Source organism: Lynx canadensis, chromosome C2 (genome assembly GCF_007474595.2).
Source record: "Lynx canadensis isolate LIC74 chromosome C2, mLynCan4.pri.v2, whole genome shotgun sequence".
Classification (NCBI taxonomy): domain Eukaryota; kingdom Metazoa; phylum Chordata; class Mammalia; order Carnivora; family Felidae; genus Lynx; species Lynx canadensis.
The window spans coordinates 157,300,718-157,581,949 of NC_044311.2; the positions used below are offsets into that span (position 1 = coordinate 157,300,718).

The 281,232-nt window shown below is 56.5% G+C and overlaps 2 protein-coding genes across 8 annotated transcripts; one reads left to right on the forward strand and one right to left on the reverse strand.

Moving 5' to 3' along the window:
• Window positions 1–108,882: 108,882 nt before the first annotated feature.
• Window positions 108,883–196,650, forward strand: ADARB1 (adenosine deaminase RNA specific B1). 7 transcript variants are annotated; one of them, XM_030329496.1, is made up of 10 exons: window positions 108,883–108,966; window positions 145,945–146,019; window positions 149,492–150,426; window positions 153,925–154,039; window positions 156,072–156,240; window positions 156,874–157,022; window positions 158,291–158,522; window positions 171,647–171,828; window positions 190,571–190,749; window positions 191,660–196,650. In XM_030329496.1, the coding sequence occupies exons 2-10, from the start codon at window positions 145,992–145,994 to the stop codon at window positions 191,837–191,839; spliced, it is 2,169 nt and encodes a 722-aa protein (XP_030185356.1). In that variant the 5' UTR covers window positions 108,883–108,966; window positions 145,945–145,991; the 3' UTR covers window positions 191,840–196,650. The 7 variants fall into 7 exon arrangements, with proteins under 7 accessions (XP_030185356.1, XP_030185359.1, XP_032450685.1 ...); XM_030329499.1 differs by having other exon boundaries at window positions 158,354–158,522; XM_032594794.1 differs by having other exon boundaries at window positions 156,877–157,022.
• Window positions 196,651–218,230: 21,580 nt separating this feature from the next.
• Window positions 218,231–228,754, reverse strand: POFUT2 (protein O-fucosyltransferase 2). The gene is made up of 9 exons (XM_030328417.2): window positions 228,608–228,754; window positions 226,992–227,242; window positions 224,699–224,843; window positions 224,006–224,116; window positions 222,030–222,096; window positions 221,238–221,363; window positions 220,383–220,563; window positions 220,048–220,171; window positions 218,231–219,336 (listed from the first exon to the last, which is right to left on the reverse strand). Exons 1-9 carry the CDS (start codon window positions 228,739–228,741, stop codon window positions 219,183–219,185), a joined length of 1,293 nt encoding a protein of 430 aa, XP_030184277.1. The 5' UTR covers window positions 228,742–228,754; the 3' UTR covers window positions 218,231–219,182.
• Window positions 228,755–281,232: the final 52,478 nt, after the last annotated feature.

Consider the following 281,232-nt stretch of genomic DNA (forward strand, 5'->3'; position numbering starts at 1 on the left):
TCCACGTGGCCTCACCCTCTGGGCGGGCTAGCCCCAGCTCCTGTCCCCCAGGTGCTAACCTCGGCCGGCCGGCGCAGGGTGCCTTTTTCCTCTTGGTCCCACAAAGTCCCAGGGAAGGTGCTCATTGGTGGGGACTGAGTCACATGCTCATCCTGAGCCAATCACGGCGGTGGGGCTGGAGTCGAGGTGCCCGGATTGGCCAGGCTGGGTCCCTTTGAGGGGGGAGGCGGGTCCGCCTAAAGGAATACACAGGTAAGAGTGGGGAGGGGCCCAGTGGGCACCGGGTGTTGGGACTTAGGAGAGGGGCTTGCATGTCCCACCCTGGGGAAGGGCCTGCTGCGTGCTGGCCCCGAGCAGGCCCAGCCTGTGAGGAGGGCCCTCCATGGATGGACAGGTGACCGCCAGCAGGTGCAGAGCTGAGCCCTGGCCAGGTGCTGGACCCTGGGCCCAGGTCACATGTGGTCTGGCCTCTGCCTGCCCCCCGCCCCCCACCCAACCCAGGAGCCTCAGGTCAAAGGCAGGGAGAGGGAGGCTCTGGGCAGTGGGGTGCAGGAACCCCCCCAGCCAAGGTCAGGCTTGGAAAGGGGGAGGACCCCGTGCCCGGGTCCCGGGGGTCTAGCTGATGCCCAGGAACAGCGAGGTTGAGCTGTGACAGGGCCAGGAGGCACTTCCCACCAACACAGCAAGGGAGCCAGAGTCCATGCTGAGGGGACATTGGGAGGCCAGTGTCGGGGGGAGCCACGAATCTCCGTCCCCCGCACCCCTTCCCTAGGCCTGCCGGCCCTGGGATCACCTGGGCCCCCTGAGCCCAGCCACACACGGCCGGGGGCGGCAGAAAGAGGCCCGAAAATGGCCAAACCACAGCCCTCAGCCTGCGCCAGCCTAGACGTGGTGGCCCTGGACTCACAGGACGCTGGGGACAAGGGCGGGAAGGACGAGTGGCCAGCCGGACTAGCGGGGGCCGGTGCGCGGGAGCCTCCGGGCCCAGCCTGGCCGCGTGTCCTCCCGGGGCTTGAGCAGAAGCCAGAGGAGAGAGTGCCCTCCGCCCTCTGCCCTCGGCTGGGGTTGCCCGCCTGGGCGTGTGGCCCTGGGGCCACGCGGGCCTGCAGAGCGGACAGGGTGGCATCCTCCTCAGGGAACAGAGGGAGGGACGAAGGCCGTAAGCGCTCTTTGAGGTGCCGGTCAACAGGAAGCCCCGAGAGAGTCCTGCTGCGACGATCACCTGGCCGCCCCTTGCCTGTGACAGCACCTGCAGATTTCTCAGGCCGTGAGGCCCTGCCCGCGACACTAGCCCGCCGAGCGGTGGGGAGAGGGCGTGACGCAAGAGCCCTGCTCTGCTCACCCGGTCACCTCTCAGCAAACAGCTGGTCCTTTGGTCTCCTTGTCTCTGCCCATGACACCAGGTTACTCCTGACTCGCTGGGCCTCTCGGGAACAGAATGGCCGAGGGGGGCCCCTGTCCCCACCAAGTGGGACTCAGGGCCACGCCTCCAAACGCTGGGAGGTGGGGGCGGGGACGAGAACACCCCACAGCAGACCTGAAGAGACATTTTGTGGAGCCAAGCTGGCCTTCCGGGATGCGCACGCCTCTTGTTCTCACGCGGCTCCCGGGAGCATCGCTGATTCCACCGGCCCCACCCTGGGCGTCGTGCAGAGGTCATCTGCCCGCCGCCGGAGGCGCCGCCCGCCGTCCCTCACCCCGCCCCAGGTCCGGGCAGGGGAGCCCCCTTGCGCGCACGGAGGACTTCTACTGGCAGCCGGGGACTTGGCTCCCCGCCCGTCCCTCCCACGCAGCAGGAACGCTCCAGAAAACATGCACAGTGTTTCCACAGACGCTGTGGCCGCCTGGCGGGTGAGAAATGAGCCCTCGGAGGCCGAGCCCACGGTGTGTGCAGGTGCCTGGTGGGCTGAGGTGGGACGAGGGTGTGTGCCGGGTGGAGGACTTGAACCTGAGCCGGGCCGGGCCGGCGCCCCACGTGGAGGAGGAGGAAGCCCCGGGGGCGGAGGGGGGGGCCCCCGGGGAGGAGCAGCCCAGTGAGGGGCCCTGCCCAGCAGGGGCCCGCACTCTCTGCGGAAGGATGAGCCGCCACAGCGCCCCGCGTCCCGCCACCCCGGCCGGTCTCTAACGTGGGCCCGGCCGGAGGAGGACGCCTCTCCCTTGAGATCTGTGAGCGCCAGCTGACCTTCCAGGCCCTCACCCCACAGTCACGGTCCCTGCGGGGGCCAGAGCCGAGAATTTTGACTGGAGTGGTTTTGGGCAGACAGTGGCGGTGGGAAAACCCAAGCTCCGGCTGACTTCCAGGGCCCCGCACGCACACACGGTCTAAGACACACGAGCCCATGGCAGATGATCACAAGCCACAGGGGCAACAAGGCACCACGTGAGAGCCAGAGAAACCACGGGGAGCACAGCCCGACTCGCACATCCTCCCGTGATGGGACTTTCAGAGCAGACTATCCGATAAGTTAGGTGACCTAAGTAAGTTAGAGGGGAGGCCACCTTGGAAATAAGGAGCCTGTGACTGTAAAAGCGTGATCGAGCCAAACTAAAAGCAACCAAATAGAATTTCTAAAAATGAAAAATAAAACAAATGGAAATATAGCTTTTAAAATATAGGTTCGGTAATCAACGGATTGATTCAGCGATAGGTATCGCTGAAGAGGGGACCAGTGAGGACAGGCCTGAAGAAATGATCTCTTAATTCAGCAGAAACAAAAGCATGGAAAACATGAAGGGTCCAGGGTTACGAGCAGAGAAAGTGGCCAATGTGTATAGTTGGACCCCAAAGAAGTAGACTGTCTAAGGCATCACACGTGTCAGCCAGGATCCACCTGGAACAGGACACACGGGGGCACCCGGGGGGCTGAGTCCTGCTCCGACCTTGGTAAGCCAAGTGGGCAGGTTCCGAGACCCGAGGTTCAGGCGTGAGGGGACGTTGTCGGGGGCGGGGTGGCAGAGGACAGAACCATGTGATGTTTGGAGACAGCGAGAAGGGGGCGGAAAGGAACCAGGGAAAGGGAGACACGTAAGAAGCGTAAAGCAAACGCGCAGTGGGGATCGGCGACGCCCTGAGTGGACCGTGAGGGTGACGGGCAGAAGGGACAAGGCTCTGTCACCCTGACCAGGACCGGAGGGCCGGGGGGAGCCCAGGAGGCAGGATGGCAGAGGTCCAGGGGCTACGGTGGGGAGGCTGTCACGAGGCTGTCAAATGCTCGTGTATTTGAAAACTTGGGTGAACTGGACACGACTGTGGAAAAATAACATGTAACAAAGCAGATCAAGAAGAAATAACCCGAGAAATCCTATACACGTAAGTTAAATTGAATCAGGAGATAAAACCATTCAAAGCTTTTCCCCGGCATTTAAGAAAGTATTAAGAAATAATTCTAATCTAGAAGAGATTATTTCAGAGTACACGGGAAGATTTTTTTAAAAGCCTGTGTCGTCTATCAGACCTTTTGTTGAGCCGAAGGGTAGAGGACACACAGTGTCACGTTGGCTTCAGGTGTAGGCAGCGACTTGGCGAGTCTGTCCCTTTTGCGAAGTCCCCCAGCGTGTCTTAATGGTGGCCTCTGGCAAGCGCTCCTTTGAACAGCCGTCGCCACTGTTCTTAGCAACGTTGTGCCGTCCAGGAAAGGTGCATAGGAAAGGCTGGAAAAGAAATGAGTGGCTTAAAGGTAGAGTTTTCATCTTCTCACCGAAAAGCCAGCGTGCCAGGGCTGGGACTGGGACGCCATCTTGCAGAAGACCATCGTCAAGACTTGGTTGCTAACTCGGTCTAAGAGGGCTGCCTGAGCGCCAGCCACCACATCTGTATTCCAGCCGATGGGAGAAAGGTGCCTGCCGTCTGGACATTACTTGAGAGGCACATCGGCCACTTCCACGTGCACCCCTCTGGCCAGAGCGTGTCGTCACCGTGATTCCGGTTGGCCATGAGTCCGGAACAAATAGAGAATGGGTCCAGGGACCGGAGACGAGCACTCAGGACTGAGGGGAGAGCCCAGGCGGGGGGGGCACACCGGTGGCCCAGGCCACTAGAGGTTGTCCGCCCTGCCGGGAGCCGTGCCCCACTGTCCGCAGCCTGCCCGGGCGCCAGCCCCCGGGGGAGACCAGGAAAGGAGGCCAGGGCGGCCGTGGCGGGGACAGAGCTGGTGGGGGAGGACTGCGGCCCGGGACGCGAGCCGCCCGTGACCTTGCCCGGGTCAGCGTTACCCGCAGAGAAAGCGCTCGGAGCGGCTGTTCGACTGCGGATCCGTGGGCCGGCGGGAGGGCATGCAGCGCAGGCTGTCTGCTCTGTTAGGATCTCAGCGAGCGTATTTTTAGCTCGAGGTCTCGGGAGCCGACTGTGCGGCCTCCGAGCCTGACAGGTGCTGTCAGAGCCCAGGCGCCGGCTGCCGGCCCCACAGGGAGGCCGAAACCCAAGGTCTGTCGGGTCTCCCGGGCCGGGAGCGTCGTAGCCACGGCACGGCCGTCCCGGTGGAGGCTGGCATCGCCCGGAGGCGGGGGGCGCCTGGTGTGTGTGCTGCGGCAGAGCGGAGGGGCACGGAGATGCCACGCGGGGACACGGCTGGGGGTGGGGAGGGCTGGGCTGGGAGTGTGGCCCGACACCCTGGCGGCAAGCAGCTTCCCAGGCCCTGTTTGAGGCGTACGGCCGGGGGCGGGGGCAGCACGGGCCCTGAACCCTTGCCAGGCGGCCCCGCGGCCCTGGTGTCCCGCCGGGGCCTGGCTCCGAGGTGGTGGCCGGGGCGAGGTCTGGGAGGGGCGCTGGGCTTCCCCAGCTAGGGTTCCCTAGAACCCACTTACTGCAGGAAGGCCCCAGCCTTGCAGATCCCTCACCGAGGTCATCTCGGAGACTAGAGCGGCCGGGAGGGGCGTGTGCCCTCGGCCGGGGGATGGGACCGTCCTCAGCGCCACTGCACGCACGGGCTTCGAGGGGCCTCTGCAGGCTGGGCCAGCGAGGGGTGCGAGCGTCCGGCTCAGGGGACCTGTGACCGGGAACGCACTGCCCCGCGGGCCCCCTCCGAGCAGGGCTGGCCCCTCCTGGGTCTTCTGGAAGGGGTCACGGGCACCACCAGCCCCACAAGTAAGCGGGATACGGGACCGAGGGCCCAAAGCCCAGAATGTTACAAGACCAGATGTGCAGACGGTCGGGTCACGCGGGGCACGTGCGCGTCTGCCGGACAGGAGGGCTGGGCGAGCCCGCCAGTGCCGGACCCCCGCCCCCGCCCCCGCCGCCTCCCCCTGTGGCCAGGATGCCAGCCTCCCGGGGGGCTCGGGGTAGCCCCTTCCTTGCACGCGTGGGTGCAGGAGACCGGGACCCACAGCAGGCCGCCCAGGGCCCGGGACTGTGGGTCCCCCAGGCGTGTGTTCCAGAATCCCCCGGCGCCCTTTCAGCGTCAGGGTGTCCTGCCCCCCGAGGGCCTATTAGTCTAGGGGGTGGGGCCTGGACAGGGCCTTTGTTGAAGACCCCGGGGTTGAGCCTTTCCCACGTGGGTAAGACCCGCTCAGCTGTGACTTTCCTGGAGTCCTTGCCCATAAGGGCAGGTCAGCACCTCATGTCTTCCTGGGGAAGGGAGCCCCCTGCCTATCCTGCCCGGATAGCAGCGATGCCCGGGTGGGAGGGGGTGCTGCGTGTGTGGGGGGGTGCTCCCCTCCCGAGGTCTAGGCGGGGCCTCCTCCCAGACCTGCACTCAGCTCTGGGGCCTGACCCTGGCCGCCCCGGGCCCCCAGCTCCATCCTGTCTGTGGACTGTGTCCCCTCCCGCGCCAGCGGGGGCCCTGGTGGCCTCCAGCCCCCCTGAGCTGGGGTGCGCCGTGTGCATGCTGAGTCTGGGCCGACCTTCTCTGGGGCTGCCGCAGCAGAAACCCGGGACTCGCCTCCGGAGGCGGGACGTCCCGTGTCCGCGCACCGTGGGCCACGGTCCCTCTGGCGGCTCTGGGCGGGGACTCTTCCCGCCCCCTGCAAGGCCGGGTGGCCCCTGCCTGCTGGCCTCGTGTCTGCCAGCTTCGCGTCCCCCTCCGTGTGGCCCCTCCCTCACGTCGTCCTCTCTTACGGGGACGCCCCTCCGTGGACTCAGGGCCCCAAGATGACCCGAGATGACTGTCTCAGGACTGTCAATTCAGTCACATCCGCAGAGACCCTGTTTCCACACGCGCAGGCTCCGGGCTGTAGGACATGGGCACGTCTTTCGGGGGCCACCGTTCAACCCGCTCCGGGGGGGTGTTGAGCTGGCGCCTCTGTAGGGTGGGGGACCGGGGGCGGCCACCGGCGGGTGCATCTGGGCGCCCCTGCCCCACTCGGAACGTGACGGTCGATGAGCCCGGAGCCCCTGGGGCACTGCCCCCTCAGGGAGCCGCTGTGGCCTCCTCGCCGCCCCTCCCACCTTCCATCAGAGCCCAGCACAGCTGGGACCTCGTCCCTGACCCTCCGCCTCAGAGGGTTCCGTCCCCTGGCCGAGGACAGGGTGGGAGGGAAGAGGCCTTCACCCTCACCGAGCAGCGGCGTGGGACCCCCACACGAGGGGCCCCGACCTCCAGACAGGCTGTACGTAGGGCGTGCACTGACGTCCCGGCGTTGGGACTCCCGTTGAAAGCAGGGTCCACGACTGACCGCCATGTCCAGGCCCCCCAGCCTGTCACCCGCCCCCGTTGGGGCTGAGCTGGGCGTGGTCCCCGTGGCAGGACGCCAAGAGTGACCCGGGCCCCTCCCTCCCCCAGGAGGGGAGTCTGCCCCCGTCTCCCCATCCCCTCCGTCCCTACGAGTGTCATGAGGCCTCGGACGGGCAGGAAGCCCTGGCGTGACCTCTCAGAACCTGGAACTAATGGACGGGCTGCAGGAGGGCAGCGTGCAGAGTGTCCCGGCAAAGGCTGGCAGATGGCGGGCTCGTGCGGGTCTGGGAGCCTCTGCCCCATTTGAAACAGTTAAGTGAGTGCAGAGCAAAGTCAAAGGGAAAAGTTCAGCATACAAATAAACACACTTTCCGGCTCAGTACGCAAAGCGTAGTATCTTACGAGGACGCCAGAGCACGAGGGGTACTCGCCAAGCGACTTTGGAAGCACAGTGTCCCCAAAAGTGCCGTGCGCGTCTCCGCCTCTCCCCAGGCGTGCATCTCCAGCTGCCGAGGACAGTTAAAAACTGTTTCGAGTTTCGGTATCTGAATCGCCGAAGCTTCTCATGCTCTGGGGAGCGTCGTGTCCCCGGGAGCCTGTTGACTGCAGGTTCTGAGCGTGGTCTGGGGCGGGCAGGTCTGAGCAGCTCCGGGTGCCGGTGCCGCCCCCCCTCCCGCCACCCACCCCCCCCCCGCCAGCAACAGGGTCCGTGTCCCGGTCCCCTTCCTGCTCGGCAGGCGTGGGGAGGTCGTGCGGAGACTACAGGGAGAGATCGGGGTGTGGGTGGGAGAAGCCTCCGGTGGCGTGGAGGGCAAGCAGGGGTGAGGTCGACGCTGGGAGTGCTGGGGCTCAGGCAGCAAATCCGGGGAAGTCCAGGAAGACGCAGCAAATCACACACCCTGTCACCAGGTTCGTTTTCTCTCTGGCCCCTTGCCTTCCCGGTCGTGAGCCCGCGACGTGCGCATCGCACGTTCCCGGTTTCGTTGAGTTTCTGTCTCCGAGCCGGCTCCCGCCTCGGCGGGGGCACCTGCAGGGCTGGAGCTGAGCGTCCCCCGGGATCGGTGGCCCCGGGAGAGGAGGGGACAGGACAAGAGCTGTTTCTCTGAACCCCTAAGGCAGCTGACGAGCGGGGCTCCCTGAGTGTCCCCCGAACTCTGGAAGAAGCTCACGGGAGCACCGGACGCGGGAACCCGCGGCCTGGCTCCATCAGCCACCTCGGAGCTCGGGGGTCAGACGTTGGAGGTCAGGGCTGGACCGAGTCCTTATTGCTGGACATCGGGGGCTCCGTTGTGCCGCTGGGTTGGGGGAGCGGATGGGAAGCAAAGGCCACAGCGGGGCAGGAGGGGCGGCCCCCCCCCCCCCCCCGTCTGGGGTCTTGGCCCCAGGCCGGCCCTGGCCCCGGCTGGGCTCCTGGCAGGCGAGCGAGACGCGTCAGGACTCACTTGGCTCTTGCTGGAAGAACTTGCTGTCTGCAGGGAGGAGGGAAGGAAGGGGCAGAAGCAGGAGGCCGACACCTGGGCCCTCCTCGGGGGGCCCCCTCTGGGAGACAGCCCGGCCGGCCGGGCCCCGGTCCTCAGCTCCTGCCGGCGGGGGCTCCCCAGTCCCTCCTGGGGCCCCCCGCCCCCAGCCCACAGGGCACACGGTCACCCCAGCCCCCAGCCGGGCGGGAGCCAGAGCAAGGAAGCAGAGATCCTTCCTTTGTTAATCATTTTCCGACGAAACCTCTCTTCGGCCTGGAAAGTAGGCCGAGGCCCGGCGAGCGTGGGGGGTGCCTGGACCCTCACACAGGCTGCGCGGGGCCGCCACCGGGAGAGGCGGGCTGCCCGGCTGGCAGTGTTCTCTCTTCTGACTCACACAGATATTTATAGCGGAAGCGAGGCGCGCCAAGGCCCGGCTCCGATGAGAGTCGGGAGTGCGCACGTCTGGGGGCCTCGGCCCATCTGTCCCCTTTGCCTGCTCGGGGTCTTGGCGGTCACCGAGCGCAGGACAGTGCTGCGCCTTCCCGCTGCCCATCCCACACGGCGCACTCGGCCGCCGCTGTCCCGAGAGTCCGCCGGCCTGGGGGAGGCGGGTCGGGGTCAGGTGCCCGTGCTGCCCGCCCAGGACGAGGGCGTGGGGCGCGTCGCGTCTGCACCAGGGTCATGGGTGAATCGTCCTCACTCCCCCTTCCGGGCACATGGGGCAGGGGCTGTCGCCCCTCCACGCACGGTCACTGGGTGTCCCCTGGGCCCGGAGGGAGGAGTCTGTCCGGGGGAGAGAGGGCCTGGGCACCCCTGGCAGGGGCCCTGGTGTGGTGGGGACGAAAGGAAGTGGGCTGCTCTTGGGACAGCCGCCCCTTCGTGAGGCTGCCCCCTTCCCCCCCAACCCCCAAGACCACCCTGCACCCTTGTCCCTTCCGTTCCAAATGACATCCGGCATATGGCCTCTCTTGGGAGGGGGTGGCAGTGACAGATGATGCCCGAGACCCCCCCTCCCCCAGTGAAATGCCTCTCACGTCCCCAAGTCCCGAAGGGGAAATTCAAGACCCACAAGTAAAGGGCAAAGAGAGGACTAAAACGCCCGGTTCTTGGGGACATTGGAGTCTGCGCCGGGAGAGGGGGCCCGGCCTTGCCGCAGCTCAGCAGGTCAGTGGCCGGCAGCCAAGAGAGGACCCCAGACTCCTGTGCCAGCGCCGGGGTCTGTCCCCACGGGCCCTTCCGGTCTGAAGACTGAGGACGCGAGCCTGCTCTAACTTGGGGAGGGGCCCTGCTCCCGACTTTGCTCTCCCGTGTGCCAGCCACCTACTACATCCCAGGGCGCGGCCCCTCTGACCACAGGCACCTCCTGACATCTGTGTTTCAGTCCTGGGGGGATTTCTGAGCTCCCCAGATTCCTGGTTCGTTTTTCTGGGGTGGCCAGGCCGCCCTTTGCTGTTTTCGCTGTTTCAGAGCTGACGACCCTATTTCTCTCCAAGACCCTGTCCCACCCAGGGCGACTTCTGCCCCCGCCACGGGCACTCGCTTTATAGACCCAAGGTCCCCTCCGGTGACCTCTCTCCAGCACCTGCTGGGCTGGGGGAGGGGCTGTGGGTGGGACCCCTCCCGCCTCCTGGCCCCCTGCCTTACCAGAGTTTGACACCCGGGGCCTCTACCAAACTCCTCTGCACCCGGAGTGGGAGGAATTATGGGGTGGTCAAGCCCCCTCTGGGCTGTGCGTGTATTCTAGAAACTCCGAGCAATTTCTCCCGTGGGCCACGCGCCTCCTGCTCCCACGTGACTGTTCCTTGTGATTTTAGCAAGACCTGGGATGGGGGAAGGGTGGCAGTGGGAGACTGCCCTTGCCCGCGGTGAGCCCGAGCGCCCACCTCCACACGCCCACCGTGGCGCCCTCGGCACCTTCACCACGCGCGCAGGAGCGTCTGAGTTCTGGGGCTTGCGGTGACTGCCGAGGCCCCTGGGCCGGGAGTCGGGTCAAGGCCTGGCCTGCCTGACGCCCGAGCCGAGAGGGCCCCCTTTGCTGACGTGCTGTGGCCTGCCTCTGAGGACCTGGTGCGGAAACGCGTGTGACAGGAGAGGCCGGGTTTAGCAGGGGTCACGGCCGCGCGGGGCCAGCCCCGCACGTCTGTTTGGGAGCACAGTGATTTATTTTCCTGTCTGAACCTTGCTTTGCAGTGGAATCCGCAGCCACGAAAGTTCTTGGCCAGGACATCCGTGTCTTAGGAAATGTTGGGTTGCACTTTTATTTTTAGCTTTAGGAATGCGATGCTTGATATTATTTGGGTTTTTTAAGATGGGCCAACTTTAAGATGAGAACTATGTCCCTTCACCCCATGCCAATCCCAGAACACTCCTGTCGAAGTGCCACATGGAAAACACAAGCCGTCCTGTGCTCTGTCCCTACAGGGAGATTTCTACTGAAGGTCCCTGTTGTGCCTGGGGCCCCATGTCACTGGCCCAGGCCCACAGGCTCCAGAAAACAAACAACTCTCCAGTCTGGGGCAGGACCCGGGTTCTCGGGCTGGAGGACAGGGGCCTCTCTGTGAGTGGCGACCAGCTCCCACCCCAGGCGACAGGCTGCAGGGAAGCCGCCCCGCGCGAGCCGTCGGCTGAGCACACAGCAGGCAGGCTGCTTTTGGCCCCTGAGTTTCCCTGGGGTTTTCAGTGTGCATGTCAGGGGGCACTTCTCTCCGTGGCACAGTTACAGCCCAGGAGAAGGCTGGTGTTACAGCCTTGGCCTCAAGTGGAGCCTTCCAGACCTGTCACAGGGGTCCCTGTTGCGATAATGGCTGCAGAGCTGGGACCGGGTGCCGTGATTTCACACCCAGACCCTGCGTTCAGCTGCCCTCACTTCCTCCGTCTGAGAGGCCCAGCCCGCCCCCATTCACGCCAGCTCATGTTTCAGTGTTCGTCATTTCTAAGCACAGCATGTGGCAGGGCGTGGCCTCCGACAGGGAGACCTGGGTCCGAATCTTGGTTGTTCACAATGACCGTCCTGGACGAGTCACATGCACGCCCCAGGCTCAACTCCTGCTGGGAGAGGAGAAACCTGGATGACGTGTCAGGAAACACGGCGGACGTCCAACCAGGCCCCTCTCTCCTGCCTGGACAGCAGGGTACGACCGAGTCTGCACGGAAATGCTCGTGTCTCCCAGGCCAGGTGTTTGGAAACAGAAGGTGCCTCCCTTGACTCGCAGCCTGTTTCGGGGCCCCGCCCCATCTGGCTTGTGCACCCTCGGGCCCCCGGCCTGGGCACCGGCTCTCGTCCCTGTTGCCGTGTCTCCCTCCTGCCATTGCCCGGGTGCTGCAAGGGCACGAAACACTCCCAGGAAAATCCAATCCCGATGGCCGGGATGTGCGGGGTCTCTCTGAATTGCACGTCCTGGGGTCCTGAAGTTAGGGACTGAAAGGACAGCAGGCACCGAGAGACGCGCCTGCGATGGGGCAGAGGGTCTGCGGCAGGGCCCAGGCCAGTCCTGGCACCGATCGGGGTGTGGCGGTCGGCCCCGTGGTCCCAGGCAGAGGGATCCTCAAGTTGGGGGGCACCACGTCCGGGGGGTAAGCGCTCTCGGCGGAGTTGGTGCCAGCGTATCTCTTCTAGGTTCTGAATCGAGGCCCGGAGCTATAACAGCTTCACTGCCCCCATTGCACAGGGATTGTTTTTAATGGGAAGCTCAAAGGCTTCTCCAACATTAAGGGGAGTATGCCAGTCACATCGGGCTCACAGAGGCCAGCCGACCCTTGGTGACGCCCCAGGAGAGCAACATGGCCACGGCTGCCGGTCGCCGGGGACAGGAGACCCGGTGGGCTGGACAGGGAGGGGCTTCCCAGGCCCCGGCCCCCGCCCTGCAGAAACCATGGCCTCTCCAAGACCCAGTGTGCCTGTCCATTGTCCCTGTCGGGATGCCACATTTTTCTCTGAGCCCCCAAGCACAGCACACAGGAAGGCTCCTAAAATGTTGGTTCAGTTGAGTATGTGATAGGCTTAGCGAGGGTGCAGGTGAACCTTTGTCGCCCTGAAGTGGCCCACAGGGTGCGGAATGTGACTCCACTGAGAGGGTCCCCCCGCTGCTGCTTGGGGAGGTAGGAGAACAGCAGGCTTGCTGCCCCGGGCACAGGGTGGTTTGCAAGGTGCCAGACATGCTTGTCTCCATTTGCAACAAGCTGTCCAGCCATGAGCATCCTGGGGAGCTGGCGGGGCCCCTCTCGGTCTCACGGGTGCTTTGAAAGTCAGCTGGTCCATTGGGGGGTGGGATTCGCTCTGGGGTTTTCTCTCTTCTTCCTATTTCTCTGGGGTTTCCACGGTTTCTACATCATTTTTATAATTTAGAAAACTAATTTTGAAACGTCTGAAGTAATTTTGAAAACTAGGCATCTGTGTTGCCAGCCTTGCTCCGGAAGGCTCTATGGCGCTCTGGTGACACATCCCCTCCTCCGGGGTCCTGCTGGGGGGTGCTGGGTCTGAACTGCAACCTGTCCCCACCGTGGGTCATATGTCATGCCACGGCCATGTGCTCCCCTCCAAGTCTGCCTGGGGCCCCCCCTTGCTCTGGCGAGACTCATCTTGGGGATTTCCTGTCCCAAACCTGGAACAGCCATTTCTCCAGGAAGTCCTGGTTTCTTGGAGTGAGAAATGGTCTTTAGAGACCACAACTTGGGAGGCGCTAAACTAGTTTGCTGTTGTTTCTAAGCTTTGTCGGCGGACAGATTTAGGAAATATGCATAGTTTAGAAAATATGTATTTATTTATTCTGGGAGAAGAGGGGGGGAAGGGGCAGAAAGAGAGAGAGAGAGAGAGACAGAATCCCAAGCAGGCTCTGCACTGTTAGTGCAAAGCCTGATTCGGGGCTCGAACTCACAAACTGTGAGATCATGACCTGAGTTGAAATACAGAGTTGGGTGCTTAACCGACTGAGCCACCCGGGCGTCCTGCAAATATGCATATTTTTAAGAGGAAAAAAGCATGAGTATTTGCTGCTAGTTATTCAGGTTTTTATTAAGGAGTTTTGACTTCTCTTTATTGACTTTGTATGGGCTTCTTTGGGGCCAACACTGACCCAGAAGGGACCAGGGCAGAGTACCCGGAGAGGCCACCTCACGCCAGAGCCTGCGTGGGCCCCGTGACCCGGCACTGGGGGCGGGGGCGACCCTGGAGGCTGGCTCTTCTCCATTTGTGGAGGCTGCTTGGTGCATCCACAACAGGTGACTCAGGAGATTTCCAATAGCCTGTGACTTGCTCCCTGGGGCAAAGAGCATCCCGCATCTCTTGTCCACTCACTCATCCCTTGTATCTATTCCTTCCTCCCCCGTGGCCTTCCCTGCCCCCTCCCCCCCCCCCACTGTGTTTCTCAGCTGCCTCTCTTAGCCCTGCAGACGCTGGGTCTCAGGTCACAGCCTTTGCTCACTTGGGCTGTTCGATGTCTATCTGTAGAGCTCCTGCTGGACAGGTCAGCCACCTAGGTGTCCCTAGGGATATGGCAGTGAGGTCAGGGCCTCTGTGGCTTACAGTCTGAGGGACAAGCACAGCAAACCATACCTCAAATCAGCTGGCTGGTGGCAGGTGGCAGGTTCTGCTGGGCCAGTGCGGGAGGTGGGGGCCACTGGCTGGGCCGAGGGGACACTGGGCACTGCAGAGGGTGGACCTTGCTAGTATCTGGGAACCATCCTTCTGCTGAGAGGAGCATGGCCCTGGGGAGAGGCGCGGGGTAGGGGGACATCCAGGGGTCCAGGTGGATGACAGCTTCCAGGGGAGCCACGGAGCAGGTGCAGGGGAGGTTGTGGGTCCGGGGCACTCTACAGGTGGAGGGAAAGAGCAGCCGAGGTTACGTGCAGTGTGAGAGAGAAGTCCAGGGCTCCAAGGGTGTGTGGCCCTGAGCTGACAGGGACACAGGGCAGAAAGTTTCTGGGAGGAAGAGGCAGAGTGATCAGGGATGAGCTCAGACCCCCAACACACCTTTCCCACAGCCTCCCCTGCCCAGCCCCCCCCCCCACAGCCCTCCCAACACAGCCCCCACACAGCTTCCCAATATGCCCCCAACAGCCCCTGATGGTCCCCACACAGCCTCAGGCGCCATAGTTAGAAATGGGGTTCAGGTCCTCATACTTGGTGTGTCAGAGCTGGAAGATTCCGGAAGCCGCAGTTACTGGAAGAGGCCCCTGGAGATACCACACCCATAGCAGCAACAGAACTCTGGAAACAAGGAGGAACTGGAGAACATCAGAGTCCTTGAAATTTGGAATGCAATTTTCAGAATCAAAACTCAGTGGAAAGGCCAGAAGAGAAAGAAGAAGAAGTTTCTAAAATGCAGAGAAAATAGACAAAGACGTGGTTTTATGAGGGAAACATTAAGAAGTCTGGAGGCTTAATCCGGGTACTCCAAAACCCACCTGATGGAAGTTCCAGGATGAGAAACCTAAAATTCAGGGAAGGAAATACTAACAACGTTAGTATAAAGAAGTTTCCCGGGGCTGAATAAAGACAGATGGAAAGGCCGAGTGTCCTGCACAGGGTGAAGGACAAGGCACCCACACTGGATACACCTGCTTAAGTTTTCAAGTATTAAGCATGTAGAGAAGATTCTGGAAGTTTGGCAGGGGGGAAAGAAGAAGCTGTCTACAAAAGAACAGAATCACATTGGCATCAGTGCTGCTCGTGTTAGGTTTCTGTGGAAGGGGCTTCAGGCTTCTGATAATAGTGATTCAGAACCTAGAATTCTATACCCAGCCAAACAGTCCAGCATGGCTGACAGCGAAGAGAGCTGCGTTCGGACCCGCAAGAGCTCAGAACACGCACTTCCCGTCTGAAACGACATTTGAAAGAGAGAGGAAGACCTGGGGTCTGGAAGAAAGTGGCCGCACACCAAGAGCGCAGACAGTGAGTGGGGTTGACGGACGTGGCCCCGGTCCACACGGCTACCTTCCGGGGGAGGCAGGAGTCACAGGTCCCTGTGAGGACAGGTGGTGCCCTTTCAACAACAGAGTAATTCAGGAGCGGGATGGGCTGGGGTGAAGACACGTATTTCTGTCATCAGGAGGAAAGAAATGCAGTTAGAAATTCCAAGAAAAACACAACGTGTCCCAGTGAGTCGGCGTCCAAGGATGAAGCAAGCCGGCTGTGGCAAGAGGGCAGTTGAGGAAGTGAGAGAAGACAGGACCGGTGTGCCCTCCCTCAGTGCCTGGCGTCTGGCACACGCTGAGTCCCAGGGGCCGTGTGCCCCCCAGGGTCACGGTCCGGTGGAAGGAAGCTGGCCCTGGCTGTGGCCGGGGGAGGCTGGGCACCGGGAGCGTGGGCCTCACCTTGGGCAGCTCTAGGACGAAACGACAGCGGACTTGGGTTTCTTCTTCCCTGGCTTGTGGATCCCTCTCCTGTGTTCATCACGGAGGCCGAGGCACCTAACACTTTTGGCCCGGGGAGCAGAGAGAGGCTCAGAGGTGGCGGGCTGGGGAGATCTGGACACGTCTAAATAAATGTGGCGCGAGCTCTGCTCTCCATCAGGAGCTCGGCCGCGGGCTTCCCCCTGCCCCGCGATCCCGGGGCAGGGGTCCTCAGCCTTCAGAATCCCGTCAGGTGCCGCGCACGGCGCCTGCGCGCCCTCCCTCAAGGCCAGATCCCCCACTTGCTCTAAAGACACCGCTGGCTGCGGGCGAGGGCCAGACCCCGGAGCCGGCCTGGACCCGACACATGACAGAGGACAGACGCGCTGACCGCCCCCGCCCCGGACGCAAAGCAGAGCTCTCCGCTCTCGCCATAGAAGGGAACGTGAGGGGTGTCACCCAGGGAATGTGCACGCAGCGCCGCTCGGCCCACGGGCCGGGGGCGGGGGCGCAGGTGCGCTGAGGCGCTCACGGACCAGCTCCGCCACCATAAAGCCCTCGCCCCCCCACAATCGTCCGGACGCCACGAGGAGGGGGGACAGTCGTGCAAAGCATTTCCCGGAGGCTGAGGAAGGGGAATGGCTGCGAGCAAGGGTGACGTGCGGGAGAGACACGCGGCCGAGGCGAGTCCCACGGCGCTCCTGGGCGGCGGCCGAGGAGGATCCGCAGCGGGCTGGACGGGCGGCTGAGCTCACCCGCGGGAGGCAGTCTCTTAGCGAGGCTGTCGGGAAAAGCAAGGGCGCAGGAGAAGCGGGGCCGGTCTGGGGACAGAAGAGTGCTTAGCACGTGTCATGAAGCCGGGCGCTCAGGGCAGGTGTGGAGGGGCAGAAGGGCCCCGGCAGACCCCAGCGCGGAGGGGTGGGCGCCCGGCACCTGGCGGGCGGGTGGGCGGAGGGGTGGGCGCCCGCTAGCCATCTGGAAAGAACGGTCAGGGTCGTGCGCCACACCATTCGGCAGGGTCCGACGGCTTTAAAAATCGGAGATTTCTTTAGAACGTTGAAGCTGAAAAGGGGTTTTTATTTATGTATTTATCTTTCTTCTTATTTATTTGTTATGTATCTAATTTACCATCAAGGTAGCTAACCCACGGTGTGTACAGCGTGCTCTTGGTCTTGGGGGTGGATTCGCATGATTCATCGCTTCCATACAACACCCGGTGCTCATCGCAGCAAGAAAGGGCATCTTAAACGGTGACACAAAACCCAGGAGCTATGAAAGGCTGATATATTTGGCTCCGTAGAAGTTATGCTATTTCTGCACAGCAAGGCCATTGTAACCAAAGGTACAGGACAAAGGGGGCTGTACGCGCCATGGACAAAGCACGCACGCACACACACACACGCACATGCACGCACACACATGCACATGCGCACACACACACGCACACACACATGCACATGCACACACGCACGGCACACACACGCACATGCACACACACGCACACACACATGCACACGCGCACACGCACACACGCACATGCACACACACATGCACACACACGCAAGTGCACACACACGCACATGCACACACGCACGGCACACACGCACATGCACACACACATGCACACACACATGCACACACGCACACGTACACACCACACACATACCACGTACCTGCACACACACACTCATTAAACACACATACACATGCACACAACACACATAGCACACTCACGCACACACCACACACACACCCAACACCCCACGCACAGTAAAATGCACCCGTTCTAAAATGTGAGCCCAGTGCCCCAAGAGAGAAATGCCCATCAGCCCTGCCCGATGCCCCGTCCGACTGGGGACGGCCGGGGGTCCCCCCGTGCAGTGGGCTGTGAGCGGGGCTGTCACAGGGAGGTGGTGCTACATGAACAGACCCCTGGACCTCAGGTGGCCACTCGTAGGACTTTCTCCCGGAGGTCCGCCAGCACCAGCGTGCGAGGCTTCCATCTGTCGGACCCTGAGACGGGAAACCGACAGCCGCCCCCCGAGGTGAGCCCGGCCGAGGCCCGCCCCGGCCTGCTCCCCGCAGGACGGAGCAGGGGACGCTCTTTCTGAGCAGCGAGGGAGGGCCGGTCCTCAGTACAGACACAGCAAGGGCAGGAGGGAAGAGATGCCCTCCTGCGATATCCCCAGAGACACCACAGAACCCTGACACGGTGGTCGTCGGCAGGATGCCCAGGGCAGGGGCGCGGGGGAGAGGAGCCACCTGTGCTCCCTGACTTCGAGCCCCTGACAGGTGTTATCTGTCCTCAAACGGAAGCGTTGGCATTTTCAAAGAAACCGAGGCATACGGCTCCCGTTTCATGTCTGGGCACTACCAGGGGCATGAGGTGGCACAGGGCATCCCCCCTGGGCAGTGGGGCAGGGAGTTCCTGGGGGTGTTCCTGGGGGGTTGCTCCTGGGCGGGTGCTCCTGGGGGAATGTTCCTGGATGTTCCTGGGGGAATATTCCTGGGGGAGGGGACACTCCTGGGGGGGACACTCCTGGGGAGGGTGCTCCTGGGGAGTGCTCCTGGGGGGGTGCTCCTAGGGGGTAACTCTTGGGAAGATACTGGGAAGGGGTGTTCCCTGGGGGGTGGTGCTCCTGCAAATGTGCCTGGAGCGATTGGGGGGGCACTCCCAGGGTGGTCCTTCATGCCTCCCAGGCCAGATGACAGACTGGGAGGAGCCCTCAGGGCAAAGGTGTGAGGGGGGACAGGAGCAGACAGCCTGCTGGGCTGTCCTTGAGACCCAAGGTCTGGTGGAAGCCATCACACATGCCACCGTGAGACCCAGGGGGTCGGCGGTAGGGAAGACGGTGCCCCCGTTTCCTGTACGAGAAGTGAACCTCTTGCGTTCCACCTGGTCTAGCTCCCTGCTCCGGCCACCCTGGTGCCAGCTGCTCTGTGAACCCTGGGCCCGCCTGGAGGGACCCCAGGCTGTCACCAGCACCCCCTTCTCCGTGAAGCGCCTACCCCCCAGTCTAGACTCCACGCTGCAGCTCCAGAGGCGACATCCCCGTCCCCCCCCACCCCCGCTCCCTGTGTCTGTGTCCCTCAGGGAGGGGTCTCGGTCCTGCTGACGGCCGCCTGGACTCCAGAGGGGACAGGCGATGCCGCGGCCCCTCAGGGGGTGGGGAGGCCGGCTGGGGCAGCTCCCCCTGACCTGACGTATACGACGGGGTCAGATTTTATCTGCGAAGAAAGAGTTCCTGCCGCTGATCATAAAAAGGGTAGAAAGCCGCTGTGCACCCAGCCCGCCCAGTGGGTGCTCAGCTCTCCGAGTCGACTTGGCTCTGGAGACTCCCTTGATTTTTGTTTTTTTTGGTCAAAGCCACAGAGAATGTGAGTTTGTGGCTTCGAGCTGTATGCCCGGCACAGAGGTCTCTCTATTTCTGGATGTGAACGTGGTAATTAAGGGGGGAAGCCACCCTCACTGTAGTTACTGGTATTTTAAGGCTCCGCAAATGTTTATTTTCAGCCCGAAGCTCTCTGTCTAAATTCACATTTTACAGTCTAATTGAATCACTTTCGTTCATTTTTAAAATCTGCGTAAGGTGAGGAAGTTCTTGCCTCTTTAGAAGTGTCCTGAGGGGTTTTGTTAGTTTTGCCCACAGATAAATAAAAATGTCTGGACTTGAAAGTTGACATTTTCCGTTTGTCTGGTCTTCTCTGAAAGTCTGTGTGCCCTCTCCCCCCAGCCAGGTGATTCTGGGGAGAAAAAGAGAAAAAACAAAAGTCTAAGGAATCAGAAAATCACTAGGCCACGATGAGTCGGGAATCTCCCCAGTGTTCAAAGCCATCTATGCCAGAGGAGGTCTGCGGCGGCCCCGTGGTCTCCTGGCGGGTCACATGGCCAACGGGGCGGTCTCCCAGGTGGGGGAGGAGAATGACACGGCAGCCCCCCCCCCCCCCCCCATGCCGGCTGTTCCCGGTTCCCAAAAGTCCACTTTAGGGCAGAGACGCGAGGAGAAACACGCCAGGCCTGGGGGCCCTGCCAAGATGCTGGGCTGGCCAGGGCTGCTGGCCCCTGTCCCGACCAGCCCCGAGGGGCCGCTGCGGGAACATCCTGTCACCTAGAGATGAGCGGTGGAGGCCCGGACAGCTGGGTAGGCTGCGGCGCCTGAGGCAGGACCCGGGCTTCGGGACGGGGGTGCGTATCCGGACAGGGGTGCGTAGTGCCTCTCCTGCGTCCACCATGTTGATATTCTGCTCATCGTGAGTTCTTTCCATCCAATTCCACTTGTAAAATATTGCATTAAAATATTATGTACACTGATTCTTAAATTGTTTGGTGCCCTCTAAAAAAAAGGTCTCTGTGTGTGTGTGTGCGTGTGTGTGTGTGTAGGGAGAGAGAGCAAATATAAAAATGTCTAACATGGGTGCGTGTAGGAGCAGAGAACACAGCTGTTCGTTGCACTATCATTTCAACTTTTCTGCGAGGTTGAAATTTTTCAAAGTAAAACAATTTAGTAAGAAAAAATATTCAACTAAACCGAACCAATATTCAACTTATGTGATTGTAATGTCCCCTAATTGCATTCCTGACTTAGGCATGTCCTTGACCCACAAGCTTCTTCGGCCACAGCTCCGGTGAACGGCCGTCAGTGGGAAGTCCTCTCCTCCCCGGTTCGGTCAGAGCCGCCTCCGAGCTCCGGGCTCAGGCCACCGTGTGTTGTGACCAGAGCCTTTGAGCTCCCTGGATCTTCCAGGGGAAAAGCTGAGACCTCTGGGGCCTGGAAAAGCCCTTCTCCTCCTTGGACACTCACTTTCTCCTCTGGTTTTGAAAAACAGGGACGTTATCGCTGACTTTCCCTCTGTCACAGGTATTTTGTAAAACCGCCAAAATTGCGTGATATATGTAATGTTTTCATGGACAGTGATAAGCAAATGTACAGTCAAATCTTTCCATGATTTTTCCATAGCTACCCATATATTTATCATTGCGCAGTGTCGATGACAAAAAGAAAATAAGTTGTTTTTAGAAGAAGAGATTGAGGGGCACCTGGCTGGTTCCATTGGTGGAGGTTATGGCTCTTGATCTCGGGTTGTGGGTTCAAACCCCACGTTGGGGGCAGAGATTACTTACAGGCAAAATCTTAAAAAAATAGAAAGGAAAAGAAAAGAAGAGTTAGGGCCAATAACGAACAACGATATGATATACGGTGGTGTCCTGGGTGAGGTCCTGGCACAGAAAAAGGTTAAGAGAAAACTAATGAAATCTAAGAAATGCATGAACTTACGTTAATAATAATGCAATAGTACTGGTTTGTTATTTGTGACAGAGATACCACGGCGATCCCTTAGCGAAGGGGCAACTGGGCACAGGCACGTGGACTCTCTGTGCCATCCGTGCAACTTCTCTGTACACCTAGAAGTCGTCCAAAATTTAAAATGTATTTAAAAAAACGGAGACCCAGGAAGCCGTTTGAAGGGGTTCTTCCTTACAAGGACAACCCAAGTGTCCATCATGATCATGGCAATGGCCGCAGACCCATGGGAGGTGTGTAGCTCCATGACTCCGTCGTGATGTTAAATAAAAGAATTGCTCATCTTCAGAGGACGGGGAGTCAATTCATTATCCTGAAAACTGTAAGTGAAGGGAAAGTCAAGCATCTGTCCTGCCCTCCTTGTGCAAACTGTCACCCTGGGTACCCAGGTAACAGAAGAGGCCAGTGTCTCTTTGTGACAGTGCTATAACTAATACATGGATGATATAGATAGTGAAATGACACCGTCACCACGTTGTAGACCCAGTGAATTCAGAGGTACATGTATTAAGAGGCGGCGGCTGCTGACGTCCCAAAGAAAGACCACCTGCCATGTTTCCCGGGTCCTGGCGGAGGGACAGAATCTCAGTCTGCCCCTGTCCCTGATCCACCCGCCACCCCTCGGGAGACGGAGGACAGAGGAACATGCTGCACCGCACCACGAGGGTGCACTCGGCCGCTCTGGAAGCCTCTGGCCAGTTGGCCCAGGAAGAAGGACAAGACAAGGCTGGAGGGAGACCCTATAGATTCGGAGACCCAGATGGCACACCGGATTTCCAGGAGCCTGGGCAAGACTCAACCAGCGTGTCGAGGTGCACATCGGGTGATAAAACCGCACAGATGGATGCACGTGACTCCTATGAAAGTCAAGGTCGCAGAGGCTGGAGAGGAGGGAAGGGGGGAGCTCTTGCAGCACGTGGCAGGGCTCCTGGGCGTCGGCAACATTCTTCTCCTTCGTGGACGATCGCTTCACAGCTCGTTCAGCTGTGCTGCTTTTGTGCGATCTTCCCGATTTATGTTTTATGTTACAATAAAACGTTTTTTTAATGCTCATTTTTGAGAGAGAGCACGAGCAGGGGTGGGGCAGAGCGAGAGAGAAAGAGAGGGAGGGGGAGAGAGGATCAGAAGCAGGCTCCACACCGTCAGCGCAGAGCCCGACTCAGGGCTCGAACCCACGAACCGTGAGATCCTGACCCGAGCCGAAATTAAGAGTCGGATGCTTAACCGACTGAGCCACCCGGGCGCCCCTACGATAAAAAGTTTTAAAAATTAGAAACTAAAAAAAGCAAAAGTGTGCAAACACCTCTCCAAATGAATCCCTCTAACCGGAATACTTCACGTAAGCAGAAGCCCCGTGTGAGCAGTTTAATAGGTGGCCACTGGAAGGCAGGGGAGGGCGCAGGTCTCGGTGAGGCTGACCCAAGGCCGCGTTATCGCCCGGACACGCCTATGTGCTCCAAGGGTCCATTCTGGCCTTAAGAGGAAAGCGTGAGCTGGCTCGTGGCCTTTTCGCGTTTCATCACTTTACAAGTCTCTGGGAGGCATTTTGTTGGTGCGCCTGCATCGCTGTGTGATGTGTGAAGCTCGCTTAGCTGTTAATGTAAACTTACCTGTTAGGCGCTTCTCCCTCAGCCTGGCTTAGATTCGGGGCTGCACCGCCAGGAGCACAGCACGCAGCCCGTGGGACGCCGACGGAGGGGCCTTGGCGGACCGCTCCCTCCCCGAGGCTCCCAGTTCCCCCAAAGCCAGCTCCAGAACCCCTCCTCACAGCCCGAGCACAACAGCAACGCTGGGACTCTCTCGAGTCGACGTCATCTCTTTGGCTGAGACAGTCACTGAGACCGGGGCCCGGACGGTGGGGGGGGTGACACACGCTCTGCCCGCGATGGCGGGTCCCTACAGCCGCCGACGGTGGGGCTGGGAGAAGCAGGCTCTGGGGTGAGCGCAGTGATGCTGAAGGTGGACATGTGCAACCTGGGGTCTTGTTACTGTGTTTGTTTCTTATGTTTTTAAGTGAATTTAACACCCAACCCAAGGAAAGTGGAAAATAACATGACAGATTCCATCTATCCCACGGGGCACAGGAGGCCACAAAGCCGGCTGATTACCAAATGCCCATTCCGTTCCCAGCTGTGGCCTCCCTGGGAATGTGAGCCCTGAGTGGATGTGGCAGAGCCCGAGGGAACCTACCCACGCCCGACGCTGGAGCGGCAGAAAGGTCTTTACTGTTGTTTGCACACAGATGACTTGGTTGTCAGTCTGAATGTAAACCAGTAAACTATTTTCAACGTTAGAAATAAAATGTGTGGTGCTTATTTGCATCTGAAGAAATTTTAGTGTGAAGTTATGAAGATCTGATGAGGAAACGTAGCTCTTCTCTGAGAGATTTCAGGCTATGGCTGATGTCTCCTCTGCTAGTGTCACCTTAATGTTTGAGGATATTGGTCTTGTGATCTTCTTGTGACCAAAAGTCTCGAATACAGCGGCTTCTGCTTCTGTTCACGGCCAGGTGGCTCCTGATCAGACCATCCCTTTCACAGATGACAACCAGAAACTCACCACGGTAGACGACAGCACTGCCATGAGGACTCTGGGTAGTGACCCAAAGCAGGAGGATTTGGAGAGGACGGGGGTGGGGACACAGGATGCATTTCCTATATTTCATAATCCTCGGCCCCAGAGCGGGCTCTAGCTCACTTTTAAATAGACAGATAACGTTATCGATCACTTTTTAATGTGCTCCTGCAATCGGAAGGACAGAGAGGAAAAAAAAGACTCAGAAAATGAAACGACTCTCAGGAGCCCATAGGTAATATTAAGAAGTTGAGTATACATTTAATTATATGTACAGTCCAAGGAAGAGAGGAGAGAAATCACAGCTGAACGTTTTCCAATTCTGTTGGAAAAGATAAATCGATAGATTTAAGAAGAAGCTCAGCAAACCCCGGGCAGAATAAATACCCAGAAAACCACGCTTATGTACATCACAGTCAAAGCACTGAAAACCAAAGATCAATAGACAATCGTGACCGCGGTCATAGGAACACCATACAGCAGTAACAGCGATCAAATAATTGAATACGAATGTGGCGTCGGGGCTGAAAATCAGTAAGGACATAGCTGAACTCAACATCACCATCAATCAACTGGGTGCAGTGGACATCCGCGGACCACTTCGATAGCAGCAGGATACCCATTCGTCTAAGCTCACTTGGAACTTTCATGAAGGCAGACCGCATTCTGGGCCGTAAACACACCTCAACAAATTTAAAAGAATAGAAACCGTACAATGTGTGCTCTCAGACCACAATGGAATTGAACGAGAAATCAATAATAGAAAGATAACTGAAAAATCCCCAAATACACAGAGATAAAAAAAAAAAAAAACCACACTTCTAAAGAACACATGGATCAAAGAAGGAATCTCAAGAGAAATCTAAAAATATTTTGAGATAAATGAAAAACTATTAGAATTTGTGTGATGCAGTGAAAGCAGTGTTTGGCGGGGGAATTTATAGCATTAAATGCCTATATTAGAAAAGAAGAAAGATTTGAGATCGATCATCTAAGCTTCTATCTTGGGAGACTCGAAAAAGAAGAGCAAATTAAATCTAAAGTAGGCAGATGAAAAAAAATAATAATAAAAATCAGGACAGAACTCAATGAAAATAAAAAGAGGGAATTAATAGATAAAGTCAACAAAGCCAAAGGATGGTTCTTTGAAAAGATCGATAAAATCAATAAGCCTCTAAGAAAAAGGAGTGCACAAATTACTAGTATCAGAAATGAGAGAGAGGACATCACGAAGGGTTCCCAGGACGTCAAAATGACGAGTATGGTGAATAATTCTGTGCTCACAAAGGTGATAGCCCAGGTGGAAAAGATCAATTCCTTGAAAGACACAATCTGCCAAAACCCACACAAGAAGAAACAGACAATCTGAAGACGCCTATATCTATTAAAGGTATTGAATCAAGACTTAATGACCTTTCGAAACAGAAAGCACCAGGCCCACATGGGTTTAGTGGTGAATTCTACCAAACACTCAAGGAAGAAATTCTACCATTTATTTACAATTTCTTGCAGAAGACAGAAGCAGAGGGAATACTTCTTAATTCATTTGATGTGACCAGCGTTACCTTAATACAAAAACCAGACAAAGACATTGCAAGAAAAGAAAACTATACATCAATATCTCCCAGGAGCATAGACGCAAAAATCCTCAACAAATTATTAGCAAATCGAATCCAACAAAGTATAAAAATAACTATACATCACAAGCAAGTGAGATTTGTCTTAGGTAAGCAAGACTGAGTCAACGCTCAGAAATCAGTTAATCCATTGTATGAGCATGCTAAAGAAGAAAAATCACATATCATATCAATAGATGCAATAAAGACATTTGGCAAAATCCAACATCTATTCATGGTAAGCACTCTTGGTAAACAGAAATAGAAGAGAACCTCCTCAACTTGGCAAAGAAGATCTACAGAAAACCTACAGCTGGCGTCATACTTAATGGTGAGAAACTTGAAGCTTTCCCACTAAAATCAGGTATAAGTCAAGGATGTTCCCCTCTCACTGACTTTTAATATCATACAGAAGTCTCACCTAAGCAATAAAAAAAGGGGGGAAAGGGCACAGAGATTGAGAAAGAAGAAATGAAACTATGTTGCAGATGACACGAGTGTCTATGTAGAAAATCCAAAAAGACCGATGAAAAACCTCAATTCCTGGAACAAATAGGTGGTTACAGGAAGGTTACAGGATTGCAAGAATAATATACAAATGTCAATTGTTTTCCCATTTGCCAGCAATAAACAAATGGAACTTGAAATTAAGAACACAATACCATTTACATTAGCACTCTCCCGAAATGGAATATTTAGATTTGAATCTAACAAAATATGTACAAGATTTGCGTGAGGAAAAGTACAAATCTCTGATGAAAGAAGTCAAAGAGCTAAATATATGCAGAGATGGTCCATGTTCATGGATAGAAAGACTCAGCATTGTCAAGATGTGAGCTCTTCCCAATTTGATCTACAGGTTCAACACAATCCCAATAAAAATCCCATGAAGTTATTTTGTGGATATTGACAAACTGATTCTAAAGTTTATATGGGGAGGGGTGCCTGGGTGGCTCAATCAGTTAAACGTCCGAGTCTTGATTTCGGCTCAGGTCATGATCCCATGGTTCCTGGGATCAAGCTCCACATCGGGCTCTGGGCTGACAGCACGGAGCCTGCTTGGGATTCTCTCTCTCTGCCCCTCCCTTTGCTCACATGCATGCACATGTCCCCTCTCTCAAAAATAAACAAACAGTAAAAAAAAAATAATTTTTAATTTTTTTATGTTTATTTATTTTTGAAGGAGAGAGAGAGAGAGAGAGAGAGAGAGAGAGTGGGGAAGGGGCAGAGAGAGAGGGAGACACAGAATCTGAAGCAGGCTCCGGGCTCTGAGCTGTCAGCACGGAGCCTGACGTGGGGCTCGAACTCATGAACTGTGAGTTCGTGACCTGAGCCGAAACTGGATGCTTAACTGACTGAGCCACCCAGGCCCCCCTGCCCCTGGCCAAAATAAAATTTATATGGAGAGGCGAAATACTGAGAAGAGTCAGTTCAGTATTAGAGGAGAACAAAGTTGGAGGACTCACCCTACCTGACTTCAAGACATACTCTCAAGCTACAATAATCAAGGCAGTGTGGTGTTGGCGAAAGAATAGAGAATTAGGCCAATGGCACAGAACAGACGGCCCAGAAATAGACCACATAAATATACTTAACTGATCTTCAGTAAAGGAGCGAAGGCAAGACAGTGGAGCCAAGGTAGTTTTTTCAACAAAAGGAGCTAGAACAATGGGACATCCGCACGGAAAAGAAATTAATCTAGACACAGACCTTACACCCTTCACAAAAATTAACTCACCATGGGTCATAGATGTACACATAAAACGCAAAACTATAAACCCCCTAGAAGATAATATAGGAGAAAACCTAGATAACCACGGGTTTGGCGATAACTTTTGAGATACAACACCAAAGGCACACTGCATGAAGGACAGAACTGGTAAGCTGGATTTCATCAAAATTAAAATTTTTCCTCTGTAATAGACACTGTCGGGAACAAAAGGACAAGCCACAGATCAGCAGAAAATATTTGCAAAACATATATCTGATAAAGAGCTGTTATCCACACTATACAAAGAACTCTTAAAATTCAACAATAGGAAAATAAAACTAAAAAATTTAGGCCAAAGATGGCCACAGATCCCTCACGAAAGAAAATGTACGGATGGCAACTACTAAGCATATGAGAAGAGGCTTCGCACCATATGCCATCAGGGAAATCCAAGTTAAAACAAGGAGATACCACTGCACGTTTACTAGCGTGGCCGAAATCGGGAACCCTGGTGACACCAAATCCGGGGGAGGGTGTGGAGCAACGGGGGTCTCACTGCTGGTGGGGACACACGATGGTGCAGCCACTTTTGAAGACAATTGGCAGCGTGTTACAAAGCTAAACACGCTCTTAGCATGCACCCCAGCCGTTGTGCTCCTTGATATCTACCCAAAGGAGCTGAAAACAGGTGCCCACACAAACCCCTGCTCGTGAATGTTTCCGGCTGCCTTTATTCATAACTGCCAAACCTTGGAAGCAACCAAGGTGCCCTTCGGGAGGTGATGGGCAAACACACGGCTGCGTCCAGACAATGGGATGGTATTTGGCGCTAAGAAGAAATGGGCCGTCACGCCACGAAAAGACACGGAAGGTCCCCAGGGCGCCTGGGTGGCTCAGTTAAGCGTCCGACTTCGGCTCAGGTCACGATCTCACGCTCGTGGGCTCAAGCCCGGCGTCGGGCTCTGTGTGGACCGCTTGGAGCCTGGAGCCTGCTTCGGATTCTGTGTCTCCCCCTCTCTCTGCCCCTTCTCTGCTCGAGCTCTGTCTCTCTCTCTCTCTCTCAAAATAAATAAACATAACAAAAAAATTTGTTAAAAAGACACGGAGGGTCCTTAAGTGCATCTCACCAAGTGACAAAAGACAGTCCGAAGAGGCTGCATCCTGTATGATTCCAACTACCTGGAATTCTGGAAAAGGCAGGACCATGGAGAGAGTCAAAGGATCAGTGGTTGCCAGGGGGCGGGAAGGAGGCAGGGGTGGTTACGTGAGCACAGAGGACTTTTAGGAAGTGAGACTATTCTAGATGAAACTATAATGGTGACTACCTGTCACTACACATTTTTCCATACCCACACACTGTACAGCACCCAGTGTGGACCCTGATGTGAAGTGTGGACTCTGGGTGCTGATGACGTCACGAGAATGGAAGAACGTGGACAGGTATTGAGGGGGTGGGTACATCCAAGTGCATGACACGATTCTGTGTACGTGTATGTGCTGGAAATCTCCCACAACATGATGTTTTCTTAAAAAAGCAATTGAAAGCAAAATGGAAAATAGTCAAAAGAGATTCACCCTGGGCACAATTGGAGCCCCTGAGGAAGAAAATTACACTAAGGGACAGAACATGTAATTTAAGAATATAATTTAAGCATCCTCTTTATAATAAAGGGAAACACACTTTAGGTCAAAAATGTCACACTGGATTTCAAGAAAAATTATCACCCTATTGTCGACAGTAAGACACCCTGGAAATTTACTAAGCTTCCATTAATTGAAATAAAAATATTTTCTTAGCAGCCTAGCAAGAACATAAGGTTAGTTATAAAAGGAAACATCAGTCAGGCCTGAGACGCCTCTGCAGCCGTAACTGATGCTAGAAGGTAGCAGGACGGCACCCGGGAGAGTCTCAGGGGCAGACGACAGGAGCCCAATTTCGTATCCAGCTGAGGTGTCATAAGTGAAAGGCGATCGGCCAACACCTTTCCACACGCAAAGCTCAGGGGATGTTATTCCTGTGAGCTGGAGGGCAAACCTCAGCCAACTGAGAAATGAGTTAGAAAACATCAAAATAACCCGCAGTGAGACTTGTGTCTATTTAACTATAGGACTAAGGCTAGAACAAATTTGCAAGAATGTTCAGTAATAGATTTCTGACTATAGAGAAGTCATAGCCCTCACAGCGGTTTAGAAGAAGCAAGTCTGGCTGACCCGTGGGCCCGTGGACAAGTGGATTTTTCTAGACAAATACAGTACAGTAAATGTATTTTCTCTTCCTTGTTGTTTTCTTCCTTTTTTTAATGTCTTATTTATTTTCGAGACAGCGTGAGCAGGAGAAGGACAGAAAGAGAGAGGAGGACAGAGGGTCCGAGGCAGGATCTGCACTGAGCGCAGTGAGCCCGACGTGAGGCTCGAAACTCATGAACCATGAGATCATGACCTGAGCCAAAGTGGGACGCTCCACCGAGTGGGCCACCGGGGCACCTCTCTTCCTTATGATTTGCTTAATTACATTTTCTTGTCTCTACATTACTTTACTGTAAGAACGCAGCATATAAGACCTACAACACGCAAAATATGTGTTAATTGACTGTGTATGTTATCACTGAGGCTTCTTGGCGGATTAAGTCTGGAGGGGTCAAAAGTGACACGTGGATTTTAGACTCTGCGGGGGGGCAGGGGGTTGTGCCTCTCACACCTGCGTTGTTCAGGGTCAACTGTCTTTGGGAACCAGGACAAGTGTGCTGATTTCTTCATCTTTATGGCCAGGGGCTAAAAGATCGATAAAATCGATGAAGCAAGTGTAGACGTGCAAGGATATCGGACGGCGAGAAGCCCTGGAAGGTGCTGGGGACGGGGGAGGGGCGAGACTCCCGTCCACGGGGGCGCCCGGCGCCTACTGCCTCCAGGTAGGAGAATAGACGATTACAAAACACAAAAATTAATTGCTTAAAACTTAAAAATAAAAGCAATAAACTCCAAGTCGTTTTAAAACATTAGGCATTTATTTTACACAAACGTGATGAGGGAGAGGCATCGCCAATACGGACATCACCCCTTTTATGCTGCTCTTTTAAATTGCGTATCCAAAAGCTGTGCTGGTCGAGGCCGGGTAACCAGGTGCTGTGGCGAAAAAGCCACTTCCGTTTTGTGATTGTACAAGTCTATTCTCGGAGGGGCTCAATGAGACAGAATTTTAGAGCTGTTTTTATCTCTTCTCTGAAGATTACGTTTCGTAAGCCAACAAACGGTTGGATGGTTAACTTTTAAGATTTTCCTGCAGAATACGTTCAGTCCTTTTGAAAATCCTAAGAATTGGCTGAGCGCTACACGGAGACCGAGGCCGTGGCCCGGCTTTCGCGATCTGGCCGTGGGCCCTGGGCCTCCCACTGCGGAAAGCAAGCGAGCCCTGAACTAGATTCCCGGCGCTAGACGATTTAGTCCTTTGGTAAGAAGTAATCCTCAAGGAAATTTCCATATTCAACGGCTCCAGCTTTAAATATTGTTTTGGGTTCTGCTCATTAAAAATACGTTGGGTGGAGATTGTTATTAATGAATAAGGTCATTTCTAGGCTCACAACTAAATTTATCGCCTTCCGGTTGGATTTCCAATGTGACGTCCTTCCATCTGAAGGCGATTTAGAGACGAGGGGTGGTTTCTTCTCCTTCCTTGGCAATTCTCTTCATTTCTGGACCCTGGCAGCAGCGATGAGGCAGGCTGTCCACCTATCTTCCTCCGCCCAGCCCATTTTCAGGAAATCGGACCATCTGGGCAGGACGCAGACGCCTTCTGCACAGACTGCCAGACGCAGCCCATCTGGTGAACATTAGTCTGGGGACTTCTTGGTCGAGGTAACTTTCACATAGTTTTGGTACAAACTGAAAATACAGTATTCGATTACAAAAGAATTTAGAAAAATAAGTGTGGTCAGAGCAAAGTCGTACGGAGATCAAAAAAAAAAAAAAAACAGAATGCAGGAAAATTTGTTTAAAAATATTAAAGGCCATTCAAAGATATGCAATGTTTGCCACAAAAGTTCTTCTTAGGAACGAAATCTTCAATTCAACATTTTTATGGTATTTGCTTTAATTTTGCTTGAAAAGAACCACGTAGATGAATACTTGCAGTGACTTGTGAGTCTAAAACCAGTACGTTTCTCTGTCTGCTCATAACTCTGCCCGCTATAGTTGCTCATTTAAAGGGAAAGAATAGTCCATAACCGGTGGATTTGTGGGTCTTGGAATTCCCTGTTTCCTGCTCTCAGTGGCAGACTTAGAGCCGCCCTCTGTGTCTCTGCGAGAGGGCCTCTTGTGACTACGCCACGGCCACATTCAAACTTCTCTTTCTTGTTTTTAAGTCTATTAATTTTTTTGAGAGAGAGAAAGAGCGTGCATGCGTGTGAGCTGGGGAGGGGCAGAGAGAGAGGGAGAGAGAATCCCAAGCAGGCCCCAAGCTGTCAGCTGTCACAGACCCGTCTCATGCTGTCCCTGCCCCGCGGTCTGACCTCATCTCCCAATGTCCTGTGGCCGCTGGGTTCCAGCCAACAGCCCCTGGGTGGGAGCGACACGCCCCTCCCAGAAGGGCCTCTCGCCCTCCTGAGCCGGCTGGCAGTGACCCGGCCGTCACTGGCGGGGGTGTTGCCTCCTCCCTGATGGCCGAGCAGAGGAGGGACCTTCTTTCCTGCTTGGACCCCCAACGCCCCCCACCCTGCCCGCCCCGCCGGCTAGAGCCTCTTTCGACCCTTTGCAGGAGCAGTAAACTCAGTCCCCCGAGTTTGAGCCACTGCACACGTTCTGTGTGATTGCTAACACACCCAGTAAGCTGTGAGATTTCCTTTCACCCCTTCCTCCTAAAATATTGCTAGGCGTTTCTGTGTTTTCTGCTCACCTCATGACATTAGCTTCTGTTCTGTAATTGGAACTGCGTTAGAAATGTTATTCTCAGACACTGAGCTTTTGTTCTGAACGCTGTTTCCCCAGCAGCAGTGGGCTTACGGTGCCTCGCTGAAGCTCTGCTCACTGCTCGCTGTGGTCTGTATCCACCCGGGGATTGGACGGTGGGTGTCTGTGCCAGAGCTCCCGTTCTAACCTGCTGCTGCAGTTCCAGAACATTCCATCTCCAGGGGTGTCCAAGCACACAGCAGGCACTCGGTGGGACTGGGTAACCGGCTCAGACTCCAGTCGGATGTGCTTTGAGGAGAGCCTTTAATGACCTGCAGATTCTTCCAGTGCAGGTTGCTTACAAAGCTTTTCCTTCCAGAAGGCTCTGCTCTACTCTTCAGCAGAGCTTTGAGCAGGTGATGGGTCCGGAGCAAGACTGCAGATGGCCGTTCCAGACTGCGTTTTCCAGAGGACAGACACCTCGGGAACAGAATGCAGGTTCAGCTCATACCATGGGGAAATGTTTTTATCCCTTTTACTCTATGGGGAATATACATTCCTTGCAGAAAAATATAAAATTAATAAGAAAAAGGAGAAGAAGTCACTCATGAGCCCATCACAGAGAAAAATGGCTCATATCTGTGCCTATGCGACACACAGAACAGGCACGTGGTTTATGTGAGTATGCAGTATATGACCTACTGTGTACAATTTTTATGTGATAACCACATCACTAGCAGTTAAGTCAGTAGGTGCAGACCTACTGGGTCATTTTAATAGTCGCATCTACTGACGTTACTTGAATAGATACAACTTATTGGCTAATCTTGTATTGTTGGAAGTTTATTTTTGCAAGAGAGAGAGCAGGGGAGAGGGGCAGAGGGGGAGAGAGAGAGAGAGGAGAGAGAGAGAGAGAGAGAGAGAATCTCAAGCAGGGTCCACGCTCAGCACAGAGCCTGATGTGGGGCTTGCTCCCGAGACCCTGGGATCATGACTGAGCTGAAACCAAGAGTCAGATGCTTAGGGGTGTCCGGGTGGCTCAGTCGGTTAAGCATCTGACTTCGGCTCAGGTCATGATCTTGGGGTTCGTGAGTTCGAGCCCCGCGGCGGGCTGTGTGCCGACAGCTCGGAGCCTGGAGCCCGCTTCGGATTCTGTGTCTCCCTCTCTCTCTGCCCCTCCCCACCTTGCGCTCTCTGTCTCTCTCTCAAAAAGAAGCATTAAAAAAAAAAAAAAAGAGTCGCATGCTTAACCGGCTGAGGTGCCCCTAATCTGGTGCTGTTGACCACTCAGTTTGCTCAGGTCCTAGGTGTGTAGGAAAGTTATGAAAACACCGGTGTGCATCTGGTTGGTGGCGAATATCTCACTGTATCATCTGGATGAATTCCAGCAAATCGTGCACCTTGTACAGGTTTCTGGGCGGTGTTGTTGAAGGATCCTGCAGAAACAGGTGGCAAAAACTCCAGTGTCCCCCACGTTCCCTCTGCGCGGGAGTGACAGTCCTTGTAGTACTTCCTAATCCGACAACTGGAGCGTGGCACGTTGTCACTCTGGTTCAGTTTACTGTCTTGCCGATGTGTCGATCTGGTGCCGTCCCTCCGGTTACCTGCCTACTGATCTTTCTTTGTCTCTCTCTGATGGACACGTAAACGTTCCTTAAGTAGCAGGACAGCGGCCCCTGTGCTCGTGAGTCTGTGCGTTTTCTTGCAAAGGTCGGGCGCCTCCTTCAGGGCGGGGCCTGGCGAATCCCCCATCGCAGGCACGGGCGAGCCATCCTGGGGGTCGTGGTGACGCCCCGCCCCTCGTGTCCGCGGGAGAGCGGGCGCCGTGGAGGGACCCCGGGGTGGGGGGGGGGGCGGCCTCACACCCCGGGCTGTGCCACCCCCGAAGACCCCCCTCCGGCCGCGTGGATCTTCTCACCGTGGGCGGGAACCTCGTGGGTTGTTCTGAAGGTCAAATACGCAAATACACGTCAAGCACCCATCAGCATCTGGCGAGTCGTCAGCACCGCGGAAGTGTCGCTGCTGAAAGTCTGGTCGTAACCGTACAAAGAGACACGGTGGGTTTGTTGCGCACGATCGCACTTTAGTGTCTCATAAGCTCTCCTTCAGATCTCTCCACGCCGTCAGATGCACATCTGCCGCCACAGGCACGGCGGGAACCCGAGGGCACAGCTGGAGGTCACATTTGCAGGTCACATTTGCCAGGGCGAGCCCCTGGCCCTGGGCTGGGGTGCTCTGAGCCGCAGGTGAGTGGAGCCCAGGGAAGCAGCTGCCGCCCGGCAGGAAATGAGCAGCAAAGACGCGTCCCCGGGAAGGAGAAACCTAGAAGGACAACTGGAGCCCTCCAGAGACTACCCGTTCAACAGACAAATGTCCTTCAGACGCCAGCTTGGCCCCGCAGCCTGGATGGTAACAGACGGAAGCCTTAAGCAGCTACCGTGAGCCACACCGGCCCGCGTCCAGGAACCTTAATGCAGCCGCCGCTCATCGACCGGGGAGGACGCGGCCGCTCCAGGAGTTGCTAGGCTAGAGGATTTGCTCCATTCGTCATCTTAAAATGATGAGCTCACCTCCCCTACGGGGCTGGTGGAGCTAGATTCCAAATAACGTGCCCTTGCGTTGGGCAGGCCCGCTCCCGGCGGCGCAGGCCGAGTGGCACAAGCTCCCAGGTAACACCGCCGTGCTGTTGGCAGAGCAAGGAGCCGGTTCCCAGGGCTGGGGAAAGCGTCGCCGTGTGCCCCCCACCCCCACCCCCACCCCCGGAGGCCACGCGGCTCCCTGCACGCGCTGCCCCTCGGTCTGTCCCCGACTCGTCCTTGCACACTTCCTCTTACGGCGTCCCCCCGTTCACGACGGCAAGCCGACACCCAGGTGTGCCGTCTACACCTCCCCCTCGAATTCCAGGCCAGCACACCTGCATTTCACACGGCCCTCCAGAGACTCAGAACCAACAGGTGTGAACAGAGAAAGGCTTGTTGTGAGCAATGGCTCATGGGATTACGGAAGCTGACACAGTGAGGTGAGGGTGAGTGGGGCGGCTGGAGGTGCAGGACGGCTGGTTTAGTTCCAGTCAGGAGCAGGGAGAGGCTGATACCCCAGTTCAAAGGCCATCGAGCGGGAGAATCCTTTCTAACTTGGGGTAGGTCAGTCTTCTTTCTCTCTCCAGCCCTTCGCCTGATTGGACGAGACCCACCTGCACAGAGAGGGCATCTGCTTACTTAGTCTCCTGCTTTAAACGTCAATCTTGTCCAGAAACACCCCGGCGGAGTAACGTTTGACCAAATGCCTGGGCACCCCATGGCCTCATCAAGTTGACGCATAAAATTAACCGTCACAGGCCCCAGCTGCCTGAGACACTTTCATCCAGATGGTAATAGGCACCAGAAACAAACAAGTCCAAACTGAAGTTCTGCCTTTCCTTCCCAGCCCCCCAGCGGAAGGAGCGACCCCACAGGTGCAGAGCGGGGCCACAGACACTTCAGCAGGAGAATGTGCTTCCCAGGCCCCTGCGCCCGGGTGCCCGTGGGATGTGGGCAGCCGAGGGATGCCCCCTCCAGGCCCGGCCAAGGAGCTTCCCGCCGCCATCGGCTAGTGGAGGCCGCCCCCCCGGCAGCCTGGGACCCCGAGGGGACTGGGCGCGGCCCGAGCTGCCTGAGCCGACAAGACGGGTCAGATCAAGTCGTCCTCCCTCAAACCGTCCAAGAGCTTCCCACCTCAGCTTCAGCGGCGACCCCCACCATCCTCAAGGTCCTGGGGACCAGCGGGCTCCCGTCACCTCTGACTCCCTTCCTGCCCAGGACTGCCCTCCCTCTGGGTGCCTGCAGGCTTTCAACTCAGACCCTGGAGCTCTGGCCACAGGATTCGCGTGGCCACCCTCCTCCGGCCCCGGGCCTCGCTTCCCGGTTCCCTGTCTGCACAGGCGCATCGCCGAGATTGTCTGTCTGCACACCGCCCGCGGTCCCGCTCTCCGCTGAGCCTCCTGCTGTCCTCACACCCCGCACGACCAGCGCAACAGGTAATTGTTGAATGTATTATTGGTTGAAAGAAGCAAGATGAAGGGAAAAAACTGCTACTACTTTGCAAAAGGAGGAGGAAAATACGCAGAGATGCAGTTTTATGGCCTTTAACGTCTCTGGGAGCGACTTTTCTAGCAGTGGTAACGGTGACACGTGGTGGGTGGGGGGTCCTGGGAGAGGTCGGGCAGGGGTGGAGGGACACTCGTCACTTTGCACTTTCTGAGGAGTGAACCAACTATAACCTTTTCAGAAAATTAAGTTAATATTTTTAATTAAAAATATAAGATGAGCCCACCCTCCAAATGTTTGGAGCAGGTGGTCCCTAAGAAATGCCCCCGTGTGCCCGGCTCCTGGGGACTTTCAGGGACCGGCCTGGGGGCTGAAGGGAGGTGCGGGTGGAGGGCTCAGGGGTCAGGGTGCCCTGCGTGCGCAACTCCCGGGCTGGAGGGTAACGCGCCCCCACCTTCCCCTTTAGGAGTGCAGCCCGATGGAAGCCGTTAGCAAGAAGCCGTCTAAACCAGAAGCCAGCTGCTGGCCCTTCGGAGCACGACCTCCGTCCCGGTGGCCGAAAGGCAGGGAGTGGGCAGGGGGCTGAGCCAGGGCGCCTGTCTTTAGGAGTGCCCCAGGCCACGCCCTGCTCTACATCGGAGAATGATATTCTACCAGGGTCCACCGGGACACAGGGGGGCCAAAGACAACCCATAGACTCGGCTCCGGGAAGCTTCTGGGCCAGAGGAGACGGCTCCACGGTAAAGAATGAGGAAATAGGATAATTCAGACAAGAGAACTCAGGTCTACCCTCCCGCTTGGAACAACCAAGAACCCCACGAGAGACGAGATACATCAAACACCAGAGAAGGAAGGACAGCTGTCCCCGAGAGGTGGGGGACGGAGGAGGTGGTTCTGAGATGCCCCAGCCGACTGCCGGAAGGTCCACGAGTCGCCGAGTGGGGAGGGGACCTGCGGAGACCCAAGGGCACGCTGGCCTGAGACGTGTCTGCAAACCTTTACGATGAAATGCAGGACGTCCTCAGACACGGCGCCCTCGGAGCTGTGTGACCCGTGTCTCCTCCGGAAAACACCGCTGATGCGTGCTAGCAGGGTGCGTTCTGGGCAGCGGCTTAGAATTTGGTTCCGGAGTGTTCGTGCTCAGAGGGGTCCTCGGGGAGGGTCCTGCCAAGGGCAGGGCTGGAGCCCATCTTCCTCACTCCTGCCCTGCTGCCTAGGTCCTCCCCTCCCAGGAGCAAAGACGGCCACTCGTAGGAGAGGCCGAGGGACACTGGGTGAGCAGAGCCCCCCGTCAGGACGCATGTGGGTGCATGTGAGGGCGAGGAGGGTGAGGAGGAGGGAGGCCCGTGGAAACAACGCGGGGGTGAAGCCACGCTTCTCTCTTCTCCATCCACACCCTGTCAGCCCGACTGCCCTCAGTGGGGCAGGAAAGTGCACCTGTCGGGACCGTCCCAGAGCGTCCTCCTGACCTCTGGTGTCCTGAGCCCCTGGGAGGTGCGGCGGAGGTGAGCGTGGAGGCAGGCCAGCAGGCGGCACGCTTGGCCACAGAGCTGAGACACCGCCGGAGGAGAGTCCCCGGGGCCGAGGGCGGTGCCAGGAGGCCCCGGCTTCCCGGGACGAGCTGCGAGGGCAGGAGCAGCGCTGCCACACCAGGGGCGTGCCCGGAGGCCCCCGCACCACGGCGGTTCAGAGGCCAGCCCTTTCTTAGCCCGACGCCATCGACCCCAGGGCTCTCTGTTGGTTTTCCGAACGGGAGCTGCTGTGATGGGGAGAGTATTTTTAGGCCCTCGGTGGCTTGGGCAGGATTAGCACAAGCGGGCACGGAAGCCCACACTGTGCACTGCCGCTCGTGCTGGGCTCCCACAGGCTCAGCGGTCGGTGAAAGAGAGCCCTCTCCAACCCGGACTTGAGTCATCAGCTGTTATCTGGGCTCCTTCGGCGGCCGGGATCTCAAATTAGCCACGAGAGAGACAAAACAGAAAACCATTTCTTTATTGCCCAGAGGAAGACAGGACACCAAAGCTGACACGCAGGGCAGGGCCGGCTCCGTTTGCCGACGTTTATCTCTCTTCCTGCACCTTTCCGCTTCTGTTCGTGGGAGCCCAGAGCTGCCCGCCTCAGAATGGAAGGAAACACGGGACAAATGGGCAGTCTTGGCAGAGCGGGGCCATCGGCTGCTCCAAAAATCCTGAAACAAAAATGGTTTTCCCATAAACCATTTACTTGTTGGAGATGCAAATCAGAGATATTTTTAGGACATATTAATAAGCCAAGCACTAGTTTGCACATTGCCGCTTGCTTCTTCCCTTCCCCCACACAAAGCCACCCAAGTGTCTCCTTCCTTTTAACATTCTTTTTTAGAATAATGACTCGGAGGGGCGCCTGGGTGGCTCAGTCGGTTGAGCGTCCGACTTCGGCTCAGGTCATGATCTCACGGTCTGTGAGTTCGAGCCCCGCGTCAGGCTCTGTGCTGACAGCTCGGAGCCTGGAGCCTGCTTCGGATTCTTTGTCTCCCTCTCTCCCTGCCCCTCCCCCGTTCATGCTCTGTCTCTCTCTGTCTCAAAAATAAATAAACATTAAAAAAAATTTTTTTTTAGAATAATGACTCGGAACGCATGCACGCTGTGAAGAGTCAAACAATTCCAAAAGTGACGAAAGAGAAAGCAATGACAAACCAGAAATTCCAATTATAAGGTCGACTGGCCGGTTCCAAGGCCAGAAACACCCCTCATTCACGTCGAGTGAGGCAGGCCACATGCAGACCACCAAGAGACTGACCTCTTGATTCAGTGGGTGAATAGGCAGAGGCCAGAGGAGGAAGGCTTTTCCTTAAATTTAACAGAAGAGGGCACCTGTTGGGATGAGCACTGGGTGTTGCGGGGAAACCAATTTGACAATAAATCACATATAAAAAACTTTAACAGAAGAAAAAGACATGGAGGGAAGTCGAGGACTGCTAAACTTCACGTTAATTAGTCTTGAAAATAATTTTTTTTAACATTTATTTATTATTGAGAGACAGAGAGAGAGCATGAGCAGGGGAGGGGCAGAGAGAGAGGGAGCACAGAATCCGAAGCGGGCTCCAGGCTCCGAGCTGTCAGCACCGAGCCCGACGCAGGGTTCGAACCCACGAGACGTGTGATCGTGACCTGAGCTGAAGTCAGATGCTTAATCGACTGAGCCACCTAGGCACACCGCCATCATACTCTTAAAAGAAAAAGACTCAGGGTCGGGACCAGCCCTCCTTACGGCACGGCATCCTGGTCGGCACGTGACTAGACCACCAGACCCGGGGTGGAAGAGAGGCCAGAAGCAGGGTGAAGTAATTGGGCAGGTGATAAAGGAGGCACTTCAAATTCCGGGGGCAAAACTGGACTTTTGATAAATAGAACAACCCTGAGAAGAGGGATTAAAGTAGCTCCGCCCCTCCCAGCACACTCAGGGCCGGACTCCCAGGAGAGGTGGGCCTGGTGTGAAACAGGAAGCCATTCAAGCACCGGAAGGACGAGGTGAAGGACGAGGTGAAGTCCTCAATCACCTGGACGGGGGGGAAAGCTTCCTCCTATGACACAAAGAAAAGACTGGCACATAAGAGTATAAAAAATAAAATGTTTGCACAGCAAAAAACCGCCATAAGCAAGGTCAAAGACAACTGAAGGAGAAAACATGTGCGCCCTAAAATACACATGAGGACCAATATCCCTGATACAGGAAGAACTCTTATAAATTGACAAGGGGCCAAACACCAGACGGGAAAATGGACGAAGGACGTAAAGAGCCAATTCACAAAAGAGGATGTTACGGCGAGTCTTCAAATCCACGAGTGTTCACTCACCCATGATCGGGGGACGCAAATTTCAACGGTGCTGAGATGCTGCTTCTCTTCTATCAGGCTGGCAAAGCTTACTGCTGTGAGTCTGCGAGTGTGGCCGGGCTGGCGACCGTGCAGCTTGGTGCACCTTCCAGAGGGAAACTGGCAACACCCAGCAGATGCTGTGCACACGTACATTTGCACCCAGCATCCCGCCTCTCGGAACCCGCCCCGAAGATGCCTGCGACCAAACGAAAATACCTGTGCACGAGGACGTTCCACTGCAACCCTGTGCGTAGTTGCCAAAAGACGGGGAAAGCCTGAGTGTCCCGTGGCCGCGGATCTGGAGCGATTCTGGGACACGGTGATGTGCGAACAGAGCCAAGTGAAAAGACTTTCTACAGAAGAGCATCTTCCTGTCAGAAGGCAGAAGGAGGGCACGGAGGGGCAGGATGGACACTGGGAGAGCAGCGCAGGACAGACGGGGCAGGGGGCAGCCTTTCCGTCAAGCCCGGTCGGAGAACGGGGGACTCCGCAGGCTGGCGGGTAGGAGGGACGTGAGGTTAGAGGCAGCCTCCAGAAGCCTGCAGTCTAGCCACAGCTGCCCTCCTCTGTTTCTCTGCTCAGCCCTCTTGTGCCGTTGGTGGTCCCTGCCGTATCCGCCCCTCTTGCAGGAAGCCCTTGACAACCCTTGGAGCAGAGGGCACCCCCTGGGCTCTCTGAAGGCAACCCAAGCCCTAACTCTGCTCTCCTGACCTTGGCACCACATGCACAACTTCCCTCTCACCTTTGCTTCCAAGTTCCCCAAAGAGAAGCGTGCTCTGGCCACAGTGCCTTTGCACCCGCTCCTCCCCAGGACTCCCATGGACCTGGTGAATGACTTCAGTCGTTTAAGACTCACCTCAGATGTCACCTCATTCGAGAAGTCATCTCTGACCCAATTGGGGCACCTGCATGGCTCAGTCGGTTAAACATCCGACTTCGGCTCGGGTCATGATCTAGCGGTTGGTGAGTTTGAGCCCCTCGTCGGGCTCTCTGCTGTCAGCGCAGAGCCTGCTTTGGATCCTCTGTCCCCCTCTCTCTGCTTCTCCCCTGCTCATGCGTGCTCTCTCTCTCTGTCTCTTCCTCAAACATAAAGAACATAACAAAAAGAAGTCATCCCTGACCCGATTAAGCACAAGTAGCAAAGTGATCACCTGTGTGCCCATGGCACAGACCTGCCATCCCAAGCCGGTCATTTGGGAGGGGGAGACGGGGCTGGTTCAGATTCCTATGTTCCACGGCACCACCTCCTCCCAGGTACGTGACCCGGGGCAAGTTCGCAGGCTCCCCGGGCTTCAGTTTCACCTGTAGAACACCTGGCCCGTAGCAAGTGCCCCATCAGTGTGGGAGGCTGGGTCCCAGATGGTCGGAGAGTTCTAGATCCCTGAGCACCGCGCCAGGCCACAGTGGCCTGCGTCTGGTGTGTGGGAGGTAGATGAATGGTTTCATTCATCTATGTCCCCAGTGAAGTGATTTACATGGTGTTCCTCGTATGGTCGCCCTCAATAAATACGCACCAAAGTGAATTTAATAGATTTACGTGTTTGTCGTGGAAGAGGGTAAGTGCAGTAAAAATAAGAAAAAGAACCCCGTTACGTGATACGCGGCGCCTGCCGTTAGGCGGGCGAACGGGTCTCAAGCATAAACCCTCCGGTGCAGCTTCGTGGGCATGCCAGCCTGGCAGCCGTGTGGCCCCCTGCCTGGGGGTGGGGTGGGGAGTCCATACTCAAGCGAGCCCTGCCAGGAGGACGGTGCTTGCCGTTTTAATGCTCTGTGGTTGCCGTTTTGAAATTTTAATAATTTTATTGTTAGTGACAAACAATCGGGGAAGGGGTGATGTGGGCACACGTGCTCTGAATACTGAGTGGGGGGGGTGGGGCCCCTGGCGCCGGAGGTGGGGGGGGTGGGCCCTGAACGTGTCCCCATGCCTGAGGGAGCATGCCTTTAATGGCAGGTAGAAACACCATGATCAGGAGGGAGAGGCAGACGTACAGAGAGAGGAGTTAGAGGCAGGGGAAGGGGGAGGGAGCGAAGGGGGCACAGACAGACGGGCAGACGCAGACCTCAGGGGAAAGGAAAGACCTTCTTTCCTGCCTTTTGGATGAGCTGAACCCCCCCCCCCCCCCCCAGTTTTCGTTTTCCACGAGGCCCAGCAAATTCCACAGCCAGCCCGGCCCCAAGTGTTTTACAGATAAGAGACGTCCTGCCGGGTTTGCTCTTTAGCAGCAAACCTCCCAGAGGATAATCACGTGTTGCACTTCCTCTTGTGGTGGCCTGGGGCCTCTGAACCATCGTGTGTCCCTGCTCCAAGAACTCACTCGTGTGCACACAGTGAGCGTGCTTTGCAACACGGGATCACAGGCCCTGGCCAGTGCACTCGGGCGAGAAAGAGATAGGAGCCGTGCATATTGGAGAGCGAGAGGTAAATCTCTGTCTACTCATAGGCAACTCGTAGATGTAGGCACAGAAAACCCTAAAGAACCTATGAAAGGTACTGGGATTAGTAAATGAGTACAGCAGGCAGGGGACACACTCAATTACACAAAATCGACTACATCTCTATGTGTTCGCAAGAGACAGCGGGAAAATTAGATGAAAAAACACGGTTTACAGCAGTAGCAAAAACCATAAAACACCTGGGAATGGATTTAACAAAGAGACACGCAGGACCTCTACACCGGAGACTCCAAACTGCGGTCAAGCAAAATCAAAGCGACCAAATACACGGGGATACAGGCGATGCCCGTGGGGGACAGATCAGCATGGCGAAGCCGTCCCGTGTCCCGGATGACCTACTGATCGATACTGCCCTCGTCAATATCCCAGCAGGCTTTTACCTAGAAACTGAGGAGCTTATTCCAAAAGCGTAATGGAAATAAATGCAAAGGACTCTGAGCAGCCGAGGGTTCTGACAAAGAACCCGGGGGGTTGATGGCAGCTCCGCCTGCTATAAAGGACAGGAATCAGGGCAGTCTGGCGGCAGTGAGGACAGCAAATAAATCAATGAACAGAATGGAGTCCAGAAATAGACCCACGGCAGGCCCGAAATCGCAAGACTGGTTTCCTCTCGGGTTGAGCCAAAGGGGACTCTGCGGGGCATGGCTGCTGTAGCGCGACTGGGGTCTGGTCACAGAGAGTGTAAATCTGGCACAAGCCATCCCGCTGTGCAGTATGTAGGTGGTCTGTCAAGGCAATGGGTTGATTAGCATGAGAGGCTGACGGGACGGGGGCAGGACGCCCACCAGATCTTACTGACAAACAGACCAGAGATGGAAGCCGGGCTAGAATTTTCTGGTAAACTTAGCGCAGGCTCTTTTGGGTGGTCGCAGAGTAACTGCTGTTTTAACAGATGTGTTAACAAGTTTCTTTCTTTTTTAAATATTTATTTATTTTTTGAGAAAGAGAGACAACCTGAGCAGGGGAGGGGCAGAGAGAGAAGGCGAGAGAGCATGCCTAGCGGGCTCTGTGCTGTCCATGCAGAGCCCGACGTGGGGCTTGAACTCACGAAACACGAGATCACGACCTGAGCCGAAATCAAGAGTTGGATGCTTAACTGACTGAGCCACCCAGGTGCTCCTGTTACTTTCTAGAAACGTTTTTAATCACTAAGCTCAGATCCTTCCGCCAATCAACTGGTGGTGAAGAAGGCTGGCGCGCTGGAGTGGGAGAGCCAAGCTGGCCCACACCCACCAGCATGATGGCGGCCGCGGGCTTCCCGAAATAGCGGGATTGTGCGGCGCCCACACACATCTTGAGGGCAGTGCAGCGAGAGAGGGCAGGACTGCCTCCCCGCCCCCCCCCTTCCCCCAGGTGACAGGCCTGGGGTCCCACTACAGAAGGGTGGGCATGTCTGACACCCTCACCCAAGCCCACCTATGGCCGTATGTGTTAAACGCTGAGCATGACAAACCCAAATGAGGTAAAGGTAGAGCTTGGGGAAGCCGCCTGTGGTGCACACAGCCAGCACTGCTCAGGGAACCGGGAAACGGGCTCCCCGAACACCCGTACAGACTGAGTGCACTCACTTAATGGGCAACCAAGATATTATAAGACAGTCAGGGGAAAAATGTGTTTTTCCATTTTGGGAAATAGTCAAAGCTTTTATATCTTACCAAAAATAGAAATGGAATTCTAGAAAGCAAAAATAGGTGGGCTCATACATGTATGCAATTCAAAGGAACCCGCATAGCCTACAGAAGCTGTCTCATCTTTCTGGAATGTGTGCCTGCGTTGCCATGAGACTGTGGACCGGCCAGGACAGGAGGCGGTCTGGGATCTGTTCCGGGCCTGCACTGGAGCGGCCTCCGGGCCCCCCTCCAGACCCCGTTCTTCCCCTCCTGGACCCACTCTGATGCCCCTGGAGGGGTCCACGTGGGGCTGAGGGCGTCCTGCACCACTCACGGGTGAGCACTCCTTGCGTCTGCCCTCCATGGTGACGATGACATCCGTACAGAGATCGACATCGGCTTAATTGCACCCGAGGATGACAGGACAGGTCCCCCCGGAAGAGAGGACAATAGATGTAGAAGGCGGCTGGGCAGGAGGCAGTTTGGGCCTTTAGGAGAGAGCTGGGGGCAGCTGCCCCGCCATGACGAGGGCTCTTAGGGAAGACATCGTAGGGGAAGTGCTGCAGGAAGCTGTGCCGTGTGTGGGGGTATAAATACCCTCTCCGCTCTGGCACGCTCTGATCCAAGGGCATCCTGATCCGCATGGCTTTTCAATTCTTTCCGTGAGTCAGACTGGAACTTCTTTGGAAGGCAACATCCTGCTAAGCAGCCAGCCGGCTCCCCTGCCCGTCCCTCCCTCCGCCAGCCCTCTTCAGCCCAGTGCAGGCTGGGGTGAGCAAGACCAGAGTGGACTCTTGTCTGAATAAGAAGAAATAGAAACTCGTAATAGTCCTACATCCGGTAAAAAAAACTTGAATCCACAGTTCAAAACTGTCTCACAAAGCAAACGCCAGACTTAGAAGGCTTCTGAATTCAACAGTTTTATGGAAGAGTTTCCACCAGTCCCACATTACACTCTTCCAGAGGATAGCAAGGAAGGGGAACCCTTCCCCACTCATGTGATGAAGTTCAATATGACTTGACGCTGAGACCTGAAAAGGACACTGTAAGAAAGAAACATTCTGAACACAGATACCAGAGTCCTGGCAAATACGTTAGTGAACCAAATCTAGTTCTACAGAAAAAGGGTTGACAACATGTCATGACCTAGTTGGGCTTCTTTGGGAAATGCAAGGTTGGTTTAACACCTGAACTTCAATCACCTTGTTGGAGTAGGCGGTTGGTTAGGTTCTGACGGGACACCTGGAGACCAGCCACGAGGAGTCATGACCAGCCATGAGGAAGTCAGATACCTATCGGGCAGCAGTCCTCAAGAAGCCAGATCACACCAGACAGACCCAAGATGGCAGGTGCCACTGTGACAGGAAACCCCTGACTCCCGACCATAAAGAAGAAAAGGCCCCAAAGCCTGCTACTGAGAAATCATAGCCCCAAATAATGAGCATTCCTCCCCTTAGTTAACAACTGTCCATAAAAGATAAAAACCCAACCCTCAGCTTATTTAGCTCTCTCTCTCTCTCTCTCTCTCACCTGCTCTCACATTGCAAGAGTGTACCTTCACTTTAGTAAGCTTTCCCATTTGTGCTGCTCATCTGCTGTCTTGTGTGTCTGTCCTTGAATTCTTTCTAGTGATGAGACCAAGAACCTTCAGTGACATCTTTGGGATGGGCTGGGTCAAGGCCTCGGGGCCTGGGGTCTCCCTAGTTCACCAGACAACACACTTAGTTCATCATATTAATAGAACAAAACAGAAAAATCATGCTATCATCTCAATAGGCACAGAAGGAAACACTTGATAAGACTCAACATATATTCATGAAAAGAAACTCTTAGCAAAATAGGAATGGAAAAGAACTCTCTTAATCTGATGGAGGGCATCCGATAAAAATGTCCCCATAACGAATACCACATGAAATATGGAATTCTTTCCCTCTGAGGTCAGGAACAAGATAAGGATATTCGCTATTGACCCTCCAGTCTGCGTCAGCAAGTGAAGCAAGCCAAGAGCACAGCAATAAAGGACAAAATGATTGAAAGGAATAAATTAGGGGCACCTGGGTAGCTTAGTTGGTTAAGCGTCTGGCTCCTGATTTCTGTTCCGGTCATGATCTCAAGGTTCATAAGGTCGAGCCCTGAGCTGGACCCTGCTTGGGATTCTCTCCCTCTCTCTCTGCCCCTTCATAGCTCTTCCCCGACCCCCTCAATAAATAAATAGACTTAAAGAAAAAACTAAAAAGTCAGTATTCACAGATAAAATTACTGTATATATAGAAAATCTAATAGAACCTACGGAAAAACACTAAAATTATTAAGTAAATCCGGAAAGATTCCTGGATAAAAAGTCAATATACAAAACCAACGCTATTCTAAATAAACCAGAAACCAGTGGTTATAAAATAAAAATAGAGAATATTTTAAAATATCATCCAAAACATCAAATACTTGAGAAAAAAACAAATGAAATATGTGTGAAATAGCTACACAGAATACTATAAGTTAATGAGAGCAGTTAAGAATACTTAAATAAACACAGGGGTAAATGTGAATCGGAGCACTCAGCAGTGTGAGAATATTCATTCTTACCAAATCGACCTACAGCTTTTTTTTTTTAATTTTTTTTTAAATTTATTTTTGAGACAGAGAGAGACAGAGCATGAATGGGGGAGGGGCAGAGAGAGAGGGAGACACAGAATCGGAAGCAGGCTCCAGGCTCTGAGCCATCAGCCCAGAGCCCGACGCGGGGCTCGAACTCACGGACCGTGAGATCGTGACCTGAGCCGAAGTCGGATGCTTAACTGACTGAGCCACCCAGGCGCCCCTCGACCTACAGCTTTAATGCAATTGTTTTTTTTTCTTTAATTTAAAAAAATTTTTTTCAATGCAATTTTAATAAAAATTCTAGTGGGATTTGGGGGGGAAACTGATAAGCCAATTCAAAATGTTATATGGAATTGTAAAATACCCAGTATAGCCAGCAAGTTCTGAAGAACAAAACTGGAAAATGACTCTACCAGATAACAGGACTTAGGATAAAACCTCAGTGATTGAGACAGTAAGAGAAGTTACAGCACTTCATAGTGAGTCCAGTGTGAAAACAAAAGCAGCACAGGGTCAACTGGATTCCAATACACACGATGATGACGACAAGTGAATCTGGACCCCTACCTCACACCACACAAAGAATTCAGAAACAGAACAATAAACCCTGGAGAAGGTGACAGGAGCATATCTTCATAACCATGGGCTAGTCAAGGTTTTCTAAACAGGACCCAAAAAGCACTAACCACAGGGAAATGTTGATAAATTGGATCACACTGAAATTAAGAGCTGTTTGTTAAAAGACACCGTTAGGATTATGGAAAGAGCAGCTGCTGAGCAGGAGAAGGTATCTGCACTCAACTGACTAGAAAGTTTGTGTTCACAATATACAAAGAACTTCTACAAATAAATAGGAAAAAGCCTGGGCAGCTTCTTTGTCAGAAAGGACACACAGAGGGCAATAAACATGGGTAGAGACACCAACCGCACAGTCACTGGTGAAGACCACAGGGAGCCCAAATGAAAAAGACCGCCAACGCCAAATGAGGGTAACAACGAGGAGCTCCCGGAATGCTCCCATACCGCCGCGGGACAGAAAGCGGGCCAACACTTTGGAAAATTGGCTGAAGTGGGACATACGTGTCCCCTGTGACTTGGTTTACACCCAGCAGAAATGTGTAGGTGTATATCCTGAAAGGTGTGCCAGGTGATGTTCACTGAAGCATTATTCACACGGCACAAAATAGGGAACAGCCGAAATCCCCACCAACAGTAGGATGAGCGCATATATTGTAGAATGTCAATACTCTGGACACTATACGGCAGCAAAAATACCTTAATTAGTGCTGCTTAGACACAGCACAATGGATCTCACAAACCCTCCAGGGAGCGAAAGAAGCAAGACCTGAGAATCCAGGGCCGCGCGAGCTCACGGGCCAAGTAAATATAGACAACGACTCCTCTACGGTGCTGGAGATCACCCTCCAGAGCTCGGAAGGAGCAGAGATTGGGAAGGGGACTCTGGGTGGTGGTCACGGTCTCCTTTTTGCCCCAGGTGGCGATTCCACAGGTGTGTCCACTGTGGGTTAATTCATTAGGCCACACGCTTCTGATCGGGGTACTTGTTTGTGCGCACGGTATGCCTCCGCGGGAATATTTAGCGTGTGAGGGTCCCTTTTCCGGGAACCATTCGGAGCTGCTGCATTCCCGAGTAACTCATGTGACAGTGGGCTGGAGCCTCGACAATTCTAAGTTTAAAACTGTAAATTCTAGCTGGACTGTATGGTAGCTGAAGTCCCCCGCCCCCCAGAGAAGGCTTTAAATAACCCCAGAGCCATCTAATTTGTCATTAACCAGACTTTGATTAGGTGCGTGTTCAGCCTCCAGCCCTCTCTGGAACGGTGCCTGGAAGCTGGGAGGAGGGGGCCGGGGACCTTCGGTGCTCTGCTTGGTCCTCCCTCTCTCACCCAGCTTCAGTCCCTAACTGCCTTTCCGTTTCTCCAGAAAGACTACTAACGTGATAATTGAGAGATAACTCGGCAAAGATGAAAAAATAAAAGCCCCCTATCCTGGCTCTAGTCCATTATTTTAGAGTAGGATGTTACCAGCAGCCATACTGCTTTTGAACCTGATGTATAACAAAAATTCTACCACCATTCAACAGAAGCTGGTGAAGCTGCTGGTTTAGTTTGGTTTTATATTTATTTGTACTCATCTCATCACACAAAGGATTTGAGGTGTTTGGTAATAGGAATTCCTAATAGCAACAGTCCTTTATGGCTTGCAAAGTAGTTTGCCTTATGTAATCCTCGCGATCGTGTGTTCTCACCACTGAGAACCCACTTCCCTTCCTTGCTAACTGTTCCGCACGCACTGCCCTGTGGGACCCTCACCAAACCCCACCTCTGTGGAGGACACTCAGCGTTTGCCATGATTCTGATATTGTAGACGCTGCTGGGACACGTCTCCTGGGAAACATAAGCTTCTTTAGGGCGTGTGCTCTGCAGAGGGACTGTGGATGCTGAGGGCTGTGCAACTTTTTGCGTGAAAATTCCAAATTAGTTCATCCTTCTGTCCTCTGCGCCCTCCCCCTCGCCCCCTACGGACTGCTTAGGAGTTCTTGTGCCAGGCCCACAGCTTCATCACTCTTGATTCTGGGTGAGGGATTTCTCCCTGCTTCATTCTCCTGTCTCGAGCATCCTTCTTCTTCCTTTAAAATTTGCCTTTAAAATATACTTAGTATGCTACTTGGCTCACCAAAAGGTTCTGTGTAAAATACATGTAAGTTATAAGGCATCGTACTCGCCCCTCCCACCTCACCACACACCCCAGACCGAGACCATGTCCGGTAACTGTTATCTTCACGCTCTGCCCAGAAGCGGCTCCTGTGGTCTTCCTGCTGGAGGCGGTCTCCCCCGGAAACCTGGGGCTCATCACTGGCTTGCTGGGAGATGCGTCACGTGTACATGTGTGTATATGTGTTTGTGCATACATGTGCACATAAGTTATATATGTATACACAGCACAATAGGTATGCACACAAATGCATGCGTGTGTGTGCCAAGCCGTCTCGTGCTTAGCCCCCCCTTGTTTTCACGCAGTGTAAGATAGCATGTTCTTCAGGGAGCATTTTGTCTGCAGGATTCACCCATATTGGGTGTCACTGTAGTTGAGCCATTGAGCAGCTGTGTTGTCCCCTCAGGACGTGTGCACAATGTGTGGCTTTACCCTGATGGATTTCATCTTTCCCAGGAAATGAGGAATTGGATATTGTGAGCATGGCCATCATGCACGTCCTGTGTCCTGTCTCCTAACCACGTGTGGAGGGATTTGTCCTGGGTATGTACTCAAGAGTGAGATCATTGGTTAGCGGGGCGCATGTTCACTTTGATGAAATGAGTGTTTTCCAAAGCGGTTGCCAAATATACTCCTACTGGGGATGTTTAAGAATCCTGGTGATCTGCGTCCTCCCCAATACTTGATGTTTTAGTCTGTCAAGTGGGGGCCAATATGGCGGGTGTAAAATGGTATTACTGTGACCTGAACCTGCATTTCCTCACTGGTGAAGAAGCTGAACGTCTTCTCAGGTGCTTTTTGGCCATACAGGTTTCTGCTTCTGTTCATACCTTTTGTCCATTTTATTAAGTCATTGCTGTTTTCTTATTGGATCTGTAGTTCTGTATATATGTCCTGGATGCAAATCCTCTGACAGCTCACACACACTGCGAACATCTGCCTGTGAGTTGCATCTTTAAAAAAATTTTTTTTAAACATTTATTCATTTTTTGAGAGACAGAGACAGAGCGTGAGCGGGGGAGGGGCGGAGAGAGAGGGAGACACAGAATCCGAAGCAGGCTCCGGGCTCCGAGCCGTCAGCACAGAGCCTGATGCGGGGCTCGAACTCACGGACCGCGAGATCGTGACCTGAGACGAAGTCAGACGCTTAACCGACTGAGCCACCCAGGCGCCCCGCTTTATTGCATCTTGTGATGAACATTCTTGATTTTCATAGGGTCAAATGTATCAATCCTACCTTTTATGACTAGCACTTTTTGTAAGTGCTTGAGACCTTCTTCCTTTCCTAAGGTCATAAGATATTTGCCCATGTTTTAGAAGTTTAAAAGTTTTTTTCCCTTGACTTTTCTGGAACTGAGTTTTGTGTAGGGTGTAGGTTTGTACCTAAATCCAATTTTTTCCCAAATTGATGAGCAAACGCCCCAGCATCACCTGTTGAAGTCGTTTTTTTCCCCACTGCTCTGCACTGCCTCTTCTGCCCTATATCCAAACGCGAGTGAGCCTGGTCCTGGAATCACGGTTTTGTTTCACTGGTCAGTTTGCCCATCCCTGGGCCAATAACACGTGGCTTCACTTACTGTAACTTCAGAGGAGGCCGTCATAGTTGCTGGAACAAATCCCCTCCCTTCATCTTCTTTACGAGTGTCCTGGCTACTCTACCTCCTTTGACTTCCTGTTACATATTTTAGAATCAGTCAAGTTGCATAAAAATCCCTGTTAGAATGTTTATAGAATTCCATGAGTCTGCAGGTAATGTGTGGGAGAGGTGACATCTTTATGACCCTGGGGTCTTCTCATCCATTACAATGATGTCTTGACGTTCACTAGCTCTTTTAATAACTTTTTACAAATACTTTTTCTCCCTAAAGATCACACACCTCTTCTGTGAGATTTATTTTTAACTCATACTTTTGTGTGCAATTGTAAACAGGCTCATTTTTCTAAATTACACATTGCTTGTTGCTGATGCACAGAAATTGGCGTGTGTGTGTGTGTTGGCTTTATACTCAGTAATATTGCTAGGTTTTATTAAATCTAATAATTTAGCTGCAGATTATTTTCATTTTCTGCATGTGTAATCATGTCACCTGTGATTGTTCTCTCTCTCCATTTCCAGTCTCTATACATCTTCCTGTGTTGCTTCCTCTCTTGTCTGGGCTCTCTCACAATGCTCATAGTGGAAAGTTCCTGATTTGAGGAGAATGTTTCTCACACTTCACCGTGTGTTTGATGAGTGTTTCAGGTGCTTTTAGGCACCTTTCATCAGGTTAAGGAAATTCCCTGTTACTCCTAGTTTCTGAGAGCTCGTGTTTCTAACTGTGAAAGATGCTAGGTGTTACTAAAAGCCTTCCCTGCATCTGCTGTGATGATTGTACAGGTGTTCTCTGATCTCCTGATGGGTGATTCTCATAATAGATTTTTAAAAAATATATTTTGGGGCACCTAGGTAGCTCAGTTAGATAAGTGTCCAACTTCGGCTCGGGTCATGATCTTGAGGTTCACGAGTTCATGCATCGGGCTCTGTGCTGATGGCTCGGAGCTTGAAGTCTGCTTGGGATTCTGTGTCTTCCCCTCTCTCTGTCCCTCCCCCGCTCACACACTGTCTCTTCCTCTCTCAAAAAGAAATAAAAACATAAAATGTTTATTTATTTTGTGAGCTAGAGAGCATGAGAACGTGAGCTGGGGAGGGACACAGAGAGAGAGAGAGAGAGAGAGAGAGAGGACCCCAAGTAGGATCCATGCAGGAGCCTGACACAGGGCTCGTGGGGCTCAATCCCACGACCCTGGGGTCATGACCTGAGCCGAAATCAAGAGTCCGACGCTCAACTGACAGCCACCCTGGCGCCCGTCATGTAACAGATTTTTAAGTGTTAAGTCAAAGCTGTATTCCTGGGTGAGCCCAGCTTGGTCATAGTGTCCTTGTTCTCATTTTACACATCACATGCCTGGATTCGGGCTTGCTGGGTGTTTGTTTAGGGTCTTGTGGTTATTTATTTAGTCTCCGAATGAGGTTGGTCCATCTCTTAGGTTCTGGAGTCCAGACAACGTTGGCTTCCTACAAGATGGGAAGTGCCCTCTCCTTCTAGCTGCTTCTGTCCCCAGCACCCCTCTGAACTTTTCAAAGTCACCATGACCTCTGTGGATCCCTCACTTGATTTGGACTCACCATTTTACCGACTTTCCTTTCCTTCTAAAGATGCTCCCCAGCAGGCTTCTTGCGCTCTCCTCTGCTCCCCTCCTGCCCCACTGTGCACCTGCTGTCTGTCGGGTCTGCCCAGACTCGCCTTTTCTCTGCCCCTCTCCAGGCAATCACTTCCACTCTCACGGTCTCAAACGTGTGTCCCAGCACAGATGGACCTCTCCTCTGCGTCCAGCCGCTTGGACATCTGAGAGGCCTCGCAAACTCCGCACAGAAGGCCCCGGTGGCTTCTTCCCAGCTGTCCCTCATCTCCGTACATGGCGCCTTCTCCCTCCAGTACACACTAGCCAGATCCTTCCCGCTCCACACCCTTTCACCCAATCTATCACCAAGCGTTACCCAGTCTGTTTCCAAAAACATCTGAACTCGCCACTCGCACGGCTCCCGCCTGATGGAAGCAATCGGCATTCGGCCCGGGTGAGGCCAGACAGCACTGGGAGGCTCACAAGCCACTGCACCCACACTGATGGCACCCTGGTTTTGGTTTGCATTTCTCTCCCTCCCCACGAGGACCCCACGAGGGTCCTTGCGCTTGGGACGGGCTCTAACTCCCGGTGCAGGGGTGAGGCTTGGCTTCAACCAGGAGTCTGCACACTTTTTTCGTAAATGGCCTGATGGTGAATATTTTAGGCTTCGGGGGCCACATACCTCTCTGTCTCTCTTCTCTCTTCCCCCCAATCCTTTCTACAGGTACAATTCATTCTGAGCACGCAGACTGTGCAAACACAGACCCTTGGCCTTAGTGTGCCGGCCGCTGGCCTTCACACCTCTGGTTTAGCCACGGGGCACACTCCATTCTGGTGGTGGTCCAGGGAGGAAGATCCAAGTGGCCCAGCCCCATCAGGATGACTCCCCCGATCGGCGGAGAAGCCCTGTCTTCTTTGAATTCACGTCAAAGGGACATGCCGTTCCCTCTGCCTTGGCACCCTTACCACCAGCCCACTCCCCCTTGAAGCTTGGCTCGAGGGCCACGGCTTCATGACGCTCGTTCTGGCCCTGGGGAGCCGGGCGGGATACACTCCACAACACTCCATCACGGCACCGCGCTCTCTGCCGCTGGAGCCTTTCTACACGCGGGGCGTGGGGCCGGCCTGTGAGCTGGGGGTGAGTAACACCCTCCTTTCCCGGACGAAGAACAGGCTCAGAGAGGCCAGACGAGCCGTCCGGTCGCACAGCTGACGTGTCGTGGAGCCGAGTCTGGACCCTGTTCGACCTGATGCTGTGCTCCTCACCCCGGCCTGTCTCCGGCTGTCTGCGCACCACCCTTCCCTGTGTCACCGCAACTCAGAAGCAGATTCGTCGTCTTCCTCGCCTGCGCTCACCTGCACACGTGACACACAGCACGAGGCACCGAAGAGCCGCCAGCCTGTTCTCCACCCGCCCGCTGTGTGACTCTCACCGCGGGCTCGCTCCCCTGGCCGGTGTGCACGGCAGGTGATGAGGCCATCCCAGCCACGCCGGGTTTCCACGCGGCAGGTCTAGGCACAGACTCGGGCTTGTCTGGACGCCAGCCCCAGCTTCCAAGTGAAGTCATACGGAGTCAGGACTCCACCTTGGTCCTGGAGCTGGGAAGTAGGAGGAGCGCGCCTGTTCCTCTGCACAAACAAGGTCCTGTGACCGCGGGGTCTCACGGAGGTGGGTGGGGGGGGGGAGCTGGGGGACCCAGAGAAGGAGGCACGTCACGAGCTGGGCAGGCTCCATGCAGGGCCTTCTGCTCCCACGAAGAGCTGATTGAAGGCTGAGAACCATCTGGCTCTTGTCACTCCAGTGTCACGCTTTTTATAAACATAGGACAAAAAATTTGTCTCAGATGAACATATCACAGTGTACTGGTTATCTCTTATTAGCAGTTGTATCTTCCTGACTTTTTTAGAATCCAAGAAATCAATAGGCTACTTTTAGACTACAATCTAAAAGTACCGTGGGCGTCCTCTCCCAAGCACACTGGACAGAACTAAATAAAACAAGGAAACACACATTTTGTCAGATACATTTTTGGTTGGACGCAGGGATCCCAGTGGAGCAGGCTTCAGAAGAACAAGGAAAAGGTGCCCTTGGAGTTGAATGATGGAAATCCACACCCAAGGTACGTGGGTCATCCACCTGCGTAAACCGTGACTATGACCAGGGTGTAACTCAGCAGGACATGTCGGGAATGTCATCAGCTCGGGGAGGCAGTATTGGGGTCACACGGTCACCCTGTGCGAGCAGAGGGCACGGTGGACCTGAGGCCTAGAAAGGAGGGGCAGAAAGCAGGCCGGGCCAGCCTGATGGCTCAGAGCCACAGTGCCCCTCTATGCACAGGTCATGTGGTTCAGCCCTCTGGCTAACACTCTGCTGGGGGCCTGGACAAACGAGTTGTTTCTATACCTGTAGGCCTGGAACATTTCCTTCAACCGAACGTCTTTCTGGAAGCCCAGGATGGGAATGAAGGCACAGCAGCCCCAGTGTGGTCAGGCTGGACCCCTCCCTTCTCCCCACGGTTCCTGAGTGGGCTCTCCAGGCCGCTGCCTGCGGCCCAGGTTCCACGCCATCTCCGGAGTCTGCCGGAGGCCACCGTCCCGGGCTCACAAGGCCTGTTGTTCTGTCCGATAGGTGCCTGGGGGCCCCAGAGTGATTTCTAATTCTCCTTGTTGGATCCAGCTACATGGGCACGGCAGCTAGAGGGAAAAAGGGGTCACGGTGGCTTTTTGGTGTTGTATAGACTGTTCCCACGGCAGACGACAGGTCCTCGCGCTCATATCGACGCTAACGCCCCGTCACCGGGGCAGATGGAGGAGGGAGGCTGGATTCCCGTACACAAACATTTGAGCATCAGGTTTGTTTTTCAGGACATCAAAGTGATGTTTCATTTTCACAATTTGCGTGAGTGAGGTAAACAACAGACTGTTTGGGGGGCAGGGCAGGGCCAGGCCTGCAGGCTGCCGTTCACGCTGAAGGCCCTGCCAGGTGATAGCACCGGTGCCGTAAGCTGCCAGCACCTCCGTGGAGCCCGGAGGAGCAGCCCCCGCGCCCAGGTGTCTGACACTGCCTGTAAGCCGGGGGCCGAAGGGCTTTCCCACGGAGGCTGTGGGATCCGTCATCAAGGCAGCGGACCTCACAGGTACCGAGTGGGCGTGCTGGTACTCCACGACACCAGGTCTTGGCGCCAGCGTCTGGAGATTGCTTTCCACCACGTCAGCATAAAGAGGCGCGTTCTGCGTGCCATCCCTCCACGTCAGGGACGGTGCTCCAAGCCTGGCTCTGGAGAGCACTTGTCTGAGCCGGTAGGGCAGTCAGCGATCCCGGCCTCCTCGCCAGGTCCGTGCTGGAGGTCAGCTCCTGCGGGAGGGCCGCATGCTGCCTTTCTGTGGAAGACGATACTTGGAGGAGACGGCGTGGAGGCGGCCTCCAGAGGGGGTCACACGTCTCTCCACCGTGCCCTGGGCAGCCCCCCTCGCGCCCACTCAGGGCGCGGCTCTCTCACTTACTTTGGCCAATGGGACTTTAGTAAATGTGGTGTAGAGGCTGGAAGTGCCCCGGGCGCTGAGCCCGGCCTATCCTCTTGCTGCCGACGGGAGTCACATTGCCATGAGAAGCGACCTTGGCCGCTCTGCTGGCGGCCTGGTTCCTCTCGTGGTCCCTGCTGGCGGCCCGCAAGAGTGGGTGCGGCCCCACACGCCATGAAGCAGAGATGAGCTGCGGGAGCTTCTGGCCACAGGATCGTGAGCCATTACACGACTGCTTTGGGCCACTTGGTCTTGGGGGTGGTCTGTTTCATAGCACTAGATCGCAGGTACTCATGCACATACTCGTTCATTAAGGAGGACTCCCTGAAGGGCATTCCAGGGGTCTTGATTTGTACTTGGTTGTCCAAGCGCTCCTTCGGACTCTGTACCTAGCGCGTGGCCCTCAGGCAGGGCGATGGGCTCGCCTGTCAGCTAGCTGGCCCGAAAGGTAGGCTTTTCCTTTACCGTCAGACAGCAAACTGAAGCAGATACGCGGCCTGCTGCGGCACCGTCCCCTGTGGTTAATTTATGCTCCAGGGCACTGAGCTCCTTGTGGTGTTGTGTTCTGCCATGGGACTCTGGGAATGGCAGCGTTAGCGAACACTGATGGAGTGCCTTCCACACACCAGGCTCTGGACTGGGCTCTTTACCGGCATTAGTCTTCTCTGACCTGTTTTACACTTGGGGAAACAAGCAGCTGGGCCTAAGAGATGCCAAAGTCTACCCCTGAGCCGCAGCAGCTCGACTTGCCCTTGGTGTCTAACCTCCACAGCCACGTGCTCTGCAGGGGTTAAGAGCCAGGTGAAAAGCCGCAGGCTTGCCAGACTCTGACCACTGTCTCCTAGAAAGTCACTGCCCTGGTGTCAGCACCTGCCTTCAAGAACTACAGATGTTTCCTTACTAAGCTTTAGTTTATTTTCTGTTTTGAACAGAGTGCAGCCTTGACTTGGGTCACTCTGGTCTTCGGAAACGCTGCATTTCTCCATGTGCCTATCATCACGTGTATAGTCGTAGAAAAGTCGGTCAACATAAAGAAGTAAGTTTACTCCATACGCTGTAAATAAAAAAGCTTTAAAATGCCTTTATTATCACACAAACCAACCAACCCAACCACAGCCTCCACTGCGATACGGTGGACCGGCTGCTGACTTCCCCGAGAGCTCTCCGCAGGAGGGGGAGGGAGACACCTCCGGGGCCTGGGGACGGGACCCCACCTTCTATCCCGTGCCCGGATCCTGCTCGGCACGGCCAGGACCCCGCGGGTGCACCTGGACCGGGAGCCCGGCCCGTGCGCCGCCCCCGCCGCCCCCCGCCGCCCCCCGCCGCCCCCCGCCGCCCGCCAGCTCACAGAGAGCGGGGGGCTCGGCGCGGCGTGCGGGCGCGCGCACGTCCTGCGTCGCGGCGCCCCCCTCCCCCAGCTCCAGGCGTGCGCGCGTCCGGCGGCGGGGGCGGTGGGGAGGGCGGAGCCGGCGGCGAGGGCCGAGGGCGGAGGGCGGAGGCTGAGGCGGAGGCTGAGGCGGCCGCGGCGGCGGAGGCGGCCGGGTCGAGACGCGCTCGGGGCCGCGCTCGGGGCCGCGCCAGGCCACGGCCAGCGCGCCGCAGCCCCGGCGGCCGAGCGAAGCCCGGGCGGCCTGGCGGTGCGAGCCCCGCGCGGCGTGCGGAGCGGAGCGGCCCGCGGCTGAGGTGAGGCGAGGCGAGGCGAGGCGAGGCGAGGCGAGGCCGGGGCGGGGGCTCGGACCCCGCGGCCGGGCACCGCCGCCGGGGCCGCGTTTATGTAAGCGCCGCCGGGCAGGTGGTGAGGCCGGGCCGGGCGTGCGCCTCGAGCGGGACCCCGTGAAGCCCGGCCGGGGGCCCGGGGCCCGGGCGCTGGAGGGGCTGCCCGGCGGGGGTGCGGGCCGCCCGGGGTGGGGAGGCTGCGCCCGGGACGGCCCGTGTCTCTTCCCCGGGGCGCCGCGTCTGCGCGGGATGCTCTGCGCCGCGGGTGAGGGAGGCTGCGCCCCGCGACGAAGCTGCGCCCGGTGGGGGCACTGCGCCCGGGATGAAGGGGAGGTTGTGTCCGGGGTGAAGATGCGCCCGTGGTGGTTTTTGGGGGGGGGGGGTTGCGCGCCGCGATGAAGCTGCGCCCGTGCCGGGGAGGGGGGGGGCTGCGCCCGGGATGAAGGGGAGGCTGTGTCCGGGGTGAAGATGCGCCCGTGGTGGTGGTGGTGCTGCTGCGCCCCGGGTTGAAGCTGCGTCCGTGCGGGGGTGCTGCACCCCAGGATGAAGGGGTGGCGGCGCCCCCAGAATGAAGCTGCCGCCGGTGTGTGCATGTGTGTGTGTTGGGGGGGGGGCGGCGGACTGCGTTCCTGGGAGGAGAGAGGCTGCGCCCTGGGTTGAAGGGGAGACTGCGCCCCGGGATAAGGTTGCGCCCCAGTGGAGCGGACACTGCGCCCAGATGAGGCGGCGCCCCCGGATGAAGGGGTGGCTGCGCCCCGGGATAAAGCTGCGCCCCAGTGGAGGGGACACTGCGCCCCGGATGAAGAGGCGCCCCGGGATGAAGGGGAGACTGCGTCCCTGGGAGGGGACGTTGCACCCCGGAATGGAGCTGAGCCCCTGGGGGGGAGAAACTGCGCCAGGGACAGCCCCTTCCCGTGCCCAGGAGTGCCGTGTCCGCCCCGACGCTCTTCACCCGGGGGGAGGATGGCTGCGCCCGGGACCGCCCCGCGTCCCCTTCTGGAGGGCACCGTGTCCGTGCAGAGGCTCTACGTGCGCGGAGGGCAGAGTGCGCCCTTGGGCTGAGCCTGCGCCCCCCGGGAGAGGGCTACACCCCCGATGGCCCCGCGTCCCCTCCCGAGGGCGCCGTGTCCGCGTGGGAAGCTGCGTGCCGCGGGCGGCCCGGGGCGGGGAAGTTCCCGCGGCGTGTGCCGGGCGTCTGGAGCGATCCGGAACAATCTGGGGCGACTGGGGGCCCGAGGTGAATTCTGACGTGTTCAGATCTGCAGTAGGAAAATTACCGGGCTGTGGACGGTCCGAGGGAATGTGTCACATTGGGCTGTGGACGCTGAAAGTGTTGGGGTCCCGAGAAGGGTGCTCTGGTCCCCATACGTGCCGGAGTCCCGCACTCTTGTGTTTGGTTCGCAGTTGATATTTTTAGCCAGCAGGTTTTGGTAGTTACTGCTGATAAGGACGTTTTTGTCCCCTTATTAAACAAAACGTAATGGTTAGCGTTCCGTTCTTAAGTATAAAGAGAGTGGCTGGATTATCAGACTTGCTGCTTTACTCTTAGTGCCCTAATTAAAATGATCGATCAGTAAGCTTTGGGAGTAGAAGTATTTCTGTAGTCCTTTTCCTTTTCTCTGAAATTCACCTGTGTGTTTTACTCCTTTGAAAGGTGCCACCAGAGCTGCATTTTCTAAAACAGCGGGTTGTCTCAAGAGCAGTCCCTAGGAAATGTCTTTGGTTGCCGTCTTTTCTCGGGGGCAGAGATTCCCCTCTGCCTGCCAGGGCTGCCCGGAGGGGAGGGGAGGGGAGGGGAGGGGAGGGGAGGGGAGGGGAGGGGAGGGAGAAGGCGGTGTGTGCTCCACCCTGGACCGGGAATTAGGGGCCTTTCCCTGCGTGCTTCCGCCAGTGGGCGGGTCCTCTCCGAGTGGACACCCGCCACAGGGGCTTGGGAAGTGTTCGGTGAGACGCGCCGAGCGGGGTGCGGAAGCCGATCCCGGGCACTGCTGGGGGTGGAGGCAGGGGACTCACCGGGGCTTGGGAAAGAACGCTTGTCTTGTCGGTGAGTAACGCCCTGTTAGATGTCTCAGGGTTCCTGGGACTGGATGTGTGCAGCTACCTCGTGGACAAAATTTGAAGCTCTGGTTGGAAGGGAAAAAAGGAGGCCTTTCTGCAGGGGGCAGTGGTGAAAAGAAAATTGGCCCAGCTCTGAGAAATTGATGACACATGTATCTCGAGGTGCCCTGTGCTCATAAAGTCAGTGCTGGGAGGCGAAGAGACGAGACTTCGACCAGAACATCACCGGGGAACAACTTCTTGGTTCGTAGGTTGATGCGCGCCTTGGTGAATTGACACGCCCTAAAAACATTTCAGTTGCTTTCAGATTTTTGGGATAAGAAAATTCTTTGAACTTGTATTTGTCTGGTGAATGAATAAAGCAAACTGAATTCAGTGGACAGACACTTAATCTGTGGCTTGTTGTGTGCTGGGCCCTCCCTGTTACAGGCCTGGGCAATGCAGCGCTGAACAGGACAGGCAGGGTTCAAAAAGTTCAAGCACTGGCGGTGTTAGTAACCGCTTTTATAGCACTAGATTTTTAAAAATAAAATATAAGACTTTGAAATGTATAGCATTACAATTTTTACATATGGATTTAAAAATGGAAGGTTGCACAAAGTCCATTGAGAAAGTACTGAGATTTAAACCTCATTCCATTCATTCCACCTGCTGTGGCCCATTGATTGTGTATCTCCTAGCAGCAGTCAAGATACAGACACAGTTGTATATGTGTTTTAATATAGTGTTAAATATTTGCTATAACAGTGCTGCAGTGAATATTTTTTATACATGGGTGCAAGCAAAACCTAATCATTTTTATTAGCCATCAGAATCCCTTAGGCGTACGTTTTATTTAAGGATGGAGTTTTATTCCCTGGAATGCTGTGATGAGCTATGTAAATACTTAGGATAAAGGACTCTTATTTAAATAGGAGATAGAAAGAATACTTTGAAGATTAATAGGTGAGACTGTACACTTACCAGCCTATAAAAATTTTGTTTAAGAAAAAGTGTCACTCTTGGGGCACCTGGGTGGCTCAGTCGGTTAAGCGTCCGACTTTGGCTCAGGTCGTGATCTCACGGTTCCTGGGTTTGAGCCCTGTGTTAGGCTCTCTGCTGTCAGCTCAGAGCCTGGAGCCTGCTTCGATTTCTGTGTCTCCCCCTCTCTCTGCCCTTCCCTCACTCCTCCCTCCCTCTCTCTCAAAAAGAAATAAACATTAAAAAAAAAAGTGTCAATCTTAGTGTGAAACTGAAAAACTTAGAGAGTTCCAAGTTGATTTAAAAACTTAGGGGCGCCTGGATGGCACAGTTGGTTAAACGTCTGACTCTTGATTTGGCTCAGGTCACGATCTCACCGTTTGTGAGATCAAGCTCCACGTGAGGCTCCACACTGACAGCACAGAGCCTGCTTGGGATTCTCTCTCATTCTCTCACTGTCTGCCCCTCCATGCTCACGTTTTTTCTCTTTCTCTCTCTCAAAATAAATAAATAAATAAATAAATAAATAAATAAATAAATAAATAAATAAATAAATACTTCAAAAATAAAAAAAATTATTTAAAAAAACCCTTGATTTTTTTTGTGTGTGTCTGTCAATTTTCTAAAATATGAGTTTCCAAATTTATAATTTGTGTGATGGAAATGGTGGTGTTAAATAAAAACCCTTTAAAAATACATTCGTGACGTGTGTGGTAGAAAAGTTTTATAGTGAGAATTTCATTTAAAAATTGTACGTTGGGGGGCACCTGGCTGGCTCAGTCAGTAAAGCATGCTGAGTCTTGATCTCAGGGCCATGAGTTCAAGCCCCGTCCGTGTTGGGCATAGAGCTTACTTAAAAAAATAAAGATTAAAAAACCCCAAAACCGCGTATTTAAATTTAAAATATCTTTATTCCTTGAATGAATTTTTAAGTTTTATTTGGGGTGTGGACAGGGCAGATGCAGCAGCCGAGAGAGGTCCTCACATAACCTTGCCGCGTAGCCTGATGGCTGTTGGGCGTAGACCACGAGTATCATGTTATCACGTTTAAAAACGTGATGCGATGAGTATTACTGGCTGCTGTTCTAGGAGCGCACAAAGAAGACATGACTTTGGTGTTCAGTGTAGCGTCTTTGTGATGGATTAGAATGAAGAGGGGTTAAGTGTGTGTGGAAGTGGCTTGAAGGTACCTGGTGTTTTTACTGCAGGTGCAGAGAAATTCTGCTTCCTTTAGACCAGTTTTGTTCCTCACACGTGGTCACCAACAGGTGTTCACCATGTGCTGGACTCTCTTTTGGGCACTGGAGACTTGGGTGTGAGCACAGTAAAGGGTAGCTCTTGCCTTCATGGGATTCACGTGATGGGGCGGTGCACCCCAGCTAAAGGCCTCCGTGCCAGGAAGGGCAAACAAAATGAGATCGAGGGTGGGCGGGGGCCTGAGAGGGCTCGGGGGACAGAGGGAGCTGGGCACTACCAGGCAGCGGGGAGCTCTGGAGGAACGTCCTTGTCCTGGGTTTGGGTTTGGAATCGTGGGAGGCCGGTGAGGAGGAGGGAGGCAGGAGGTCCGGAGCTGTGGCGAGGAATTTAGATTGTAATCGCCCTGTGATGCGAAGCCTTCTTCCCTCCCTCCCTTCCTTCTTTCCTTTTTGTTTCCTAGTTGACTTTAGAGAGTTTTGAAGGAGGGGATGTCATGACCTATCTTTGAAAGAATCTCTCTGGGAGCGCCCGGATGGCTCAATCGGTTAAGCAGCTAAGCATCTGACTCTTGATCTTGGCCCAGGTCGTGGTCTCACAGTTCGTGGGTTTGAGGATCCTCCCCCCCCCCCCCCCGCCCCAGCTGCTGTGCCTTGACAGCACGGAGCCTGCTTGGGATTCTCTCCCTCTCTCTCTGCCCGTTTCCTGCTCATTTCTCTCTCTGTCTCTCTCTCTCAAAATAAATAGACTTAAAAAAACAAAAGACTCACTCTGGCTCTCATGCAGCTAATGTTTATTAGGTCCTTGTGACGTGCCAGGGGATTAAAGCACCTTCTGTGTATTAGCTGGCTTTGCATTAGTCCAAGAGGTGGGCATGTTAGTCTTCTGTGTTACTTGTGGGGAAGACGGGGCCCAGCGAGGGCACACGTCAGTGGCAAAGGCAGGACTGCACTGAGCCCTGTGACTGCAGGGGCCCTTCTCGCCTCCCCTGCCACCGCCAGGGGGTGCTGGCAGGAGCGTGGGGGGACCACGATGGGCCAGGGCACAGGTGGTGAGCTCAGATCTGGCGGGCTGTATTTCAGGCTTGTACTCTTAGCGGGCAAATGTTGCCAGTTACCCTGTGACGCAGTCCTTTCGTATCGCCTGGGCCTCACTTATGCTCATCGAGAGTGCTCTTGGACTTTGAGCGAAGACTTTTAAAATCAGACTGTGGTGCTTTCATCGAAAAGGAAAATAGAAGTGAAGTAAAATAAAATGAGTAATTCTAAAATTTCTTTCCGTTTAGAATCTGATTCGTCCCGGTCATCCTTCGACCAAGCATCGATGTGATGTCATGCTGCCTTCCACGTTGTTCCCTGTGCTGGCATTCCTTAAGACCTCACCACTGCTGTCTCTGGGGTGTCTTCCTTTTTTTTTTCCTTTTTTTAAAATGTTTAGTTAAATTTAGACACACACACACACACACACACACACACAGAATGTGAGTGGGGGAGGGGCAGAGAGAGGGAGACACAGAATGTGAAGCAGGCTCCAGGCCCTGAGCTGTCAGCACAGAGCCCGACGCGGGGCTTGTACTCACGGACCGCGAGATCGTGACCTGAGCCGGAGTCGGACGCTCAACCCACTGAGCCCCCCAGGCGCCCCCCTCTGGGGTGTCTTCCAAGCGGCTGAGACCTGGTCTGTGAGTTTAGATGCTTTTTTGATCTTACTGGCAGGTAGTAAGGAGAGGTTTCTGGTCCTTAAATGGTTTGTTGACTGACCCGTCGGCGGGCTGTGTTGTCCTGTCTCCTGTCGTGCCTCCAAGGGTAACAGCTGAGTTTGAGTGTGCCCGGGCAAGAGTCACTATACTCCCCTCCTGCCCGGCTGACAGCATTGTGGGACACCTCCGATTTCACAGCTGTTCAGAGGGGGAAAGTGCACGCTTAGAGCTGATGAACCGTAGCGTGTTTTGTAGGCAGGCCCGTCAGGATTGCCAGTAGACTTGCCGTGAGATGGAACATCTGGAATGATCCCAAGGTTGTTGGCCTGAGCGGTTGGCTGGCGCTGGCCTTGGGATAGAGAAGTCTGAGGCTGACACAGGAGCTGGGGACTGGCCCCGTGAGGCCTCGGACCCTGCGGGAGACGGTTCCTCAGCAGTTACACCCGCGGACTGGGCCGTGAGCAGGTGGGATGAATCTCTGTTCCGTCACATTTCAGAAGCGTGATCTTGAGCGAGCTGTTTAATCTTTCTCTGTCTTGGTGTTCTCATCCGTGAATTAGGGAGAACAGTGGCAGCCTCGATCCTCTGGTTGTTGGGCCTACAAACTGAGCCAACGTAGAGTGCCTAAAATAGTACCTCACTTGTTTTTATAAGCAGTCATCCGAGTGGAGATGTTTGGATACTAGTGGAAATTCAAAGTTTGGCTCAAGAAGAGATTGGGGTCAAATATGTGAATTTGGGAGTCATTTGCCTGTTGCTGGTAGTTGAAACCATGGGCTTTGCAGTGGATATAGATACAGATGAGCAGAAGGGTAGGGATGAAGCCTGGGGGCTTCTGGCAAGGGGTGCACAGGAGGATGGGGAGGGGGAGGAGGTGAGGGAGATGGGGGGAGGAGGAGGGGAGAGGGGGGGGGAAGAGAAGGGGGGAGGGGGAGGAGAGGAGGAGGAGGTAGAGGAGGAGGAAGGGGCGGGGAGCGGAGGCGGGGAGGGGCGGGGAGTCGCAAGAGGAGGAGGAGATTTTTTCCTCATGCTTCTTCTTTTTGCTTTTTTCTCTTGTCCCTTTCTTCTTGGAGGAGTGGAGGAGGTGGGCGGGTCAGCAATACCGTCGTAAGGGGTCTGTTGAAGGAGGAAACCAGGAGGGTCTGCTGGCCTGGAGTCCAGGGCTTCCTGAGTGAGCCTTTGGTGGACGAGGAGACTGTGAGGGGTTTTGGCACAGGGAGTCACAGGTAGAGGGACTCTCTAGGGGAGCTTTGTTAAAAACGGGGGGAATTGTTGGCAGAAGCTGGAGGGGCCAGGGCTGAGGGAGTTCTGTAATTTGGGTTTTAATGGAAACGATTCACGGTGTGTTTATGGGCTAAGGGGCAATCCAGTAGAGAAGGACAAATTTATAATATGTTGGAAAAAGGGTAATTGCAAGAGGCAAGTCCTTGAGAAGGTGAGAGGGGTTGTCGGAGGAACAGGACCTCTGCACGTGGGAACTGACTCACTTCAAAAATATTTCTCAGAGACATGCTGCCCTTTTGAAAGGAGGGCATAAAATAAAAGATAATTTTGTGCTCAGTCCAAGAAACTGGGGAATCGTGCCCTAGGACTTAGGATCAGTTTCTTATTAGTTTACGGTGTTTAAACATGCCTTGGGGCATCCTTACAGAAAGATATATGTGGAAATGGCATTTTTCTTTATTAAAACAATTCACTTACATAAATTTTTTTAATGTTTAGTTTTTGAGAGAGAGAGAGAGAGAAAGAGAGAGCGCACAAGTGCGTGAGCCGGGGAGGGGCAGAGAGAGAGGGGGACAGAATCCCAAGCAGACTCCAGGCTCCGAGCTGTCAGCACAGAGCCCGACGTGGGGCTCGAACCCACAAACTGTGAGATCGTGACCTGAGCTGAAGTTGGACGCTTAACCGACAGAGCCACCCGAGTGCCCCTACAATTCACTTATCTCTAAAGTGTCATTAACTTAACTAGAAGTTGGCACCTTTAGTCACCAAACTTGGTACCACAGCAGAGGACCAGCAAGATTCGCCTGCTGCTTTGTGCTTCATTTGTCTTAACAGTATCTAGAAGGATGCTGGTGTTGCGTCCAGGAGAGCCCCCACCTCCTGAGGCAGACAGGTGCTGCTTGGGCCCAGTTATGCTGAAATGTCATCAGGGCGGCTGCATTCGCTGAAAGTTACCTGTTCAAGGGGCGCCTGGGGGGCTCAGTCGGTTGAGCGTCTGACTTCGACTCAGGTCAGGTCACGATCTCATGGTTCGTGGGTTCGAGCCCCACGTCGGGCTCTGTGCTGACAGCTCACAGTCTGGAGCCTGCTTTGGATTCTGTGTCTCCCTCTCTCTGCCCCTCCCCTGCTTCCCCTCTCTCTCAAAAGTAAATAAAAATGTAAAGAAAAGTTACCTGTTAAAATGGTAAAATCTCTCCTTGTGTGTTGGTTTTTGTTGTTTGTGGTTATCTGATTTTTTTTTTTTAGGTGTGGAGTTTTGAAATATCAATGTTCTCTGTAGTTCAGCCAATGGGATGAAGTGTATAGAAGCCCCCCGACTCCCTGTGTGCCCATCGTCTGTGCCGGGGAAAGGGGAAAACTGATTTCCACCGCCCTGGCACCCTTGCCCGCAGTGACAGGTTCTGTGTGAGTCATCGTGGAAGGACACACTCTGGAGGAGAAGGCCTCTGCCTCCTTGGGCCAGTGTTCCAGCTGGAGGCTAAACCGGGCACCGAGGCGTCCTCGAAGCTGCTTTGTCTGTGCGGTGACCAAAGGCACGAGGGCTGCGGCAGATGGCATCCCAGGGCTGTGCCTTCTTGAGGCGTCGCTCTGCACAGGGGCCTCTCTCGGGAGGGGTGCCGCGCTGAGGCCTGGAGGAGAGATGAGCTCTTCTTCCTGCCCAGAGAGGGGCCGAGGGCATTCCCTGCCCGAACCCTGCTTATTGGAGCAGCTGGGGGGTGGGCAAGTAGCCCCCGACCAGCCGTTGATGGGGGGGCGTGGTGGAGGCAAGGTTTGAGGCGTGCAGGGGCCCGGCTCTGCACCCTTCCGGATGGCGGGAAGGCTTTGGGGGGGGGGGGGGGGGGGGGGTGCCGGGGTGCCAGGGTGAGCGGGAGTCAGCAGGGTCTGGCGGTGGGTCGAGTCCAGGAGATGAGGAGACCGGAGGGATTAAGAAGCGCCCTTGGAACTCCCTGGCTTGCCATGATGCTCGGTGGCAGAAGGACCCGAGGTGAAGGGTCTTCACTTACGGGCGTCATTTCACAGCGGGTTCTCTTCGAATCCGCAGTTTGCTCATCCCTTGGTGTGCGACGTGCAGAATGTTAATATCCTTCCGTGTGATCGGGAGCCTGTGTACCATGTTGTTTGTAAAACACAGACAGGTGCACGTGTGGATGCTGCCGTGACACGGAACGGTCCGGAGCTGAGAGTCCCGGGTACCTAGTTACGCGTCACGAGTGTTACCTTGAGCATGGGTCACCTCTGTGTTTCTGACGGGGAACTGATGTAAGGGGCTCGGTAAGTTCTGGGAGAGCCGGGTGGTGTTGACTAACGCATATGAAGCTCTCCCGTGTGTCAGGCATATCGGAGCGAGCTTGATCCAGCCCGCTGCTCGTGATGCTCTGAGGGGGCTCCCCTTCTGTGGAACTGTCCTCACCCTCTCTCTGCTCCGCACGCTCCTGCCCCGGGCCTCCTTCCACCTGTTCCTGACCGTCAGCCAAAGCGGAGCCCTAAGTGGGGAGGATGGGACCGTCACTCTCCTGCTCGGAGCCCTGCAAGTTCCCCCATCTCAGTCCCCCCAGGGACTGTCCCCTCTGGTCACCCCTCTGGCTGTGGGGTCTGGGCTTCACCCCTCCGCACCCTCACCTCTCACCCACTGTGCCCTGCTGTCCCTCCGTATCCATTCCTCCTCCCTCCCATCAGGCTGCCCTCTGAGCAGAAGCCTCCGGAAGGCGGGGGGTCTTGCTCTGTCTCCCTCCTGAGGGCTCAGAACAGTGCATGGCAGAGAGGAGGCAGTTGTCAGTGTCTGTGGACAAATGACTAACGTGTTCTTACTTTCTGCGCAGGTAGGAAGTGGCGAGCCGATCGAAGCTATTTGCCTGCCTCCCGCACTGCCCCTCCCATGCTCCTGTTGTACTCGGTGAATCAGTCATCTATTTATGCCCCGTATGTCTGTGTTATCTCCAGATTTTTGTGCTTTTCTTCGTAGAATAGAAACATTTACAAAACATTCAAAATTATTCTAAAACCATGACGTACGGTAGAGTAATTAGTCTGTGCGAAACAGGGAGCCCTCAACCTACGAGAGCAGCTGTGTCCTGCTGCTGCCATTTGAACCCCGGAGGGCAGCCGTACAACTGAAAAGCATTCTCTTAAGTAATAACCGTCAGAGACGTAACGGATATAGCGACGTTGTGACAGAAATGAGAATATGAGTAATTCTGGGAGGTTTCAGAAAAGCAGCCAAATACGATGAAAAACACCTGACTCGGCGGTGAAGGCTTACTTAACCGGTTTAAAAACCTGGAGGAGAAGGCGGCTTGTAAGGTGCTTGGTGGAGGAGGGAAGCGAGAGTGTCCCGGAGTGTAGGAGCTGGGGATTTCGTCCCGGCTCTGCCTCTGAACTTGCTGGGCCATCTGCTTCCCACCGTGCCGCAGGCTCCTGGAGTGGAAAAACAAGGGCGGTCACGTTGGTGACTTCCAAGGTTTGTTTCCATTCTAGGAGACTCTCGTATGCAAGAGTAAAATAATAAATTCTGAGGGTTTCAGGGCCATTCAGCGAGCTGTTGAATAAATGTTTATCCTAGAACCTGTGCGCAGTCCTGTGTTGAAAGTGGGCAAGTCCCGTCCCTTCGCGGCTGCTACGGTCCGCCAGGGCTAGCGCTGGCACAGAGTATCCTGTCCCCCCGCTCTGGACCAGGCAGCGCTGCTGAAAGAGGCGAGGTGCGGGAGGAGGGGGGGTCAGGAGGCAGCATCTCGGGGGTGGAGGACTGGGTTCTGGCTCCAGGGGATAGTCCCTTGTTCCATTTTCTTAGTCTTAGGGGACTAGACTCTGTTGGTGGTCTGGAACTAAATTGAGCGAGGATTGTTTTCAGGTGTGTAAGTCTAAAGCTTATCGTACAGATCATTCCATGGGAGCAGTAGTTGAGTCGCCCTCCTGCCGTGACATCCTAGAAGTTAGGAACTGAGCTTGTTAACGTATCTGTTGGTCAGGCCGGGGGTAAGTTTGGAGCTTGCCTCGTATTCTGTGCCTTTCTGTGCAGGCCGCACACACAGACCCAACTTCTTTTTCTTGTTTCGGCTCGGCGTGCGTGAATTCTCTGGCTCTCTGGGTGTTCGCGAGCTTGGTTCTCCTGAGGAGAGGGATTTACTCGAGGACACGGGTAGCTCTCCGCCCTCTGTGTGAGGCCAAGGAGCAGGCTTCCTGCGGGGCCGCGGGCCCCCTCTGCCCACGCTCACCACCCCCCGACCTGGCACCCGGCTCTCCTCCATCTCCGTTTCTTCTCTTGTGGGGAGTTGGTTCTGCCGGGCACCTGCTTTGCCAGCTTTCTCTCTTTTGAGGCCAGCCTTTGTGTCGGTCGCTGCGACCTGCCTCTGATGTGTGCCGGGGCTGTGTGAGGGCAGGGCTTCTGCCTTAGGAAGGGGGGCTCACTCAGGGGGCGTCCCCAGGTAGAGGCGGGGAGTAGGTTCCTGTGTGAAGCGCTCACTACCCGAAGACTGATGGACAACGGTGAGACTTCACTCAGATGCTTCACGTGGTCTAGACCTGGGCTCGATCTGAAGAGGGACCTACGTGCTCAGGCCACCGTCTACAGAGCAGCGATTTGAGGGGTTACGTCTGCTGTGTCCTGGCGATGCGTGACATCAGTCGCGTGAAACTATGTTTATTAGTCTGGATTGTTTCGAATTTGATTCTTTTTCAGAATAGGAATCTACCCCAAATAATAGTCCAACAGAGTGGTCGCTCTGGAGTCCATGATCCGCGCTGGCTCTTACGGTGTGTTTCTGGCGTAGCACGGTGCTCTTGGGTGGGCCGCCTCTTTTGTGGTTGGCAATGCAGTGAAACTTTACTTTCACCGAAAAGTTATCTAAATGTTTCAAGGGCTTCATGTAGTCATTTTTTAGGTTAACAGTTTCAGGGCTGTCGCGGCACATGCAGTAAACCGCGTCAGCTGGAAGCCGCTTTGGGAGTTGGGGCTGCAGAATCTTAATCCAGGAAGATGTGCAATTCATGGGAACGAATCATAGGAATTCGGAGCAGTGATAATTTGGGGTCAGAGAGTTCAACCTAGATTTGACCATCACCGAAGACCTATGGAAAAGTCTCTCCCATCACCTTTTGGCTGGTTTCGGCAGTGGTGCGAGGGAACGCCCTCTCAGGACTGCTGGCTGCGTGTCCTGAGTACGTGGTGCAGTGTCACCCGAATGTAGCTCGCGCTCTATTCACTTCTTGTCACTCCTACTCTGGGGGTTTTCCCTCATTAACGTTTTTTGTGTCACACAGTAGAGGGCTTTCACCCACATGCACATGAACGAGTGACATCGTTGATCGTTCTACTATGAAGCTTTCTATTGTTTGATTTTCTCCCTCTGACAAAACTGCGAGCGGCCTGATATTTTCATAGAAAGAGCGGGTGTTGCACAAACCGGCAGAGTATTCTAGAGGGAGCAGAGAGTGCCGTGTGCGGTGTCCCCCAGCTCCCCTTAAACTCCCTGTGGGGGGAGGGCCGGGCAGGGAGAGGAGGGTTTGATGAACTTAGGTGTTTCTCACCGCAAGCCCTTGCTGTAGGAAAGGGAGTTTTCTTCCCTTTAGTTCCCAGACTTTTGAGCCGGGACCACCCACCCTGTGCAGGGTACGTTGGGTTCCTGGGACAGAGCCCGGCTGTGAGTGGAGGAGCCAGGATGTGGGAGAGCCGACCGGTGTTTCCCAGTCCCGCTGATCGTTGGGAGAAGCGGTGCCGTCGCATGTGCGGCCCAGCTGTCTGGGGGTGCACCTTTCTGAGTGCTCTGAGGGGACGCGCTCGGGAAATAACAGGTGGGGGAAGCTCTGTGAGGAGGGTTTGTTTTCTTTTGTGTATAAGCGGCTGTCATGAGATGTACCCTCTGTAGACAAGACAATTCAGTGACTTTCACAAATGTCTAAGTTGTGCAGCCTGTACCACAGTCCGGTTTTAATTTTTTTTCAAGTTTTCTTGGAGAGAGAGGGAGACAGAGCGTGAGTGCGCACGCACAAGTCGGGGAGAGGCAGAGACAGCGAGGGAGAGACGGAATCCCGAGCAAGCTCCGCGGTGTCAAAACAGAGCCCGATGCGGGGCTTGAACTCACAAACCTGAGCCCAGACCAAGAGTCGGACGCTTAACTGATTGTGCCACCCAGGTGTCCCACCACAGTCCAGTTTAAAAAAGTTTCCGTCACCCCAGAACGTTCCTGTGTTTGTGTTAATTCCCGTTCCAGCTGCAGGCCTTGGCAGCCACTGATCTGTCTCTACAAATCTGTCTTTTCTAGACATTTCACTTCAATGGAATCATTGCAACATGTAGTCTTTTGGGTCAGGCTTCTTTCCCTTAACAAGGCTTTTGGGGTCCGCCCATGTTGTGGAATGGATCGATACTTTGTTCCTGTTACTTGCTCGGTGGTCCTGCCTGCGTGGATCCAGCACACGTTTTCTGTCCCTTCGCCGGGGCTGGGCGTTTGGAGTGTTTGCACGTTCCGACTACTGCGAATAAAGCTGATCCGAACATTAGCAAACACGGCTTTGTGTGGATATGTGCTCGCGTGGGTGTGGGCTTCGAAATGGGGTTTAGGGTAAAAACATTTCACTGTTACGGACAATGCTGGTAAAGACCATTTGCCAGAGTTTAGCTGGCTTGCTCATTAGGTCTGTCTCCGTGCGCTGAGCTTCTTGAATCGCGTGAACCTTTTACTTCCAGGGTGAGATGTCACAGTCCTAATGCTGAGCGTCGGCTAGTAGGGCGGCGTATGCTGACAGCCCTCTGGGTCAGGCCCCGCAGATGAGCTCCTTCCCATCATTTGCCTGTTCATTTCTTCCGCCTGAGGAGATCAGTGCTGTGTGCTTGGGCACGAAAACACCCCATTCGGCCTGCGGAACCCCATGTGCCCGGTGCTTCGCCCCAGCACTTTCCCTTCTAGGAGTCTAGCTTGAGGGCGCACCTCCAACTCTATGGAAGCACATATGGAAATGACCTCCGTATCCATGCAGGTGTGTCGACCACAGCGCAAAGTGCCACCTGCAGGACGGTACGGCCTCTGGGAACTGATTCGAGGTGACTTCCGAGACCCAGGGAGCGAGCGAGGCACTCGGCCAGAGGGTGCTGTGCTCTGTCCACCAGGAAGAAGGGCCGTGGGAAGACACGGGCGCAGCTGCGCGTTCGTGCCAAAGGGAACGGGACGGACGAGCCGGAGCCAGGGGCTGGACTGGTTCCAGGGGGGTGGGTGGGAGGGGCTGGGAGGGACAGGGGAGTGGACTCGGCTGCAGGTGTGGGGGCGCGGTGCCCCTCCAAGCACACCGCTCGCCACAGCCTGACTCTGGGAGCCACCGCGCTGTTTACACACCCCCAAATGAAGCACATTAACTTCAGCCAGGAGGTGGGGGGCGCTAAAGTGGAATACACATGGAAGCAAACCTCAGTGTCCCCACCAACGACAATGGAGCCACGGGAAAAGGGACGGGAAGAAAGGTGGCAGCCTCATCTTGGAAGACGGCATTTTGGCTGCGTTCTGTGAGGCCGAGGGCTGTATAGAGCCGTGCTTGTCATGGGGGTGAGGTTCGCAGGGTGAACCTACTCTGTGTGCACCCAGGACTGAACAGGTCGTCCGTCTGGGTGGGCGACCAGAGCCGGGTCGCAGTGTAAACCCACGGTCTCTAACGTGTGCCCATCGGGATAGGTGCATACGGGGACGCGCGGAGATGGATGTGAGCACGAGGGTTACACGCACGTGCCCTGGGTCTCCGTCCCCTGACAGGCCCCAGCAGTGGCGAGCATGCCCAGATATCATCCTCCGATAGGAAGGGACAGGTGCAGCCAGGACACCTGGCCGTGCAGAAAGTAAGGAGGCGCCCAGAAAGGGTGGGGTGTGCCGAGAGGGCACGGGGGCCCACCCCAAGCGGCAAAGATGGCCAGAGTTGAGTCAGTCTGAGCGAGGAAATAAAATGATGATGGGATCGGTTTATAACCCATAGACTAGAATAAATACCCACTACTCTGTACTGATGTAAATAAATAAGCGAATAAAGAAGCAAATAAACGGGGGGAGAAGGAGCAGCTCTTCCCGACAGAAGGGTTCTAATTAGTGTAGAAAGAGTGAGGACGTAGAAAAGACAGTACAGCAACGATTAGTTTAGGTGAGACTCAGGGATGGGGGCTGAGATTAGTGGGTGAGAGTTTGAGGAGAAACAGGATATTTGCCTGGGCTCTATCTCTTCCCCAAGTTATTTACTTATTAAAAAGGGAAAAATAGTAACTTTAGAGTGGAGAAAGCCAGCAGACACCAGCTAACCCAGGTGACCCAAGTTAACGTCACCTGTGGTAAGACAGGTCGCCATCATATAGCCCAGATGACCCACGGGCACATCATGTGTCCAGTGTTCTTGCCACAGATGCGTAATCACAGCACTTTCACGAGGAGGTAGTGGACCCCAGAGGAACACCTGACCTGTGCTCTCCAAGCGTCCGGGTCCCAAAGGACAAGGAAGGCTTGAGGGGTGGTGGAGGCTCAGAGGAGTCTGGGGGGACATGACGGTGAAGCGCACCGTGGGTTGTGGATGGGCTCCTGGCACAGAGGGGTCTTCGTAGGAAAACGGGTGAAATTCAGATGCGGCTGGTGGTTGAGCTAATAGTGTTGCGCCGGGATCATCTGCTAGCTTAGTAATTTATCAGTGATGCGGTGAGACGCAAACGTTAGGAGAGGCTGAGCGAACGACAGGTGGGCACTCTCTGCTGTTTCCGGCTTTCCTGTAAGCCTGTAGTTTCAAAACAGGAAGGTGAAAAAGCACATAACAAAACATGACGAGACACCTGTGGCGCTCAGGGTGAGGATGGGGCCACCTCCTTGGTCCTCCCACCCGGTCCTCCCATCGTCTGAGCTGCCATTGGGGATTCAGAGTTGTATCCGGTGGGAAACCCTCTCCTTCCATCTTACTGGGAATTCTGGTGGCCTTGAGCCCGCGGTGCAGCATTCTGGAGCTGTGCTTTCCACTCCTGGGGAGAGGGGCAGGGGGGTTGCGTCAGGATCACCTGGCTCCAGTGGGAGGCGGCGCTGTGCCCGGGAGGCGGTCGGGGCCCTGGCTGATGGGGACACCGGAGGCCCATATCGGGGATTTCACGTGGCTACGGGTCTTTTCCTGGGTCTTTTCCTACGTCTTTTGAGTTTATTATTTTTTTCCAGAGAGCGATTTTAAATGTTTGTATGTTAAAACGTATGGGACATTTCCTTTACGACCTGGGCTTTGAGTCCCGTCTGAGCACACTTGCCCCGCCTCAGGAGCATTCCTCTTTTATTTCTTCTGGCCTCTTTTCCTCACTTAGCTCATTAACCTATGTGAAATTTGCTTTTATATGGTTGGAAGTGAGGTGTGACATTTCTCCAGCTGGCTAGCCGGTAGCCTACTGCTCCCCGAGCAGCCTGCCCTGTGCCCACGGTTACCACGTGCTGAGTGGTTTCTCCAGTTACGTTTCTAATTGCTCATTGCGGCCGTGCAGGGAGCCTCTTGGGTTTGCATGCTGGTTATGCGCACAGCTTGCGATCGTGTCTCGTGTTTTCTAGGTGGGGGATCAAGTTGTGCAGGTGATGCTGTTTCCGTCTAATCTTTGTACTTTCCCCTCGTGCACAGGCTGGGGCTCCCGGTGCCACCTCAGATGTACTGCTCGCACGGCAGTGGTGGTCAAGGCGCCCCTCTTGCGCTGGCTTCCACCCGGTGTAGACGCTCGTGTTTCATCGCCAGGTGTGGTATTTGCTGTAGCTGTTTTGTGCACACCCTTTATCTAGGTGGGCAGGTCACCTACCTCCTTGGCTGAGAGTTTTTTAAAATAAGCTTTCTCGTGAATAGCAGTAGAATTTTGTATGCTTTTTCTGCATCTGTTGAGATGGCTGTATGGTTTTTCCTGTCTAATCTGTTAATATAGTAAATTTCATTAGTAGATTTCTTGCTGTTAAACATTTCGTTCTTTACTTTCAACACATTGAAAGTTAAACTTTCTACTTATCGCAAGGCCTTTTCCTTTATCAAAAAAGTCCTTCCTCCCCTCAGCCCCCCAGCTTTTGACTTTTTTGGAGTATAGTTTACATACTGTAAGGTGTATGTAGTGCTGTGCTGGTAAATGTTGAACAGCTGGCTTTCTGGAGGGAGGGGGACGTAAAAAGCCCTGATGGATAGCATTTGCCAGTTTCTGTGGCGTAAATGTTCTCACCATTGCTTGTTTCAAGCTACCAGTGAGCTGTCAGCAGGCTCCCCAAATTCCAGAAAATGTGATAGTCCTCTCTCCTTACCTGCCAGGGGCTGGTGCCAGCTACCACTGAAACCCGGTGCAGCCTGGTGACCCTCCCGGCTGTGTGCAATCACGTGACCATCTCCGACATCCACCCTGAGGCTTCCTCACGTCCGTCCAAGTCAGCTCTCCTGCCTCCCTGGGGTAGCCGCCGGTCCGACCTTGGTCACCATCCCGTCCTTGCTCCTGGTGTGACCTTCACATCATTCTTGTTTTCTGTTCTGTGCATTTACAACTCTGTGTTTGCCTCTCGGAGCTACCTGTTTATAGGGAGTAAAACGTAGGACTCACAGTGACTTTTATCGGAAAGGTGACATCTGGCCCATGGTTGCTACTGTAGCACTAACTGTATTAGAAGGGCAATGTTGGTCCCATGATAGTAAGTGTCTTATAATCTGAGGGGTTGCTAGCATCTTATATTCACGGAGCTCCCGTCTTCCCCCGTATAAACTGAACCTGTTTTCCGTCACGTATGCAATCATTTGACTGGTAGCTTTTCAGCACCTACTGTGTGTCAGGCCCTTTGGAGGCCAAAGGTGCGGCAGCGAATGAATAACTCGGTGTCTTTCTTCACGGAGCACAGGTTCCCACGTACCTTTAAGCTGCATGTTTTTCCAGTTTGACTGGCCTTGCCGATTTTCTCCTCACTCAGACCTCCTCTTGTCTTTACCCCTGGTATTATCTTAAATAACCCTTAAATCAGTGTGATTTCTTCCACTGCTTGATTTCAAAATTCCCTGCTTCAGTGTTAGTTGGTGTTTAGCCCAACTACTTATATAATTATTTCTGCTTTTATTAAACTCTCATGATGAAAAGGCAAAGGAACTGGATTTGGTGGTGTTACATCAGGAAAGGTTAATTTTTGCAAGGGCTGCGACGGTAGAGTGCCTGCAAGGGTTCGTGAGACAACACAGGTGCGTGGACCGTCATCTGAGGAGGAGCCGTGGGTGGCTCATCACCTTCGGCTGCAGCTCTCTGGATGCCAGCGGGCTTATTCCCTCCCAGGGTGGTCTCTGTCTGGCTCCTGAAGGCCTCAGGCAGCCCGCTGGCTCTGAGGGATGGGAGTCTGGTTCCCAAGCACCACATGGCATGTTGGGCATTTGTTCCACGCTGTGTGGTCAGGTGGGAGTGGAGGAGATCAAGGATGCGAGTCCCCGTTCTCAGGGAGAGTGGCGGGTTTGCCTGGGGGAGAAACGTCTAGAGGCTCTCCCCTACCCCCACCCCCATGAATTTAGCCGTCATGGCGGGTAGGCGGGCTGGGGGCAGGCCAGGGGACCTCCGAAATCCATCCGCTCATTTTAATAAAGAAATAGTTCCGTTTTGTTATTCAGATAATTAAAAAGCCCTTAGAGATCAACTTTGCTCATTCCTTGGGGAGGATATTGGGAAACAGTGTGAAAGCACAGTGTGGGTGGGTCTTGGCTCCTGGCCCCCTAGCATTCTCTGGTGCACAGAAGAACTTTTGGCCTGCTGGGCCCGTTGGCCTAGAAGGTGTGCCTGGCCCTCAGCCGAGATCCAGAGGCAAAAAACACATTTCCTTTCCTTGCCCTGGTCTCGAATGACACCTGACTAGCCGGGTGTCTGTCGAGGATGGAGGGAGACCTCGGAGGCTCTTCCTTTTCTCCTCAGCCAACTTCGACCTCATGGAAGGGACCGGCTGAGCTGGCCCCCTACCCCCCACCCCCCTACCTCTGCCGTAGTGCATCTGGCTGCTGAAAGGGATTGGAAAGAGGGACATCAAAGATCAAAGAAAAGCATCTTCGTGGGGATAAATATTATCTTTTTCTCAGTATAGTTGCACTTTGGAATTTAATCTTTGAAAATAATAATTATGGGGACTAAGTCTTTTTTTTTCAACGTTTATTTTTTTTTGGGGGACAGAGAGACAGAGCATGAAGGGGGAGGGGCAGAGAGAGAGGGAGACACAGAATCGGAAACAGACTCCAGGCTCTGAGCCATCAGCCCAGAGCCCGACGCGGGGCTCGAACTCCCGGACCGCGAGATCGTGACCTGGCTGAAGTCGGACGCTTAACCGACTGAGCCACCCAGGCGCCCCAGGGGACTAAGTCTTAATATGAGAGTTGAACCCTTAGAGATAACCTTTAAATCTTGGAATGAGAATTCAAGAGCCATCATCTGAAGTCATTTTTCCATTGTTGGGCTTTTGTTAGATTTTAACAAATGGGTACATCTTCTTTATCTGTACTTAAATTTTTAAGCCAGAGTGATACTCTTGATGTCAATGGAAGAACAAAACATCTTTCTTTAAGTGTTAAAGTACTGACCACAGTAGGGATCGTCCTAAAACACAGGTAAGGTGGAGGGAATCAGTGAAGCTCTGAATATCTTAAGTCTAACTTTACCTGAATAATTATCTAAAAAGCCGTTTTGATAAATAAAGCCTCCCAATCCTATAAAATATGAGTAATTCATCGTCATGCATTTTTGTATTTTTTATTTCTCTTTCTTAAAGGTGGATCTCAGGTCCTGAGATGTCAAAACTACTATCATGTTTAGTTTTTTAGGGCCAAGGAAATCTTTATCTTGTTTTCTAGCACCGACAGGGTAATCTGTTACTAGGTTATTGAAATCTTTTGATGAGTCTCATATCATCCCCCAGCCCAATATTTACACAGTAAACAATGAAAACCAGGAAGCCCACGCTCTGAGATAAGCAGGGTTGCCAGAGGAAGGAAGGGGCATGGCTCCTGCCACACTGTGGGGGCCACATGCCCACCTTCACGTGGTTCAGGCCACAGAGGAGCCTGGCGTGAACCATGGCTGGGGGGCGCTGGGGTGCTGAGCGGCTGGCATGCTGTGCCGGGCTGTCCTTAGTGGTCCCCAGGTCCCAGGAGGAAAGTGTCGTCAGAGCCGGGTTTCGGCTGCAGGGACCCTCTCGCAGCACTAGGCCCGGGTGCACCAGCCGCTCTGTTCCCCATCTGCTTACGCTCCCCGTGGCGGGTCCCCAGAAGTGCCTGCTGACGTCCCTTGTGAGTGGAAGAGAGAAGTGGGCATTCTGTGTGTGCTGAGCCCTCCCAGCCACGCTGTTGCTGTTCTCTGACCTGGTAGTGTTTTCCTGCCACCTCTTGCATTTTATTCTGTGGTTCCGGAACTAGTCCTTGTCCCGTGTGGCGAGGGTCAGGGTGGTCGTGATCTGAGGCTGAAATCTGTCATTGTGTGTGCACAGCGGTGTCTGAGCGGACCTGCCTGTCTCTGGGCCTGGCCTCACCCCGCTTCGCCTTGTCTTATCCCAGGAAGAGCCCCTATACCAGGGGCCTGGAGGACGCACAGGCAGCCACATCTGGGCGGTGCGGTGGGATGGGTCTGCCGCAGCAGGAGTCTGGCAGGGTGATGAGGCCCAGAAGGTACATGCTACCGGCCGAGACCTGGATTTTTATTTTTTATTTTTATTTTTTATTTTTTTAATGTTTATTATTATTGAGAGACAGAGAGAGACAGAGCATGAGCAGGGGAGGGGCAGAGAGAGGAGGCGACACAGAATCTGAAGCAGGCTCAGGCTCTGAGCTGTCAGCACAGCGCCCGACGTGGTACTTGAACCCACGAACTGTGAGATCAGGACCTGAGCCGAAGTCAGGTGCTTAACTGACTGAGCCACCCAGGTGCCCCAAGACCTGCATTTTTTAAGTTATAGGCCAGAACTTAATTATTCTGTGTCCTCCTGGCTGTAACTCTGGGCACTTCTCTCTTCTCTGCCCTGATAAGCACCTGGGGGTTGCGCTTCCTGTCCCTGCACAGCCGTGGTATAGTAGGGGCTTAAAAAATGTTTGATAGGGGCACCTGGGTGGCTCAGCCAGTTGAGTGTCTGACTTCGGCTCAGGTCATGATCTCGCTGTCTGTGAGTTCGAGCCTTGCATCGGGCTCTGTGCTGACAGCTCAGAGCCTGGAGCCTGTTTGGATTCTGTGTCTCCCTCTCTCTTGCCCCTCCCCCACTCACACTCTGCATCCCTCTCCTCTCTCTCTCTCTCTCTCTCAAAAATAACACAAAATTTTTTTTTAAAAGTTGAGGCTCTTTTGGGGCGCCTGGGTGGCGCAGTCGGTTAAGCGTCCGACTTCAGCCAGGTCACGATCTCGCGGTCCGTGAGTTCGAGCCCCGCGTCGGGCTCTGGGCTGATGGCTCAGAGCCTGGAGCGTGTTTCCGATTCTGTGTCTCCCTCTCTCTCTGCCCCTCCCCCGTTCATGCTCTGTCTCTCTCTGTCCCAAAATAAATAAACGTTGAAAAAAAAAATTAAAAAAAAAAAAGTTGAGGCTCTTTTGAGAAATAAAATACATCAAATTATTCAAAAACATTCTTTACAACTTGACACACAGCTGGATTCGAGTGCAGTGTCCAGTGTGTATTCTGAGCCTCACTGAAGACCCACGGTCTCAGCTTCCGTCAGGCTGCCCGTCCTGACTCTTGTCCAGGGCAGGGCTTCTCAAGTGCCGAGAGCCCAGTATAGAGCCCGGGCTCATTTGTCGTCTGGAGTTACCTTTATGTTCGGAAATCTTTAAGTAAAATTTTGGAAAGCTTTCGTTAACGCCCCGGGATGGTTTTGAATTGTGGATTTGGGGGAAAGTGTGTCTCTGGTGTTTTGGCGCTGTGCTGTGTCCGGCTGTGTCTCAGCTCCACACCTGTGGATCCTCAGGACCCTGTCCTGGTGGGCGATGTTCACGCGGCTCTTCTCTCCTCCCTGCCAGTCTTTCCCGAGTGCCTCTCGCGTGGGGATGGGGGGAGAGGGTGCAAGTAAATGACTTGTGGAAGTGACTTTGTGGAAGAATCACTCCTGTGTATCTAGCAGTACATGCACAAAGGTGACCTGAGGAATCACCGAGCCAGGACCTCCACGTGGGGGACGGCAGACGGTGGTGTTCGTGCTGGGGCTTCCCAGCTCGGATGCCTGCCCCCACTGTCACCACCTACTTGATTGTTCTGGTTGCGTTTTGGCCTCCCTGTCCCTCTGAAATGACTCTTCTGAGTCACCAGTGACCTGTCTTTGTCAAGGTCAGTGGCCAGTGTCCTGTCCCTGTCTTGCTCAGGCCCTCAGCAGCATCTGACAGAACTACCTGAGCCGCCTGGCCCCCCCCCAGCCCCCACCTGCCCTTGGCCCAAGGGCCACACTCCCCACCTGCTCTGGGTGTGGATGCCTCTCCCGCCTGCTTGCCCTGCAGCCCCAGCCCCTGCCCTCCAGTCTGGAAGTGGTGCCACGTGCACCTGCTCAGAGCTGGTCCCCGGCCCATCCCTGCCTCCCACTGCCTCCCACGGGGGCCTGTGGCCATTCTCACTCCTTTCTCCCACCTTGCTCACTGCACGAGGCCTGCCAGCTCCTCCAAATCTGTTCCCGCCTTCCCCCGCTGATCCCCCTCTCTGAGCCCCAGGAGCTCTTCATTGGCTTTCCGGGGTCCAGACTTGCTCCCGTGTGGTCCACCCTCATGGGGTCACTGCAGACATCCTTCGAGGGGTGCGTCCCATCAGGTAACACCTGCTTGACCCCTTCCAGTGACTTCCTGTCATGATGGGGAAAGTAAGTTCCCTTAGGAAAAAGTGCGCAGGCCTTCTCCCTGGGTGATTTCCCTCCATTTTTCCTGTTTGCGGATCTGCACAAATGGAGCCCCCCTCCCCCCCGTTCTTCCTGTGGGGGACTGTCATCTATCTCCCAGGTGTTTGTAAGGCTGCCACCTGCCTGTCTCTGGGCCATCAGCTCAAATGTTGTCTCCTTGGCGAGACTGTGTCCCCGTGTTGTCCTTGTCCACGTCACCCCGCTCTATAAACACTCGGCGTGGCCCTGTCTGCCGGTTGGCCTACGTGTTGACTCTCCCTCTGCCCTGGAACACGAGCTTTTGGAGGCCAGAGGCAGTCATGATCGCTGCTGTGGATCTGGGTCTGTAGCAGGCCTGTTCATAGGACTTGTGCCCATGTTTCCGTGGCCTGTGTTTGGGTCAGGGTTGGTTTGGCAGCGTGTAGCAGAAAACCTGGCTGGTGTGGTTTTCCATTCCTGGGCTCCTTGTACCAAGAAGTGGACGGTCTGGGGCCGGAACAGTGGTTTCTGGACCTTTCTGTCTCCAGTCTGCTGTTTCGTTCTCATGCTTAGCTCCTCGGGTCTTGTGGTGAATTCTGACTCCAGCCTGATGTTCCTTAGAAAGGCAGGGAAGCAGGAAGGGGCGGTGTCTCCAACAGGAAGGCATTTCTGGAAACCCCCAGCGTGTGTCTCATTGGCTGGAAGAGTGCTAGAGCCGCCTTTGGCCACTAGGATCTGGGGCAGAGTTTGTGCAGCAGAGTCAGGCTCTGTGGGGGAGGGTCCTGGTACCTGACTGCTGACACTTCCCGGTTCTTATGTCTCAAGTCCACACCATAGACAGGTGCGTGGAGATAGCTGCAGGCTCTGTTTCATACAAAAATAACTGCAGAGTGGGGCTGTCTGGGGCTGGGCGAGCTCGCCAGTCTTGTACCTCAAACCAGACAGACTTAACCTACCTGGTGACACGGACGGCTGGCGGCAGGTGTGGGGTGTGCTTGGCAGGGACAAGCCCCTTCTGTGCAGTGACCTGAGGGCACGGTCGCTGTGGGTGGGCCCAGGCAGCAACCTGCGCCAGGAACCAGGCCTCCCTCTGTAGGGAGGAGGGAGCGAGCTGGGTTCTCACTGCAGGGCACCTGTGGGGGGCCCCTGCCACCCCCGAAGTGACTTTTGCCGTGTCTGTGCAAGATGCCTGGAGAAGAGCCCTCTCAGGCTGGGCGGCTTGGGAAGGCAGGCGCCGCCCGCTGTCCGCCGGGGCCCAGCCTCACACAGCTGCCCCGGGGGCCGGGAAGCGGCAGACCCTCCTCCAGAGGAGCCGCTCTTGTATTCGCCCACGTTTCGCAGCCTCTTGCGTGGTTTCTGAGGTCGCCTACACGAGAGAGAAGCCCTGCCCCGCTCGAGGGCAAACCCAGAGCGGCTGGGGAGAGCCGGGGGAGCTCGCCTGGGACTTGGGACGAACCTTCCCCACGTCTCAAACGTCCCCAGGGCGCTTCCTGTTCAAGTCCAGCTCCTTTCCCCCCGGTTTCCTGCAGGGAACCAGCTGTGAGGATGGACTTTCCCCGGCAGTGCCTGTAGGTCAGGAAGAACAGAGGGCGGGCCCGCGGTTCCTTGCGAGCCTTCTCCACCCACGCGAGGCGCTCACCAAAGGGCTCGGTGTCGCTGGAGCTGTAGGAGGCAGATGTGGCCAGAGGGGGCTGCGGGCGCCGCAGGTGGTTGAGCCTTCTTCTGAGCAAGCCGTGGTGGGGTATGGGCTATGAAATCAGAACTGCCGTTTGGAAGGTTCTCCGCGGCGCTGGCTGGAGAGCGGGTGCGGGTGTGGGCGTAGGTGTGAGTGTGGGTGCAGGTATAGGTGCGCGTGCGGGGGGGGGGTGAGTGAGTACGGGTGGTGAGAGTGTGGGTGCGGGTGCGGGTGCGGGTGGGGAGGCCGCTGTCCAGGTCGGCGGTGAAGGAACAGGGCAAGTAGACGGCAGACCCATTGCGTGGGGTTTGGCCTGCGTAGCCGCGTGGAAGGCGGAGCCTTTGGCCAGACAGAGCCTATAGGGAACAAGCTTTGGGGGTGGGGGCGTGGACGTGCCCACTTTGACAGGCGGTAGCTGGGGGGGGGGGGGGCGGGCCCATCTGCTTTTCCGTCTCCAGTTCCCCTTGGGCTCCGGGGCCCAGGCCTGCCAGGGGGCACATCGCACTCCCCCTCCAGTCTGGTGTCTCACAGGTGTTCCTGAACATCTGGAAGCAACTACTGTATTTTCCTTAATTTCCTACCCCTTCTTCTCACAGTGAATGTCACCGACCACCCCCCCCCCCCCCCCCCAGTTGCTGGAAACCTGGCAGCTTTTCCTCAGTGTCACATCTAGTTTCCCTGCACCTTTTTGTGCCTGCTGTCCCATCCATTCTCTACCCAGGATGCCTGATTCTCCGTGTCTCCCCTCGGCCCAGGGGCCCCAGGCCACCACCATCTGTCCTTTGCCCTCAACAGAAGCCTCCTGACCCTCCTGGGCCCCAAGTCTTGCCTTGTGCTCCCGGTGCCCTTCATGCAGCAGCCAGAGCCCACTCTCTTGCCCTGCACTTACAGGCCCTTAGGCCTGACCTTGGGGGCAGTAAAACTGTACTTACTCCTTACCCACAGACACCGGGCTTGACTGCCTCCCACCTGTTTACAGCCTCCTCCCTCTGACTGCTCTCCCCGCGTGCTCCAGGCCCCCGGCCTCCTCCCTCCAACCGCTCTGTCTGCTTGAGTTCAGGCCCTCGGCCTCCTCACTCTGACCGCTCTGTCTGCTTGGGTCCAGGCCCTGGCCTCCTCCCTCTGACCGCTCTGTCTGCTTGAGGTCTAGCTCCTTGCGCCTTCAGGTTCTTGTATATGCCTCGCCTGTTGCCACCTCGTGGCTTTCCCTGTGCTGCTCTTCCTCCATCAGATGGTGGCCCCCACCTCTGAGACGATCCAGACCTGCTTATCTGTAGGGGTATCCTCTTGTCTTCAGTTGAGAGGCAGCTGAAGGAAGTGGGCATCTGCCTGGACTCTGGAACCAGACTGTTGATCTGAGCCATGCCAACCCCACCTCTCACTGTGTGACCCTGACACGTTGTTTGACCTTCTGGGCCTTGGTTTCCCGATCTGTAAAATGGGGATACTAATACCTCCCTCATTACTGTGAGGACTGAATGATCACGTGAACCATGTGAGACAGTGTCTGTGATAGTAAGAGCTAGACGGGCACCTGGCAGAGCCCCTCAAGACGGGTGAGTGTCCAGGAAGTCAGGAGCTGGTCACCTTATCCCTGAGCCTTGCAGCCTTTGCCTTGGAGTTGGAGACACGGCCAGGTTACTCTTAGTGTTTTAGGCCAGACCGGGCCTCTTCCTGTAGAGCAGAAATGATTGGTCTCCAGTATAGGGACATACTTTTCCCCAAAAAACACATACCCAAGTTGTTTTACCAGTGGGCAGGGTAGAGCTGGAAATGGCTTTCTCCAAACTGTAGAGATAAATTGGATAGATGCTTGGGATTGGAATTAAACCTTGGATCATCTGATAGGAATTTCCATGGCTTCTGTTAAGGGTTGTTAATTCAACATAACTGTGAGAGAGAAGTGGTAGGGATTGGTGACCAAGAAAGTGTAATTTCCTGTGGGAGAGCAGCCTTTTCATTATTCCTTTTATGTCAAATAAGGCTATAATTGGTCATCCTTTAATGCAGAGAGTAAAACCTGTTAAATTTGGATTTTTCTTTAGATTGCCTTTAAGCCTTTAAAAAAATAATTTGCCACTTATGTTCAATGCAAGTCACTACTGTATCACTTTGTATAAATCAAAGCATAATTACTAAACACAGTGTGCATTCTAGAACATACAGTGTTTGTTCACACATGCTGTTCTTGTTTTGAAGATTGTTGAATTTGGTGTTTCTGGAATGCTAAGGCTGGCATGTCTTTGGTTATGAAGGCCCCATAGCTGAAATAATGGAGTGTCCATGTGTGACGATGGACGAGAGACTTCAGAGAGGGTGTCTGTGTGTTGATGGTTGTATTAGATTAACTTCCAGAAACTACTTTAGGCTTTGTCCCAGGTACTGCCTAAAAATATTGGTAGAGAGGTGTTCAGTTGTGGGTTTATAAGATAGAAACGTATACAAATAGCATAAAACTTGTGTGAATGTAACTCAGGCGAACTTCTAATCTTCCCTTTTCCAAACACTCATGTTCAAGATTTAACAGAGATGTTTTAAGGGGAACCTGGGTGTCTCAGTTGGTTAAGCGTCCGACTCCGGCTCAGGTCATGCTCTTGTGGTTTATGGGCTCGAGCCGCCATGGCGGGCTCTGTGCTGACAGCTCGGAGCCTGGAGCCCGCTTCGGATTCTGTGTCTCCCTCTCTCTCTGCCCTTCGCCCACTCATGCTCTGTCTCTCTCTCAAAAATAAACATTAAAAAAATTTAAAGGAGATGTTTTAAAAAAGTCACCTTTTGGGGCGCCTGGGTGGCGCAGTCGGTTAAGCGTCCGACTTCAGCTCAGGTCACTATCTCGCGGTCCGTGAGTTCGAGCCCCGCGTCGGGCTCTGGGCTGATGGCTCAGAGCCTGGAGCCTGTTTCCGATTCTGTGTCTCCCTCTCTCTGCCCCTCCCCCGTTCATGCTCTGTCTCTCTCTGTCTCAAAAATAAACGTTAAAAAAAAAAAGTCACCTTTAAATTGTAAAAATGATTTAACATGTACAAAAATAAAGCAGCATTTGATGACTATGTGAGGTTCTATACATCTGCTCTCTGGCACTGGGTTAAAAAGATACTCCAGGGTTCTTGTTGGGCTGGGATGGGAAGGGCAGCAGAGTGTGCATGCTGTGGGTTTGGGGATGCCTACTGTCATTGTGCTGGCTTGTCACCTGCTGTCCCCAAGTCAGATGCAGCCACCAGCTCCCGTGAGCACTGCCAGCTTCTCCAGAGCTGCAGTGGGCGGGAGGCCCAGCCTCTGCCTGTCACCCACCGTACAGAGAAACACTTTGCAACTACCTGATCATTTTTTGACTTTATAAATTTATGAGCCAAAATAAAGGTAAATTATGCTTACTCATTCCCAAGGTAGAGGTGTAGGTACCCAAAGTTCCTAAGTCCGTCTTGAACTCAGCAGGATGTCCGCCACTTCTTTCAGTCTGTACATGGAATTGCAGGAGGTGTGACCTTCAAACCAGTGGCGGTGGGATTCTCCCTTTTCTGGATCCATTTCTAGTTAGTGAAGTCAAGGAGCGGAGGCAGGGGAGGAGCCCCTGGCGCTCTATGTCCAGCCGGGGGGTCCGGCCGCGCTGGACGGGCGCCCTACCCGAGGACCAGCTGCAAGGGCGACGCGGGATGAGCATGGCCAGCAGGTCCAGAGGGCCAGGCGCGGGGTGCGGGTGTGCGGGCTGCGGCCTTGAGCTCAATGCCCGGCAAGGGGCCGGCTCGCCGACGAGTTGCCGTCTGGGATCGCGGTCGGGGTGGGTGCGGTGCCATCGGCTCCATGCAGGTCTGCGCGGGCAGGAGCAGGGCCACCAGCAGAAGCAGCAGCGCCGCGTGGGCCGGGTCGCCATGGCTGTGCATCGGGGCGCGTCTCCTTGCCGGTGCTGGTCGCAGTGGCCGCCGCTCGGACAAGTCTATTCTGTAGGGTCCTCTCAGGGTCCTCTTTGGTGGGGGTCCGGTCTGGCCAGCCGCACCCGGCCAACTCCCGCTGGCGGCTGTTAACCGTCGGTCCCGGGATCCCGCCCTGCCCGCGCGCACCCGCGCCCGCGCACCCTGGAGCCGGCGGAGCGCGCACGTCTGCGCTGTGCCCTACACGCCGGGCTTCCTCCCAACGCAGCCCCTGGCCGGGCCGAGGAGCTGCTAAGCTGGGACTGCCGGGGACGCGGATGCCCCTGGCGTGTTACAGCATTCTGCAAATCCCTGGGGTCAGTGCTTTCTGGGGACATCGGAAACCTTTCCTCCTGCGGTGTGCACACGGAGGTTTGTTTTAAAAACCTTGAGATTATGGTATCTTTTTCTTAAATATGCCTGTGATGTAGCTGTGACTTTTTTTGTTGTTGTTGTTGTTAATGCTTCTCCCAGGTTTTACTCATGTACGACATTTACTTCCTGGACTGCAGTTTGGAAGGAAAGCATTTCTTAGTAAACCGGGGACTCTCGCTTTTGGACGTAGGATGCACTCTAACCATCTTTGAAACTGTACATTTTTCTCCCCAAGCAGAAACTCTTATGAACATTTCCAAAAACTATGTACTTCATATACAGACATTTGAATTTTAATTTAAGTTAAATAAAATTTATTTGTTTTTCAAATACGTAAGCTCTGCACCCAAGGTTGGGCTCGAACTCATGACCTTGAGTCAGAGTCGCATCCTCCACCAGCTGAGTCAGCCAGGCAGGTGCCCCCAGACACGTGAATTTTTCGAATGTCCATTATGAACCGAAGTCTTTGCTGATCGTTAGGTGGGAAAGAGCAACCAGAAGCAGCCTAGGAGAGTCGTCCATGTGCTGGGGTCACACAAAGCTGGGGCTTTGCCAGATGGGTTTATTTATTAATTCTACGCACGCAGCATGCTTTTTGGCTTCTTCTGTTCCACATCAGAATCGTCGGTGTGTCTTCCTTACTTGGATTTGGCTCTCCTTGTAATCAAACACAAGGGTTTAAAATAGTTCTATGTGTTTTAATTGTAAAAGTATGCATATCTTTGGAAATAATTGTGCAAACAGTTGAAAATGAAAGGTTTAGGCTTCCTCCCCCATCCCAGTCACTGCAGGTAGCCCCTCCCATTACACCACCCAGTCAGTATCCAGTGGGAGAAGTCCGTTTACCTTGGAACAGCTTGGGGTGCTGGTGTCAGAAGTAGAAGTTGGATTCAACGTAGATACAACTGGCTTCTTCTGTTAAGCATATTTTTCAGATGTGTAACTGCATGTTCCATAAAAGAGCACACAGGGGCGCCTGGCTTCCTCAGTCAGTTGAGTATCTGACTTCGGCTTGGGTCACCATCTCATGGTTCGTGGGCTCGTGAGTTCGAGCCCCGCATCACGCTCTCTGCTGGCAGCGCAGAGCCTGCTTCGGATTCTCCGTCTCCCTCTCCTCTCTGCCCCTCCCTGCTCATTCTCTCCTTTTCTTTCTCTCTCTCTAAATAAAATAAACATTAAAAAAAAAAAAAAGAGCATATAAAAAATAAAGAGCAAGGCCCCTTTCTAGGGCCGGGCAGGAAATGCCCCAGGTGAGCCTGGAGCACGCGTAGACCCAGACAGGAAGGAAGTGCCCGAACAACACAACGCCACCTCGATGGGCTTGTCAGGGGGGACACAGGAGCCGCCTGAAGGGGCTCCCGGCGGCCAGAGCTGGATCGGTCCCAGCAAGAGGGAGGGCGTGTTGGATTATAGCCCACCGTGTAAAATACACATGCACGCGTCCAGACTGACATCAGCAAACGATCCAGGCACGCCCTCATACGCAGACTGAATTTCTTCTCCGAAGGAGGATCCCACATCGTCTACGCGGCTGCTCCGTCCCCGGGGGGCCGAGCCCACCTCCCCACGTCCTCCGGCGCGGGCTCTGCACGGCGGACTCCCTTCCACGGGGGGCGGTGGGGGGAGGGAAGGAGTCACGTGGATGGCGACAGCCGGCAGACACACCTCCGCCGGGTGACCACGGCCAACATCAACGGTGACAGGCCGTGCTGATGGCACCCGCCTGGGCCGGGTGGGAAGAGACGGGCGCTTCCCCCCAACAAGCCGCGACCCCAGTCCAGTCACGAGAACCCATCATGCCGCTCCCACTGGGGGACATCCCCCCAGATCCCTGACTCGTCCTCCTCGACACTGTCAGGGTCATCAGAGAAACTGTCACAGCCCAGAGGAGAAGCAGAGGGATGGGATCAAGGTCACGTGGTGTCCTGGACGGGGGGGCCCCAGGACAAAAGAAGGACATCAGGGGAAACTGAGGAAACCTGACTTTAAGGCTCATTAGCTTAGTTAACAATAAAGTGTTAATATTGGCTCATTAATTGTAACCAATGTACCGTGTTAACGTAAGAAGTTTATAAAAGGGGGAGCTGGATGTATGTCATCTCAGTTTCTCTTTAAGTCTAAGATGGTTTTAAAAAGAAAGTCTCTTTTAAAAGATAGTGTTTTTAAAGAAGATAATAATTCCTTAGAAGCTCCTTTTGTGTGCTCATCCTCTGCCCTAAGTATCGTTGACTTTTGTGTTAACTGTGCCCTTGGTTCCCCTTGTAGATTGAACACTTTTGTTGGGTATTCTAAGCAGCATATCCTTTGGTTTTGCCAGACAGACTCCACTCAGATGGAGTCAGATGCGTGAGGGCCCCTGGGCAAGGCTGGGGTCTTAGTGACCGCAAGTCCAGGGGCTTCCCTTGCAGGGCCCTCCTGGCCAGTGTCCTCACGCATCTGTTATGTCTTTTAACTTGAGTCACTAGGCCTGCTGCCACCCGTGTCCCCCCCCCCCCCCTTCTCCTCTCTCACACATGCCCTGTCCTGGGAGGCCTTGGAAGGCCTCGGGCACCATTGTGATCTGGCTGAGAGGAAGTTGTGTTGGGTTGCATTTCGTGTTGGTTTAATGGGATGCACATCTGTGGGTGTGGTTACTTCCGGGTTAGGTGCTGCCCAGGTGTTGGAAGTTTGCATCCTGTGGTTGTCCCGTGCAGCGTGGGGTGTGAAGGAGCAGGGCCAGAGGAGAGGGGCCCTTGCCCTCTGCACCTGTTTACCTTGGGACCCCAGGGAGGTAGTCAGAGTCCAGAAGAAGAGGGAGGACCAGGGCAGGGGCCAGCCTGACTGCTGCTGGGAGACGCGGTAGTGGGGTTGCACCAGGAACAGAGGTGTTTCTCAAGGAGGGGTTCTCCGAGAGCTTCGAGATGGGACTCCCGTCCAACTGGCTCGCAGTCAACTGCGGCAAAGTTGAGATGGTCTGTTCTGGCCGAGTTGGACAGACATGGCATTGCAGGGGACACCGTGAGGGGCTCAAAGCAGAGAAGTGTGGGCGGGGGTGAGCGGGGGCAGGGCTGTCCCCATGAGCGCCCCGGAACCTGCCCCGGGTCCTTGCTCAGCACGCTCGCTGCCCCATACTCGCTCCTGCGTGTCTTCTTGAGGGGACTGCTGGCTGCCGGGAGTCGTGGTTTTTATGACATTAACACAAAGTTGGCATTTTTTTCCTCGGGGGGAAATAACCCTGGATGCAAGTACACACGAGTCAGACCCCAGGGTTAGCGCGGAGACAAAGCGAGGGGACGTGGGTGTCGGGTTCATGTCCTTGGTGATTTTCTGTTATGTTTTAGGTGCATCTTTGGTCCTTTGAATTTTTGATATTTGACTGTGTCACTTGTGATGTTTTAGAGATTTGGTCTCATTTTGGCCTTTTCAGTGTGATGAAAAGAGATAGATAGCCTGGTTTCTCTATTTTCTTCAGGTGCCCCCTTACAGTGTCAGTGGTTCTCAGGTCATAAATCACTGAATATATTTTAAATGAGACCACCTGTAAGAGTTAGGCGTAAGGAAATCTCGAATCATTTGAACATTGTGCGATAAAAAAGCAGCCTAACATTGCGCTGTTCCTACCCTTGCTCCTAAACTTCCCTCGTATGAGTACACGTTTGTGGGTCGTACGTGTATTTCGAGAACTGGGCTCCTTCATGACAACGTATGGGGCTGTGGGATGGTGCAGGAAGGACCTGGTAGTGTGGCCTGCTGGTCTTCAGAAGTGCTAGAAACCCACCACGTGCAGGCCTTCTGACCTTGTGGGGTGAGTTTTCCTTCCACAGCACACCCATGTCTAGGAATTTTGGCTGAGATCGACCTCTGCTTTTTCGGTCTGGCTTGCACTGTTGTCTCTGTTCTGTGAAACGACTGTGCAGGGGGGTCAACGGTCTGGCTTGGAAACTCTTCCGTGAGAAAAAAGCCACCTTAATGTCGTTTCACGTTTTAGAATTCCTTGCTTCTTGAGTTGTTGATGAAGTTGTTCTAAGATTCTCAAGTGTTACCGGTAGGATTTCAAGCTTTCAACGCTGTTGCCTTTCGTCTTTTTCTTTTCCACTGTGCCTTTGATTCCTTTGCCTTTATTGCAATTGTATCCTGTAACAACAGGCTTACTAAATTCCTTTTTTTTTTTAAGTTCCCTTTTTTCACTTGGTCACGATGCCTGCTGATTTTAAAGCCCTTTTATGATATTTAACCAAGCTCTCTGTGTTCAGTGTGGGTTGTGGTCATGTTCATTGTTGCAGCCTAATGTATTGAGTTAAATATAGGCTGTCAATTAACTAACCATTCTGAACGCGTTCATTATCGTTTCTCTGAGGCCGTCCTAACCATGTGCACTAGAGACAGGTTTGTGGATGTGCATACCATGGTATCTGGGTTGAGCTTCCCGGCCGCACGTCTCCACGTAAAGTCGGGGAGAGCCCCGGGGAAGCCGAGGGCATTGGGTGTGTTTGCCGTCTGTCCCTCTTTTCTCTCATCCTTCTAAAAATGAGTGACTTGGGAATTAGTCAAAACAACAAATTAGCCAAAAGTGAATTTTCCCAGCAATGTAAAAGGAGTTTAGCCTGCTCTACTCTTACAAGCCCGGTTTGGTGCTGAGGTGGATTAGGGTCCTTCTGGTGGAAGGTCCTCCGAGCCAGGGGTGTGCGCGATGACAGGCCCCTTGTAACTGGGAGGCGCGTGGCTGGAGGCAGAGCGGGTGTGACACGTGACTGTTGGGATACTGAAGTAATGAAATGGGGTTCAGGCGTCCATTTTGTATTTATTCCAAATTCCAATAAAAAAGAAATGTTTCGCCATTTAAGTATCTCTTTTTCAGGACTCACAAACGTCAGTTGTTCAGTTTGTTTTAGATGGAAGTTCTGTTTTTGTCTGTGAAACAAGTCTTATCCACGGTTTCAACGTGGGCCGGAAGGGCGAAGACGTTGAGGACCTAGCCCGGCGTGGTACGTCTTGGTGCTAATTTGTCCTCCCCTCACGCTGTCCTCCCCACAGCAGGATGAGATACTGGACGCCGAGGCCCCAGGGCAGGGCAGGGCAGAATATGTGCAGTTTCATTAAAAATTGTAAATGGGACCCTAGGGGCGCCTGGGGGGCTCAGTTGGTTAAGTGTCCCAACTCTTGATTTCAGCTCAGGTCATGATCTCGAGGTTTGTGAATTCAAGCCCCATGTAGTTGGTCTTTGTGCTGACAGCTTGAAGCCTGCTTGGGACTCTCTCTCTCCCTTCCCTCTGCCCCTCCCCCGCCTCAAAAATAAATAAACTTAAAAAAAATTACAAGGGGGATCCTAATGTTCTTACCAGCCAGGTTGAGGAGAGGACATGAGGAAACAAAGGCATAAAATGTGGAATAGCCTAGGTAAAATGCTCTGTTTGCAGGATACTCAGGAAACCCTAGAGAGAGTCCTGTCCAATGGAACCTTCCGCAGCAGTGTGCTGTCCCGTACAGTGGCCACCACGTGGGACCGCACAGCCTCAGAATCAGCGGTTAAAAAAGCTCAAATAATAAAAACTAGTTAAGGCAGCAGAAATAAAAATGTAACATACAAACATCAACATAACTTTCGTACTCACAAACATAACCAGTTAGAAGGTATTTGGGGGAGGCAGCCCCATTCACAACAGCAACAAAAGAGAAGCAGTACTCACGAATGAATGTAGTCAGAGCTGTTGAAAAGTGAAGACCGTTCGGAAACTTCTTGAGAAAGACACAAAAGGAGCCCTGAGCAGAGGGAGGGCCCCATTCTTGGTTAGGTTGTTGCGGCATCATTGCAATGGCACTTCTCCACCAGCTTAATGCACATATTTAATGGGGTCCCCATAAAAATATGAATGCAACAGGAGTCATTATTTCCCTGGATCCTAGAATTGACACGGAAAAACAAGCATGCACGGATACCCAGAAACGCAGAAGAGAAAGGCTGGGGGGGGCAACATAGCCCTTCCAGACTTTAAAACACACCGTAAAGCCCCTCGACGTAAAGGAGCATGACGATGGCGCAGCCAGTGTGGTAGGCGGCTCTGGAACAAGCCCGAGTACCGGTGGGAACGTAACGTACGATTCAAGTGGTATCTCCGATTGCCGGGTCACAGGGGACTTTTTCAAAGGGACTTTGGGACAGCTGAACACCGTTTTGTGAGACACAGCGTCGGGTGTCTGCCTCGCGCCACGTGCGGGAATAAGCGCCAGGCGGGTCAGGGAGCTAACTGTGCAAGATGAAACTATTCAAGTGTTTGACAAGAACACAGCTGCATATGACCTGTGTGTTGGGCGAGGCTTTTAAAAGTATAGCTGAACATTCAGGTTCACCCAAAGAAAAGATGGTCGAAACGGACTGAAAATATACGACGACAGTGAAAAACTGCCCTACCCGCACAAACCAGCAACAGAAGAATCTACGTAAAGTCAAAAGACGAAAGAATCGGTTGTGAGAAAATTCTTGGTGCTATGCCACACATATTCAAAAATCTTGGGGGAGCAAAGACCAAAATCCTGTAGGAAAATAGGCAAAGGCACAAAGAGACGTGCACGTGTGCACTTGCGCACACTTACGCGTGCACACACGTGAAAATGGCCCTTCAGCGTCCCTGAGATACGGGTCTTCGCTCATCACATTGGCGAACAAGCCAGCTCTTGAAAGCCGTCACCAGTGCGTGTGCCTAATCGGAAATGACGTGTTAAACAAAGCAGGCGGGTGTCTTCGGCTCCTTGGAGAGTGTTGACGTTTCTGGCTGTTAATTTCTGAGCTTACTCGCATGCGGTATTCTTTAAAGTGGACTTGACGAGAAAACCACAGTTCTGCCTCTAGACACCTCAGGGTGTGGGCACTAACCGTGTGGAGGCAGTGGGTTTTGGGGAACCTGCCAGATGCCCTTTTAGCTCCCTCACTGGCCCTGTGGTTCCTCTGGGCTGTTTCTTCTCTCCTCCAAACCCCACCACGCCTCATCCCTACACTGAGGGATTGTTAACTCTGGGGATGTCTGCCCTGCTGCCTGTTTTCTCAGGGTGTCCCTGTGTGCATTTTGGATGTCCCAGCCCATTTGACGGGGAGGTGTCTGAGGGAGATGAGAGCTCGGTGAGAAGGCAGTGCTCTGTCTGCAGGCCGTGCGGTTGTGGCCCCACTGCACCATCGCAGGCTGGGTCACCCACCTTAGTGGGACCTGCACTTCGGTGGCAAGACAAAGGCTGAATTGTTTTAATTTAAAACCTAATTGTGTGGCTCCCAGTGTGGTCTAAGAGCACATGGTCCTTTCCTCTGCTCGAGTGCGGCCTGCACAGAGAAGATAGCCTCGCGGGGGCAATGACGCGGCGCGAGCGCGAGTCCTGCCTCCAGTCCTCTTGAGTCCAGTGGGGCACGAGGGGTGGGTCCCAGGCCAAGGCCCCTACAGGCTGGGAGGCGCTCACCTGCTCGCCGGCGGGTGGACGGGAGGGTCAGCGTCGGCCCCGCCAGCTGCTGGGGGCCCCCGAGGCACCGCTTCCCACTTGGGTTGGCTGAGCCACGGGACAGTGAGACACGACAGCAGCCACACTCGGCGGTCAGGGAGGGGGGACGGTGCCTGCCACACAGCGAGTCCTGATATTTTACTGGCCCCTTTTTAATTAATTAATTTTTTATTTTTTAATGTTTATTTATTTGTGAGAGAGACAGACAGAGTGTGAATGGGGGAGGGGCAGCGAGAGAGGGAGACACAGAATCGGAAGCAGGCTCCAGGCTGTCAGCACAGAGCCCGACGTGGGGCTCGAACCCATGAACCACGAGATCGTGAGCCCCCCAGGCGCCCCCACTGGCCCCTTTTTGATAGCCTGCTTGGGGTTTGCTCACTCTGACCTTTCCTGATCGGTGACCTTTGACCATCTGGAGGATGTGTTTGTGCGTTTTCTTCACGTGGTGCGTGTGAAGGACGTTAGCTGTATTAGGGGCCTACGGGGCACTGGCCGCTCTCCCCTCCACCGTGGCTCTTACTGCTGAGGCCTTGCTGCCCCAGTTCTGTACTGCTCCTGTCGCCACGGCTGCCCTGCCAGGAGCCGTGCCCTGGCTGGACAGCCTTAGCCTGGTCACCTGGGCCTGTGCGGCCGGGCTGCACGGTAAGAGGAGCCCTGTCCTTTAAAGGCTGTGCTGGCACAAGCCGGTCAGAGCCGGCAGAAGTGCGGTGCTCTCGTTGACTGGCATCTGCGTGCTCTTGGCCCGAGGACCTCAGACTTCATTTAATTTGGGGGCCGAGTGGACATCAAGGCCTCATTCTGAGTGGCCGCTGCGCAGGGGGTCCTGGGGACCCTGACTCGTGCCCTGATACCCTACCCACCTCCCTGCGCTGCTTTAACAATTAAGTTGACATTTAAGGTGGTGCCACTAGCCACACGTGGCTTTTTATATTTAAATTAAGCAGAAATGCGAGTTCTCTAGCTCAGCTGCACTGGTCAAAGCAGGGACAGCACAGGGACAGCAGGAAGCCGTGCGCCGCGGGGCTGGCGGGAGACCGAGGGCAGGTCCGGGGCAGGGTGTGGCAGCCGCCTTCTCTGCACCTTGCGCCCTTTCTGGGCGTGGCCTTGCCTCTCTGACGCCTTCTCTTATTCGAATGTACGCTTCATCACGGGACATTCAGACGCCAGAGACGAGAAAAAGAAGTGGAGGAAGTCGTCTCACCCCTCTGACACCCCGTGTCACCGTCTTGGGCAGTGCCTTCACGTGTGTACACGCGTGCACGCGGGCGTCACCGGGTGCGGATGTCACTTTATATCTGTTCGCTCATTTGTTCTCTGCAGCCTCAGGACGTGAGCACTGCTGACGTTCGGCGCTCGTGATGGATGACGAACCGAGGCGACTCGCTGAGCTGCTGCCCGACACGCACAGCCCTCGCGGCTGCGCTGGGGCCCGCTCGGCCCCTCGGGCTCTGGGGTTCGTGTGTCAGCCGCTGGTCTGGCCGCTGCCTCCGAGGGAGCGGGCGTGCGTGCACACACACGTGTGTGTGTGTACATCTGGGTGTGTGTGCATGTGCACAACCATGTGCGTGCTTGGGCCTGTGTGTGGGTGTGTGTGTGCATATATACACTGCGTGGGTGCTTGGGCCCAGATGCGTGTGTGTGTGTGTGCACGCGCGTGTGTGCCTGTGGAGGCTGCCACATCCTGACTTGGGAGCAGGTTCCCATTTTGCGAGCCGGTTGGATGGCCGTGAGCCGGTCACCCCCGCGCCCCCTCTGGCCTCGCCGCTCCGCTCGCCGACCCCGGGCGCCCTCCTGGCACTGACCGTTGGTGAAGGGTGGGTGGGTGGCTGCGGTGTCCTCAACCTAGTGGCGCACCCTTGGGGGTTTCCAGGTTTGTGGACATCATGCCTCGGGGTGCTTTGCTCCGCGCGCCACAGGAAAGCCAACTCGAGCTAGTTGTAAGTAAAAACGCCGTATTTTCCCCCGACGCCCTCCTTCGGAGCTCCAAGTAGACGTTCGCAGGAATGAGACTGTCTGTCGGTCTGTGGTTCGCGCTGGTGCCATGAGCAGTTCTCTCTCTTTATGCTCCTGTCCTTCCAGGTGTTTGGTGGAAACGGAACACAGCAGAGGAGGGTTGCCAACTGGCCCCGTTTCAGCTGGAAGTCAGATGTGAACGTGTATTTTTACCCCACAGCCCTTTCTCCAGAAAGCTCATACTTCCTTTATTTTTAACTTTAGCTTTCTGCTCTGTTGGCTAGTACAGGGAGGAGAGGAGCTCAAATTAGTTAGCTTGCTTTGTATTTATTTTTACTTGACCTTTTCGCTTCTAAATTTTGAGAAGAAAATGTGAGATTCTCTTCCCCGCATTGTTTTCTTCCCCGAGGAGAAGCCACGGTCAGTAATTGACTCTGAAGGTGGCGAAGGTTACCCCAGGACAGCATGTCTAGCGTTTTCCGTTCATGAAACAAACTTTCAAATGTTAATCTGTTTATTCTATGAAATACTTATCAATGCCTTTTCCAACTTCTTTGGCAAGTAGTACGTGTGTACCCCAAGGAACTTTTGTGTTTCCAGGCAGTCTGGCAGGTTCTCAGCACAGGGGTGGGGCGGGGGGACGTGGGGTGGGCGTGCGAGGCACGTTTTGTCAGGGAGCCAGGTGAGGCAAGAGTGGGGAGAATTTGTTCATTATTTGGTTTGTACGCTTTTCTTCGAGAACCGAACTAAGGCCTCGTCCCTGACAGGAATCTGTTTTAATTCCTGGGAGGTTAAACTGCTCACCTATGGCAGCCTGAGGAATAACCCTAATGTCTTACCCGTGTATCCGTCCTCTGGAAATTCTAAGGGTCGGGTTGGGTCGCTGCTACCACGGATTGTCCCTTTCCTGTTTCTAGTTACAGTTGCGGTCAGGATCCGTTTTATTTTGAGTACATAATTTATTTTTTGCCATTCTTTTTAAAAGGTAATACGTAAACGTATTAAATCAAATCTTCTGTAAAGTGTTATGAAAACAGACATTCCTGTCCTGCTTCATAGAAACGAGCCGTGTGTCAGCTTTTACTCTCCTGGCAGACGCCTGCAGGTGCTGCGCGGGGACCGCTGTCCTGGTCCAGCACCCGGGATGCTCGGGTGCCCGTCACCGCCTCAGGAGGCGGCACGGAGGCCTCTCCGCCTCCCACCCCTCCGCAGGGGCTTTGACCGCCGGGAGCAGTGCCACACGCGGGAAGGTACGCAGAGCCGAAGGGCCGGTGCTCCCAGAGCCAAGCTCTCGCACCCCTGCTCGGCATCGACCGTCTTCTGTTCTGGAGGGTGCACCGTGGCGTCCCGTTCTCCCATTGCCCGTGAGACCGAGCGCTTCTTCCATGTGCTGCGTGGTCACAGGGCCCAGCCGGAACTTGTGTCACCAGGGAGGAGGGCGGGTGGGGGGACGGTGCTCTCTGCCACAGCTGGCGTCACACCTACACGTTTTCTCGAAAACAAGCAAACCTGTTTCCCTCGTGAGCGAAAGGAATTGGCTCGCTTCTGTGTGGCTACAGATATAGCTAGAATCAGTGTCTGAGACCGGGCTCTGCCTCGGTGCCTTCTGGCCTTGCCTGTCCCCTTCAGGTTTCAAGGAGACATAAATACTTCGAGACCTGAGCACACGTGGGGCAACTTCCCTGGAGATCCACCTCCCTTCCCTGCGCTCTGGGACTGCTCGCACCGCTGCTCTCCTCTTCCTCCCGGGCCGCCTGGGTGGGGGCCGGGCGGTCACCGGGGAGCCCTTACCTCAGGTTCACCTCCAAGCAGAGCTGCTCCGCGAGACGCGCCTTCTGTTCTAAGTGCAGTTGAGTGGAAAGAGGCGCGAGGATCGTCCGCCTGCTGTGAGGTGGGCAGGGGGGTGGCTGGCAGTCCTCCGTAAGCCCCTCTCTCACCTCTGGCTTGGGGACACGGGCTTGTATTAAAGTGGGTGGCCGGGCAGTATACTGCTGCAATGGGGACACTTTTGAGAGTGAAAGGGCCTGCGGTTAGTAATTACCACAAGATGCGGCGGTGAACTGGACGTCCTGGGCGGACGGGCCGTGATCCCAGAGCAGCCATCCCCGAGGCCCCGAGGGTCACCAGGTGGTTGACAGATGAACTATGAGTCGTAAAGGGTCCTGTTTGTCTCCTGTGCCACAGCCCGGGGTTGGGGGGGGCGGAGCTCCTGTGCGTCCCCTGTGCCACAGCCCAGAGGGGCCTCCCATGTGTCTTCTGTGCCACAGCCCAGAGGTGCCTCCCGTGTGTCCCCTGTGCCAGCCCAGAGGCGCCTCCCATGTGTCCCCTGTGCCGCAGCCCAGAGGCGCCTCCCGTGTGTCCCCTGTGCCAGCCCAGAGGCGCCTCCCATGTGTCCCCTGTGCTGCAGCCCGGGTCGGGGGGCTACAGGGGTAACAGAAGGTCTGCAGCTGGAGGCAGAACCTCTACGTATTTCGAGCATCATCTTTGAACCGTTTAGCTTATTTGTCCATGAGAAAGGGATCTACCTGCCTTGCTTGAGTCCCTTCCCTAGGGCTAGTTGGGGGAATAAAATGTGTTAATAAAATTTAAAAATATTTTGTAAGCTGTTAATTATTCATTTTGCCCTCAATTCTTTCCTTGCCTATTTTTAAAGGGTCTTGAAAGGAGGTGCCTGTAGAACTTGGTCTCTTAAACCTGGCGCCCTCGATCCTGCCTAGGAAGGTGCCCCGGGGAGGCTGAGCCCGTCTGCCCGATGCTCCGGGATGTGGTCCTCGGCCTTGCCTACCAGGCTCCTGCCCGCCCGGCGTGTGCCTGACCCACTGAGAGGTTCGCCATCCGTCACCGCATAAACGAGCTGCCCACAGTCGGCACGGTTGCAGCCCGTTAGCTCTTCCTTGCCAAGTGCAGGGGTCAGTTTAGCTTAGCCACTTTATAAATTTTTCAGAGATTTCAAGTTGGAAGTCGCAATTGGCTTTTACTTTTCTAAGCGATCCACTGTTATGATTAGTCACGTATACATATCACAGATGAGAAGATGAATGTTTAGTTAGTTAAAAGTACTTCTAAACAGCTGCTGAAGGACTAGAATTCTTTTGTAAACCGAGAAGCATGTGATCTCACACGGTCGCGGCTTAAAGTTTCCTTTTAATGAATGTTAGGATTAGTAGACATACCCCGCGTACCAGTCACATTAGCACCTAAACAGCAGGCGCTCGCTCGCCACGGGCCTGAGGGCGGGGGGAGGCTCTCTGTTCCTCCCTTAAAAGGCCTGTAGGAAGGCAGCGGAGTTGATCAGGCGTGTCGGAAGGACGCGGGGGCATTGCCGTGCCCGTGGCAGGCGTGGGAGATCCGCTGTGATGGCCTTTTCCACGGAGCCCACTGCAACCCCAGGGCGTGTGTCAGGACGGTGCTGGGTTTGGTCCTGGAGGCGCCGGGGTGAGGCCATCTGACCGTCTGGGGGCCGGGGGCCTCCTCACTCACTGGGAGAACTTTGCCAGCGCAAGGTCTTCCCAGAGGAGGTGGGGCGTGAGCTGAACCTCGTACAGGTGTGATCACGCTGAAACAAACCTGAAGACCGTTTGTCACTTAGCTATCGATGATGACGGGGTGTCTGGGCTCCCTGGTCGGCTCCGGTCCGGTTGCCAAGTACTGGTTTAGGTGGCTGTTACTGTCCCGTTAGCAGCCAGCAATATTGAGCATTCTGTTCAGTCCTTTGAAATAACCCCGTGCGGGAGGCACTGCCGGCAGCCCCGGATCCCGGGAGGGGAAGCCCGAGGCACCGGGCGCTGGGGAGCTGGACTTTCAAGCAGACGAGCCCAGCTCCGTTGCTAACTGCGGGCGTGTGGGTCCCAGTGTCGTGTACAGAGGCCAGGGCTTGCCGGGCAGGGGGGCCCGGAGCTGTTCCTCAACAGCAGCCGCCGTAAAGCAGGGCGGCCTTTGGGAGGCACGCTTCTCCAGCTCGCGGTCCGAACCTGCTCACAAGCGAGCTTTGTGGGGGCCCAGTCAGCTGGTGATGGACGGCGTTGTGAGCTTGGTCCTGTTCCCTCCTCCCAGAAGTGCAAAAGTGCATGATTTTGGATGTCTGATCTCCTGCGGTGGTCAGGAGGAGGTGACGCACTTGAGTCCTGATGTCCGGCTGCCGGCCACAGAGTTGGGGCCGGCGGGCAGGTACGGCAGCCGTGTGGCACGCCGGTGTGCTCGCTGGGCGCTCGGGCCAGGGTGGCGGGCAGCTCCCGCGGAGGCTCTGGGTGGCCCGCGTCCCCCCTGGCAGGGCACAGCCGGAACCCGCTCAGAGGTCACACGGGGGCGGCAGATGCAACCACGCGCCGTTCACCTGAGTCGTGTAGTTAAGGTTGTGACTTCCTGTGGGCACGCGTCTTTGGCCTCAACGGGAGTCAACCCCTTTTCCCGCATCCTTGGGGTTTGAACTTTGCGTAGTCGGTACGTAAGTTTAGTTGTAGAGAGAGCTGGTTTTATTTGCAGCCGTGAAACCCCAGCGTTCCTGCACGAGTCCTGCACTCTGCGCGCAGCTGTGACGTGTGTGAGGGGTGTGCGAGGAGGGGGCGCTCGCCCTCCAGCTTCACCCGCCGCACGGCCTGCAGGGCCGTTACCTAACCCACGGTGTCGGGGCGGTGAGCCCAAGAGCCCTGGCCTTGCTCGGGGGGGGGGGGTCAGTGTCTCTCCGAAGGTCTGGGGCAAGGGTACCCGCCTAATTAAGTGTTAGGGACGAGGACTCCTCCTTCAGAGGGCTTTGTGTGATCCTTTCCTGCAGAGCCAAAAGCCGAAGAGCCCTATTTGCCACATGGCCTCTTCGTGTAAGGAGCTGGTGCTGGCTTTACCGGTGGAGACTGGGTCCTTGGCGCGAGGGTGGGTGCTGGGGGGAAGGACAAGTGCTTTCTGGGGGTGCCGGGGAAGATGGCCTGGGCTGCGGGTCCCCACGTCCTCCTGTCCTCAGGACCAGCGCCCCTGGGGCTCAGCACAGGACAGCTGCTGGTTGGAGCTGTTTTATCACAGGATCCGTCTGGAAATTGGCCTTGTCTGAGGGGGGGGGGTCCGGGCAGGCCCTGTGCCTGAGCTCGCTGGCAGCGTCTTTGAAGGACACTTCTTGTCTCTGAGTTTCTCGTAAGAGATTTTATGTTTTATTTGAAAACAAAATACGCTCACCGTACGCTGGGTGTACTTTGCGGAGATGCAAAACAGGAAGAAAGAGGCACCGTTAGTCTCATTGCCTGGTAGCAAATATTGGTGACAGTTTCTGGGGTTCCCTGGAGTCTTTTTTATACGCAGATGTATTATTCATCCCGCTGACATGGTGGATGGCCTGCTGTCACTCTGGATTTCCGCAGGCCTCCTCGGGTCACCGGAACAAGACGCGGTGCAGGTTAGCAAAGAACGGCCGGCCTGGGGGGTAGGGGTCTATGTGCTGCTTTTCCCCGGAGAGATTTCGCTGCACGTGTTTTCGGTCCACGCTGTGATGATCCCGTGTGGAGCGGCAGTGCTGTTGAATTCCTTGGCTGTTTTCCGCTCAGGACACAGGTAGTGGAGGCGCCTCTGTGGGGCGCTGCTCCTCACCCGGTTCTTCTCTGCGGGACGTTTACCCCCTGCAGAAAAGAGAGGGCATGTGCACGGGCGAGCAGGGGAGGGGCAGAGAGGGAGGGAGAGAGGATCCCAAGCAGGTCCGTGCTGTCAGCGTAGAGCCCGATGCGGGGCTCGAACCCACAAAACCATGAGATCGTGAGCTGAGCAGAGATCAAGAGTCAGACGCTTAACCCCCTGAACCCCCCAGGCGCCCCCTCTCCTTTAGTGTGGGGGGATCTCTAACACATAACCTCGTTAGTCACGGAAAACAGAGGCCCCAAGCCCCGCTCAGAAGCCCTCCACTTCCTGATGCCTGGTAAGCAAGCCCACCCGCAGAGGTGCCGAGAACCAGGGCCGGAAGCCCCCGTCTGGAGGCCGAGCCACCACACCAGCATGCTCCCCTGTAGCAGAGGCGCCTCTTCTGGCCCGTTGGCCTTTTTGGGTTGTTTTGATGTATGGGGCCAAAGGGTGGGCGGTCGTCCTGAAGGGAGCAGGTGCCCAGGCCAGGGAGGGCTCAGAGCACCTCCCACACCCTGCTTATCTGTCCTTCCCCGCCTGCCGTCCCAGTGATTCAGGCGCCCCCCCCACCGAGCCATGAACTGAGACTTTCGTCTCCTGGGCTGGGAAGATGTGGGTGCTGCCCCTGACACCAGGGCCACACGCCCTGCTGGACCCGAATGCGGGAGAGCAGGTGCAGCAGAGCAATGCTCTCGAGTGCTCGCCCCCCTCCCCGCTCTGTGTCTCTGTCTCTGTCTCCACCTCCAACCCTCCCTCCCCCAGTTGCCTTCTCTCTGGAGACACAGAGCTCATTCCTAGTGTTGGGAGCATTGGGTCCCTCTGGGAATGGTCGTACGACAGTAAAGTGTAGCTGGATGGGGAGAGCTCCCTGGCCTACTTAATGAGTTGTTTTACTGTTTGCAGTGAGGTTTAATTTCCCATAAAACGTTAGATTATTCAGCGTTTAAAAAAATAATGTTTTCCCTCAGGTCGTAAAAATGTTTTCACTAATGTTTACTAATTCACTTTACAAAATAAGATGAAGGGTTTTAAAATATAAAACAAATTATTCTTTTTAAGAAAGTGTTTATTTATTTTTGAGAGAGAGAGAGTCCTAAGCAGGCTCCACCCTATCAGCACAGAGCCCAGCATGGGGCTTGAACCCACGAACTGCGAGATCATGACCTGAGCTGAAACCAAGAGTTGGGTGCTTAACCGACTGAGCCACGAAGGCACCCCCAAAGGAGTCTTTCTTAAAGCCAGCTTTTTTGAGATATAATTGATAACAAAACACTGCACATATTTTAAAGTGTGAAATTCAGTAAGTGTTGAGACACTGGTGAGACCACTGTCACGGTGAAGATGGTGAGTGTGCCCATGGCCTCTGAAGGTCACTTGCACCCCCGGGACCCTCCCCCGCACCCCCCCCCCCCGACCTCCACTCCTTTACTTTCTGTCTGTAAAGATCCCTTTGCATTTTCTAGAGCTCCCTATCACTGGGGCCAGACAATCGGTGCTGTTTTGGTCTGGCTTCTTTCACTGCTCGTCGTTACTTAGAGATTCATCCGTGTTGTATCCGTCGTAGTTCATTCTAAAGTGGTCTTTCCTCTTACTTGCTAAGGACTTGGAATATCCTTGGAATATATTTAATTCAGTAAGTAGAGGAAATGGCAAAGTCCATTTTGGTTGGTCTCTTAAGACCAAAATGCCAGGGAACGGAAAGGAGGGCAAATGGGGCTAAGGCGGTCTGAGCGGCGGCACCGGGGTCCCGTGGGAGCAGCGCCTTGCACTTGGGTCTTCCCGGCTGAGGTGAGTCCCACGTCTGCGCCTCGGATGCTGTCCCGCTTGCTCTTGCCGGACTGGCCCCTGCTCAGGGGCAGCGAAGCAGATGTGGCTCTGCTGTGCAGACTGCTTCCTCAACTGAATTTAAATAATATAAAAAAAACTTAAATTAAACCACGACTTCTGGCGAGACCGTTATTTCCTCCTGCATTTCTTTTCCTTTACAGAAGCAGCAAGTGCAATGGAGCCTTGTGCCCTCCTCCCCAGCCTCTTTATTAAGCACTGACTTCTTGAAGGTACCTTCATGGCCAGTTCCCTGCTCTGGGGATTCACAGTCTAATATTTGAATGTTCTTGCATGTTAAGCGTTCATTATTATGTTACCACGTAAAGACTTTACCTCTCCCCCTAGTATTAAACTAGGATCGACTTTACCCTTCTGAAACCTCAGGTAGCCAGGGAAGGTCTGGTCACTGTGGAAGTTGAAACATCAATGGCTGTAGTTAATCTACTTGGAAGGTTTTTGCATCTCAGGACAATTGAAAAACACCTATCGTCTCAGATTTCCTCTTTTCTTTTGATTTTCTCATGTCATTGAAAACTCCATCCAGAGTCAGGATCCTTGGAGTCACCCACTGGTGGTGTTCTCCACGTGGTCATCCCTCTGTCCCTGGCTGTCCTCCCCGCCTCGGGTCTCAGCCCTCCAGCCATTGCCCACAGAGCCAACAGAACCGTCTTTCTGAAAACACGCCGGGTCGCTGCTTCTTCTTGAGGTGCACGTTTGGTGCCTCCTGCCGAGAGGCCTCCCAGCCTCCTCACCAGAAGCCTCGTGATGGGCCCTCCCGTGTGCTCATCTCAGCTACGGGGCGTCGCTCTGTCCTTCCGGAGCCCCCGGGCTCACGACTCAGGCCCCACTGGTGGCCCTGTGCTCGCTTCCCACCGGCTTCTGGTCCTGCTTCTGGGGGCACGGATTTTTAGGACTGGTTAAGCACTTAGAATGGAAACCATATCAGAAGTGAGGAAGAATGCTTCCTTGTCTTAGCATCCTTCCGTTGACCGCTGATCTGATCTGATTTTCTTCACTTGTCTTGAGCAAACTAAGCCTTTGTATCTTGAGATAATTGGTGTCGGCAAACATCAGAGTCTACTCAGTTGAGCGTTTCTGTTTCACCGCTTACTCTTGTGATGGTTTTGTGCATCTACAAGGTAGAAAATGGGAGTATTTAGCCCTGATTTCCAGAGTCTAATTGAATTATAATGATAAATATCACCTTAAAAGCAAATGCAATTGTTTCATTTAACCAATGCAATTCTTATTGGCACAGCAGACCCGTCAGGTGTTGAGTGACCCAACTGGTCCCACACTTGCGGTCGGTACGAGCATGCCGAATCCCGTACGACCCCTATGTTATCAGCTGTGCCGTGGCATTTGAGTTTCCTTTTGTTAGCAGGTAGTTGGGTACAAATCCTTTGCAGAGACCAGTGTGGCTAATTCGGGGTCATCCTGTTTTCAGAGGACGCTGTCCTGAGCCCAGGAGCAGTCACTGTGAGAAAGTTCCGGAAAGGCGCCGGTGCCAGCTGAGCTGGGCTGCCCTGCGGACCCCACCCCCCACTGCAGCCCCTTCGGGCTCTCGGTCACCTAATTCCCTGTCTACGTCTCGGGGACAATCCAGGCGCGCTGAGAAGGGGCTGGATTAGAACTCAGCCCCGCTTGGCCCACTCGCTTGCTCGCCTGTGAAGCACGGTCTCCCTGTGCTGCTTCCTCTGCGGTTTCTCTCGCCGCCTGGCCCGGCTCCCTGGCCTGTGGCTGTTGGCACGGGCAGCCCCTCAGCTCCCTTCCTCCTGCCGCAGGTGCTTGGTGGGCTGTGCTGTCGTCGGTGGCCTCACGTGAGCAAGGGTGGGGTGACGGCGGGGGCCCCCCGCGTCTGCGCTGCGCTGCCGTGTCGCATCCGCGCTGCCGTGTGGGGCCGGGCGCTGCTGGCCTCTGTCGGGTCCCGGTGCCTCGTCGTGTCCTAGCGCGTCTGTGTCGTGGGCTGGCTCGGTCCCACAGAAGAGTGCCTGGGTAGGAGAAGTCCGGTGTGCCCACGTGGCTGTCGCCCGGGTCGGTCCCGGACACCGTGTGGGGCGGCCCCCCTCGTGCTCCTGGACGGCGCCCGGTCCCCGCAGCCACGCCCATTCCGGGGCGCCTGGGAAGCCTCTGGACAGTAGTGTGGCGGCTGCGGCAGCCGGGTTCCGTGCGCCCACCCGTTTGCCCGTGCCCGCAGGAAATCCAGCCAGCCGGATGCCAGCTCTAGAAAGATGGTGGGGTCGAGTTTGCTGGCATTTTCTTCGGGGCGTTTTTACATCTGCATTCGTGAGACAGTTTGGCTGACACTGTACGTGATTATTTCCTGACTCTGGTCTGTCATCGAGTCAGATTTTCTCTTTCCTCCTGTCAGCTTTGATAAACTGTTTTTCTTGGAGTTTGCTCATTGTACCTAAGTTTACAAAATTTTCAAAATAAAGTTCTTAATACTCTCTTATATATGTAACGTTGCGAGAATTCGGAGTGATAATTCTGTTCTGGTATCTCTTGCTGCCTAACATCCCCCCCCCCCTCCCACCAAGACCCCAACTTCATGGCCTAGAACAGCCACCATTTGATTATGTTCATGACCCAGACAGGCCGGAAGCAGGGCAGGGGATGGTCTGTCTGTGCCCCTGGCACTGGGGCCTCGGCAGTGGTCCTTCAGATGGCTGGAGGTGGCCGTGTGTCTGCAGCGACAGTCCTAGCTGTCGGCTGGGTTTCTGAGTTCTTGTCAACATCCTGCACATCTTGTCCAAGGAGGCCTCTTGAGGACCGTGGGGAGCACCTGCCTGGGGCTCTGCATAGACCCACAGCTGTGTGCTCTCGGGGCCAAAAGCTAGGGCCCGGCAACCCCGGGACTCTCCTAGTCCATCCGCCCCATGGTCCCGGTCCCAAGGCCTGCTGAGATGCTCAGGGACGCCTTTACAGGGCCACTTCACTCTATAGTAGAGGTGTCACTTCACATCACTCGCTGTCCTTTCTTCGGTGCAGGCTGGCTAAGCCAGTGTCCTCTCTGTCTTCTCTGTGCATTCTCGTCAGCCTTGCCAACGTCGGTCTGTGTGCCTGTGCCTGCCGTTACGGGTGATTAATGAAGGTTTAATCTCTTCCTTTTCCCTCCCATTCGCTTGGGGCTTGTTTGTCCCCCTGACTTACCGAGGCGGGGTTCGTGGGCTTTTTCCCTTTTCCAGAAGCCTGAGCATCAGGCTACGTGTTTCCCTCTGGGTACTGCCTTAGCTGCACACCACGCATTTCCATGTGTGATCTTTGTTTCTCGTTCTCAATGTTTTCTGTTTTGTACTATGATCATTTCCTTTTGTCTGTGGATGATTTAGAAGAGTACCAGCCAGGGGTGCCTGGGGGCTCAGTCAGTTGAGCATCCAACTTTGGCTCAGGTCATGATCTCACGGTTCCTGAGTTTGAGCCCTGTGTTGGGCTCTGTGCTGACAGTTTGGAGCTGGAGCCTGCTTCGGATTCTGTGTCTCCCTCTCTCTCTGCCCCCCCCCCCAACTCTGTCTCTTTCTCTCTCTCAAAAATAAATAAATATTCAAAAAAATTAAAAAAAAAGAGTACCAGCTAACTTAGAAACAAATGGACACTTTCCAGATATGCCCTGGTTGTTAGACTCTGGGTGCCTCACACAGTGGGTGGGCATGAGCTCCGCCTGATGTCACTGGGACTCAGGCTGTTCTCGATGCTTCTTGGGCGCCAGAGGGGGTGGTGCAGACTCACTAGGGATGGCGTCCCATGCGGGACCACTGTGCCATCGTGGCACTGCTCTCCGCCCTCCGCCAGCTGCTGTCCTCTCCTACCTCTGTGACAAGAGCCTCCTTTGCGCACCCTCTGTCGTGCTCTTGCTGTGACTTTCGCTGTCACTGGGTCAGGTACTCTATACCTGCTGGTCTGTTCGGTCCCCGCGGTGGCTCACACGGCGCTCGTCCCCTGCGTCACTGCACTGGGACCTAGGCACTCGGCTTTGTGGCGGCAGAGTCGGGCGTCAGCCTCGGCCACTCCGGTTCCTCCTATCTCAGCTTCGCGGTTTGCAGACGTCCCCTGGCCCTGCGGGTCTGGCTCCCCGGGGAGTGGCGGTGGGCTGTCCTGGGCCCGGTCAGACTTCTGCCCAGCGGCTTCCGGCGGGACCACCAGAACCCGGTTCTGTGGGTCTCGCTCCTGTTCGTCCTGCCGTCTCCCTTCTTCTGTGCTGCCTGTGGACTCAGGTTGGTAAAATGACTTCTGACCTCTTGGTGGCTCACGTATCGTCCTTCCCTTTCCTCGGGCTGCAGGGGCCTCCTGTTCTGTGTCCTTTGCCGAGGGGCCTGCTGCATCTCCTGCACACTCTCCGGCCGGGGGAGAAGCTGCCGGCGGGGTTCTGATCGGGTGGGGGTGGCGTTGAGGAACAGGGTGCGGGGGCGAGCATGGTGGCACCCTTTCCTTTCTTCTCCTCACCTGGGTGTGGAGACGGGAGCGGCAGGGCACTAATGGGTTCGGGGATGGCATGCCCAGACCTGTGTGCCTGGCCCTGGAGGCTCTGTGCCGGCAGGGTGAGCGTGTGGCCCGTAATCCCAGGCTGATAGGCCATTGTCGTCAGTGCCCACTAGACCTGGTGGCAACATCACAGAACACGGGGGACCGTGTCTTAGACACACGTCCCAGCTGAGAGATGTGGAGGCTGGGCGGTGCTCACCCCCGAGGACCTTCAGCTGGGGCAGGTGGCCCCGGGGAGGTGTGTGCTCACCGGGCGGAGCCTGAAGAGTTAGGGCCCTTCCGGGTTCAGCGAGGCACCTGTCTACACTCACTGCATCTTGTGGACACCCACTCAGGGCCCGCACACTCTTCCCCTCAGACGCCAGCCGGTAGCTGTGCCCCGGAGAAGCCTGCTGTGGTCGTGCCCTTTACGTGGATATCGCTGTGCTTTTTTTTTTTTTAATTTTTATAAAATGTTTATTTTTGAGAGAAAGAGAGAGAGAGAGAGAGAGCGAGCATGAGCGGGGGAGGGGCAGAGAGAGAGGGAGACACAGAATCCGAAGCAGGCTCCAGGCTCCGAGCTGTCAGCAGAGAGCCCGATACAGGGCTTGAACTCACAGACCGTGAGATCATGACCTGAGCCAAAGTCGGACGCTCAACCGACTGAGCCGCCCAGGCGCCCCTCGGTTTGCTTTTCCAAAAGGAAATGTTGACGTTGGATATTTAGGTTCCGTCAGTATGTGAGCACGTTGAAGTCTTCTCTTTAATGACTTTCTAGTTGGCAGTGTTTTTAGGCTGAGAGGAGACAACACAGAGGTGTTTCACAGCCTCTGCCTCCAGATGTGTGGACGGTCGTAGCTTCTGAGCCTGGGCTGGAAGGGGCCGGGGAGGTCCCGGGATCCGTGCGTCGCTCGTGTCTGTACTTACGCATGTGCGTGTGCCCCCGTGTGCACGTGGCACTTTGTTGTGCAGAAGGTGTTAAGTACATGCCTTCGCGTGTGGGCTACTGCTGTTTGTGCTGGGGTGTGGCGAGCGGACCCTGGAGGGTGACGGGTGGGGTGAAGGGTGATCGGTTGTTGTGTCCGTGCTTTAAAAAGACCTTAACACCATCACAATAATTGAATCTTGTATTTAGGAAGAGGATTTTTTTTTTTTTTATTTTTTTATTTTTTTGTTTTTTTCCCACGTTTTTATTTATTTTTGGGACAGAGAGAGACAGAGCATGAACGGGGGAGGGGCAGAGAGAGAGGGAGACACAGAATCGGAAACAGGCTCCAGGCTCCGAGCCATCAGCCCAGAGCCTGACGCGGGGCTCGAACTCACGGACCGCGAGATCGTGACCTGGCTGAAGTCGGACGCTTAACCGACTGCGCCACCCAGGCGCCCCTGGGAAGAGGATTTTTAATTAACAGTGTTTATTATTAGAATTCGCTTCTGAAGTGGTGAAAAGGCTTTTAAATTAATTGGAAGTAATTGAGTCTTTCCGTGACACAGAGTGAAGTGTCTCAGGCTGGGCGTGGAGATCTGCGGCAGTGATTGGAGGAAACGCTGCGCGAGCCCCGGTCCGGGTCATCGTGTCCTGCCTGCACCGGAGGGAGCTTTGCCTCGGGGTCGAGCAAACGCAGAAACTAATCTACCAGTAAGGTAAAACCCTGCAGAAATCTGTTGCTATTTGACTGATTAAAAATGCCTTTTGCTTGATGTCAACTGATTAATTAAGCCTGTTTGCCTTTTCAAATGTGTTTTATTGAGTGTCTTCCAGCATAGATTATTTGTTACTGTTAATTCTTTCATCACCCCGCCTCGGCCTGCACAAACCTGCCCGCCCGGCTGTGGGTCCAGGTCGGCGCGCTACTGCCCTCCAGTGGCCGTGTGGCCAAGTGCGGCCTCCGGTCACCGCCGTGCGAGGCTGTGCCCCATGCCAGGCGCTGGACTAGACCCGCTGTAAAGCTTTTTACTGTAAACGGTTTCCGTCGATGGACTAAAAGAGGACTCACCTAGCACTTAATTCTTGGCGACTATTATATGACTCAGCCATCTGCTTTTGAGAGAAGTTGAGGCAAATATTAAAATCTGGGTAAATCCCGTAGCACGTAAGATTATTTTATGGCCTGCAGAGTGACTAACTCAAGAAAGTTGGGTTTTGCACACTCAAGGAGGTCTTGTCATGGGGAAGCAGTGTGAGGAGGGAGTCGGCAGAGGGCTGCTGGATGCTTACCTGGCACTGGCGGGCACCCGCGTCCATTCAGCCGTTCCGTAGATGCTGACAGTAGCCCGCCTGTCCTGGCCAATGAGGGAAGGAGTGGGCGCAGAGCCCACGGCGGGGAGAGGGGCACTTGCCGTCTCTGGGGGGCACAGGTGCACCCACGTCTGGCCACTGGGCTCTACGTGTGTGTCTCGTAAGGCCCACCGGTCCTTTCTGTGTCTGTAAATGTCAGGAATGTGAGGAAACTGGCTCCCAGGGAGACTGGTAAACAGGGTTTGCTTTGTCTGTAGCTGATGCCCCCCAGCCCTCCCCCGCTTTTCGGCACAAGAGTGGCGAGAGTATGGAAAGGGCAAAGTTAAGGTCATTTCCCTTTGCTGTGCCCGTGGGCGGGGCCTGTTTCAGCTGCGGCTCTTCTGGTAGCCAGGCGAGAGATGTGAAATCAGCAGGTCTGTGACTAGAGTTTATGGGCAGGAGCCGAGCAGCACGGAGCTGGCCGAGTCTGAAAGGACACCGTCCTTCAGTGCTGCTAAGTGTAGTGGAGTCTGTGACCTACACGTCATGCCAGGGCAGTCAGCTGCCCCCTCAGTTCTGCCATGTATGCCAAACGCAAGTTTTTTTATATAATGCAAGCGCGCGTTGGAGACGTGAATTATCTGTAATCCTTTGCACAAATAAATTGTCTTTAAAGGCATACAAAAAGTGATCAGGCCCACAGGAGAGCTCTAAAACATGTGCCGAGAAAGCGGAATTAAAGGCCCGGAAGTTGTAAAATACAGCAGCGTTGTGAACTATATCTCCTTCTTCGGGCTCTCAGTAGATGTTTTAGCTGCAGAGTAGGAATTTTGAATTTCTTTCACAAAATGAAAGCTAATCTTGGCAGCAGATAGTCTGATGTACTGTAACTTTCCTTTTTCAGAGTGGTTTGAAAAAGAAAAGTAAACACGAAGGGTTTTGGCTAAAACAAGTCTTTATTAGGGAGCACTCGTCACTGTTAGCCTCACTCTGCCACCACGTTTCCCAGAGTTCTTTCGGTTCCTGGCGGGAGCACCGCGAGCGCGGCTCTGTTTTTAGTTTCAGGCATGGTGGCTGCTCTTGCCCTCCGTGAAAAGATTGAAGCTGTTTCTTGTGTCGTAACGCGTGACGGTGTCTAGGCTGGGGTGGCTCGGGGTCACCCAGAGGAGGCCCTGCGGCCCCTCCCCAGCGGCGCGCCTTGGGAGAGGGGCTGGGGAAGCGTGGACTCCTGTTCGAACTTGGAAGTTCCCCTGTGTTTCTCATGGCCACACACACACCCCCAAAGGTTTTTTCCGTAACAAGTGTTCACGAACTCCTCCTTTTTATCCTCAGTGAAATTCACAGCAGGTACTGCTTTATATAATTATCACCGCATAATTTTAAAAAGCAGTAGAATGCCCAAATTTAGTAAAAGAGAAATTGAGAATGCATAATAAAGGCGTCTTGAGTCGAGACATACGCGGTACTCAGTACTCAGTTCTCAGGCATTGATGTTCTCGGCAGAACCACGCGGTGCGTGCCCGTACGAGCAGGTAGCCGCGAGGGCTGGCTTCCGTCAGTCTCGGAAGTGGTTACGGCCTGTGGGTTCTGAGAGAAGCTGGGCACGGCCTTCCCTGTCTTCACATGGTAGTTACGCTTCGGGACCGTTGGGCGTGTGTTAACACAGAGAAATGCTTCATGCTCACATATAAAACGAGGCGAGGCTCTGGGCTGATGGATCATGAGCAGCCTCCCCACTGTGTGTTTCTGGGACGGTCCTGGGTGTCCCACGCAGGCCCCCTGTGCACAGAGCTCCAGAAACACCCCGGCACCGCGATGAGCAGACGCCGCCCCCCGCGACACTCGGTGGGGACGGAGTTCTCTGGGGGCCTTGGCTGAGCAGAGCCAGTGGCGGTGGGAGGGAGCACGGCGTCCTGAGCGTGTGGCGCCGTGGCAGGGCTATCCTCCAGGTTGACACAGGCACTGCCCGGCTGTCGTGCGTGGCCTCTCCGGCTCACGGCAGAGGCAGCGGTGGGCTCCGGGACAGCGAGCGGCGTGAGAGTGATCCAGGCCTGCTCGTCATACTAACGCGGGCTGTCGGGTTCAAGTTGCAAGTTGCAACGGCACCGAGTTCTGAATCCCTGTATGTTGTGGCAAAAGCTTGACGGTTTTCCCCTTTAAAGCGGTTTAAGGGTTGAAGTAACCTGTTGAGCACAGATGACGCTTTCTCTTGTAGGCGTTCCCGAGAGATTCTGAAATAAAATTGGGCTGAGAATGAGAAGCGATTCGTGTGTTTTTTCTGGCATCGGTTATCGTCGCCGAGAAGGTGTCTGTGTGTCTGGCCAAGTCGCCGGCATCACTTTGCCAGGAGGTGTTAACGTGTCTGTGGCTCTGCTGTGAGGTCCCGGATCTAGGGCAGCACCCAAGTCCTCAAATGCGTCCCGCCCGGAGCTCCGTGGAAAGTGGGATGCCCTTCCGGCAGCCTCTGCCCTGCGGAGCCTGCAGCCGCTCCCCCCCCCCCCCAACCCCTCGGTTCAGGATCTCGGAAGCCGGGGGGTGGGGGTGAAGCCCTGTGTCCCGAGTGGAGGCCTTGTAGCCTTGATGGCTTATAAGGAAGGCCGCGTCCTGCCGGACCCGCTTCCCCGGGGACGTGGTGGTCCCACAGCCGGAGTGGACCCTCTGGCTTCCCGGAAGGTCTGTGGGGAGCGAGACGTGTTTCCCGAGGGGACCTCGCGGGTGTAGGGCACGGCCATCTTGGCCAGCTCCGCCAGGTGAGAGGGGGCCGGTTCTCACTGAGCCCGTGCGCCACGCTCACGGTCAGAGGGGCGAACGCGCCTCAGCGCTGGTGTCGGTTCCCGGGTGCGGAAGGCTCAGTGAGAGGACGTGCCGTCGAACACCCTTGCCTTCCAGCCTCGAAGGCAGAGTTGGCCAGATCACGGGCCGGGGGTGGAAGCGAAGGGGCTTCCGTGTGCGCCCCGAGGAAGCAGACAGTGAAGAGGCACCCGCGGCATCCCGAACCAACTGCAGCCGTGGGCGTCCTGGTCACCTCCCCGCCTCACCTGATGCCTGCCCGTGGGGCCGAGGGCCTTAGAGGCCGTGCACGTGTGACCCCCACGGCCCCGACTCACCTCCCAGGACGACTGGACAGTGTCTAGGGATGCCGCATATGCCCAGAGGTGTGGGCCCCGACTCTGCCTCGAAGGTCGAGAGCTGCGGCGCTAGGGATTAGCTTTCTGTCGCTGCACGAGGAATCACCCGATGGGTGTGTACCCCCAGGAGTGTGTACCCGACGGGGGCGTGTACCTGACAGGCGTGTGTACCACCAGGAGTGTGTGGCTGACAGAGATGTGTACCTGACGGGGGTGTGGGCCACCAGGAGTGTGGACCTGACAGGCAGGTACCGAGGCCTGGCTGAGTTTCCAGTCTACGATACGCGAAGATTCCCGCAAGTCAGGAAGGACGAGAGGGTGCGGTGGCATCAGGGACACGACACTTGCACGGCATTTTCACAAAAGACGGATCTAAGGAAATAGCTAACAGGCCCGTGAAAGGTGCTCACTCGCTCGCTCGGCGAACCCGCGGAGTCTACTAGGGGCTGGGATGGGCGCGTGAAGGTGAGGGGCACCTTGGCATCTTTGTTCTCGGGGCCCGCCTGGGTGAAGGTGACGTGCCAAAGAGCCGCGCCCCGACCTCCTGGGCGACAGCCGCGCACCCCTGAGGCCTGGCAGAGACCTCCCCGCGGGCGGCCAGGTGGGTCCTCCCTCCGGAGTCTGAAGCGAAGAACAGCTTTTGCATCTTCAAGGGATTTGGGGACAAGGGGGCAAAAGCAGAACGCGCAGCAGGGAGTGTGCGCGGCCGCAGGCCCCGCGGAACTCGCCGCCTGACCTTCGCAGAAGCGGTCGTGCACCTGCTGTGAGGGCCGAGGCTGCCGCGCGGGGTCCTGTCCGGGGCTCCTTGTCCGCGCTGCGCTTCTGCTGGCCCCGCGGGGCCTCAGGACGACCGTGCCGTGACGGGGTCTTCAGAGTGGAGCGTCCCGGCCCGACGGCGGGGACACGTGTCCTCGGTCCCTGCTCTGCCCACAGCTCCAGCTCACGTGGAGCCGTGCTGACGGCGCGCCCGGGTATGGGGACCTTAGCACCGTTAAGAGGCGGAGGAAGTGCAGGTGATCCGTGACAACTGTGACTTAAGGGCAGAAGGCCAACCGGGACCGACCGGGAAGCATGGCTGCCGAGGAGGCGGAGGACTGGGGGAGGCAGAAGCTCGCGACACCCGGCCCCCAGCGAAGCCGCGAGGCGGTGGTGGACACCAGAGGGCCTTTCTGGAGCTGAGGGACCCGCCGTCTACACTCATGTTTTGTTAGACTGGAGGAAAAACGGCACGCGGGGCGGGGCGCAAGCCTCTGGATCGGGTGAAGGCACAGGTGACGTGCAGGTGGCCGCGGGGGCGTGATCTGAGGGCCTCGGGTGACGTGCCCCCTGCGCTGCCTTCCCCTCACGCTCCTCGGGGGTCCTGGGTGATACGGGGTGAAGCGGAGCGCTCCCCTCCGAGGTGCTTGGGCTTCCGAGGCCGGCGGCCACGGGGGAGCTAGGTATGAGCAGGAGGGGCACGAGGGACCCGCGCCCGCACGCGGAGGGCCGCACGAGGCAGCCTCGCCACTCTTCCTCCCGTGGCTGCCCCGGGTGCAGCGGGTGCCGGGCAGGGGTGGTAAGACCGGCTCACCCGGCAGCAGGTTGGGGGAGTGGGAGGCGCACACACAGGCCTCTCCTCTCCCCTGTGGCGGCAGGGCCCCCGGACTCTCGGGAGCTCTCTGGCCTCCTGCTCTTGCTCCCGCATGCGAACAGGCCTCCCAGTCTCCTGCCGTTCTGCGTCACGGGGCGCCCCTCTCTTCCGCAGCCCGGGCGAGGTGCGGGACGGCCCGGTCAGAGCCACAGACGCAGCAGATTTGGGGACGGTGACGTCAAATGGTGCGAATAAGCAGCATCAGTGTTTGCACCAGGGAGTCACAGAGCTCCGGAGGTGGTTAGGCTGGGAATTCTAGTTTGGGGAGCCTGTGGCAACGTTACAGAGAGATCTGTGCTGCGTCCCGGCCGCACTCTTTCGTCGATCCAGCAAACATGCGCTGGCACCTGTGGGCGGGCTCTGGCCCGGGCCCTTGGGACAGACTCGATGGCACCTGGTGGGAGCAGAGAACGGCCCCTTTTCCGGGTGGGAGACAGCAGCAGAGGGAGGGGTGACGGCCTCTCCCAGGGGGTGGCATTTGAGCGAGGACCCAGGAGAGGTCACCACACTGCGGTGGAGCACGGCCCTCCCCTGGCTTCTCTTCTCCAGACCCCTTGGGGCAGCGGCAGGCCCGCGGGTGGCCGCGGGCCGGGGCAGCTCGTAGACGGCGCACAGCGGGGAGTAGTGATGTGGGCTTGCTTTCCATTCAAAACGTGGACAGATCTGAGTGCAACTTGGTTTAAACAGTGTCAAGTTTGAAAAATGTCTAAAAAGCGGTGGTATTCCCGGTTTTTCTGTGTTGTGGCTGTAAGTTTACAAAGGGACAAAAAAAAAAAATACCCAATTAACCGTAAAAGAATGACTTGAAAAGATCGTTCAAGTGCCTGTACGTTGTTGGATGGAGAATCATAGATCCCCGAAGTAGCTAGAGTTGGTTGGTAATTCTCTTGCTGTTTTGTGCCCGGGGCAGGGCCGACTGTGAAATTCTGGATCCCCACACTTACCTGTGACATGTGAAAGAAAGCAGCGAGGTTTTGCGTGTAGAGGCAGGGAAGTCTGGTGCTCTCCACTCGGTTCCTTCTGTTTTCCGTGAAGGCTTTCCCCAGGACAGGACCGCTAGGAACACCAGCACCCTGGGGGACAGCCGCCACCCCGTGCAGCGGGCAGCAGGGAGGGCGAGGAGATCCCGGCCGATGACGGGTTGCCCCCAGAGCGGCGTGTGCAGAAAGCCGGGGCGCCACGGCTGTCCTCCTGGTGCTGGGGCCCTGGGGCTGGAGCACACGCGTGGCCTCGGGGCACCCTCGCCTGGGAGGACAGAGGGCCTCTCCCCTTTGAGGCGCCTAGAGGGCGTCGGGGGTCTCGCACTCACTCCTGCCTAGCAGCTCCAGGAGGCCTGGGAGAGGGGCTGCCACTGGTGGGGCAGTGGTGTCCACTGACATTGTGACAGAAGTGGGGGCAGGAGGGAGGTGGCTTATTGTCCGGGCAGGGTGAGCTTGGAGGGGTGCGGTGGGACCGAGTCTTGAAAGATACGGTGGTGTCTTCCTGAGGAGGTGGGCACGGGGCAGGGGGGCTGCTGAGCAGGGGCGGGTGGGTGTGGGTGTGCCACGTCGGGGGGAGTGTGGAGGGGGCCGGGCAGGGGAGTGGAGGGCGGGAGTCTGCCCCAGTGTGGAGGGGAGGGGGCGGGGCCTGGGGGGGGTGGAGGGGTGGAGGGGAGGCCAGACCTGTGTTGTATTTCAGCTTCTCTGCAAGCGATGCTTTCACAGGCAGGTTACCCAACTTGGGTTTTTGATGAAAATGCGTCGCCCACAGGCTTCGCCTTTCTAACTGAGGTGGCGCTGGCCGTAGGTCTCTGGATTCCTGGGCCAGTCGGTGTTTGGACCAGGTGGCGAGACGCAGCACACGGGGCCATCGCTGTCCTGTGCGCCAAGGAGCATGCTAATGGCTCCTCCCTTAGTGCGCCGGACTCGTTGTGGAAGACCGGGCCATGGCAGTTTATTTCTAATCGGACCGTGCCTTTTCCGTGCAATTGTTCCTTTTCCCGCTCCTCGTGCTGTCTGGGCCGTGAGGAGAGCGTGAGGGGCGTGGCCGTCCTCATAGGAGCTCTGCGTCCTTGGGCACCTTCCTGGGCCTCCCTGCCCAGGCTCCTCCTCCGTGTGGAGGGGTGGCAGCGGTGGCCACGGGGACAAGTGGGCTTTGCCACGTTCCGACAAGCGTGTCCTTAGCCCGCCACCGCTGTCGTCAAGACGCAGAGCCTGCCTTCCTCCCGGGGCTTCCCTCCTGCCCGCTCGGACTCTTCATCCTTCATGGCCACAGAGTGACCGTGACAGGCCGCCAGGAGCGCTCGCTGGGCCTCTCGAGCGGGCCGTGTGGACAGTAGGTGGTGCTGTAGGGTCGTCCAAGACGGCGAGTAGCAGCTTCTAAAGGAAAACCCCCAGTGCGGTCTCTGCGTGTTTCCTCTGTGAGCCCAGATACCACCTTCCTTCAGGAAAGTTTCTGTTCACTGGCTTTCTTTTACCATCTTGAGGGACCCGTGAAGCAGTGCTGTGAAACACTTCTAAGTGATTTAGTTCAGGGACTGATACGATGTGCAAATTAAATTGTCTCAAATAATTTGTGCATTTAAATAATTGAGTCTATGGAGGGGGCTTAGCTGTGTTGTGGAACTGGAAGGTAAAATTTCATAATCTGTTCCAGTATTTAAAAAATTGTTACTTACGTAATTTACACGTAACATAATTTTGTGATTCTACTGTTTTATTAAGTGTTTTGAATAGGTAATAGTTAAGATAGGATACAAAAAAAGAAAAAGCCTGTACCATCAAGTTCGAATGTGTGGTGTTAAACAAAACCCAGCTGAGTGAATTTTGGAGGTCTGGTTGGCTTTCTCCAGGGATCCCGAACCAGGCAGCACGCGGTGCAGCAGACAGAAAGCTCCAGCTCGCTGCACGCACGACAGACCGTCCTGTGCAGAAGGGAGCAGGGCGAGGAGGCTGCCCCGGGCAAAACATCTTAGTTGGGCGAGGTCACTCTCCTCCAGGGGACCGTGGGGATCTGCCACCGATGACCTCGCTCGTGCTGACCGGGTGACTCCTCACGGACTCTGAGATCCCATTTCTGGGAGAGGTCAGAGCCGGAATCAGGTGAAGTCTCGGTTTGGTGACGTGGGGCTTAGCAGAAGTGACTCCATTTTGGAGACTGCTGTCTTGTTTTTTTTTTTTTTTTCAACGTTTTTTTTTTTTTTTTTTTTTTGGGACAGAGAGAGACAGAGCATGAACGGGGGAGGGGCAGAGAGAGAGGGAGACACAGAATCGGAAACAGGCTCCAGGCTCTGAGCCATCAGCCCAGAGCCTGACGCGGGGCTCGAACTCACGGACCGCGAGATCGTGACCTGGCTGAAGTCGGACGCTTAACCGACTGCACCACCCAGGCGCCCCTGCTGTCTTGTTTTTAATAGTGCTAACAAATTGCCAATTTTAATAAGATTAAGTTAGCCAAAGTGTGTGTGTGTGTGTGTGTGTGTGTGTGTGTGTGTGTATGTGTGTTCAATCTTTAGTGAAGAGTTGCCATCGTGAAGTGAAGGAGTAATATAAATATTTTCATTTTAAAATCTCCTGTGAACCCTTGTCTGGCTTCTGCGTGTCCTTTCCTGGCCGAATGGAGCCATACTCCCACTCTGGTGTCCTGCCCTTCTGTGGCTGCCTTCTCTTCTGTGGCTGAGCAGTGGTGGGGACAGGGTCCTGGGGGGCAGGCCTGGCTGGGTCACTGCTAATGTCTGTGGTGTAATCCAGGGGGCTAAAAGTCTTGGCTCACATTCTGTCTACGAGGCACAGAATTCTAGAATTTTAGACTGATGGGAGGCTTCAGTGCATAGAGTTGCCTCTGGGCACGGGGAGGGGGGGCAGGTGGTGCTGCCACAGAACCCCTCTGAGTGTTGGCTCAGGGTGGCACCCAGCTCTCCAGGCTCAGGGTGATGGGCCCCCTTCCTGCCCGCCGCAGGCCTCTGGCAGACGGGGGGCAGGAGTGAGTCCCCAGGTGCCTCGTGCACATGGCTTGTACAGACGGGACATGAGGCCTGTGGCTGCCTGCACCAGGACCCTGGATTTGGTGGTGGAGGTGCTGACGACACCTCCGGGCAAACTCCGGCCCCTGCCCCCCGACAGTTGAACAACAGCTTGGCCGAAACTCAGCTCGGAGGTCACACCGTCCCTTTCCGAGAATTTGCTGACACTCCATCGCTGTCCTCAGACGTGACTTTATCTCCTCGGGAATTGGATTATGTTGGTCTCGATTCCCTTAGAATTCTTTATTTGTGAATTTCAGTAATACTGATGAGAAATATGTGAGTTTTCTTTGTTTCTGTCGCCTTTTCTACGCACATGGGTGTCTGTCCGGTGGCTGATTCAGATCTTTATTTCTGGGATGTTTTCTTCCATCATGACGTGGAATATCTTCCTGGTTTATATGTTCTGGTTTTTGGATCCACACAGTGTGTGCCTTTGGCTCTCCACTCTGTGAGTCCGGGCTGTCATGTTTCTAATCCCTTTTCCACTGTTTTCTTCTCCACTTAGTCTTGTTTGAGTTTTCAATCAGATCAGAAATTTTTGTCTATATTGTACGTTCCTTGTACATACCTATGTTTATGTGGCTTCCTTCCTTTATACACATCCAGCTGGAAAAAGCCCTGAATCATTTATAAATAGATGAAGTTAGCCAGAGGTTTCTATTCTAGATTGAGCAAAATCACTTTGTCTTCTTTGAAAGACCAACCAGTTCTACTTTATATTTCAAAAGTTTTGTGTTTTATTTGGTTTTTTAATAATCAGTAATAATATGCATTGTTTTTAAAGAATGCTTCCAAACCTCATCTTTAAAGAAATCCCTGCTTAAACCACGACTGTCAAATATATACCCCAGTTTCGTTTCAAATTTATGTTCGCACTTGATCACCATATTTCTTCCAAACCTTTCTTCGGTGTGTAGCAAGAAGTTAGAGCTCTCCCCGGTAGCCCCAGGCCTACTGGCTTTGAGTTGTCCCCTATTGCCAGCACTCATTCATGGGCTCACCTGGGCCATCTGCGGGCCCTCTCGGCCATCTGCAGACGACCTGGGCCACTATCTGCGGGCCATCTGGGCCATCTACAGATCACCTGAGCCATCTCTGGGCCCCCCTTGGCCATGTGCAGATCACCTGAGCCATCTGTGGGCCACCTGGGACGTCTCCAGGGCCCCTCGGCCATCTGCAGACCACCTGGGCCACCATCCGTGGGCCACCTGAGCCATCTTTAGGCTACTATCCTTAGCTTTAGGTTCCTTTCGGCTTTTGGAGCTAATTATAGGGCCTTCAATTCAAGTGCCTTTTTTTCCTTATTATTTTTTTCCTGTCAAATCTGATACCTGCTATACTTATTTGAGAAATGTAGGTTTTGATTTTAATGTAAAATTCCTTGGTAGAGTTACCTTAAAAGAAAATGGCAAAAGCTTAATTGAATTTATGATTTTAATTGAGTGGGGGAATTTTGCAAATAGACTGAAACTATACTTATCTCTGTCTGTTTAAACCCATTGTAATTTAGGAAGTGGAGCCGTTCATTTAAAGAAATGTGTATGTATTATTTTGACCTAAAACCATAAGGAATTATAACATATAAAAAAAGAAATTTGAGCGATCTTGTTTTTGCTTTAACTGGGCAACTCTGTAAACGAGCCAAGAGCGTGGGTCCCAAGGTCGAAGTGTCCTGGATTCTGAACAACATTCTGCCGCTCACTCAGCTTGTGACCTTGGATGCGCTACTCGAGCCCCTGTAGCTGGCGGGCTCCTCTTCATAACGTGGTGACGCCCGTGATGTGACAGCGGCCAGAGCCCAGCTGGGCACCATGCCCTGCATGCACCCTGCCTTCCCTTGGCCCCCCCGGTGAGCGCGAGACTGCGCATGGGCCATCCCGCCTCCTGGGGTGTACGCGAGGAATCTGAGGAGCCACGACGGTGAGAACTTGCCCAAGGTTCTCTGGCTAGCCGGAGGTCAGGTGGGCCTTCAACCAGAGAAGGCTTGGGCTCCGTGCTGGTTACCGTGGTGCTATAATCGTGGCCACGCTGTACAGCTGTGTGGGTTGTACACTGCACAGCTCTGCTCACAAAGACTTGAGTGACATCTCTGATGGTTGTAAGACAAAGGGTGGCCGTGTCCAGCTGCCCTTGTGCAGTCATTTCAGTCTCCTTTACTGAGATTTGGTGAAGTGTGAGCACGCTGGCACACGTGTGGTGACTGTCAGCTGACATTCTCTTGGTGAACATAGTCCACACTCTGCCGTAGGGGCTGCTCCCTTGCAAGCTCCCTGCCCATCCTTCCCGTCCCATGACCTGCCAGCAGCGGTGCCCTTCCTGGCTCAGTCCCGGTCTATGCTGGGCTCTGTCCGTTCTCGTGACTTGGGGTCCCACCCCCTCGCACCTCTGTCAGCCTCGGATCCTGGGGATCTGCAGACGTCTCTGACCACAGACAGCAGACCGGACCCCTGGTTCCTGACCCCACCCACAGTCTGCCCATCTCTCCAGGCTCTCGGGCCACAAGCCATGGCCGTCCCCTCATTTCTGCTCTGCCTCTAAGCCACCGGGAGAGCCCGTCTGCCGTTCCTTAGCACGTGTCCATGTTGGTTATTTCTCCTCTCTACCGTTACGTGCTCTGAGCCATTGGGTCTGTCTGTACCAGTCTCCTGACTGGTCTCCCTGCATCAACCCTCACCCCATACCTGTTCTTCACCAGAGGCCAGAGGCCAGGACTAGGGTAATCCTGGGCAGAGGGACTGCCAGGTCCGTGCACTGGCCCAGAGGCCCCTCGAGCTGCCCTCTTGGCCTCCCGGCCTCCACCTCTGCCGGTCCGGCCTCCTGGCTGTTCCCGGGCCACACCAGGTGCTGCCGCAGAGTCTTGTCCCTCATTCTCAGAACACTCTTCCCCGGCGCCGCCTGCCCGTTCCTCGTGTTTGCTGCCCTGCAGCCTCCCTCAGGCCTGGGGAGCACGGCCGCCGCCCTCCTGCCCCTGTCCCCTTCTGGGCCGATGGCCGCCTCCTCCAACGTACAAGGCCGTTCCATTGTTTATGGTGCTCCCCGTCAGTGGTCTTCCCTGCCCTTGGCGGAACAGAGGCTCCGGGGGGCAGCTGCTGCGGTCCGTTTGTCCTCTGACCGTGTCCGGCTCCGGGCCCTTCCCCAGTAGGTGCTCACCATTAGTTCAGTGAGTGAATGCATGCGTATTTGCTGTTTTTCTTATTAACACATAGTTTTGAGGCACTGTCCTGATAAGTCGTGCTTCAGTTTCTCACGTATTGATTCTGCGTAATAACTGACTCGTTGTACAGAGTTTAGAATTCTAATGGAATAAACTCCTTTTTTCCTTCTTAAAAGAGGAAATAATTTTTAAGAGTCTTTTCATAAATTAATATTCTAAGAACATTAAGTTTTGGAGTCTTTCCTCTGAGGACGCAGATAAAAGTGAAATTAATGGGGCACCAGGAACGTCAGGTGCTAAATGGCGCACGGCTGTTTATGACACTGTCCTGGAATTCCAGTAGGCTATTAACTTGCAAAGATGTGGCAGCTGGAGTCGGAAACGGATGCACCGTCAAAGTTGGAGAAAAGGTCTTCAAAGTACTGCTTTAAAGCATAAACTATCAGTTTAATCATTACAGAAACCTTGTCTGGCGCACGAAATCGCTGCCATTCTGCTGTGAATCTCTTGAAGCTCACGAATGCAGGCATTCTCCTTTTGTGCTGCTATTAAATAATCCTAAAGGTAGAAGGAAGAATTGGGAAGAAGAAAGAAACAGATGACTTCTGCGTTAGGACCTTACTTGGGCCCCGGTAGCGTCGTGTGTGTGGCTCCGAAGCACGGACGCCCCGGGAGGGCTCGTTCTGGGTCCGCGGCACCCACCCGCCACGTCGGGGCACCGTGTGCCTTGCCACGCCCGTGGACCCTCAGCTTCTCTGACTTTGAAGGAAGCAGAAAATATGGCATTTTTTATGTTCGGAAGATCTACCGTGCACTGGGTTGTGTCCTGCGATGAGGAAAAAACGATCAGTTCGTGAGATGGTGGCAAAATATACGTGACTGCCATTTTTACCCAGCGTTTTATATGAATGCAGGGCAGATGTCAGATAGGATTGCACAATATGACGGCTTGTTTTTTGTTTCATAGACTGTTACCTGCCCTTTGGTTAAGAGGCAACACTAAGTAGATTTGGGAGACCAGTCTACCTAAGTCTACGTAACACTAAGTAGACCAGGCCGGTCTCGAGAATGGTACTGCTGTCCCACTGTCCCCCCAGGGCTCTACTTTATGACATCGCGGGGGGGCCAGTGCCACCCGAAAGAAGACTTTGTGACTTACATTTCCCTAGAGGAGGGGCCGTGCCACACAGACCACACAGTGAGCCAGGCTTGGTCCAGGGTGAGGGGAAGGACTAGGCCAGAGCCTTTCTTAGGGTTTCCACAGGAAGGGCAAGAGGGGGCAGGGGGAGCAGTTGCAGATTGGCCGTTTGAATGATCACAGCAGGCTTTGGGCTGTATTTGGTTTCTTCTAGTTGCCTGGTCCCGGGCCCTGGAATGCTTTAGAACAAAGGCAACACTAGCTTGATGTGAGAGTTACATAAAGAAGTGAGGAGGTTGTTTGCATAAGAAGGTACACTCCTGGCTGACCCCTTTGCTGTCTTTAAGAAATGGCTCACCCTGGGGACGCCTGGGGGGCTCAGTCGGTTGAGCATCTGACTTTGGCTCAGGTCATGATCCCACGGTTCGGTTCGTAAGTTTGAGCCCGCATCGGGCTCTGTGCTGAAAGCTCAGAGCCTGGAGCCTGCTTCTGATTCTGTGTCTCCCTCTGTCTCTGCCCCTCCCACGCTCATACTCTGTTTCTCTGTCTCTCAAAAATAAATAAAAACATTAAAAAAAAAAAATTGGCTAGCCCTGGGAGGGGCAGTCTCTCCCTGGGTCTATAAGGTGCTTAAATGCCAGAGCATCAGGAAAAAGAAAATAGAGTTAGTATAATTTTTCCCTGCAATAAATGTATGCCAGGTAGACAAATGCAGCATCTAAGAAAGCAGTTGGAACACTGTCTCCATTGACAATGTGGCGCGCGTAACCCAAGGCAGACACGCAGACGGCAGGATGACACCAGCGGGGGGTCTACTAACAAACTTACCGCTGTGTCTTTCACAGCATTAACTATAATTTCCGAATTAACTTTTAATGATAGCATATCTCTTGGAGTGTGGTCTTAGTGTGTTTCCACTTCAGGCAGCGTCTTGGTTGACAGATTCCCACGGAGCAGTGCGTGGAGTGGGTTTTCGTCGGCCCGTGTGTGCTCTGGTGTGGTGGGTAAGCTCTGGGAGGCACCAGCCAGGAGCCTTTGAGTCAGTCCACACAGCCTCTGCACCAGCCCTTGACTTAGCAGTTTTCTGCTTCTGGGTTTATCTGATTCGTGCCGTAAGAATTTTACGCGTAAGCGCACGTGCGAATTTTTCACTTTGCAAGTTTTTCTTTTATGAATACACTTTTTATAAATTGCGATCTGTCTTGATGTAACACGTTTTGTCTCTTTCAGGTCAGGGTTGTGACAGAGATGGAGAAATCGTAGTTTTCTCATCTCAAGGGCACAGAGAGGAAACTGGTGCCCCGGGGTCACCCAGCAGCTTGTCCTGACCTCCAGGTGGCCTTGCCTGTGCTGTGCCTGCGGGTGAGGCAGGGTGGGGCTGACGTGGCTAGCCCCCCTTTCCAAGTGGGGGATGAGCTAGAGCCTGGGGCCACCACTGAGCTCAGCTTTCTGGAGAGACCAAAACCCTAATGGAGAAAGAGAAAACATTAAAAATGTGAGTGTCTTCTCATAGCACGGGGATGTTCCTTGTTTTTACCCAACTTCTTTGACCATTATTTTCTCAGAATAGTCTCATCATAAAAAATCTGGAGCCCAGACAGCTTTTTACCATTTACCTTTAAAAAAAAAGAAAAAAAAAAAAAAAAGCTATGTTGCATTATGTCTGGATTGCTCGAGATTCTGACAGTATTAAGCTCTTTCTTCTGCATAAGAGAGTTCCAGAAGTTCTGGCTCTATTTCTCAAATCGCTGCTTCCTTGGTTCAGTCCCCATTAAGATACCCTTGGGCCCAGTCCCAATGGCTGTGTGCTCCCCTCCCGAGCCCGTGTGTCCTCGGAGGGGTTGGAGCCCGTGTTGTTCTCTGTGCTCCAGGCCCAGTGGCGGTGTGCGCCCCGCCTGGGCCCTTGTGTCCTCAGAGGGGTTGGAGGCCATGCTGTTCTCCGTGCTCTTCTCACATGAGTCCCTTGCTGTGCTCTGGGTTTTGAGCTTGTGGCTTGTCCTCAGCATCTCCAGCCTGGTTAATCAGAGTGTGTGGCCATTTTCACGGTTAGGTGCCTAACTTGTTTTGATGCGTAGCAAGGGAACAATTAACAAAAAACAAACAAACAAACACGGACGTACCCAGGCTTTAAATACAATAAGTAACTTGGTATTATAAAATAAGTCCAAAGAAATTTTCTCGTTTCTTATTTAAAGTAATTGAAGACTGCATATGTTATCCTTCATGGTTTCCTTTGTGGTTTCTTGGTTCTCATTCCTGTGGGTTCCTTTTAAATTCCTCCTTTGGGGATAGAGTGTGCTTCTGAACCTGACAGGGATTCCAAGCTCCCAAGGTCCCGAGTGGCCGCTGGCAGGAATGCCAGTGCAGGTGCGTGGTGCCGGCGACGATTTTTTCCAAGGCTGCTTGTCACGTGAAGTTGTGAAGGCGGTGATGTCTGTCTGGAGAGAGGGAGGTTGTTTGGTGTCCAAGTGCTGCTTCGACCAAACTAGGGCTCTTGGGTATGCTAGGCCAGGCCTTTGTGGGCACAGCACAGCAGCGGGGCGCCTCCAGCTTGGTGGCCACAGAGCCGTAAGAACTCCGCCTGCCTGTGCGTTGGTCCTGCGTGGTCCCCGTGGGAACCATCTGGCTATGCACGTGGACGGTGCCCAGACCCGATGTTCCCGGGCCTGCTCCCCGCCCCCGCTTTCAGGCTGGGGTCCTTCCGGTGTCTCCTGAGAGCCGGGTTCTGTGGTTCCACCTGCCGCTGCACTTTCCTCTTCCTCCCTGAGGATGGGCCGCGGGTTCTGTCCCGCCGGTGCCTGGAGGCTTCGAAGGGGTGGTCTGCAGGGCTGGCCTGGCACCGTGGGCTGTCACTGTCACAATAATTCCCCCACCCCCAGCCCCACACCCATCTCACAGGCCGAGAAGGCTGTAAGAAAGAAGGATCTCTCTGCTTCCCGAAGGAATCTGTCCCAGACCTGGGGAAGAGCCTTTGCCAGAAGCTTCTCTCTCAGTCCCATCCCCAAGGCCATGACATCCTCCATGAGTTTGTAAGCAACAGAGACATGGGACCACAAAGTCTAAAATACTTATTACCTGGTCCTTAGTCCAAACGATTAAAAATAAAATACATAATTGAGTTTAAAATAGTACAAAATTTGACTATATGCCTGTCAAAAATGTGAATTTCAGTAAACAAGCAAAATTCGGTGATTTGTTCATGTTTTCAGAAAATACTTTTTAAAAATTATCTATTAAATGTAAGTTACAAAATATAAATTACAGTTAATATCAAATGTTTAAGTCAAATTATTTAAAGACAACTGAATTAAAAAAAAAATTTCAACATTTATTTATTTTTGAGAGACAGAGAGAGAGAGAGCCCAAGCAGGGGAGGGGCAGAGAGAGAGGGAGACACAGAATCGGAAGCAGGCTCCAGGCTCCGAGCCATCAGCCCCAGAGCCCGACGCGGGGCTCGAACTCACGGACCGCGAGATCGTGACCTGAGCTGAAGTTGGACGCTTAACCGACTGAGCCACCCAGGCTCCCCAAATGTTCATTTATTTTTGAGTGCTAGACAGACAGAGCATGAGCAGGGGAGGGGCAGAGAGAGAGGGAGACACAGAATCTGAAACGGGCTCCAGGCTCCGAGCTGTCAGCACAGAGCCCGACGCGGGGCTCGAACTCACGAACGGTGAGATCATGACCTGAGCTGAAGTCGATGCTTAACCGACTGAGCCACCCAGGCGCCCCGAAAGCTGATTTTTAATTTAACACTTTGAAAATTTAGTTAGATCACATTAATAATTTTATAAAAAGTGGAACTCTCGGCGATGGTGGTGTCCCCCATCGATCTGGCTGCCAGCACAGGGCATGAGTTACCTGGAGGGTGTCTGGGCGTGCACACACACAAATGTGAGACTAATAGGAACTGCTTCGTATGGGGGCACACTCCTCAGGCACCGTGTGCAGTCGTGCGGAATCCCGTGTCAGCTTGTGTGCCTGTAGAATAGTGAGCTGGAAAATGGATGCTGGGCGTTACTGGGAAGGAACTTTGTTATACAAGATACTATTGCTCTGCATCAAGAGGAGAGTTGGGTGAGTTCATCGGTCTCCTCTTCTACCCCAGTGCTCTGCCATGGCATCCTCCCCCTCCTGACTCCTCCCAGGACACCCCGGGTCTTCAGGGCTTTTGGGTGCAGGTGCCTTTTGTTCCAAGGATGCAGAGCCGAGATCTGGGATGGTGTCTCCCTGGGGCCTGAACGGCGTTCGTCTGGACAGGAGGGTGTTGAGGGCTGCGGCTTGTCCCGCGTCAGCCCTAGATGCTGGATCCCAGAGACAGCCCCCTGGGCTTGGTGGCCGGTGAAAAGGCTCAGTGTTGGCCCCGCCCAGGGGGCCCGGCTGTACCCCCCGCAGAGGAGCCGGCAGGTCTGTGTGTGGCTCCGGAGGGGAGGGGGACAGGATCCCTGGAATGGGGCTGGGAGGGGGCAGGGAGAGGGGGTGGGAACATAGGTGGGGCGTGCCCCACATCCAGGGTCCAGGGCTGTGGTCCCCACACCGCACCGTGTGGCAGCCGCCTGCTGGGGCTCAGCGGGGTGCCCGTGCCCTGTGCTTTTCCGCAGCTTTGTTTTGTAAACCGCACTCCTGTAGCGACACTTCCACCTCCTCCTTTGAGGAGCTCTGTCCATTTTAAAGGCGACAGCAGCCTTTTCCAGGCAGGACCGTGCGGGTCCCAGTGGAGATTCCTGCTGCCCTGGAAGGGGTCCCCGCGCGCCTTTCGCTCCCGCTCGCGCTGCCGTGTCCGGGCCTGCACGGAAGGGTTAACTGTCACACGTCACTGCTGGGCGGTGTGCTTCGAAGGCGCTGTGGTGTTGGCGAAGCCCTGGTTCTGCAGTTTGAGGGATGAGCCGGGGGCAGAGGGGGGCTGCTTCCCCGAGGCGGCAGGGGGTGCCCGCTGGCGGTGGTGGTGGCCGGGGCCGGGCGGCGCTGGCCTCGCTCGTCCGCATGGCCTCGCTCCTTGCCGGCCCCGTGAGCACCGGGGCCTTCTTCGGCATCGCGGGGCGGCGATGGAAAAGGAGGCGCAGGAAACGCTCCGAGAGGAGAGGTAACCCGTTTGGCTCTGATCCTAAAACGTAAACGCTGGGCTTGCCTGTGAACCCATGCTTTCTGGGGCGGACTGCTTCGGGGTCCTGACGATGCCGGGGACCTCCCGCCTCCCCTTCCCAGGTGCCTCGTTCCTTACGTTGGCGTCGTATACAGTTTGAGAGGGGGCTTGTTTTAGAAGGTAGGTTTAAAAAGCGCATGTATAGAAGGCATTTTAGCCTCAGTGTTTAAGGTATATTTTTAGGAGGAGATTTATGAAGGCTTAGGAGTTTGTAGTGTTGGGTACTAAAAGATTTTTCCTCCTGAGACAGACGCTTCATAATGACTTCTCCTTCGCTGCCACTCTTTGTTGGTAACTTTTGTAGCCTTGAAACTCCTCTTCACGCTGTGGGAAGTAAGGCTGCGGCAGCCCTTGTGAGAATAGTTTCCTTTTAAGATCACGGAGAACAAGTTCCTTGCATTCAGCACCAGGTCATTTTAGTCTCTCGTTCAACTTGATGTTTTAGGGCATTGAAACTCTGCGTACCTTTTCCTAACACCGGGCGTAAAAGCTCTCCATGGCGGTAAAAGTCACAAACCACTGGCCGTGGGGTGAGTTGTTGCTCAAAGGGTGTTGAGGGTTCGCCGTCCTCGTACGCCGACAGTTAACTAATCGAACGTGTGTCAGGTGAAAAGATGCTTCTGGTGAGGGGACTGGCCTGCCGTCCAGTGAGCCTCCCTCGGTGGGCGTCCCCTTCTTGCCCACCAACTGGTGGGACCAGGACGCCGTTGCACTACCCCACGATGCTTGGGACGATCTGTGGCCGGAGAGTGTCACCCCTGCGGGGAATAAGGCGAGCCACCGTGTTCGGTGTGACTTCCCAGAGAAAAGAAGAAGAAAGCCACCTGAGAGGAGCAGTCGTGCTGAGTCCACAAAGATGCTTGCGCCCAACGGAGCTGTGTCTGGGAGCAGTGAGGGCGTCGTCATCTGTAGACTTCAGGGGCGGACATCATGCCAGTGCGTGCCTCCGGGACGAAAGCGCCGTGCCCAGGGGACGCGTGCCCAGGGGACCCGGGGGGGCCGGGGCCTGCAGCTGTGGCACACCCCTGCCTCAGGCTGCCGTGCTGCCCTTTGTTCCCTCAGTGAAGCATTGAAAAGAAGGGCGTCCTTAAGACAAAGGTAAAAGCAAAAACTAAGAAATGCTGATTAACACCCTGAATTTAGGATGGCCGCTATTCTTTCCCATGGCCCCTCATCACTAAGCATTTGAAGAAAATATTGAAAAGTACAAGAATAATGGTCAGGTTTTGGTTTTTTGTTTTTTTTGTTTTTTTTGGAACTTGCTGTGATTCGGATGGTTGGTGCTAGTCCCACTCGATGGGGATGAATGTCCAAATGTCCTCTTCGTGCATTCTAGAATCTTTTTCTTCTCTAGGAAAACCATTGTCAAACAGGCTGTAATTTTGGGGCAACAGCGTGAGAGACAGAGTGCTGCGAGATCGAGTGGTGTTCACTGCGCGGTCCCGTGTGTGGAAGCCCACGGTGAGGGTTCCCGAGCAGCAGAAGGTTGTGTGTTAGTTTCCCTTCGGCCTTTAAAAACGATCAGTGTTCCACTTATATCAAATGGGCAAAGTTTTACAAGATATGAAACATAGTCTCTTAGTATTATACAATCTTAAGGTGCTCCAAATCATTATACCTAAGACTGGTATAACGTGAGCTTTTCCAAACTTAATTATGCGTTAGAACAGCGTAGCAGCGGGTTATGTGTTGGCCTCAGGAGTGATACGATCTCAGGGATCTTTCATGGCTTCCGAATGACCCACAGTCACTCCCTTCTCTGGCGCGGGTCACTGGCTGTTGACCGTGTGAGGCTCACGTAGATTGGCTGAGTCATCAGAAAATTACGGTTTAAAAGGAATACTGTGCAATTTCAACATCACCCGGGACCTCCACAAAGCAGAGGCTGCTGGGACAGTCAGGCCCCGCACACCAGCCTTCCCGGGGCCCCAGCCAGTCCAGGTGGCTGCCGCTGTTGCCTTCTTTCCACTTGGGGCACAGCTGCTGAGTAAAACGTTGTGGCAGGGGGGTGACGCAGCATTCTCTTGCCGCCCCCCCCCCCACCCCTCATTGTGTGACAGAGTCTCTGTCTTCCACATTAAAGGCTTTCTTGTGGAATACTTACCTGTCTTAATTGTGATAACGCCCTTATCTGTGCCTAGCCCTCCCGCACCCCGTCTGATGACTGCTGTCACATGGGCAGCAGCTCTGAACTGTGCTGGGGTCTGAGGCTGGGATCCCCCATGTTTCCAGGATCAAAAAGAGAGCAGGATGTGGGGACCGTTTGTAGAAATGCAGACCCAGACCCATAGAGGTGTGCTTCCTCTGAGTCCTGCTGCAGAACAGGCCATCTATTCCGTGTAGAGTGAGGAGATGCAGCCGGTTGTGGGTGAAGCAGGCAGCCCCCGAGAGAGCAGGTGGCTGTCACACCAGGCTTCTCCCTGGTCTCACCTTGCTGAGAGAGTGCCTCCTCGTGAGGTGCCGAGCACTATGACAACTCGAGACACAGGGTTGGATGGACCCCCATCTACCTGTTCATTCATCCACCCATCTGTCTCTCATCCATCCATCAACCCATCTACTTTTCCACCCACCCGTCTACCCATTCCTTACTTATCTACCCATCCATCATCCATCCACCTGCCTATTTATCCATCCATCCACCCATCCTGTCCACCATCCACCCATCTACAGCTCTACCCATTCACTCATTCATGTACCCATCCGTCATCCATCTACTAATCCATCTATCCTTCCACCCATCTACCTATATACATCGTTCATCTGCCTGTCCATCATCCACCCATCTACCCATCTACCCATCCATCCACCCATCCATCCATCCATCCGTCCATCCATCCGACAGTACCCATTAGAGCCTTTGGTGTGCTGGCACCAGGGGTTTGGGCATGCACAGGACAGGCAGGTGTAGGTGATAGGGTGGCAGTGGCAGAAGGACTGCCCCAACTCTCAGGCTTGGGATTTGCTCTGGAATGAGCCACCTCAAGTACCATTCGGCGGACGAGGAGGGTGGATTTGTGTGATGCACTCGGCTCCGCTCTGTGTGTTGGGGAGGAGGGGATGGCTCTTCCCCAGTCTCTGGCAGGAATCGACGTCGCCTGTCTTCTAGGAGAAGGGCCCACGCGCAGACAGTTGCTGAGCCCTGCACCCCAACAGTGAACAACAGCAGAAGATAGAAGGCCTAGGTTTTCTAGAACCTGTTGTGACAGATGTGTGTGCATTTCATGGCTTTCATGCTGAGGGGCTTCCCGGCACAGGTGGGGACCCTGCTTGCTTGGGAGGAGCTCCTTCCGCCAGAGGGGACGCTTTAGCGAAAGTCAGAGACGCTCCAGGTCGGCAGTTGAAATCGTAAAGCAAACCTGTAGAGTAGGGTTTGTGAGGTTGTTCTGGAAATAGTATGAAAATTGGCTCAAATCTGAACACTGCCTGTTCTTAGTGTAATTATTAGTGTTCACATTGAAAATATCGTTCACATCAGCTTCTTTTCCTGATCCCAGAAAATACAGTGTGTTTTTCAGATAAGCAAGATTTTAATTAGGTTGTGTTAAGCAGAGCAAATAGAGACTGCGTTGCAAATGCATTGCTAGCGTGCATCCATTTTGAAGGACAAAGCGTGGTTATAACAACAATGCTCTGTGAAGGCTTTTCCTCCACCGTAGTCGATTCTGGGCTGGAATCAGGCTTCAACAACGCGTGTGCATTTGCTCAGGCATGCCATGCTGGGGAGCAGGGGAGGCCGCAAAGGAGAGCGAGCACGGCGGTCCGTGCACGTGCACGTGCGAGCACAGGCGGGCAGTGCGAGGGGAGAGGGCCAGAGGGCATGACCGCGTGAGGCGCAACCCCAGTGCTCTGAGACAGAGCCGGCCCCTGCTGTCCGTCACCCGTGGCTTCAGGCTTCTTTTTGTTCTTTGCCAGAAGGTTCGGGAGTCACGCAGGGGGTCGTCCCCGTGCCGGTCCAGCAGAGGAGGGTGGGCGAGAACACAGAGCGGCACACAGGCGGCTGCGTGGCCAGGCCTGGGGGCACAGCGCGCGCGACGAAGAACGCAGCGCCTCCCCAGGGAGAGAGCCCTGCGTCTTTGCCCACCACGTCATGTGGCGCATCCTGGGCGGGCGGCCTGGGAGCCTCGTGACGGATATCCCCAGCCGGAGTATGCACCCTGCCCTCGTGTGGGGCCTCTTACACCCCAAGTCTGGGGGGACTGCTGGCTCCATCCTGGGGGTTCTCGCTAGTCTCTGGAGCCCCTTCTGCGGTGGCCGTGGGACAGTGCGGGAGAGAGCTGGCGGCCATCCGAGGGGTTTGTGGGGACCTCGTAAACCACAGAATTTCATCTCAGGCAGACTCGTTTCTGTGTGTTTGCTAGGTATAAAACAGACACGTTTAGAATAGTATGTGTAATGGTGCCGATCGAGTGGAATGATGCCTCAGATTTGCAGATCGCCTCAGTGCTCAGACTCCTTTGGTCCCCTGGTACCAGCGATGCCCGTCTACGGAGGCTCCTGGCGAGTTGGGGGGGCCTGCCCCAAGGTCACCGTGTGGCCCTCCCTCACTGTGCCCCCAGGTAGCCACATCCCGCTGGCTTGTCGTCTGCCTGGCAGGTTTTAGTTCTGCGTGTGGTTCGGCCACTTGCAACGTCTCTCTGAGGTCCGACGTCGTGTGGGTCTGCAAGGCATCCTGTATTCGCCGTTACACCTGCGGGACGTGTGCAGCTCTGTCAGGGGCTGCAGCACAGGGGACTGTGGAGACCGAGCCCACCGGCTTCAGATGGGGGTCTGCGACTTCCCAGCCCGCTTTCAGAGTCTGCAAAGTAAGGCATGTGTAGGACGGTGGCTCAGAATGAAAACTCCATTTTTGTCATTATGGAAGCAATGCTTATTGTAAGAAATCGGAGATACAGGCGCGAAATTAACTTCATGAAAAAGGAAAAGTGATCATTCTTTTTTTTTAGTTTTTAAAAACGTTTTGTTTATTTTTGAGAGAGACAGAGAGCAAGCAGGGGGAGGGGCAAAGAGAGAGGGAGACACAGAATCCTGAGCAGGCTCCAGGCTCTGAGCTGTCAGCACAGAACCTGACGCGGGGCTCGAACTCACAGACCGTGAGATTGTGACTTGAGCCGAAGTCTGACGCTTAACCGACTGAGCCATCCAGGTGCCCTGCAAAGCTCATAATTCTTTTAGCTAAATCTTTGAATCTAAGCAGTCTTCATAGTTTCGTCCAGTTGTTAGAACTGGAATCAGAGTTCGAAGGTTAGTGGCAGTTCGGTCTTCGTGTTGTGTTATTATGGTGGGAGCCCAGTAGTGCTGACTCGTGCTTCGGGCCTTCCCAGCGTGCCCCTGGAAGGTGAGCACACACTCGAAGACCCCCACCGCGGTGCTAGCTGCTCAGAGCCCTCCTGCTCGGTGGGGTTTGCCTGGAGCACCTCCTACAGCCCCCTGCTCTCTCCCACCCGGTCCTGCTGAACCTTGGGATGGTTTTACCCCCTCCCAGACACCAGCATGGAGAAGGCCAGTCAGGCCAGGTGTTCCCGCAGGAGGCATGGCCTTGGCCTTCGTGGAGGCCACTCATTTCTGTTCACCGTACAGGGACCCTTCCCTGTACTCAGCCAACCTGTGACTTTAATGCTCTCTGACAGTTTGACAACTGACATCTTTCTTTGCTTACTTACAAAGAGGTACAACTAAGAAGCTTATCAAAGCCCATTTACATTTATTCTTTTATAAGTTTTGTTCCTGTTTGTGTGCCATTTTTTAAATTGGGTGTTTGTGTTTGTATTATTGACTATAAAGGCTATTGAAAGATCGCCTGAGGAGATGTGGCTCTTATGTCCAGGTGGGCTGGCACAGGGAGGTCACTGAGTCCGTCCCACCCCCTACTCCCACCTCTCCCTCCCTCAGCGTCATCTAGAAGGTGCTGCCTTCTGACAGGGGCGCTCCAGGGCCCCTGGATGTGCAGGGAGATGCACGGCCACTTATCCAGGGGACTCGGCAGAGCTGATGGAAGAAGTCAGCCTTTCCTGGAGGTGCTCTCCCTCTGGCACCTGCCATCACACCCGTGGCCCACCGGGTGTGGATCAGGGGCTGGGCGAGGCCTGGGCCTCAGGCTGTGTGAGCCCCAAAGCAAGTTGTCTTTGTGTTTTGTGTTTGTGGGCACACCAGTCGGCCCATTCTCCTGCTCCGACTTGGTGCTGCGTGTGGCCCCGTGCGGTTCTGGGCTTCATTGCTTCATGACCATGCCCATGCCCGGCTGTGCGAGGTGCTGACTGCGAGTGACTCAGTCCTGGCTGCTCTGTTCTGTGCAGCCAGCCCAGTGCTCAGCTGAGTGAGCTGGTTACGTGTAAGGGGGCGGTTCCCGGGCTCACGTGTCTAGAACACTGGTTTACTGAAAATCTTCCCGGATAGGATTTTAACTCATAACATAACTGGCTTTTATATAAGTAAGATGCACTTTTGTTGGCTGATTGTTTGCACGCGATGCCCCACCTGACTCTGGTTTCTTACCCTCTAATGTAGTCATTGTGCTGTCGAGTGCGGAGTTCACAGATCGCGCATGCAAGGGTACTGCTTAGAGGCGAACTTGAGACTTGACTTTGAAAATATATTTCTTTAACAGGGGCGCCTGGGTGGCGCAGTCGGTTGAGCGTCCGACTTCAGCCAGGTCACGATCTCGTGGTCCGGGAGTTCGAGCCCCGCGTCAGGCTCTGGGCTGATGGCTCAGAGCCTGGAGCCTGTTTCCGATTCTGTGTCTCCCTCTCTCTCTGCCCCTCCCCCGTTCATGCTCTGTCTCTCTCTGTCCGAAAAATAAATAAACGTTGAAAAAAAAAATTAAAAAAAAAAAAAAAAAAAGAATTACTTTAATGCTGGGGCTCCTGGGTGGCTCAGTCGGTTAAGCATTTGACTCTTGGTTTCAGCTCAGGTCCTGATCTCACAGTTTGTGAGTTCAAGCCCCACATTGGGCTCTGCACTGGCAGTGCAGAGCCTCTTGGGATTTTCTCTCTCCCTCTCTCTCTCTCTCTGCCTCTCCTCTGCTCATACTCTCCCCTCTCTCTCAAAATAAATATATAAACCCCCCAAAAAATTTTTTTTTGAAAATCTTAAAAAAAAGAATGACTCTAAGTCCCTGGAGAGTATGAATAAGCAGCCTTTCTACTGTGTGCTGTGGAATTTATAGTGTGGACACAGTCAATCCCCTGCACTTGTCTGCTGTTGTCTCAGTGTCTCTGCTTCAATTACTGTCTGTCTCTTGTTGTGTCAAGTGAGCCTGGAGATCTGATTTACCAAAAACAGCCTCAGGCGATGGGACGTGGGGAAGCATCTGTGCTGGCCTGCTCCGCGCAGTGGTGGTGAATGGCCGATACCCGCGGTGCTGGGACCGGGCCACATGCTGTGAGCGTTACTGACCAGAGAGACCCGGAGCCCCGAGAGCCTTGCAGGAGGCCTCCTGGCTAGAAATTGAACCGGGCTCGCTGGGACCATCACACCAGCACCCCCCTCCACCTGCTAATAGCCGTCCTGCAGGCCACACATAAGTGCGTCAGGCTTCCAGGGGAGTGTGACCTTGAACAAGGCCCTTATGACCCATGTAAGAGGAGAGTAATAATCATAGATACTGGGAAAACATTTCTTAATCATGAGTTGTACTCAGAAGATAACCTTTCACATTGGTAGGAACCAGATCACAGCCGCTTTGTTTACAACTATTTCTGATTTAAGGACTCAAGAGGAAAGTTAGTACTTAACTTTAGACACGTTTTCGAGAAAGCTGCTAATAGAGATACAAGCAGGAGTCAAGATGTGATTAGTTGGGGTCACTGCAGACAGGACGCCCCCATCTTGCACACCAGGAGGCACAGAGGATCAGCTCTGAGGCCTGCTGGGAAGGGCAGGGGGGTCCGGCCAGAGAGGAACGCTCAGGGGGATGGGCGCTGGGACTGGTTCTGGGGGAGCAGTGGGCCTTCTGGAGCAGTGGGGCAGCCGCAGCCTTGGCCCAGGGCCTTCTGGGAGCAGTGGGGCGGCCGCAGCGGTGGTCCGGGGCCTTCTGGGAGCAGTGGGAAGGCTGCAGCAATGGCCTGGGGCCTTCTGGGAGCAGTGTGGTGGCCTCAGCGGTGGCCCAGGGCCTTCTGGGCACGTAGCATCTATGGCTCCAGTGGTCACAAGCCTGGGAGCCTGCCGTGGTGGGGCTCACGTGCAAGCCTGTGCTGGGGGAGAAGTCACACGTGTTTGGGGTGCTCTGTTGGCCATGTCAGGAAAACCCTAGAGAGCAGGTTTGCATCCTCGGGTGGAAGCAAGTGACTAGAAGCATGTTGGAAATCTGGGGCTCTCGTCTTTGCCAAGGCAGTCTCCGTGCTCGCCCTCTGCTTTGGGCCCGTGTGCTTGCTGCTGGCCGGCTCCTCGGCGGGGTGCCCAGTGTGGGAACTTCTCTGGTCGCTGTCTCCCCATGCCGCCGTGCTGAATGCGGCCCAGCTCAGCGGCTGGGGGCTTTGTGTTCTCTAATAAGGTCCTGGTTGTTAACAGTAGCTCGTCTGTTTTTGGACAAGTTGACATCTAGTTGGCACGTTTTAGTAAAAGTTATAAATTAGGAAAAATTGATAAAATCCTGTGTCTTTCCTTCTGGCAAAGACCAACACATGGCCCTCATTAGAGCAGCAGACACAGAGCGGATGGAACCCGAGAGGAGCCAGCACATCATGCTCCCGTCCAGTAGGCCGCCGGCCATCTGGGGTGTTTGTGGTCTCAGAGCAAAGTGCGGCCTATTTAGGGGAAACAGCTGTAGCAGCAGGTTAAGCCCCTGGGACGGGGCAGACGCTGGAGGTGGGGACTCCTGACCAGCTGCGGGGCTCGGCTGGGTTGTCTGAGCTGCGGTGAGCCCCGTGTATCTGACACAAAGGCAGGGCTCTGGAGAAGGAGCTGGACGTGGGAGAGCTTGGGGTCGCTTGTCGGGCCCATCCCCACAGGCGGGTGCTGGGCACGTAGAGGCCAGGAGGCCGAGGTGCCTGGCCTCACAGCCTAGTGGGGGAGGCCGGCGGCAAGTGGGGAGGCAGGCTGCACATCACAGGCCTCGGTGAGTGGAGGGAGGTGAAGAGTGACACTCTGGGTTAGGACAGTGGCAGATCCTCTCCCGGGTGGCGGCCTGTGAGGAGGTGCAGCCTGCCATGATCCGGGGGAAAAGCAGGGCAGGTCTGGTGACCCGAGTGTGGAAAAGCAGCCGGCAAGGTGCTGAGGATGCCCCCAGGATGGGTGTGTTGAGGAGGGACCAGGGCATCCCCCTGTACGGGGAGAGGTGGCCCCCTGGCTCCAGCAGGCGGTGGGGGAGCCTGTGGGTGTGGGTCCAAGTGCTGCGGGACTTCCTGGTGACCTTTATGAGACACCCTGCTGCGGTGTGGGGGCGATGTCCGATTCCAGGGGCAGACAGCGGCCGCGTCACAGGGAGGATGCGCGGGACCCCGGCTTGAGATGCTCGGTGCACGGGACGGGGCAGAGGTGGGGAGGCTGGGATGTGTGGTGCTTACTTCGGGAGAAGAGCTGGCGGGGGGCGGGGGGGGAGGAGAGAGAACCCGGGTGGCTGGAGGTGCCAGGCTTGAACACCGGCTGCATGTGCGCAGGGCAGGTAAGACTGCAGAGGGGACACATTCACCCACGTTTGCATTGGTGCAATCACTACCAAGCCTGCAGCCGATCCAGAAGACGCCAGGGTCTCTTGTGCGCCGGGCCTCGCGGGGCCCTCCCGCCTCCCCCGCAGCACCGCCCCTGCACCCTCTGCCCCCAGGTGCCACCCGTGCCCTCAGCATTAACGGGACGGGGGACTTTGCCCGCAGTGACAGGGCTGCAGCTCCTGTCATTTGTCCGATGGCAAAGGGGGTCACTGTCGTGTTTGTCCTCCTGACGTGTGTGCTCTTCTGATTCGCTAGATCCCCCTTCTCTTCGGTGTTCCCCTGCTGACATGATGAGTGCTGTTATGCATCGCTGTGCCTTTTCTTAAAAAAATTAAGACTTCGCGTTTTTAGAGCAGATTTTGATTCACAGCAGAATCGAGGAGAAGCGTAGATTTACCGCCCCCTCCCCCCCCCCCCCCCCCCCGCCAAACACCACCTCCGGCATTACCAACACCCACCACCTCAACGGTGTGCCTGATCTTACTGTCTGTGGGTTTGCACGAATGTGTGATAACACGTGTCCACCATCATAGTATCACAGAGCTTGTTTTCACTGCCCTACAAATCTCCGCATTCTACCCATTTATCCACACCACCCCACCACCCCTGGCAACCCCTGACCTTGCTGTTGCCTCCATGGTCCCGCCTTTTCCGGAACGTCACCCAGATAGAATCGTACAGGGTGCAGCCTTTTCAGATTGGCTGCTGTCACTTAGTGAGATGCACCCGCGGACCCTCCGTGTCTTCGTGGCGTGACGGCCCGCTCCTTCTTAGCGCCGAATACCATCCCGTCGTCTGGACGCACCCGTGTGTTTGCCCATCACCTCCCGAAGGGCACCTTGGTGGCTTCCAAGGTCTGGCAGTTATGAATAAAGCTGCCGGAAACATCCGCCTGCGGGTTGTCGTGTGGACGTGAACGTTCACCTCCTCTGGGTAGACCTCAAGGAGCACGACCGCTGGGTCGTATGGTCAGAGCGTGTTCGGTTTTGTAAGAAACCGGCAAACCTTCCTCCGCGGCGGCTGCCCCTCTCTGCTTTCCCGCCAGCAGTGAGGGAGCGTTCCTTCCGCTCCGCGTCCCCGCCAGCGATCCGTGTTGTCAGTGTTCTGGGTTGTGGCCGTTCTCACGGGTGCACGGTGATGTCGTTGTTGTTTTCATTTTCTTTCTTTTTTTTTTTAATGTGAAATTTATTGTCAAATTGGTTTCCATACAACACCCAGTGCTCATCCCAACAGGTGCCCTCCTCATTTTCATGTCCCTGATGACATGTGACGTCTGTATGTCTTCTCTGGTGAGGTGTCTCTTTGGGTCTTTGGCCTACTTTTTAATCGGGTTGTCTGTTTTCTTATTGCTGAGTTTTAAGTGTTTGTGTATTTTGGATATATCTTCTTTTATCAGATATACGTGTTGCAAATATTTCTCACAGTCCCTGGCTTGTCTGCTCATCACTTACCAGTGTCTTTCGCAGAACAGAGATTTTACATTTTGACTCAGTCCAGCTTATCAGTTAGGTTGTACTTTTGGTGTTGTATCTAAAACGTCGTCCCCCTGTCCAAGGTCCCCGAGGATTTCTGCTGTATCCAGGCGTTCGATAGTTTTGCATTCTACGTTTGGGTCTGCGATCTGTTGTGAGTGAACTGTTGTGAACAGTGTAAGGTCTGCGTCCAGATTCCCCTTTGAGGGCCCCTCGTGGAAGAGACTCTTTGCCCCCTTGATTGCCTTTGCTCCTTTGTCAGGGATCCGTCAGCTGTGTCTGTGTGGCTCTCTTTCTGGGTTCTCCGTTCTGTCCCATGGATCGATTTGTGTGTCCTTTCTCCACCACCACACTGTCTTGATCACTGTAGCTTTACAGCGAGTCCTGAAGTCAGTAGTGTCGGTCCTCCAACTTTGTTCTTTTTCAACATTGTGTTGGCTATTCTGGGTGTTTTGTCTGTCTATAAACTTTAGAATCGGTTTGTCAATAGCCACAAAATGACTTGCTGGGGTTTTGATGGGGATCACATTCAACCTACAGACAGACCAAGTTGGGAAGAACTGACATCGTCACAGTATTGAGTCTTCCTATCCATGAACATGGAATATCTCTGCGTTAATTTAGGTCTTTGATTTTGTCAGAGCTTTATAGTTTTCCTCATATAGGTCTTGTACATATTGTTAGGTTTATACCTAAATGTTTTATTTTTTGGGGGTGCTAATGTAAACAGTATTTTATTTTTTATTTCAAATTCCATATATTTATTGGTGGTATCTGGGAAACCAATTGACTTTGGTATGTTAACCTGTTATACTGCAACCTAGCTATAATTACTTATTAGTTTGAGGAGGGTTTTTGTTGTTGTTGTTGATTGCTGTGCTTATTTTAATTATTCCAAGTTGCATTTCATTAGAAAAAACGTTTGTAGCAGTAATGCATGAACTGTATTTCCTATGCACAGCCTGCCATATCTTGTTCAATGCATGCAGAATCTCTGAAGGGTAATTGAACATCCATTACTTGGATGGTTGCCTAGAAAAAAAAAATTTTATTGTAAATGTTATAAATTGAATGTTTCAGATACTTCAGTGATAGTATTTTGTTTGTATAGTAGTGAAAGCAAAATACAAATCATGAAATTTATTCTCTAAACACACATGATTAAGTTGTTGAATTTCAGGTTACTTTCCTTCAAATGATTTAAGAATTTTATATTTCGGTTACCTTTGGTACATAATCAAATCATCACTTAATATTTTTGTTATAGTTATAAAATTAATCTAGACTTTAGCACGTTGCTTGATTTATAGTAAAAAAATCAACACCAATAACCTCCATTTTAACACTTCTCTTTTTAAAAACTTGCAGTGTATGGCTGTTAAAAATAAAACCCATAACAACCACAAGTAATATGTAAAACTTTTCTTAAAACCATTCTGTTTTGAGAATAAAAATGGATAAAATCCAGTAATAATTGCTAGTAATTTTAACCAAGTTTACTGATTGTCTTAAACATTTTTTTTAAATCTATACATTTTTAGTGAATTCCTAAAGATAGTATAGCAGTACAATAGAGAATATTCCTGTTCCGGCACATCTTTAGTATAAGTAAGTCATGTTCTTTATATTTATTCCAGAATATGTTTTTTCCCAAAGGGAGGGGAGGGCATGAAGAGGTAGGAACATGCCCAGCTTCCCTCTCCCTGGTGGAGAGATAAGGGTACTGTCAGAAGACAAGAGGAACGTTCTTTTTACACACATGTTGTGTACTTCGTGTTACAACACGTGCATCTACAAAGGTACAGTAATACAGCGGATAACGGTCCGCCACCCGCCACCTGAGAAATAAAACACAGCGGGTTGAATCGCGCCATTTGAAGTCAGTTCTTGCATGCGGTCACCCCATGTCCAGTCCCGTTTGTTAGGAAGTACTCGTTACTGACTTGGGGCACCACGTTGTCCGCGCAGCGAGTTCTGGGGTGTGCTTGTTGTGACCCTGGACTTGGCCGCCATCACACCGATGGGTCGTCTGCGAACCATGCATGCTGTTTTGGGCGTTGACACCGCACTGTGTCCGGTCTGGGAGGTCTGGCCCTGCCTCATCGCTTCTCTAGTTAGTGTTTGTGGCTGTTCGGACTTGTTCGTTTCTCCACATAAGCTTTGGAACCAGCTGGCCTAGTTCTGTTGCAGTTCTAACTGGAATGCGGTTACCCTTAAATCCAGGTCCTTTGATGGCAACTTGAGTGGTCTTTTCACACCTTGGTCCCCCCCAAGCCTTGCTTAGTTCCTACTGCTGCAGGGGCATTCCGAAAAAGGAGGGAATTATTTAAACACTGCTGCCAAGTAAAGCTTTTCTCTAATTGGCCGTTCCTGGAATTGTGTTCCGTATGGGATTTTTGTGGAGCTTTAGTTCTTAATGTGTTTGTAGTACAGGCCAGAAGAAGTGCTTTGCAGAATGAAAGAAAAATGGTTACGTGAAATGCCCTAAAGTGCTTGCATTTATTACTTTGCTTTGTTTTATAACCTTTGGTGTAAGGGTTGGCATTTGTAGAAGCTGAAAATGTTGACTTCTGCTCTGCAGGAGATTTTTGGCTGCCATTCTTAATGTGCATGTACCACACGCCCCCGGGCACAGCCTGATCATTTTCTACTGTGAGACATTTCCCATGTCCTTTTTTTAGGGTTTTAATATGTAAGAGCAGGTGAGCAAGGTGAGCTCTACAGGTCAGGTGAGCCCCGTTAGAGCCCGGCACCATTGCGCTCGGACTCACCGTGATTACTGTTGCAAGGGGGACTCTCATCGTCCCAGACCTCCAGGGGAGCCCTCCACAGACCGGGGGTTGCTTCACTGTGTAGTGTGCCTTCTGCTTACTCTTAATTTAACTTCTTATCTTGAGATCACGTAGATCCACACATAGCCGTGAGAAATGACACGAGAGAGGGCCCATATTTGCTTTACACAGTGCACCCTGCGATGAGGATGTTGACCTCCATACAGTCAAGATCCAGGACGTTCTTTTACCACACGGATCCCTCCTGTTGCCGTTTGGGGAGGCCACACCCACAGCCTCCCCAAACCTTGATGACCGCTAACCTGTTCCCCATTTGTACAGTGTTCTCATTTCAAGAATGTTACATATCAATGGAATATACATGGGTCCGTGCAGTGGCCACGAGATTGGTTTTTTCCAGTAAGCCCTATTCTCTGGCGATCCCTCCGGACTGTTGTGTATATCAATAGTTTGCTCCTTTTCATTGCCACATAGTATTCCATGGTTTGGATGGGCCACATTTTATTCAATCATTCACCTGTTGAAGGGCGTCTGGGTTGTCCCCAGTTTGGGACTGTTAGGAATCAAGTTGCTATAAACAGTCATGTTTATTACAAAAATTTTTTTTTAGTAATCTCTTCACCTGACGTGGGGCTTGAACTCGTGAGTTCAAAAGTTGCACGCTTTAACAACCAAGCCAGCCAGGTGCCCCCGGACACAGTTTGTACGTGAACCGTGTCTTCATTTCTCTGGGATAAAATGCCCATGTTCAGTTTTTAAGAAGCTGCCCAACCAACTGCTCTCCAGAGCGGCCGCCCCGTGTTCCGGTCCCACCAGCCACGTACGAGGGATCTGGTTTGTCTGCGTCCGTGCCCGCGTGTGCGGTGGTCACCGTTTTGTACGTGAGCCGCTCTCACGGGTGTGTGGGGGTGCCTCACGTGGTTGAAGCTGCATTTCCCTGGGGCTGACGGTTGCGGACCCCGTGTCGTGTGCTTACTTGCCATCTCTCTCTCCACGTATATCGTCTATGATGATACTGGCTGTTCATGTCTCCTGTCCGTTTTCTGACCGGCTTGTTTTATCGTTTAGTTTTGAGAATCTCATGTGTGTTCTATTTGGATACGTGGCTTTCAAACCTTTTCTCCCCATCTGTGGCCTGTCTTTGTGTCTCCTCAATAGGGTCTCAAGCGGGAGTGTTTCCTTTGGAGGAGCCCAGTTTGTCAGTGTTTCCTGTCACGGGTCGTGTATTGGGTGCCAGTCTGCAGGCTCTTTGCCTCATCCGAGACCCTGAGGGTTTTCTCCTGTGAATTCGTTGTTTCTCACTGAAGCCCCTGGTCCATTTTGAGTGGGTCCCATGCAGGGTGCAGACTTGGGTGCCCCAGGGCTCCGGCACCCTCTGTGGACAGCACCGTTCCTTCTCCACGGCCCCTCGCTGGCACCGTCGTCCACAGCATGACCTGTTGGTCAGGCCTCTCGCTAGGTCCCTTGTTCTGCGCATCTGTCCCTCACCGACTCCACGCCGGCCTGCTGACCGGTGCTGCTCAATCAGCCGCTAAAATCAGTTAGACTTACTCCTCGCTTCCTTCTTTTTGGTGACGGCCGCTTTAAAATCTTTTTCCAGTAATTGGAACATCTCTGGGTTGGCATTCTGTTGATTGTGTTTTTTTATTCAGTTAGAGATCTTTGTGGCTCTCCGTAGGATGAATGATTTTTGCTTTGAAACCTGGACGGATTATGTTCCAAGAGTCTTACTGGAGCTTCCTGTATCCGCTGACTTTCTCTCACGCCGCTCTCTCTGTCAGGGGAGGGGGCCCCCCCCTCATCACTGCCGTGCGGGTCCAGGTTCCCCACAGGCCACCGCTGACAGTTCCCAGGTTGCCGCTCTTCTGTGGCCTCCACTGACATTGCCAGGTGGAGGCGAGTCTTGACTCCCAGCTGGGCCTCCCCTGACACTCCCAGTGGGGATGAGATGGGCACCTTGGCAGGCTCCCCGAGTGTCAGCCCTGACTGTGTGGTGCAGGTGGGAGGGTGGGGTCCGGCCGGGGAGGGCGTTTCCTCCGTCAGTTGCCTGTCGAGCTGGCGGGTGCCTGTCTTGGACCTTTGGCCACAGTCAGTTCTTGTTTGGTTCGTGTGTGTTGTCTCTGTCTGTCTCTTGGTGTTTCCAGGTTACCAGTGTCTTCGGCTCCCGGTCTGGGATAACGATGCAAAAAGCAGGCCCGGAGGGCTCCCTGCTACACAGTTCCTTGGTCCCAGCTCGTCTGCGACCTGGTCTGTGACCTGGCCTGCCTTCTTCCCTCCCCCCAGAGCCTTTCCGATGTTCGCTTTAGACGTCATGTCCAGGAGAGTTGCTTGTACTGAGCTGGAGGAAAGGAAAGATGACCCCTGCTCCACTGGCCACTGTGCACATCCCTTCTGCTGTTTTGAAACCGGTGTTCAGCCAGTAAGAACAGAGTGCCCTGGGTGTGAGTGTGTGTCCAGAGTTAATAGTTGGGGTTCCTCTGACATGCCCTGTGACTGTGTGCTTTCCTGCAGGCCACCTGCCGGCCGTCTTCAGGGTGTGCCCCCGGCCTGCCCTCTCGCTCGGGTTAGCCGTCACACACCCGTCTTCCCACTGAGTGACCCCTCAGAGCACCTGCATTCCACCGAGGGCGAATTGTGGTTTACCCCGTGACGACCTCTTCCCTCCCACTTTGGACCTCGAGGAAGTTCCTCTTTATTAAAACTTTCTGTAAGGGAATGTTAAAGCACGTGCAAATTCAGAATTGCAAATGGAAGCCTTCGTGCCCATCAGCGGGCATCAGCACACCAGCACGACCCCTCTGTGCCACCCGGACACTGTCTGCTGTTCCCTGCACTCGCACTGTGTGCTAGTTTATAGTAATAAACCCCAGATATTACCATTTTGTTTGTAAGCACTTCAGAATATATACCTAAAATTTAAGCACCATTTCCACCCCTGAAACAATTAATAATCTCTTAATATGATCAGCTACTCGGGTGATATTTATATTTAAATTTCTCAATTGCAGAATCTACTTGATCTGTTTAGGTTTTATAGTGTCTACCCTGTGCTTTGCACCAAATACATTTTCAGCAAATACACCATGAAGTAATTAATCAATACAAAATAGCAATGCTTTTGAAACTACGCAGAACACTTTCTTGAATAAAGGACTCTAAATAGAGGGCCCCCGGCGGCTCAGTCAGGGGGACAAGCAGGTCTTCACTTTGGGGTCGCGGGTTCGAGTCCCACGTGGGGGCAGAGATTACTTAAATCGATAAAATAAATAAAGGGTTCTAAATAGAAACCCACGTAACTTTTAGCAACAAATTTGCCAGTTATATGTTGGGATTCGCCATCATTAACACGCGATTGTCATGAAAACACACATTTTAGATACCTGAGCGATATTTACGACACATGTGCCTATTTCAGCACATTTTCGTTACCATTATCCTGAAAGCACTGGATTTGCCTTTTAGTGACTTACAGTGTAAGTTTCATTTCGGTTTTATTCCATCCAAAGAGATTGTGGCCAGAACATTTGCAGTCTTTTCCTCGCTCGCCGTCTGATGGGGTCCTTTATTATGGATAATGCGTTCATACAGCCTTGCAGAGCACAGCCACAGTATTCAGGAAGACGGGGCTTTGAACTTGCTCACAGTCGGAGAATCGGAGTAATTGTTCCTTGAGGGTTCCTGTGGTTTCTCCTGCCAACAAAGGAAGTCACAGGTGGCTAAGGGGCGAGGTCCGACTTGAACAGCTGTGTGTGCCCTTTAGTGGCACCCACACGAGGTGCTGTTCAGGACGGAGAAAAGAAGTGGGGGGAAATCCTGCAGTGGCCTTGCTCCGGCCAGACCAGAGTGCTCTGGGCGGTGGTGACCGTTGGCATGGCCAATGGCCAATGGCATGGGCTGGCGTGTGTGTGGCTCTGTTGTCTTCCGTTGTGACATGGAACGTCTTCACTACGTCCCATGGGAAGGCTCTCTCCGAGCCATCCTCGTCCTCCCTGCCCTCCAGGGCCCCGTCCCCGGCACGGTCCACCCCGCTCAGACGGCGCCTCCCTTGCCGTGTCTCCTTCCACCTCCGCCGTCCCTCCTGGCAGCGTGGCCCCGGCTGGCGGTCCTTCGGTGTCCTGGACTGTGCCAGAGCGGTGGGCGCATCCCCGCGTTCGGTGCTGGACGACAGAGTAGCCCTCCTCGTGTGAAGGCTTCTCCTCTCACTTGTACTTCTGTCGCAGTGGTTCCCGCACAGCGGACTTACCCCCTGTACTCATGCGACGGGCACGCTCAAAGTCATTTTCTTGCTGTCTTTCAGACAGAAACCGTCTCCGCCAGTCAAGAGACCCTCACAAGCACTTTGCCATGGATGTAGAAGAAGAAGAAAACATGAGTAAGACCTGGGCCCATCATGTAGCGTCAAGTAGCTAATTCTCCGTTACCATCGTAGTGTTCTTGTAAATAGTTGTAATGAGACGAAATTGGGAAAAGTGATTTCCTTTCCTGCGAAATGGGCTGCTAACGGTGGCATGTTTTAACTTTCTGATGTGTTCCCTGCAGTAGGTGTTGGTACTTGTGTGGGCACTTTCCTCACAGCCGTCTGTCTGGACCTTCCACTGCCATCGTTCTGGGACCGACACGTGTGTACCAGGAGGGAGAACACGTGTCTCTAGATGCACGTGCCTCACAGCTGCACGGGTTCGTGCCATGTCACGGCGTGGGTCTCCTGCCAGTGGCTGGATTTTCACGTGTGCAAATCTAAGATACCCTTTGGGATTGATTGAAATACTTGGTCATTTGGGAGAATAGTAGCTAAATTTTCCCCTGCAAAGACAGCGAATTCTCCCTGTGCTTTGAGGGAAGGGGGCTCCCGCAAGCCTGCTGATTTTAAGTTTCCAAGACTTCGGCGAGCCTTTGGGCTGCTGTGGACCGGAGCTCCCCGTGGGGCCTGCTCTGTCTGCCACACTGTCCCGTCTGTGGAGCAGGGCGGCGAGCCTCAGGGGCACACAGCTCCCCCCACCCCCGGCCCCCCACAGTGGTGCTCTCTACCGAAAGAAGTTTGCGGAATGCACTTGTCTCTTCTGTTTTACCTTTAATCCCTGAGAGCAGTGCATTTGGATAAGGTTTAAAGGCTCCCACAGAAGTTGGGCCAATGACAGCGAGGACACCACTTTCTGATCTGCATCAGGGAGGAGCAGGCGGGCATGCACGCGGGGTGACTTCGTACTGAGACCGGTCACCGTGACCAGAACACTGCTCAGTACGTCTCCCTGTGACTTCTCCCAGGGCCGACCAGCTGAGGCCTTGGGCTTGGGCTTGCGGCCACTTAGGACCCAGAAGCGCAGCGGGCAGGGCGCTCCCGCCTCCTGGGCCGCCGAGCTCTGCAGTGCTCTGGGCCTCGGTTGCACGAACCACACGGAGAACGCGCTCTTTGGCGGTTGCGAGTGTGGGGAAGCGCGACCGTGGCGCTGCCCTCCCCCGCTGCCTGCAGGGTGCTGTCTTCCGGCTGGTGTCCCCATCAGAGCCTACTCTTAAGGCCTGTTTGGGGCGCAGCCTGTCTTTGCTCGTCAGCTCCACTCACCACGGCCACTGTTGCCCGGGCACTAGCCCCCCGTGAGGACCGTGTGAGCACGTGTCCCCCAAGCCTCCTTTTCTCGGGGCCGCGGGCTGTTGTCCGCCTGGCGTGGGTGGAGACTTCGCGGCACGCAGATCCTGTGGTAACTCACCAAGATGAAGGATCCTTCTGGGTGATTTTCCTGAAGGGTGAACGCGGGTTCCGGTCTGGAGGTCTGTGGTGAGGTCCCACATTTCCTACCGTTTGAAAAGCAGCAAAGATTTTATTGGGTGGCGTTCACGTCCGTGAATTAACGTCGCGCCCACGTCTGCTTAGGAAGAGCTGTGATAGCAGGGTCTGTCTGTCTAATTCAGTGTGTGTTTCCTTTACACAGCAGCACCTCTAATAAGACGGGATACGAGCAGTGTCTGAGTGCTTCTGAAGCAAGTAACAACTTGGAATTTACGTGAACTCTATTATAGGAAGCGTATTTTTTTTTTCTTTTACATCTCAAGATTGTTTGTCAATCCAATACTGATCATTTTTATCTCCTAAAGGACAGCCTTTGTTTCAGAGACAGTGAGTCTGTGATGGAACACACTTGCGCGTGTGTCTACACGGCCTGATTTTCCATGTCGATAATCCTGTTTGGCAACAGCGTCAGGATGTATGCAGTCGCCTGATGTGTGACGTTCTTGCCTATTCGTTCACCTAAATTCTGTCTTGCTCTGCCCTTTTTAACCTTTGTTTCCTTCGAGCACCGAAAGGAGTAACCTATCGAGCTTTTGCTGGAGGATGTTATAAATGAAAATTTAGTGTCCATTCCGTCAGCTTTGTCAACTGGGAGAAGTGGTGTGTGTGTCGGGAGTACTGGGGAGTATTTGACATCTGCAGAGAGAGGTCAGCAGCCTCCCAACCTCCGCCTCCGTGCAGAGTCCGTTTCCCAGGGTCTGGGTTTAAGCCAGGGTTATTCTTTACATCCCAGCTGAGGGCCGGCCGCCCCGGAAGTTTGAGAACTTTCACTTTGGGGATTGGTGGCCGTCAGTCGGACTTTCTGTCCCATTTATCCTCCCGTGTCCACAGTGCTGTTTGCTTAGCGTCACGAGCATCTACTTCTGGATTATGTACCGTGACCCGAGGGCCGCCTTGTCAGGGCACTTGTAAGTTGGTTACATGTGTAAAAATTATTTCGGTTGCTAGCTACATCTTTGAGCGCTAATGAAAGGTCTTCCAATGCAGTCCCACTGACAGGGCCCCGGTCGTTACTCCTACGCTTCACGCGGCAGACGGCCTATGAAGATGAGCCAGGAAAACAGGGAATTGTTTCTTTCTCTCTTTTTAAAAAAAGCTCAATAAACTTACAGAGAAGAGTAAATGCCTTTTAATTCCCCGTTTTGAAATTAAAATCATATTTATTTCGCCAAACTTAGAGAGTTTTAAAATTATCTTCATTAACTGCAAATAGAAACTATCTTTAAAAGGTGGGATAGGCAGCTTATCCTGTCAATCCGTCAAATATTTGTTTCTTAAAAAAAGACAAAATCGCTGCCTTTACTTGGAAAGTTAGGAAGTGGTAGGCTGTTCGCAGCTTCAGTTTTATGTCTTGTTATGTACTTTTTCCTATCGTGGAATATATTAAGGATTCAGATAAATCGATCCCTGTATGTCATGAAAAAATGTAAGCTAATACTAGAAGTGAGGCTGTATCCCTCAGTGATGACATGAGGAGTTTTCCCAGATTGATTCACGGACTAAATCCAACGACCGCACATAGTGATCGAATATTCTAACCCTGAAACACTAATTCCTTGTGAGTGCATCTTGTAAATCCTGGCCCTGCTCCGGGAGGTGCTGCGGTCCGGAGCCCGGTGTGGGCGCAGTCAGAGCAAGTGACATTGAAAAGGAGGAGAATGTGTGTCAATACTGACATTGGACTTACTGAGGGAAGCTTTTGCAGGATTAATTTATCACCCCACACCCCGATAAGCTTGAGTAAAGCATCTCTAGGTGCTTCAGAATATTCTTGTAGAAAACAACTGTTTTAAAAATCCACCCTTGAATGCAAAAGCAGTTGGGGACAGTAGTCGCAAATGGCGTTGGCCATGAGTTAGCGAAACGTACAGTTGCCCGTCTTGGTGCAGGTGGCAGTTCTTGGGTTGAAGGTGCAGCCCTTGCACGTACGGCCAGAGGCAGAGTGAATAAGCACACATCACTTAACCAGTTACAAAGAGAGATAAAGGAATCTATAAATTTTGCATTTACAAGATCCTGCAACGAAGGCGTTGTAAGTTACTCTTTCTGGGCACCGCAGGTTCGAGCAGCACAGATGTTAAGGAAAGCTGCGGTCTGGACAGCGCGCCCCCCACGGACGGCAGCGCCCCCGGGCCTGGCGAGGGCGCCCCGCTCTCCAACGGGGGCGGTGGCGGCACCGGCCGGAAGCGGCCCCTGGAGGAGGGCAGCAATGGCCACGCCAAGTTCCGCCTGAAGAAGAGGAGGCGGCCGCCGGGGCCCGCGCTGCCCAAGAACGCCCTGATGCAGCTGAACGAGATCAAGCCCGGCCTGCAGTACGCGCTGCTGTCGCAGACGGGGCCGGTGCACGCGCCTCTGTTCGTCATGTCCGTCGAAGTGAACGGGCAGGTGTTCGAGGGCTCCGGCCCCACCAAGAAGAAGGCCAAGCTGCACGCCGCGGAGAAGGCCCTGCGCTCTTTCGTTCAGTTCCCCAACGCCTCCGAGGCCCACCTGGCCATGGGGAGGACCCTGTCCGCCAACACGGACTTCACGTCCGACCAGGCTGACTTCCCCGACACGCTCTTCAACGGCTTCGAGACCCCGGACAGGTCGGATGCGCCCTTCTACCTGGGCTCCAACGGGGACGACTCCTTTAGTTCCAGCGGGGACCTCAGCTTGGCCGCGTCCCCGGCACCCGCCGGCCTCGCGCAGCCTCCCCTGCCCGGCCCTCCGCCGTTCCCGCCGCCGAGCGGGAAGAACCCCGTGATGATCCTGAACGAGCTGCGGCCGGGGCTCAAGTACGACTTCCTGTCGGAGAGCGGGGAGAGCCACGCCAAGAGCTTTGTCATGTCTGTGGTGGTGGACGGCCAGTTCTTCGAGGGCTCGGGCCGGAACAAAAAGCTCGCCAAGGCCCGGGCTGCGCAGTCTGCCCTGGCGACCATTTTTAATTTGCACTTGGATCAAACACCGTCTCGCCAGCCCATCCCCAGCGAGGGCCTTCAGTTGCATTTACCGCAGGTGAGGAACTGTGGTGCTGCCGGAACGGTGGCCGTGTCTTGGCAGTGCTTTCAGACAGGGCTTCGCTCCTCCTTGTCGCTGTTGGCGCCCCGTCCGCGCGTCACCGGTAAGTCTGGCTCCAGGTGTCCCTGCCCTGTCCGCACCGGTTGTGCCGGGCAGCCCGTCCAGGGCCATCACACGCGGGCGGGACCCACAAAACCCTGTCCCCCAGAGCAGTGCCGTTCGCACCCTCCAGGCTGAGCCCTGCCCCACTCCGCACGGCAGCCCGTGGCTCCCTTCCCACACGGTCCGCCTCTGTGGGGACCCGCGTCCCACAGCAGCCTGTGACCGGAGCACGGAGACTACATCCCAGCTCAGCGGTGCTCCCTGCAAAGTCTCACCGGAGAGTCCCCAGCACAGAAGTGAGGCTGCCCACGTCCGGGTCGGGGCGGGTGTCCCGCAACTCTGACGGTCCCCAAGGCCAAGGGCCAGCCAGGCAGAGGGCGCACCGTAGCAGGTCTGTGAGCCTCTCAGAAGTGGGAGAAGGAAGGGGACCCTTTGGTGGCACTCCAGGGGCCCGGGAGTCCGTACCTGGGATCCGGTGCGGGCTTCCCTCCTGCTGGGCTGGAGGTAGGTGGCCACACTTGCTTGGCCTAGGACGGCCCTCCCGCGTAAGACCAGGGTGGAGACAGGATTTCAGGGCGGGCTCCTGGCTGACTCGAAAGGGGAAGAGAGGAGGGGGAAATAGCTGTAGCTGGCATCTCTAAATCCTACGACTCTGATTACGTCTTGCTTCTCTTCTTGGAAACCCAGGTTTTTTTTTTTCTGGCCTAGTGTAAAAATTACTCTTTTAGAGAGAAAACCTGATGACTTTCTCTATTCCTTTTTGTCAAAGTATTACTGCTAAAGATAAAATCTGAACTGGTTTGATGGGAAAAAAATGAAGGGCTCCAATTGCCACATGGGACAACTTGCATCTGTCTCAGAAGAATCCAGGATGCAACAGCTTCCCAGTTGTCTTTGCACACAGTCAGGGTAACCTCCCGAAATGGCCAGTAGTGCAAGGTTTGGGGAAAAGAAACTTTATTTTGCCTAAAGCAACCAAATGCGACATCGGTATAAAGTAACCCATTCAGAATATCCTACTGGTCTTTTATGAACCAAAGAATCACTTCCCCTCTTGACCCCTTGCTGACATATTTCAGAAGATTCCACAAGCCGGCCCCCTAGAGAGGATGCATTTCGGGCTTCCGTGGCTCAGTGCGCTCCAGCTTGGGTGCAGATTAGCGTCTGAGGCCACCTGACTCCTGTGGCGCCTGCTGTCGTGTTTGAGGCGAACCCCGTGAGCCCCACATGCCTGGGTTGGCTGCAGGCGGGGGCCCTCGCTGGGGAGGGGCGTCTATGGGAATCCGTGTGAGGGGCGGGGTGGGGTGCTCTCAGCCCTGCCTGATGCCACTTGCCTGGAGTTCTTGCAGGCGCCCAGTGGTCGTCTCTGAACCTCTGGTCGGGGCCCAGGGGGCCTGCAGGCGTGGAGCTAGGTGTCCTGTCTCTGCTCACAGCGCCCCCACCGTGGTGTGTCTGGAGCCCCCTCGGGAGCTCAGGACATGCTCATGCTTTCCTGGGAGGGCCTGGGGTGGCCTTACAGCTTTATTTCTGGACTGTGTTGCCTCTGGCCTGGAGGTTTCCAGACGTACATCCTGGAATGGTGAGCATCCCCACTGCTTTCCTGAAGTAACCCTTGAGGGCGTTGGGCCGGCCCTCCCTGCTCGTAGGACTTTTCACCTTCATCGTGTTCCTGGTGGTGGCCCAGGGTTTAAACCCAGAGATGCGGCCGCAGCCCCTGCCGGTAGTGGATTTTGTTAACGCGGCACAACCAAGCGGCCAGCGCCACAGCCAGCCTTCCACCGGGGCCTCGCAGCTCCTGGGCGCTGCCTGGGGCCGTGGGGACACGGGTGTGATTCGTGTGGCGCCCGACGTGCAGAGGGAGACTCTCCTCCTTACTTGTAGGAATGAGATCACAGTCTCTTTAAGGGGAAGAAAAACTGTCCGGGTGCCCCAAGTGCCTGCCTCTCACGAGTCCGTGTCACCGTAAGGGCCCGACCTGCACATCTCTGAGCTCCGTGGTTTAGAACTTTGCCAAACCTTCCATCAGACGCTTTCCTTTTCTCTGGCTTATCCTTAGCCTCTCTAAGGATTTGTTCTTTTATATAAGTTGGAACATGTGATCCTTACTCTGATAGCCTCACCACCGTGTGGCCTGCAGCCACGTGTGTGGCGTGGACCCTCTGCGTGGGACAGGAGGCGGGGGGGGGGGAGGGGGAGGCCTGCTGCCCCGCCCTGCGTCTTGCGTCCACGCCCACGCCTCTGGCTCGAGCGCAGTCTTCCTGGGCTCCCTGGTATTTTCCGGTGCAGCAGCAGGAGAGCTTTCATGGCAACTTTTGTTCTTCAGAATAAGTCGTCATTCGGGATGCGGGACGTGTCTGTTCATCTGGGGAGTGTTTTCCTAGGGGCCAAGCCGGGACGCTGGATCCGGCCGTTTGGTTGCCGAGACAGGTGTGGGTTCGGTGGGGACACGGCTCTTCACACACGCCCCCGTCAGGCGGCATCTCCCCAAACCCTGATACCCGAGACGGGCTGTGAGCCGTGAAGGTGGGACTGTGGCCACGCTCTGCCAGGTGTGTCTGCTCCTGAGCAGCGTCCTCCGGTGCAGGCTGTGGGCATGGAAACGTGCCAGGCGCCCTCACCCCTTCCCTCGGAGAGCGCGGCCGCTGGTGCTGCCCGCGGCCGGTTGGGCCGAGTGAGAAACGCCCTGCCGGACGCTCGTGAGCGCTGGTTTCTGGGCAGGCAGGGCGGCTGGTTTGCCCGTTGGAGAAACCGAGGCACGAGGGGCTGGCTGGCTGGCTGCCCCACGGCAGGGAGGAAGACGGGGGTCCCTGTGGGCACTCGCACCCTGCTCCCCGGCCTGGCCCCAGGCGCCTTGCGGGAACTGCCGTGGGGCTCGGGCTTCCACACACCGCCCCTGTCCTTGCCCTGATGTTCCCTGGCCCCGCTGGCCCTCCAGCCGATGGCAGCCCTTCCGTGTTGAGGGAAAGAAGCACTTTCATTTCCTTCACAAGCCCTGATGCTCCCGGGAGTGTGGCCCCGGAGGCTGGGAGAGCCTGGTGCAGAGCAGAGGGCGTGCGGGGCAGGTGGCCCGGGGTGGCCTCGCTTCCCTCGTCCGAGGGGATCCCGGTGGACCAGACGGGTGGCACCGGTTCTGGACCGTCCTTGTCTGTGAGATCCGTTGAAGGAGTCCATCCAGAGCCTCGAATTCCTTGGACCTCTGTTTCCGGGGAGCGTTCTGAAGGGAAAGCACACCGACACACACACACACTCACTCACACGCGCTTGTTTGCCAGATTTCCCTGTGTGGTTTTCCAAAAGAGAAGCCATCTATGAGGCCACTCTGAAGGGACCGCTGTGTTGGTGTGCGCAGGGCGGGTGCGGGCCGCGCCCCTGACTCCCTGCTGTGGTCCTCAGGTGTTAGCGGACGCCGTGGCTCGCCTGGTGCTGGATAAGTTCGGTGACCTGACGGACAACTTCTCCTCTCCTCACGCACGTAGGAAAGTTCTTGCCGGCATCGTCATGACAACAGGTAAAACATTGGGGCGCCTTTCTTCACGCCTAAAAAAGAGGGGAAGATGGTCAGACTGTGACCATCTCTGGGACCCTAACGGGAACTATCTTCCTAATTCTTCAGAGTCCTTGTCATATGCAAACGTAGGAATTGCACCTACAAATGTTCAGTTTCTTAACCTCAGTTTTTTATTTGGAGACGGCACACTGTATTAATGTCTGGTTCCTGTAACCATAAACGAGTGGTTTTGATCTACTCTGGAAAAGGGCAGCAAAATGCACTTCTGTCATTTGAAAGTGGGACGTATCTGACTTCCCAGCTAATGGTGATGCCTCCAGATAGTTTGCGTGTGACTTCTATCGGGCAGACGAGCAGCTCTAGCAAGAGCAGAAATTGCTTGGGTAAAAAGCACTCTTTGGGATGACACATGAAACCCTATTAAATGAACCCGGAAGTCCCAGCAGGACAAGGCGCCCTCTCTGAGTTCTTTCCCTCACCCGGGGGTGAGAACGCTCAGCAGCTCCTGCTCCTGGACCACCCCAAGAGCAGGAGGCCACAGCCGTGCCCCCTGCTGGGTCCCTGCAGCTGGCCAGGCTGGGGCTGAGTCTGAGGCTCCTTGTGGGGCCCTCTACACTGAGTCGTCCACTCAGCCCCGCTGGCCGTGTGCAGACATCCGGCCCTAGGGCCAGAGAGCAAGCCCGTGGTTTACCTGTCTACACCTGCCGGCCAGGGAGAACACCTCAGTCCTCTGTGGGGTCCCTGCTCCGTCCTTTTCTCCCGATGTCGCTCTCCTCTATCTGATTGTGGACAGGATGTGATTCCATGACCTTTGGCATTGATCCAGCCCTCGATGCCCTAGGACACGTGACCGCTGCTTTAATGATGATGGCTTTTCGTGCACGATGTGTTTGCCGTGGCACAGCTGAGAATGTGTCTGCGGTAGCATGAAGGGCTCTGGACGTGACCTGGGGTCCCAGTTTAATTTGGGGTTTGAAGCCTGTGTTGTCTCCGTTTCTCCCTCTCTCTCTGCTGCTGCTCTCGACGTGCCCGAGGGGTGAATGCTTCAGCTACTGACATGCAGCGTTCCCAGGGCGAGGCTCTGGGCCTCCGCCAGCGGCAGGCGTGAGCAGCGGGCGGCCCTTCCGTGCGGCTCTCCTGGGCTCAGGGGCCGCGGACCGGCTCCCGGGGCGTTTTGCATCGTGGTGTGTGCGTCTCACTCGGGGCCTTTGCTCAGCACCACAGTTTACGCCTGCAGGCAGCACCGCACAGCCCTTGGCCCGTGGCCCTGACGTCACCTGGCCTGCTTCAGCTCGGGCTCCCCGTGGTTGAATGACCCTGGGCAGGCTCTGACCCCTCTGGGCCTCAGGGCCCTCATCTTTGAGACCGAGACAGTGGTCGCGTGCCCCTCAGAGGACCCCACGGGACTGAAGTGAAACCCTCACCTAACTACCGCTTGGGGCGCACGCCCTGCACTCAGCTGATAGCAAGTGCAGTTTACCGTCAGGCTTTCCAGGCCTTGCCCCGCGCCTGTCAGGGTGGACGCGTTTCCCGTGCCCGAAGTCCCCAGCAGGCTTCACTCCCAGTACAGTTATATGGTGACAGGCATTCCTAGGCAGGACACTGTGAGTTACTTCTCTTTTCCTCCTCATCCCTCTGTGAGCCATTCCTCGTACCCTCCTTAGTGCTTTGCTATTAATTTCAAAACTAACTGCCAGACCGGTTAGTCGACCCTTACCCGGTGCTCCCTACCTGTACCTAGCGGGGCCGCGTCCAGAGGAAATGAGTCCCTTCGGTTCAGAGTCTGTGCACTAGAGGGGCAGGGAGGTTGGCTTCCCAGAAACGTTGCACAGCGAGTCCTCAGCGGGAAGTGCTTTGCGGAGCCCGGGTCTGCCCTGGTAAGAAGTAGGGGCGGGCGTGCGCGTGCGGATGGGCTGAGTGGTCGGCTCACAGCCCGGAAGGGAAGTCGCTGAGAAGGCACGCAGACCCCGGGAGCACAGGTAGGCACGCGTGCCTGTGCCTTCGGAGGAATAATGTCTCGTTTGTTTTTCAGGCACAGATGTGAAAGATGCCAAGGTGATAAGTGTCTCTACGGGAACAAAGTGCATTAATGGCGAGTACATGAGTGATCGTGGCCTTGCGTTAAATGACTGCCACGCGGAGATAGTAGCTCGGAGGTCCCTGCTCAGATTTCTTTATACACAGCTTGAGCTTTACTTAAAGTAAGTTCACTAAGTAAATCACTAAGGGGAGCAGTTTGCAAAAAATATTCCCCTCCCATCAGAATGTACTGCAAAACCTTTCATTGTTTCTATAATCTCTGAGAAACTCTTTAATTAAAACAGTAACTTTATCGGCAGCAGTGCGGTTGGGTCCCATTTTCCCATGAGGCTCAAGGTACAGACGAGAGCTGGCCAGGTGCCACACACACGCACGTGCACTGACTGCTGACGCAGTCGTAGATCTGAAGTCTGTTCGAGACCGTGTGCTTGTGTCTTGTGCAGCATGCGTGTGAGCAGAACTAAGCCACCTGGGACCATGGCCACCCATCGTGGTCACCGTACACAAAGACAGCAGGCCAGCTGTCTAAGCTACTTTCCTTTATGCACCCGTCTCTATGTGTCGTCTGTTTTGAAGTCCTAAATGAGGAGGAGGGGAGGTCACTCGCATTCCGATAACTTGTTCATTATTGAGTGGACAGGAACTGTGTTCGTTATCATAACATGCAGATATTCTCGTTGCAGCTTATCTGTACCCTGGTGAAAACACTGGCCTCTGAAAGTCGTCGTCAACTATGGTAGACTAAACTTTGTCTACAGCTTTAAAGTTCCTTTTTGCAACTTTTTTCCTTCCAGTAGCAAAGACGATCAAAAAAGGTCCATCTTTCAGAAGTCAGAGCGCGGCGGGTTCAGGCTGAAGGAGAGCGTTCAGTTCCATCTGTATATCAGCACGTCTCCCTGTGGGGACGCCAGAATTTTCTCGCCGCACGAGCCGATTCTGGAAGGTACGAGACCCAGTGCTCAGCAAGTAGCAACGTCTCGAGGAGATTGGTGATTACGTAGTAACAGATGGAAGAATAAACTTGCGTGAATGTCCTTTTCTCTCTTTTTTTGAAGAGTTTCACCTTGAAAGTGATCTGATAGGAATATATAAAAGCAGGAGATTTTTCTCTTCCACTAGTAATTTAATTAGAAAATCTTAATGAAATATGTTGATTCTGATATACTGAGGAATTAGAGTAGAGTGAGGATATCAAACCAACATTGCTTTTAGTATTTAAATTTGGACAGTCTGTATCTGTACATCGGAGGTGCGCATCACCTGTGTTTGTGATGAACTGTGACTCGATGCGTGTGTACCTGGGGTATTTGGCTGAAATTTCAGAAGCAGCACAGACCAGTGCAAAGGGGGCCCTGTCGCATCACATTTGCCTCCACCCGTGTTTGCATATGAGGTTGGTGCTTGTATTTGATAGTAACTTGTGTCCTCATGTCTTTTCCCCAGCTTAAGCATTATTTAATGCAAAGACAACATTTGAGTGCATGATTTTCTCTGGTTGTGAAAGTAACACATTCGTGCTCTGGATGGTGGCTACATATTTTTAAAATTTAAGAAAAATGTCAATCCCCCGTATTCCTGTAACCCAGAGACAGTCACTTTAGATGTTTGTGCATGTGCTTCCCTCTGCATTATTTACGCATCCCCATAATGTATTTTTGAAAATTTAAAAATGCAGGGAAAAAACGTAACAAACACTCAAATATCCATCCGCTAGAATTAGCGAATGTCTGCATTTTGTCCTGTTTGCTTCAGCTCATTTTTAATGATAGAAAGTAAACATTTTGGTTAAGATGGAAGCGCTCTTTAGGACCTACTTCCACGACTTTGGTTTGCCTTGTGCCTTTCCTGCCCAGGGCCCCATGCGGTTGTCACTTACCGGGTAGAGAGAGCACGTGCCACACAGGCCCCAGGGCCCCGTGCGGTTGTCACTTACCGGGTAGAGAGAGCACGTGCCACACAGGCCCCAGGGCCCCGTGCGGTTGTCACTTACCGGGTAGAGAGAGCACGTGCCACACAGGCCCCAGGGCCCCGTGCGGTTGTCACTTACCGGGTAGAGAGAGCACGTGCCACACAGGCCCCAGGGCCCCGTGCGGTTGTCACTTACCGGGTAGAGAGAGCACGTGCCACACAGGCCCCAGGGCCCCGTGCGGTTGTCACTTACTGTGTAGTGAGCGCGTGCACACAGGCATAAACTCGACTTTAAATGTGTAGGGGCTGCTGCACTTGTTTGCCGTGAGGAGAGGAGAGGACTTTCACCTGGCCTTCCTCTCCTAGAACCAGCAGACAGGCATCCAAACCGCAAAGCCAGAGGACAGCTGCGGACGAAAATAGAGTCTGGCGAAGGCACGATTCCGGTGCGGTCCAACGCCAGCCTGCAGACGTGGGACGGGGTGCTGCAGGGCGAGAGGCTGCTCACCATGTCCTGCAGTGACAAGATGGCCCGGTAAGGCTTCCCGCCCGCGGGCTCCCGCAGGCGCCGTCCACCGCTCTGGGCCTGGTGTCATCTGCGTGTCCTGCCCTGTGCTCCTGCGCCCTCTGTGGGACCGGGGCCCCACCCAGGGTGTCGGGGGCCACCTTGAGAGGATCGAGCTGGGCCTCGGGCTGCCGTCCTTTGGGCTGCGTCTCTGCCTCGCCCTTGCGTTTGCGCGTGCACTTCCGGGGCATTGGGGCATCTGTGTGCTGCAGATAGTTTGCTCCCAGGGGCGCCTGGGAGGCTCAGTCAGTTCAACGTGACTCTTGATTTTGGCTCAGGTCATGATCCCAGGGTCATGGGATCGAGTCCCGCATCGGGCTCTGCACTGAGCATTGCGCCTGCTTGGGATTCTCTTTCTCTCTCCCTCTACCCCTCTCCCCTGCTCATGCTCCCTGTCCCTCCCTCCCTCCCTCTCCCTCCTTGTCTCTCTCTCTCTCTGAAAAAAAAGTTGTAAAACGGTTTGCTCCCAGAGAAAACTAAAACTAAGGGTGTTCTCATTCTTGGTAGATGCCAGCTTAGTGGTCCTGTTCCCCGCAGTTACCATTTGGGGTTTCTGTGAGTGCAGAGTGTCCCTAGCATCCGGTGTTGGGGGGGTGGCTTCCAGTGAGGTGGGGGCGGCTGAGACGCACCAGTTTGCGTTTGCTTGACAAAGGCTCTTTCAGACAAAGATGTGTCCAGGCCAGATTTTAGAAGGCCTCATTTCGTCAGACGCTGGTGTTAGTTCCAGTAGCTTGTTGTTTATTTTTTAACAAACGTTCACTTGAAAAAAAAAGGCAAGTAACGTAGGTAGGTGCGAGAAGTTGGATGGCACAAAAGCATATTAAGACAAAGATCGCCTGCTTGTTCAGAGCTCTGCTGTGCGGCTCGTCGTGATCGGGTTCTTGACTGCTCTTCCAAAACCGTCACAGTTGACGTGCATGTATGTGCACGCATGTACCTGTTCAGTTGTCTGTAAGGTCTTTGTATTGACTTTCTTGCAAGGACCTTGTCAGAGAGCCTCAGGTGCACAGAACTTGAATCAGCATACGCTGTGGTCCGTTGCCCTTAAGTACAGGTGCACACTGTGCCCACCTTGATGAATTTGCTTTTTATGTGTCCTTCCTGTCCACCATCCATTCACTTGTGTGTGTGTGTGTGTGTGTGTGTGCGTGTGTGTGCGTGTGTGTGTGTGTGTGTGGTCTTGGAAAAATACATAGTGGTGTCATTTTAGGGTATTTATGTGTATGTTGTTAATTCATAGAAACGGAATTGTGTTTTAGGTGCTATTCTGTGTCTCGTAGTTTCATTCAACCCAGTGTTTGGACACTGTCCCCGATGCGGTGACAAACAGCTGGTTTCTGCAGAGACCCTGCCATAGTCATGGCCGTGCTGTGTCCGTGCCCTCGCCATAGAGACTTGGGTCTGCTCTCTCCACCACAGCACAGCCTGGAGTTTTCGTGAGCGTGGCTCGTCATAGACCTTTGCCGTCCAGGGTCTCTGCTGCACACGTGTAGAACTTCACGGGTCTCTGCCGCGCCCAGAACGGTCACGCCTGTGTATGCTTACACCGACGGTGCGTGAGGCTGGTTTCCGCCTCATTTCAAAACTGCTCTGTGGGGTGTGGAGCGGCTGTGCATTCGTTCATCTTTCTCATTGGAGTTACCTGTTCACACCGTCTACCCACTCGTCTTCTGGGTCTCATGCTTTTTGTCATCTCGACCGGCAGAAGTTCTTGTTGTAGCTGCTATTGCAGTCTTTGATGGTCGGAGAAGGTTCCGTGTCTTCTCCAGTCCAGACCCCCCTCTTCACTTGGTCCGTGCCACGCTCTGAGGAGAAACGCTTCGTTTTGTTAGAACCTTACCCGTTAATCTTTCACCCTGTGATTTGTACTTTTAGAATCTTATTTAAGAAATTCCTCCTCAAATTAAGGGCATGAAAATATTCTCCCGTACTTTTTTCCAAAATTTTATCATTTACTCGCAAACATTTGTGTTGTAAATAATAATGTGGCTTTACTACTTAGTATGGTGAGTCAGTTTTCCTGGGACCGTCTACTAAATAATCGAGACCCTCTCCTTTGATCTGTGAAGGCGTCCCTGTAATATACTGAACTCCCTTACAAAGACGGGGCTGCTCCTAGGCTCCTAGCCTCTCGAGTCTCTATAATCCAGTGTACTTGCACACGTTCCACGGTTTTTACACTTCTGACATTTTAGTGTGTTTAAAGGTCTGGTTGGATAAGACTGTTCTTCATCCTTCTCTCATCACACTTGTAGCTTTTTACGAGCCTCTGTTCTTCTGTACATATTATAGAATCGGCTTCTCAGGTGCATACATGTCTTGCTTAGATTTTATATGGAATTGTGGAATCATGGATTGAAAGGGAAAGAATGAACATAAAGTTAAATCAGTCCCTCCATGAGTATCGTGTATTTTTCCATACATGAACTGTCATCTGGGTCAGTTATATGCCACGCAGTTTTGACGGATTAATTCCTAGAACTTCATACTTCCTATATTCATGTGAGAATTATCTTTTTTTTAAATTTTTTTTTTCAACGTTTATTTATTTTTGGGACAGAGAGAGACAGAGCATGAACGGGGAGGGGCAGAGAGAGAGGGAGACACAGAATCGGAAACAGGCTCCAGGCTCTGAGCCATCAGCCCAGAGCCCGACGCGGGGCTCGAACTCACGGACCGCGAGATCGTGACCTGGCCGAAGTCGGACGCCCAACCGACTGCGCCACCCAGGCGCCCCGAGAATTATCTTATTATCTATTGTGTATTCTGGATAATTGTGGCTGATGTACACAAACACGACTTATTTTTATTGTGGCAAAAAACACGCGATGTAAAATCTATCACATTAACCATTTCTTAAGAGTTTATATATATACTTTTTAATTTAATTTTTTAAAAATTTTTTAAAATGTTTATTTTTGAGAGAGACAGAGCATGAGCAGGGGAGGGGCAGAGAGAGGGAGACAGAATCTGAAGCAGGCTCTGCACTGTCAGCGCAGAGCTCAGTGCGGGGCCCGAACTCACAGACTGTGAGATCATGACCTGAGCTGAAGTCAGGCGCTTAACCGACTGAGCCACCCAGGCGCCCCAAGAGTTTATATCTTTAAAAAGTAGTTTTGGGGGCGCCTGGGTGGCGCAGTCGGTTAAGCGTCCGACTTTAGCCAGGTCACGATCTCGCGGTCCGTGAGTTCGAGCCCCGCGTCGGGCTCTGGGCTGATGGCTCAGAGCCTGGAGCCTGTTTCCGATTCTGTGTCTCCCTCTCTCTCTGCCCCTCCCCCGTTCATGCTCTGTCTCTCTCTGTCGCAAAAATAAATAAACGTTGAAAAAAAAATATTTTAAAAAAAAAAAAAAAAAGTAGTTTTGGGTTCACAACAAAATTAAGAAGAGTGTACAGAGATTTCCCGTATACTCTGTGTCCCCGCACATGGACACCCCCCAGAATGTGCATCTGTTCCAATGATGAACCTGCCCGGATACATCATAGTCACCCAGAGTCCGTAGTTTACATGAGGCTTTACTCTGCGTGTGGCACGTTCTGTGGGTTTGGGCAGTTACTTAATCACGTGTATTTGTCATTAGGGTGTCATAAAGAGTATTTTCACTGCCTTGAAAATCCTCTGTGCTCCACCCTGTCACCCCTTCCTCTCCCCAGCCCCTGACAACTCCTGAGCTTTCTGTTGTCTCCATGGTCCCACCTTTTTCAGAACGTCACACAGATAGAATCATACAGGATGTGGCCTTTTCAGATTGGCTGCTGTCACTTAGTGAGATGCACTTGCGGACCCTCCGTCTTCATGGTGTCTTCATGGTGTCTTCATGGCGTGACGGCCTGCTCCTTCTTAGCGCCGAATACCATCCCGTTGCCTGGACGCACCCGTGTGTTTGCCCGTCACCTCCCAAAGGACACCTTACTGGTTCCCAGCGCTGGCAGTTCTGTAAACCATCTGTGTGCAGGTTTGGTGCAGACCTACGTTTTGAGCTCCTTTGAGTAAATACCAACGAGTGTGATCGCTGGGTCACATGGTAAGAATGTGTTCAGTTTTGTAAGAAACTGTGAAAACATGTAGAGAACTACTAAAAATCGACAACAGAAAACCTGATTCAAAAATGGACGAAGGACTTGAAAAGCCATGTCTCCGGGAAGATGCACCGACGGCCAACAAGTGCAGGAAGATGTCCCCGATCGGCTGGGACACACGGACCAAAACCACAGCGAGACACCCCCTCACACCCATGAGGATGTCCCCGCCAACAAAACAGGACAAGACAGAAGATGACAAGTGTTGGCGAGGACGTGGAGAGCTTGGAACCCTGAGCGCGGCTGGTGGGAATGTAGATGGGGCAGCCGCTATGGGAACAGTGTGGCGGCTCGTCAGAGCTCTAGCTAGAACTGCCATGTGACCCAGCCATCCCACTTCTGGGCATTCACCCCAACAACTGAAAGCGGGGTCTCCAGCAGATTCTCACTCACCCGCGTTCACTGTAGCGTTCTTCACAGGAGCCCAAACGTGATGACGTGTCTGTCTGTTAAGATCTTTGGCCCATTTTAAAAACATGGTAGTTTGTTTTCTGTTGAGTTTTAAGAGTTTTTCACATGTTTTAGATAACAGTCACTTATCAGATTTTTCTCCCAGCCTGTGACTTGTCTGTTCATCCTGTGGACGTTGGTCTTACCCAAGCCGAAGTTCTAAATTTTAATGCAGTCCAACTCATCAATGTTGTCTCTCGTGGATTGCACCCTCGGTGCTGTATGTACACTCATCACCCTATCAAGGTCACCTAGGTTTTCTCCTGTGTTGTTTCTAGGGGGTTATGGTTTTGCATTCTGCATTTAGGTCTGTGATCCTTGTGAGTTAATTGTCGTGAAGGGTGTAGGGTCTGTGTCCAGATTCATTTTTTTGCACATGGGTCCTTGGTTGTTTCAGCACCACTTGTTGAAGAGACTCTCTTTGCTCCCTGTGTTGCCTTTGTTTTTTGTCTAGGATCGGTTAACTGTGTCTATGTGAGTCTGTTTCTGGGCTTTCTGTTCTGTCCCCTTGATCTCTTCGTGTCTTGTTTTGTCAGTACTACAGTGTCTTGATTGCCGTTTGGATTTGAATCCAGTTCTGTCGTACGTGTCGGGGAGGGATTGGTTTCTCGCATTCTAACGAGGACAGGAGCCGGGCGGCCTCCAGTTGGCCTGTGCTTCTAACCAACCAGCTGTAAATTGGAGGTCTCAAGGACCTCCTCCTTGGATTTGGTTAACTTGCTAGGGTGACTCACAGATCTCAGAGAAACATCTCCCCCGCTAGATCACTAGCTTGTTATAAAAGGATATAACTCAGGAACAGCCAGGTGAAGAGACGCAGAGGGCGAGGCATGGGGAGAGGAGGGTCAGGGAGCACCCACGCTGTCTCCAGCCGTGCTGCTCTCCTCACATCCACACACCCACCAACCCGGAAGCTTCAAATCCTGTCCTTTGCAGTTTTTATGGATGCTTCATTACATAGGCACATTTGATTAAATCATTGGCCATTGATTTTTTTTTTTTTTTTAAGTAATCTCTATATCCAACATGGAGTTCAAACTCATGACCCAAAGATCAAGAGTCGCACGCTCTACCAACTGAGCCAGCCAGGTGCCCCAAATCATTGGCTATTGGTGATTAACTCAACCTGTAGCCCCTCTCCCCTCCCTGGGGGTCAGGGGGATGGGACTGAAATTCCCAACCCTCTAAACCAGCCCTCCTCCTTAGGTGCTTTCTAAAAGCCACCTCATTAACATAGCAAAAGACATCTGTAAGGCTCTTCTCAACCAGGAAGTTCCTAAGGTTTTATAGGAGCCTGAGCCAGGAACCATGAACATGAACAAAGACCAAATATGTATAAGACCAAGATACATTTCTTACAAGTCACAGTATCACAGTTACTGCAGTTTTATCGTAAGTCTAAAAGCCCCCCAGTGCCAGTCCTCCGACTGTGTTCTCCTCCTGTGCTGCGTTGGTGGTGCTGGGTCTTTAGCCTCTGGTGAACTTGAGAATCATTTTGTCAACACCTGCAACATACCTTGCTGAGATCATGACTGGGACTGACCAAGCTGAGAAGAGCTGACATCTTAACAATACCCAGTGTTCCTGTCCATGAACATGGAATATCTCTGCATTTATGTAGTTCTTCTTTGATTCTTTTCTCGGAGTTTGGTAGTTTTCCTCATAGAGATCTCATACATATCCTGTTAGATTTATACCTAAATATTTAATTTTTGAAGGTATTAATGTAAATGGTATTATTTTTTTAATTTCAAGTTCCGCTTGTTCCTTGTTGGTCACACTGACCTTTGACCAAGGTGCAGTGGTGATTCATGGAGGAAAAGTCTTTTTAACAAATGATGACTGGACAAGTGGACCTCTCTATGTGAAAACAGACAAGGGAACTTCATATTTTCACCACATACAGAGATTAAAATGGGCCACAGATGGGGGCGCCTGGGTAGCTTAGTTGGTTGAGTGACTGACTCTTGATTTTGGCTTAGGTCATGATCCCAGGGTCATGGGATCGAGCCCTGCATCGGGCTCCATGATAAGTGTGGAGCCTGCTTAAGAGTCACTCTCCCTCTGTCCCTCTCCCCTGCTCGTGTGCTCTCTCTAAATTAAGATAAATTTTTTTTTAAAAGGATCATAGATAGTAATGTATAAAAGTTGTAGAAGAAAACGGGAAAATCTTGGCAGTTGTAGTAGATATTTTCTTAGATATAACACTAAAAGCACTCTCCATAAAAGGAAAAACTGATAAATTGGACTTCATCAAATTAAAATTGCTTCTCTTTAAAGACACCATTAGAGAATGAGAAGTAATCACCGACTGGGAGGAAATATTCGCAAATCGTGTATCTGATAAAGGGCCTGTATACAACATATAAATTTAGACCCTCAAAACTCAACCAGGGGGAAAAGCAGTTTTTAAAATGGGCAAAATAATCTGAATGGACACTTTACCAAAAAAGATGTCAGATCAGCACACGATAAAATGCTCAGCACCGTTCACCATCACTAGGAAATGCAGGCGAGGTGCAAAGTCCTACTGTGAGCTAAGATGAAAACAACCGGCCACGTAAAGGGTTGACAGGGATACAGGGAGACTGGTGCCCTTGTCTTCTGTGGGCGGGCGTGTTCTTTTGAAGACGGGTTGGGGATTTCTTAAAAGACTAAGGATGTGCCCGTCGCGCGCCCCAGCCATCGTGCTCGTGGGTGTGAGGTGGAAGTGGAAGTGCATGTCCGCAGAGTCACACGTGAGTGCTCAGAGCCCCTTTGTGGTAGTTGGCAAGCAGAGGCAGGCCAGCCGCCACCTGTACGGAAGTGGATAGGCACACAGTGGGTGTCCATGCGGCGGGTACTTGGGGGGGGGTGGGGATGAACAGTGCCACCCGGTGCACTGTGGGTAAACCTCAAAATAACCGTGCAGAGGAAGAGAAACCAGACAAACAGGAGTGCTTGGCGGGTGATTCCATGAATTTAAATCCTAGAGAATGCAAACTAACCTCCAGTGGCAGAAAGCAGGTCAGTGGCCGCCCAGGGAGGGGCAGCGGGGGGGACATAGGACAAGGAGGACTCCGGGGATGATGGGTCTCAAGGGCACGGGCAGAAGTCGCCTCTCACTACCGCGTGGGCCTTAATATGTGCCCTGTAGTGAGTGTCAGCTGTACCTCAGTAATACCCAGAAGAGGAAATCACAGTGGAGATTAGAAAATGATCGTCAGTCACAAAGAGTCGCACAGCTAATCAGTTACAAAGAACAAGCTGTAGGTAGTTACGTGCAGGGTTGTAGGCGACTTCAACAGAAGTAGGTGTTGACACTGAAATGAAATGAAAACAGCCTTCCAGAAAAAATGTGCATTCCTGAAACTGACTCAAGCATAGGTGGAGAGGGGAATATGTAACCATTAAAAATACACACGTCACACCCAATCCCAGGAAGGAAACAAACTGAAGAAAACCAAAGAGAGGAGGAGGGCTGTAGAGAAGGCAGACCCCGCTCGCCTGGACGGCTTTGGCGTGAACTCCCTACACTCCTGCAGAGCTGAGGATCCCTATTTTAGGTCATCTTTTCTAGAGACTAGAAGACGAGGGAAGGATCCCCAGCTCACTTTTTGGGATTATTGTCACCTCTGTTACCACGGCATTAAGGACGGTAAAGGAAAAAGTGGCAAGCCATCCTCAGTCATAAAAACCCGCCCATCCACACCAGAGCCATAGTGCATTTTCAATAGTTGGATCAACTTTTGAAGTTTCTACAACTCCAATGCAATTTTAATCAAATGCCCTAATTTTTTTTACAGCCCTTGGGAATCTAATCCCAGCACTCAAATGGAAACGCAGCAGTGTGAGACTGGTAACAACTGGTGGCAGCTTTGCCCGCATTTGAGGGGAAACGTAAACCAGATGGAAGTTTATTTCTGTCTCACAGAAAGTCAGGTCCAGAAGTAGGTGGGTCGTCCAGGTTCCATCTTCCTGCTGCATCCAGGACGCATCTTCTGTCCTCGGGGCGCCGCAGCGCCCCCTCCCCCCCCCCCCTCCTGAATCCTCCGGCGCCTGGTCCGAGCTGCCACGGTGGCAGGAAGGAGGGGCCGCCCGGGGCGGCCCGGCCGGCCGCCTGCAGGCACAGTCACGTGGCAGCTGTGTCCCATCACCTGGAACCCGGCCCAGGCGCGTGCAGGCAGCCGGGGACAGCGGGCTCGCACGTCGCCCCCCGAGCCGGGATGGCGGCTGTGCTGCTTAGAGGGGGAGGGAAGGGACTGCAGGTGCAGGGCGCTGCTGCGTGTGGGATCTGCGGTCGGCAAACAGTCCCGGAGCGTGTTTATGCTCCGAGAAAAGCAGAGGCCCCTTCACACAGCACGCAGAAGCACGTTCCAGGCAAATTACGGAGCTGAACGTGAAGAGGGGGTCCTGGCCATCCTTGTGGCTTCCACTTAAGCAGATTTCTCAATCAAGGCGCAGAAAGCCCAAGTTAGAAAGAAAACATGAATAATTTGACTAACTCGGAGATTTAAAACTTATTTACCAAAACCCCGTTAGATACAGTGAAGCCACACACTGGGGAAAGAGACTCTGACCTTTATAACCGGCAAGAGGGGAGAACCCAGCCGATAAAGCCCGGTAATTCAGAGGCGCTGCCTGAAGAAGTGTCCCTGCAGGCGAGAAGGAAACGTTCCAGGTCTTGTTGAGATGGGGTGACACTCGTGAGCGTGGCAGTCAAAGCTCACGGACGGGAACCCTCACGACCTGTGCCTGTAAACTGGTTACGCGTCATCCGTGCAAACAGCAGACAAGGCAGACACACAGGCCTGGAGGAAAGGGGGCAGGATGCTTCTAGAAGGGACAACATGGAGACAGCCACCACCCCTGCTGCCTCTCTCACCCCCACGGGTGTGGTGTGTGGGCGCCCACACGCACAGTTCTCCGGGTCCCTGAGATGCCTCCTGGAGCTCATGCAGACCCCTCAGATTAAGGGCTGGGCCTCACGGGACTGCCCCCCCTGCAGACGACAGTTACATCTGCTAGAACTGGGCCCGGGGCTCCCGCACCCTGTCCCACTCGGCTATTGGACTCAGTCCTCGGGTTGAACAATTTGCTAATATAGCTCACGGAAGTCAGAGGAAACAGTTTACTTAACACCTACCGGTTGGTTATGAAGAATACAACTCGGGAACAGCCAGGTGGAAGAGGAGAAGGTTCGGGGGCGTATGGAGCATCTGCGTCTCCGGGCATATGGCACCTCCCTTCCAGCTCCTTGCTTGTTCACCGCTCCCCGCCCCCCACTGCCGTAGCTCCCTGCGCCCTCGGGGTGGAGGGGTTCCGGCCCACTTGTCCCTATGGACCGGCCCCCACCCTCCCGGGTCACCTCATTAGCATAAGCTCCAGAGTGCTTGAAAGGGGCTTGAAAGGGGCTCGTTATTCCTCATCACACCAACACCCTGGCCAGGGGCTGGAGGGGTTAGAAAAGTCCTCGGAAATGCTCTGGTGGCCTGCAGGCTACCAGCTGGCTGCAGTCTCCACCCCAAGGGAACAAGAGCATCTCGGGAGTCCCTTCTGGAAGGCAGGGATGACCTGTGTCCCTCCCAGAGAGGCAGGGTCACTCCGTCGGAAGAGCACGGGACAGGGGCAGGGGGCAGGCTTAGGGGCGAGGCCACCGTGGGCTGGGGGCGGGGAGGGAGGCACGGCACCGACGCCAAGGGTCACCAGGTACCATGCGTCTGTCTGGTGGGCGGTTTGGCCGAGAAGGCTGTGTGGGGGCAGCCTCGCGGTGAGTCCCGTGGAGAAGCAGGTGGGGTGACCTTGGTTCTGATGACCACAGCCTCTGTGCGCCCAGCTGCGTGGAGCTGAGGGAGGAAGCCGGGGCTTCCTGTGTGGGCACACTCCGAGACAGCCCAGTGGGGAGAGCCGTGCGGTGGGGAGAAGGGCTCCCGTGGAGGCCGTGGGCGGCTGTGGAGAAGCTTCATCAGGGACCTGGCCGGGCGACAGTGCTCTGAGCCCTGGCCTCCAAGAAGTCACAGGGGGAGGAGAGCGAGAGAGGCCGGAGCGTGTGGGCACCTGCCTGGTTCTTTCTAGCATCGCCCGGCACAACACCGTGGACCCCTGCACCCTCACGCGGGGCTGAGCCCGTTTGCAGTCTTTGCAGAGGGCGGCTGGGGGGCGTTGTTTGCCTGGAGCCCGGCGGCGTCTGCTCTCCTCGCCCTCCCAGGGCTCTGTAAGGTGCATCGGCAGGAGCCCATCTGCCAAAGCGGGGGGCACGCCCCGCGTTCCCGCCAGGGCCTCCACGGGGCCGTCACGGCTCCTAGAGTCCTGCCTCGAAGCACGTGCTCAGAATCAATGACTCGTTGCCAAGTACAGGGTTCTGCAAAGTCACTGTTTTAAAGGTTGTCCTGGGAGGCCGAGTTCCCCCTAAAATGGTCTAAGCCCCTGCGCAGGCTTGAATGTACATAAGGAGGGCTGCCCTGCGATTTTTGTAAGCACTTCATGCTTTCTCTTGCAGGATAGGAAGACCTGCGTTTGACCTTCCTTTTTAGGGGGTGGGAGGCACACGCAGGGCTGGGGCTCCCCCTTCAGCGTGCGTTATTGATCTGTACGTGGCAGGTGTGTAGTTTGAGCGCCGGGAGAGCTCAGCGAGTACAGCCGAAGCCTCTCCTCCGTGGAGCTTGCACGCTGTTGGGGATGTGGGGGGAGGGGACAGCTATGACCGGTAGACCGTAGATTATGTAGGTAGCCCAGGAGGGCACACGGGAGCGCCCCCTGAGAGGAACTTGCTGCAGAGACTAACAGGCGGGGGTACCGTACCCAGGAGGCTGGAGGACCTGGGAGGAGTGGCCGGAGCCCCCTCGCCCCTGGTGGCCCGAGCATGGGAGGGGTGTGGGGGGGCAGCAAACCGGTTGCACAGACCTTTGCAACAATGGTGTTTTCTAGGGAGAAGATGGGGGCCTTGGAGGGTTTTGTGCACGGGAGTGACCAGGCCTGGCCTGTTGTCACAGGGTCACATGGCCGCTCTCCATGGATGGGCCACGGCGGGGGGGGGGGGGGGGGAGGCGACAGCGATGCAGCAGGTGGGGACCTTGACGTTGACCTGCGGGAGCAACGCAAGGAGTCGGCTCCGGGGTCTGTTCTGAAAGGAGGTCCCCAGCACTGCTGGCTGCCGGCCGGTGACAGGAGCCGGCAGGAGAGCCCGAAAACAGAGTGCGGAGCTGGGTGGGCCAGGAGTTCGGGCAGAGAACCCTGTGCCACCACTGGTTGCCAGCATTGACCCACTGGGCACTGCCCTCTGTCCCCTTCCATGAGGGCGCGGGGGGGGCCACTGGACTTCGGCCTGAAGTCCAGTGGCCGTGAGGTGAGAGCAGTGTGAGCGGGGGAGGGAGGGCTCTAGACGGAGTGGCCTGGGCCTCACTGTACGACACCCCAGCCCCGCCCCCACGTCCTGTCTAGACCCCGCAGCCCCCCAGACCCAAGCCCAGGATGTTTCTAAGAGGGGCCTCACTTCCCTGTCCCCACCCGCTTGTGACCTGCAGACAGCCTTCCCACGGCCTCTGCCTGTGGCTCCTTCCTGACACACAGAGGAACGTGGAGGTGAGTCGTCTCCTAAAAACACTTCCACTAAATTAGATGTAGTGGTGGCTCCCCACTGGCCTCAGGCTGCCCGGGTAGGTCCTGGCCCGGCCTTCCCCCGACCTTCCTCTCCTTCCTCTCGGGCAGCCACCGCACCCCCTCCCAGTCTGGCTGGGCCCCCAGGACCCAGGTTGCAACCCAAGGTTGCCCTCAGGACCTTCCCCGAAGTTTTCCTTTTCTGGGGACCTTGCCTTCCCTTGGATTGATTTCCCTCCACTTATGTTCTCGATCGTGTGGTTGCCTTGGCTCCACTCGCTCTCAGTCCAGACGGCCCCCTGGCCCCAGAACATGTGGGCCGCGCCTTCCCAGCCCCACGGACTTGGTGCCCAGCACCTGCTGCTGTCTGTAGGACGTGGGAAGGGGGCAGGGCCGTGCCGGTGCGAGGGCAGAGGCTCAAGCAGGAGCCTAGGTTGTCAGTGACGGGAACGCATCTTGACCAGCGTCAGCCGAGCACACGGTCGCCCGTCCTGCGCCGTCCTGCTCAGGTCAGTCCCCGCTGCGGGCCGGGGAGGCTGGCCGCCGCAGGGACCTCCCCCCCACCCCCGGCCGAGCCTCCCTGCTGTGTCGACCAGGCTCCGCCCGGGGTTGTCACCAAGGAGCAGGCAACCGGTTTGATGTTTTCAACGTGTCCTTTGCAGTTGTTTTTATTGGAAGTAATAACATAAAGATTTGCTTTCTCTTCTGACTTTTCTCCCAAGAAACGTGGCTCACTGAACCTTCTTTTAGAACTGAGCCTCAGAGGGTGTGTCACGGGAGGCACAAAGGCAAGAGATGTTTCCACAGCTCTGAATAATTGTTAAGTAGGATTTTCTCTACGTCAGTTAACATTTTTAGGTGCTGTCTTCTCCTGTTTGTACACATCGAGGCACGTGAGTGCGACCAGGCAGCCGTGCGTGGCGCTGGCTCGGTGCGTGTGCGACACGGACCCCCCCTCTTGCACTCAAGCGTGTGTTCCCTCTGCCCCCAGGTGGAACGTGGTGGGCGTCCAGGGCTCACTGCTCAGCATCTTCGTGGAGCCGATCTACTTCTCAAGCATCATCCTGGGCAGCCTCTACCACGGGGACCACCTCTCCAGGGCCATGTACCAGAGGATCGCAAACATAGAAGACCTGCCCCCGCTGTACGCCCTCAACAAGCCCCTGCTCAGCGGCAAGTACCTCTCCGGTGGGTCGTTTCCTTGTTCAGATAACCGCGTCTCTCCGGGCCCGCGTCTCGCCAGTGCGGAGGCCGTAGGGACGCTGCTCTGGCCGTCAGAAAGGCCGGGCCGCTCTGTGAGGGTGGAAGGCGGTGTGTCGGGGCCTCTGGGCCATCGTAAGTGGGGCCTCATACACTTCATCTTCTCGTCGGTTGGAAGCCTTGGCGTTTTGCAGAGCCCACACTTGGCGCCTGCGTGTTTTCTGTGTCGCGGGAGAGGCTCGCAGATGCCACGGAAATGACGCAGGCGTCAGCGTCCGAGACGAAGCTGGGCCGGGCCTCCCGGGATTGGTCGTCTCCGTGACGAGCCCGGCTCGCTCTCGGGAGGCTGGCGACGGAGCTGGGCGTACCCGGGACGGGTCCGGGATGTGTCAGTGATGACATGCCCGAGTGCCCTTTGTCACCGGTTTGTCTGCTGTGTCCCCTGTAGCATCTCAGTGGTGACCGATGAGGGAACAGCAGCTCTTGAATGCAAGGGTCCTAATCTCTCAGTTCAGCCCATTTAAAGGATGCAGTTAAGGTATTTTTTTCCTTTTGAAAATATCGTTCTGCTTACTTTTTTAAAGCTCTGAACTAAAACCGTAACCCCAAACTAAAACGTGTTTCTCCCGGTGTGTGCGTGTGTGCTGCCTTGTTTGTGGTGCTGGCCACTAGCTCACCTTTCCCTGGGGAAAAGCGGTGTGGCATTTCGTTTGAAGGCACGTCTCTTAGAGCGCGCGAATTATGCACAATGGAGGAAACCAGTGGTTGTGTCTGATCAAATTCTGCAGCCCCCCTGACTTTAACCCCGACCTTTAAAGACAAAATACTGACTCCACTAACGCTTGGTGGGAAATTGCAGCCGTGGCGTCCACGTGCACAGAGCGTCTGCTGGGACACAGGAGGTGAGCGTGAGTATTTCCTTGTGGGTCAGCACACAGGTTCCCGGACTCGGGAGACTGCTCTCCCCGTGTAGCCTCCGTGGTCTGTAAGTTCAGCGGTCACCTGACCTCTGGATTCACGGACACTGACCGCACTGGGAGACGCGTGGCACAGAGTTGTCGCTCAGCGGTAGTTGGGAACCTGCGCCCTGTTGACTGAAATTGAGTCACGTGTATGTGAAGTGCGCACGTACCTGTGATAAGATATGAAAATCGGGTTTGCAAGATAGAGACCCTGAGGTCGTCCTGTGTGTATTTGCGACGAAGGCGGACCTGCTCTCCTTTCTCCCCTCCCCCGCATCCCCTCCACCCCCAGACCCTGAAGCACGCAGCCGCAAGGTTGTGGCAGAGCGCCTGCGGGCACAGAGGGCCTCCCGCGGAGCCGGGCCACCTTGCTGTCGCTCTGTCACACTGGCAGCTTGCATGGCCCGGTTTCCTGGTCTTCCCTCCCCAGGACGGGGATGGGCTGGGGCCCTGCGTGATCCTTCTGGACAAGCATGTGGGAGGTCTCAGGAAGCGGAATATTTCTCCAATGCTGGGCCACTGGACAGCATCACTTTGGCATCGAAGTCCGCTTCAAAATGCAAACTATTTGATAGTTTCAAACAGAGAGGGAGGCAAACCATAAGAGACTCTTAAATGCAGAGAACAAGTTGATAGAGGGGCCGGGGGGGGGGAACGGGTGACGGGTACCGAGGCCACTTGTTGGGATGAGCACTGGGTGTCGTATGTAAGCGATGAATCATGGGAATCCACCCCCAAAACCAAGAGTACCCTGTACGCGCCGTATTTAACTAACTTGACAATAAATTATACTTTTTAAAAAATGCAAACTATTTGAGATATTTTACTTTGGATAAATGCTTTATTTTAGAAACAGCAATGTTTGGTTGGTTTTCCTTGATAGAGTTGAAGTCTGTGCAGTGAGTAGCTTTGGGGAAGATGCTTTCAGTCTGTGGCACTCCTGTGAGGTCCGCAGGGCGGAAGCCAGAGGGGCGAGCAGGGAGGAGGTGCAGACGCCACTCCCGTCAGCGGACCAGCGCACGTCGGCCTCCTGGGTGGAAATCTGAGCAGATGATATTGTCACAACGCAAGGACTCGGGCAGGGGGGTCTAGGGCAGTGAGCACTGAGGTCTGAAGTGGGGTAGGGTCTCGCTCCTTTAAAACGGGCCCCACAGCAAAGCCCTTCTAGAAAAGTCCTACATTTAACGAGTGGCCTGGACAGTGGAACAGCCAGGACACTGTGGGTTTCCTTCCGGCCCTGTCCGTACATGTGTGCGTGTGCGTGCGTGTGCGTGTATTTATTACAGTTCACGGATGTCTGTCCTGCCCTTTTCACCTCACGTTGTATCACACGTCGTCCCGTGTTGAAGGAGAATGACGGTGTAGCAGGACCTAGGCCACGGTGTCCTCGGAGAGGAACAAGGACGGCCATCGGCGCAGCGCGGGGAGCGGCCCGTTAAACGAGACTGTTGCCGGCAACCACAGCGGATCCAGGGGCTCTTCCACCGATGTGGTGGTGAGCCGATTTCCTTAATGCCACCAAGGACAGACGGGAAGAATGTCATTTCTACGTCAGCGTAGAACTTCTCGGTGGCGAGCTGTGACCGCGGGGCCGCGAGCACTCACGTGATTCCCTTCCCTGGCGTTTTGGACGCGGGCCTCTTGAACTGTCGTATCTTCTTTCCAGATCAGTTGCACATCCGGCACCTGCAAGCTTCTGATTCGCATCTGTCGGCCCCTGAGGGAGCCGCCCGGCCCGTCCGGGCTGCTGTCCAGGTGCCTGGAGAACTGGGGAAGAAAGGCCAGCGGTCTGGACGGCCCCAGGGCCCTGGGGTCACTCATGGCCGGCCGTGTCACCAGCGTTGACACAGAACATGACGACAGCCAGGGCCAGGGCAGTGCTGAGGGAGCGAGTGCATTCTTGTGGGTTCAGCCTGCGTGGGGACCTCTGGAAAGGCAGGAGGAAGGCAGGGGCTGAGCACGTGGCAGAGAGAAAGCAGGGGTGCCGTTGGCGTGCCCGATGGAAAGCCACGTACGCGCTTACCGTGGGCAGAGGGGCTCACGTCCGCGTCTTGCCCTAAGCGCAGGAGAGAGAGCAGGTGTGAGGGATAGAGGAGAAGCGAAGCTGTGTTTTCCAGGCAAGAGCCGGCACCAGGGGCTGGAAAGGTCTAGAAAAGAGTTTCCTGATGGGAGCTCCGTGCCCCTGATGTCAGGAAGCGCTCGCGTTGGAGTGCTGGCCACTGCCGGCTGTGGACACGGTGACGGTGATGGCAGGTTCTGCTGGGAGGCCCCCAGGTGACCCGAAAGCGTCCTCTAAACTCATAAGTTCCTATGGATGTGGTTTGCTTGTTTTTTAAAAATTCTCTCTGTGGGTATCTTTAACAGTAAAGCAGTTACTTATTTAATTGACATATTGGAAGATTTTTCAAAAGCAACAGTTGTTATACTTGATCTGGTGGTGTTTTCGAACCCTGTCCTGCGTGTGTCTGTACTTCCCGGTCACCCTCACAGGTGAACGGGCTGCGGTCCCTCCAGGGCTCCAGAAGATCACCGCCCTGCTCCCAGCCCACGCAGAACAGAGACACGGGGCTGCGCACCCTCCTGGGACTGCTGGCCTGGGCTTGGTCCCCACCCCACCCGGCCTCCTCCCTCCTCCATCCAACTCAGAGGCCCTTCTCCTGTCGCCCTTGGCCCGTTGGCGGGGTGGGAACGTTAGGACTCTGTGCGCTCGGCCCGTGCTGCCTCAGGAACGCGGAGTCTGGGTGAGGATCCCGCCTGCAGCCTTGCGCCCGGGTGACGGGCGCGCCTCGGGGCCAGGCCACCGCCAGCACGCACGTCCCTGTCCGGACCGGAGCACTCAGGCCCTTCCCCAGAGTCGGTGTCACGAAACCCCAAGTCCGGGTTCCAAGAAGGAAGTCTTGTTTGGCCAGAGGCCCTGGTGTGAGGCGGCCCATCAGGGATTAGTGACCAGGCCGGGAGGAGCCCGAGCCGCCCTGATGGCTTCATTCACCTCCCTTTTAGCTCAGGAGGCGTCTTCACTGAAGACCAGGACCAAAGTTGCAAGGGCGCTCTCTGTGCTCCTGGCTCCAGAGGCAAGTTGTTTCGCAGCTCTCTCGACCCCAGGGTCTGAGGACAGAGAGGCTGAGGGCCCGGGCGTCCTCACTGCGGGTGCCTACTCCTACCCAGGGGCTGCGCTGTTTGCAGAACAGAGGTCGCTTACGGTCGAGGTTGTAAACTGCGCATGTTTTCCTGGCAGGTATCGAATGGCTAACAGTTTCCATCATGTGAGCCCGTGGCGACCCTGGATACCTGTTATTAATCATTATGTACATAATTTGTTTTGGGGTACATGGTTGGCTCAGTGGGTTGAACGTCCGACTCTTGATTTCGCTCGGATCACGGTCTCACGGTCATGGGATCGAGCCCCGCGTCAGGCTCCACGATAAGCCTGGAGCCTGCTTGGGATTTTGTCTCTCTCTCCCTCTGCCCCTCCCCTGCTTAATATCTCTCTCCCTCCCTCCCCCCCTCCCCTCCCTCCCCCTCCTCCTCCCTCCCCCTCCCTCCCCTCCCTCCCCTCCCTCTCCCTCCTCCCTCCCCTCCCTCTCCCTCCCTCTCCCTCCCCCTCCTTCCCCCTCCCCCTCCCCCTCCCTCTCTCCCTCTCTCTGTCCCCCTCAAATTAAAAATAGATAAACATTTATAGTTAATTTTTGATTACCCATTAATATGTGAGAAACCACAGAAAATACTTTTAAGAAGGAAGGAAGAAAAACCACCAGCACCAGCTAAGTGTCATAAGTTTTTTGCTTGTGTCAGTTACTGGGCCAACCCAGTTTCTTTGCGTTTTTGCTCTAAAAGTTCTGATTCAGCACACTTAGTTTACGGCAGCTGAGGGACTCTCATTACCAGCCAACTGTGCCTGCTTTTACTGGTTCTCCTTCCGCGCCGCGGCCTATGACTGAGTCATTACCCTAGTTCTCACTTTGTAGCCCCAGAAAGATGAGCTCCCATTGGCGTCCATCCCCAGGGTAGTGTTGGTCCCAGGGACTCCTAGACCTACTGCTTTTGTGACCATTCGGGGGCTTTCTGCCCCCAAAGAAGCATGTGGCTAGCACCGAAACTTTAGGCTGTTTCTTTTTTACCTGATTTTTCTCCATTCTTGCTAAAGATGGCACTTATTTGGCTTAAAATACAAAAACTATTTGTACTTTAGGGTCTCATTTTCTCAGTTAACCAACCATTTCTAGTTTTCATGCAAAATGTTGTAATTGTAAGGTTTAAGTATCATTCAAAAGTAATCCTTTATTTTGACTATTGTAGGAAAGTGATGGAATTACAAAGGAAAATACAGAAGCATTAGCCATTCATTCGCGAAAGATTCAATTCCTTTATGGTCAGAGATTTCCCCACCAATTGATCCTAAACAGGTCCCCACCTCCACCACCTCCCCCCCTCCAACCTCCACAAAACCCTCCCTCACCTGTCTACTTGGAACGCCATGGCCTTGAATGAGCTTGGCGACAGGTCCATGACCTGAAGGAACCTGCATGCCAGACAGGTGGCAGAGACAGAACAGATGTGCTGGTAACACCACCAGAGACCCAAAGACCCTGATAAAAGTCCGGGCAGCAGAGAATCGGCAAGATGAGAAAATTGTGACATCAGGACTCTGTAACTCCTGATGGTACCTTGGTGTCCCATGGCCTTCGACATCTAGGGAGAGGCCAGCTGTTTCCTCTGTGGGAGTCTCCCCCGTGCGGCTACTCTATAAGTGGTCAGGGTCCTCCGGCCATTCCAACAGCCAAGCAAGGATGGGGCTGGACCTCTGGCCTCTTGGTCTAGAAGGGAATCTGGGTCCTGGCTAGATGTGGCTTTCCCTCGAGGCCCTCCCTGGAATACACAGCCCGGAAACAGAAGAAACCAGCTACCTGAATTAATCAACCAAGGTTTTTATTCACAAGTGTGAGTGAACAACCATTATCATTTGAAGAAAATAGATCAAAAGAGAATGATCTATGTGAGAAAACAGAACAACTGAGGGAAAGTAAACATAATTCAGGAAACAGAAAAAAATATAAATAACAGACCTTATTAATATATGTATTTTGTGAGTGTGGAAAGCAAACGTCAGTTTGAATGTCTAGAAAACATTCAACAAGCACCACTCAGCTGTGTATGGTAGGCGGTTCTGGACGTGGGGATGCGTGCTGGGCACAAGAAACGTCTCCCCGTAGAGCGTGATCCTTGGGAAGGGGGGCAGGGGTGTCAAAGACACGTCTGATAACTCAGAGCAGAAAAGTCTAAAATGGGAAGACCTGGGGATGTAGAAAGTTAATCCAATGCCTATCTGGCACCATTTCAGAAATAGAAAACAGAGAGGGAGAGAGAGGAAAATTTGGGGCACTGAAGAAAGCCGTGAGTATTGCAATGGAAGGAACGCACTGAGTACCGAGCAGAATTAATTTTTGAAAACCCATCCCAGCACATCCTTATGAATTTTAGAACACCAGCAGTAAAGGCAAGGTGCTAAAATCTTCTAAATTAACTACAGTAAGTATCAGACTTATGTAACACTTATCAGGAACACTGGAAGTCAGTGCTGAGGAGAAAAAAAAAATCTTAATGTCTGTTTAATTTTGAGAGACAGAGAGAGAGAGAGACAGAGTGCGAGTGGGGGAGCAGCAGAGAGAGAGGGGGGAGACAGAATCGGAAGCAGGCTCCAGGCTCCGAGCCGTCAGCCCAGAGCCCGACGCGGGGCTCGAACTCACGGACCGCGAGATCGTGACCTGGCTGAAGTCGGACGCCCAACCGACTGCGCCACCCAGGCGCCCCCTTTTTGCTGATTTTTAAAAAGGATCCATAATATTTCACAATTAGTTTTTAGATAGACGAGAGTAACTTTTTTTTTTTAATTTTTTTAAAACACTTATTCATTTTTGAGAGACAGAGAGAGGCAGAGCATGAGCAGGGGAGGGGCAGAGAGAGAGGGAGACACAAGAATCCGAAGCAGGCTCCAGGCTCCGAGCCGTCAGCCCAGAGCCCGACGCGGGGCTTGAATTCATGAACCATGAGATCATGACCTGAGCCGAAGTCAGATACTTAACCGACTGAGCTACCCCGGGTGCCCTGGGAAAATATTTTTTGTAGGATTTCTTATTTAACCAAATGTTAAGCATTAGGACAAAATGATAATTTGCAGATATTCCAGGATTCAGAGGATTTCTTTCATAATGTATTTTTTTTGAGGGAAAAAAAAAGTGAGAATATTTTAGTGAAATGAAAAAGATATCTAGGAAAGAGGAAAATATGGGATCCAAGAAAATAATACTTTGTAAATCCAAGAAGACAATGAAAAAGATAACTTATCAACGAGCCTAAAAAGTAACCATTGCAAGTTAGAACAGAGAATCCTATTAGAGAGCTCTAAAAAGAAAGTTTTTCAGAAGAAAGTGAATGTATTTTAACAATAACGTGAGAAACTGAATGGTCTTTATGATAATTGAAAGCAAATGTTTCTTTGGGAGCAATAACAAAGAAAAGAAAAGAGAAAAAAGGAAAGTCCAGGAAACCCCAGAAGTCATTTAGGAAAGGATTGGTAAACTGAGGTACTATGATGGCTGCTTTTATGTGTCAATTTGAGTGGCTAAAGGCATGAGCTTAGACCTTTCTGTCTGCGAGGCTCTTTGCAGAATGAGATTAGCGTTTGAATCAGAGAGACTCAGGAAAGCAAACTGCCCTCCCCGTGTGGATGGGCATCTTTTAAACCTACCGAGGGTCTATTTAGAACAAAAAGTGGACAAACAAGGAATTTGCCCCCTTTTCCTGCCTCACTGCCTGAGCCGGGACATCCTATCTCCACCTTCTCTCCTACTATTGGACTCAGAGTTACAACCTCTCATTCTCAGGCCTCTGGACTCAGACTGAACAGCACTGCTGGCTTTTTGGCCTAATACTGGTATGATTTTGAGGAATCAGTTTGAGACAGAGAATCCATTTGAAGTCGGTGCTCAAAATCGTCTCCCTTAAGTAGTTCGGACTTAAGGACAGTCCCCTCAGGTCCTGTCACAGTACTCAGCCCCGCAGTGTATCACAGGGTCGCTGTCGCGGGGTGATTAAATCCAGACTCCTTGAGTGTACAGGCGACTTCCTCTTACCATGGGCCCCAAACCTTAAAGTTAGCTAGAAAGAGTTAAAACCCAAAAGCCTTGGCCTCTTGAAGGTTAGACTCTACAGTGAATCTTAGATCGGCGAAGAAACCAGAACTTGAACTGGATTCTCAGAATTCACATGTCAAACATGATGAAACGGGGCCACAGTTTCACTTGACAGAATCACATTTGGCCTCAAGTGCGTGAATGGAAACCAGCGTCCTCAGCATTTGGTCCAGAATTGAGAGGGAAAGCCACAGCCGAGCTACATAAGAAGCTAAGTACAGGGGGAGGGAAGAAAATCAGAGAGAGAAAGTGAGAGGGAAGGAGGGAGCAAGGAACAAGATTATGATCCTCAGTGAAACTAAAAGGTGTTGAGGGGAGGGAGCCTGGGGGGCCCAGTCGGCTGAGCGTCCAACTTCGGCTCAGGTCACGATCCCATGGTTTGTGGTTCAAGCCCCACGTCAGGCTCTGGTGCAGACACGCTTGATGTCTGGAGCCTGCTTCCGATTCTGTGTCTTCCTCTCTCTCTCCGCCCTCCCCTGGTCGTGCTGTGTCTCCGTCTCTCTCGAAAATAAAAAAAAACATTTAAAAAAAATTTAAAAAACTAAAAGGTGTTGATTTGAAAGAACAAAAGATCCCTATGCCGTGAGTAGTATTTACTTAACAATGTAATGGCAGATAAGACAAAAATTAACAGTAGGAATTGGAGTGTATCTGCAGATATGGAGGCGGACGTCAAAATTTGAACCAACAACAATCATAACAACATAGGACAAGCAAGATGTAAATTGCCAAAATTAACCCCCAAAGAAATAGAAAAATCTGGCAAAGGAAATTTCCAGTAAAGACACTGAAATATCATCAACAAATTACCTTCCAGCAAGATTGCAGAGTTTAATCAGTCCTGTCAAATAACATACCATCCCACTTCTATATAAACCTTCCGGGTCATAGAAAAGAGCAGCTGACCTATCCTAATTCCAAAACTGGACAAAGAGGCACAAGTAAAAGAACCCACAGACAGCATCACCTACGACGAGAGATGCAAAACTTCTAACGAAGTACTAGAAAATTAAATTTAGCGCTGTAGCCAGAAATCTAAGAAGAGTTAGTTCTACAGCTATCGATGGAGCCCATCCGTGACTAGATTACGAGAGAGGATCTGTAAGCCCCAGAACCTCACAGAAGTCAGTGTGCAGAGCGTGTGTGCCTGTGTGCTCTCGGGCGTACGTGTGCATTTGCTAGAAGGATCCGGATGAAAATGGCGATTCCCGTCTGGGAAGGATGAATTCTTCGGGGAGATTTACGAATGTCTACAGTCTTCAAAAATTACTTGTGGAGGGCTTTGTTTTCACTGTTAGAGACGCCAGCCGGGGCCACCCACAGAACCCACCCCGCCAGGATCTCAGAGACAGGACACAGTGTGCTTCTTGTTTAAGCTTCACGTCTACTTCATCTGCTTAAGAACCACTAAAATCATTATAGTGGGCTGTCTCTGGCCTTGTAGCTTTTCATTTCTCTGAGGTGTGTGTCCGTAGTGTCCACAATGAGCAAGTGTTACAATTTTTTAAATTTTTTTTCGTATTTGTTTATTTTGAGAGACAGCACAAGTGGGAGAGGGGCGGGGGGAGAGACAGAGAGAGACAGAGACAGAGACAGAGAGACAGAGAATCCCAAGCAGGCTCTGCACTGCCATGAGAACCATGTGACCATGACCTGAGCCCAAATCAAGAGTCAGACGCTTAATCGACTGAGCCACACAGGTGTCCCCAGTGTCACTGTTTAATGAGAACAATATTTTAAAAGATACAATTTGAAAAGTTTTAAACTGTGTTTGCATGTGCGCAGCCCTCCCCATGGGTGACCCACCTGTCACCCTCTAAGCTTCCTGGTGCCCTCGCTAATCCCTGCCTTTCCCCCCCACCCCGTCCCACCCCAGGCAACCTTGATGTGCTTTCCTGCCAATATAGATTAGTTTGCATTTCTAGGATTAAAAAAATCATAAGGTATATACTTTTTTGTCTAGCTTATTTTACTCAGCATAATATTTCGAGATTCATCCATGTTTGTTGAGTTTATCAGTAGGTCACTCCTTTTCATCACTACGTAGTATCGGGTTGTGTGGATAAACCACAACCTTGTGTCCGTCCAGCTATTGACGGCACTTGGGTTGTTTCCAGTCTTCTTGTGCTACCGAGAAAGCTGCGAAGAACATTCGTGTACTGGCCTTTGCATGGACATTCCCTGCCATTCCTCCTGGCGTTGAAAGTCTGGGTCACGAGACAGAACACTGTCCTACTTTCCCAAAGTGGTTGTGCCCACCACTGTGAAGGAGCCTCCACACCCTTGCCAACCCCGAGTGGGGAGCCGGTCCGCCTTTCTGGCAGCTGTGAAGGGTGTCTCGCTGTGGTTTTAACTTGCGTTTCCCCAGTCTTTTCATGTGCCGTTTTGCTGTCTGTACGTCTTCTTCAATAAACCGTTCAAACCTCTTCTCCTTTCTTACTGAGTTGTTTAATTTCTTACGACCGAGTTTGAGTGTTACTTATATATTCTAAGTCCTTTATCGGATATGTGATTTGAAAATTTTTTCTCTCCAGTCTCTTAACAGTGTCTTTCAGAGACCAAATAATATTTATTTGATGAAGTCATATTTTTCAATTTTCTTTGTTGAGTCATGTCTTTGATGTTCTGTATAAGAAATGTTTGCATAAGTCAGTGCCATAAAGATTTTCCCCGATGTTGTATTCTTAGAAAATTTACACTTTCAGTGTTTACATTTAGGACTGTATTCTATTTTGAGTTCATGTTTGTATAGGACGTGAGGTGTGGATTGAAGTCCATTTTTTCTCACATAGAACGTGTCTAGTTGACCCAGCACCCTCCGTTGAAAAGTTCACCCTTTCTCCACTGAATTGCCTTTGCAGCTTTGTTACACATCAGTCCGCGTACACACGGAGGGCTGTTGGGGGGCACTAGTGTCTTGCGTTGATTCCTTTGTCACGATGCCAGTATCACACTCGTAGGATTACTAGTTTTATTGTAAGTTTGAGATCGGGGAGAACGAGTTCTCCAACGTCGTACTTCTTTCTCAAAGTTGTTTTGGCTACTTGGTCCTTTTTGTGTTTCATAGCAGTTTTATACTCAGCTTCTCAGCTTCCCCATAGACCCCGTTTGGATTTTGATTGAGGCCGCATTGAATATGTGGACCGGGTTGGGGAGAACTGACATCTGAACAGTTTTGGGTCTTCCGGTTGATGAGCGCCGATGCCTCCCCACTCCTGCAGGCCCTCGTTCTCTCAGCAGCACTTTGCACTGCCCAGCATACATATCTTTCACGTCTTTTGTCGGGTTTATCTTTGTTTTGTATTTTTGATGCTGCTTTAAATGTTATATTTCTGTCCCCGTCTCTAGGTGTTCGTTGCGAATACAGAGAGGTATTAGTTCTAGTAGCTGTTTGGGAAATTTCATTGAATTTTATTTATAGATGATCATGTTGTTCATGTTCTATTTGTTGCTGGTAGTCCAGAAACCTTGGATTTCTTCCTTCCTGATTGCACCCCGATGGGCTCTGGTATGATGTGGGGTACAAGGGGTGAGCACAGACACCCTCGTCTTGTGTGCAGTCTCAGGGGAGAGCACTCAGTCGTTCACCACCAGGTGTGGTGTTAGCCGTGGGGTTTCACGGACGCCTCTGTAAGTTCTGCTCCGAGTTTACTAAGGGACTTTTAATCAGGAGTGAATGTTGGATTTGGATTTTGTCAAGCTCTTTGTTTCTACTCTCAGTGGAGCCGCTCGTTTGTTGTTTGTTTCTGTTCGTTTAATATGGAATATGGTGACATTGATTGAGTCCTTTAAATATTAAACCACCCTTGCATTCCTGGGATAAACGTTGTATAGGCATTATGTATTATTCCTTTTAAATATTGTTGGATTTGATGTGCTAAAATTTTGTTTCCTGTTTCTGCATCCGTGGTGTACTGGCCTGCAGTGATATTGGTCTACTGTTGTCTTTGAATGTGTTTGTCAGGTTTTGACATCAGGGTGATACTTGCCTCATGAAGTGAATTGACAACCGTTTCTTCCTCTTCAGTTTTCTGGAAGAGGTTGGTTTAGACTCACTACCAGTTTTTTCTTAAACACTGGTAGAATTCACCAGTGAAGCCATCTGGGCCTCAGGTTTTCTCTGTGAGAAAGTATCTTCAAATTCATTGTCTATAACAGAATAGATGCAGGCATATTCATGTTATCTATTTTTTTTTCCTTGAGTGAACTTTGGTAATTTATGTCTCTCAGGGACATTTGTCTATTTCATTTAAGGTGTGGAATTTATTGGCCTGAAAGTGTTCACGACATTCCTGTATTATCCTCATAGCACCTGCGGGTCTCTGGTGATGCCTCTCGTTCCTAATACTGCTCATCTGTGTCTTCTCTCTCTGCATCAGTCTGCCTAGAGGTCTGTCAAGTTTATGGATTTTTCTCTAAAGAACCAACTTTTGATTTCGTGAATTTTATTTTTCTGTTTTCTGTTTTATTTCAACAATTTCTGCTCTGGTCTTTATTTATTTATTTATTTTTGTCTGCTTACTTAAGTTGCTTTTCTTTTTTCAGTTTTTGGGGTGCTGAGGCCGTTGTTTTGAGACCTTTTATTGCTTTCTCAGCATTTCATAAATTTAGATATGTTGTGTTATCACTTTCACCAATTTCAAAATACTTTGTCTCTTGGGCTATTTGGAAGCCTGCTATTTAGTTTCAAAATATTAAGGGGTTTTATAGTTTTTTCTGTTGTTGATTTCTAATTTGATTTCATTTTCTGACTTGAATCCTTTAAATTTATGTTTGTGTTACAGGCCAGAATGTGGTCTTTATGAATATTCCATGACAACTTGGAAAACATGTACATCTGCTACTTGTTGGGTAGAGTGGCCTATGAGTTGGTTGGTTGTCTAGTGCATGTCTTCTGTGTCTTTACTTATCTACTTGGTCTATCAGTTATTGAGAGGAGGGTATTAAAAACCTCTTGACTATCACTGTGCTCTTATCTGTCTTTCCTTCCAATTTTTTTCAGTTTTTACTTCATGTATTTTGTAGCTCTCTAATTAGGAGTGTGGGTTCCTCTTAGTAAATTGGCCTCCTTTATCATTATAAAATGACCTTATTTATCCCTGTTTACTATTCTTCGTTCTGAAATCTGTTTTGTCTGGCATTAATAGATTCTGACCCCTCCCCACTGCTTTCTTTCAATTAGTGCTAGCATAGTGTCTCTTTTCCCATGCTTTAATTTTAAGCTATTTTATATTATTTTACATTGAAAGTATGTTTCTTGTCATCAGCATGTTTGGATCTACTTTTTTCCCTACCCCAACTGATAATCTCTGCCTTTTCATTAGGGTGCTCAGGACATTTACGTTTATTGTGATATTGATATGGTGGGGTTTAAATCTATTGTCTTGGTGCATTTTTTTTTGTTCTATATTATCTGTGTTCCCCCTTTTCTCTTTTGCTTTTTTTTACATTACTTATGTTTTATGATTTCATTTTAACTCCTTCTTGACTTTTTAGCTATAACTTTTTGTTTTGTTAATTTAGTGACTGTTCTAGGGTTTTATAGTATACATGCTTAAATTATTATAACCTGCCCTCACATGATGTTATACCACTCATGCACAGTATAAGAATCTTCCATTTCTCCTCTCCAGGCCTTTGTGATATTGTTGTCGTACATTTAACATCTGCATATGTTAAAAATCCCATACTATATACTCTTAGTTTTGTTTCAACAGTCAATTGGCTTTTTTTAATTAAGCATTTTAATTCCAGTATCATTAACAGACACTGTTATATTAACAGCCAATTAACTTTTAAAGAGATGACAGTTGCTACTTCCAGTGTTCTTTATCCCTTGAAGTAGATCCCCCTTTACATCTGGTGTCATTTCCTTCTGCCTGGAGGGCTTCCTTTCACATTCTTTGGGGTGCAAGTCTGACGACGAATTCTTTCAGCTTTGGTATGTCTGGAAGAGTCTTTATTTTGCATTCCTTTTTAAGATATATATTTCTGGGAAAGTATATTTTTGCTGGAATGGCAGGATTTTCTTTTCTTTTCTTTTCTTTTTAGCACTTTGAAGAGTTGCTCCCATGTCGTGCTGTTTGCATTATTTCCAGTAAGAAGTCTGCTGTCTTGGGGTGCGTGGGAGGCACAGTCGGTTAAGTATCTGACTCTTGGTTCCAGCTCAGGTGACAGTTCAGGAGATTGAGCCCCGCATCAGGCTGCATGCTGGCAGCATAGAGACTGCTTGGGATTCTCGTTCTCCCTGCCCCCCTCTGCCCCTTCCCTGCTCGTGCCCGCTCTCTCTCTCTCTCTCTCTCTCTCTCAAAATGAACAAATAAACTTAAAAAAAAAAAAAGTAATCTGCTGTCTCATCTTTGTCCCTCTGTGTGTGAGGCCTTTTCCACTGGCCGTGGTGGGCATTTTCTCTTCATACTGCCATGCTTTGGTGTGGTTTTCTGCACATTTCTTGTGCTTGACCTTCATCAGGATTCTTAGATCTGTGTGTTTATAGATTTTATAAAATTTGTCACATTTTTATCCGTTTTCTGTACCACCTTCTCTCTTATCCTTCATGAACCCAGTTATATGTGTGTCGGACTGACAGATTTGTCTGACAGCTCAATGATTTGCTGGGTTTTCTTTTTTTCCAATCTCTGTGTGTGTTTCATTTTGTCTTTTTTGGGGGGTGGGGGTGGGGGGTGAGGGGCAGAAAAGGAGAGAAAGAATCCCAAGCAGGCTCCACGCTGAGTGTGGAGCCTGACACAGGGCTCTAACTCACAACCATGAGCTCATGACCTGAGCTAAAATCAAGAGTTGGACACTCAATCAACTGACTGAGCCACCTAGGCACCCCATATTCTGTGTGTTTCATTTTGCATAGTTCCTGTTATTGTGTCTTTAAGTTCACTGATCTTTCTTCTATTCTAGATCTTTCTGTTCTGAGGTTGGTACCATCCCAGTGTAGTTCATCTACCAGATGCACCCTTAGTCTCTAGAAGGGTATACCTAAACACTTCATGCCTTTGTGTGAGCATTAGGCATGTTCCCTGACCCTTCCAAGCAGTTCTCACCCAGTCTTGAGCAGTGTGTGTGCCACTGATGTTCAGGGGACCCTCTGCGTGCCATCGCACGGACCCTGGCTGCCCTGTTTCCTGTGCTCTCCGTTCAGGGAGTCTGCAGGCTCCCCCTGGGTTCCTTCTTCCCTCACCGTGGCCTGGATACCTGGGCGGACCCCGGGGGCACAGATGGGCTCACCTCATGTGTCTCCCGCCTCTCAGAGACCACTGTCCTTCCTTGCTTGATGTCCTGGCTCTTGGAGGCTGGTGTTTGATGTATTTTGTCTGGTTTATGATTTCAGGAGTGGGGGTAAGTCCAGCAGCTGTACTCCAGCCCACACAGAAGCGAAAGCCTGAATTTATTTTTAAATCACAGTAAAACAGAAAGCCCACTCTTGAACACTGGTCCCTTCTCTGTGTCACCCTCAGAGAGAGATGCTTTTGCAATCTAGACCTGATTGTGCACCTGCTCAGCCAAGCCAGCTGGGTGTTTGGGACTGGCTTGAGTTGGAAGCTCGACTGCCTTGTTCATGTTTTGGTCTGGGTTCCCCGGACAGCAGAGACCAAGGGGAGAATTTAAGGTGCGTACTTGGCAAGTGTGAACTCAGAGTAGCGGGGTAGATTGGGTGGGTGGGGGGGAGGTGAAGAGAGGAAAGGTGGCTTTAGCAGCAGGAGAAACTGTCCCAGGGGGCTGCTCCGTCCCTGAGAGCCTCTAGGTTCCCCGCCTGTGCTGTGGAGGTCGCTGTGCGCAGCTGTGTGTGGGTGGCCTGGCCGTGGCACCTGTGGGGCATGTGACACACCACAACTGTGGTGTCTCCAGGATGGCCGGCGGAGGGCTTGTGTGTGCGGACTCACAGCCATGTGACGGAGGGAGTGTGGCCCGAGCGTCTGGTCCCGGGGGGATCGGCCTGCGGACTCGTGTACCACATCCACTCAGGCTCGCTCGTCAGCCCCCCTCCAGACAGCCCTTCACACACACGTCATTGTCTCAGCAAGGTCAGCAATTAATGAAGATTTAAAGCCTTTAAAAAATATATGATGGCCCTCTCTTCCTGTCCTTTTTGTTTTGGAAAATGGAGCTATGGACAGGCGGTCACTCCTAGTGGCCCACAAGCTGCGGGTCCCCTTAACCTGGTCAGCCGTGGCGTCTCTGATGGGCTTAACTGATCTTCCTTATTGCTGTTTGCTTACTGACAGCACACAGTTTTATCACATTTTAACCAAAACTAAGTGATATCTCACCAGATGCTTTAAAATTGTGTTTAATCTCAGGCACCTGGGGGCTCCGTCGGTTGAGCGTCTGGCTTAGGCTCAGGGCGTGATCTCGCGGTCCGTGAGTTCGAACCCCGCGTTGGGCTCTGTGCTGACAGCTGAAGCCTGGAGCCTGCTTGGGATTGTGGGTCTCCCTCTCTCTCTGCCCCTCCCCTGCTCCTGCTCTGTGTCTCTCTCTCTCTCTCTCTCAAGAAAATAAAACATTTTTAAAAACTTCCCCTGACAAGTGGGAGAAGAAACACAGGCCATACGTATCAGGGGCTGTGTGACGGTCCAGTTCCCTGCGGGGCCGCTTGGTTCATGAGCACATTCCTCGCTGTGAGTTTATCGAGGTGCTAGACTCCTGCGCCAGTCCCAGCCAGTGGGACTTCTTTTTAGGAAGGCGGTTTTGTTGAATTGATTTGGAACTTCAGTTTGATTTTCCTGTGTTTCAGGTGGTTTCTTGAACTATGTGGTGAGTTTGCTCATTGGTTAATTACTCCCTGCTTATTAGCAGATGTGTACTGGTGTGTTTGTTTTGTGGTTCATTGTAACATTTACGTGTGATTGATTAACGTAGAAGAGCGTTGTAGCCAACTCGATCTGGTTTGCCTGACGTTTCCAGTGTTCTCGTGTAATACCTCATACAGTGCCCAGCCATCACGCGCCTAGTGTCCATCTGTCAGAAATATGTGCATGTTTCACCAAAGCGTGTGGTCAGAAATGTTCACGCACACACTCTTCAGAATAGCCAAGAACTAGGAAAAACAACGAAGTGAGAGTCCACGGTGATGTGTTGCCAGCAGGGTCCTGTGCGGCAGTGAGGTTGGGCGGGCCACGGCCACGTGGAAGGGGTGTGACCTCGGGTGTAAGGCACCAGGCACAGGGGAATCTGTTTGTGTAAGTGGCCCCACGAGTGTAAAGCTCGCGGCGGCCAACGCCAGTCAGCGTGCTGGGGTCAGTGCGGTGGCTGCCCGCTCGGGGGAGGGGGCGGCTGTGGAGGCGGGAGGGCTCCGGTGCCAGGACGCCGGCTGTGGGCGTGCTCGCTTTGTGAAAACTCACAAGGCTGCATCCTTGTGATTTGTCACGCCTCAGTGAAAACGTTTGCCTAAAGTAGGATTCACCGCGCACGTCTTGGAATCAAAGAGTGATCAGCAGGTTAACAGAGAAGGCGAATCCTGAATTCTTCCTCACAGTGAGGTCCCTCGCTGGGGCTCTCAGGGACCAGCAGGGTAGGGGCAGGTCGCCTGCCCCGTCCACCGGGGGCGTTGGCAGGCACTGCGTGCAGGAGGAGCTGTCGGGGAGCACGGAGAGCATGAGCCGGCGCCCGCGGCCGGCCCTGCTGGTGAGGAGCTTCGCGGACAGGGCTGGGGCTCCCCCATCCTGAGTGTGGGCACAGCAGGTGCCCAGCCTCTGGCCCCGGGTGGCCTCTGCCCTGCTCACGAGGGCATGGACTTCCCAGGAGACACCTTCCAGTCCCTTTCAGTGAATATCCCAGACCTGGGTGACACGTGTGTGTGGGTTTTCACCCCGCGTCGAGACCGGTGGCCGCTTTGCCCCATGGACTGGGGTCCCTTCCATCACGTGGCTTCAAGTCGCATCTTCCACACCCTGCGCCAGCCTGGGGCCCAGCCTGTGGCGTCGGCTGTAGCATCCACGGAGCCGGGTCGGCCACCTGGTGGGGGGCTCCCGCTGTGGGCGTGTTCTGAAGACACACCCCGAGTCAGGGTGGCCCGTGTCCCCCCGAGGAATGGAGGCTGGAGCTCAGGGCACCGATGGGGGAGGTGCGCACCAGCTCCAGCCTTCTGAGTGTCCTGTGAGAATCTCTCCGGCCCAGCAAGTGAGACTCGGTTCGTTAGGACCATTTCAGCGTGGAAAGAAAACGTACCTGCACTCATCAAGTCAGGTGCCTTGTCTCTGGGGTGTAGTGCGTGCAGGGCGGGGGAGCCTGGCCGGGCCCGGCCCCTGGTGTGCAGGGTGCGAGCGCCAGACCCGGGTGTGGTGTGCAAGGGTCCGCCCTCAGGGCACAACCTCACGTGACCTGAATTAGCCCCAGCAGTGGTTCTCACGCTCGGACATCTAGCTCTGGACCCCGAGTGAGGCCTCACGGTTTTGGGCTTCTGTGGAACTGATGCCCACCCCCCGGGCACAGCCGAGCGCGGTTCTGGGCAGCTCGAGGTGGCCCTGGACGGCGTGAGCACACCCGGGCCCGTGCACCCGTGGGCCGCGTCCTCCAGCCCCGCGTCACCTCGCCCGTGTCTCTCCGTTCCAGGCATCAGCAACGCAGAAGCACGGCAGCCAGGGAAGGCACCCAACTTCAGCGTCAACTGGACGGTGGGCGACTCGGCCATCGAGGTCATCAACGCCACGACGGGGAAGGACGAGCTGGGCCGTGCATCCCGCCTGTGTAAGCACGCCTTGTACTGTCGCTGGATGCGTGTGCACGGCAAGGTACCGGCCCCGCCTCCCCGCAGCTTGTTCCACAAAGCCCCGCGCCACCATCCCCACGGCCTTTCCCAGACCTCTTTGTTCCTTGGGACCCCTCACCTCGAAGTGTGGCCCCGGCTCCTCTCATCTAAAGCAGCCTCAGGCGGCTCTTCCCTTCCCGCTGGCTTCCTGTGGGGGGGGGGGGGGGGGCTCTCACCTGCACGTGCAGCCAGGTGGTTCCACCAGAGGAGGGAAGGCCCCCTCGCGGCCCTCAGGAGGCCTTAGGCCTGTTGCTGCAGTAGCAGCAGGGTCCCTTTCCCCAGATGAGACCTCCTCCGGTCCGTGCGCGTCTTGCTGGTTTTCCTTTATCGGTCGGGGGCGTGGCGGGTGTTTGTTAGAAGGCTGGCGCCGAACTTGGCGTGGCGGTTTGGACCGAAGCCGGCTCGCGCCCCCGTCCCTGTTCCCGCAGCAGGGGCACCTGTGCTGGAGGTCCGCACCCTGTTTATCCCCGAGACCTGCACCAGCATGAGTCAGCCAGCCACCGGGGGGGGGGGGGGGGGGGGGGCAGCGCCTCCCAGTCCTTCGGTGTGAATGAAACACACATAGCGTCAGACGGGCTGTGTGTTTCAATAGCTGAAAAGATTAAAATCGAAATTGGAATCAGGTGCCTGTGGGCTCAGAAGCCCTTCTTTAGAACCCGGGGTCTGAAACTGCCTGTCTGACGGGGCGCCGGCTCCGCAGGGGGCGGGGGGCGCGACGGTCGTGGGCCCTTGCGCCCTGTGTGACACGGCCCCTTGGAGGAAGGCACCGCTGCCTCGGGGCTGTCCCCCACGAGCCAGCGTAGGACGAAATACCAGATTTTGAATGTCTTACTGAGTTTTGTTTTCTACTGTTTCTGCTTAAATAGTCGTGCTTTTTTTTTAACTCCTTACAGGTTCCCTCCAACTTGTTACGGTCCAAGATTACCAAGCCCAACATGTACCATGAATCCAAACTGGTAGCGAAGGAGTACCAGGCCGCCAAGGCGTGTCTGTTCAAAGCGTTCATCAAGGCGGGGCTGGGCGCCTGGGTGGAGAAGCCCACAGAACAGGACCAGTTCTCTCTCACACCCTGACCTGGGGCCTGGGGCCGGGGCTGCTGCGTCCAGCGCTGTCTCCGGAACGTCCCGTCTGGACCGGGGGCAGGTGTGGGGACGCGGGGTGCTGGGCGTCCAGCGCTGTCTCCGGAAGGTCCGGTCTGGACTGGGGGCAGGTGTGGGGACGTGGGGTGTTGGGCGTCCAGCACTTTCTCCGGAACGTCCCGTCTGGACTGGGGGCAGGTGTGGGGACGCGGGGTGCTGGGCGTCCAGCGCTCTCTCCGGAAGGTCCCGTCTGGACTGGGGGCAGGTGTGGGGACGCGGGGTGCTGGGCGTCCAGCGCTCTCTCCGGAACGTCCCGTCTGGATTGGGGGCAGGTGTGGGGACGCGGGGTGCTGGGCGTCCAGCGCTCTCTCCGGAACGTCCCGTCTGGACTGGGGGCAGGTGTGGGGACGCGGGGTGCTGGGCGTCCAGCGCTTTCTCTGGAACGTCCCGTCTGGATTGGGGGCAGGTGTGGGGACGCGGGGTGCTGGGCATCCAGCGCTTTCTCTGGAACGTCCCGTCTGGATTGGGGGCAGGTGTGGGGACGCGGGGTGCTGGGCGTCCAGCACTGTCTCCCCCGGAACACGTGTCTGGACTGGGGGCGGGCGCGCACTTCGGGGAGGGTGGGGAGGGTGTTGGGGTTCAGTGTCCCCACCTGGCACCCCTGTGCAGCGGCATTACCCCTTTGAATTGTCCAGTGACTGCTTTCAATCTCCGTTTACGTTTAGAAATTGAGTTCTACTGAGTAGGGCTTCCTTAAGTTTAGGAAAATAGAAACTACTTTGTGTGAAATTTTTGAATAAATAATTTATTCAGAGTTAGGAACGTGGTTTATAAAATAAGTAATTATATCAGGTCACTCTTACGCCACATTACTTTATGTGTGGAGAAGGGGAGAGCGTAGGGAGAGGTTGGAGGCGGTAGCCTGAAGAGAGCGTCAGGGCTGTGTTACTGGTGGGTCTCCTGCCCGCCCGCCGTGACCCGGCTGCCCTCAGTGACTGTCCCAGCCTGCCCGGGAGAGGACCCTGCACGGCAGGCCCAGCCCAGCGCATACACGCGGCCCCTGGCGTGGTGTCGGCGTGCGTCCGTGAGGGTGCAGCCTGGATCCCTCTAACCTTTAGCCCCCCCGGAAGCTTCTGTGCCCCTCCTAGGGTTGCATCGTGGAAAACGTGTTGGTTCACTTCTAAGTGATCAAAGGTACAACGTGGGTGGTAATCCTGGCCATTCATTGGAGATTTTTCAGCAGTATTTAACTTTTAGGGACTAGGAGGAATCCACAGAGGCTACTGCACAATTTTATTCCTTCCTCTGAATCTAATGAGTGTGGATGACTCTCCAGACATCTTCACAGAATGGAAATAGAATTAGTTAAGTAGAGATACTCATTCTTAGAAAATGCCACTTAAGGCATATTTTTAAATTAAGCTTTATCAAAGGTGTGTTTGAAGTCAGTATTCAGGCCAGAAGCTGGTGAGGCCACAGACGCCGTCCCCACCAGGGTCTGCACATTGATTGTCACGGCAGGGAAGGGGTGCTGCTGGCGTCGGGGTGACCCGGGGACGCTGCTCCACACCCCGCAGCACCCGGGGTGGCCCCGGGCCGAGCCGGCAGATGGTCAGGAGCGCGGGCTAGGGTCCTGGGTGGCGCCTCGCCCTGAGCTCAGAGATTTGCACCAATTGCCTTGTTTCTTCCACTCAGGATCAGACAGGAGCCCGAGGAGGTGCTGGGTCAGAAGTGGGGGGGGGGGGGGGGGGGCCTGGGGGGTGCAGCAAGCAGAGATGGGAGACCCCGCCCCGCCTTCCTGGACTCAGAAGACCTAGGACAGGAGCAGAGCAGCTACTGTCCCCTCGGTCCCGACCCCACGTGCTCAGAGCAGGAGATTCGGACCAGAAGTGCAGAGCCTCCCGGCGCCTCTGTGGGTCCCCGGGTGGCCGGTCGCAGCCGTGGGCCCGGACCAGGGACTGACCAGGGGCAGAGGAGCGAGCCCCGCCCACACCAGCCCGCTCTCCTGCAGCCGGGGTACAGGGGCGCGGGGAGGCCACGGCCGGGCTGCGCCTTCCACCCGCAGCAGGAAAGCTGCCGGCCGGTGTCGCTCCCCTCCCCGAGCAGGCGCTCCCAACTCAGACGACATCTGTAGCCCCTGCGTTTTTATTCTCTCTACAAATGGTATTTTTTCTAACGGGGATCGGGAGACGGACTTAGTTTTTACAGAATACCTGGATTTTGACTAAAAGCCCAGGGGAAATATATTGCATGTACATACAAACGCTGCCCAGTATGTCTGGCTTCTTCCCTCCCGTCAGGTAAAGGCTGAGGGGAGTGTGGTCCTCTCCCCGCCCCAAGTGAAGAAGGACGGCCCTACTGTGTGCTGGTCCCAAGGACCCCAGCTCCGTGGCCACCGGGACTCTCCCCAGCACGTGTGGGCCTCGTGGGCTGTGGAGGACAGCGCCCGGGGTGGGGAGGGAGGGAGGGAGCCGTGCCCGGGACGGGACAGCAGCCGGATTAGCTCCCCCGTGAGCGGGAACCAGAGGAAGGAAACGTTAACTCCTCAGGGAGGCGGGAGGCCAGTCAGGGAACTGCACTTTAAACAGACTGCCCTATTTGAGGCTCAGCGTGCATTCTGCCCCGTGACTGTTTTCCGAGGTATTATTTTGCACACTGTGCCCTAACCCTGGATTTCAGAGACTTGGGAAGTCTGACACCACCAAGAACCTGATTGAGAAAAATCAGTTGTGAAGACGTTTTGCCCAGTGGGGGTTGGGAGGGTTCTGTTCTGTTTTGTTTGCTAAACCTAAAGTATTAACTCCAGGAAGACAGGGACCCTCATGTGGTCCCCAGGCTCGGGGACAGCTGTCCCACTAGCAGAAGGCCCTTCGCGCCTGGGGTGGGGGTGGGGGGCCAGGCACGCCACAGAGCTCCGTTCTGATCCTGAATCTTAATTGCACTTTTCATCATGTTTTTCTGTTTTGGAGAGTTTTATTGATTTATTTAATCAAAAACAGTTGCTGTATCTTAAAATGTGCAGACTGACATCTCACAAGGCATTGATTTCTCTGGAATGTATTTTCGTTCAGATGATTTCCTTGGTACCCACACTCTAGACTCACTGCTTTCTTCGTAAAGACGGCGTTCCTTGTCATCCCAAATAGGGACGCCGAGGAGGAGGGGGCGGCTCTCTGGCTCCTCAAGGCAGGCAGAGCTGAGGGGGATTAGTGATGCTGGGGGCGGGGCCACACGCCGCGTCCCCTTTTATCAAAAAACAGAAATCGGATGGCTCTTCACTTCTAAAATATTTCACACCAAAAAAATACGGTCTGCCCCGACCGCAAGTTTGATCTAGCAAGAGGAATAAAAGCAGCTGGCTTTCCCATGTGTGTGAAGTCAGAGAATCTCTCAGAAGGTTCCTTTTTGTCAACCCCAAACTACCTAAGTGGAAAGGGCAGAGTATTTGTGACCTTGTGTGTCCAGTGTTGTGTGTCCTTGTCCCCTGGAGTGTCCTGTGACCCTCTCCATCCTCCTGGCCAGTCACGTGCCTCGGGGCTGGGAGGGGAGGGTCTGACTCGGTCCCGGCATTTAGCTGACCTCTGGCACTGCTGTGTGCACCTGTTCACTGTTTGCGGCGACGAGCCCCCAGCCCCAAGAACACTTAGCTTGGCCACGCCGTGGGCTGATGGTACATCGCGAGCCGACGCCTGTCCTTCTGGACACGACCACGAATGGTTAAAGTCAGTCTGCGGAACGTTTGTGGAGTGAGCCCGGAAGCAGTTTGCTTCTCCAGATATTGGGTCATATGCTTTTATTTTACTTTATTTTATTTTGGAATTTGGACACTTTATATGAATGTAGTTCAGCCAAGAGCCCTGTCGCTAAGATCCACTCCCCAGTGTTCTCTGTATGTATATTGATGTATATACCACACGTTACAACCTGCATGAGCTTCCTTCTCGCAGCGAGACCAGCCGGAACCAAGCATGAGACGCGGTCCTACACACAAAGGATTTGACATGTTCTCAATAAAAGACAGTGTTATACCACTGCAGTGTGGCTGGGTTTTCTCTCTCGTGGTCCCCGTGGTCCTCTGGCAGGCCTGAGGGCAGCCCTAAAGAGCATAATTTGCAGGGGTGCATAAGCACCTGCTGAGGGCTGCCCGCTGACTGGTCTCGTAGCCGTGCACTGATCCAGCGCTCAGCGCATTCATACCCAGCTCGGGACCGTTCCTCCGAGCCCTTGGACCCGCGGGTCCCTCACGGTCCTCCTGAGCATGCGTCGCCCACCCCCACATGCAGGGTGTGTAGAGGACAGTCAGGCAGCTGCCCCTGCTCGTGTCCCCGCCTGTGAGAAGGGACGACAAGGTGGCCCCTGTGACCTGTCGGGCTGTGTGAGGGCGACACGGACAGGAAAACACATGGGAAGAACCTGGGCTGGCCAACAGGCCACTGGCCAGGTGGACTGGGGTCTCAGGTGCAGGGAAGCAGCGCAACTAAGAAGGCGGGACTTTGTCATCCAGGGCTGACATTTCTGAAAGACGCTCATAACAGGCCAAGTGGAAAGCCGGCTGCAGAGAGCGGTATTCGTGCATTTCGCGGTTGCGAAGAAATGCGGGTGCATTATGTACAGCACATACGGAACAGCCCGGAAGGGGCTGAGTCTGGTCTATGTGAGTGGGGATTTGGGGTGGTTTTAATTTAATTCTGCCTTTTTAAGCTTACCCATTTGTCTGATGTTTCTGCAATTACATGAAAAGTAAAGAGGAAAATGTTTTTAAAAGTCAAAATCCCCATGCAAATAAAAAGCACTGTTATGAAAAACTTGCTCTCTTTTGCATCAATTTTGAGTCTGTTCTTTTCCCACGATAAAAGCAATGTTAAGATGAAGATACGTAACACGAAAAGACGGGGGCAGCGCGCCCTTCACAGGTTCATCCCCGGAAGAGCATTTCCCCGAGGATGCCATGTTGAGGGAGCCTCAAGGCCCTCGCTGGAGGCTGGTGATGAGGCAGAGACATCACGGGGCGTCCCGAGTGTTGGGGACAGATCCCTGGGCACAGCAGAGACCGCCGCCCGCAAGGAGCTCCTCCTGGGAAAGGACTAGAAAGAAATCGCCCCGGGTTTCACCTCAAACACACACTGCAATGTGCCAGCTACCAGACTAACTAATTTTTAGCAATACATGCCTTTTTTCCCCACTAAACAGAAAGTTAGATCGTGATACTTAATAAAATGGAGGAATTTTTAAAATGATTTTCATACTTAATTCTTATTTAATCTATAGCTCCTGGGGGTAATATTCAATATACACGTGTACACAAAGATTTTATCATTCCCCTCACTTAGGAAATAACCTGAACATTTACCTACGTATTTTTCATTAAGTTTGTAAGTTTTTTGCAAATAAGAAAAACAGCATATGGAACTCATTTTCTTTTCACGGCCTATTAGTAAGTGGGCCAACCATATTAAATCTACATGTTTTAAATGTTGGCTGACTTCAGCAGTTTATCTCATAGGGTGTGTGCTGCAATTTTATTTCCCAGTGTTTTTCTTTTGGAATATCCCTGGAAAAGTATGCTAATACTTTTATTTCAATTGCAAAAGTGGGTCAAACCTTTCTTGACAGAAAACAAGTCTAATTTGGTTCAACAGTTTGACAAGAATGTGAGATTGCATGGAGGACGTTGGCCATAAATAGGATGAACTGAATCTGTAGCTCCAAGCTGTGCTGAAAATACATTTCAGATAATGGTATGATAAAAGACTTTTATTTTTAAATGTTCAGTCGGATAAAAAGCAATGAAATTAACACTTCAACGTCCCCAACCCCCGCCCCCTTAGAATATATCGGATGAAAAAAGATACCACTTAGGTGACAGAGAATCATGGATAAATGATAGTTTCTTGATACGTGTATGAAAAGCCTCCTCAGTAAATGTCCCAAACTTCGCAATGACGAGATAACAAATACAGTCACAGCCCAAGTGGTTTCAAAACAGTTCAACAAAAGCCCGAGTGAACAGTTGATAAAGCATTACAAGATTCATACGATGTTTTCTTTTTCCCAATCTTCTGATTTGGCGAATATTATGTAAGAGTGGACGGTGGAAGGTGCAAGGTCGATGGTGGGTGTAGATGATGGAGGTGTATGTGAAAAGTAGAAGGTGGACGGAAGAAGGTGAATGTGGTGGGTGGATGATATTAAAGGTGGGTCCTGGGGCGGGGCCTTCACCTTTGGGGGTCTTGTTTTTTCTGGGGTTTTCAGACAGTAAAGGCCACAGGTGAGCGGAGGACCCAGGCGGCCGATGGCCTGATGCAACCACGTGCCGAAGCAGGATTCTTGAGACTCTGCAGTTCGGGTGCAGCAAGGACGCATGGATGTAGGTAGGTGAGCGCAGGGGGTGGGTGACCTGGGTCCCTGCCTCTAGAGCCAAGGTCACTGGGTTGTAAGTGCCTACGTGTAAAGGAGGAATTGAAGGGTTTACTTTCAAACTTTAATACTTACAATTGTCCAGAAGCCACATTTTTGCAAAAACCTGTATATGATGAAAAGATTTAGCTGTAATCTGAAAGTGTTTGACGTGGTGCAGGTTTCCAGAGATTGGGAGCCAATCCAAAGCTTTGGGGATTCTCTGCCCGCCCCTCCCCAGTCCAGCTTCTGGTCTGGGCGCCCTTTGCCCAGGCTGTGTGTGCGGGGAGGTTGGTCGAGGGTCGATTCCAGGGCACCTGACACTCCTTGGGCCTCTGTCCCCAGCCATGTGCAGGCCCTGGGTGTTTTCGGCACAGGTCCCTCCCTGGGCTGCCCTGGGGCAGGGGTGGGGGCTGGGTCCGGGGTTGGGGTCAGCCGGGTGTCCTGCTGTGTGTCCCGAGCCTCATTTTGGGGAGAGAGAACCTGTTTCTTCTCAGCAAGCAAACAGCGTATGAACAGAGCAGGAAGGAGAAGGGCTTATCTGGAGCTGAAATGTTTTGAAGCAAAGTCAGAGGAGGGTGACCTTCCAAGTGGTGTTTGACTTTCTCCTTTTGCCCAGAACTAATCGGCTTAGCTCGGATGCCTGAGTGCCCGGTGACACAGGGACCCGCTGCTTTCAGGGTTTACTCTTTATGAAAGAAAAACACCATTTCTCACCAGAGCCTAAAGTTTATGGGGCCTCTCTCGTGGACCGCTCGTGCTTGGTCATTAAAGGGGCAAAGCCGACACGGTCTCTTTCCTCGAGTTTGCCAAATGGCTTTATTCGTAACGATCATCAGACGGAAACACTGACTGCAGGCTGAATGTTGTCGCCTGCCAGGCAGAGAGCCGCCCACCCATCCCTCCCCCGTTGGCCGTCTGGGGTCAGGGAGCCATCTGGGGGCTTCCTGTCGGTGGCCGGCACCTGGGCGGGGGGCGTCAGGGGACAGTCATCTCCATGGGATTACCTGTCTGCTTAAACCGGAGACATCACGCGGGCAAAGCTGACTCCTGGGGACAGAGAGGTGACCCAGCTCCCAACAACAAAAGAACGAGGCTGCCTTTCCAAATCCATTACTGTCACCCGTGTGCCGTCCCTGCCTGCACACCCCTCCCCACAATAAAACTAGGAAACATAGGTGGGGGCCTCCTGAAGACGCTGCCGGCCGGGCCAGGCTTCTCTTGGTTCAGAAAACAGAGGAATTCTTTGTATCCAGAAGATCAAAATACTCAGGGTGATTTGGTCACAGAGCAGTCACATGTCTGGAGATGGGTGATGTGTCTGTAGCCAGCAGGGGCCGCCCTGTTCTCCCTGCCTCATCACCATCCCCCACCCCACCCCTTGGAGGTCCAGGTGACCCCCTGCATCCTGTAGGGCAAGCCTCTGCCCAGACAAGCTGGGGTGGGCGTGGGTGGGGGGGAGACATCACCAGGACTCAGGCCTCTGGAGAAGTGACTCAGCCCTAGCGATGGGACAATGGGGTGGGAAGGGACCCGGCACAAGCTCTATTTCTCCAGGGGAAACAGGTGACCTGGAGGGACCTAGTGTGGAGATCAGAGGACTCAGGCTCAAACCTCTGTTCCCAGGAGCCCCTAGGTCTGCTCTTGGGCAAACAGGGGAGGGACCCGCCAGCCGGGAGGGAAGGAGCAGGGATGCAGACGTCCAGGTGGGGCTGTGGAGCACAGCAGATGGGAGCACAGGGCCCTGCGGGCACTCGCTTGGCTTAGGGTCCCCGCCCTGGATGGGAGTGCTGAGACGGGGAAGGGCCGGCTGGCGGGGAGGCCCAGGCAGAGGAGGCCAGCCAGCAGCCCGGTGCCAGCACACAGGGGCCCCTGCAGCTCTCACTGTTCTCGGGGACACCGTAAGGGGAACCGACCCCACTCAAACAGGAGTCACCCCACTCAAAAAGGAGCACCTTGCAGGAGATCCTTTCACAGATTCTGCCAAAAATAAAGCAGCACGTGGAGGAGACAGAGTTCTTTGGGTTTTGTTTTTAATGATGGGACAGAATAAGGAAAAAGTGGACAAATACCTAAACCCATGTTCAGGAACGTAAGGACTTGGAAACTTAGCCGCATAGATCTCTGGAGTTTCCAAGAGTGTCGGAGCAAGATGAATGAGCCCAGGAAGTGGGGAACATAGGGTCAGGGGACAGTGGTGGGCAAAGAAGCCAGAAAGAGCTACGGTGACGCCCAGACCACTGCCGACGACAGACGTGCTCGGCTGTCCAGAGTCACAGATCCAGGCGTGGCTGGTGGGGCGCAGGCGCGTTGGGCTGCCCTGTGGCCCGGACCCCTCCTGACACCGGGAGGGGATGGAGGCTCACTCAGTATGCGTCTCAGCAATGCCGAGTGATCATGGTGCCACAGAGGCAAGGCCAGTGACGTCCAAACCCAAGTCACATGAATACAAAACTCTACTGTTTCACTTCCAGTGACAGTGGACAAGGACAAGCTGGGGACCACCCTGCCCTGAACCCCCATATGCTGGGGAAACGCAGTGAGGTGACAACTCGTGCCCTGGGACAGAGACAGCTGGAAAGAATGTCACTGCACCCCCGAAATAATGGCCCAAACTTCCGAGTCTTCCTGGGCCCCCAGAAGGCAGTAGTCATGGGGCAACCAGCAGCCTGGGATCTAGAAGAGACAGGTGTCCCTGGGGGACGGGGCACCAGGCACGGCCCACACCATGGGGGGAGCTCGGATGGAGAGACTGTGAGCATGGGCTCAGAGCCATGGCCGGCCCAGGGCTCCCAGTTGGGGACAGGACAGCAGCCCCCGGTGGGACACACGGTGCGGCTGGCCCGTTCATCTGTGGCAAAGCCCCCGGAGCTCTGCTGAAACCACACACCTCGGGGCGGGACTAAACTTCTAAACTTTTATTTAATTCAAATGTAAAGAGCCACGTGCAACTCATGCTACAATATTGCACAATGCGGAACGTGTACTTTCACTTTTTTTTTTTTTTAATTTTTTTTTTTTTCAACGTTTATTCATTTTTGGGACAGAGAGAGACAGAGCATGAACGGGGGAGGGGCAGAGAGAGGGAGACACAGAATCGGAAACAGGCTCCAGGCTCTGAGCCATCAGCCCAGAGCCCGACGCGGGGCTCGAACTCACGGACCACGAGATCGTGACCTGGCTGAAGTCGGACGCTTAACCGACTGCGCCACCCAGGCGCCCCAGTACTTTCACTTTTAATCGCATTTCTTTTTGGTCTGAACACAATTTCCCCTCATTTTCGCAAGGTAGTTTCTAGAATCCTGGGTTGTTATTTTCTCTAGGTTCACCGAAGACATTATCGTGGCATCTTCTGGCTTCCATTCACACTGACAAGAAGTCAGCGATCCACCTGTCCTCCCTTTGTGATAATCTATGTGTTTGGGTACTTTAAAATATCTTCCCTTTTTCCCCTGGTTTCTGAGGCTTTATTATTACATATTTAGATACAAATTTGTTTTTAACTTATCCTCCTTTGGATTTATTGGGCTCACCGGGTCTTTCAGGTATCTTTAATGTATCTGTAACATTCTCAACCATTACCTCTTGAAATCGCGTCTCCTTTTTTCCATCAATTTCTTCAGAAAACCCTATTGGATGTAGGGCTGACCCTCTGTTTCCATCCTCCACAGTTTTCTGTGTCTGTTTCTCTGGATTGATGTCTGGTATAACTTCGTTGGGTCTGTTTTCCAGTTCACCGTTTCTCTCTTCAGCTGCATCTAATCTGACATTTAGACATTGAATTTTATGGTGATTTGTTTCCTTCATTCTTAGGCTTTTTGATCACCAACTTCTTGTCTGATTTGGAAGTGTATTTGGTTGAAATCCTTTGAGTGCTTGACTTAATTTTCCCCAAAAAAAGATTTATGCTTCTGTCACCTGGGAAATGCCACCAACATGGGACCATTTTTGTGAACAATCAGCTTGGAATTTGGAGCAGAGTCAGCATGAGGTTAGAGCATCAACGTCACAGAGGTCTGACTCGACTTACGATTTCTCAGGGAAGTACTTCTCCCTCCTCAGTGTCAGGGCTGAGGTGGGAGCATTTCTGGTGTGTTTCCTTCCGCGTGCGGGTTTTTATTCACCCTGTGAAGTCCTGGCTTCACAGAGGGTTCTCGTCTGCATATCCCGCCCTGGGAAGACCCTGAGCCTTTGGCCCTCGTCCCCGCCTGCCTGGTGCTCTGAGGTGCTGCAGACCTGCGGGTCACTGCAGAACCCCCAGGGGAGAGGCTGGTCTTGACCCAGCTTGCCTGCTGGGGTTCCTGATTTCCCCCCATTTGGTGTCTTGCAATTTCTTTGTTTTCTTGAAAGATGTGTGATGTGTAAGTTTTCCTTTAATTTGTCCACCTAATTATCTTCTCCAGAAGGGTTCTTAAGAGCATCAGATCTGCCACATGTGAGAAACAGAAGTCCCCACGGCTGCTCTTGGCTCCTGTGGCCCTTTGCTATGGATCTGTCTTGGCCAGTGTTTCCTGAAAAATGGGCTGAAGCAAGGATGCACTAACTGGGAAGTACGAATTCAGGGCAGTGAGAGTGAGAGTGAGGGACGGGGACGCGGGGATGGAGGGACGTGCTCCACACACAGGGAGCCTTGCCCAGCCGGCAATGACCCAGCTCGTTCCCTCAGCACGTAGGACTTCCCGGGACAGGCTTCCTGGAGATGGTGGCCCCGGGGGGGGGGCCCACAGGGGGGCTTCTGCGTCTGCACGGCCCCTCCCATGCCCCGTTTCTGGCGGCCAGGGTTGCCCGTGGAGGTCAGCCGCCTTGCACTGCACCCCAGCCTCTCGGCAGCCGCTTTGGCCACCACATCCTCTGTGCTGCAGGGCGGTGTCACGCTCGGGCCCTGCCGTGGCAGGGGTGGGGGGTGGGGGCAGGGGCTGGTCCGTCTGGCCGCTTCCAGGCGGCTGAGGCGAGGAGCGGAGCTGGACTCCCCAGGCCGGGTGTCTGGTCGAGCCACATGGCTGGAGGTGTGTGCCGACACGGACGGCGCCCTCCCGGACCACACCTGCTGGGCCGAGGGGTCGGTGCTGCTACAGGTCATAGATTTCTAGGCGACAGTAAAATCTCATGTTTTCAGGGGCAGGGTGAACGGATCGTGTTTGCAGCCCCTTGTCCCCACAGCTCTGGAATCTTCAGCCCATCACCCCAGGCCTAGCCCTGCTAACGTCCCTCGATGCTCTGGGTGCAGGTCGTGGGGGACGAAGGGTGATGGCTCTGACCCTGTGGGCGTGGGCTTGTGGGCCTCCAGCCTCCAGCCCACGATCTGGTGGGTTAGTGCAGGGGAGACCGTGGGAAGCTGGTGGCAGGTCGGCAGTGGTCCCCAGGCCGTATTATGGAGTATTATCGGTGCTCCCCTGCTTTTCAGACCCTGACACCCCGGTCCTTCCAGGGCAGAACCCCGAGCCCGCACGGAGTGCGTCCTCCAGACACCCTCCCCCACCTCCTTCCCTGCCCATGGGGAAGTCACACGAGCCCTCTGGAGTCCTGCAGACAACCTCCTGCTCGTGATGTGGTCACTAACGCTGGAAGAGTCCGTCCAGTGTTCAGTGGGAGGGAAGGATCCTGTGGCCGAATAGCCGTGGGCGCCCATACACTGTGCCCGCTGGCGGTGGCTCTGACTCATACTTGACCGTGGAACCGGCCTCCCCTGGACGTGAGCTTGGGCAGCACGGCCACACTGTGCCCCTGCCTGGCCCCAGGAGGTTCCTGTCCTGCAGGACCTTCAGGTGTGGGACAAGGGGGGGCGTGAGGGACAAATGGAGGTACAGAAACTGGGGCGAACAAGTCCTCACCCCAGTCCACTGCTGACCCCCAGGCAGGGGCACTTAGAGGGCAGCATGTTGTGGGGGCGGGGTTCCCAGTGTCCCGCCTGGCCGGCCAGTGGGGGCGGGGGTCCCGGTGTCCCGCCTGGCCGACCAGTGGGGGCGGGGGGTCCCGGTGTCCCGCCTGGCCGGCCAGTGGGGGCGGGGGGTCCCGGTGTCCCGCCTGGCCGACCAGTGGGGGCGGGGGGTCCCGGTGTCCCGCCTGGCCGGCCAGTGGGGGCGGGGGTCCCGGTGTCCCGCCTGGCCGGCCAGTGGGGGCGGGGGTCCCGGTGTCCTGCTGGCCGACAACAGAGGCTCCGCGGACGTCCGCCAGTAGAGTGGCGCGGGCACTCATGTTTGCTCTGAGCTTGAGTCTCGGCGAGTTACTGGCGGGGAATCTTCTTCCAACTTCCAACGGGACTTGTTATTTCAGGGACTGGATGGGCAGCCGCGTCCTAACGGGCACAGTGGGGCGGACAGGATGGCTTATTTTCCCCTGGCGCCGTGGTCAGCCGTGTGGCGCGGCGGGTGGCAGCGTTTCTGCCTTCTGCTTTCAGGGCCGATGTCGCGGTTTGCTGTCCTGAGTCCTTTCCCGCCGCGTGGGGAGCGGGGCCGCGGTGGCCGCCACGGCCGCCGGAGACCCCCGCGCCTGCAGGCCCTCGGTGCAGGAGCCCCGTGGGGCCCGGGGGGTCGTGGTCGTGGCCACGGGGAGTCCGTGTCCTCCCGGCTACAGGCGGCTTTTCGGTGATGCGGGACGGAATCCAACCGGGCCGCTCAGAGCCGAGGCCGGAACCCCGTGCCGCCGACCCGGTGGCCGCGCACGGCGACGGCAAGGTCACCAGAAGCGCCGCAGGCAGGCTTCCAGGTTAGCTCGTCACCAGAACCCACCCAGGCCAACGCGTTACTTGCACCTTTGCACGCGCCTCGCGTCGCTCTGACCCACGCGGACGCCGCCGGCTGCTCCGATGGCCTCCTCCGTCTGCCTCAGATCAAACGCTGCCCAAATGCCTTGTAATTAATTCTGCCGTGTTTGTCAGCCTTGCGTGTCTGTGTAGAAGCACAGTAATTTCCCAAGACGTCTCCCGTCACTGCACGCTTGGTCGAATGAGCCTTTTCTCACACAGATAATGCTGCAGCGAACATCTCAGGGCGCTTTCGTCTCAGGTGGGACGTTTTCTTTCTTTTTAAACGTTTTTGTAATGTTTATTAGTTATTTTTGAGAGACAGAGCACGAGCAGGGGAGGGGCGGAGAGAGAGGGAGACACAGAATCCGAAGCAGCTCCAGGCCCCGGGCTGTCAGCACAGAGCCCGACGCGGGGCTCGAACCCACGGACCGCGAGATCATGACCTGAGCCGAAGTTGGACGCCGAACCGACTGAGCCCCCCAGGCGCCTCTGGGGGCAACATTTGTTTAAGCTGGACCCCCACCAGCAGGATTGCTGGGTCAAACCACATGCACAGTTCCTGCTTTTGCGTGGGGGTCGTGTCCAAGCAGCTTCCAAAAGAGGAGTTTCAGGCCATCCAGAAGTTTGTAAAGTAACCCCCCCCCCCGCCCCCACCCTGCAATGCAGACAACTTACCGAGAGACCAAAGCTTTGGGTCTCTTTGGCTTTAACCTGTTGGGATTCACTGGGCCTCACGGACGCGAGGATGGCTGTCGGGAAAACCCTCGCGCGTCGGCTCTTTGGCGTCGCCTCTCCGCCTTCCGGGCTCGGGCTGTCTGGACGCCCGCCTCCCCCGTCTCCGTGCGCCTGCCCCCCACTCTCTCACACCGTCCGGCCGCCCAGTTCCCAGGGACTTCGTGCTTTGGAGCTCACTCGTCAGCGTGTCGCGGGCGGAGTTTGCTGTTGTTGCTTGTCGACAATTTCACTCCTTCCGTTTCCATTTCTAGAGGCCGTATTCCGTGTTCCAGCCCCTCCGTGCTCTCTGTTACCTCTGTGAGCCCATCACCGCGGTTCCCTCGTACTCCGTGGGCGCTCCAGGACCTGCTGTGTCTGGCGGGGTCCGTGGGCTGTTTCTCTGATGCTCGTGCGGAGTCTGCTGAGCCTGGGTCGCGAAACCGTGTCCGTGTACGTGCGGATGTTGGTGGCACTGAGGGTGCAATCCCCCGGTGGCCGCGTCTGCCTCGGGGGGGACCCCAGGAAACCGCGTGGAGCACGTGCACACGTGTGCACTTGGTGTTCTAAGTCCGCGTGAGGGTGGCCTGCGGTTAGAAATTGTTGGGGGACACTTTGCTCCCTCCAACGGTCCCGGTTTGCCTCTGGGGTCTGCAGACAGACGGCAGATGCAGCCCAGGCCCGCCCGCTCCCGGCTGGCTGGGCCCGGGCAGCCGCGCGGTGCCACGAAGCAGCGGCCTGAAGCCATGGGTGCAGCTGCGCCGTCCCGGGGGCCACGAGGCCGGCAGCAGGTGCAGCAGGGCGCCGTCCAGCTCGGGCCGCAGCACGGCTCTGGCGTCCTTGGCTGTGGCCAGGTCTCTGCCTGGTTGTGGCCCAGCGCTCCCCCGTGGCTCCCGTCCTCTCCGTCCTTTGGGACACCCGTCACTGGATGTGCCCTGCCCCTGAATCCAGGACGGTCCCACGTTGAGACCTGTAGGTTAGGCACATCTGTGAGGAAGTTTTAACACATGAAGTCACACTGTGCCCCAGGGGCACAGACATGGGTTTGGGGGAACAAACCCACCGCACCGCCCGAGAGCATGTGGACACCCTGTCTTGCTTCTGCCTTGGATGATACACGCTGTTCAATTGTACTTGAATGGAAATACTAAACTGAATTTTAACTGAATTTAACAGGAGGAAAGGAAACTGAAGAGAAAGTCACCGTACATGCAGCGTTTGTGCTCGGCTGGGCGAGGTGGGGCCAGGAGGGGCGTGGGGCGTCCTGAGCCGCAACCCCGATGGGACGGACCCTCCTGGGCCCCCAGGTGTCGGGACCACCGTCTGAGATTCGGACTTTCTATTCGAAACTTGGCTTTCGTGAGATCCGGAGGCCTTTCCCGCAAACTGGGCCCTTCGGCCTGGGTGCTCGTGGGCGGATCTGGGGCCCCTGGGGAGGTGCGGGCGGGACCCGCTTCCAGCCGGGGGGTGGGGGGTTGGGGGTGGGGGGCTGGGGGTGGGGGTGGGGGGGTTGGGGGTGGGGACTGGGAGTGGGGGGTTGGGGGTGGGGACCCCCCCCGCAGGATGCCAGCCCCGCGTGGCTCCGTGCTGCGGCTGACTCGTGCCGAAAGTGCCCCGTCGAGTCGAGGCAGCGCCCTTCGAGCCCCTGGCTGCAGTCACTGAGAAGTGCCAACTATCCAGCTTCCTTGCAGGGGCGTCTCCCTCGCCCGTTAGATTCCGCGGTCGGTGGCCTCTCAGGCTGGACCGCTGTGTCCCCTGACGGTTGTTGGTAAAATGCCCCCTGGACGCAGCCTGGTGACACTCCTGCGGCAGGTAGGACAGACCGGCCCCCCACGCCCCCCACCCCGACCCCCCGTGCTGTGGTGTCCCCTCTGCCCTGACCGTCCCCACACGGAGAGAGCACCGTCTGGGGCGGGCGGCTCCCGTGCGTCCTTGGCGCTCAGTCTTGAACTGGAGTATGTGGCAGGGTGAAAATTGCCCCCAAAATATCCGCTCCCAATCCTGGAACATGCAAATGTGACCTTATAAGGAAGTGGCTCTCTGCAGATGGAAGGTAGGGATACGGAGGTGGCTTCTCCAGTGTCCCCTGAGTGCCCCTTCGGGGCCCTTACAGGAGGGACGGGGTGGGGGACAGGCTGCCGAAGGGGCAGGCCATGTGACCACGGAGGCAGAGACTGGGGTGAGGGGTCACCACCACCAGAGCTGGAGGAGGCGGGGGGGGGGGGGTCCCTCCCTGGGCACCCGTGGTTGGAACCAGAGTGGGCGCTGGGGAGGCAGTAGAATGTGCCTGTGTCCCTCTATCAGTGTCTCTGCCGCCCTCTGGTGACCTTGGGCACACGGCTTGACCTATCTTAGGCCTAGCTTGCTTCCTGTCACTTGGCTCCCTGTGGGCGGGGCGTCCTGGCCCCAGGGCGGGGGTCACACTCAAGTGCCAAGTGAGGGCTGCAGGTGCAGGGACAGGGTCTGGAGTCTCAACACTGGGAAAGTGACCTTGGCTTGGTCCCTGGGGACACACTCGAATTTCCCTCCTCTCCGGGGAGCTGAGTCTGTAGGGGCTGTAACGTCCCTCTGGTCTGGGGGACCACCGTGGCCCCATTTCCCACCAGCATGACACATCCCGCCCAGGGGTGTTTCTAACCTCCGGATGACGGCCCCCAGGGTCCACTATGCTGGAGCCACACCCTCCCCAGGGACCCCTTGGGGCCGGGTGTTTCCCTGGCCGCTTGGATCCCTGGGGACAAGGCTATCTCGGCGCCTCGGAGCTGAGTTCACGTCTCCCCGCGGCTCCGCTGACACCCACTCTGCTTTGGGCCCTGCCTTTCGACAACCGGCACCTCACGCCGGCCACCGTCCCAGGTTTCTCCCGTCTCCTGGGCCACAGGGAGGGAGGCCGGGGGTCTGTGGGGGTTAAGTCGTGTCCAAAACGTGCAACCAGTCAGCCAGGGCTCAGGGGCCTTTCTGCACGTACACGACGTGGTTCTGCCACTAGGAGCTGGCGTGTGCACGCCGCTCCTGGGGGCCGAAGCAGGACTCGGCACAAGAACCCCGCCGTTTCCCCCGAACCGGGAGACATGTTTTGAGGTTCACCTGCCCACCGGCGTGGCGAGGGGGCTGTGGAGGCAGCGGAGTGAGGCAGGAGGGGCCTGGGCCTGGGTTTCAGTGAGGAGGCCAGCCGCGGACGGTGGCGGTTCTGGAACACTTATTCCTAGCCCCCCCCGGAGTGGGAGGAGCAGAGGGGCCGGCGCCCCTCGACGTCCCCTGTGGAGGCCCCGCGCCTGGCCACAGGCCAGTAGGGCCAGGTGAAGTTTCTGGAGAACCAGAAGCATTTCAAGGGAAGGTTCGAGTCTTGGGGATGGCCTGGGGTGTGGTGATGGTTTTGGGCCTCCAAGGGCAGGGGCAAAGGACCACCTTCTGTGACGCTTTCTTCTGACCGACCTGGGGCTGGGTTCCTCGGAGATGCTGTGGGTCAAGGCCACGTCAGATGGCGGCCACGCCCTGACGCGCACCTGCTACCGTTCCTCGAGGTGGGGGCTGCGGGCGCCCAGGGGCCTGTGTCAGAGCCGAAGCGGAGCCGGGCCGTCCCAGGGGGGGCCACACTGCGCAGGGGGGATGCTGGCTCGGTCTGCGGCAGAGGGAGGGGGCCCCACTCATCCCATGGTGTCCTGGTCCGGGGGTCTGTTGGCCCTGGACGCAGGGCCTGGGACTGCTTAGGAGAGGGGAGGAGCTGGTGGACAGAGGTGCCCACGATGGGGCCGTCAGCCCGAGGTCAGCGGTCAGGGGCTCCAGAGGCTGCCAGGTCTGAAGACAGCGGACCGCTGAGACCCGCCCACCGCCCGCGGAGGCCAGGCCTCCACACCTGTGGGCGTGTGGCCCTCAGGCCCCCCGCTCTTGCAGCGTCCACTGGGGCCGGTGTTCACCCCCAGGACACGGTGGGGAGACCGCCTCTGGGTGCCAGCACCGGGGGAGGAGGGAGCACCGCTGTCACCAGGGGGCCGGCAGATGCCAGAGGCGAGGGTTCCAGAGGGTTCCGGCCACTCCCCTCTCTGGCCGGCGTGGGAACAGTGGGGGTGGCAGCCCAGGGGGCCGGGGAAGGCCCTTGGCGCAGAGTGGGCTTTGCTCCGTGGTCTGAGAGCGTGCTCCCTGCTGCTGGAACAGGGTGCAAGTCAGACCAGTGGGCAGGACGGCCGGACGGCGGGACGGCCGGACCGGAGGGGCGAGCGTCCGCAGAGACAGAGGTCCGAGGCTGGTCCACTGTGAGCCCTGGAAGGACGGGGCTGGGGCCGGCTCGACGGCTTTCACTCCATCGTGGGCCACAGAGCTGGCTGCCGGCCATCGGGGTGTGGACAGCCACGGGGTCCCAAATAGGAGAGCGGGTCGGCCGGCCCGGCCCGAGCCGTGGCTCAGAGGACACGGCGGCTGTCCACACCCCTGGAACTCACTCAGCGAGGCCGGCAGGGCCATCACGGCAGTGTGGACGACCAAGCAGAACCCCCGACAGGTACTCAGGACGCGGCACGAACACGAGAAGGTCGAGACCAGGAGGGAGAGCCGATGCGTCTCCTGTCTCGTCGTGGGCAGGATGTGCAGCAGCTTCTGAGAACGCGGTGCGAGCAGAGGCAGCCGGCAGAGGAGGAGGGAGGCAGGCTAGAGGAAGAGAGGTGGGCTGCGGGTCTCTGCAGGGGTGCAGGGCAGGTCCCTGAGAGCAAGGGGGGCTGGGCGGCTCTGGCTGCCGGAGGCCTGAGCTGCCGGTGGGAGGGGGGTGTGCGGGAGGTCCTGGGAAGTGGAGGGGGCCCGTGGCCCCACGGGTGCCCGGGGAGGAGGTGGGGACAGGACTGGGCCCCCGATGAGCTCAGAAGCCCCCGATGGGGCCCGCAGGTTACGGAGTCCCTGGGAGGCAGGGGTGAGGTGTTGCTGCGTGGGTCCCTACCCTGGGCGGACGCCGTGGCTCAACCAGGGAGCAGAGGCAGCATTCCGGGGCTGGTCAGAGAAGGGGTGGTGACCCATGGCCAAGAGGAGGGGCCCACGGGGGCCTGGCAAAGATACATTGGCGGGGGCGGGGGCGCGGACAGCGGGATTCAGGCCACTTTCCTGGCCCGCCTCGTTCCCCACCTGCTGTCTTGGGGCTCCCGGCCGCTCGGGGCCTGCATTTCCAAGCTCACTGGGCTGTCCTGGCAGGAGCCCCGGGCGGGGTGACAAGGTGGGGCTAGAAAGGACGACACAGGGGCCGTCTCTGCAGAGCCGGGAGGAGGAAGGTGCAGGCGGGCAGGGTCTTCCAGGGTGCCCTGTGGGCTGTGGAAAGGTGGCCCCCTGCCCTCCAGTGTGCTAGGGCCTGGCTGGGGGCACCGGAGGAGGTGCTCACGCAGCAGGGCCGGTCACCGACGCGGGTGCGCAGCCCTCCCGCGACGGGCCCAGGGGCCACTTGCCGATTTAGCGGGAGGGTGGGGCAGAAGCCGGTGCCGCCCCTCCTGATCCTCCCCGGTTCTCCAAGACCTGGTTGGCGGCCGTGGCCGTCTGTCGCGGAGTCTGAAGGCCTGGTTACACCGGGGTGGCCACGGTGGCCTTGAGGGAACACTGGGCAAGTGGAGAGGCTCCTGGTGCCCGGGGCTCTGGGCAGACTCAGAGGGCGGGGACTGAACGTGGCGGCAGGGACAGCCTGGGCGCCTCCCGGCAGGGCCCTGCGCACTGCTGTCACCTGAGGGTCTGGGGGCTTCCTCCTTTGCCTCACTGGCCTGGCAGCCCCAGGCAAGGGCTCAGGTGTGCCGGGGGAGGGGGGGCTCAGGTTTGCCTCGTGGGGGGGCTCAGGTGTGCTGGGAGAGGGGGGTGCTCAGCTGTGCCTGGCGGGGGGCTCAGGTACATGGGCTCCTCTGTGCCCCTCCTGTGCTTCCTCGGAAACGGGCAGGTCAGGAAGTGCCAGGCTGTGGTCCCAACAGAGCCACCTGAAGTCACTGTCGCCAGTCAGCCTGTTGAGATGTGTCTGCATTTTCTGATTGGCTTCACACACCCTGTTCTCAGCGGGACAGCCCTCCCTGCCCCAGGGAGGGAGGGCAGAACAACTCCTCTGAGGACGTGCGGGGCAGCGGGGCATCTCACACCCAGGGCAAGACCAAGTGTGTGACGGGGACCCCTGCGGCTGGCCCTGCCCTTGGAAGCGGGAGGGTGCAGGGTGGGGGGCGGCCAACCGCAGGGGGGCCCCCCGGGAGAGACCAGCAGCCTGAGGGTTTGGGGCAGCACAGAGTCCGCTGGGCAGCGGGTCCCTCCTCCGGCGATGATCACGAGGTCGGTTGCTTCTCTGTTCTCAGGCTCGTTTGTGGGAGACACGGGTGAAGAAGGAGAATGAGAAAGAAAGCGAATTTCGGAGGAAGGAACCGGGGCGTAAGGCATGACGTCTGTCCTGAAGTTTCCCTGGCCCGTTTAGTGCCCGCATGGCAATGGGGGCATGGGGGGGCGGGGACAAGGGCTCCCCGCATTACCGGGCACGACTGGGGTACTGAGGGCCAGCGAGGCCCTCCTCGGGCAGAGGGGGCTGGCCTCCCCGCCCCACCTTCCTGCCTGGCCTGGGACAGGGCTCCACCCACACATGGGGCTGGGCCCCTGGATCCTGCTGTGCCTGAAGGCGGCCTCTCCCAGCCTGAGTGCTGGAGTCGTGCCCGTTGAGCAGCTTGGTGGGGGCTCCGTTCTCCGGACTGACCGCGGCTCTGAGGTGGGCTGCTCCCAAACTCCTCAGAGCCGGGTCGTTGAAGACGGCTGCGCACAGCCACCCGCGGCCCCCGGCTCAGCGGCCGTCCGGCCTCCCCTGGGACTCCCCTGTAGTGGAGGCCCGGTCCCCGGGGAGCAGCCCAGCCCCCCGCCCTGTCACCCAAACCAATCTGTTCCGGGAGGGCCTCTGGGTCAGACTCTTGGATGGGCGTCCCCAGCCCAGAGGAGGCGCCTCACTTTCCTGAAATCGGCCCCGAAAACATCAGCAGTGTGGACGGCAGGGGGCCGGCGGCCAGAGAGATGCGCACGAGCAATAAGGGGAGAACTTCCGAGAGTCAGTCTTGAAATCACACCCTTGAGTTTCCCATCATTTGGGGGTGCCCGGGGGGCTAAGCGGCTGACTCTTGACTTTGACTCAGGTCATGGTCTCACGGTTTGTGGGATGAGCTCCGGGCGGGGCTCTGTGCTGACGGCACCGAGCCTGCTTGGGATTCTCTCTCCCTCCCTCTGCCCCGCCCCCCGCTTGTTCTCTCTCTCTCTCATAAATAGACAAACATTAAAAACAATCTCCTATCACTTCCCTTCCCTTCAGGCTGTGAAGGACCTCAGGGTCGTCCTGGGCATTTTCAGCGCTGGTACGGTGCAGGGAGCGCTCCCTGGCTATGTCACCACCTCCTGAACAAGGACCCGACTGAATTGGAGATGTGGGCAGGCGGGGAGGTGGCGCTCGCCCAGCAGAGCAGAGGGCAGCGAGGCCAGGCCTCGCTTCTGGGGGGAGAGAGCGTGTCTCCTGTCCTGGCAGCGGAGGATATGGACCCTGGCAGGCTCCAGACTCTGCATTCAATGCCCCCTCTGGTCGCAGGATTAAACGGGAATGGTAAGAACGGACAGTTACTGTGTTCGTCAGAAGTATCCGGAGAAGTTGCTGCGGGGACAGGGGGTCTCTCCTCACGGTGGTAGTTAGCGCCTCCGAGGGCCCATAGCAGAGGGGGTGCCCCGTCCAGGCATCCCGGGTGGCCCTCCAGCTCTGATCACGTCCGCATCTTACCTACCTGGCTCGGGACCTCGCCCACCATCTGACCAGAGGCCGACAGGCATCTGGTTCCCCTGCAGCCTTTAGCGAACGGAGTTGGCTCCCCGTACTCCTGGCCCGGCCAAGTGCAGGGGCTCCGGTGGGCTCCTTCCTGCTTCCTGGCCCCTCCCCCTGCAGCTGGGAACCACATTACAGTGCTTCCTACCCCAGGCCCCTTGCTGGCCTCAGGGGCTCTGGGACCATGGGGCTCCTTCCTTCCTGCCCCACACCGTGCCGTGGCACCACCACACTGGGTGCTGGCACCTGCTTTCTGTTTCTCAAGCCAGACTTGCACTTACCTCAGGGCCTTTGCACTGCCTGCACCTTCCCTTCCAATGCTCTTCCGCCCACTCAGGCCCCTCGTCATTCGGACCTCGCGGTGCAGGTGCCTCATTCTGGCCTCCATCGCACCTCTTAGAGTTCCAACCACCGTGAGAGCCAGGGCCTCCAACTTCACTTTGCCTGCAGCCCTACAGGTAGCAGTTGGTCTGCTCGCCCGGATGGCCCTCCCTGACCGTCCATTAAGGGACAGTTCTCGCCCATCCCTTTTCCTCCCTTCAGCACAGAGGACCCCAGGCTCCCGATTCTGGTTTTAACTGCTTTCCCGTGTGTCCGCTCCAGCAGAACGTCAGCTCCTGGCCCACGTCGGGGCTCGGGACCCAGGCAGGGGGTGCAGGGCCGGGCACCCAGAGGGGAAGCTGTTGCAAGGTACGGAAGAGGGTGAGCGAGGGGTCCTCCCTGCAGCCCAGAGGGCGTCTCAGGCTCGATGCAGCGCACGGTGTCTGTGCAGAAGCCTCCACGTGAAGTGAGTAGCACGCGTACCATCCAGGGACACCAGCCCCCGTGAAGGCGGGTGAACTGGAATGTTTTGTGACGACCCTCCTAATTTAAATTGTGATGACGTCTGTGACACAGATGGGTCAAAGGTGTGCTGGGGGGGAAAGCTGATCTCCAAAGGTCACACTCTTGAGACGACAAAAAGTGCGGCTATGGGGACAGACGGTGGGCGCCAGGTGGTGGTGCGGCACAGGGGTAACGCGAGGGGGCCCATTGGAAGGCGCCGTCTCCACCGTGCAGGACACACACTTGCACGCACTTGTGGAGACACGTGTACACACGTGCACACAGGCCCACATGCACACCCACAAGCACACAGGCGCACAGGCACGATGCACACACACACACGCCAGTGCTGGTGGCACTGGTAGCAATGGAGCAGGTCCGTGGACCAGGTCAACCTGGCACTCGGGCCACGCGAGGCGTCACTGTCGCGGACATGGGCAGAAGGGAGCGCCGTCATTTCTCACGACAGCACATGAGTCTACAAGGGTCTCGAAACAAGAAAGCGAAGAACGCATCTATGGCCCTGCGGAGAAGCGGCCGGCACGACCCGACGTTGGACGTGCGCCCAGGGGACCTGAGGCGGAGTCTGCTGTGTGTGTCCCCGAGCCGCTCTCGGAGGACGCACTCTGCCCTTCGCCGGGGCCCCGGGCTGGGATGGGGCACACGGAATAGGGTATCTGAGAGGGAACAACGTCACCAGCGGGAGGAGCGGGACAGTGAGGTGGGGGGGGGGGGGCACGGCACTGGGGTGTGGTGGCACTCTCCCCGGGAGCCGGTGGCGGCCGGGGCCAAGGAGCCCCGTCTGCGGCCGGGTCACCCGTCGCCGTCCCCGCAAGTGCCCGGCTCACGCCACACAGGCCTACCGGGGCCGCGCGTCCCCCCCGCGGAGAGCCGCCCCGGAAAGCCCCGTTCACAGGGATGCCCACGCGGGGATCTTCCCAGGCGCGCCCACGAGGCCCGACCAGGGGCTCCAGCTTTGCCCACCGGGGAGCTTCTGATTTCATTGGGCCCCGCGCACTGGCGGGATTTTAGCCGGGGCAGGGGTGCGTCACGGGGGGCCGGGCTCCCGCTGCCATCCTGCAGGGGTGAGACCGTCTTCGCCCGGATGAGCAGAACGAGCGAGAGAGCCAGCCCTCCGGGTGCGTGTTGGCTGGGAGGGCAGCGGCCCGCAGACCGTTAACTCTTTGCCCGACGGAGGCAAGCCGTGCAGGAGGCTGGGCCCCGGGGCCTGGGGCCCCTTCTCCCCACGTCTGGGGGGGGCTCCTCTTCCGGGCCAGGCCCCGCTCCGGGCAGACACAGCCCCCAGCTCAGGAGCAAGGGTCTCCTCAGGTCGAGAGCCCGGGGCCCGGGGCGGAGGGGGGAGCGGGTGTGGGGCGAGGTTCCCTCGGGACAGTCGGTTGGTGGGACACATGAGACGCCCCGCTCAGGTCCTTGGTCACCCCCTCCCCTCCCCCACTGAGGCAGGACCCACACGGAGGAGAGACCGGGATCCAAATCCGGGTCAGGCTCCTGCTCGCACGGCGGCCCTGGTCGTTCACCTGGCCCCGAGCCTCAGTTTCCCCATCTGTAAATGGAAGAGGTGGTGACAGCTTGTAGACACACTCTGGCCCACACTGTTCTGGTACTTTCCACGGACAGCCTGTCCTGCTGGGGCAGCGTCGGGGGGGATGGAGGGATGAAAAAAGGGGCGCCTCTCAAGTCTGCCCGAGGGGCAGAGCATCGGAGGCCCCAGGTCCAGTGTGGCGGGTCAGCAGGCGCCCAGTCAGGAGGGCGGGAACGCGGGCTCAGGCCTGAGGCCTCCGGGAGTCAGCATCTCTAGCCCACAGCGACTACAGCTCTAGACCTGCCAGGGTGGGGGGCGGGCCCAGGGTGCCACGGGCCCCGGGCCCCTCTTCTCCCACACACACCGCCTGCCTCTTGGCCTCAGAGTGGACCCCACGTCCCCCACCCCTGCAGCATGACCACTCTGTGCTCCGTGGTGCCCGGAAGCTTCCGGTTCTCCAGGCTGGGGTTGGAGGCCACGCCGGCCCAGACCCCCAGGCCCAGCGGCAGCCTCTCCAAGTGCCCCTCCGCGTAGGAGATGCCCAGCACCCAGCATGGGGAGGGGCGGCAGGGGTGTCCCTGCTCCATCGCCCCCGGAGCCTCCGTGACCCGCAGGGCCCAGGGCCCTGCAGGGCCCAGGGACGCGCTGCTGGAAAACCGCCCGCGAGCACACGCTTCCTCCTCCCGGTCCTGGCCAAAGTGCCCGTCTTGTTTCTACCCACAAAGGTGTGTGGGAGCGGGGGCCGGTGGCGTGCCTGGGCCTCCCTTGGAGGAAAGAAGGGGACCGAGACCCACGGAGAGGGCAGCCCGCGCCCTCCCGAGCAGGTGGGGGTTCCGTCGGTCTGGAAGCAGGTCTCCATTCTGAGGCCAGAAGCCCCATCCCGCCCAGCACACCCCGAGGGCACCGTGGTCACAGCAGCTGGTGCCCGGAGCCCGGACCGCGAGGCAGAGCCCCCAGTGTTGGGGCACAGCCCGTGGGGGACGGTCGGGGGTGGCCGGGCGTCCGGGACGCGAGCGAGTGGGCACTTCCCATGCCGCGTGGCGAGTGCCGGCGGCCAGGGTCCTCCCACCTGGGAGCCCTCCCCGTGCCGGTGGCTCCTCCCCCCCCCCCCCCCCCCGCACCCCCAAGGGCTCACAAACCGCCGGGACCCAAACCACGTCCACCCGGCTCGCGGGACGCAAACGCTTGGTCCTCGTTTAACGAAAGGCCGGTTTTCCTTCACCTTCAGCCCCAAGGAGAGGTTAGCTGCCGAAGCGCGGGGCTCTGGGGGCCCATCCGGCCTTTGGGAGCAGGGAGGCTGAAGGTCTCGAGACCGCCTCTGCCCACACGCTCCTCCGCACGGGGACGGCCACAGAGGCACACTTCACAAAGTCGCGAGCGGCCGTCCTCGCCCCGGCCCCGAGCTGCCCGTTCGGGGGCACCGCCTGGACTTCCCGAAGCGCTGCGTCTCCACGCCAGCACGGCTGTCCCTCCAAGTGGCACCCAGACACGCCTGCCGCACGGCTCACCACCCAGGCGGCCACCGGGCGTGTGGCTCCGTGCTCCTCCTCCGGTCGGGCGCTCGAGCGGGGGGCAGGTGGGCTGGGCAGCTCCAGGTGTGAAGGGGGATGGCTCTGCCGATGGGCGGCTTCCGTGGGCCACGCACTGTTCCACCCACCGAGCGGAGGCCACCCGAGTGGGCCACCGAGGTTTCCTCCTCCCTCCACCCACGCTCCCCCCGGCTCCCCCACCTGGCCCCACCCCGTGGTTTGAGTCGTCTGCTCACCCCTCAAGTCGAGACTCCCGACCCCCATCCCGGAAAGTGCTCCAGGGTCCTTCCAGTGGGGGGGCGGGGGGGACGCCCTGAAGTCGAACCCTCCCTGATGGCTTCACCTGGGCCCCGGTCTCTAGCCTGTTCACCCCTTTGCTCAGACCCCCCAGGGGCTCCCGCCGCCACTCCCCCCTCCCCCACCTCTGGGCCCCCCGAGACTCCCCCCGACTCCCCACGGCTCCTCCTCCCCCGCCCTGGGCCCACCTGCCACGGCGCCTTTCCAGCACACGGGGCACAGCCTGCCTGGACCGCAGTGGCCCCTCCCTGCCGACCCTTCACCTCCCCGTGAACCTAAGTGGGGTGGCCTGGGCTGGGGCTTCCGGAGAGCACAGACCCAGGACGGCCTCCTCCGTGCCTGACGGGCAGCTCTCAGGCAGCAGCCGGTCCAGCGGACAGATAGGAGAGGACGCTCTCCCCGTCCCGGCCACGCGGTCCCCAAGTGAGACTACACGACAAAGCACTTCCCTTAAGACGGAGAAGTGGCAGTCATGGTCAGGACTGTTCTGCGTAGCTCTCAGCCGAGAAAAAATTCAGGGCTATGAACAAGGCACCGTTTACAGAATCCCACCTTTCTAGAAAACATATTTTATGAATGGCATTTGAATGTACAAATGGGAAAAGAATAAATACTTCATCGCCTGACCCCACGCCACTGTGACACCGCAGGACCCTGCCGAGCATTCAGGTGGGTTTTCGGAGCTCGGGAAGAAGCCCCAGAAGCCCCGGGGCTTTGGACCCCGGCCTGGGTGGGTCACCCGGGGCTCCCGGCCAGAGGGGATGCGGTGGTGGCCACGCTGACGGCCTAGAAAGGGTTTCTGTGCAGTGTGACCCCAAGGCCCTTCTGAGGCCACAGCGATGGTGCCCCTCGTCCCCGGGCCCACCGCGCCCACCACGAGGCTGTGCCAGGGGCGTCCGCCCTCACACGCTCACAGGCGGCCAGGGCTCCTCTCTGCGAGAACCCGACAAACCGCTGGACACTTCCAAGGAACCTTCCAGCACTCTGAGCGGGGGACAACAGGCCTCAGACCTGGTCCGCAAAGCCGCGGTTCACTTCCCGCCAACCCGTGGGTGGCTTCAGGTGGGCGAGAGGGCGGAAAAAACAGGACCAGCAGGCCGACGCCACGCCAGGTCCAAAGGCACGGCCACCCCGGCCCCCGGGACGGGAGCTGCCCGCACGCCCCATCTGTACCACTCGCTGCCGGACGTCCCTCCAGACCCAGGAAACGAGGCCCGGCACCTTCTCCCGTCACGAGGGCCTTGCTGGCAGGTGGAGACCTGGTTTCTTGCCCGACCAAAGCCCCCGGCCACGGGTGGCCGACGGCGGGAAGAAACACAGAGCACAGACACACGCCGTGGCTCACGTGGCTGCGGGCTGCATCCGTGACCCTGAAGAGGGCTTATCTGGTAGCCTGGCCGGTCGGACAGGGGCAGGAGCCACCCGAGGGAACTCGCGTGGTCAGAGAGAGCCCGAGAGTTCGCACGTAAGGAGAGTCCAGGAGGTGGGGTCCACGGGGTGCCGGCTCAGTAGGCGACCTTCCAGTGCGTGGGCTGCTCGCACGCCTCCTCCAGGTCCCCACAGAACCGGTTGTATGTCGTCCGGGGGTCGAGCCCTAGGATCTCTCTCTCCTCGTGGATCCGGAAAGAAAACGTGGAGACCGAGGTCCCGATGAAGAACCTGCGAACCAGAGATCACGAGAGCCGCATGAGCGAGCTCACCCCCCAGCCCTGCACGGCCTCGTGAGTCACCGTTGCCCAGGGGCCACAAGCCTGGCTGGGGCGGGGCTGGAGGGGGGGGTTGCTGCGGAGAGGCCCCAGGTCCTGCACGGGCGCCGACTCGAGTCCCCTGCAGGATTCTGGCTGCTTGAGGTGGGGGCTCAGAGCTGGGCTTGGACCTCTGAGGGCAGAGAGGCGTCCCCATGCCATCTGCTCAGCACGGGGGAGGCCCCGGCCCGCAGCCCGGCAGGCACAGTTGGGACCAACCGGGGCATACGCCAGGTGGCTCCGAGGGTCCTGCAGACGGAAACTAACCTCCTCTCGGTTTCCCACCCCCCGCGGAGCGTGTGCGTCCCAGCCCTGCTCTTCCCCGGGGGCAGGCCTGCCTCTTGGGACAGTGACGCAGAGCCCGCCCTCCCTTTCCGGAGGCCCTGTGTGTGCTCCTCGGTGACACGTGTGATCGAGGGGGTCACCGAGTCCAGAGGAGCAGGACCTCGAGGTGAAGGGACGCACAGGAGGGTCCAGGACAGAGCGCCGCGACGGGACCGGGGAGGAAGCCGGCGGGCGAGGACCCGACGGGGAGCACGACCCTCCACGCGGGGCCGGGGAACGGGGGGCCACCCGCCAGAGGCTGAGGGGCGCGGGGCGTGGCGGGCGCGGCCGGCAGAGGCACCTGGCGTGCGAGCAGATCCACTGGTCGATGATGGCCACGCCACCATCGCGGTACAGCTCCAGCTCCTCCCACGTGGGCTCGAACCTCACCATCTCGGGCAACAGCCGCCTCAGCTCCTCGTGTTCTGTGGAGCGAAGGAGGGCGGACGCGCTGGGGTCGCGGCTCCCGGACGCGTGTGCTGCGCCGGCTCCGCACGGGCCGGCGGAAACGGGCAGGAGGACCGGCCGCGGGAGCCGCCGCTGCCCTCCCGGCTTGGGCCGAGGCTCGCGCGCGGGCCCGGGTCTGCCGCGGCCTAACCGGGGGCAGCTGACGCGGACGGAGCCGGAGCCACGTACCCTTCCTGACGGCGTCCGTGGCCACGAACACCTTGTCCAGCTGGTGGGTCTTCATGAGGCCGCGGATCTTCTTCACGGCCCCGTCCAGACTGGGCACGTCCTCTCTGTGGCCCCAGATGAAATCTTTCCTCCTCAGGTGAACCGCGAGGTACGGACCCCCCAGCGAGGACCCCAGCTTGACCTGGCAAAGGACGGGGACCGCTGAGGGACCTGCGTGCGGCTGGCACGCGGGACACGGAGGGGACACGTTGTCCGTGTGGCAGCACCACGCTCCGCGGGCGTCGGGCCAGATGTCTCTCCAAGACGGCGAAGTGACTAATTACCACAGACCCTTTAACTGAGTGAAACAAAAAAGGTAAAGGAAACCCTGGAAAAAAGTACAAAACTAGGGAAAAGGGTCTATTCGCTATGGTGCTTTTCCAGTAAACGTCACGTAACGACCGAGGGATCGCTGCCGGAACGGTGCCGCTCCACGCGCGGCCGGCCCCGTGGACAGCGCCACTCAAACACGCTCCCGGGAAATGCTCAGCAACGACGCCCGCTTGAGACAGCCACGTGTCATTTGTTGAAAACGAGTTACATGAAAACCACACCCTCAGAAAAAGCTTTCTAAAACAAGGGAGACCCTTTTGGTGAGTCTGGTTTGGCCGCTCTCAGAAAAACCTCGCCTTTTCTTTCTCTGATGTCCTCACGTCACAAGGGAAACGCCGACCGTCCCCGTCTGTGTTCGCCGCCCGGTTTTACTCCCGGAACTCGAGGAACTCCAGCGGAAACGGAACCGGGCCCTGGGCCGGCGCTGGGACAAGGGGACCCTCCTGACGCACATCCCCGAGCGAGAAAGCGTGGGGGCGCTACCTTCATCTTGGTCCAGTCCTCCTCGAAGGGGATCCTGTCGGCTTCGTCCGTGGAGTTCAGGTACTTGCTCCTGAACTCGTCCCCCACGGCCCGCAGGTGCCTGGCGAACACCATGCTCCGCCGGGTCTGCGGGTGCAGAGAGCAGCGCCCCGCTGAGTGCCCCACCCCGTCGGCCCCCCGGCGGGCGCCCCGAGCCCCACCCGCATCCCGAGGCCGGCCCGAGAGTCCGAGGGGGGCGCCGGATGCCGGGGACGCCGAGCCGACACTCTCGGAGGTCAACTGGGGACGGGCTCCTAAGAGGGTCTGGCGGTGACGGGTCACCAACCGGCAAAAGACCGGACCGCGAGCGACCGGGACCACCACCACGGGCACAGGGTGAGATGCTCGGACAGGCGCCCTTGCCTGGGGGGCGGGGCTCGGGTCAAGAGAAAGTGGCTGGCCGGAGGGAGTCGGCAGCCTCGCAGCTAACAGGGGACCACGGTGCCGACGAGAGGCGGAGAGCCACGAGAGCGGCCGTGACGAGGCACCTCTCTGCTTTGGAGACGACCTGCTCAGGGGGCACCCGGGTCAGGGAGCGGGGGTCTCTCCGGGGTCCTCCGGACAGGCGCCTAACCTCTACCTGGCTCCCCGCGGGAGCTCTACGCCTACGTCTACACAGGGCAGACCTCCGGAGCAGGGCAGGCGTGGAACCCACTTCCTCAGGCTCCTGCCGCGTCAAGGCGACAGGGAGGCGCACGCGCCCAGCACGCACACAGGCCAGTCAACAGCACGGCAGGTGCGGGCGGCACTCACGTCCCAGTACTCCTTCCCGCCGTAGTGGTCGTGCAGAAGGTTCTCGGCTCTGTCCAGCATCACTGACCTGTTTCCAAACAAGAGAAAAAGCGTTTAATTTGAAGACAGTTCTATTCGCCTGCTCCAGGGATTGTCTGGGAAGGAAGCCGGGAGCCCACCGGGACGCGCCTGGGCCGGAGACCTCCACACACGCTCCTGCGGGAGACCGTGAGCACCGTGAGGGGTCTCTCCTGTCCCAGCCACCGCAGTGGGGGTCAGCAACCCCGCTGTCACCACTGACGAAAGAAACACCACAGACAAAGCGGGCAAGTGGGACTAGTCAGCGGTTCTGGGAAGACACAGCCCCAGAGACAGCTCACACAGGAGCACAGAAATGGCTCGACTTTGTGATTTTGGAAGATCTGCTATGTAACTGGCCACGTGTGGAAGACAAAACCGCGCGATGACAGATACCACAATCGTGTGGTCAGTCAGACCCCACTCCTGTTTAAAAAAAAAATCATTTTGGGGCGCCTGGGTGGCGCAGTCGGTTAAGCGTCCGACTTCAGCCAGGTCACGATCTCGCGGTCCGTGAGTTCGAGCCCCGCGTCGGGCTCTGGGCTGATGGCTCGGAGCCTGGAGCCTGTTTCCGATGCTGTGTCTCCCTCTCTCTCTGCCCCTCGCCCGTTCAGGCTCTGTCTCTCTCTGTCCCAAAAATAAATAAACGTTGAAAAAAAAAAAATAAATAAAAAAAAATAAAAAATAAAAAAAAAATCATTTTAACGACACAGGGCTCGGTGCCCCTCAGCACGTCGGCTTTTCAAGCCCCGACCTAGCACCTTTTTCACAGAACACTCAACTCCTTCCTTGCACAACGAGGGACAACGAGGGACAGAGCGGCCCCTTCCCGAGGCGATCAAAGAGTCCCCAGTGTCCGAGCACACAGAAAGGACACGCCACAAAGGGCCGCGTCCACTCCAGCCTGGACAACGCAGGGCACAAGTGTGGGGAAAGGCGACCAGCCTCCTCCTCTCTCCTGGTCCCCAACCGTGCGTCCTGAGTGGTACGGGGCACCGGCGAGGCCACAGCCCCTCCTCTGACCACCGTGAGGTCCGGCTCCGAGAAGGCTGCGCGGGAGACCTGACCGCAGGCGGGACCAGGCTGCGGCGGGCCATCTCAAAACCTCCCGAGCCTGCCACTCCCCTCCCGTCCCCGTTCTCGCCCCGCTTCAGCCACGCCGGGCGGTCACCGGGACCGGGACAGGTGAGGTCGGGGAACGAGTAAGGTCGGCGCTCTCTTCCAGTCGGGCCTGCAGCCCCCGGGCCGTGCCGCCCTCGCCTCGCCGATGTCTAGCTCCACCCCTGCCTCAGACAGGAGAGCCGGACCCCTCCACCGCCTGTGTCGGGACTGGAGACCCTCCCATCAGCTCCCACCGTGAAGTGGCCGAGAAGCCCGTGCGAGGCTGTACTGGCAGCACAGACCCCCAGGACACGGGTACAGCCAACCTATACCCGGGCCCTCCCCGGGGACGCGCGACCGCCTCTGCCCCAGCCCCACCTCGCTGTGGAAGGACGACCAGGTGCAGGGTGGGGACGAGCTCCACCTCTCCAGTGACCCTGCACAGGCCAGGAGGGCCTCCGATGCCAACAGGACAGTGTGTAGGCACACACATGTGCATACACGCATATGATATGTGCACGTGCAGCACACATCCACGTGCACATGCATACACACACATGCACGCACAGCGCACACGCAGCACACATCCACGTGCACATGCACAGTGCACACGCGACACGTATGCAGGCACACACACACACACAGTGCGCATACAGCACACATGTACACACGCACCCACACACATGCACGCACTGTGCACACAGCACATATGTGTGCACACTGTGCACACGCAGCACGCACAGCGCACACGCAGGCACACCCGCGCACGCGCTCACCCATTCACTGGCCGGCCACGAGCGGACCCTGCAGGCACGTACCTCGCTGACGTGTTTCTCAAAAGCACAGGCGCCATGACTGAAGCCGAGCCTTGAACGGACAAACAGGAGACGTTTAAAGCTCTTGTCTCTTCGTAACCCCAAAACCATCCTCTGGAAAACAAGATCCCCGGTGCCTCCGTTCGTTGGTTTTCACACAGGAAACCAGTAAACCCCAGATGCACGTGTGTACGGCTCAATCTAGGCAGACCCGGTGATCTCGCGGTGAAAACCTCCCGCTCGTGATCACAGGTAGTGACGTTTCGGTGAAAACTTATAAAGAACCATAAATCTCAGCGGACTTGAGCAGACCGGTGGGGCTCCATCTGGACGGCTGCCGGGGGAAGGGGGCGGTGGGGGGCAGCTTCACGGTGCCAGAGGCCCGGCGGTAACAACCCTACGACAGCCGTGCCCCTCCGAGGGGCTCCCACAGCAATGAGTTTCTAGAACCCGGGTATTCCGGTGCTTCACCCACAGGTGCTGCCGAGGAGAGAGCCCCTCCTTGGGGAAGTCTTCTGATGGCTGCTTCCGTCTGGGTGACCAGACTGCCATCTCCCCGGCCGCATTCAAATGCGCTGAACGCAGCTTAGCTGTGTCAAGGTGGCCCGGGTCCCCACCCCTGTAACCGGGGATGGGGGCCGCTGCACAGGCCAGGCGGGGAAGGGGACCCTCCCGCCGGGGGCCCAGCGGCCGCACCTGTAGTACTCGTGCTTGTCTTGTGCGTAGAGCAGCGGGTCAATGCAGGGCCGCTCGTCAATCTTCTCCTCCCAAGTCCCCTCCTTCCACCCCTCTGCGTAGCTTTGCAGGACGAACACCTGGTCAATGAAGGGCCCGCCGGACTCTGGAAGAGGCCAAGAACGGACAGTGAACAGGAACCGGAAGCACACGTGTGGGCACGTGTCGGACGGCCGCTGGTACGGACAGGGAATTACTGCTTTACTTAGTCCCACCTTCTCCCTGCAGGACTGCAGAAAGCTTACAGAAGCAGAGACAGGACACAACAAGGGACAACAGGGCACGAGGTCCCGAGAGTGGGTGAAAGGGGCTGCCTCAGGGCAGTGGAGCTCGTCCAGGCCCCGGCCGCTCCCAGGGGCCCCTCTTACAGCAGCGGGACCTGCCCTCGGCGCTCAGCCCTCCTCTGCCGCACCCCCCGACCCAGTCCTCACGACGGCCACTGGCCCCACACACTCTGTCCACCCTGCTGGCCCTCAAGCACGTCGGTGTGCCCCCTTCCCACGGCCTCTGTATGGGCTGTCCCTGCGTGGACCATCCTCGCCTGGACCGCTCCCCTTCAGGGCTCACCCTTGACCCCTGTGACACCATTCAAATCGCACCTCCCGGGGACAGCCTCCCGCCCCGCGCCCCACCCCACCCCACCCTCTTTTTGTCCGCATGACGCTTCACCGCCTTGGACACCGCGTGCTTTAATGACTTCTTCGTCTGCCTCCACGCGCCCCACAGGAGCTCCAGGAGGGGAGGAGTCTGTGTCCGGCCTCCCCACGGCCCACCGCGCCCACCCGGACCCAGGACACGCCTGCCACACCCACAGTGCTTCATCAAGACGTGCCCGGGGTGGATCGATGGAGCCCAGTCACGAGAGCCGCATCAAGAGGAATTCTGGCGTCTCTTCCACATTTCCCGCGCTCGGGGGCCGCACTGCTGGCGGGGCCTGGCCCCAGCCCTCCTGGGGCTCCTCTCGCAGTGACGGGAAGGGAGGTGGCACCGAGAGGCTAAGACGCCCGGTGCCCTGGTGCACGTCCTCAATCCCTGCCCCCCTCTGCGGTGAGAAAGGGTGGAACAGTCGAGGCCAGCCGGGCGGGGTGGAGGCCAAGCCGTCCGCCTGCTCCGCGGCACTCAGGGCTCTCCAACTTCCTGTCCCCGCTGCTTCGGCTCCAGAGCCGCAGGGTGGGCAGCAGCCCTTCCGCCCTGCACACCCCCCCCCCCCCCCCCCCGCTGAGCACGCTCTCACGCGGCTGAGGCCCGGCCCTGTCCTGGTGTCCACCCATCAAGAAACCCTCAGGCCACGGCCCTTCGTGGAGGTGAAGGGCAGTTTCTCTGGGAGGCTCCACGACCTGTGGGTCAGACGAAGGCTGACGCGGATTCCCAGACTAAGTCGGGTCAGACTAAACACCAGCTGCATCTCTCGTCTTGGCTCTGAGAGAGATGCATTCCAAGAAGACGTTTTACAAGCCTCAGTTTGCTTCTTGCCCGTGAGTGAAGATATCAGAAAACACGGCCTATGTTGTTCCATGGCCGCAGCACTCCCAGGACTGACCCCGACACGGGAACGTTCCAAAGTGACCAGGTCTGCCGCGCAGGGAGAAGTGGAAAACCGAAGACGTGCCAGCCGCAGCCGCAGGCTCCAGGGCCGACGCAGCAGGAGCTCCACAGACCATGGCACCCGCTCACGACGGCCTGCGCCTCCCTCTGCCAGACTAAGGTGGCAGCAAAAACGTGGCAGTGCCTTTTTAAGCTTAGGTCTTCTAAAGAAAGCAATGCTAAGCTGAAAATACTCTCATTCTAAGAATATTTCCAGCTTCTCTCTCTTAAAAACAATGAAACAGACCGAGCAGGACTAAGTGGAATAAGACGTTATGACGAGCGCTGCAGGGAGGCCCCAGGGTCAAGGCCTGCCTGCCTGCCTGCCGTGTGGCGTCCTGCTTCCCCATCTCGCTTCCCCTCGGGGACACAGGGCCCTCCCTGCACACGAGCACGGCCTGCTGGGGCCACGCCTGGCCTCCGGACCAGAAGCCACAGCTCTGAGCGCCCTCCGCTGGCTCGCCAGCCGCCCCAGCTTTCAGAGACAAGGGGACACACAGCTCACGGAGATCTATCTCCTGAGATAAATTAGAGGAAGACCAAGGTGACCGGGAGCGCGGAATCGGGAAACAGAAGCAGGCCCCCCGTGCAGAGCGAGTGTCACCACAACGGGCGTGCCACACACAGCGGGCTGGCTGGTGCTCCTGCACCACCACCTCGGCGGCCTCACCTGCGATGAACTGCTCGTACTCAACCACGGGGATGTTTCTGTTCAGACTCGGAAGATCAAAAAAGTCGGACCACGGAATCCGGACCTGGTGAATGTCCGGGCTCTGCCAGTGATAGAGGCGGCCCCAGGGGGGCAGCACCAGCACCCACTCCTCGGTCTTCAGCAGCGTCTTCAGCAGGGAGGCAACGCGGATGTAGACGTCCCTGCGGAGATTGAAGCCCTCTGGGGGGTTGACGTCATACAGAAGATACCTAGAAGGGAGGGGCAGGAGCCAGGTTCTTCCACGCTGAGGCTTCTGGACACAAAGCCCAGAGGCGCCCCCAGTGCCTATGGGGCAGGATCTGGGCACTCGGAGCGGCTGGTAGTTCACTGTCGCCGCCAACCCCTTTCTGTACAACCAATTACTTCTAGAGCCCGTGAGTAGGAACGGCACGCATCTTAGCAGCCTTTAATGGCCGGCAGAAATTCAGTGAGACCGGCACTCTTACCAACCAGAGCCTGAGGATCAGTCCTCCAGCGGTTCCCAGACGTTTTGGTCTACCGACCCCTTCACACCCTTCACAATTACTGAAGACCCCACGGGACTGTTGTTCATGTGGGTTACATCTACTCATCGTGCCGGTGTTAGAAGTTACGAACTTAAAACGCATGTATTATTCACTTAAAATCATGATAATAAGCTATTACGTGATGTGGTTCTTAATATTTTTAAGTGAAAAACAAGTATATTTTTCTAAACAAAGAGAATTAGTGAGAAGAATGACAATGTAATTTTTGTAACTCTTTTTGGTCTAGCGATAACTGGATTTTCATATCCGCTTCCGCATTCAACCTGTTGAGCTATCGCAGGTCAGATGGCCTCAAGAAAACCCCCACTGTAGACTCACGAGAGAACGACTTAAAAAGGTGGATAAATAACATCCTGATGTTCCTACCAAAATGGCTCTGACACCTCAGGGCTCCCTGGACACACTTCGAGAACCACCGCACTACCGAAACACCTCTCCCTTCTCGGCACTGGTTTTTCCACAACTTCCCTTACTACAGATGAAACTGTTGTACCGCCCAGCTCGAGCCTCCAGATCTCCCCAAGACCGCCCACAGAGGAGGGAACCCCTTTACCACCTCCACATCCAGCATGCAGTGCACGGTCTGTTTCGTCCAAACCCTCAGTAATTGCTGGACGGCACAGACACTTGTTTTTTTGTTTTTTTGAATCCCTGAGACTTTTATCTAGGGAACATCCACCAACTGGATGGAGCCTGGAAGATTCCGTGCAGATAAACAAGGCCGAGCTCTTACGAACATCTGACTCGGGTCTCCTCCAACCCAGGGCAAGAACCCGCATCATCTAACAGGGGCGCCCGGGCCTGCCCCTTAAGGCTCACCCACAGCCAGCCCTTCCCGGGGCTCCGGAGGCCCAGCAGCCCGGGGCAACCCTGACTCGCGCACGGAGGCTGAAAACCCGGGGAGGGTCAGAGGGTAACGGGGTGAGGGGGTGAGGGCGCTGGAGGCTCCGCCCCGCGCCCCTCCGCACCGGCCCGCTGTCCTCGGTCCCGATCCCCGCCCCCCCCCCGACCACAGGTGCCCCCGCCACGGGAGTCCCACGCTTTTACCGTCTGCGGGACGCCGCCCCCGACAGGATGTCGGCCGCCGACTGGCCGGGCCAGAACTCCTCGCCCGAGGCCGAGGCCGGCGGCCAGGACACCGCTCCCAGCAGCAGGAGTAAGACGACGCCGAGCGCCGCCATGGCCCCAACGGCCACACACTTCCGGCGGCCGCGCTCCGCCCCGGAAGCGCACGCACGCCCGTCCCACCGGAGCGCGTCTCCTGAAGCCTTGGCAACGCCACGAGCGTCTTGCGTCATCCCGCGGATGGGAGTCTCCCGGACGGAAGATGCTGGGAGGTGCGTGCGGGAGCGCTGACGTCCTCGCCTGCGGGCCGCGTGGAGTGGAGACCGGGGCGGGGGCGGGGGCGGGGCTATGGGCGGGGATCAGAGGACCTGTGGGCGGGGCCTCGCGTCCGCGAGCGCGTTGTCTTGGGCCACGAGAGGGGTGGAGGCCCGGACGGGGCCGGACTTGTGGGCGGGGCCAGAGGACCTGGGGGCCGGTCGAGTCTGTGGGCGGGGCTGCGCGGACGTCCTCGCCTGCGGCCCGGCGAGGTGGAAGCCGGGGTGGTGCCGGACCTGTGGGCGGGGCCAAAGGGCCTGTGGGCGGGGCCGCGCCGCGTGGAGCGCAGTTCCAGGCCGGGTTTGGCAGGCGGTCTCAGCCTCTGATCAGCGACCGGGGGCGGGGGGGCAGCAGCCTTCGGGCTTCGGGCGAGCAAGCCGCAGGACTGACCCGAGGGCCGCACGGCTGGCTAGGTACGACACCCGAGCCGCAGACCCGCGAGGCGCGGTGACTCGCAGAGCGGGCGATGCTCGGGCGGTTTCCGAGATGACAAGGTGTCTCTTAAAGGGAGAGGGTGGAGTGGAGGCCGTCAGGGTGGGTGTCTCACTGTGGAAAACCACAGTGCAAGGGCTGCAGAGTGTCCCCTTTGTGTTTGAAGAGCACAGCACGTTCGAGGGGATGGGGTCGAAGCTGAATATGAGGGAGCCGGGACTTGCGGTCACCAGACAAGCGGCTCCTGTGCCCTGACCCCTATTCAGCCCAGGTCTGCACCCCAGGTGCAGACTCTGCGGTGGTGGAGCGCAGGGGTCCCCTCAGGAACCTCATTCCAGGGCGAGGGGCCTTGCTTCGCCGCCCCTCACTGCAGCCCCTTCCTTCGCCAGCACCGCCACCCCTGCCCCGGGAGTAAGTGCCCAGAGCCCCTGCGCTGTGACAGGTGCTTAACTCCTGGTGGGTGGCTCCTGCGCGAGGGGGACCGGTGGGGGAACTGGAGCCTCTCTAGTTCCTGGCATGAAGTGCACCCTTCCGTGCCCAGGGGGCAGGCCAGCCTCAGCCCCTGCCAGCAGCGAAGGGACCTGGCGGGGAGGCGGGGCGGGCAGTGAGGGAGGAAGGAATGGTAGGAAGATGGGGACTGCAGCTCCTGCCGGCGCTGCCCCGTCTGCAGGCTCCTGCGTGGAGTCACTACACGTCTTTATTGTTCCGGACACTCTTAGTTGGAGGTGCCTAGCAGCAGGTGGGTCTGCCGGCTGCCCCTCCGCGTGCAGACCACACACCAGTGCACTGATTTGTGCCGCAGGAGGGGCTTAGTAAAGACATCTGAAAACATACTTTTTTTGTCTTTAAGTTTATTTATCTTGAGAGACCGCGAGCAGGGGAGGGGCAGAGAGGAGAGAGAATCCCAAGCAGGCTCTGTGCTGCCTTCTCAGCGCCGAACTCGAGGCTCCATCTCACCAACCGAACCGTAAGATCGTGACCCGAGCCGAGCCGAAATCAAGACTTGGATGCTTAACCGACTGAGCCACTCAGGTGTCCCAAAACGTTTTCTTAAAGGAGTTTTTATCATGAGTTTTCAAGCATTCACGGAAACAGGAGGACGTGAGGGCCTGCATGCCCACCTCCAGATTCAACACTTTCTCATCCCGCCACACTTCTCCAACCCTTTCTTCTTGTTTTTCCTATACTGTTTTAAAGCAAATGATTGACATCAAGTTGTTTCATTTCAAATATTTCCACATGTGTCTCTAAGAAATAGGACAGTTTTTCACACAGCCACAATATCATTATCCCACCTAAAAATTTATTGATTTTGCTGTAATATCGTGAAAAATACTGTCCGCATGCGTGGGTCCCTAGTTGTTTCAAATGCCCTTTATTACAACAGATGTGTTCCAGTTAGGATCAGGGTTGTCCAGAGACAGAAACGATAGAACATAGAGATATATCTGAGGACACTTATTACAGGAACTGGCTCCCTGGGTTATGGAGGCCCGAGGCCTCGCGTCTGCAAGCTGGAGGCCTGGGAAAGCTGGTGGTGTTGGTCAGTCCTGCCGTCCAAAGGCCTGAGAACCGGGAGCTCCACTGTGTGAGGCAGGAGAAGACGGATGTCCCAGCTCAATAGGGAAAGAGAGTCCGTGCTTCCTCCTCCTTGTGGTTCAATTCAGGCCCTTGAGGCACTGGGTGAGGCCCACCCACCTTGGGGAGCACAATTTTACTGGGTCTACCAATTCAAATGCTAATCTCTCCCGGAAACTTCCTCACAGACACACCCAGAAATGGATTTTTTACCAGCTCTGTGGGCGCCCGCCCTTAGCCCAGTCTAGCTGACACATAAAGTTAACCACCACAGGCTCCTGGTTTTAATTGGCCCCCTGGCAGCTCAGCCCCCCTTTCCCCTCCCTCCCTCCTCTCCCGTCCCCTCCCCTCCTCCCTCTCCCTCCCTCTCCCTCCCTCTCCCCCCCTCTCCCCTCCCGCCTGTGCTGATTGACCCCTGGATTCTGTTCCTTACTGGGAATGACCCTGGAGAGGTTTGTGAGTCTTTCATTAAGAGAAAAAGGAAATCTTTGTTAAAAAAAAAAAAAGTAACTGAATTCCTTCTTGCCCTGCACATCCGGAGTCATAGTTAAGGTTTCCTGCCTCAGTGTGAAGTCAGAGCGCTCACGCCATCCCCCCACAGTGCACGCTGGAGGGGACTTTGCCGCCAGAGGGCAAGAGAGCCCTTTGCCAGCGGGAAGGGAGGCGGAGGACAGCCGCCCCTGCTCCCAGGGCCTGAGGGAGGGGCTGGGAGGTGCTGTGACCGGCAGACACAAGGCCAGGCCAGGCCAGGCCAGGCCGCGTCCTGCTCCTGCCCAGGCCCCCTCCAGCTCCCCTCAAGGATGAGCCCCAGGAGCTGGCCCTGAGGGGGAGCAGAAGGAAGCCCTTGGCTGGGGTCAGCAGGTGTGGTGTGTGCGTCCTGGGGTCTCACCTGTTAAAGCCCCCGTCTCAGGTCTCGGGAGGGTCAGTGCTGGACACCCCGGGTCCCAGCTTTGAGGCGGTGGAGACACGGAGGCCAGGAGTCTCTGAGGAGGGACGTAGAGAGTCTCCTGAAAGCTGGGAGTCCAGGCAAGGCCTTGCCAGAGCCGGCAAGGAATAGGGGGAAGGGGCCGCCTGGCCCCCGCTCTGGTCGGTGGGGTGGGGTGGGGTGGAATGGGGAGCAGGGAGTGGGGCTGCCGGAGGTCACCAGTGCCCCTCTGTGGCCACAGCAAATTTGCAGTAAAGTAGCGAAAAGCTGTGAACCCCTCACGTGGAGATGTGGGAGGCAGACACGGGCTGGGGAGACAGCAGAGGGGGGTGCAGGTGTGGACTGGGGCCAAGAGCCACCCTGAGGAGTGGTTCTCCTGGGGAGCCACAGACGCCTCAGGGCACACAGCTCTCGCAAGCCCTGCTTGTCCTTGCGAGAGGTGAGTTATCAGGATCCTCGTGCTGGAAGCTTCTGAGCCAGTGCAGAACCCCACCTCCTTGCTCGGGACAATTTCCTGGCAACCAGGGATTCAGAAGCAGGGGATTTCTGGTTAGGCCATGAGCCACAGGGATTTTTTTCACAGGAGCTTCTGGGGGCCGCCCGCCAGGACTGCCCTCAAGGGACACCAAGTGACCGAGACATGAGGGCGTGCTGACTCCTGTGGTCAGCACATGGGCCCAGTTTCCCCTCGTGACCTGCCCACAGCGGGGTCCACCGCCTTAGGCGGTGGCTCACCAGGACCTGTGGAAGGGCCAGTCCAGGGGGTCCCAGGGGATGCGGGCCACCTGGCCCTGAGGCAAGGCCACAGCCTTTCCCCTGGGGGTGCACGGGGCACCTGATCTGGTCCTGCTGCCCGGGACACAGCCCAGCGGCCTCCCGTGGGGGCAGCCACCAGTCACCCTCACGACTCAGGTCACGTGGGGTGGGGAAGGCCCAGGGTGGGGGCCGCCCACGGGGGTGCTGCCTGGAGGCTTCCCCGGGGCTGGGGTCCCCCGGCTGGCCTGTGCATGGGATGTAAGGGCCTCTGCCTTCTCAGGGGAATGAGGGGAAGCTTGGCTGAGAGTAAAAGTCAGCGCCTATGCAGCCAGCAGGGTCCTGAAACCGAGGGCGCTGTGAGGAGTCCAGGCTACCGCGGGAAAACAAAACTCGGGCCTCCCCAAGGCAGGTGACCCAGAAAGTCCTTCAAACATACTCTGGGTCCCTAGTTTTTGTCTCCAAATACTTCAGCTCCTTGTCTGTGCCGTCAGGGGTGGGTTTTCTGCTGGGGGTGAACCTGGCAAACAGCCGCTGTCCTGGTGGGAGCTCTCCTCTGCGAGCTGGGGTCCCCAGAGGCAGGCCCCCCCCAGAGGCAGGGTCCCCCGGAGGCAAGGCCCCCCCAGAGGCAGAGTCCCCCGGAGGCAGGCCCCCCCCAGAGTCAGGGTCCCCCGGAGGTAGGGCCCCCCCAGAGACACGGTCCCCCGGAGGCAGGGCCCCCCCCCAGAGACAGGGTCCCCCTGAGGCAGGGCTCCCCTAGAAGCAGGGTCCCCCGGAGGCAGGGCCTCCCCAGAGACAGGGTCCTCCGGAGGCAGGGCCCCCCCCAGAGGCAGGGCGCCCCCCAGAGACAGGGTCTCCCGGAGGCAGGGCCCCCCAGAGACAGGTCCCCGGGAGGCAGGCACTGTGGGAAGGTGCGTGAGTGTGAGCAGGGGCGGCAGGGCCACGGGTTGGGGGCCAGGACTGTGGGAATTGTCCACAGCCTTTCTGGAATCAAAACACTGGCAAATGTCAAAAAGTGCGTAATTTGTTTTACTGAAACAGGCTGCTTATTTATGTTTGGAAGGCCGGCTTCAAGGACCCGTCTGGGCCCTCCTTAGATGATAATGTCAACAGAAACACAAACAGATGGGGGGTGGGGTGGTCTGGGGGCTCCTCGGAATGAAGTGCAGACAGGAATTCGTGCTGGTCGCAGGCAGAGAAACTCCACGTGACCCCTACTCTCTGGACCTGGCCACTGCGGTGAATGTTCCCAGCTGAGTTCCAGAACCTGCAGAGAGCAGATCGGATCCAGCCCAAGAGAACCGGAAGGGGGTGGGCTGTCCTTTATCCCGTGTTCCCGCAGCCTGATGGGCGGTAGCTGGGGTGCAACCCTCCACCCCCACCCCGACGCCCAGGGTGGCCGTGGATTCAGGCAAGGCCCCGCCGCTGTGGCCGCGGCTTCTCTCGCTCCCTCCCTCACCCCAGATGGTGTGGCTGATGCTGTCCCTCTGTGTCACGGTGAGTCCCCCATACCCTCCGGTGTGTCCCCTCCTGCGGGCTTCCCTTCTTAGCCAGCTGGTGTCTCCACTCCCCAGCCTCTTCTGTGCCCCTTCGGAGGGTCCAGGCTCCCCTCAAGTTTCCCGCTTCTCAGCAAAGTGGTCACAAACACACAACCCAGGTGGGAGCCGCCCTCCCATCTCTCCGGCTCCGCGGAAGGCAGAGGGCACACAGGCTGGTGGACGTGACATCTTCTTTTCAGAAGCACAGGCAGAGGCACGTGATCATTTCCTGCGAAAGGTGTCCTGTCTTTACTGACATGAAATGCTACTGTCGGCGTTTCTTCAATTCCCACAAATATATGGTTCTGTCTCTGGTCTTTGGGTCCTGACCCGCGGACCTGCCCGTGACACAGTCCACTACCTAGGATGGCTTTATCGCCAGTTCCTTTTCTGTGTCCTTTTAAACACACCTCTCAGCTAATCTTGTACATTTTCTCCGTCATGTAAAGTTTAGCGGCAGCTGCAAGAAACCAGTCCTGTCAGGAATCTTGGGACCGCACTGAGCGTGTGGGCACATTTGGGAAAATCGACACTGATGTGCCGCGGAGTCCTGCTCAGGAATGGGTCTTGTGACTTATTGGGATCTCAGTGAACTCGTCTAGTTTTCTTTTATGTCAGATTTGCTCCTTCTCGGTTTATTCCTGGGTTTTATTGCTGTCGCAAACGGCACCCTTTTCCCCATAAAATGTTATAATTATATAGTGTTGTTTTAATAAATACTATATACTGACCTTGGCCGCGTTGAATTCTAACGGCTTGCTGTTGATTCGCCAGTTTGGATTTTTCTAGTCAAACAGTCCTATAATTATGCAGATGGTTGTCGTTTTATCTCTGCCTTTCTAGTACTTGTACATCGTATATATTTTCTCGTATTATTGCGTCTATTGGGAGTCCAAAATAAAATCAGGCACCTCCGTCTTGTTTCTGACTGCACGGATGGTTCCAGCCCAGGGGTCTGCAGACGAGTGCCAGGGGGTCAGATCCAGCCCACGTTGCCTCTTTTCCTAAATGAAGTTCCACTGACACGCAGCCGCTCCTGCCCGTTTACGTCCAGGGTCACGGCTGCTTTCGTGCTTTTGTGCCACGACGGTGGCGTTGAGTGGTTGGGACGGAGGCCAGCTGGCTTGGGAGTCCTCAAAGGCTTGCTCTCTGACGGTTTGCCCGGGTCTGCTGGGCCCCCACTCTGGTATCCATGAGTGTTAGCCGGCTGTCCTACTATTATTTGCTTCCTAAAGGTCTCGTGGTTGTACAGGCTCGAAATCCAGTAATGGATACTCAGTTTCGCCACGTGCTTTTTGGGGAGCTGCCCTGTCTTTGGAGATGACCAGAGATTTGCCTCTTTTTGATCTCTTAATAAAATGCACTGTACTGTAATGTTGTACGTGTTGTCTGTACTGTTGACTCACGTCGCGTTCCTGAGATGAGCCATACTTGCTCCTGGCGTGTTGGATTCCGCTTGTCGGTGCTTTTATTTGGGGCAGTTGTGTCCTAATGGAAATAATATGTCCCTATCAGCGAGCGCGTGAGTGTGTTATCCCCACCACTGGTTTTTGGCTAACCGTGTGGAATGAATTGTGATGCTTCCGCCTCTGTGTGTTTGGGAGCAGGTATCTCTTGGTAACAATTCAAGTGGATCGAGTTCTTACTATGCAACAGTCACAGTTGTACCCGTTTCACGTGCGTTCGATCTTTATTTTGCAAACCAGCCGTCAATGAGGTACTATTTTCATGTTCGTGGACGGACGAGGAACCTGAGGCACAGTGCGCCTGAGTAGCCCGCGCGAGGTCTCACCCTGCTGGTAAGACGGGAAGGTGGGATCCGAACCCAGCAGCTGGTGTCCGGAGACCCCGATCCTAAGCGCGGGTCTCCCGCCTCTCCGCCGTGGAGATTATTCCTGAACGGTGGTGGAGACACAATGAAGCTGCCCGGGCCTGGTGCCTGTTGAAGGATAAACCTTTGGATATTTTTTGTCTGCTCCTGCCGCCCCACCCCAGCCATCGGACTAATTAGATTTCCTCTTTCTACCCGAGTCACTTTGTACTTCGAAAATGTATTTCCTGGGAAAATCATCCACGTAATCCAGCTTTTAAAACTTACCGCTAGGAACTGGAAGGTGATAGTTTTGTAATTAAAAAAAATCCCCCCATTCTCTTTTCCCCCTTTGTTGTGGGGGATAGTGTGTGCCCTAGGCGTGGCCCTCTGTCACCTCCTCCCGTGGAGGCTGGGCGGCAGGGGCGGGAGCGGGCGCTCGTCGTGAAGTGCAGGCCGCGGAGCCCCAAGCGGGGCCCGCAGAGGCATGCACCCCCCCCCCCCCCCCCGCCGCAGAACCTGGAAGGAAAATTGCTGTAATTACGGGGTTATTTGTGTTCTCCACCTTTATCCCCGTTGCCTTTATTGCAGGGATTAGCTCGTAACTTGGTTTTCGCGCATCCAGGTGACGATGTGTTCTATGACACAGAAGAAAGATCACCAGCACAAAGTCACTGAACACTTCAAAATGATGACACGAATGCATTTTCAAGAATAACCATCTCAAACTCTGTGGCGGGGCGCCTGGGGCGTTCGGTGCGTTGAGCGTCAGACTCTTGACTTCGGCTCAGGTCCCGATCTCAAGGTTGTGGGATCCAGCCCCACGTGGGGCTCTCTCTGAGGGTGCAAAGCCTGCTTGGGGTGCCCACTCCCTCCCTCTCTGCCCCTTCCCCGTTTGCTCCCGTGCACGCGCACTCGCACGCAATCCCTTTCTGTAAAATAAAAGTACAATTTAAAAAGTTGTGTGGAACGTCCCCTTCTCTGAGTTTGGTTAATTGATGGGAACGTGCTTATCGCGAGAGGCACATCATAAAGTTACACGCCCAACACCAGCTCAAACTCTGGGAACGTCTAGTTCGGGGGTGATACTAACACGCTGGGAAGCCCTGATCCGGACAAGGTCTCCCCAGAGGTGAGGCGGCCCTGGAGTGTGCGGGAGGTGGCCCTGCAGCGTGTGACCCTGGAGCGTGCGGCCCCAGAGCGTGTGCGTGCGCGTGGGGCCCCGGGCACAGTGCCGGAGGCGGTCGCGGTTTGCAGGCCTCTGTTTCCCGCAGGAGCCGCTGGGCGGTGGGCGCCACGTCCCTTCTCAGTGGGAACCTGCGACACCGCAGCCATGTCTGTGCAGGTATTTCCAAAGGGGCTTAGAGTCACAGCCCCAAACAGCACCTGGGGATGTGGGGTGCCGGGGTGATTCCACAATCAAAATGGAGCTCGTGTCAAGCGTAGAATATTGAAGCACAGCAAGTGAAGCCAACGCCTGGGGAGGCCCCCCGAGTCCCAGCTGGGCTGGTGAGCGCGCGGGGAGGCCCTCCTGAGCCTCTTCAGACCCTCGGAAGGTGGGCACGCGCCGCCACGTGTTGGGGGGCCCTTTGGCTGCAGCCACAGGACTGCTTCTGGACTTAAGAGGCAAACAGCCAGTGGGGAGGGAGCCAATGAAATCTGGGGTCGCCCGCGATGCTCCCTTAGCCTCGGTATCTCTGTCTGTCTCTCTCTCTTTCTCTCAAGTCCCGATCCCACCAGGCTGCTGAGCAAGGTGCCCATTTTCTGAATATAAGACACTTCTGGAGGTCAAGAGCTGGACCCCAGACTCCTCAGAGGTCTGGGTCCAGGCTTTACACTAACACCCGTGCTGCCCGCTGACCTTCCCGGGACCCCGCGGCCCCTCAGAATGACGACAGTCTGGATCTGGGCGAGAGTTCCCACAGCCGGCCAGTCCGAATCCCCTGGAGCCGTCTGAGAGCCCTCCCGTCAAGGCCGCGGCCATGTCCACGTCTGATGGGACGGTGCCCTGCAAACCGCAACTTCCTATCTTTGTCTCACGGAACTGGGAACGCCTGGGGCACGAGAACATCAGAAGAGCTCCTTTGAAAGCTGACAGCCACCCTCCCGCGGCGAGGGGATGGTCGGCGCCCTGGGAACCTTCTCTCTCCTGGGATCCGTCCCCAACCCCAGCGTCTAACCTGCCCCTGTTCTCCCGGGCCGGGCCCATCAGCCCCTCCCTTTCTGTCAGGCCCAGACTCCTCTCCGCCTTGCTCATCCGCCCGGGGAGCCGCTGGCCCCGAACGCCCCCCACCCCATCCTGCAGCCGATGCCCCTGGAGAGTCTGAGGACCACCAGATGGGACCCCCGCCCCACCCCGGACACCCCGGCACCCCCTCCTGGCTCCCGTTCCTTCGGCCACCAGCTCCCTCACTGCTGACCCCTCTCTGCTAGTTGACCTCCCCCCCACCAGCTCTTCTGCCTTGAGCCTGGCAAACAGAACCAGAAGGTGCTTCGCGCCTGCCCTCCACAGCCCGGCCCCGGTCCCCTGTTGCCCCCTCCGCTCTCCAGCTGTGCTCCAGCCCTACGTCACCCGCCCTGGATGGTCAGCGGCCACTGCCATGTTCTAAATCTCCTGGGAGTTCACCCACCCCACCCCCCCCCAACCACTTAGTTTCCGCCATTTTATTTGGTTTGGGAGAGGGCTTCCCCCCTCACGCGGGGCTCCCGCCCTGTGGCCACACCAGTGCTGCCCAGTGCACCGCTCCTGCCCCCTCACGGCGACCTCGTGGGGGGATGTCATGGGGACCCACACGGGGTCCCAGCCCCCTGCCTCAGCCCCGCCCATAGGCTCACCGCCCCATCTTCCCGGGACTCCCACGCCCAGCCTCCCGGACCGCAGCATCTTTGACTTCGGGGCAAACGCTGACCCAACCGCGTGGCTTTCCCCGGGTCCTGGGAGGCTCGGCTCCGACCAGGCCCGACAGCCGGGGGCAAGGTTTGGCCCTCGTCCCCACGGAGGCCCACGCTGCCTCTCACAAGTGTGCAGGCCTCAGTCTCCCCTTCTCCGGGACCCGCTGGCTCTCAGTGGCCTTCAGTGCTGTCCAGGCCCGGCACTGACGTTCTGAGTCACGGAGTCAGCCGGGCGCCCCGGGGGGCCAGGGTTCTCGCTCGGCCCGGGGGTGCCAGGCTTCTCTCAGTGGCCCCCACGGCGGCGACCCTGCGTGGCTGGGCAGCTCGGACCCGCCAAGCAAGGCACGATCCTGCCCGTACCTGTGCTGGGCGACGGGGAGGGGATCAGCGGGACTCTGGCGGGGGGAGAGGGGATTTGGGATTTCTCGCAGCCATTAAAATATTTCCTTGGGGACGCTGGGGTCCTGAAGTGCAGCCTCACAGCAGCCCTGCAAATGGCAGGACAGACTGAGGACGTGTTTCTGGGCGCTTTTATCTCCAAATATGCGGCGGAGCGGCTGTCCTCCCACTCACAGGAAGTGGCTCAGCCGTGGCCAGGAAACGGTCTCCCCAGCCGTACTTGGGGCCATGATGTGACCCTGGGGACCGTCCCCAAATGCGGGCCTCACACCCTGGAGCGTGGACAGGCCCCTCTGGCCGGTCCCGAGGGAAACAGCTATCACCCTGATCAGAGGTGGACGGGCGGAGCAGGGCCTGCCTGGCCGGGGCCTGATGTACGGTCTAGGGGCAGGTGGGGAATCCATCACCGTCTCGGAGTCTGCAGGCTGGATGGCTTTTCCTGACATTCCCGTAATCCCGTAGCAACCCCCCGAACCAGCTCACGTCCCTGGGACTGGCCAGCAGACGCGGGGGAGGCCGGCTGCCGTCCACAGAGCGCTCGGGGCAGCTCCAGGCGGGCCCAGGGGACAGGCGCGCCCAGAGCCCCACGTCCCGGGGGGCCCTGCCTCTGCCCATCCCTGTGATGTGGGGCAATGTCCCCCAACCTCTCGGGGCCCCTGAGTGGGAAGAGGTGGAGGTGGCCCCTCGAGGTGTTCTTGGGAAGCAGGCACGCAGTAACAGGTGCATCCCTGACAGAGGCTAGCATTTAGGGACACACAGAGGTCCCGCCTTGGCATCCGGCCCGCGGAGCCCGAATCACGACTGCCTCCTTCCCCACCGTTTCCGGCACCCGTGAGCTCCTGCAAAGGTCCCCCGATTGTCTGGCGCTAGGAAGGCTGGCGAGTGCCTGTCCAAAGCAACGTGTCACCCCGGAGCCACCGGACTGGCAGAGTCAGCCCCGTGCAGGGGGCAGCCCTGCCCGGCCCACGCCACGCCTGCTTATTAGGAAGGTTTAAGCAGGGCACCGTGGCCACAACTAGCCCCTTGCCGTGAGGGTGTTAGGTGCGTCCTCCTACCCCAGGCGTTCCCTCTAGAAGGTGTCATCGGCCAAGTTGTGTTCCCAAGGCCCACAGGTTGAAACCCTGGCCCGCAGCAGCTCACAATGTGGCCGTATTTGGAGGAATGGTCTTCAAAGAGGAGGTCAAGATAAAAAAGATCGCTGGCATGAGCCCTGACCCAGTCCGACGGGAGACCAGGACACAGACACGCACGGAGGGACGACTCGGGGAGGAGACAGAGGACCCCGCCAGCACCGTCATGTCAGACATCCAGCCCTCAGGGCGCAGGGAACGAATGTCGGCGTCGGGGCCACTGGGTCTGTGGTGTTTGCTACGGCCGCGCTCGCTGACTCATGCAGATGTCATACGTGTTTTGGTTCACTGTTGACCTTAACCCTCAGCCACCGCACGTTCGGCCAAAACGGGCGCGAGCTGTGCATCCGGGTCAAGGCGGCCTCTGGCGTCACAGGCCCGGCCTCCGGCAGAGGTCTCCTGGGCAGGCGTCCTGGGCTCTCACCTCGGTTTCCCCCCGAAGCAGTAAGAACTTCCTGGTCGGGGGGGTTTACACGTTTTTACCCGCTGGATCCTCTGAGCCTCACCCTGCACACTGTGGGTGGGAAACCGAGGCAGGCAGAGGTGTTCTCTCCTCCAGGTCACACGTCTGTGCGAGTGGCAAAGCCAGCCCGGTAATCTGCCCTACGTAGGGAAAGGTGCTAGGAGCGTTCGTTGAAATAAGGCCTGAACGGCGCCTGGGGGGCTCAGCCAGTTAAGCACCCGACTTCGGCTCAGGTCACGATCTCGCCGTTCGGGAGTTTGAGCCCCGTGTCGGGTTCTCTGCTGTCAGCGCGGAACCCACTTTGGATCTGCTCTCTGCCCTCTCTGCTCCTCCCCTGACTGTGCCGTCTCTCTCTCTCTCTCTCTCAAAAATACTAAAAAAAAAAAAGTCCTGAACAAATAAACTGGGCAAAATGATGACCTGTGAAATCGGTCACTGGGTGCGGCGTGAATGTCCCGGCGGCCTTTCCTGCAGGGAAGGGCTTGTGAGGCGTGGTCCCAGCTCCCCGCCCGCCAGGCCCCCCAGCAGGGCCCCCCACGCCTGCCCGGCCCGGGGCCCCATGGTCCACCCTGGGTGGCTGTGCTTCCGATGCCTGACGCCACTGTGTCCCTTTTGGTCTCAGAACCTTCCCTTCTGGCCAGAGAACCTTCGTCCGCCTCGACAAGGAGGCCGGGGACATGGCTTTCTAGCAGGAAGCTGCTGTCGAGCCCCCCAAAGATGGTGTGTCGAGAGCCTTAAGAGACCCCCAGTCCCGGGGCCACCTTTGTCCTCAGGTGCACCTGGTTCCCAGCACCCAGCCCCCGGCCGGTCCTCACGACCTCCTCCTCCAGACCCCACATGTCGGGCCTGTGAACTCTCACAGCACGGATCTGAGGACACCTGTACGGCCGGCACTTTTAAAGCCGTTAACGGGATCGGGGCGCCCCTCCTGGGCTGACGGCTGTGTGGACGCGCACCTGTTCTAGTCACTGCCGCGTCCCCTGCGGCGGCAGCAGGGGCCAACCGATGTGGGCAACGTCAGCGTGTGTCTGTGGAAGGCCGGGGGGCCCTTGCTGCAGGGCTCAGCTTGCCTGAAATGGCTTTCCTCACCCTCCCAGACACGTCGGTCCCCCAGCGTCCCCGCGCACTGCTCAAACCTGGAGCCCTTTCTGCGCGGATCTCCAGGGACTGTGCGTCCAGAACCGTGACGGGTACAGCATCGTCCCTGCCTTCAGCTAACAGCTGGCCTGCCCCGTTTTCGTGGGTGCTGGTGGAAGACACGGGATGGCTGGGTCAGAGGCCAAGAACGGTTTATTAGGCACGCCTAGGACAGCCACCAGGGAATCCTTGTGGCCGTTCCCTGAGCCCGATCCCCCAGGTGACGTGATGAAGGACAGTGACACGGGCGTGTGCAGCGGGCGGCTGTGTCACAAGAGAGAAGCCGGGATCGGGGGGCCTGACTCTTGTGGAGGGGTGCCCTGGGAAGGGCATCAGTGTCACTCACGGGTCATGCAGAGCCCGAGAGGCCCGTGGCCCCGAGCAGGCGTCTGCCACACGGTGGTGTAGACGGTGGAACGGGTTGGTGTCAGCCCAGCACAGGGTCTCACAGGGCTGTGTCGGCGGCCTCGATGAACGACGGCCTCTCCCACTCCTGGCCCGCGGTGCCTCCGACCCGGCCGTCCCCACGGGCGTGCCGCGTGGGAAATCCCTTCCCCCATCGCCCCAAGCCCGACCAGGGCAGCGGTGCCCTCTGTGCTCGGCCTCACGTGCAGAATCATCCACACTGAGCTCCAGGCCTCTCCAGCCACGCACCCTCCGTGCCTCCTGGGGTCTCGGGCTTCTGCTTTTCCACGGCGCCCCGGCCTGGCTGCCCTGTACCCCAGTGAGGACGGGGAACACGCGGCTTAGAAAACAGCATAGACGTGGTCAGATCCACGCATCCTTAAAAATTACACGTGGGAGTCCACGTGTGCGTGCCGCACACGCATTCAAGAACTTGCACTTTTCTGGGTCTTGCCCAATCAGCAGCTCACAGCAGGCTGGAGGCAGGGGGCCCCCGAGCCACGGGACAGGTGTACCATTTCGGTCACGTGTCAGGTACGTGGATGGGACTCGTGGACGTGGTGTTCCAGTCATGTGTCAGGCACACGGACACTGGGCGTAGTTAAAAACCACCTTTGTTTTTCAGTTTCACTGCTCTTTGAGCGTTGTTCCAAAGGGACCGTTTTTCTCATGCTCTAGTTTGAAAACTGGAGCCGGGATCTAGGACTTTCTCGTCATTGTTAGTCCTGCAATTAATGCAAGATGTTTATGTCATGTCATCGGTCCCCAGGGAGGGCACATCCCACGTAGGGGACAAAGCTGCACGTGCTGAGGTGTAGACAGTCTCCTTGGCTCCTGCTGTGCAAACTCCTTTGATTCCTCGGGGGAGACTCAGACCAGGTCCTCAGGTCACCGGCCGAGGGGTCACGTGTCAGACTGCACTGTCCCAATGAGAGCCTGATTCGTAGGCTCGGCTTGGGAGGTGGCTGTCCCCCAGGGCCGGGGCATGCGTCGCAGCCCCCCCCCCCCCGTCTTCTCCAAGGAGCCCGCCGACCCGGCACTCGCACCCAGCCGTGCCTTTCACTAGGGGCAGAGGCAAGGGGTGGGGGTCCAGCAGCCTGTTCTCGGCCTCTGCGGGGAGGACTCCTCTAAGGAGACCGTGCAGTTGCATCTGGGCAGCTGCTGACTGTCCTGGGGCCACGGCACAAGTGTCCAACCCAACACCCTGTTGCAATTACCGCTGTGATCTCAAAAAATTTCACAGTTCTGACTCCATGTGGAATTAATTTGATAACTGGCAGAGACAGGAGTCCTTTGTAAAATATGTTTGCGAGTGATTAGCTGGTGTCTCCAGTCTGGAGCCGTGGTTACGGGTTGGGGTCTCATCCACGAGCGAACAGCCTGGGGTCCGGGGAGAGACGCGGGGTCCCACACTGACCGCCAACCTGGGACCAGGGCAGGGCTGGGTGCGAGCTACAGTTAGGCGTCGTTCCTGCCCTCCCAGAACTGCCCGAGGGGCGGCCAGGCGGGGCCAGGCAGCGGGGCAGGACGTGTAGACTCAGGAGCAAGGCCGCTGTGGGCCGCGTGTGGCTGTGAACCCTGTGCTGGGGCTCGGCCAGTTGGACCCAGCCTCCGGGAGTTGGGTCCTAGGCGGGAGGCCCGGGGACAGCGGGACACTGACCGTCGGGCTCTGCCGGGCGTGGTGGCCGTGGTGTGGGTGGTGGGCAGGTGGACCTGGGCCCTGCCTCAGGGGACGCACAGATAAGCACGCGGGGCTCCGCCTCCCCGGTGGGAGTCCACATGGCCTCCTGCCCCCCACGCCAAAGCCGTAGGTCAGGGGTCTGGGAGGGCGGTGGGAATGTGGGTTTTTAAGAAGTCCTTGAGGAGAGTCTGACCACCAGGGAACTGAGGGCTCAGTTATCGGGCGGGTTAGGGGCTCCTCCTGGGTCTCTGAGGCTACCTCAATCCAGCCCATGAGCCTTTGGGTCCAGCAGGGGCCTAGGCGTGGTGTCCCTTCCACCGTCTGGGCCACCTTGAGTATGTCCTCTGGACAGTGACACAGGAAACCTGCTTGGCCTCTGGGGAGTGGTCCTAGGAGCCAGAACCTGGCCGTGCAGACGGGCAGGGGCGTCTCCGGCTGCAGGGCACGATGTCAGAGCCCTGGACGACCAGTGCCGGAGCCTGGGTGCTGGAGCGGGGCCCCCACGTGGGAGTTCAGGGTGGGCTTGGTCAGTGGCAGGGAGCAGGTGAGGGTCACGGTCGGGGCAGACTCCGTCGGCTCCCCGCTGGTGCAAGGGCAGCGCGGCAGGTGCTGGCTCCGAGGTCCCCAGCTCCGTGCTCCTGTGCGGGGGCAACAGCTCCTCCCTCGTCCCCATGTCTGCGGAGGCCCCGACCCGGGTCCTGGCCCCCGCCTCCCTGGGGGCCTGCGGCTCTGCTGTCTGTGAAGACGGGAGGGTGTGAGCAGGTCCAGACAGCAGCGGCTGGAGGGTGAGCACTGGAAACCAGCCACAAGAGTGGCGGCCTTTTAAAGTGATTTTCACAATTTCAAACATCGTCACAAAGTTGCAAGAAGAGGGTGAGGAATGCCCGTATATTCCGGCCTGGAGACCTCTTCCAAGTTTGCCAGTTGTCCCAAGAATGTCCTTCACAGCAAGATGGCACCGATGCCCAGTTACCACAGCTCCGTGGCCCTCGGTCTCTCCCTGACTCTGGGACCACGGCATGTTCAAGACGGACATGTCCCCAGCCCGGGCCGCCCGGTGTTTCCTTGACGACGCCCGATTGTTCCCAGGACGCTGGCTCCTCCGGGTGCGCCCTATGTCCGTTCCTGGGGGAGCTCCCTGACCGTCTGATGAGTGTGGGGTCTGCAGGGGGCTCCCCTGGAAAGCCGGCCCCTCTGTGTGATTCACAGGTTCATCCCTCTCTTACGGCCTGCTGGCCTCTTCTGATGTTCTTACTGTTTGATTAATTATTACGATCGTGGCTGTCAAATAACGACTTTCTTTTTTTTTTTTTAATTTTTTAATGTTTTTATTTATTTTCATGAGAGAGAGAGAGAGAGACTGAGCCCAAACAGAGGAGGGGCAAAGAGAGAGGGAGACACAGAGTCCCAAGGAGGCTTCAGGCTCTGAGCCTACAGCAGACAGCCCGATGCAGGGCTCGAACTCGTGAACCACGAGATCATGACCTGAGCCGAAGTCAGACGCTTCACCGACCGAGCCACCCAGGCGCCCCAAATAGTGATTTTCTAATTCCATCACTTATTGGCTGGAATTCTACTCTGAGGAATTTATTAATTATTTATTAATTAAGTTTTCTTGATGACATGCATTTATTTTTATTTATTAATTACATTTATTTATGTCAATAGAGACTCACAGCGCCCCATTTCATGCAATGGACTGTCGTCCGCTACTGTCCTCATTGACTCGACTCTGATGCTCCAATCTGCCCAGTGGGAGCCCCCTCAGGCCCGTTTCTGTGTGTTTTCCACAGGCACCTGCTGTTAAGGCACTTCCTTGCGTGCCCCCCACCCACCCCAGCCTCCCAGGCTTCTCTCCACGGCCCCCAGCACCTCACCACCCCCTGTACCTTCAGTCTCCCCACCCCATGCCCGGTTGTCCTGTCTGCCGGCCCCCTCCCCCCAGGCCGTCTTCCTGCCCCAGCTGGAGGTCCCGCCATCCACTGGACCCCTCCCTGCCCCGGGGGAAGAAGGGGGCCTGCCTCTCTCTGACAACAAGGGGAGCCTGGGGACCCGAGGGCAGAGGTCCCTCAAAGGTGGGGGCACTCACTCGACACCAAGCCCTGGGCCCTGCTGGTCCCTCGGTCAGGTCTCAGGCTGGGCGACAGGGGCGGCTGGAGGCTGGGGCTCCAGCCCGCTCTTGGGGTCCCACATAGGGGGAGGCAGGCCGAGCACCACGAGGCCATCGAGGGGCTCCCACGGATCCCAGACTGCTCTGCAGGCCCTCACGCTGCGTTTCCACCTCAGGCCCTGGGACTCGGCCCCAGCCCCGAGATTAAAATGATCCGCCTGTGACTGTCCCGGCAGCTCTGAGCAGCTACCGGAATTCACCACACGGATGAACGTCTTGGCCTGGAAATGTCCCACTAGGAGAGAGGGGCCCTTGCCACAGCCAGTGTCCCCTGCTCCCCTGCAGGTCTGGGGACACGGCTTGGGTGACCGGGGGCCCCAGATGCTGATGTGACAAGTCAGGGAACTCTCGTGGCTGGGGCCGGCCGGGCAGCCAGACAGCCGGGCCCTTTAGCTTCTCTGTGCCGCCACAGCTGCTCAAGTGCACAAAGGGGCCTTGTTCTCAGCCGTCACGTGCTCCCAGGCCCCACTCCAGACCTCCTTCGGGACATGATTAGGTGTGGGAACTATTTCCCCTGGGGCTGCATTTGACATTTGCCATTCATCCCCGAGGCGGCGTCTGGACCGCAGGGGCCCTCCCTGGCCTCCCCCAGCCCTGGCTGCCCGTAGACGGTCTAGGAGACGCCGCTGTTGACCTGAGCACAGGCCGTGGCTCGGTCCTGCCATCGTCACCCTGCGGTTCAGGTCTGTGGCAGGAGCAGACCGAGATGGAGCTGGGTGACAAGTACAACCACACGCACGCACGCACACGCGCCGAGAACAGGTGCACGCACGTGTATGTGACACCACGCGTGCGCACACACCAAGAACACATGCGTGCACGTGTACAGGACAGCACACACGTGCACGCACATGCACATGCAAACACACCAAGAGCATAGGCGTGCACACGCACAGACGCACCACGGCGCACACGTGCACAAACACAGGCACAAATATACACACAAATGGACCGTTCCGTACAGGGGGGTGAGGGGCGCACACACACATGTGCACACACGCACGCACGGCTCAATCAGCCCCAGCGAGCTGCGATCTTGGCGAAATCAGGAGGCTTGTGTCACCCTCGTCCCTTCTCGACACTGATTCCCTCTCAGCCCTGCTCTGTGCCAGGGGCTCAAGGGGCTGAGGTGGGTCCCCGCTCTCAGGAGTGGGATCCGAGATGCCGTCGGGCCGACAGGAAGGAATGTTCTGCAGCCGCTGGGGTGGGGCAGGAGAGGCGGGAGCTCCATGAGCTGCCAGCCTCCCCTCGGTGTGGACTCCGACACCGTCCCGGGTGACCACGGGGCCCGGAGCCCATTGTTGGAGCTGTCCACCAAAACCACAATTACGCAGCCAGCCGAGAGCCTGGCGCTGCGTGTTTACAGCGCTCCCGGGTAACGGAAAAAGGCTGTTGTAAACATTGCAGGAGAGTTGCAAAATTGAGCTCTTCAGCATCCAGAGTGTGGGATGGGGCATTCCATGGTGTGCGAGGGCCCCGGGGCCGGAGCCCCGGGAGGGTAGCATCGCTGCAGGGGCGTGGCCCTCAGGACCGGGGGAGTCCCTGCCGCCACCCACAGACGATACTTGCCGGCCACCGCTACGCAGCGTAGCGAGTTACGGGAGACGAGGGTGGTGGGCAGGGATGGGCCACGGATCCGGTCGTGCTTGCCCCCTGATGACCTTGAGCGATGGCCCCCCAGCAGCCCCCGCCCACTATCCGAGCCCCCTCCCCTCCCTCTGTTGGAGGCTTATCGCCCACTGGCAACAGGGCGTTCAGGGGAGAGCTTGCTTGTCCTCGGCCTGTGGGGGGCCAAGAAATTCCCCATCCATGTTCAGCCCCTAGGACCTGTCATTGAGACCTTTTAAGGGAAAAGTATCTTTGTGGATCTGAACGAGCTTGACGAGGGGATCGTCCTGGGGCCCCTGGCGCGTCCTAAGCACCATCGCGAGCGTCCTCTTAAGAGGGAAGCGTGGGGGACACACCGGGGGAGGAGGCCCCGTGGCCGCAAAGACGAGATCGGAGAGGCGCGGCCACAGGCCTGGGAATCAGGGCAGGCAGAGGCGGCCTCCCTGGAGCCTCTTGGCCTCCAGGCCCTGGGGGAGTCGCTCCCTCTGTTTAAGCCACGGTGTAGGGTCCTCTCCTGCAGCGGCCACTGGCCCCCAACAGCGTCTCACCTCAGAGCCCAAGGGACACATTTTGATCAAATTCCTCTGAAACCCAGGGTGACCAGACAAGCGGATATTCAGGCTGTGAGGGGAAAGGTCACCTGACTGTTCAGCAAGGAAATTAATCGCTGATAACCAGACCCGATTTCTGAAGTTTCCCCAAATACCTGGTTTTCCTGGACTTTTTAGTCCTCTCTGCACCGACCAGGAAATTAAAACAGAGCAACAGTTTGTGAGCAGCCTGGCAGCCGGTGTTTTCTCTGGTTAGACCAGCGCCGAGAGACCCCCGGGTCGGGGCCCCAGTCCAGGCACCGAGATTGACCCTGTGACACCCACCTGGCTTCGTGGACAGGCCTTCTGCACCTGGGGGGCCAGGCCGGGGACCCCAGCTCGTCGAAATCCACTCGGGGTGGGTATCTGAGTCCCTGCCCAGCCCAGCATCACGTCCCTCACCTGCTTGTCCTCAAACAAGGGAGAAAATGGGTCCCCAAAGGGACAGCGACCTGGCTGAGGTCCAACAGCTGCTCCAGAGAACCAGCCACCTCTCATCCGTGGGCTGCCCCGCCCTCCGAGGGCTCAGGACTCCCAGACACTTCCAGAACGGCCCAGGCCTGCAGTGACGCCAGCCTGGGGCAGGGACTGGAGGGGGCTGTCCCCGGCCGGATGTGGGGCTGTGCTCCCAAGCCAAGCGCTGTGCTGGGCAATGGAGCTGCTCCAGGGACACGCACGCACACACCTGCACAAAAACACGTGGGAACACACGCACGTACGCACGCTGACACAAAAATCACATACGCGCATAGACACGTGTGTGTGGATGCATACAGACTCCTGTGCGTACCTGTACGCGCGCCTGCAGACCAAACACACACTCGGCACGTTCACAGGGGTGGAGGTGGGTGCGAAGGATGCTCTAGGCTGAGCAAGAAGAAGACAGGTGTGCCGGGGGACGGCAGGCGGGGTGGGGGCCGGGGCAGGTTAGGTCACATCAGGAGGCCCCGTGGGCCTGCGATGGGCCAGACCCCCGACTTCCTGGGTGCCACCATCTGAAGCGAGGCTGGCTGGGCGCCCTGGAGGAGAAAGACCGGATCCCGCGTGGGGTGAGCACTCCCGAGCCCTGGAGGCCCCCCCTCGCAGCAGCCCGCTCACTCCCGATTCATGGCTGGGCACCCCTGCCTGTCCCAGGGCCGGCAGAAGGACAGAAGACTAAACAGTTTGGTCCACTTCTCATTTCCCGAAGAATCCTTTCTGCTAAAATAAATAGATGTCTATCAGCTGCTCGGTGGGCCGGAGGAGCACCGGTCTGCGGCAGAGACGGAGGTGAAGTTGCAGACCGTGGGCGGGATGGGGCGGCTCACCAGCACTGGCTCCTGCGAGCCGTGCCGTTGCCTGCGTGGCCGGAGGTGGCCTCCCTGGGGTGCGCAGGAACCCCAAGGGCCTTGGAGTCGCCAGAGAACTGGAGGGGCGGGGCTCGCACACCAACCCTCCACGGCACCGGCTCTCGCTCCCCTCTGGACGTGCTCCGCTGGGGCTTGTAGACCCTGGCCTCAGAGCCCAGACCGTCTCAGGGGCCCTGCCCCCCACTGCCCCGCACCCCAGATGGAGCACAGGAACGGAGCATGGGCCCACCATTCCTAACCAGTCTGCAACTCGGGGGAGTCCCCGGGGGACGGGGGTTCACAAACACACATGTAGAACCCAACACCAGCCAGCCCAGAACTCTAGCCGCATGATGTCCCCCGAGATGGTTCTGTGTAATCCCTCCCTGCCCTTCCTTCAACGGGGCGGGCGGGCCGGTAGCAGAGGACTTGGGCACAACCTGACCCTGACGCTCAACTCTATGCAGTCAGCTCTCCCCGTACGCACACGGATGTGACAGGCAGTCTTAACCAAATTCCCAAAGGTTTTTGATGCAACCTGATAATCAGAAATAGTAAGTAAACGGGAAGAAACAAAACAGTTCTGAAAAATCACTAAGAAAGCCAAGAGGATATTAAAGGAGAACAAAGTTGGAGGACCGACACTACTGACTTCAGGACTCGCTGTAAAGCTACAGTGATCAAGACAGTGTGGTGGTGGAGAAAGGACACACAAATCGGTCCATGGGACAGAACGGAGAACCCAGAAGGAGAGTCACACGGAGACAGCCGACGGATCCCTGACAAAGGAGCAAAGGCAATCAAGGGGGCAAAGAGTCTCTTCCACGAGGGGCCCTCGAAGGGGAATCTGGACGCAGACCTTACACTGTTCACAACAGTTCACTCACAACGGATCGCAGACCCAAACGTAGAATGCAAAACTACCGAACGCCTGGAAGATGATACAGGAGAAATCCTCGGGGACCTTGGACAGGGGGACGACGTTTTAGATACAACACCAAAGGTACAACCTAACTGATAAGCTGGACTGCGTCAAAATGTAAAATCTCTGTTCTGCGAAAGACACTGGTAAGTGATGAGCAGACAAGCCAGGGACTGGGAGAAATATTTGCAACACGTATATCTGATAAGAGAAGATATATCCAAAATACACAAACACTTAAAACTCAGCAACAAGAAAATGGACGACACAGCCTGTGTGATCGCTCAGTGTGCTCCGGTCCCCACAATGTTAAGCGTAAACCCTTCTTAGCTCCAGGGCACGAGTGGAGCTGGCCAGGGGGCCTGCGGGCGGGGCGTGCCGGCCCTGGAGCCGCCCGAGCGGCCTCTGCACCCCTGGGTGCAGCTGGAGGTGCAGCGCCTGCCCCACCCAGACAGAGCAGGAGTGGCACGGACGCGCTCTTAGAAGGCCCTCAGGGAAGGTGCTGGAGCCGTCAAGGACGGCCCTGCACCACCTGGAAACCGCCCGGATGTCCGTCCTGCGGCGCAGGAAGCCCTGGGCAAGATCCCGAGGCCACAGGTCTGCCAGCCCAGATGCTGCAGTCCCACCGGGTGCCTGGAGGGCGCTGTGGCCGGCTGGGGGGACCACCTCCTGCTCCCGTCTGGTGGCCTCCCCCCCCCCCCAGAACCTGCTTTTCCCCAGTGGTGCACCTGTGCTACAGGCAGGTGGGAACGGGATTACTTGCCACTCGGGGGGAGCACGCTGTCCTTGGACACTGAGGACCTAATTTTGAGGAGGAGGACACAGGACGCCATCCTGGAGGTGGAGAAGGACAGACCTCCCTGACGGTCACGGCCACAAAAGCTAACAGCTGCAGGTTTTGTCCTGTGGACTCACCTTGTTCCACTGGAGGGGATTTCTGTCGGTCCACGAGGACCCAGCTAAGCCTGGTTGCCACTTCTGCGCCCCAGATGGGACTCTTCTTTTCCAAGCAGGACCCGCAGAGGCTGGGCATTCCCCAGGCCAGACGACCCCCCCGCCCCGGCCCTGGCCTCTCAGGTGCCACAGCTGTAGAGGGGTCACCAGGAGAAGGAAGGGGGCCGAGGCACCAGAAGACTGTCATTTCAGGCTGGCCCAGGGAGGAGCCCACTGGAGAGGGCTGTCCCAGAAGGGGATCCCCGTGGCCTTCAGGGGGATCCCATCCCACTTGAGTGCCATCACTGGGCAGGTTTGGTAGGCTCAGTCTCGCCCCCAATCAGGCTGGGTACCGCTGGGCTCGGTAATGCCCCGTGGACGGTCCCCTGGGGACCACGGTGCCTCTTGTCCCCCTGAAAAGCTCTGAGGTCCTTGAACAGAGCTGCACACTTCTCAAGTTTGAGATGGCAGCAGCCGCTGTCCTCACCCCAGGGGACGTCCCGCACCCCCAGGCGTCTCCCCGGGGCCGGGGGGCCCACCTCGAGCTGGGGCAGCTTTCTCGTCACCCGTAGTGGCTGCTGGGCCGGGCTGGTGGTCTGTCGTGGCTGCCCAGGGCTCTCGGGGGCCCCGCTCCCGCACTCAGGCTCTCAGGACGTCGGGACCTCCCGGGCTCCCCGGCATCCGCCTTTGCTTACACGGTCTTGCCCCACGCCCAGATCCCTGCCCACGGTGCCCTCCTGGTGCTCCCCCAGCCTGGCTCTGCCTGCATCCAATGGCCCCTGGGACCCCAGTCCAGGCGACTGCCCTCCTGTCGGGGGCACGTCCCTGGGGGCCGGGGGTCAGAGCTGCACCTGGGCTGCTTGGGGTTTCGGGGAGGCGCCGTCCCGCCCACCGTGGTAGGGCCTCCCCTGCACCTCCTTCCGAAGCAGGATCCCGACCTTCCTCCCCGGCTGGCGGCCGGCCCACGCCTCCCGCAGAAGGGTGCAGGCAGGTGTGCAGGAGGACCAGGTGCGGGGCAGGTGCAGGGACGTGCAGCCCCCAGCGTCACCCACAGCTCACTGCTGGGGGCACCCGGGCTTGCTCTTGGTGGGGTGTCTAACATGGGGACCCCCTACACCACGCGCCTGCCTGGAGAGAGTGTGTGCCCTTGGGTCTCAGCCAAGCGGTGTCCACCAGTGGGAGGAGAGGGCCTGTCCTTTCACAGTGACACCCCCTCCCCCCAGCATGCCAGGAGGAAACAGGACGGGGTCTCAGGTGGGCCTGGCTGAATGGGGAGGGAGGCTCAGCGGGGCTGAGGCCTGGTCGGCCCGAGGGGTTTCAAAGGAGGGTGGTGAGGCCGGGGCTGTGAGACCGGGCATCAGGCCCCCTCCCACCCCCACCCTTGCTCCCACCTCAGGCCTCAGCCCTGTCCCCCCTCACCCATCACCCCTGCCCCCTCAGGCCTCAGCCCTGTCCCCCCTCACCCATCGCCCCTGCCTCCTCAGGCCTCACCCCTGTCCCCCCTCAGGCCTCACCCCTGTCTGCCTTCACCCATCACCCTTGCCCCCTCGGGCCTCACCCCTGCCCCCTTGGGCCTCAGCCCTGTCCCCCCTCACCCATCGCTCCTGCCCCTCGGGCCTCAGCCCTGTCTCCCCTCACCCATCACCTCTGCCTCCTCAGGCCTCACCCCTGTCCCTCGTCAGGCCTCACCCCTGTCTGCCCTCACCCATCACCCCTGCCCCCTCGGGCCTCAGCCCTGTCCCCCCTCGGGCCTCACCCCTGTCTGCCTTCACCCATCACCCATGGCCCCTCAGGCCTCACCCCTGTCCCCCCTCGGGCCTCACCCCTGTCTGCCTTCACTCATCACCCCTGCCCCCTCAGGCCTCACCCCTGACCCCTCAGGCCTTAGCCCTGTCCCCCTGCACCCATCGCTCCTGCCCCTCAGGCCTCAGTCCTGTCTCCTCTCACCCATCACCCCTGCCTCCTCAGGCCTCACCCCTGTCCCCCCTCAGGCCTCACCCCTGTCTGCCTTCACCCATCACCCCTGCCCCCTCGGGCCTCACCCCTGCCCCCTCGGGCCTCAGCCCTGTCCCCCCTCGGGCCTCACCCCTGTCTGCCTTCACCCATCACCCATGCCCCCTCAGGCCTCACCCCTGTCCCCCCTTCACCCTCTGCCCCTCCCCCTCAGGCCTCAGCCCTGTCCCCCCTCACCCATCACCCCTGCCCCCTCAGGCCTCAGCCCTGTCCCCCCTCAGGCCTCACCCCTGTCTGCCCTCATCTATCACCCCTGCCTCCTTACGCCTCACCCCTGTCCCCCCTTCACCCTCTGCCCCTCCCCCTCAGGCCTCAGCCCTGTCCCCCTGCACCCATCGCTCCTGCCCCTCAGGCCTCAGTCCTGTCTCCTCTCACCCATCACCCCTGCCCCCTTGGGCCTCACCCCTGCCCCCTTGGGCCTCAGCCCTGTCCCCCCTCAGGCCTCACCTCTGTCTGCCCTCATCCATTACCCCTGCCTCCTTACGCCTCAGCCCTGTCCTCCCTCACCCATCACCCCTGCCCCTCAGGCCTCACCCCTGTCCCTCCTCAGGCCTCACCCCTGTCTGCCCTCACCCATCACCCCTGCCCCCTCAGGCCTTAGCCGTGTCCCCCCTCAGGCCTCACCCCTGCCTCCTCAGGCCTCACCCCTGTCCCCCCTCAGCCTCCTCTCCTGTGTCTGTTTGGCACTATGCACGCTCCAGGACCCTTTCAGTGTCTGTGTGCACCCCTGACGGTTCTCCTGGGCCAGTTTTCCTGACAGTTTTCCAGGATGGCGGGTCCCTCCTGGCCTGGAGGCTCGTCGCTGCCCCCTGTCCTGCATGGCCATCTGGACGGGGGTGACCAGGCATCCCGCAGACCCTGGATGACAGGGCTCTTGATGAGTGGTGTCTGAGTCAGGCCAAGGTCGGAGGGCACCAGACGCCTGACCTTCCGAGGGCACAGGGACACCTCACAGAGGAGCACGCCGTTCGGGTCACGCGCAGAGAGATATGTTATTGCTGTGTGTCAATACCATCGTCTTATAACCCTTTGCGTTTCATTTTCCACATTTAAGACGTCATTCTGAACAAACAGGCTTTGCCAGACGGCCAGAGGCTGTGGCACCGAAAGGCCTAAGAGGCCGTGGTCTGGCCGGACGTGGGCAGTGACCCGCGGGCAGAACCAGTGCCTCCCCTCCCCCGCCCTCCCACCAGGGCCTGGTCGCCGGGAGGAAGGAAGCCGGTCTGAGTGCAGGCCTGACCAACTCCGAGCTGGGCGTTCTCCTCGGGGCCCTGGTGCCGGCCCGTCCGAAGGCCGGTCAGGCAGGCTATTCTGGGAGCTGGTGCAGAGGCCCCAGGAGCTCCTTATAAGGCTCCTTCGGCAGCGTGCTGCGGTCTGAACCCGAGGTCTGCCCCGTCACCCCGGCCTACAGCCCGACCTGAGTGCACAGAGCCCCCACTGCCTTTCCCCGACTGCTTCTTGGGGTCCAATTTCCTCCTGTCTCCAACGATGCTCTCCTGAGATTTCAATGAATCTAACCAACATCTCGGCCTTGGGGGGACTTGGGAGAGAATTGGGGAGCAGAGCTGGCTTTCCACTTCCTTATATGATGAAGTTCTTGGTCCTGGCTGAGTCACCGGCGTTTGGGGACTCGGCCATGGGAGCCAGTGATTCTGAATTATTTTTAGACACTCTTACCGGAACACCTGGGTTGGGCCCAAAAATACATGTATTTTAGTAGTTCAAAAATATAACTTTACAGCTAGTCATCCGATGGGGAGACAATGCCCAGCAAGATGTTTCCGGAGGCTGACGGGCCTGTGCTTCCTCCTCGCCCAGCCGTGCGGCCACCGGGAGGACCTGGCTCTGTCCAGCTGTGTCCCCAGGCAGACGCACACCTGCCCCGTGCCACCCTTCCTTCAAAGGGAATCGGGAGAACGACTAGGTGCTAGAAACGTGGGGCCGGGACTAGACCGCAGCCGTCTTTCCCCCCAGAAGGCCAAGGCCAGGCACCTGGCGGGCGTTCTGGTGGCACTGAGTGCCGAATGCGCACCAACGAAACGATGAAGGAATGCACCAGCGAGTGAGCAGCTGTGCCAACGGCCCGGCCCGAGTCACCGGTGCATGGAGCCAGCGGGGCCCTGCCAGGACCGGGGGGCCCGGGGCCGGGGGGCAGGCCGGCTGCGCAGGGCCTGGGACTCGGGGTGAGGACGGCAGGAGAGGGCTGGCATGCTGGCCTCACCAGGACTGCAGGAGGCAGTCATCACCGGGTCCCCGGGACACAGCAGGTGACAAGGAGCGTGGCCCTTCCCCCACCACTGTGAGGGCCTCTGCCCCCAGGCCTCGGCTGTGGTCCCTGACTCCACCGAGCTGGTTAGGACTGGTTAGGACGCAGCCCCTGCAACGTCACTTGCCCCGGCTCTCTCGGCTCTCCCAATTCCCTTTGGAATTGGATCCGGCTTCCTTCCTGTGGGCTCAACCCCTGCACATCGAGGCTGTCCCCGTCCCTCCCTCCCTGGCCTTGACCGCGAATGACGGTGGAGAGAGTCTGCTCCCCTGTGCTTTCATGGTGTCAGATCCCCTCAGCATAATCCATAATGTTCTTCTGAGATGCCCTTTTAATCACGCACATTGCCGCCGTGCTGGCTTTGTGACGTGAGCAGCCTCGGCCCCAGCCCTGCCCGGGAAGGAAAACCTTGGCCTGCAGCTCCTGGCGACAGGGTCCCCATCTGCTGTCCCGGAGCTTGGCACACAGTAGGTGCTTAGCAAGGATTTTAGTGGAGGCTAAATAGAGGCCGGCCTTGCTGAGAAGCTGGCCCTGCACGTGTCTTTCTGGGACGACCACCAAAGGGGAAACACGGCACGAGAGGCCCGGAGAATCAGGCAGGCCCTGGCCCCCAGCTGCAGGGAGGTGGTCTGGGCTAGAGGGTCCCCTCCCCAAGCCGCTGAAGGGGTCCCGCAGGCCAAGGGCTGGAGGGACGCCTCTCCCTTCTAGATCACAGACTGCCACGCTTACTCCCCAGAGACCAGTGCTGGTCGGGGCCACTGGGGTCTCCGGCACCTCCTCACCTGCTTTTGCAGGAATATTCCACACGATCTTTCCCATGGCCTGTGCCTCTCCCACCCACTCACCCAGTCAGTCTCCAGGGGGATGTGCCTCCCAGGTCTGCACCAGCCGCCCCTGGGCCGCCCCTCACCAGCTACTCAGAAACAAGCCCCATCCCACCCCCACCCCCTACAAACTGCCCTGTTGGTTTGCTCGACCACTGACCGCAGGCCATCGCTGCCCGAGAGGCCGGAGACGGCAGCGACTGGGGGGGCCCGCGGGCAGGTTCAGATGGCCGAAGGTGGTGGGGGCAGCTCGCACTCGAGGTTCAGGCAGGGAGAGGGTGCAGCCAGGGGAACAGACCCAGAGGACCGAGGGGGCACCCTCGCAGACCCTGGGCAGGAAAAGCGCAGACCCGGGGCCAGGGTTTCCGAGGGTCGGGTCTCAGGAAGTCAGGGACATCCTGGAAGCAGGACTCTGAGTGCAGGGGACCTTCTGAGTGTTTGAGCATGTGCTTACTCAGTGCGGGAAGGCGGGAGCAGGAGCTGAGGAGGAGTAGGGAGGGGCAAGGTGTGGCTCAGGAGAAAGGAACTGGGGGCACAGACCAGGGTGGTGGGGGTGGGAGGGGTGGGGCAGTCAGATTCTGGAAGGACCTGGGAGATCCGATGGCTTGATGGGGTGTGGGGAGGTGGGGGAAGGATAGGGTGTGGGTACAGTGGTCCTGACTGGCCGTGGTGCCCACAGGCTGTACGTCCTGTGGGCCTTAGTTGCCACGAACTATGGTCCCCCGTGGGCTGTGGGTCCCCTGTGGGCTGTGAGTCTCCCATGAACTGTGGTCCCCCGTGGGCTCTAGTTCCCCATGAACTGTGGTCCACCGTGGGCTGTGGGTCCCCCATGAACTATGGTACCCTGTGGGTTGTGGTCCCCTGTGGGCTGTGGTCCCCCATGAACTGTGGTTCCCGTGGCACCCCTGTACATCTCGTGGTTGGGACTGCTGTCTCCCTGTGTCCTTCAGGCCCTGAAGCCCAAGCCCATCCAGAGCAGGCCCTGCCCCGGGACACCTCGCTGAGCTGGCAACCCTCACCCTCCAGGGTCTCCAAGGAGCCCGCCCCAGGGGCCTGCTCTGGGGTTTCAAGAGGCAGAGCTAAGATTAGAGAACGCCATCCCCCAAAGATGCCCGGCAGCCTGGCCGTCCTTGTAGGCTCTTTCTGAATCACTCGCTTGCGTCAACCAGGCAGGCGTGCCCCCAGGAGCCTTAAGGCCACGTTGGCCTTGAAAGTGGGAGGAGGGGGCTGGTGTTGAAAGGGGCTCTGTCCTCCACGGGGGCCTCGGCCCCAGAACAGCACACAGGGGCTTTGTTCTCCAGTCCCCGGGAGACCCCTCCTTCAGCTGGGGATCGTGGGGCGTCTGGTGGGACGGGACGCATCTCTCCAGGCCGCGGTGCGGGCCAGCCGGGCCCCTCCCGAAGTCACCGCCCGAGAATCAGCCCGTCTGCCGGCCGCACCCCTCGCCCAGAACCCTGGCCTCGGGGCCGTGCCCGTCTGACCCCTCCCTGCCCCTGCCAGTGGCCAGGCCAGGTCGTGCAGCGCACAGAACACACGCGGGTGGCAGCGGGGAGGCTGCTGGAAGAGCCACGTCAGCCACGGCCTGGGCGGGAGGGCCAGCGCTCTGTCTTTCCCTGGGAGCTCTTTTCCTCCCCAGTTCTCAGTGTTTTCTGACGTTTCTTCAGGACACGCGCTGGGATCTGTAACAAACATCGTGTTAAGCCTTAGCAGAAGGGCCCTGCTCGTCGGGTCCCCAAAATGCTACAGCCTCTGCATCTGGACCCCAGCCCCCTACCCCTCTGCCCCACACCGGTATTATTCAGAACCCTTTCCCCCAAGAGCAGGTCACATCTTCCCTAGGGGTGCTGCCTGGGGGCAGTGCAGGGCATTGTGGGAGAGGGGTGCAGGTGAGGGTCAGCAGGGGGATGCCCAGGTGAGACCTGGGGGCAGGGGTCCAGGGGAAGAATGGGGGGGGGGAACTGTAGGTGCAAATGTCCTGAGGCAGGAAGGAGAGACTGTAGGAAGAAGGAGGTCTGTGGAAGTCTGGAGGAGAGGCCAGAGCAGACTGCCGGGCGAGGCGCCCTGGAGACCCCGGGGTGTGTCCTCAGCAGGGCAGGGAGCCACTGGAAAGACCCCAGCACTCTGATGCTGGTGGAGGCCTGTGGCAGGGGGGCAAGAGTGTATGGGTCCAGCAGGGGGGTGAGTGGGGTTGGGGCCAGGTGGAGAGCGGGGAGGCAGGGTGGAGGGGCGTCCTTGGAGGCTGAGTGCTTGGGCCGGACTACATGTGACAGAGGGAAGTGGGGGGTGTCTGCCTCGCCTGGGGGCTGGGCTCTGGGCGTGTGGAATTACAGGGCCCTGGGGGGAGGGGGTCAGGGGAGAGATGGGGCATAGGTTTTAGACACCAGTGGGGTGTCTAGGCCGAGCTGCCCTCTGAGCCGGGGGCTCTACGGTGTCCAGGTACAGGGAAAGCTTCGGCCCACAGGATGAGGGTGAGGTCGTGAGGTTCCGGGGTCCCAGTCGTGCAGGAAACCCCTGACACCAAGTCTCGGTTTCTTCATCTGTGAAACGGAGGTAACAATGCTGACTTTCTAGACCTCTAAGGAAGGTGTGATTAAATGGGGTCAAGTTTCTGACAGCCCTGGGCCGTGTGGCTCATGGCAGGGGCTTCACCCCTGTTATGCCCTCCCTGACCTCTGCCTGGCAGGTCCTCTCCCCTTCGGCGCTGAGCCCAGAGCCCCCGGGGCTGCAGCCGGCCCGAGGCACCTCTGAGACACCGGCCCCGGTGAGGCTCCCTTCCAGGTGGGCGCTCGGCCCGCAGACGGGGCGGGTGGTGCAGCCGGTCCGAGGGTGGCCGGGGTCAAGGAGGCTCGAATCTGGGGAGATGGTGCGTCTTCAAGAAACAGGAAATGAAGAAAACCACGTCTTCCCGACACACAAAGACCCCTTTGACATGAGACTCCGTGGCAACGTGTAGGACCCAGCGAGGCATTTTGCTCCTGGAAGGACATTCCTGATATTAGAGGGGAAAAAAATGCTTTGGGACCCGGGGCTTTTCAGCCGTGAAGAATAATCATCTCATTGTTACCGAGCGCCAGGGAGTGGGAAATATTTTCAGGTACGATCGGCCAAATTACGCCTTGCGGCTCTTGGAAACACGAAATCCCCGTGGACAAGCCGTAAGTCTCCTGGGCCCACAGATGAGCCACGGGTGTCACTTCAGCGTCACTGCCCTGAGTTCCACGAGAACCAGCTAACTCCCCAGGGAAAGCGGTCATTGTCCTCAGCGCGTGTTGTTGGGAAGATCCCGTGAACCTCTTTGTGCTGAAACAGTGCTAGCCTCCCAGGCGGGCGGCCAAGACGTGGGGCTCCGCGCGCCCCGCCGTGGGTCCCTCACGGGGCCCTCGCCACCAGCCCCTTGCTGTTCGCGAGCCTTCGCCAGCTCTCCCTGAGACCCTCTCCCACCCGGATCCCGCGGGGCTCCCGTCCCCCACCCCCGTCTCCTGGCGCCCCCCGTCTTTCCTCGCCTCTCTGCTCCACATGCTTGAGGAGCTGGGCAGGCCCCCGCGGGACTGGCCACCGTGCACCCCCCTGGTGTCCCTCACGGTCGGACCGGAGTCGGGGGAATCTGGCCAGCACGCTGCAGAGCGGGGCGCCCTCTCGTCACGTCCAGCGGCGGCTCACGGTGTCATTCGAGCCCAGTGCTCTGACTCTGACGGCCCCGTCAAGTCCCTGTGTCCCCCGCCCCGCTCTCTCCCTCGGAAGCCCCCGCTCCTGGCACGGAGTTGGGCCCCACCTGCGGAGGGGAGGAGCCTCGGGGAGTGTGTGGCACGTGGTAAAACCAAGGGTGACGGGTACGGGTTTGGGGAGATACTTTCAGGGTGTGCGGCCAGCTCGCTTCTCCCGCCAGCTTGGCCCCCGGCGCCCCAGAACCAGGGAGAGTTGGTTCTTCCTGCACGTCCGTCTATCCCTCGCCCCACGACCCTTCTATCCAAAGCACCGAGGACGCCCCCAGTGTGTGCGTGTCCATCCTATGAGGAGTCCGTGTTCCGTGAAAGCTGACGCACACACAGATCTGCACGACCGCCGGGGCCGCACCCCGAGGTGCGCCTCCTCTGACCCGGGACCCCCGCAGCGCGGCCCGTCTTCCCCGTTGGAACCGGTCTTCCGGAGGTGCTGGGGGCGGGGGCTGCCTCAGGGCCTGCCTCGGACTCCGGGGTCTCTGATGGGTTCGGAAAGCTGGTGTTCTACAGTTTGTCCAGCTTTGTCTTGCCGCGCGGTGGCAGCGAACTTCCTCAGCTGGGCCGGAGCTTAGCCCACGCCGCGGTCCCTGTGGGGTCACACGCTCGTCTGGCCCCAAGCACAACACGACCCGGGACCGAAAAGGCACACCGACCGTGGACCGAGCCCCCTGAGCAGGCAGATACCTTTGGACCTCTGACCTCCCCCGGCCTGGACGGGCCTCACAGGCTGCCCTGCCCTGGGGGGCTCTGAACCACGCCGGGGACGGGCTTGGCTCAGGAAGGCACGAAACCGGGCTGGTGAGGGCCGTTTGGAGCCCCCACCGCCCAGGCTCTGTGCTGCGGCCTCAGGCCGGGCGCCGCGGCTGTGATGGAGCCCTCGGTGACCCTGCACCGGCCAGAGGGGATCGAGGGGGCTTCTCCCCCGGGGACCCGGGAGCACCGAGGGTGGGGGTGGGGGAGGCCTGCGCCCAGGGAGCCGGGGCCCGTTCTGGGGGCCGCAGCCCTCGTGTTGGCTTCCATCCACAGAGGGTCACCCCATCCCGCCGGGCTCCCGCGGCCCTGCGGGGGCCCTCCCTCCTCCGGTCAGCCGAAGGCACTTGTCCCGGCGCCCACGTGCTCGGGGCTCCTTCCAGGCCCAAGCTCCGGAGGACGGGCCCACCTTCTCCCCAGCGCCACCCCGGCTCCCCAAGGGCTCTGCTGGGTCGGGTGGAACACACCTGAGCCCCTTGGCTCTCTTCGAAACGGGGGCGCTGCTGTTAACTGAAGGGGGTGCTCCCCTGAGGGGGGCGTGGGCCCAGGAGCAGGACAGAGGCCCAGACCCCCCCTCCCCCAGCCCCCGGTTGCTCTGTGTCCAGTAGGGGCAGGTGGCTCAACGGGACAATGAGGCCAGAAAGAAAGAAAAGCAGGGGCCAGGGGGTGGGGAGGGGCGGGGATCAGGAGGGGGTGGTTGTCACGGCCCGTGGCCCATGTTACTCTGGTTGACTGTGCCGGCTGAGGACGCACCTCTGACCTCGCTGTTCCCTGAGTGCCCGGCCACGACGAGGGAGAGGACAGGGCCACAGGGGCGCAGGGGAGCGGCCGCAGCAGGTAAGGTGCTGCCTCAGACTTGGAGAAAACAACTTGTCTTTTAGAGAGAAGAATGCCTGGGGCGCCTGGGGGGCTCAGTCGGTTGGGCGTCCGACTTCGGCTCGGGTCATGATCTCACGCACGGCTCGTGAGTTCGAGCCCCGCGTCGGGCTCTGTGCCGACGGCTCAGAGCCTGGAGCTGCTTCGGATTCTGTGTCTCCCTCTCTCTCTGCCCCTCCCCTGCTCATGCTCTGTCTCTGAAAAATGAATAAACCTTAAAAAAATTTGTTTTGGTCTTTTGCGTTAATTTTGATGTTTAAAATATTCTGTTAAAGTATTGCTTGTTTTGATGACTGAGATTTTTGACATCTTTCCCCTTAAAATCTGCCTCCAGGCAGGGGTGGATGTGTGTCTCTCTCTGTGCACACACGTGTATGTGTCTGTGCACATGTGTGCCTGTGTGTGTGCACATGTGTGTGCCCCTGTGCATGTCTGTGTGCACATGTGTGCGTGTGTGGGCACGCGTGTGTGTTGGTACGTGTGTCCATCTCGTGCCCTACGGGGACGTGGAGGGTGGGGACAGCCCTGAGCCCAGAGCTGGAGGCGTGGCTTCTCTCTTGTTCCTGATGAACAGTGACCGGGTGGCTGACCTGCCAAGGTGCACGAAGAAAGGTGGGCCTCATCCACATTCAGGCCCCGCTGGGACAGACAGGCAGGCTGCCCCACTGTGTGCAGGGCTGTTGGCTTTATCGTTTGCCCTCTCCCTCCCTCCCCTCCCCTCTTCCTCCCCTCTCTTCTCCCTCCCCTCCACTCCCCTCCCCTTTCTTCTCCTCCCCTCCCCTCCCTTCCCCTCCCCTCTCTCTTCCCTCCCTCCTCTTCCTCCCTTCTCTTCTCCCTCCCCTCCCCTCCCCTCTGCCTCCCCTCTCTTCTCCTCCCCTCCCCTCCCTTCCCCTCCCCTCTCTCTTCCTTCCCTCCTCTTCCTCCCTTCTCTTCTCCTCCCCTCCCCTCCCTTCCCCTCCCCTCTCTCTTCCCTCCCTCCTCTTCTTCCCTTCTCTTCTCACTCCCCTCCCCTCCCCTCCCCTCTCTCTTCCCTCCCTCCTCTTCCTCCCTTCTCTTCTCCCTCCCCTCCCCTCCCCTCTCCCTCCCCTGTCTTCTCCTCCCCTCCCCTCCCTTCCCCTCCCCTCTCTCTTCCTTCCCTCCTCTTCCTCCCTTCTCTTCTCCTCCCCTCCCCTCTCCCTCTCCTCCCCTCCCCTCCCTTCCCCTCCCCTCTCTCTTCCCTCCCTCCTCTTCTTCCCTTCTCTTCTCCCTCCCCTCCCTTCCCCTCCCCCTCTCTTCCCTCCCTCCTCTTCCTCCCTTCTCTTCTCCTCCCCTCCCCTCTCCCTCTCCTCCCCTCCCCTCCCTTCCCCTCCCCTCTCTCTTCCCTCCCTCCTCTTCCTCCCTTCTCTTCTCCCTCCCCTCCCCTCCCCTCGCCTCTCCCTCCCCTCTCTTCTCCTCCCCTCCCCTCCCTTCCCCTCCCCTCTCTCTTCCTTCCCTCCTCTTCCTCCCTTCTCTTCTCCTCCCCTCCCCTCTCCCTCTCCTCCCCTCCCCTCCCTTCCCCTCCCCTCTCTCTTCCTTCCCTCCTCTTCCTCCCTTCTCTTCTCCTCCCCTCCCCTCCCTTCTCCCTCCCCTCTCCCTCTCCTCCCTTCCCCTCCCCTCTCTCTTCCCTCCCTCCTCTTCTTCCCTTCTCTTCCCCCTCCCCTCCCCTCCCCTCCCCTCTCCCTCCCCTCCCTTCCCCTCCCCTCTCTTCTCCTCCCCTCCCCTCCCTTCCCCTCCCCTCTCTCTTCTCTCTTGTCTCGTCTCCCTCCCTCCTGGCCTCCTGTTACCTGTGGCAGTCCTCACGCCCACAGGGAGGCCCAAGGCTCTGGATGAGGAGGCCAGCGAGCAGTGGAGGCAGCCCTGGGTGCTGGCAAGTTCGAATGGTGGGGTACAGGCTCGGGGTCAAGGACTCACAGCGGGCACACAGCAGCCCCAGCCCTGAGGATGGGAGGTGACACTGCTGTCCCCTGGCACGGGGCTGCAGGCCAGGACTAGGCTCAAGCAGGGGAAGCTGCTGAGTCTGTCCCGAGTCCCGTTCTAGCCAACTTTTGCAGACTTGGGCAGGTCCCTTCGACGTGTGGCCTCCGTTTCCCAAGGACACAGCGTGGGCCGGGGTGGGGAGGGCTCCCTGCCTGGCAGGATCCTTCCTCACAGTGCAGACGTCCCCCTGCCATGGGGCCCGGCTAGGAAGGGGGCAGCTGCGGTTCCCCGGGCGACAGCAAGCGCCCAGCCCGGGCGATACAAGGGCTCCGGCACGTGGGGAAGATGCTTCTCCTTGGTCCTGGTGGGGAAGGACCCTGGGGGGGACGGAGGCTGAGCTCTGGCTGACCGGGTTCTGGGCTGAGGCCGGGCCTCCCTCCGCCAGGACGCAGCCGGTGCCTACAGCTGAGCCAGACCCTGCGCCTGGGCTGAGGCCTGAGAGCCCGACGCCGCCTCCCATGGTCCCCGCGGTCGACTCTGGTCCGGCCCCGAGTGAGGACGCAGCGTTGGGGCCCGTGCAGAGGCTGGGCCATCTGGGGCTCTGGCTTTGGGGGTTATGCCAGCGTGGAGGCAAATTTCCTGAGGCTGCAGGGGAACGCAACGTCTTTCAAAAGTGTCTAGAACTGGGCAGATGTCTCTGGGGAGTCCCTACCCACCGGGATGCAGAGAAACCTGAGCGAAATTAACAGGCACGCGAAGCTTCAGCTGTTCGGGTTTGATTTAGCAACGCTGGGGTACTGCTCGAACCTTCAGATTCCCCCGTCCCCTGTGCCCACTCGGCACAGCCGGATCTGCCGTCCTACAGCTCGGGGGTGACCCGTTTGTCTCCTCCACGGACAGCAGGTCCCCTGGAACCGAGGTGTCGGGACCTGGGGTCAAGTCTGGACCAGAGTTGTCCCGGGGTCCGGTCCCCCGGTGTCAGGAGCTGAGGTCCCTCCCGGGCATTTCTTACCCTCGAAGTCCCCACTGGCCCTGCGTTAGGGCTGTAAAGGAGGAACCCTCTGGAATCTCAGATACGTAAGAGCCTGCAAACCACCCCACGGAGACACCAGCTTCCTGCTGCCGAGCAGCCTGGAGAAGTGTCGCTGGCCGCGGTGTTTTGTGCCCAGCGTGTTTCGGGGCCATGTGACCTGCCTTCCTTCCACACGCCGGGACACTTCCTCGTAAGACTAGCTTCGAGGGTCAGAGCAAACCCCTCTTTGTGGCTGCCACGGAGCCACCCCCTGTCTGCGGGAAATCCAGTGGGGGGCTGGGTGGGGGAAGCGGACCGTGTGTTCAGGACTGAGTTCCATTTTTTCTCTGCGTCTTCCCCGTAACTCGGAGCCTGCACATCGGATAATAAGACACCGTGTCTGTGGAGGGTCCTGTTTGTTCGCACGCTCATCAGACCTGCACCGCTGACTCCCGCCCGTGAGGGCGGCACCAGGCCCGGGGCCCCTGTAGGCACGAACCCCCCCTTCCTAGCCTGGACGACCCTGCAGACCCCAGGCCGAGACGCTGGCCTCTCCTCTTGGGTCCCCCAAAGCTGGGACTCTCCCCGCTGATTGTCCCCCGGGAGCTGCCCTGCCAGGCCAGGCCACAGCCCGAGCTCATCCCCTCCCACGTGCCCCCTGTTCCTGCCCAGCACCCCAGACGTGCCTGTCCACCACTTCGCATTGGTTGCTCCCTCCCTGCAGTGCCGTTCCCCCAGCAACGCGGGCCCCTGCCTCACCTCCTCCCGTTGCCCCTGGGGCTCCTCGGGGAGGCCCCATGACGGCCCGTGTAGAATTCCGGAGTCCAGAGACCATGACGGGTGAAGGATACGACCAGCGGCTGCCGGCCTGTGGGTGTGAGGGTGGGTGTGAGGGTGCCGCCTTCCGCGTGGCCGAGGGAGGGAGGTTCGCGGGGGTGGGGCTGGGGGGGGCTGGGGGAGGCTGGGGCATCACGGAGGGAGGGTTCGCGGGGGTGGGGGCCTGGCGGTTACGTTATGATTTGAAAGCATGCCCCTTCTCCCTCAGGATGAGTGGTGGCCGATTCACCCCGCCAGGCGCTTGGCGGTGCATTCCATGGCACAGGGTCCGCTGGCTGGTCCGATTTTCATAGAATCCGCCCCAGAACCTCTGCATCTGACTCCGCTTGCAGAGAAGGGGTACAGTCATGGGTCTTTTCGGGTCATCAAAGCACCTCGATTTGTGTTTGGGAACTCGCACTTTCTGAGAGAACCGTGCGTGGACCTGGGCTGTGTGACGGCGAAGCCGTGGCTCCCACCCACCGCGCCCCTGCCCACCCTCCACCCCTGCCCCTGCCACCCCCCCGTGCCCCCACCTGCCTCCCCCATGCCCCCCCAGCCCCCCAGCACCTGTCCCCTCCCACCCGGCGCACTCACCCCCCCTGCCCCCCCCGACCCCCCCCCTCCCCGCTCCACCTGCCCCCTGCCCCTCTGCTGTGGACAGCTCTCACCTTCCCCCCCCAGGCTGTTCTCTGCCGACTGAGACACCACTGTGAGTTTTACCCCATTTGTGTTGGTTTTTGTCTCCACGGCTCCCATTTCTTGGACTGCATCATGGCTGCAAGAAAGTGTCCCAGCTTCACCACCCGCCCGGGCACCAGCGTGTGTGGGATGTAGGGTTTCAGGCTCCCAATCACTCCCTTGAGAGGCTCTTTCTTGTCAAGGGGAACGGACAGGAGCTGGGTTGGGGAGGCAGCATGTGGGGGTCCTCCTGAAGTCTCCCGGGGACCGGAGACCCCCCACAAGGCTTGACGTGGCTTGGTCTCGTCCCTGCCTACCGCCCAGCTCGGGGTCTGCGACCCACCCCCCCTGCCCGCGGCATCCGTGGGGCCCATCCCCCCTCAGGGGCAAATGCTGATCCCGTCCTGCTTTCCAGGCGGACGGTTCCAGAAGGGCTGAGTGGAGCCAGCCTGTGCCTCCGAGGGACCTCAGAAGAAGCCCCACAGGCCCCAGGGACGGCGAGGGGTGGGGGAATGCAGGACAGCAGGTGCCAAGTGGCAGGGCAGCCCACAGGCGAGGAAGCTCGGCGTCTCCGTGGCCCAGAGGGAGTGACTCCGTGACTTTGACCCCATGGGGTGAGGTGGGGTGGTGGGGGCAGGAGCCGGCCTGCAGTGAGGACCCCTACCGGCAGCCGGCGTACCTCACCCCTGCGCAGGATCCCGGGGTGGGTTCTCAGCGCCCGTCAGAGCCATTCAGAATGGCCCAGGAAACCCCGGCGAGGCTGGTCCTCGGGAGGGAGGAACACTCCGGAGGGTCCGATGGTGCAGTGGCCCCTGTGGTCTTGAGTGCGTCCCTGCCCCCAGCCCCTCTGCAGCCCAGGCCAGGTGCCCGCTCGTCACAGACCAGCCTGAGGGATGGTGGGCGGCCCGTCATGAGCACCCGCGGGCCCGACTGCCGTCCACTCACATCTTGGGTGGCAGCCTACCGCGGTCCTGATTCTGCCACGTGACACTCCCGGGTGTCCTCCCTCAGACCCCACCACGCATTGTGACCCCAGGATTTCCTAGCTGGTTTTCCTTAGCTGCTGTGACACAGCTCTGAGCCTCCGGTGAAGGGACCCACAGGGTTTTCTGGTTGGAGATGCTCGTCTGGCCCATCCTGGCCCTTTGCTTGCCAGCGCGGGGCCTCGACCCTCCAGGCACACCGTGCTCCCCCGCCCCGTGGTCCCAGCGCCCCGCGGAGATAGGCTTCCAGTAAGGGAGCAGGGGCTTCCTGGAGGAGGGGGTGCTGGGCGGGACCTTGGGGGGAAGGCGCCAACTCTGTGGGACCCTCTGCTCTCGTGGGCACGTGCAGCAGTCACGGCCCCTCTGGCCTCCGTTGTCCAGTGGACCGGCCATCTCCCCACGGTCCACGTGGTCTGGACTGGCTGCCACCAGGCGCCCCGCCCCTGAGGGTCAAGACCCCTCCCATGGCTGCTGTTCTGCCGCCTGGCTCTCCAGGCACGGGTGCCGGGAGCCCCCGGGACACAGGCCTTGGCCAGCCCGGCTCGCTCACCTCGTGCTGCCCCCAGGCTTCCACGTCCACAGGGTGTTCCCCGCGGTGGGGACAGGTGAGGCTCCCACGCCCCTCCGGCAGTGACCCGCTCCCACCTTCTGCACTCGGCGAAGACCCCCCAGGGGACGTCACGTGCTCTCTGGTCAGCCTTAAATCTGTGATGTGTCATCAAGGCTTCCAGACAAATGGCCCCTAGTACAGTGAGTCAGGTCGTCTCCCCTCGAGGCGCGACGTTTAGAAGGCTCTGTGGTTTTTACACCTGGGAGGAAAGAAAAGACAAATCCCCCAGGTGTGTCCATTGTTCCAAAAAAGGGGAGATTCGTGGCCGCAGGTATGTCTGGAAAGCCTGCCACCTGCGCAAACCTTCTTGTGGAATTTGCCAGGAATGTTCCGTGTGGCGGTGCCTAGCGGCTGGAGGAGAGTCGGCTGGGCCCAGATGGAGACCTGAGAGCGTCAGCCGGTGCGATGCGGGCGGGGACCCGGCGGGGAGGCAGCCGGCCGGCCAGCGCCCGTCTCGAAGCCCCGGGCGCGCGTGGACCCGCTGGCCCCGGTGACCCGGGCGGGTGCTACGGCCTCAGCGTTCCGGCCGCTGTGAGGACAGGACAGGTGTCCGTCGACGTGGGACGGCTTGTGACACAGCAGGCAGCTAACACGCCTGAGGGGCTACACGCGTGCACGCACGTACGTGCACGTGCACGTACACAGACGTGAACACACGCACGCACACGCACACGCACGCACACACATGCACACGCGCACAAGCACATGCGCCCACTCACATACGCAGACACATGCACGCACGCACGTGAACACGTGCGCACGCATGCAATGCACACGCATGCACGTGCACACACGCACACGCACATGGACGCACACACGCACGCACGCGCGCAGGGTCTATGTCACACAGACCCGCCCTGCCCTCCTGTGGGTTCACAGGACTCGAATGTATGGAAACACACGTGTTTGAAAGAAGAGAGGGCACCGTACTCTTGGTTCTAGGCGGTTCTGGGCCCACGTCGACCCAGGGGCAAGATCGCACCGAGGAAGCGCGTCCACTCTTTTCTCCTGATGCCTAATTCGTTGCTCCCGCTTGCCTGGTTCATCAGCCTTTTCCTCCTCAGTCCCTTTCAGTGGTTTTCTTATCAATGCTCACGTGCCTCCTTACACGTGGTCACGCCCAACTGGTCCCCGCTTAGAGCAAAACCGTGTCTCGGGTAAGCACATCACGTGGGCGGCAGCTTAGACGCTGGTCACGTGGCCGCTTTGTTTCGGCTTCGAGAAAAACCGCAGTGGGTGGCAATGGGGCAATAGGAGTGGGGTGACGTTCCCGTGGGCCCGTGAGGACGCACGGAACGTGAGTGACCGGGAAGGGGCCTCCCCGGCCCTGCCGGCCCCCAACCTCCGGCCACCAGAGCGTCGAGCGGCATGCTTCTGTTGTCGACAAGCCACCTGCCCACATGGGGCACTTTGTCACAGCAGCCCGAGGGGACCAGGGCCATTCAGGGGAACGGTTTTGTGTGTTGTAATAGCATCTGAGCTCCTGCACATTCCTACTTCTAAGCTGAAGGAAAGGGAGCAGTTATGAGCTTACAAGTCATTCACAAAATGTTTGAGGACCCACATCAGGGAGCGAGATACCCAGAGCGGTGCAACACGCCCAGCCTTCTTACCCCATAGGACGTTCCCTAAGCCCGTAGGAAAGACTCCAGATCTGACATTTAAAACGGTTAATATTAGCACTGGGAAAAGCCATGTGGGGTTTATTAAAGATGGGGAAGGGGTGCCCAGGTGGCTCAGTCGGTTAAGCGTCCGACTTCGGCTCAGGTCACCATCTCGCGGTCCGTGGGTTCGAGCCCCGCTTCGGGCTCTGTGCCGACAGCTCGGAGCCTGGAGCCTGCTTCCGATTCTGTGTCTCCCTCTCTCTCTGACCCTCCCCCGTTCATGCTCTGTCTCTGTCTTGTCTCAAAAATAAATAAACGTTAAAAAAAATGTAAAGACAGGGACTCGGTTTGGCCCCCTAAAAACTCTGCCGTTGGTAGACTTCATTGGTTTGAGGAGAAAGCGAGCGGCGCGTACGGGCCCCTGCCCCAGCCTCGTCCCACTGCGGCCCCGCGTCGGCCCCACCCAGAGCACACGGACACCTTGCTGGAAACCCAAGTCCACGGCTCCCGGCACGCGTCCCCCTTCGTGCCCCACACTCTGCGGGTTTTGACAAATATCCGCCAGTTTGTCTGCTGCCTGTTAGGTTGGAGATAAAACGGGGCCTGACAGACTGCGTGTGGGGCTAATAACCTCTGTTGCATTTTTCCTCCCGAAAACACGAACCTTGGAAGGAAACGTTTCAACAACCGGCCGCTGTTCTGCATTCTGGGCGCGTCCACGAGCGCGTTATCTTATCTGCTCGCGCTGTGTTGCCAGTTTGCAGGCGGGCAGCTCAGGGCTGTTTCTTCCTTCTGAGAGTAAGCTAATACTCCAAACGGAATCTTCGGTTCAGACTGCAGCTTGGCCTCCTGGGAGCGTTTCAGGCCTCCCGTGTGAACACAGGCACCCCCGTCCGTGCGCTGGCTCATCTGTCCGTGCCTTCTGCCCAGGTGCCCGTCACCCCACAGACCGAGGGCTCGGCCCCACGTCTTCTCAGAAAGCACGAGCGCAGGTGAGCTGGCCGCCGCGGTCAGAGCCAGCACAAGGCGCACACCCTTGTCACCTCCGGTCCCACCCCCTGTGGCTCGGGGCCGTCCCAGGACGGGAAAGGGGGAGGAACAGACAGCGGGAGGAAGAGACCAGCAAGTGGGGGACCCCCCTTTCATCCGAGAAGTCGACGGCCCCGCTGTCCCTGGGAACTTAATTTTTGCTCTTAAAACTTGCTGTTTTAATACCAGCATGGACACCAAAATCGTAAGATGTGCCATCTGTCTAAATGAAAATGCCTGTATCGTTGACATCATTTCCTCCGTGAAAATCGCAAGCTGCGTACCACGCTTGAGGGGCTGTTCTTTCAGAGTCGTTTGCTCCCAGCATACCTGAGGTTGACGCAGAAAAAGTGTTTAGACACGGAAATGATGTTTTCTCCTAATTGCTCCAGTCGCCGGAAGCTTGGGAAGCAGTCCGTCTACGGGGGCAGGTGTCCCGTTCTCAGAGGACCCCCGGGCATGACACCGTCCTGACACCAGTCCAGGTTCGCCCCCGTGGCACCTTCCCAGGGGACAGCAGCCGATGCTGGGCGTTGCCCGGGGACCTTTGACCCGCCAGCGGCACAGGTGAGGGGACAGGCTGGGCCACACTCGCCCTGCCCCTCGATCTGCCCCCCCACCGCCGGCACATTTAATCTTCTCTGGGGATGGGGAGGAGACACACTGGAGACACCTTTGTCCGTGAGGCCCCAGGAGCTCGTACCGGGATCACCCCAGACTCCAGAATCTGTTCACATCTGCCCAACTCTCAATCCACCCCTGAGACCCGGAGGCACCCTTCCGCCAGTCATTCTGGAGCACACGCGTGTGCACACGCCCGGCCGCCTGCCCTGATCCGGCTGTGCCTAGTTTACGTCCGCACACGTGCAGACCCAGCCCCTCTCTCTAAGCCAGTCTGTCCGCCATCTCCAGAGGGACCCTTCTTACTAAACCCACCCTTCTGTGGATTCCTTCAGGCTGCAGCACCACAAGCGTAGGCGGAGAGCCGTTGTGTCTGCAGAAAATCCACAAGAATGTGTAGATAAATGCTTAGGATTGAAAGTGAATGTAACATAGACACAGAGTTGGGGTGGGTGACAAAAATGTTTTAGGATGAGTGGGAAGGTTGCACAATTCTGTGAATATACTAGAAAGTGTTGAATTTTATATTTTAAGTGGACGAATTACACGGCGTGTGAATTATATCTTAATAAAGTTGTTATTTTAAGAAGCGAATTTTGCAAGGACACTGGATACAAAATAAATACACAAAAGGCCCATTGTATTTATATAGACCTGTGACAAATAATCAGGGAAATAAAAAGAGAATTTTAGGGGCGCCTGGGTGGCTCAATCAGTTGAGCATCTGACTCTTGATTTTCGCTCAGGTCATGATCCCAGTGTTGTGGGATCAGGGCTCCGGTCTGAGTTTGGAGCCTGCTTAAGATTCTCTCTCTTTATCTCTCTCTCTCTTTCTCTCTCTCTCTCTGTCTCTCTCTCTCTCTCCCTCTGTCCCTCTCCCCTGCTTGCTCTCTCTCTCTCTAAAATAAAAAATAAATAAAATAGGGGCGCCTGGGTGGCTCAGTCTATTAAGCGTCTGACCCTTGATTTTGGCTCAGGTCATGATCTCACAGTTCGTGAGTTCTGCGGTGGCTCAGGGCCTGCTTAGGATTCGGTCTCTCCTTCTCCTTGCCCCTCCCCTGGTTATGTGCACGCTTTTTCTCTCAAAATTAATAAATAGACAATAAAAAAATAAAATAAAATAAAAAGACAATGTCAAAGTGACATCATCTCCGTAGCATCAAAAACGTATCATCTGTAATGAGTCCAAGGAAAGGTTCTGGAAACTATAACGCATTTATCAAGTAGGTTTAGGAAGACCCAAAGACAGGAAAGGAAATGGTGTATTTATGGATTAAAAGACAAATGTTACAAAGTCATAAAATTGGTCTAGAGATGCCATGTAATCTCAGCTAAAATCCCGGTGTGGGGTGGGCTGGGCGAGGAGGCACACTGCCAGGCTGATTCTAAGGGTCACGTAGAAATACAAAAAGGCAGAATGGCCAAGACAACCACGCCGGAAGACCGAAGAGAGGGTCTACACCACCGGTACGAAGACTTGATACAAAGCTTCGGTCGTGAACATTGGGCTACAAATAGACCAAAGAAATGGAAGGAAGGTTCAGAAACAGACACACATGTATGGGATGCGTGCTTCGTAACTAGTGCGGATTATAGAGCAGGAGAGAAGGAAGGTCTCTAACCAGTAGCCCCAGGTTAACAGATACCCATTCAGAAAATGAAACTCGTACCACACACAAAATATCCGTTCTCCAGCTGGCCTGTGCGTGAACATATGAAAGTCAAGGCACAGACGCTTCCAGAACGTGATGTGTGTGTGCGTCCCTGGAAAGCCTCAAGCCGTCAGAAGTGACAGTCCTCTCAGGGAGCACTAAGGCCCTGGGCGAGGGAGGAAGCGAGGCGCGGGCTGTCCTTCCTGTTCTCAGAGCCTGAGACGCACCTGTCTCTGCTCACTTCTACATCGCCCGGATGAGTGACTCCTGAATTTAAAAATGAGGTGTGCCTGAGTGCATACCATGTACACGCACACACATACACACACACATGCTCTGCACTGGTACACACACTCACATCCGTGTGCACACTCACAAGTGTTACTTACCTCTATGTTAGAGTGGCCCTGGCACGAGGCAGGCTGGGGACTCCCCAGTTTCAACCGGAAATCCTACATCCTGGGTCAGCCCCCAGCCCCGGGTCAGCCCCAGCCACGGGTCAGCCCAAGCCCCGGGTCAGCTCCCAGCCCCGGGTCAGCCCCAGCCCCGGGTCAGCCCTGGCCCCGGGTCAGCCCCAGCCGTGGGTCAGCTCCCAGCCCCGGGTCAGCCCCAGCCCCGGGTCAGCCCCAGCCCCGGGTCAGCCCTAGCCCCGGGTCAGCCCCAGCCGTGGGTCAGCTCCCAGCCCCGGGTCAGCCCCAGCCACGGGTCAGCCCCAGCCCCGGGTCAGCTCCCAGCCCCGGGTCAGCCCCAGCCCCGGGTCAGACCCAGCCCCGGGTCAGCCCCAGCCCCAGGGCGGGCCCATGGCTCTGGGTAGGCTGGGACGGTTGGTGGCCTGGCCGGGACCGAGGCGGCTTTCCCAGTGCACACAGCACACGCTGGACTCTTCTGTGCACCCGCACGCTTAGAAGTTAGTGAGGTGCTGTCGCCGTTTTAAGGGACCGACCGGTTCTCCTGCCCCATTTCTGCCCCAGGAAAGCCCCGGTGAGGAGGTCGAGGGAGGCCCAGCGGACTGACGGAGTGGGGCTGAGTCACATGTACTTAGTGCACCCTCGCTTGGCCAGGACAAGCCTTGAAGAGTTGGGGCTTCTCTGGGCCCCCCCGGGCCCTCTGGGCAGGCGCGGTGTGTGTGCCGGGAAGCACGTCCCCGGGGGCCAGAGCCGCCCCCGGCACACCCCCTGGGCCTGGGACAGCCACGGCCAGTTGCGCTGCCCCTGCCCCACCCACACGTCTGATGGGGGTTTCTCCGGTGGGGGGGGTGTGCTCTGGGCGGGGTGCTCCCTCACCCCCTCCTCCCCTCCCTCAAGCCTCGATGGCTTCCCCTGCACGGGGCACCTGCTGGGGCAGGTCTGGCCGCACTCCCGTCGCGTGTGTGAGGTCAGAGAGGGAGCCAGGGCACAAAAGGTGAGGGGGTCGGCACCTGGGAAACAGCGTGCAGGGGAGCGGCCAGGGACACGGGAGCGAGGCCTTGTCTGCCCCCAGTTCTCCAGGACTTCGGGCCACACTGACCCCCGCTCCAAAGACCAGTCCTGAACGTCCTCAGGATGCGGCCGACAGTGGAGCTCCACCGATGCCACGTCCCCCGATGCCACAGGTGACTGATGTCCGTGTCCCAGGTCTGGGGACACAGGGAGTCCTCCAGCCAGGCCCCCCGAAATCAAGCCACGTTGCACCCTGCGGGGCAGTGGCTCGCTCTGGGGCATCTCCGGGCAGCTGAGCCCTGCTCACACCCACAGAGGGGACCCAGGTCCCGTGGGGGGCGAGACGTCCCAGCCCAAACGTCCAGCAAGGTCTCTGGCTGACCCCATGCAGGACACCAGCCAGACATGGGTGGCAGCTGGAGGCAATGTAGCCGGACAAGTGTGCATAGAGAAATCAGAGTGTAGGAGCAGAGTGTTATCCAAGGCGGAGGTTGCTAGAAGCCGGGAGCAGAGCAGAGGCCTCAGGTCCAGAAGCTCAGCTGCTGGGGGCCAGCGACGTGGGGACTGTGCGTGGGGACATGGTGGGCGAGCTGGCTGCGCTCGGTCCCCTTGGCTCGCGCCGGCTCACGGCTTCGGACAGCCTGAGGGTGGGGACACGACCCGACTCGTGCTGGACGCCCGCCAGCCACGGCTCTTCCCCGACGGCAGGTAACCGGAGGCCCCGACGTCCTCGGGGCACGTGGGGCCACAGGGTTCCCCACAGTGACAGGCCCGGGAGGGGCGGGAAATGGGCCTGGGCTGTGGGGACCAGGGCAGGGAGCGGACCTCGTCTGGGGCAAAACAGGCAGGAGAGCAGGGCTCAGGGCACCTCGCGGGCCTCTCACTCTGTCCGGGAGGCCGTGCTACCAAAATAAGAAACTCAGCAAACTTCTGCGAGTGTGGGTTAAAGACCCTCCGGCCCGGCGTGCGGGATGCCGAAACCTCACACTGGACGTGCCTTCGGCTCACACCAGGGCCTCCAGAGCACTGTGGATCTGAGGCCAGCGGAGACTCCCCTGACTCCCCGCTGCCCACCCGCAGCAGAGCACTGGGGTCAGGGGAGGATGTCCCCTCTCCTCCCCCTGGCCCCGGAGCCTGAGAGAAGGGAGCCCTTTTGTTGGGGGGGGGGCACTCAGCCTGTGTGGGGCCTTGACGGGTCAGCTCACCTCTGCTCCCCGCCCCCACAGGAGCCCTGGGGGGTTAACCTGGGCCCACGGTGTCTGGGGGAAGAAGGGCCCAGAAGGCGCACGCATGGCCCACCCTTCCTGCGGGGGCAGGAGGGCTTATCTGCCCCTCCCAGGACCACTTCCTTCCTCCCACACCGGTGACCCCGGGGCCCGGCCTTGGAAAATCTGACCAGCTGACGACAGCAGACCTCCCCCTCCATACATCGGGAGGCTTACGCCCTGATCCCACTCACTAGCATCTGGGACCCATTTCCTGCCGGTCCACACCGCGTGCCCTGGGCCACAGCCAGCTGGCTCGTCCAGACCCTCCGTCGGCCCCTCGCCCGTCGGCCCGCACAGAAGCCACCCAGGCCAGGTCCCGCCTTCTCTCCAGAGTGGCTGCATGGTGTGGGGACCCCGTGGGCCTCACAGATCCGCCAGAAATCACACACCGGAAACCGCCGCTCGCGGGGCTCGTGGGCAAGAGGCCCGGCCGACCCACTTGGCTGGCAGACAGGACAACCGTCCCGACCCAACGTCCCGGCTCCGCTCCCCTCCCCCTCTCTGTCCCCCTCACGGCCCGTCCACAGCTGGCCATCCGCACAGGGTCCTCAGCTGCCTCGCTCGGCTCAGCCCTGCAGCTCCGTCCTGGGTGTCAGGCAGTCGCCTCCGCCCGTCCACGCACGGAGCTCGTCCACACCTCTGCGGCTACAGGAGCTGCAGGTGGGTGACCCTCAGCCGGGGTGGCAGGGCCGCATCGTCCTGACCCCGGCAGCCCGTGTCAGTCACCCCCAGGAGGGGCAGGGGTGGGGTGGGCACACGGCCCCGAGTGGCCCCGGCAGTGGTCCCCTGTCATCACCTGTGTACCTTATACATAGTCATGCGGTTTACACGCACCAACACGCACACGTGGTCAGGTCAAGATGAGGTCACGAGGGAGGGCTCTAATCCAGCGTGACTGAGTCCGGAAAAGGACAGATTCCGGCAAGAGACAGACGCGCAAGAGGCCTGGGACCAGCACGTGAACACCAGGCAGAGACCGAGCGATGCGCGCACGGGCCAAGGAGCCCCGAAGATTTACCAGAAGCCACGGGAGAGCGTGGAGCAGACTCGGCCTCCCGGCCGTTGGAGGGAAGCCGTCCTGCCCACACCTGACCCAGGCCTCAGGCCTCCGGGCCACTCAGGCCGCCCGGTCTGTGGGCTTTGTTACAGCTCTAGCAAACTCAGACGTGCACGTGCACGCACACAAGCACACACGCACGCACACACACAGACACAAGCAGGGACACGCACAGGCACACATGCACAGGCACACGCGCACACACAACATGTTAGCGTTCAGAAGCCCTGACGTCACCTTCTGGTGGAGCTGGGCTCACGGCCGGCTGGCCTTGTTTCGCCCGTTTGACTTTTCTTATTTTTTAATTTTTTAATGTTTGTTTATTTTTGAGAGAGAGAGAGAGAGAGAGAGAGACAGAGACAGAGCATGGCAGGCAAGGGGCAGAGAGAGGGGGAGACACAGAACCCGAAACAGGCTCCAGCCTCCGAGCTGTCAGCACAGAGCCCGACGCGGGGCTCGAACCCTGAACCGCGAGATGATGACCCGAGCCGAAGTCGGACGCTCCACCGACTGAGCCACCCAGGCGCCCGCCCATTTGACTTTGAACAGTTACGTACTTGTCCTGAGCCTCAGTTTTCTCATTTGAACGTGGGAAAAATAATATCCCTCCCTCGTCGGGTTGTTTCAAAGAGATCGTAGGGCTCCGTCCAGGCACCCTGAGGGCCGCACTGCTTCCTGGTCATCCCTCACATATCTGGAGAAGTCTCATCAGTCTGGAAATTAAACGGTGCACTTCCAAATAACGTAGAAACGATCTTGAACTGAGTGGCCGTGAAAATACAACGTGTGACGACCTACAGAATGCAGCACAGGAGGCCGGTGGCTTGACGAGCTTGTGTTAGAAACCCGAAGAGGCTTCCTATCTGGGATCTAAGTTTCCACCGTGAGAGGCTGGGGAAAGAGAAACTAAATCCAAAAAGTGAAGGAAATAATAAAATAGTGGCAGAAATTAATGAACTAGAAAACAAACAGAAAAATGTAACAAAGTGAAAATTGATTTTTTGAAAATTTGTAAACATTGGGGCGCCTGGGTGGCTCTGTCGGTTGAGCGTCTGACTCTTGATTTCGGCTCAGGTCGTGATCTCATGGCCGTGGGTTCGAGCCCCGCATCAGGCCCCACAGTTGTCAGCACGGAACCTGTTTGGGATTCTCTCTCTCTCTGCCCCTCCTCTGCTCGTGCTCTTTCTCTCTCAAAATAAGTAAATAAAGCTTTAAAAAATTAAAAAAAAAAAAAAGAATTTGTAAGGACTGAAAACCTGTAGCAAAACTGATCGGGAATAAGAGACAGAAATCAAGAGCAGAGAAGGGAGGTGGGCTCAGCCCCGTCAGAGGTGACAGGACGGTGGAGAGGTGTCGGCAACAACCTTATGTCAGTAAATCCAACAACCGTGGTGGATGAATTCGTGAAAAGGGCAGCTTCCCAAAACTAATAGCCGTGAAACAGGAAGTCTGAACGGCCCTATGTTTTGTTTTCTTTAATTGAGTTTGTCATCAAAACTTTCTACGAAGAAAACTCATATGCAGATGGTTTCCTTGGCGAGTCCGATCAAAGATTGAGGGAAGAAATATTATCAATCCTACACACGCTCATTCGGAGAATAGGAGAGGGAACGGTTTGCAGCTCATGTATGCGGCGGGCATCACCCTGGGACCACGTCTGACAAAAGATGAGAAAAGAAACTAAGAGATCGATGTCCTACATAGATACTAAGCGCCAAAGAAAGTGTTAGCAAACCAAATGCAGCAAAACATGAGAAGGATAAATCACATAGCGGACCAAGCACGGTGTAACCCGAGAACACAAGATTAGCTCGATGCGCGAAAATGGACGGGATCCACCATCTTGGCAGAATAAAGGAATGCTGCAGAAAAGCCCACCCATGAGAAGTCAGCACCCACTTACGATAAAGGTGCCGCACAGACCAAGAACGCCACGGAGCCTCGGCTGCCGCAGACCTCCACGGAACTCCTGCCATTCTGTCAAATTCAGTGGTGAAGTTTGGGAACGAGCAGGGCCAATGCAGTAAGACAAGACGAGGAAATCGGAGGCGTATAATCTGAAAAGCGCTCGCTCCTGAGGGGTTGTCTTTCACCCAAACCCACTCCCACCTCCGGGTGGCGTCGCTGGGCTAAGCTACTTTGCCCACTGACTCCCATCTCTGCTCCGCCAACGCAGCGCCAGAGAGAGGCCACAGGGACACAGGGACAGACGGGCAAGTGCCCGGGGGAAATGAAACCCCGCGTGGCACGCTCCATGGGAAGGGACGTAGGGGGGCGCTGACGAAGACGGGATGCGTGACGTCTCCCAGCTACTCCCCACTGGTTCTATAAACTCTCCAGGGAGGGGCAGCGTGAGGGCCACGGGACAAGATGTAGAGGAGGAAGGTCTACATGGAAAGTTCCCCCTCTATTCTTGTAGCTTTAATTTTCTTCAAGTTTACTTATTATTTCAAAATAAAACCCTGGGGAAAAAACTAAGAACAGTTAAGTCGGGGGGCAAAAAAAGTCACCGTTTCTTTCAAAGGGAAGTGATCGCATGTTCACAACCACACCGAGCGAGGCCCCGACTCAGTTATGAAGCTGTTTTGCTGTCAGATATGCTGAGGCTGCACATTTCCAAAGCTGACCTTAGCTCCCCGGGTTGCACTTTTTCCAATCAGATGTTCTTTCACAGAGAAAGAATGTCCAGTTCTGCACTTGACTCTCGCTGATGCTTTCCTGATGAGCACTGCTGTGCCCTCGTGGCCCCAGCCCGCCTCTGTCTCTGCAGGAAGTTAAGAGCCCTCGCTCGCTGAGCACGTCGAGTGCGTGTGGCAGGCACCCCACGGGGCACGGGCGCGTCGCGAGCCCTGCAGACGAGCTCTCTGCCCTTGGGCAGCCTCGGTCTGGTGGGCAGAGGGTCCCGTTCGTCTCCTGTTGGACACGGAATGAGCAGCCAAGATCACCGGGTCCTGTGGTTTCCGAATGTCCCATCCATCACGTAAACAACGGCACTGGTGTGAGGGAAGCTCACTATAAATCACAAAATAGATGGTTCCAGCTGAGCGGGGGAGCCGGCCACGCCTCCGTGTGGTTCCGCGGCCCCTCGCGGGAGCCCCGTCAGTGTAGGGCACGCGTGGGCAGCCACGGACGGACCCAGGACCCCAGGAAGGGTCCGGTATTCAGAGTCGCGTCCCCTCTGCCCTCGGCCGCTGCCCAAATGCCATGCGACCGTCAGGCTCGTGGAGCCCAGTGCCCCCCTTCCCAGACCCTCCTGGCCTTCCCTGGAGTCCCGTCCCTCAGGCGACTACTAAGCCTAGTCTGCCCCCTCCTCTCTGCCCGGGGAGGTCCCGTGGGGGGGTCCCGCAGGCTACCTGCCCCCCTCCCCCCAACACACACACCAGCCAGGGAACAGCGGGACAAAGCAGACTGTTCACGGCTGCAATCACCACGGCGCGGGAAAGAGGAGGCTCCCAGTGTGCGCGACCCTCCCGAGCTGTGTTACAAGCTTCCCGAGAGGCTCTGAGGCAGTGGAGACCTCGGCCTCTCGGAGGAGGGGCGACGGACCGGTCACTAAGCGCTCGCTCACACGCTCCCCTGCATTTATGCGGCACCTACCGGGCGCTGGATCGCGGGAAGCCTGGGAGACCCCGGGGGTCAGGCGACAAGGGTGTGAGAACAAGGTGACGGCTGGGTTCAGGCTAGGAAGGGGGCAAATGGGGGCTCCTCTGATGGGGGTTGGGACGGCCCTCCAGGGAGGTGACGTGGCCAGGAGACCCGAGGGCACAAAGATCAGGCACCAACTTTCCCAGCAGAGGGACAGCGGGGGCACAGGGCTCCCTTTATCAGGAAGACAATCCCATGAGCTTGAAGTGATTGTGAAATTTACTTTATGCCTAAAACCTAGAGAATAAAAGGAATATTTTAGCAGAAAGCACAACAAGGGGGGGCAGGCCCTACCGGACGCACAAGCACCCCACACTCAGAGTGGAGCCCCGTCGTCCGTGGGGCCGCACAGAGAAGTTGGCGTCCCGGGGTATCGTGGTGTTGGCTGTCTCTGAGCGCTCCGCCCCACTGCCCCTCGAGCCTGGGGTGCAGCGGGACACTGTCGCCAGCCTCGGGGAGGCGTGAGCGTCTCAAGGCCAGAGAGAAGCTCGGGGCTGCTGTGGGCCTAACGGACACCGGGAGGGACAGAGTGGACCCGCCCAGAAAGTGCCCACACGGGACCACGGGGTTCTGTTAGAACCTGGGGTAAGCGGGAAGGCGGTCCCTACCGACGCCCCACCGGGTCCACAGGGCACAGGGCTTTGTGGACCTGAGGAAGGTCAGCCCTGCAGACGGGGGATCGTCCTCATATGATCGCAGGGTCGTCGTGGGAGGGCAGTGGGTGCAGTGGGGCAGCAGAGGCGGCCAAGCCTCCAGAAGCTGACAAAGGCAGGGACAGAGCCCGTCTGGAGGCTGCGGGGGCACCGCCTGCTCGGCGCA

Excerpts from the sequence above, each read along its gene's own strand:
- ADARB1 (XM_030329496.1), top strand. The coding sequence starts at position 145,992 with ATGGATGTAGAAGAAGAAGAAAACATGA. Across the intron at positions 150,427-153,924 it reads TTCAGTTGCATTTACCGCAG|GTGTTAGCGGACGCCGTGGC; the intron begins GTGAGGAACTGT and ends TGTGGTCCTCAG. Across the intron at positions 157,023-158,290 it reads GCACGAGCCGATTCTGGAAG|GGGCTGCTGCACTTGTTTGC; the intron begins GTACGAGACCCA and ends TTAAATGTGTAG.
- POFUT2 (XM_030328417.2), bottom strand. The coding sequence starts at position 228,741 with ATGGCGGCGCTCGGCGTCGTCTTACTCCTGCTGCTGGGAGCGGTGTCC. Across the intron at positions 224,844-226,991 it reads GTACGAGCAGTTCATCGCAG|AGTCCGGCGGGCCCTTCATT; the intron begins GTGAGGCCGCCG and ends GGCCTCTTCCAG. Across the intron at positions 220,172-220,382 it reads CACGGACGCCGTCAGGAAGG|AACACGAGGAGCTGAGGCGG; the intron begins GTACGTGGCTCC and ends TTCGCTCCACAG.